The sequence below is a fragment of the Emydura macquarii genome, unplaced genomic scaffold, assembly GCF_026122565.2.
Source record: "Emydura macquarii macquarii isolate MOO-44397 ecotype Brisbane River unplaced genomic scaffold, CSIRO-AGI_Emac_v2 contig_3220, whole genome shotgun sequence".
NCBI classification, from domain to species: domain Eukaryota; kingdom Metazoa; phylum Chordata; order Testudines; family Chelidae; genus Emydura; species Emydura macquarii.
In genome coordinates, this window is record NW_027133357.1 from 102305 (window position 1) to 368390 (window position 266086).

General features: G+C 44.0%; 4 protein-coding genes across 7 annotated transcripts; all 4 read right to left on the bottom strand.

The window, feature by feature from the left end:
- Positions 1-23211: 23211 nt before the first annotated feature.
- KDM5B (lysine demethylase 5B) lies at positions 23212-154633 on the bottom strand. 2 transcript variants are annotated; one of them, XM_067531815.1, is made up of 28 exons: positions 154207-154633; positions 127182-127259; positions 122852-122974; positions 122039-122209; positions 120359-120415; positions 107199-107333; positions 98703-98799; positions 88538-88644; positions 86954-87112; positions 86170-86289; positions 85363-85521; positions 79172-79353; positions 69731-69893; positions 67597-67716; positions 64551-64745; positions 63918-64099; positions 62386-62510; positions 57595-57745; positions 53635-53749; positions 52891-53246; positions 51025-51163; positions 44714-44893; positions 43843-44001; positions 37662-38147; positions 31347-31458; positions 27095-27249; positions 26154-26480; positions 23212-24058 (listed from the first exon to the last, which is right to left on the bottom strand). In XM_067531815.1, the coding sequence occupies exons 1-28, from the start codon at positions 154342-154344 to the stop codon at positions 23927-23929; spliced, it is 4623 nt and encodes a 1540-aa protein (XP_067387916.1). In that variant the 5' UTR covers positions 154345-154633; the 3' UTR covers positions 23212-23926. The 2 variants fall into 2 exon arrangements, with proteins under 2 accessions (XP_067387916.1, XP_067387917.1); XM_067531816.1 differs by lacking the exon at positions 86954-87112.
- Positions 154634-189973: 35340 nt separating this feature from the next.
- Positions 189974-203868, bottom strand: LOC137142468 (tubulin alpha-1C chain-like). Its single transcript, XM_067531867.1, has 5 exons — positions 203722-203868; positions 197569-197791; positions 192964-193112; positions 190649-191329; positions 189974-190381 (listed from the first exon to the last, which is right to left on the bottom strand). Exons 1-5 carry the CDS (start codon positions 203851-203853, stop codon positions 190088-190090), a joined length of 1479 nt encoding a protein of 492 aa, XP_067387968.1. The 5' UTR covers positions 203854-203868; the 3' UTR covers positions 189974-190087.
- Positions 203869-222388: 18520 nt separating this feature from the next.
- RABIF (RAB interacting factor) lies at positions 222389-224409 on the bottom strand. Its single transcript, XM_067531463.1, has 2 exons — positions 224223-224409; positions 222389-223416 (listed from the first exon to the last, which is right to left on the bottom strand). Exons 1-2 carry the CDS (start codon positions 224382-224384, stop codon positions 223171-223173), a joined length of 408 nt encoding a protein of 135 aa, XP_067387564.1. The 5' UTR covers positions 224385-224409; the 3' UTR covers positions 222389-223170.
- On the bottom strand, positions 223287-261607 carry KLHL12 (kelch like family member 12). 3 transcript variants are annotated; one of them, XR_010916865.1, is made up of 12 exons: positions 260907-261607; positions 255091-255244; positions 254300-254517; positions 251551-251700; positions 250827-250941; positions 242270-242376; positions 236602-236797; positions 235664-235822; positions 234799-234897; positions 230571-230757; positions 228971-229981; positions 223287-223416 (listed from the first exon to the last, which is right to left on the bottom strand). XR_010916865.1 is itself a non-coding variant. In XM_067531460.1 (11 exons), the coding sequence occupies exons 1-11, from the start codon at positions 261087-261089 to the stop codon at positions 229855-229857; spliced, it is 1695 nt and encodes a 564-aa protein (XP_067387561.1). In that variant the 5' UTR covers positions 261090-261607; the 3' UTR covers positions 226431-229854. The 3 variants fall into 3 exon arrangements, 2 of the variants coding, with proteins under 2 accessions (XP_067387561.1, XP_067387563.1); XM_067531460.1 differs by lacking the exon at positions 223287-223416 and having other exon boundaries at positions 226431-229981; XM_067531462.1 differs by lacking the exons at positions 223287-223416; positions 260907-261607 and adding an exon at positions 259804-259823 and having other exon boundaries at positions 226431-229981.
- Between the last annotated feature and the right edge of the window lie 4479 nt (positions 261608-266086).

A 266086-nucleotide genomic window follows, 5' to 3' on the forward strand; every position in this document is an offset into this window, starting at 1 on the left:
CTCCATGTCCTGTCTTCCAACAGTGGCCAATGCCAGGTACTTCAGAGGGAATGAACAGAACAGGGCAATTATCAAGTGATCCATCCCCTGTCATCCACTTCCAGCTTCTGACAGTCAGAGGCTAGGGACACTCAGAGCATAGGGTTGCATCCCTGACTATCCTGGGTAATAGCCATTGATGGACCTATCCTCCATGATCTTATCTAATTCTTCTTTGAACCCTGTTATACTGCTGGCCTTCACAACATCCCCTGGCAATGAGTTCCACAGGTTGACTGCATTATATGAAAAAGTACTTCCTTTTGCTGGTTTTAAACTTGCTGCCTATTCATTTCATTGGATAACCTCTGGTTCTTGTGTTACATGAAGGAGCAAATAACACTTTCACTTTCTCCACACTATTTATGATTTTATGGACCACTATCATATCAACCCATGGTCGCCTCTTCTCCAAGCCAAAAAAACTTTTTAATCTGTCATCATACAGAAGCTGTTCGATATCCTTAATCATTTTTGTTGCCTTTCTCCATACTTTTCCCAATGCTAATAGATCTTTTCTGAGATGGGACAATCAGAACTACACAGTATTCAAGGTGTGGGCGTACCATGCATTTACATAGTGGCATTATGATATTTTCTGTCTTATCTATCCCTTTCCTAATGGTTCCTAACATTCTGTTAGCTTTTTTCACTGCCACTGCACATTCAGTGGATGTTTTCAGAGAACTATCTACAATGACTCCAAGATCTTTCTTGCATGATAACAGCTAATTTAGATCCCATCACTTTGTATGTATAGTTGGGATTATGTTTTTCAATGTGCATTACTTTACACTTATCAACATTAAATTTAATCTGCCATTTTGTCACCCAATCACTCTATTTAGTGAGATCACTTTGCAGTCAATTTTGGATTTAACTGTCTTGAGTAATTTCGTATCACAAGCATATTTTGCCACCTTAATATTCACCCCTTTTTCAGATCCTTCATGAATATGTTGAATAGCACAGGTCCCAGTACAGATCCTTGGGGGACCCCACTATTTAACTCTTTCAATTTTGAAAACTGACCTTTAGTCTTACCCTTTGTACTTATCTTTTAACCAGTTATTGCTCCATGAGAGGACCTTCCCTCTTACCTCATGACTACTTAGTTTGCATAAGAGTCGTTGGTGAGGAAATCTTGTCAAAGGCTTTCTGAAAGTGTATATTGACTGCATCACCATTGTCCACATGCTTGTTGACTCCTTCAAAGAATTCTAATAGATTGTTATGTGCAAGTAGAATAAAGTCCAAACCAGTAATGCATATAGCTGGTGCTTTTCAAAGGGTTGGTTTCATAAACCTGGAAGCTGTTATGAGCCAAATCAGTTTGGTGACAGAATTTAATTTTAAACCTATGAATTATGAGTGGGAATTGTTTAAGATAATTTTACTAGCTGCCCCAAAGTCACAATCATGAAAGAAGAGCACACTGGTGAAAAGCCAACCTGGCTTGAAGAAGAAATGAAAAACTATAAAAAAAATTAAAATAAAAAACAAATTAACAAGTGGGAAATTGAGAGTATAGAACTATACAGCTGTGTCCCCTCAATTCTCCAACCCCAGGTGCCTTTTACATTGCTTCACTGTGAGAGCAACAACTCTTGGCCTATTTACACACGGCCTCTACCATGTAAATTACTCCCTATTGAGTTATAGGAGTGCTTTTAGCCAGCCACCAATGAATTGTTTTACAGAGCGACACCAGCAAATTCTCAGTCTCAGACTTGTCCTCAGAAATGTGAATTGTGTACAGCTCAGCTCTTTCCTTCTGGACAATATAAGCTCAGAAAGTCCATCATTTTATTAATAGATAATGATACGCACAAATCCCTAACCCTTCACTATCTTCAAATGAAGTCTCTCAAACACTTCAATCCAACACAGTGGCTTAGATAAAACAATAAAATAAGTTTATTAACTACAAAAAGATAGATTTTAAGTGATTACAAGTAATGAGGCATAAAAGACAGAATTGGTTACAAAGAAATAAAAGGTAAAATGCAAACTAATACCTAAGTTAACAAGCTAAGTGAGTTTAACACAAAAAGGTTTCTCTCACCACATGCTTACAGCAATCTGGCTGGATTTCTTTCTTCCCCTAATTCAATGATGCTTCTTTTGTCTTTCAAGAGTTGTTGATGTTCTAAATGGAGATGAGAGGAGAGAGATGATTGGTGTCCTCTGTTCTCTCTTCTGATAGAATTTCCCTTCTTTCAGCTGGGGTTAAGGTGACAGCAAGTCTGTTTGCCAAGATGTAAATTTTCACTCACACCCTTCTTCCTGCCAAAGAATGGCTACTTACCCAGGTGATAGTCCATTTGATTATGCTTACACTGGGCTCAAGTGCTGGCTAGCCTTTTGTCTCTGGGGAACTGGTCTGAAACTGTTTCCCTAGACTTGAAACTTGTCTTCTATAGTAGAATTTCATAACTTTACATACATTGTTGCCACACATTTTAACAGGATAATAATGTTCAGCAGATTGAGTTTTCAAATGATACCTCACAAGGCATGCTTTGTAGCAAATTTATCATAGTCTTGTAGAAAGGGTGAATGTAGGGATACAGACTGTCACAAGAACATAATATAAGAACGTACAGGGTCAGACCAATGGTCTAGATAGCCCAGTATCCTGGCTTCTGACAATGGCCTATAATAAAGGAAACAAAGCGACACACGAGAAAAAAAATCTATGGCCAGCAAATTTAAGGGCAATAAGTAGTTTAAGTATATTAGGAACAAAAAATAATCTTAATAATGGTATTAGTCCATTTCTAGATGGCAATAGTAGAATTATCAGTAATAATGCAGAAAAGGCAGAAGTGTTCAATAAAAATGTTTTGTATTTGCAAAAAAAGATGGTGTAGTATTATCATAGGATAACACCCTTTCAATTCCACAAGCATCTCAAGAGAATGTTAAACAGCAGCTACTAAAGTTAGACATTTTAAAATCAGTAGGTCCTGATAACTTGCATCCAAGAGTTTTAAAAGAGGTGGCCAAGTAGCTCTCTGAACCATTAATGTTGATTTTCAATAACTCTTGGAACACTGGGAACATTCTAGAAGAATAGAAGAAAGGTAATATTGTGTCAGTATTTAAAAGGCCTAAATTGGACAGACTGGGTATTTGCAGGCTTATCAGCCTGACATTGATCCCAGCCAAGAAAATGGAGTGGCTGCTATGGGACATGATTGATAAAGAAATAAATGAGGGTACTATAAATAATGCCAATCAACAAGCATTTATGGAAAACAGATCTTGCCAAACTTGGTTTGTTTTAATGAGCATGATTTGGTTGATAAAGGTAATAGTGTTGAGGTCATATACTTAGACTTCTGTAAGGCATTTGAATTGGTACCACACATTTTGAGTAAGAAACCAGTACAATACAAAATCAACATGGCACACATTAAAAACTGGCTAACTGATAGATCTCAATATGTATTTGTGAATGAGGAATCATCATCTCAATCAGGTGTGTTTCTAGTGGGGGCCTGCAAGGATGTATGTACTTGGCCCCATGCTTTTAACAATTTTTTCAGTGACAGAAAGAAAACATAAAATCAGCACTGATAGTTTGCAGATGACACAAAGTTTGAGGGAATGGTAATAATGTAGAGGACAGATCACTGACACAGAGTGATCTGGACTGCTTAGTAAGCTGGGTACAACAAACTATGTTTTTAATACAACCAAATGAAAGGCCATACATCTAGAAACAAAGGTCTAAATCAAGGGTAGCAAAACTTACTGACTCTTTGAGCTGCATACAAGAATCTTCAGAAGTTTGAGAGCTGGGGAACACTTCCGGGCCTTAGGGCTTCAGCCCTGTAGCGGGGCTCAAGGCTTCTACTCTGCAGGGCATCTGCCAGGGCTCGGGGCTACTGACCCAAGGGGAGGGGGGGATCTGCTGAAGTCTTGAGCCCCAGCAGGCACCTCCCATGGGGCAGAAACCCCGAAGCCCTGGCAGGCACAGTCCATGGGGCAGAAGCCCTGACCCCTGACAGGTGCCTCCTGTGGAGCAGAAGCCCCTACCCCCACCACTCCTAGTCTGGTAGGTGGAGAATGGAGGGTGTAGAGGGCTCTACGAGCTGCACTTTGACTGTAAAAGAGCCACATGTGGCTCCTGAGCCACAATTTGGCCACCGCTGGTCTAGATCCTCAAAGGTACTTAGGCATTGTTCCACTCAGCATTGCAATGCCTAACCATTAGGTGGCCTGCCACCTAGTGGAATCCTCAGCCCTCAATTGGGGACCCAGGCTCCCCGTACAATGCAGAGGAGAGAGGCATTTCAGGAAGGGATCCTCAGAAGCCTCCAGGCTGAGCAGGGAGCTGCCTAAGCTAGCCAGGAGAGACATGCCAAGAAGAGCGGTTTAGGCAGCTAAACAGCTGACCTCGTGCACCTGCTTGACAGGCTAGAGATAGCAGGGTGACCAGATGGGAAATGTGAAATATTAGGACACTTTTTTGGGGTGGGGAGGGTGGTTTGCTTGCATATATAAGACAAAGCCCCTAATATGGGATGTCTGGTTACCCTAAGACAGTGATTTTCAACCAAGGGGACATGTAGCCGTGGGGGTACGCAGAGCTCTTCCAGTGAGTACATCAACTCATTTAGCTATGTACCTAGTTTTACAGCAGGCTACATAAAAAGCACTAGCGAAGTCAGTACAGGCTAAAATTTCATACGGACAATGACTTTTTTATACTGCTCTATATACTGTACATTGAAATGTAAGTACAACCTTTATATTCCAATCAAATTATTTTATAATTGTATGGTAAAAATGAGAAGGTGAGCAATTTTTCAGTAACGTTCTTGTATTTTTATGTCTGATTTTGTAAACAAGTAGTTTTTAAGTGAGGTGAACTTGGGGTACACAAGACAAATCAGAGTCTTGAAAGGGGTACAGTGGTCTGGAAAGGTTGAGAGCTGATGCCCTAAGAGATAGGTGCCTCCCTCTGTTCGATATCCTCAGCTGTGAACTCTCTCCTGAAATAGGCACCTAAGCCAGGTCAGCCACATAGGTAGCCCATGCTCTAGTGGCCAAAACAATCTGTCTGTCTCTTGCTCTCTGACACTCACGGTGTCTCTCTGCATGACTGGCTGTCTATTCTGAGGATGCTGTTAATGGCTTGTCTCTTGAACTCCTGCTGTGGGGTCTCACAGGTACCAGGTGTTAGAGGTGCTGGGAGCATGCAAACAGGGTCAACTCCAAAGTGAGATTGGCATTCCCCTGTCTAGATTGAGAATCCTGTTTCAGAGCTTTGGCTTGACCTAGGACTCCCAGCTGCTTGTCAGCTGTGGGGTGGTGTCAGGGCTTAGGTGGCTTTGTGCATTCCAACCAGCAGAAACTTAGACAGCAGCTGGGTGGCAGTTTTGAAAATGTCTAATGGTGGACCTAGGTACCTACAGAGGGAGGGGGTGCCGAGGTATCTTTAAGGATCTGAGCCCAAGAACATAGGCCATACTTACATGCTGGGGGACTCTCTCCTGGGAAGCAGTGACTTTGAAAAGGACTTGGGGGTGTTATATTATTTTAGAAGGAATAAATGGGCTAAAGGTGTTAACATAATTCAGCCAGTGTCTAACATTAAACAAGGTCCGGGGTTTGGTACACAGAGACCTCAGCTTGCTTGGTACCATGGCAAACACACTATTAAAAATCCTTTTACCCTTATATCAAAGATACAGAACAGAAGGGAAAACAGTTGAAGCATTTGAAATGTAAAGTGTTAAGTAAGGCTTTTATTTTAACAACATTTTTGTACCCTTTCCCTTTAGCTGGAGAAAGTTTTGAAAAGAAAAAAACCCTTTATCTGACAGTCTCTTAGGCGGTGGTAAAGTTGGTAATAACGGCCCTCTTGGGAAAAAGAGAAGTTAGCTGGTATGAGCTGGAGCTGTTGCTGCTGTTAAAGTCTGATTCTGTTTCATTTCAGGTGGTGTGTGGGATTCAGCTGGAGTTGGTAGGGATGGTGATGTCATCTGGAGCTTTGGTAAAAACTCTTTCAAAAAGAGCAAACAACCATGTACTTCTGGATCTTGTAATTTTTGGGACAGTTCTGGTGAAATTGTATTCAAAACCTCAATAAGATCCTCCCAGAGCTCAAAACACCTCTGTACACAGTCATTAAAACTAAGCCAGCAGACCGGGTTGTAATTCAGCAGCACCTTATGTTTCTTGCTGCCCATTTCACACAGAGTTGCGAATCTCCCTTTATGGACACTGCTGGTATTGACAGCATTGGTGCCCTTTTTCACTATGGATTCAAACTCATTCATACTTTTCATTGCAGCCTTGCTGGCAAGTACTTCTTGATGGGCAAAACAGTGAAACAAAAATAGTTTCTGAGTGCATCTTTCTTGGAAGCAGTTCAGCACCCCTCCTCGTGCACTTTGCATAGCTGCTGCATCTTCAGCTGTCAAGCTGCACAGCTTGTCAAAGCTAATGTGGCACTCCCGCAGTCTCGCCTGAACACATTCAGAAATGTGTTTGCCAGTTGGCCTATCACTGAGGCTCACCATACATAAAACAGCTTCAGAAAAATAATAATGAAGATCACAGTCAAAAAATCGAACACATACGATTAGCTTGGGATTCTTTGTGATGTCAAGGCTCTCATCCAAGCATAGGCTATAGAAAGGACTCACTGCAACTTTTCAGCTATTTCATTTTGTAGAAAATTCGCCAGCTCCCTTGTGCTCCTGTGTAATGTGTTGCTGCTCAGTGGTAGGTCTCTGAAAAGCGTATTTTCTGGTTGTACGGCCAGAACAATTGTCTTCACGAGTTCTCCATCAGTGAATGGTTTCTTTGCTTTCCCCAAAAGTAGTGCAGCTTTAAAAGTAGCCACCCTCATCTGATCTGCCTTATTCACAAATATTCTGAGCCGTCACTGTTGTCTTTGGAGATCGGGTTTTGCATCATTTAATAGCTTGCCCCCTCTGAAACATGTTGTGGTCATTCTTTTCAGCTTCCCCTGCATGTGTGCCATGGTGACGTTGCATTGCGTGCATTTTAATTTGATGAATTTCTGCCTTACAAACAGTGCACACTGCAACTTGCTTGGAAAGGGAATCAGATGGCTTCAGAAACACAAGAAACTGCATTTCCCACTGGTCCTGAAATGTTCGTTTTTCTGCCTTCCATGTTCGGCTTTTCTTAGCAGCAGGTGGCTTCTCTGGGGCCATATCTGTTTTACACTCAGTCATCTTCTGGCACTGATTTCTGGAAAAACTTTCTGATATCCATTTGTCTTTGAAATATTTCACCTTTTTGCCATGCACAATATCACCCTGTCCAAATACCATGCAGTGACTGCGCGGACGTTGCTGCTTACAGAGCTAACGTGATGCGAGATATCAACTTAGTGATTATCCAATTAATTCACTTTGTGCCTGGAAAGAAAACCAGGCCTGTGTAGTGCAGCTCTGCTGCCTGCGCTAGGGCAGGGAATTCGTGCGAATTAGGATTTATGGCATTTCCAAAGCAGCTTGAATACTTAACATGTCAGCAATTGTTGCAGTGCATAGCTAGGTTTTCGACACGCTGGAGAAAGAATTTTAAAGTACCCCCTAATCCTAAACAGGGGAGATGTAGGGCAAGAGGACAGGCACCAGGCTCTCTGTTGCTGCCAGAGGGAAGGAGATCAGCCAGGAGGCTGCCTCACTTGCCCCACTTACCTTTCAGGTGAGAGAGGTGAGTGGGGTGCAGGAAGAACTGCAGCTCCTGCCAGATGGCTGGAGGGAGATACTTGTTCTTCCCTGCAGAGCAGCCAATCTGGCTACATGTGCAGCAACTGCCCTGAGCCACCTGGCAGGAGGCAGGGAGGGAGCTGCTTTGGGGGGGGGGGAAGAACTGCAGCTTAGGGAAGGGGTCTGCTGGGGGGCACTTGCACGGTTGCAGGGAGGGGGTTGAGTAAGTGAATGCAGGGACCCTGGAGGCAATCAAGCTGCTGGCAGGGAGGGAGGAAAGGGAGGTGGGTGCTGGAAAGGCAGGGAGGGAAGTAGGTGGAAGTCTGCACCCCAGCCACTGATGAAGCCGAGGGGAGGAGGTGGACATCAGGAAGACAGGGAGGGGAGTGGGAGTTGGGACCTCAGCCACTGGTGCAGCCGGGGGGAGAAAGAGGGAATGCCCAGACCCCAGAGGCAGGTGGGCAGCCAGTGGCTGGCAGGGAGGGGTGCGGACCCCAAAGCAGACACGTGGGGGGGGGGGGAGGGAGGGTGTCACTTGTCTTGGCACTGCAGTCCGGCAGCGGAAGGTTCTTCTTCACCCTGTGGGGGCTGCTCCTAACAAGTCCCAGCTTGTGGATCCTTGTCACTCCCTCTCCAGCTATTTGTGGCTGCACAGAAACCTCCTGGTGGCTGCATGTGAGAACCATGGGCCTAGGTGTCAGGGAACGGGAGCGTGTTGCTGGAGACCAGTGCCATGAGAGTACCGATCTTCTTCGGGAGGATGAGTGGGGCCAGGGTGCTATAGACCAGCTCTGGGATTCCGGGGAACGACGCCTGTCAAGTGACCACCGGGGCAGCTACATGTAAGAATGTTGTAGAAAAAAATGTCAAAAATATAACAATATACACTGTGTCTGGTTACGTTGCAAAATGTGAAAGCTAACCAAATAATTTCAACGGGCTTCCACCTTTGTCTCCCAAACACAACCGAGTACCATGGAAGTTTAATACCCTCACAGTGTTTGCATAGATCTGCATTTAAAATTCATGTTGATTAAATTTTTATACTATTTTCTTTTATGTTATCTTAAAGGGAAGTAGTGATTTTGTTAGTTTGTGCTTTCAAACAGTTAAAAGTTGAACTGGTATCATAAACAACATTCCTCAGCGATTACCACCACCTGGGTTCCCAGCATGACCAATTGTGTGGGTCCCTATGGCATGGGGTACCAGTGGCTTTGGGGGGAAGGGCAGAGGTGGTTGTTCCCATGGCTGAGGTCTTCATGGGAGTGCGTAGGAGTGGTACCGGAGCAGTGGTTCCTCCAGCGACTCTGAATCCCCTGAGGAGGGAAAGGGAGGTACCATCCAAGTTGGAGAAATGTACATCATGTGTGAGGAAGGCAATGTAGTCCACATGGGGGGAGGGGGGTTACAAGTTCTCTGGAGAGGGGAGGTGGTCCCGCTGGAGGTGAGGATTCTGGATCCAGCAAGGCAAAGATATTTTGTGGTGTATGCATGGATCCAGATCGCCCAGGCATAAGAGGGATTCTGTCTTTCCTGGTCATCAGTGTTAGTGCTGTGGAGAGCTAGTAAACGCTGGTAGCACTGCTGTTCTTGGAGCTCTGGTGTTAGTTGCACGAGCAGAGGATGCAGCTTGCTGATTCAGCAGACCTCAATATTACTCATAAAGAAAGACCACAGGCTCACAGTTCAATGGTGACATCTCTTGGCCAGGTTATTGTCGCTGAAGCATGGTACTAGCACCCTGACTCAATGGTTACAGGTACACTAACACACAAATGCCTGTGACAAATTAAAGGCTCAGTCAGACACCAGGATCGTGTCCCTAAGATGCCCCCCATATGACTTCTCCTTTTATACATTGGTACAAACAAGTTACATATTACATTCCAGATGTTGTTAGTTACCACCCTTATCCTTGTACCTGCTAGTTACAACAAAACATCCTCATCCATTATCCTGTCATCCCACCCTTATCTTATGAGAGAGTGACATGTTCTTGTACCATCCCTTAGCAATGGGTTTACATAGTTACTTGAGAGATCTGTGTGTTTTTGTATTGTCCTCTCCAGTCAGGAATGTTCTTACTTGGTTAGCTGATACCTGGCATGCTGCTATTTTTCCAAAGCCAGAGCTACTCTGGTTCACAGCCATTGGCTCATATTGTTACTTATGCTTAGGGCTCCAACAAAGCCTACAGTCAGAACCAGTGCAGAGATCTTTGTCCCCAGAGGGTCCCGGGTTTTGTGAGGCACCGGGGATGGCGGTACTGCGGTATGGCTCCTCCTGCTTTGTGGTTTTCCTCTTGTGCCTGTGGGACTTAATACTGTGATGAAGTGGAGGTATTCTTGGGGTTTTCTCTGAGTGCTGTGTGTATGCCTCAGTTTCCCCCATGTGTCACTCCTGTATTTCGGTGATGGGACCCGCATGTGTGATCATTGTAGAGATCACTAGAGGGTGGATGGGCCTTCCCCAGCCACACGTATGCAGATAATAACCAGGACCCCTCTGCCTTTGGTCAACCAGCTGTGACAGGTTGTAACAGGTCGAGGCAGGTAGAAACAAGGAGGGGTGGCCACCTTGCCCAGAAAAGAAATAAAGAACTGGGTAGGGGAAAGGAAGTGTATCTGGGGAGGTAGCTGGCTGGAAGGACCAGTCCCCAAGAGCAGAGCCCAAGAATGCCGGCTCTGAGCTCCTTGGTTAGTCACTGCTGTAACTTCCAATTAATCTGCTAACGAAGTCTTTCTACTCTGTGATCCTGAGAACTAATAAACCCTTTTGACTCCCATGCTGGCTGTTTATCGCTTCTGACTGCAAGGCAGGGTGCGTGGCCCCTTTGGGGTGTATAGGAGTTCCCCAGGGTCCCCTCCAAGGGGACTCACTGTGCGGAGCTCAAGCAGAGCAGGGGTGCTGAATTCAGGAGGCGGCTGCACTGGTGTGAAGGGGATCTGAGGGCAGACCCCGAGCGTTAGAGTCCTGACTGGCTTCGCCCCGAGTGGTTCCAGAGCCTATTCCTATGGGACTCCGTCACAAGTACATACTAAGTCCTCTTGGGCCTGGAGGATGCAATGTCCGATCTGTTTGAGGTGGACTTTGAGGATGACTTGGTCCCATGCTTATGGGGTGCTTCCTAACTTACCCCCTCTATGGGGTCTGTGGGGATAACCTCTCCAGTACCAGAGTTGGACTTAGCAGAAGGAGGCGCACTCCTTGCTGATTCAGGCCAATGTACAGGGGGGGTGGGAGTGTTCCCCCGGCCTGGGTCCAATTGTGGCCTCATGGCCATCTTCATAAGAAACTTACAGAAGTGAAGTGCCCGACCTTTCCGGGTATGGCTGGGAAAAGATTGGCAAATACTGCACCGAGTCACGATGTGAGCTTTACTCAGGCAGTAGAGGCATTGCTGACTGAGAAGAATCACGAGCAGGAGGCACAAAGTTTGAAGCCTAGAGTTCTGGGCATAGTCCGGTACCCAAACAGGGTACAAGTTTGTGTGGGTGTGGGGGGATCCTCCGAGTTCTACTCTAGTCTAAAACTACTAAAAAGTTTTAAAACTTATAAAACTATTTACAACTTTAGATATTCTAACTTGGGAGGAGCCGGTGGTCCTGGTACATATAGGTGCCAATGACATAAGGAAGGATAGGAGAGAGTCCTGGAGGCCAAATTTAGGCTGCTATGTAAAAGATTGAAGTCTAGGACATCCATGGTAGCATTCCCTGAATTCCAGTTCCACGGGCAGGACCATTTAGACAAGCAGAACTGCGGGTTTCAATACATGGATGAAACAATGGCGTAAGGAGGAGGGGTTTTGGTTGATTAGGAATGGGGAAACCTTTTGGGAAAGGGGGAGTTTATACAGGAAGGATGGGCTCCACCTAAACCAAAATGGAATCAGATTTCTGGCATGTAACCTTTTGGGAAAGGGGGAGTTTATACAGGAAGGATGGGCTCCACCTAAACCAACATGGAATCAGATTTCTGGCATGTAAAATTAAGAAGATTCTAGAGCAGTTTTTCAACTAAGGGCTGGGGGAAAGCTGAAAGGTGCAGAGGAGCATGTGGTTTAGACAGAGACCACCCTCAGCGGCGGATCTATTAACTTGTACTTTTCAGCTTGGAAAAGAGACTATCATGGGGGAATATGATATAAAAGGTCTATAAAGGTCTATAAAATCATGACTGGTGTGGAGAAAAATAAATAAGGAAGTGTTATTTACTCATAACACAAAAACTAGGAGTCTAGTTAAAATTAATAAAATAAAATAAAATTAATAAGCAGCAGGTTTAAAATGAACAAAAGGAAGTATATCATACAACGCACAGTCAACCGCTGGAACTCCTTGCAAGAAGATGTGAAGGCCAAGATTATAACGAGGTTCAAAAACAAATAGGTGAGTTCATAAAGGATAGGTCCATCAATGGCTATTAGCCAGGATGGGGCAGGGATTGCTGTTTGCCAGAGGCTGGGAATGGCCAATGGGATGGATTACTTGATGATGACCTATTCTAGTCATTCCCGCTGAAGCACCTGGCATTGGTCATTGTCAGAAGACAGGATACTGAGCTAGATGGACCATTGGTCTGATCCAGCCTGGCCATTCTTATTTGTCAGAGGTGTGGACACTTAAGATTCTGATCCAGACCATGTGGCGATGAGAAGGAACAGGAGATGCGGTCGGTCCACCCTTCCCTTTATCACCTCAGACAAAAGCATGAGGTGAGTCAGGGTACCCGCATGGACCAACAGACACTACTTTCAAATGATCCAACTCCAGACGCATGCGTATCCGACTGCAATACACTAGGGACCATCATCAAAGAAGATATGTTGTGGAGGGACTGCCTTTTATGAGATAGGTCCTTGGCTCCAGCAAGGCCTACAGTAATAGAATCAAATCTTGAAAAGAAGAGCCCACTGTGGCTATCGTTGGGTTAGGGCTTTAGCAGCATACAGGTTGTGACAATCTGTACTTCCATGTTCACTGCTTTTATAGGATTATGATAAATCTTGTACAAAATAACATTGGAAAACTCATAATTTGCCAATCATTACTGTCCTGGTAAAATACATATGGCAACATTGTATGTAAAGTTATAACATTCTACTTTATGACATTACTGAGACATGTCCCAAGGTTAGAAAAGCAGCCACAAACCAGTTCCTTGGAGACAAAAGGCAAACTGATGCCTCAGCCAGGTATCAACAAAATCAAATGGACCATCACCTGCTTAAGTGGCCATTCTTTTGCAGTAAAAAGGGTGTGAGTGAGAAATTTACATCTTGGCAATGGAAAAGCTCAGGATTCCTGTCCCTACTGACTTTGTCTCCTGAATCCCAGCTGGAGATGATTCTCAAAGAAGAGGAAAAAGTATAATGGAGAACAGATACCCCAAGTTCTCTCTCTCTCTTCATCGCTACTCAAGGCATCGACAACACTTGAAGGACAAAGAAAGCATCACTGGACTGGGGAGGGATCCTGGATGAAAGATTTGGCCAGGCAGACTACTAGAATATGTAGCCAGAGAGACCCTTTTGCTTTAAGTTCACTTAGCTTGTAAAGTATTAGTTTGCATTTTATCATTTATTTCTTTGTAATCAATTCTGACTTTTATTCCTCATTACTTGTAATCACTTAAAATCTATTGTTTTGTAGTTAATAAACTTGTTTTTTTTGTTTTATCTAAACCAGTGTACTTGGACTGAAGTGGCTGGGAAACTCCATTTGAGATAACAGGATTTGTGCATATCATTGTCTATTAATAAAATGACAGACTTTCTATGAGCTTGTGTTGTCCAGGAGAGAGCTGGGCAGTATAAGATGCACATTTCTGGGAGAAAGTCTGGGATTAGGAATTTGCTGGTATTGTGCTGCAGTGTAATTCAAGAGTGGCTGGCCATAGCATTCATACAGTATAGCTGGGAATAATTTACATGCTGGAGGCTGGGTTTGGGTAGACTAGGAGTGGTTGCTCTCACTGCGAAGCAGTGTAAAAGGCACCCCAAGGTTGGAGAACTGAGGGGACACTGCTGTTCATCAGTTCAGATTGTACCCTGAGTAATGTCACACAGGTATTCTAGGTCTTTGTGATCAGCATGTAACTCCCTTGGGGTTTAGAGAACACAGCCCCTCTAAAAACTCATCCTGAGGCCAAGGAAATGCTGGTTGTTCCAGGGGGAGGGGAGTAGAAAGAGAGAGAGCAACAGGGGCATGTGTGTGTCTCTAGCTCCAGACAAGAGGGCCCAGAGTGAGCAAGCCCTTCCATAGCAAAACAAGTGAGAACCATCCCAAAGCCCAGGAGGGATAGAGTGACTGACCGGGGATGTCCCAGGATAGGAGCCAGGAGAAGCACTATGGCAGGAAGACATCACCTGAGAAAAACAAACTGAAGCTGGACCCAGTATCACTGGTGCCCAGAACTGTATGGGGCCATGAGCACTGGGGCTTGTGACTCTGTATTGGGAACAAGGAGGGAGACTGTAGCTAGTTAAGTGGGGAAGTTGTTGTTCTGTGTGGGTTTGCAGAGTGGCAGAAGAGGACACCAGAGGGATGTGTTGGGGAAAGTTTACTGGCGCCAAAGATGACCACGAGCACCCAAGATTCACTGCTGGACTGGAACTCTGCCCAGGATTCCTGAACTCTGAGTCTAGAAGCATTGCTAAGCATCTATCCTTCTATGTTGTGGTACTATTGGGCCTGTGGGTCCTTGTGTTGGTTGTAACCCTGTTTTACTGCTCCCACTATCCTCTCTCACCACTGTTTTTCTCTATTTATTCCTCTGTAAATAAATATTTTCCTTTTCTATATTCATTGTCCGGTGCTGGTGTGTGCGTGTGTGTTTACACTGGGAGTGGGGTGGGTTTGAATAGGTGATCCTGGGGTGAAAAAGTTTCCTTGCTGGGTTCCTGCATGCACCTTTTCTTGGCCAGAGTCGCCCACAGAGTGAACTCCATCTTGGCCACAGTTGCAAGTAAATAGCTGAACTGGGTGTCTGGCTTCTTCTAGATAATGCTGTCAGGTCTCAAAAGCTCATAATTGCACTCCATGGGAGAGAGCTGGTGGGAATAGAACACACAAGGGTGAACTTCTTGGCTGAGGCCCTGTTTCTGGGTGTGAAGGACTCGCAGCACTCACTGTCGGACTGATGCCTCCTGCCGGAAGTCTAGGAATTAGCTCAAGCAGCTGCCCCATCTGCGGCCTGTGCTCTGTCACTCTTCCCTAGGGTTCTCCAGTAGTCCTTCTTGCTGCCGTCAGGACTCACAGCATCTTCTTCTGGACTCGGCCCTCCGGCCAAGCCACAACTCGTGTGCCCTCCCCCCCTTCCGGGGATTCAACAGTTCCAGCTCTGCTATTTACTTCAGTGGCCGCCACAGTCCACCACCATTCCACTGGTGGTCTGGGGGAGGCGGGGAGGGACCTGGGCCCACCCACTTTTCTAAGCCCCCGCGTGCAGCGACTTTGCACCTCCTCTTCCCCCAGCTACTTAACAGTCTTCCCTGGGCCACTTCCCTGCAGCCCCACTACCTCTTCTGCCCTTGTATTAGGGCCTCCGGCTCATGCAGAGCCCAGCAGGGTGCTGCCTTCCTATAGCCTACAGAGCAGCCAGCCTTCCCTCCCTGAGCTCCTGGGAGTGACTGTTCCTGCTCAGCTTGGCAGCTCCCTGTTATACTGGGCTCCTGGGCCCTGATTGGCTATCCTGCAGCCCCTTCTCATTGGCTGCCACTCCAAGGGCCCTCTTGACTCCTTCCTAGCTAGTGTGGGGCAGACACCCCACCACACTGGGACAGGACCACTCCAGTGGCTGCACTGGTTTCCAGGATGAAGAGCTGGCTAGGATCAGTGTATGAAGATGGGCGTAGTGGTAAATGCCATCTTCAGATGTTCAAATGCTTCTTGGACTTCTGGCGTCCAAGCAAACTTGGGGGTTTCTGCAGCAGAGAGGTTATAGGGGCCAGGATTTGGAAGCTGTCCCAAATAAAATGTCTAGAGAAATCTGCAAACCCAGTGAAGTGCTGAATTTCTTGAACGCCCACAATCATGAACCACTTCCACCTTCCGGGAATCCCTGCAGACTCCCTTGGTGATAGAATGTAGCCTAAGAATACCACAATGGTCTTATCAAAGACACATTTCTCCAGTTCAGCATAGAACCCATGTTGGCAGGGTTGCTCTAGAACATTGTGCACATGCTGGTCATGCTTAGGCTGGTCTTCTGATTAAATTAGGAAGTCACCTAAGTAGGCAACTACATTCTCGTTCAGCATATCTCTCAAGGATTAGATGCCAAAAGGTTGTAGGTGTGTTAGTAAGTCCAAAAGTTATCATTAGATATTCAAAGTGGCCATCTCAACTTCGAAAAACAGTTTTCAACTCATCTCGACTGGATTCTGACTAGGTTGTACACCTCTCTAAAGTCTAACTTGGTGACTACTTGAGTTGTTCTTACCTGATCCAGGAGCTCTGGGTATCAATTCTGTACTGTGACTTTTTTGGGAACAGTAGTCCACACACAGTCTTAGGGAGCAGTCTGTCTTTTTCACAAAGAGGACAGGGACTCTGGCCTGAGAGGTAGAACATCAGATAAAACATTTTGCTAGGTTCTTGTGGATGTAGTTCTTAAAGACAGTTAATTCAGGCTCTGACATGGACTAGATTCACCCATATGGAATCTTGGCTCTAGGTTGTAAGTCAATCAGGCAGTCGTATTCCCAGTGGGGGTGCAATGTGTCTGCATTTTGGTTTTTTAGTACCTCTGAAGATTCTTGGTACTTCACAGGAAGAGTAATGGGTGATCCTAGCAGCAGAAAAGCCCATTCTGTTGCCTGAGCATCTGTCCCAGTTTCTGGAGCCCAGGCAAAGTATCCAACTTGAGGTTCCAGGGACTCAAGTTTGGAAGTCAGGAGACAGTTGTACAGGGAGAACTCAGACTTAAATGTGATGGTGTGCTGTTGCCAGGAGATATGTAGATCATGTTTCTCCAACCAGGGGATTCTGAATATCAAAGGAAACATGGGGACCAAGTCAGGCTAAAGTGGAAGATTTGCTCCTCAACAATCAACTCCAAAACTATAGTTTCTTATTGATGGGACCAGAGGCAAGCCGTGACTCAGCGACAATTTAGTTCAGTGTAGACTTAGGCTGTTTGGCCAAGTCAAGTACTTGAGCCATAGTAGCATCTATGAAGTTATTGCCTGCTCCAGAATCAATCAGGGTCTTCTACGGGGAAAGTACCTGCCCACAATATTGAAGCCACAGTTACCACTGGAGCTGTAAGTATGGGGACAGCATTGAAATGTTGGGCTGGGTGCCTGGCATGGGTTGCTAGAGGGGGCTTTGTGAGGTTTTTCTGGTATTTCCCAAGCTCGACCCCCTCATTGAGGCTGGGTCTCAATGGAACCACACTGTTTGGGGACTTGGTGGGTGAAAGAAAATAATTGTCTGCTTGACCACAGTTACTCCATTTTAGTTCTTTTCAGTGTTCTGCTATTTTGTAGAGATTGCCAGCCCCCTCCTTTTTTGTTTTTACAGTGCTTGTCTTGTACCAGGGTCAGAGAAAGCGTTCCTAGAAGAAGCAAGGAGATAGCCTCAACTGGTTCTAACTAGTTATATAGCCTTGAGAGAGACACCAAGCAGCCCTGAGAGATAAGCTGAAATCTTCTGTTAGCATGTTTTCTGTTATGAATACCTTTAGAAGAAGTAGGCCAATAGTAATAGGGATAATTTGAATGTACCTATAAGCATTAAGAATTTATGCATATATAATTTCTTTGTCTATGTTTGTATAAATATGCAAAAGAGCATGCCTTCGGGGTCTCACACTGACCACTTGCTGGGAAGTGTCTGACCTCTGCAGAAATAAAACTTGGAGACTGCCCAACTACCTGCTTGGATCTCTTTTCTATCTGGTGCAGGGCAAACGAACCTCATTTGGAATCTTTTTCCAACATGGGACAGACAGATACCATGTGGCTGGTGCAACCACAGTTAAAGCACAAGTTTTCCTGCTGCCAGCATTCTCATTCGGTAGGGTCCAGGCAGTCCCGTGTTGAGTTCACGTGCATGGGCAAGGGTGAGGTGCCCTTTGCAGGAGTTGAGGGTGGTGCATGGAAGTGGGTTGGAATCTCTCTTCTCTCAAGCTGCCACTCACTAATTTGGTATAGATTAGGATACAGAGCTCAATAAATGCATCTAGACCTGCAGGAGGACTCCATGCGGGCAAGCTCATCTTCTATTTCCTTACTGAGACCAAGATGGAATTGGTGCAGTAAGCCTGGCTTATTCCAAGCCACATCTGCCACCAGACTTTGGAAATGGGTTGTATATGTTGCAACTGACCCTGTGGCCTGATTGAGTCTCCATAAGGCAGCCTCCGCAGTGTGAGCCTGGTGAAGGTCATTGAAAATTGACACAAACATCCTCAGGAAGGCTTGCCAGGATACCCAGTACAAAGGGAACACCCAATACAAAGCCTTACCTGTTGAAAGGCTGTTGACCAGTCCCACCTTTTCTTGGTCTGTGCTTTAGGCATTGGGTCAAAGCAGGAAATAGAGTCCACACTGGTTCACAAGTCTTAAAGCTTGCTATGGGGACCTTATAGTGCTCTGGTTAAGGTAATGTGTGTTCATGTTCAGAAGGCAACGTGAGATGAGGGTCCAGGGGAGGCACTCCTAAGCGCAGTTCTGTGATCTATTCCCAAAGAACTCATTGTTTAGCCACCTATAGATAGGCAATCTGCTCCTGGGGGCTTAGTGTCCCCTGGGACATGTTTGATGCTGTACCTGTGGGTTCCATACTCTTTTGGGGGTAGGACAAGCCCAGAAGGAGATAAAAGAGGTCTGAGCAAACTGTAATGTCCAGTGGCTGAGGTGGGCTGGGGCAATTTGGAGTAATAGGCAAGTAGTTCATGGGTAGTCAGTATCAGAGGCAGTCCGGGGCAATGGTTGAAGTCCTCACAGGGGGTCAAGTAGCCGGGAGATCCAACCCAAGAGGTTGGGTTGGCAGAACAGTGAGGCAGGATCAGGCGAGGCAGTAAGGCAAGGTGGCCTAGGTAGCAACCAGCAGGCAAGGCCCTGTTGCTCAGACAGCTTCCTCTTCCTGTTGGGGCCTTTATACAGTGCAAGTATCCAATGGGAATGCTGCCTGTCCAGCCAATCAGTGATGATGGTTCAGTATTACTGCAATGGCAGTAGGATGCCATTTAGGGACCCAGCAGGCCTGAGTTTGATCCTGGGACCCCGACAGTAGGTTTATATTTTGTGCCACTGAAAACTCAGGCCACGTCTACACTTACAAGCTTACAGTAAGACTGTAAGACTGCTTGTGTAGCTGCGTCATGCCGATGGGAGAGAGCTCTCCTATCAACATAATAAAACCACCTCAATGAGTGGTGGTAGCTATGTCAGCAGGACAGTGTCTCCCACCGACATAGCACTATACAAACAAGTGCTTATGCTGGCAAAACTTATGTCACTCGGGGGTGTTTTTTCACATCCCTGAGCGACAAAAGTTTTCTGACATAAGTGCTAGTGCAAATTTCCTTGATAATACAGCAGATGGCAAAGGTACCCTTCTTGCTACTGTTACGGTCTGCTATCAAGAGCGTATGAAGGGGGACCAGTCCTAGCCTCAACTGCTGTCTGAACCAGCAAAGAATTGTTATTCAAAGGAGCTTTTTGACTTCAAGACTCACTTACTTTCCTACTAAAGTACAAAATTCTGAATCCAAGAAGTCCAGTTTTCAGTGAAGCAGCAGTTAAAGTAGCGCTTCCTACATTCATTACCCTTGACCTCAGTTGGTTACTGTGCAAAGTGGGATGCACTCCAGAAGTGAAAAATGACTGAGTCTCTCTTCAGCTGAAGAGATAGAACATGTACCCTTAAATGTTCTTGACAGCTAGGCCATACCATACCACACTGCACCATTTCAGGAGAAAGGTACATTTCCACATGGTCGGCTTTTAAATTGGCACTACATAAGATGCCAGAGTGAATGACACGTGTATGCATCCTGCCAGGTATACTTGCTAGTCTCAATGATCACTCAATTCAGTTAACATTCCTTATGCTGCTGGAATGCATGAAAAAATACATTTGCAGAACTGAATCAAAATGTGTCGTGACACTAGACCTGGGCCTTTACAGGTCCTGTTCTCTACCTAATAATGTCTCATGATGATCTTCGTGGATGGTGGATTCTATGTCCTGACAAACTGCACACCCTTTGCAGCTATACATGTAATTGGCTTTTTTTGTTAATGGCACGGTATTGCTGAGCGCTGGAGAATTTTGTACAGTGAGCAGTACTGTGAACTAGATTCTTGTGAACCAAAGAAGAAGTTGCAACATGCTACAGAAGCATACACCCAAACACTTCTTGTCCTTCAAAAATGCTATCTAGATGTCTTCTTTGAAAAGGATATGGATGTGTCTGAAGTCATTTCCCAAAGGGTACAGGACTTACTAGACCTGTTCCACACATCCAGTATACATTCCGCTCTCAAAGACTTATTGTGCATGATGGAGAACTCTCAGAAAAGATGAAGCAATTTGATGAGGTTGAATTGGCAACAAAATCCACTTTTGGGTTAGTGCGGTGTTACATGAAGATGGTTGAATCTTTGCTGCTTTTATTAGATCTCTCAGGACTACTATTTGGAATTTGTACCTTGCAGCACTGGAAGACTTTGTGAAATGCTTTTTTGCTTTAGATTAAACCAACCATTCTGTGATGATTGTCTGGTACCTTCCTGAAATAAGAGGTGTAGAAAAGTCTGACCCTGACATGAAGGGGAAATTTTGAAAAGAAAATTGGGTTACTAAAATGTTGCCAGTTCCCTTTTGTGCACTTGGTTCAGCCAAAGCCCTGAAAACAGAGCAACATGAAAGTCATGAAAATAGAGCAATGAAAGTCATTGGGGAAGTGATGAGGGGCTTAACACAGCATCCAAATGCTCTTTCCCAATAACCCCAGAACTCCATCAAATTTTGAATGAAACATTAAATATGACTAGGATGACTTTCCCAGAAGTAACCAAGCATATCTAGATATTAGGTACTGTTAAATGCCAAGAAGAGCCAATTTTAAAGATACAGAATCAACTTACTCAAACTGGCAACCCATTCTGGTATGATTGACCAGAGCTCACTAATATCATGATGGAGGTAGTCTTCAGTGATGATGTAAGAACAGTCATAGAAGCAGTCATAAGAACTGTGTAGGAGCTTTCACAACTTCCCTAGTCAGTCTGTTCCATTGTTCTGCTGGTCTTACAGTTAGGAATTTTTTCCTGAAATTTAAATCTAAATCTGCTATGCTGTAGTTTGAACCCATTGCCTCTTGTTCTGCCCTCAGTGGCAAGATAGAACAACTTCTCTCCATCTTTTTTATAGCAGCCTTTCAAGTATTAGAAGACTGCTATCATGTCCCCCCTTAATCTTCTCTTTTCCAAACGCAACATACCCAGTTCCTTCAGCCTTTGCTCATATGGCATGCATTCCATTCTTTGGATCATCTTTGTCGCTCACCTCTGGATCTTCTCCAGGGACAACCATCTCAAAGAACCTCAGTTACTGCACAAGGTAAGTAAACTTATCCTCTTCTTCGAGGAGTGTCCCTGTGGGTGCTCCACTTTAGGTGACTGTTGAGCAGTGCCCCTCAATGGAAGGAAGGGGTTTGGAGCTATGTTATGTACAGTTGATAAGATTGTCAGTCCAAATAGGGCATCTGAGGCTGATTGGTGTTCTATTGCGTAATGTTTTGAAAAAGTATCCGTTGATGCCCAAGTAGCTGCAAATGTCTACAACAGATATATTACTAAGGAAGGCAACCAATGTTGAGTGCTCTTGTAGAATGAGTTCAAATCCCAGTTGGGACCTGTTGGTGCATTTTCTGGGTACAGAGGTGAATACACCCTGATATCCACTTGGACAGTCTGTTTGGAGATAGAGCAATCAAAAGGACAGACTGTTATAGAAATGAATAGTCTCGGTGATTTTCTAAAGCTTCTTGTCCTATGTAGGTAGAAGGTCAGTGCTCTTTTGATGTCAAGAGTGTGGAATGCTGCCTCCCTTTTGTCTGCATGTGGTTTTGGAAAGAATGCAGGTAAGTAAATAGGTTCATTTAGGTGAAAAGAGGAAATGACTTTAGGTAAGAATTTTGGATGTGGTCTCAACGTGACCTTGTCTTTAAGGAAGACCGTATATGGAGGATCAGTCACTAATGCACCTAGCTCATCTACTCACCTAGCCAATGTGATGGCAATAAGAAAGGCAACCTTCATAGAGAGATGTAATAGGGAGCAAGTGGTTCGAAAGGCAGTTCCATAAGTCTGTGTAGAACCAGGTTGAGGTCTCAGGTAGGGACTGGGATTCTGGTCTCTGGGTAAGTATTTTTAATGCCCTTGAGGAATTGTTTAGTTGTTGGATGGGCGAATATGGTAATGCCGTCTACTTTGTCGTGAAATGCTGTGATGGCCCCCAGATGTACTTTAATGGAGCTTATGGAAAGACCGCTTTTCTTCAATTCCAGTATGTAATCTAGTAGTTATTGCTCAGATAAATAAACCCCTTAGTGTTCTTCCACCCTCTAGTTGTGGGGGAGGGTAGTACAGCCCCGCTAAGATGGACACTCCCTGCTGGGTCCCAGTCCTGTCTCTGGTTCTCAGAGGCCCTTGTCTCTTTGCTGGGGCTCTTGCCCCTCCAGTGAATGGCTGGGCTGGGGGTGGGGTGGAGGACCCGGTCCCACCCTTGACTCCGGGCCCCAACCCAGGAACCCTACAAGTAGTAGCCTCGTTCTGTGGCTTCAAGAAAGCTGCTGGCTTCCCTGGGTTACTTCACCATGCCCCTTGATTTCATGTCTGGACCCTGCTCAGACAGGGGCCCTTCCTGGGCTCCTTCCCAAGGGAGGCTCTTGACCTCTGACAGCCCCACTGGAAGTGGTAGTGCTGAACCAAATTGTCCAGTTCTATCTTCCCCTTCTGGCAGGATCTTTTCCCTGAGGCCTCCAGGCCTAGGAAAGGTCCTTTGCCCTCTTCGGGCAGGGTTTTTCCATCCGCCAGCAAGGTTCTCTTCTGCCAGCATTCTGCTCCTTCTCCTAAACCCTCCTGGTTTCTGACAGAGTCTTGTCTGCTCACACACACTCTGGTAACTCCCCTCACTCTCACAACTCCAGCCACCCCCTTTCCCAGGAGGGGAGGCTTTTAAAAAGTCCTGGGTGGGGCCTTGATTAACCTGGAGTAACCCCTGCTCAGCTACCAGGGAAAAAGGGACTTGCTGAGCCTGGGACTGATATACTGGCCTTCTAGCACTCTCTGGTAGCCATCTAGTTTGACCCTGTCACAAAAAAAAAAAAAAAATTATATATATATATATATAAATGGACTTTTCTTGAGCAAGTTGATTCCACCAATGTAAAGACTGATCAGGAGGGAAAGGGAAGTTGCATGTCAAGCTTTCTAAAAACATCACCATTTAATTTTATAACATAACCAGGGATTTATTCCACAATAGAAACTGCAACATTTGATACAAGCTACCCAAAAAAAGGAGAAAGCCAAAATACAGCGGTGGCAATTACTTTACAGAGCTTTTTCTGTCTTCTACATCGCTAGTCCATCAGTGACACTAGGACCTAAACATTTGCTTTCTGTACATCAACCAATGCTAAAAGCACCAACACGCTGTTCCGAATTGTAATTCCAGTCACTGCAACCAGACATAGAAGTTATTGCTCAGATAAATAAACCTAGTCTACAAAAAACAAAGTGAAAAAAACTAAAGTTTCCAAAGAGTTAACAGAGTAAACAGGGATATCCTCAAAAGAGGATTTATTGGAATTCATGGTGCAGTTTTTTTGCACCTAAACCAAGTTGAATTATGTATGCTGGTATATCCCAGAGAGAGGTAATTTAATGCTGCACAATAAAAGGTGCATATTTCAAATGCCTTCCAAATTGGCAGAAAACCCTACTAAATAGTCAGCATTTCAAACCTCAACAACCACAAACAGCTCAAGGGAAAAAATACAAAAGTGTCAAAAATTTTTTGAGTTCTGAAAAATGATCCCATGAGGATAGAAGTAGCACCATTTGCAGCCTGGCTCTTACACCAGCCCTGTGACTTTATGGAGAAACTCTGATAACCTTCCTTAAAGGAGTCCTGAATGATTTCTGGCAAGTTTTACTTTCAATATTGAGAGTCCTTCCCAGTACAGCTGATGCAGATGTAGTCTTCCTTCTCTGCCATCTCCGGAGAAACACCCACACACACCTGATGGAACCACTGGTTGCAGCTGCCATCACACTGGACCCAATCCACCTAATTGCAAAGAGAAGATTAGTGTTCAGAGAAAGGTAGCACATAAAGTGCAAAGCTTTTGTGGTAAATGATTTTCAAGCTCTTAATCTATCTACTTAAACCAGCCAACATCCTACCCTGAAGGACTGGCTTAGTGACTGCAGGGGCACAGTCAGAAGCAATGGGGTCAATTCCACAAGAGTAACTAAAGCAGTTTGGTGAAGAGCAATGTCCTCCCTCTTTGCCACCCACCCACCCACAGTTTAAAACCCTGGGGAGAGGATTTGAATTTGGGTTTTTTGAAGTTTTTCTTCCGTCACTGTGCAACCCTCACAAACAGCAGGGGAGCTAACGCAGGCACCAAGGGGGCATGAGTATACAACTCAACCCTGCTGTGCATGTACAACCTTGGGAGTGGGCACATCACTTGCTTGCTGTCATATGGTGCTTTATAGTGCCTCTCCCTGCTCTCTCTCTGTGCTCAGTAAACATGAGAGCACCTAGTCTCTAATACCCTAAGATTTTCTCTTGGGCTTGTGATGCTCTCCCCAGGCTTCTGGGCAGTCAGTCAGGGTAGAATGCTCTTTGCTGCTCCCTCCTGTTACTTCCCAGCCTACAATACATTCAGGGATGGCACCCCATGCCCATGTCTCTTCCCAGCTCTCTGCAGAGCTCCCTCCTTCCAGTCATTCCCAGTCTAGTGAGGGAGGCTTGTGTGAAGCCTCCACCCTTCTGCTTTGCCTCTCACTGTGTGTTTGTCTACACCAGGGTGAGGGGGAGTCTCCCATTGCTCCTGTCTGCCTGATCCATGAAGCCTTCCTATACCTGTATCTCAGGGGCACTGAAGGAGACACAGCCTGCCTGCACCCCTGCCATCTCTTCACTTCCTTTCTCTGGCTCCATGTAGATACTCTCCTGACTTATCTTCCTACTTGCCTGCCAGGTTCTCACTCCTGAGACATGGTTTCTCCCACCCAACAACAGAGAGATTCTGGGACTTGTAGCCTAGTAACAATTAGATGCTAACAAAGCATGTTGGGATATAAAAAGACCTGCTTTCCTCAGTCCGGGGGAGATAAGGGATATGGTAGGACTTGCTGAGTTTTTCCCTCCCAAGGAGGAGATGAAGGATGGGCAGGTGTGCTGATCTTTGCAAGGGGAAAGTGCTACAGGAAGAGGTCTACCAAAGAAGCCTTAAAGGTCCATTTGGGACCCCCACACGAAGAGGGGAGAATCCCTGAGAAAATGAAGGTGTTCCAAGGCTCTGAGGGGGCAATACCCAAGGAATTTGGTGTGGCCTGCCTTTTTGAACTCTGTTTACCCTGGAAAGGGGATTTTTGGCTCATCTTGAACCATCCTGCCAGTAGGGAAAGTGAAGCATGGGCCCAGCCTGACAATGGGCAGGTCAGCTGCACTCTTAATGTGACTAATATCGCTTTAGTTTAATTTGGTGACAAGCCAAACTATGTTAAACTGGCATCAGCCCTTCTTAAACTGATTTAGAAGTGTCCACACAAGGGGCTTGCATCAATTTAGATACTGCTAAACTGGTGCAAACTGTGTGTGCAGACACAACCTAAGATTTTTAAAAACAGCTTCTCAATAGCCTTGAAGGAGAAACCATAATAGCTTTTCTGGCAAAGAGACTCCGTAGGATTGTAAGAAATCCAGAATTGTAAGGATCTCTCTCCAAGCTTAATAGGAGAAAGGAAAAAAAGGAGAGTTAGATTCCTGGTGGGAGAATGTGCCAGCTCAATGAGGGAAGAACTGACCAGCCGGAAGGGAGAGAGATGCAGCAAGCAGTAGCCAGCTGCCAAATGGCCCATTTTGAGTTACCGGCCAGCTACTGGAGACATTGGGAGAGGTTCCTATGAAAGCGAAATTCTACTCTAAGGAGTCCCAACAGTTGCCAGGCATGCAAAGAAAAGTGCCAGTAGGGAAGAGACTGAAGGCAAGGCATCTTGCTGGATGAGCTACTCAGGTTTTCCAGGAGCAGAGTGTCTGAAATAGCTCTCTCTGTGTGGATAATGTTTGTCTAAGGAAAGAATTAGGGAGCAGTTGTAATTTCACCTGCTCCCTGCATTCAGTGCCCCACAGCAGCTTCCCATTCACTGACCTCATCTCCTTCAGGCTGCAGGCAGTTCACAGCAGGGCAGATTGCATCTTCATCCTCTGAGTCCTCCTGCTCAGAGAACGACATATCCAAGGGAGGCAAGTGGCTTTCGTTGGAACGCTGCACCTCGAAGAGCCGCTCTCGCTCTCTCTCCAGTTTGCTATGGCTGAGATCCTTGGAGGGATTCAGTTTCAGTTTCTTCTTTTTGGGCGTTCTGAGTTGTTTTACTCTTGCTCTCCTCTCACCACAGAAGCTCTCTCTTTCAAAGCGCCTCTTTAATCTTCTTTCCACATAACCAACTCCATCTCTCTTCCCCCGGCAGCACTCGTTCTAGTGGGAAGGATATTAAAGCAAAACCCTAAGGAATTTATTAAGGCTTTATACTCTAATCCATTATTCAGTGCTCTGTTTCCCCTCCAGCATATCACCCATCCCTTCCTACACTGAAAGGAGGGGTGCCCTCTATGGCATACTAAACACAATCATTCTGGAGCTATTCTTAAGAGCTGAATATTGGGTCAAAGCAAGTATTGGAATGAGAGAGTTTATGTAAGTATGTGATTCTCTCTTTTCTTTCTCTCCTTCAAAGCAGCTTTCCAGTCCAGTCTCTAAGGAAAAGTCTCTTCTTCCCCACTGGACTCATCAGTATCTGTTTACTATTTGAATCAGAATGACCATAGATAAGTCATACAAATGACCAACAAATGCAGTTTCAGAATGCAGAAATGGATCACAAATAATATTCACAGACAGAGAATCCTGCAATGAATTGCACAAAGTTCCCAACCCCTTCTGAAGACACACACACACGTGAAATTTATTGATCACACACACACACACACACACACACACACACACACGTGAAATTTATTGATTCCAGCCAGGACCTCTCAGCTTGGGAAGAACCCCAAACAGAGGGATCGGTGGTGTTGTCAGATACCTGCCTTTTCACTTGTTGATCCTATTGGTGACCTCTGTTCTGTCTGCAAAACAGGGCTCTGCTTTGTGAATAAGATGTCATAGAGCTCTTGTATTTCAGGCAGTGAAACCTGTAGCAGCTGGGCTTCCATCAGCAGCTCATCCAGCTCTGTGCTAATGACTACAACAACAAAACAAAAATTGTAATTTTCTAATGTCAATGCTTGTGATAAAAACAGAGATTTAGAAAAAAAATGTCCCCAATAGTACATACATCAATACAAAGGAAAATTTGGGTAAGATTTTTTTATGCTTAACTGTCTTTGTGCAAATCATCTCTAATAAATCCGGTCAGATACTTCACTATACATTTCTCATTACAACAACATGACTAAAGGAAAGATGAAGGCCTGTGCAGTAACTTGTGGATAGTTATTTGGTGGCAGATCCTTTTACTGGGAATGGCCCCTGTCAAACTCTCTGGGTCACTATCATAAAAACAATTTATTCAGTGTCTGGGTTATGATTTCTATAGTTATGTTTCTTATTGGCTGATAGATTCCAGTCCCTCAACCTGTCTTGGCTGCTTCTCACCAATTTTAAGAAACATGAGGGAGGAAGTTAAATAATGGTCCCTTGAATTAAGGGAGAAAAATTTTCAGAACCACAAAAGGAAAAGGTGAATCACATAAAAAAACATGGAGAGGATCCACAGTAAAGCCAAGGATGAGAGGGGCAAGTTACTAATATAATATTTTTGTAAACAGTGAAAACTGAATATAAGGCTAGATCTTGGCATCTCAGGCAGCAGATGTCTGGAGTGAAAGGCAGGAAGCAACAAGAGTGGCTTGTGAGAGAGGTGGGAAGATGCCATTTGTACTAGACCCTATTCTGGTTTGGTCAACATTAGATCACCTGTGCTAGGAAATAGAACAGAAAGTTAAGGGAGGTGTCATCTGATTAGTAAAAATCTACAGAATCTCAATGTCAATGGTGTCAACCTCTGCAGCATGGTAGGAGGGACTGACTGCCCTTCCAGCTCCAGGTCCCCGGTTTGGTGGAAATTTTGATAATATGTCGTCGGATATGGGTTGAGTTGGACCTTTCTCCCACGGATCACTGATACCAAACATGACAAATTGATAACAATTATGTAGATATATATTTGAGATAATGTTTAAAACCCAACTTTTAAAAATTATACTTTAGAACAGAAATGCATTGCTTACATTAAAAAAAAATTGTGCATTGATCTTTGGTAAACGTAAGGAAGTCAGCCTTGTCATGTAGGACTGAAAATATTTACTCATCAAAGTCATCATCAGTGTCATCTCCATCTAGGGCACCACTGCAAAACACATGGTTACACTGATCCGTGTCCACGCTGCTCTTGTGCATCTCCATACAGAGCAGGCTGCTGACCTACCATGTGCAGTGTGGTTATCATCTGGTCTTTGACATGAGCATTTGATTAGCTGAAGATTGATTCAGAAGCGCATCGTATTTCACACATAACTATAGTGATCAGTCCATCTTCCAAGACTCATCCATGCTCATTTGGGAAGGGTAGTTTTGGATGCACTTGATCATCCCAGAGCCAGTCCATTGCCTGACAATTAGCCCTCTTGATAGCAGGTGTAACTGGCAATTTTTCTCAGTTTGTCTGCTTCTTGGAAAGCATCCACCAGCATAGCTCTACAAACGTTGTAATGTTGGTCTTCACATGGTAAGCCTGGCACATGAATGCCTCCAGTGCACTTATGACCTCACAAGTGACTGTTTCAGCCATTCCAAGCACCTTCAGAGCAGGTAGAGTCTTTGGAGGCTAAATCAAATGCCTTCCAGTAAGATAAGTGGTCTTTCCAGCCAACCTTCCGGTAGTGTTACATCCTGAAAGAGCATGGAAACCTGGCTGTGCGGTGACTTAACAATCCAAGCAATAGAAACACATCTCTGAAGGATATACAGCAATTCCGCTCCCCAGCAGCAAGCACAAACAAACTAATCTTGCAGAAGTCTTGGGTAGTGTCTCACAGAGAGCTTTGGAACATGTGTGTCTCGTGCAAAAATCTGGAGTTTAGTAGCATCTCTCTCTGTGGTATTGACGGCATGCAAGATAATTTTAATGTCAGCTGCCTCATGGGAACTATGAAAGAACTCCAATGAACAGTGCGAGGGAGCAACTTTGTTACACCATGTGAAGATGAAATTCTCTGAGCAATTCATTGCATGCTGGAGTGTTTTTCCTGTAAAGTATATGGTTAACTCTTCCTTCATGAGAGCATGAGACAGTAGCTTCTTCATTTTGACATTGGAGATGTTCATGGAGTCAATGATTTTGTATTGGACAAGTGCAATACCATGAAGTCTCTTCTTTTTGGTAATATTTTAATTGATTCCTTTGCATTCATGAGATGGACTTTGTCACAGGTTCAGTATTTCTCTGCAGCCTCATAATGAAGTTTCAGTCAAGTCTTGGTAGGTGTTAACTGTTTCTGATTTGTTGAGAGCTTGTACCTCAGCCATACCATCTATGATTGTTATGCTGAGAGGCCTCTGCTGGCATAAGGTACCAGTCACATTATCAGTAAGTGCTGGTTTAGAAAGATCATACACGACATGCATTTGTTTGTGTTTTCTTCCAGTTTTGATAGCATCACATTATTTTAAGCTTTTAAGAATATGCGTTGTGTTTCATTTCTGCAGACAGGATTGCTAAAACTATGTTCACATCCCCTGGTTCATCTTCAACAAACACTTTAAGAGCCTTTCTGCTAAGCATTTGTTCCTCTTCAATCCCATTCAAAGCATATACGTGGTAATTTATCAGTTCCAGCCAAGTCCCACAGTTTGCAGTAGAAAAATAAGTATTTGTTTCTATTTTTTTTTTGTAACATAACACATTACAGACATTCTTGGTGTAGCACTCAATGTGATATGCAGTGTCATATGCAGGGACAACTTTTGGGTCAATACACCCACTTAACTTTATTTTCCATGCAACATTCTCACTAAAAGTGACTGCTTCAAACCGTTTCTCACCCATCTCATATGTTGAAACTGCTTAAGAGATGCCTTCCAGCTTCCTCCAGAAACAGAGGCTCTTCTTGAAACACATGCCATGGGTCATAGTATAAGATGAGCCTTACTCATAGCGGGCATTTTCCTGGCATATTCAACTTGTTCCTGATGCTCGATGTATTTCCTTTCCAACCTTGCCAAATTCAGTTTATGGGTTCATGTGTTATAGCATGTAAGATGTCACCAAGCATTCTCCAAAGATTTAGCTACTAGCCCATACCCTTCACCTCCCCATTGTCTAAAACTGATCAAAACCAAAGTAAAAACAGGATTTTGTAATAAATTATTTTGGGATTGTAATTAATTACGTAATGTACATTTTGTAACTATGTGCAAACATTTGCTGATGGATCCAGTAATTTCTGGCTGGATGCTAACATCTTAACCAGTGCTTCCTTACAACTCTTTTGGAATAATAAATAAAGTTGATAATCAATACCACTGAACTACTTCCTTTTTGCCAATGATGGCAAATCAATTTCAAACACTCCTTCTATTTAAAGTAATCTAAAACTTTGAAAAAAATCATGTTCTGAGCATTAATTGACAACACATATTGTCAATCGAGGGCCACAATTTAACTTTCTGAGGGCTTCATGTTTGACAAGCCTGTGTTTAAGTATAATTTAAAAAAATAGATTTGAAACATTTTTGAATATATATCTACATAATATATATCTACAGTATTGTTCTATGTTTGTCAGGTTTGGTACCATTGTATTCAGGGGAGAAAGGACTCTCTCATTCAACCCATTTCCAAAAACATTGTATTATCAAAATTTCCACCAATCAAAGGACCTGGAGTTTGGAGCCGGGGAGGGCAGCAAGATCCCCCGCATCATGCCGCAGAAGGTGACACCACTGAAATTACGATTCTGTAGATTTTTACCAAAAAAGACACATCCTTTACCTTTTTCTACTGTTAACTTGCCCATAGAATTACACATGCTCCCAGACGATGAGGCCTGCCTTAGAAAGATGAAGCCCATTGATCTGATTTCCTGGCTTGTGGTAAGATGGGGTTCAGCCCTTGCCAATCTAGACTGTAATAGCAGCCCAAACTGACTTTCTGAACCTTATGAATACCTCTGCTTTCCATCACTCAAAAGCAAGGACTGAAGAACAAGGCAGGGCCCCCATTTTTATGCTTCAGATCACCCAGTCATACACTGAAAAATGTAAGTGAAGCCTACAAACCATGAAGGGGAATGCAATTCTGTCCTGAAGAAAAGGGAGAATGTAAATACATGGTTCTGTTATCCCAGTCGTGAGGCAAAGAAAAAGACATCACACCAATTGTCTGAGATACCTAATGGAAGAGAAACATTTATTAAACACACTTTTTCCTGTAACACATTTTGAGTTTAATATGTCAGACAAGTCAACAAAAGAAATATTTGTTTCTATTTGAACAAGTGTTTTAACCTTTTAGTATTGCAACTCACTAATTCTATCAAATATCTTGCATCCTCCTTCAACTTAAACCTGGAAATTTATTAAAAGCAATGTTATGGCTGAAGTTTTCATATGAAAAGCTGTGAATTATGGTTTCCACAGAGACCATACAAATTGGTGCCACTGCACTGATCTAGCTTCTTCTACTGCTTTATATAATCTCTAAAGGAAAAGAACTGGCATGTACAACAGATCCAAGTTATAGTCACTGTGGGAATAACAAATGGCTTTCTTGACTTTGGTATCTGTAAAATCGTCAGTCCCAATGCTACATTAATGTAACTTTTACAGCTAATTTCCTTTGCTTCTTAAAAATAAGAAGGGAACTTGCACACTGAGATTCTGTATATTTATCTGATCAGTCATAGGATTAATTGCAGGGACAGTTTGAAGTGTATATAGCTAATTTAACATGTACCAAGTGCAAAGATTATGAAAGTAACTCTTAGCTACTAAACATAGGCCCTCTTCTCCACTGAACTTTGTGCAACCCTCTTGCTGATCTCAGTGGGATTTCTGCTCTGAACAGAGGATAGTATGTAGACCACACACTTCAGTTAAATCTAGAATTCAACCTTCTCCTCCAAACAAGTTTGACAGCCCAATCTAGACAAATATTCTTTAACAGGAGAACATAGTGTGGTCCTGTGACTAGGGCACTGGCTTGGGACTCAGTAGATGTAGGTTCTATTAATCTCTTGATGTCTTCAAATCTAGGTGAGATGCCTTTCTGGAAGATATGCTTTAGTGAAACACAAACCATTGGGCTCAACACAGGGGTAAACAGGTAGAATTTAATGGCATTTGAGTCTATGAACAGAGCAAGTGCCAGATTTTCAAATGTGTTTAGGTGCCTAAAGATGCAGCTAGGCACTGAATGGGATTTTCAAACATGCCCAAGCATGTTTAGTGCCTAACTCCCATAGGTTTCCATTGAGATAGGCACCTAACCTGCTTGGGTACTTTTGAAAACCCCATTCATGCTTAGCTGAATCTTTAGGCACCTAAACACCTTTGAAAATCTGGCATTAAATCAATGACAATTTCTTAAGCAATTTTTTCAAACTAAGGTAAAAACTTCCACATTCTTCACTAAAGGCTTTAGCCAAAATGTTCAAACTTGGGTGGTTAAGATTATGTATTTAAAACAGGTAAATATCTGGTTAACTTCAGTGGGAGCTGTGGTTGCTCAGCAACCATAACAATTAGGCCAATTTTATTTAGGCACCTAAATAGGAATTTAAGTGATTAATTTTAGGCACTCCATTCGAAAATTTTAATCTATATACTTGCCAAAAGTGGCAAAAGTATCTGAGTTACCAGAGTACCAAAATATTTCTTAAAGCATGAACAGCATATTTTTCATGTGTAGGCAGGTCAAAAGTGACCAAATAGATAAGTCTGATATCTAACAAGGTTAGGCTAAAGGAGTAAGACGCTTCAGCCAACAGAGAGATTTGGGATTTACTTCAAGTTATAGGCACCCCAAAGGTAACCCCACAAAGGAGTTGTGTTTTGTGGGGGAGGAAAGAAGGAGTCTATTTTTTATGCACAAAGACCTGAAACTTTTCTTTTAAAGCCTTAGAAAAAAATTTAAAAATAAAGTCTGGTTTTGCTGAGGGAACTCTTACCTCTTAACATTCACAGTAAACATGCTCTGTGTAACACCCAAATACAACAGCAATCCTGTTCTTCTGAAAACTGAGCCCCCCTCCTTCAGGAAAATGAAATCCATCACACACCTCGTCAACCCTACCATGTGTTGTCAAAGGCTGTACCCATCTTAATGTATACACCTACACACCCTCAGCTAGTCCCGTCCCCCCATGAATACTCGCACAGAAATGGTGCTTTATCAGGATAGGTAGGGATACTGAATTTTCAACAGAGACTTAATCCAAAAAAATAGTCACTGATGTCAAATACATGTTGTTTAAAAATTCCAAAACCAAACAAACCAGTTTTATACTAACCAAGAAAGCCTTCCCTTCTCATTCCCCTTCAACTTTCATTCCATTGACATGTGACATCATTACAGTAATTCTCCAGTCTGAAAGGACCTAATTTCTTAATATAAAAAATCCACCTCCTTTTTTGAGGGAAAAAATACACCCTCACATGCCCTCCAAACAACAAAAACTCCCCAACCCTGCCCCCTCATCACTGACTTTTAGGCCTCTTTTGCACATCATAAAGCAGATTAAAAAAAGTAAAAAAAGGACACACCCAATTGTTTCCTTCTGCAGATCACTTCAACTTCAACGCTTCAAACAGAACAGCATTCTCCCTCATAAAAAACGGTCACTAACCTTTCATAACTGTTGTTCTTCGAGGTGTGTTGCTCATGTCCATTCCATGTTAAGTGTGTACACACCGTGTTCATTGCTGCCGGAGATATTTCCCTCAGTGGTATCCGTTGAGTGGTGCTAGCGCCCTCTGAACTTTTGCTCTTTTATCAGCAGGCCCAGCACTTGGAAGGTGGCCCAGACTGTACTGATGCTGTACTGGGCCTGCAAGTAACTGGGCCTGCAACCAACCTTTGATCAGTCAGTTGTTGAGGTATGGGTAGACTTGCATACCTCAACACCTGAGGAAGGCAGCTACTAACACCATACACTTTGTGAAAACCCAGGCAGCTGCCAATAGGTCAAAGAAGAGAGCAGTGAATTGGTAGTGGCATTAGCCCACTACAGACCGGAGAAATCACTTGTGGCCATGGAAGGTAGAGATGTGGAAATAAGTCTCCTTTAGATCGAGGGCGGTGTACCAATCTCTTGGATCAAGGAGGGAATGATGGAAACCAGGGAGACCCTGCAGAGCACCTCAGTTTCTTGAGATATCTGTTGAGGCATCGCAGGTCCCTTTGAGGCAGGCAAAGGCCCCCTTTGGGATTAGGAAATACCAGGAGTAAAATCCCCTCCCTCTCAAATCTTGGGGAACTTCCTACATGGTCCCCACACGTAGGAGGGACTGTACCTCCTAGATGAGGAGTTGCTCATGAGAAGGGTCTCTGAAGAAGGATGGGGGTGTGGAAGACGAGTGGATAAAAACTGAACTGTTACTGTTCTCAGGACCCAACAGTCCAATGCTATATATGACCATGCTTGACTGAAAGGCGACAGATGGTCCAAAAACAAAAGAGGGAAGTGGATCTGGAGCTGTGACTGATATAATGTCCTTGGGTGCACCTTCAAACGGCCTGCTTGGCCCTGCAACGGTATCTCTGAGAGCCCTACTGGGAAGCTGAGGTGGACTGGGGGGGAGGGGGGCGGCGGCCTAATTTGTAACCCTTCCCCTTTGTTTTGTAGGGCTCCTGTCTGGGAGGCCCAGCAAACCTGGGAGGCTGCTGGGGCCTAAAGTTCTTCCTGGAAGCTGGTAGCATGTAAAGGTCTAAGAAATGAAGGGTGGCCCTTGAGTCCTTGAGGCTGTGAAGTTTTGAGGCCTTCTGATCCGAGCAAAGAAACAAGCCTTCAAAGGGAAGGTTGGACATACTGCTGGACCTCATGCAGGAGGCCGAGGTATTGGAGCCACGAACACCACCTCATGGTGACAGCAGAGGCCATTGTCCTGGCTGCCAAGTTGGCCGCATCCAGGGCAGCCTGGAGGGAGGTCTTGGCCACATTCATGCCCTCCTCCAGGATGTCTGCAAACTCCTGCTTTGACTCCTGCAGTAGAGTCTCCTTAAATTTGGACAAAGAGTCCCAAAGGTTAAAATCACTTCTCCACAGCAGAATCTGCTGGTTGGAGATACATAACTGAAGGCTGTGCATGGAATAAATCTTTCTTCCAAAAAGGTCTAGTCTTTTGGTGTCTTTATTCTTGGGGGTTGTGCTCGACTGTCCCTGCCTGTCCTGTTCATTTGCTACCAACACTATCAGGGATCATGGAAGGGGGGAGAGTAAAGGTATTTGAACCCACATTGCTGAAGGGAGTCCTTGCGGAGTTGGTGAGACTGGAAGAGACAGCAGGTCCTTCGCCCCTTGGAAAGCCTCCAGGGTCAAAGGAACCAGCAGATGTCTGGTACCATGGCTGCTTCCGGGAGTTGGTGGAGGGTCCTGCACCGGACTTAACGCTTTAGGTGGAATTGATGGTGCTATTACCAGTTCAGGGGAGGACAAGTGGCCTGGCATGGGTCTCCCTGAGCTGGTCTCTCCTTGCTTCTCCTCTCTCTTCTGCATTGGTGAGCGCCCTCTCTCGGTGTGCTATTTTTTATGCTTCTTCCTCGGCACCAGAGATGGTGAACGGTGCCGGGAAGAGCACGATGCTGGGGGAACACTTTGCACATATGCTGAAGTGCTCAGCACCAATTCAGAGTGACTCGGCTCTGAGACTGGTCTGAGGGTGGCCTCCATGTAGATAACCTTCAGCCAAATGTCTCTGTCTTTCTTAGTGTGAGGTGTGAAGTCCTAGCAGATCTGGCACTTGTCCTTTACATGTTTCCCCCAGACACTTTAAGCAGCTGGAGTGCGAGACACTCACAGACATAGGTTTACCTTAAGAGGCACATGGCTTGAAGCCCAGGGACCAGGTCATGCTCGGCCCCTGGGGTGAAGAGTCCCTCGACGACAGGGACCAACTACTTATGCTATTCTTTACACTACATTAAATCTAAGAAGTATATACACTAACTACAGCAAAGTATGATAACTAGGAACAGAGAAGAGTCCAAACCACTTGGAAAGAAGCCTTGCTGTAGGGTGACCAGATGTCCCGATTTTATAAGGGCAGTCCCGATATTTGGGAATTTTTCTTATATTAGGCGCCTATTATCCCCTACCCCCTATCCTGATTTTTCACACTTGCTATCTGGTTACCCTACCTTGCTGCAGTAAGAAGGATCATTTCAGCAACTGTCACAGGCAGTAAGAAAGAACTGAGAGGGTGTGGGGCCTGCGGCGTGCCTTATACCAGCACATAAGTGAGCAAGTCCAGAGGGCACTAGAGCTGGCCCTATGGATACCACAGAGGGAAAAATTTCTGGCAACAGTGCCGTGGCATGCACACACCTACCATGGAATGGACATGAGCAAGCACTCAAAGAACTGAAGTGTCATAACAGTAATTTCTCTTGACATCCCCCTCCTCTTGTGTATGTAGGATGAAACTAAATCAGACTAAAGATCAGACTATGTGATCATAATGATCCTTTCTGGCCTTAAAATCTACCAGTCCACTACCATCACAGTACCCTGAACCATTTTAAAATTAAAGAATCTTAACAAATATAAGAGAGTAGGTGACAAACATACTCTTTCATGATATCCTGCAAGATATCATGTATACTATCTCTAGCTCAAGAAGCAGGATCTTAAGGCTCTGTGGGAAAGGAGAAGGAAATATGTTCCACACCCAGAGGACTTACTATAGGCTGATTCATGGAGTGGCCTGACCATCAATCAGAGACCCCCTCAAAGGCTTTGCTACAAAGGAGAAGAGGAGTAAAGGATAGTAATATGCCATAGTGGAGGAGGCAGGTATCATCCTAAAAATCCCTCCTCCAGAGTAAAGTTGGACACACTGAACAGGAGGTAAGATTTGCTACTTTGTTACCAGTTCCTGGCATATGAGGTTATATTGAAAAAATCTTTATATTCCTTATTTGTGACTGCCTCAGGAACTGAATCCTGCTCCTACCCAGAAACAATTGCTGAGCAGGACAATCTTTCAATCCCCTGCACAGACGTGCCACACAGGAATGCAGAATACCAGGGGTAGGCCCATTAGGAGGTTCCAATGAGAAGGATTCAGCATTCTGAGTTCCAGCATGGCAGAAAGGCAGTATTCCAAGTTGCTGGGCAATATGATGGATAATACACACATACTCCCCAACTGACAAGGTCAACTCCTAGTTCCTAGAAGTTGTAGAGGGATCAAGACTTGAGAATTAGCCAGCAATACACTAATAATCTGCCATGGTAATACTTGTTTGAATACACTAGGTGAATATATAATTAACCTGTCTCAAGTAAAATCTACAAAATGCAAAGGAATTTGGCAAACTGCTCTTGCTGAACATACATCACCCCTAGCCACTCCTAGAAGTAAGTTCAATCTTACCTTGTTTGTCTCTGGCAGCTGGTGTGCTGTGGCTTGCCATCTACTGTACAATAATCCTGAGCCAATTTTATCTTGTATAAGTTTTAGATTCCCTGAGTACAACATTTGCTGTGCTCTGTGCTGCCAGTTTACAGTTCTCTCTATCAGATACCGTAAAGCATCTCCCTCAGGAAGCCTCACACGGATACGCTGCAGGGAAGCCAGTAAAGGGAGAATTTTTTCTAAGGGTGGCTTTTCCGATCTATGGCAGTGAGGACAGAGCCAAACACGAGGTCCCTGCAAAATATTGGGCACTGAAACACAGCTGGTATGAAAGACCCCTCTGCAGAGTTCACATTGTATCATTGGTGCTTCTGGCTCTTTCTGGCAAAGGCAGACTTTCATCTCTCCATCATCTTCATTAGGTAGCACCTTCCCTTCATTTGCTGCTCTCAGAGAACGCAGTGCCTCCATCTCCTTTAAACGGGCTTCCCCAAGTGTGGCCATCTGCAAGGGAGTTAAAACAAATGCATTTAATTCCAGGATCAGCAAAAACAGAATCCCCTCTCAATGTAGGTTACGCATTGGAGTTCTTTGAATGAACTCTGAACATTCACACTCTTGAACTGTGCCAATGATGCAGATTAGACCTACCAGTAACAGAGCCAGCTGGAATGCTCTCATGATCCCTGGCCCTCCCTTCACAGCTGCTTACATTTGGAAGGCGAGGCTGCAAGAGTGGGCCTGATGTTCTGTCTGCCTCAATTCCTTCTACCACTTTCCTTGGGTCCAAAGTTATAGCTAGGACTCAGGGGAACAGGGAAGGTAGATGGGGAACATGAATGGACAGAGTCCATCTCGGAGAACTCATTACAGATGAGTAAACCTTCACTTCTTCAGCCAGTGGCCACCACACACTCCTACTCTTGGTGTTTGGTAAGCTGCTCTCCTCCTTCTGAACACTAAGATGAAAAGGCCTACTTAAACAGAGATTTTAATACTTCTGTACCAAACTGAGCATCTGATTTAGATGTCAGATCTAAGGCACAATGTGCTGTGAAGGTATGAACTGAGCTTCAAAAGGTAATAGTAAGCAGATCTTGCTAATATGTAAGCAGATCTAAGAGAGGCCATGGGAGCAGCCTTCACTCTAGTTGGATGTGCTCTATGCCCTTCAGGAAGAGGAGCATAGGTGTGTTTATAACACTCTTCAATATAGTCTAATTCATTTAGAAAGGCATTGGGATGTGAGTGCCTGAATTTTACTCTCTTCTTCATAAAAGACAAACGGTCTAGGTGATTTCCTGTATTCCTCAGACCTATTCAAATAGCAAGGTAATGCTCTTGTAACATCCAAGGTATATAGATTAGCTTCCCCTAAGTGGAAGTGAAGTCTAAGGAAAAATACTAGAAAAGATAGGACTGGAATTTTGTTACCACCCTGGAGAAATGTAGGGTGTATGATGAAGGACCTCTTTGTCTTTGTGAAAGACTATGAGAGGGAGGCAGGGTCAGCCTTGAGACCCTGCAGCGGAAATGATAGCTACAATAAAGGGAAGTTTGATGAGCTAAGTACTAGACTGAGGTCCTTGTGATGGTGTGGGTTCTCTAACTAGAGGTAGATTTTCTTTAAAACCCTCCAAAAACCTTTTTATTATAAAATACAGTTTTGCCTGACTAAGCTGTGATGAGATGAGACGACTGTGAGATGTGCTTTTACTGATGATGTGGAGTCTCAAGGATTTAAAATGAAGTATGGATGGAATCTGTGTTTATTTTATTGCTGGATGCTCACAAATAGAACCTTTTCTCTACTTATGATCATAACCTAGGTGAGCCAAGTGCTTCCTGAAGTTTAAAAGACTCTCCTGTATCTTTTCCAAACAGATCAGTCAAAGTCCTACAACCCATCTGTCAAGCGGCAAGAGTCTAAGTCTGGAGGTAAATCTGATCACTCTTCTAGGTCAACAAGTCTGGAATTGTGGGGAGATTCTTGTGAGAGCTGCAGTAGAGCCAAGAACCATTGTTATTTCACCCCAGTCTGGGGCAATCAGAACAGAATTCAGAAATGTAGGACTAGAAAATACCTCAATAGTTCATCTAGTCCAGTCCCCTACACAGAGGCAGGATTAAGTATTATCAGACCATACCTAACATGTGTTTGTCTAACCTGTTCATAAAAACCTCTAGTGAGAAGATTCCACAACCTCCCTAGGTAATATGTTTCAGTGCTTAACCACTATTACAGTTAGGAAGTTTTTCTCAATGTCTAATCTAAGCCCATGACTTCTTGTCCTGTCCTCAGCAGACAAGAACAATTTATCATCTTCCTCTTTATAACAACCTTTTTCATACTTAAAGACTTATTCCCTCCTCCCCCACCCTCCCAGTCTGCTCTTCGCCAGCCTAAACAAACCCAATTTTTTCATCTTTCCTTGTAGGCCGAGGTTTTTAACCTTTAACCATTTTTGTTGCTCTCCTTTGTTCTGCTTCCAATTTGCCCACATCTTTCCTAAAGTGTGGTGCCCAGAACTGGACACAATACTCCAGTTGAGACTTTAACAGTGCTGAGAAGAATGGAAGAACTACTTTTTGTGTCTTGCCTTCAGCACTCCTGCTAATACATCCCAGAATGATATTCACTTTTTTTTTTTTTTTGGCAACAGTATTACACGGTTGACTTGTATTTAGTTTCTGATCCACTTTAACCCCCAAATCCTTTTCTGCAGTACTCCTTCCTAGACAATCATTTCCCATTTTGTATTTGGGCAATTGATTATTCCATCTTAAGTGCAGTACTTTGCATTTGTTCTTATTGAATTTCATTCTGTTTATATAAGATCAATTCTCCAGTTTGTAAAGATCATTTTGAATTCTAATCCTCTCCTCCAAAGTATTTGCAACCCCTCCTAGGTTGGAATCATACAAAACTTTGTAAGTGTACTCTCTATGCCATTACCCAAATAATTTATGAAAATATTGAATAGAGCTGGACGCAAGACTGATCCTTGCGGGACCCCACTTGAGATGCCCTTCCAGCTTGACTGTGAACCACTGATGATTACTCTCAGAGTAAGATTCTGAGTAAGTCGGATGACAGGAAGCAGTATGGGAGACTGAATAGACAGTGCAAAAAAGTCGGAGAACCAGCGCTGTCTTGGCCACACAAGAGCAATGATAATAAGCTTGGTCCGTCCATGTTGAGTTTGAGGATGACCTGAGGGATGACTTGAATCGGTGGAAAGATTCAGCAGCTCATTCAATCAACAGGGCTATAGATGATGTAACCATGGAACAAAGGAGAGGTCGGGACCAAAAGGCAGAGGAGGTCTGGTACCCTGCCAACATCGTAACAGTTGGTATTGGCATCTACCTTGCTGGTACCGAACTCAACGGATGCCTGGAGGCTGAAACTGGAGTCAGTGGTACAGGGTTTCATCTCCCTATTCAGTACCAGGGAAGGGTTAAATGTACCTACGCCATCCTGCATGCTGGAACCAACTCTGTACTGGTCTGTATTTTTCTTGGGGGAGGCAGAAGAGTCACTCTGAGACCTGGTGCAGTCTCAGTTGGTCTTATGCAACCTGTTCCTTGGCACAGTCAACAGTCCTCTGTTTCATGTTCCAGAGCAGGTGTCTCTCTGAAGAAGCACTTTCGGAACCTAAGGGCGATCTCCAACCCAATTAGGGACGATCTGCCATGATGGCTCCCAGCTTGCTGATTCTCCTGGCTAAGTAATAGCCACTAAAAATGTGACTTTCATGGACAAGTGGGGCATGGAACATGTCGCCCAGGGTTCAAAGGGAGGTTTGCTGAATGCCAACAGAATGAGATTGAGGTCCCTTTGAGGTGTAGGTTTGATCACTGGTGGGAAGGTCCTGTTTAGGCCCTTCATAAATCATACTGAGGTTGGGTGGGTAAAGACAGAACATCCTTCTATCGGAGGGAGGAAGGCACTAATTGCTGCAAGGTGGACCCACAATGAGCTAAGAGAACCTTGAGTTTTTTAGGGACAAGAGATAACCTAAAATGACTGGAATATCTTCAGTTACTAGAGAAGACTGATTGTGCTGTACCAAGGCATAGAAATGCCTCTATTTAGCCAGGTAGCAGATCCTACTTAAATCTTTCCTACTTTGGGTAAGTATCACCTGAACAGAGGCCAAGCAGGCATGTTCTATTTCTGACACCCATCCAAATACCAAGATGTAAGGTGGAGTGAGCACAGATTAGGGTGTCACATTCTGACCCCCTCCTGAGTTAGGAGGCCTGGAAAGGGATGGATCTTGATTGAAAGCAGACTGATATTGTCAGGAGCTCCAGGAACCAAAACCGCCTTGGCCAATTGGGTGCTACAAGAATGATGCTGGCCCTGTTGCGACATATCTTTCTTATGACCTGTGGAAGCAGGGGAATGGGAGAAAAAGCGTATCTAAGATCATTTGTCCACGACAACACGATAGCGTCACCCAGGGAGCCATGGCCAATGGCTCCTCTGGAGCAATACAACAGACATTTTCTGTTCATTTGGGACGCAAAGAGGTATACCCCATTATGCAATTATTTCCTTCAGGATCAAGTTGTGGCTCTCCCACTCGTGGTCCACTGAGACGTGCCTGCTTAGGTTGTCTGCTAAGGAGTTCTGAATGCCTGGCGGGTAAGCAGCCAAGATCATGATGCGGCTTCTGATGCACCAGTTTCAGAGCCTGACTGCTTCCAGGCAGAAGGGAAGAGATCTTGTTCCACCTTGTTTATGTAAATGATGGCAGTGATATTGCCTGACATCACTTGGATATGGAGTGAGCGTATGAGTGGGAGCAAGGCAGACTGCCATCAGTTCTAGCATGTTGATGTGGAGTCTGGCCTCTCATGGGGTGCCTTGAGCAGTGCGGTTGTTCAGGTAAGCACCGCTCCCCAGAAAGGAGATGTCCATTACGATGGTGGGAGGAGAAGAGGAAAAAAAGAAGAGTAAAAATGTATGGGTGGTTGGTTTTTTTAAGGTTTCTTAGGAGCTGCTGTCTTCCCGTTCTGGGTGGGGGGCAGGGAACAGCCCTGTGCTTCAATGTAATTCCTCTGTAATCCAGTCACCCAAGGATAGGCAAATCCTGATTAAGTGAAGAGCCCAGTAGGGAGCATGGCAGTCTGAAAGGACAACTGTCTGATTTTCTGAAAGACCTAGTAATTTGGGCTTTGTTCAGTAAATCAAGTGGCATTTTGTACATAAAACAGGGATTTTTCACTTCCTGCTCCATCATCCAATGATTCATGAGAAACGGAGACCTAATGTGCTTCTTGCCTGGGCATAGATTACCCAAAGCACTCCTTGAATTTGGACATGGAGTCCCAGCTGTGAAGGTTGGAGAGAAACCTTTTCTACCTCTGAGACTTAGAACCAGTTTCTCTGGCTGAGTTGATGTGCCCCTACCTCTCAGCTCACAAACCAATTCCTCTTCTAAACCTGAAACACAGAAGAAGCAACCACGAATTTGGAGAGCATCTCTGCTAATATGAACAGGACTGGGAATCTTTTCTGAAGGAAACTTGCTGCTCCTGGCTGAGCTTTTCCACAGTGGATGGAGGCATCATAAAACCCTGACGTGCTGGTCTGACTCTGAGGTTCATGCTCTGGCAAAGGGAAAGGCACCTGGCTAGTAGTAGGCAGAACAGAAACTGCCCTCAGAAGCTTCTGAAAGGCAGCCTCACAAGCCTAGTATCTCTTGGACTTTGCTAGGAGTACGCAGAGCAGCTCTGCATGGGTGTGTGTTGGCTCAGGAGTGAGGGGAAGAGTGGGAAGACAGAGCCCAGTAGAGAGATGTTGCACCAGAGCGTTGGCGCCTCAGTACCCTGGTGATTCCCAGGCTGAAAATTGGAGCTACACATTGAAACGAGATAGCTATTGAACAAATAAAAGAATAAAATCTAATATATATAAAAACAAACTGGTGAGAAAAAGCCAAACTGACTACTTCTTCCATCACCGAAGGCAGAACTTTTGGCAGCCTGAAGAGAGGGGCAAGAATTAGCAACACCACAAGACTTTTCAGAATTCTACACCCTTCTTGTGGAAAACTGGGAGAGAAGCTGGGCAGCAGACAGGAGTGAGTGATAGTGCCAGAGAGAAACAAGAGATGCAAGTGTGTTATACAATTAAAATGGGAAAAAAGCCCTAAGAGGAGCCTGTATTTCAAAGCTTAATACATACCGCAGAGGCAGTCTCCTTACTCTCACACAGAGCTCTTTCCAGATCACTCAGACTCTCCAGCCTGGTCCCTCTCTTCTTTCCATTTGGCACTTGCTCCTTTAATTTCTTCTGTTTTCTTTTAAGCCCCAGTGTTCCAATATCACATCTGGGAGACAACACCTAAGAAACAGCCAAAGCACAATTGTCTGGAGCACTTCTCAATGCATTTATCATGGCATAACACATGGCCATGCACTTATAAGACCATTTCGAACAGAGGTACCTAAAACTTTGACTAACCAAAGGTTATGTGGGGGGGAAAAACAGGAGCCAGAGGACTGAATCCCATTTACTGAAATAGAAGAGACTGCAGCCAATTTCATCTTTAATATGGAGCGGAGGCACATGGAGACTCTGCTACAGCATTCCCTCTTGACCTAAGCAGTCAGCTCCTGGCCACACTGTAAGACTGCCCCTCCCTCCCCGATACCCCCCAACTTATAAACTAGGGTCAAGATGAAAAATGTTCAGCCCAGGTTAGGAATATTTCCAGTTGCTGCAGCAGCTTAGATTCATACCCAAGCTAATGAACAGTGTCACAAGCACCTCTCTGCTCACAGTGCACCTAAGAATTTGATTTGGGAAGTTTGTCTGCACAGTTAGTCTTTGTTTACAATTTCGTTAACTAGTTAATGAAAATACAAAACACGCCTTCTCTAGGCTGAAGAGAAGCATGCATTACATTTAGAATATACACAACACCTTTAAAAACTTTTAATAAAATATTAATGCCAATTTCAACTTTTTATGGAATTAATACCCACAGTACTGAGGTGACTCTATTTAGACACAAACTCTGAGCACACGTGTTGGTATAGTTTAGAGTTCTTACCTCTAGAAGTGAGTAAGGGGAGTTCTCTGTCAGAAATGTATTGGCTGCACACTCCTTCCAAGCCTGAACATCTGCCACTAAAGACTCTAGCCTTGGCAAGTGGTCCAGATGTACTGGGATAGATCGACCTCTTGCCACAAGTTCCACAAGTGTGTCTAGCACGGGCACACGTCCTCCAGTCTAACAGATTACAAATTAAGAGATGCTTGATTTGTACAAGATAAAATCAGAACAAAGACATTTAAATCAACTGGAGCAAAGTAACATTCCAAAGCAGAGATCCCCTTACAAGCAGCCTCTGTTCATTTAATTAGGGGTCTACAGATCAAGTGGCTCAGTCAATTGGAAGCATGGCAGAATCACATAAGGAGAGGTGATTTCTGAAACAGGCAGAATTCAAACTATTTAGGACTCCACAAGTTACAATCACTTTAAATTTCATCCATAAGTCAACTGACAAAAGATTGCATAGCACTGATACTATGTACTCCACAATATATATATTTTTGTAAGTGAATTCAAATCAAATAAATTTTAAATAATAGAGAAAGAGCTGAAGGGCCTTCTCTTCATACCCTTCTCTGTATGGAACATTAGATCTCCAAACTCAAACTTTAGAAAACCAGGAAATGCACAATCTCTTTATAGGTAAGATCGCAGCTAAGTTTCTGTTAAAAGGCAAATGTGCATCCTCTTTAAAATCCCTAAGAAAAATAGACTGGACTGAAAATTATTATGTCAGGTCAGAGTAGAGGAGAATATCTGAAGTCACCCGAGACAAAGCATCTGAAACACTGAGCTATTTTGAAAAGCTGCTAAAGCCCTCTACCACTTTTTTTGCCCATACACATCATTGCACTTCCCATCTCCCGAGATCTAGTATATGGTACCAAGAATCTGGTCCATAATTAAACATTAAAAGTGGAATGAAACAGCACTCTTATTTTGCTAACAGAATCCCACACAATTAATTCAAAGATACAAGGAGGAAGAGGACAGAGCACATATTCTGGTCAGAGTCTGTGCAGTGTGCCAGTAGTACATTAATTCCACTCTAATCCCAAAAACAAGGTCTAATAAATTTTTATATTTCACGTTAGATGTTTTCAGTACCATGCACTAATCTCAATAAGGGGTGTCTAATGATACAGTTTTCTTGTGCTTCCTATCTGTTTTACTGTGTGTGCAAAATAAGTGTTAGAAGAATTCTGTAACTTGGAAAACAGTTCAGTTTTTGGGTTGCTGCATATTGGCATACTACTTGATCAACTGATTTTGAATTTTCCCCACACCCAATTTACAGGCTGATGTGACTTTAAATCTAAAATTATAAGGACAATGCAAATTTGGCTTTTAGCAGAAATTTTGGCACAAATTTACTAAATCTAGTTATCTGTTAAGTACTTATCTGGCCCCTGTTACTGTACAATCTGAGCCTCTCACAATCTTGAATGTAGTTATCCTCACAACACCTTTTGAAGCAGGGAAAAGTTTTCTGTATTTTACAGAAAATGAGCAGAGGCCCCCAGAGAAACTAAGGCTGAGATTTTTAAAGGGACCTAAGAAAGTTAAGTGCTCAACTCCCATGGGAAGTCAACAGGAGTTGGGCATCTAGATCTCTAAGCTCCCTTTTCAAAAAAATTACAATGACTTGCCCAAGGTCGTAGGAAGGTCTCTGGCAGATTAGGAATCTGAACCCTGGTTTAAGCCCCAGCTACTGGCTTAATCTCTGAACCATCCTTCCCCTTAAAGAGAATTTATCCCTTGTATGCACTTTAAAAAGGATGTTGAAAAACAGAGAGTTTCTAAGTATGTACCTGGGGAAGAAGGTTTCTGACATTAATAGGCCTTTTAAGTTTAGAAGATGATAGTACAGCAAGAGCCAACACTTGAAAATTGAAATTAGAAAAATTCAAACTGGAAATAAGATGCACGTTCTTAACACTGAGGATAATTAACCACTGAACAGTTTCCCACGTGAACTGGTTAATTCACTGTTGCTTTAAGTCTTTCAATTGAGACTGGTTGTTGAAATATGTTTTATTTGAACCACAATTAGAAGGTTCAATGATATTCATGTGTACAACAGAGAAAAATAATTCCCTCTATTGCAGGAATTAACAGGCCTATGGCCTGTGTTTTGCTGAAGGTGAGACTAGATGATTACCATGGTCTCCTCTGGCCTTAAACATCTATGAATCTACAATAGGTAACTACTACATTCTGCACTTGCTGCAATTTCTGAATAGTCTTAAGTAATAAACATCCAGATCATACGATATTAATCTGTTAACCACTGAACAAGTTGTTCAGCCACACCATTTCAGCTAAGAGAGACAGAATGTAGACATAAGTGCCCTTTATTTCCTCACCATCCCTCCTAATACCTGGAACATTTTGAAACTCTGTTTGTCAACAGTACAGGGTTTCTTGCCCTTCTCACATGGTACTATGGAAGGGTCAGAGGTACCCATACAATCCTAGAGGCAAAGGAGTCGCCTTGCGAGCTGGAACAGCCCTGATTGGTCTTATGAGACCTCTTCCTTGGTGCTGCCAATGGGGAACAGCTCCATCTCTTTGGCGAGGCACCTGTCCCAGAACAAGAGGCGACAGCACTCTCGGAGTCCAAGGGTGATCTTCAGCCTGAGGATGGCCTCAGTAGTGGATCAGGTGGCATGGCCTGTTCAAGCAGGTGCAGCTTGAGCGAAGGTCCCTTGCCACCTGAATCGACATCTTGAACGATTTACAACTCAAACAGTGCTCCTTAAAGTGAGCCTCACCAAGACAAAGCAAGCGCCACATGTGGGGTCACTGTTGTGTATCACCTCTCCACACAAAGGACAGTTTTAAATCCTGATGAGGGCATTAACTATCTATTACTAACTAACATTAACTATATACAATAAACTAGGCTAAGGTGAAATGAGGTTGGAGACAATCACACAGGCCTCTAACTCCAGCTACAGGTGGTGAGAAGGAAATGAGGGGAGTTGGGGCAGTACCATCTCATATAGTCAATGGAGAGGGCCACAGCCATGAAGTGTGAGTGCTGCCCTTGTACATAGACTGTGAGGCAAAAGTCTCTTGCTCAGGTGTGCAAGTGGAATACCTGTCTACATCTACTCAAAGAACCACCAATGGAACATGGGCTTTAAGTGTGATGTTGTGGCTAAGAGGGCCAATGTGACCCTAATGCAATGTGTAAGCACGGGAATATTGAACAAAAATAGATGGCCTTACTTCCACTGTACACAGCATTAGCAAGTCCATTACTGGAACTGTGTGCCCAGTTCTGGTATACACACTTCAAAAAGGATGCTGAATAAAGTGGGAAGGGTTCAGAAAAGAGCTACAACAACGTGAGCTATCAAAGATTCATAGATTCCAAGGCCAAAAAGGACCATTGTAATCATCTAGTCTGACCACGAGTAGAATACAGGCCCGTGAACTTCCCCAAAATAATTCCTAGAGAAGATCTTTTAGAAAAATATCCAAATGTGATTTAAAAATTGTCAGTGATGTAGAATCCACCACAACCTTTGGTATGTTGTTCCAGTAGTTAATTGCTCTCACTGTTAAAAATTACGCTTCATTTCCAGTCCTAATTTGTCAAGCTTTAATTTCCAGCCATTGGATCGTGTTGTATCTTTCTCTACTAGATTAAAGTGTCCATTATTAAATATTTGTTCCTCATTTGGATAATTATAGACTATAATCAAGACACCCCTTTACCTTCCCATTGTTAAGCTAGATAGACTCAAGAACCTCAATCTATCACTATATGGCGTGTTTTCTAATCCTTTAATTTTCGTGGCTCTACTCTGAATCCTCTTCAATTTTATTAACATCCTCCTTGAATTGTGAGTAACAGAACTGGACATTGTATTCCAGCCGCAGCTGCACCAGTGCCAAACTAAAGTAACAACTATTTCTATTTGAGATTCCCCTGTTTGTGTATCCAATGATTTCATTAGTCCTTTTGGACACAGCACCACATTAGGAGCTCATGTTCAGCTGATTGTCATGATGACTCCAATTCTTTTTTTTTTTTTTTTTAAGTGTCCATTTCCCAAGATGGGTGCCCTATCCTGTAAGTATGGCCTACTTTCCTTATTTCTAAACATATACATTTACAGTGAGACATATTAAAACATATATTGTTTGCCTGAGCCCAGGTTACTAAGCAGTCTGGATTGTCCTCAATCATTTTTTGTCCTTTTGATTATTTACCACTCCTCCAATTTTTGTGATATCTGCAAACTTTTATCAGTGATGATATTGTTTTCTTGCACATCACTGATAAAAAATATTAAAAAGCATAAGGCCAAGAACCAGGACACCACTAGAAACACACTCATTCAATGACCATTTCTTGTTTACAATTATATTTTGAGACTTATCAGTTAGTCATTTAATATTTCATGTCAATTTTGTATCTTTCTAGTTTTTTTAATCAAAATGTCATACACTATCAAGTCAAATGCCTTAAAGAAGTCTAAGTATATTACATCAGTGCTATTACCTTATCAATCAAACTTGTAATCTCATCAGAAACAGACTGTTAGGAGGTAACTTGATCATGGCCTAAAAGTACCTGAAAAGGTGGAAGATTTCTGATAACAGAGGACTCCTTAATTTAGCAAAAGATCCAATGGCTGGAATCAAAGCTAGACATAGTCAGACTAGAAATAAGCAGATTTTTAACAGTGAGGCTACTTAACCACTGGAGCAACTTATTTAGGATTGTGGTGGGTTCCCCATCACTTTAAGCCTTTAGATCAAGAGTAGATGTTTTTCTAAATGACTTGCTTTAGCTCACCCAGAATTATTAGGCTTGATGCAGTAACCACTTGATGAAGATCTGAAGCCTCTTTTATGCAGGAGGTCAGACTCTATGGTCATAATGGTCCCTCACAGACTTAAAATCTATGAATTGTTCCAAATTCAGGCAGATGTCACTGCATCAGATAACGCCAAAAATGTGAAGAGAGCATTTCTTTGAAACCCAAATAGATTTTTGTTAAATGAAAGTTGATATTCTGGAGCACTAGTGGGAGGTCTGAAAGTGATAGCAGTAAGGTGTACTGCCACATTTTGGCCCAACCCCAGCCCTGCATCTAACACAAATGCTTCTCTTGTGTGAAGCAATTTTTGCTGCCTATTATGAAAAAGCACCACATACTAGGATATTGGCTAAGGAGGAAAGCCCAAAATTCTGGTCTGCCAGTACACTGCATACTTTCAACCCACTGGGGAAGCTCATTATCACTGTACTCAACAATCAATCAATTTAAACACAGACTATACAGAAATGACAGCTATCAAGTATGGACAAAAAAAATCAAAGTAAAACAACACTTCTCATAGGACAGAAGCTTCAGCCCATTCTTGTCATGACTCCAACAGTGAGTGCAAATTAAAATACATAAGAAGAAAGTCATTCACACATCATTTCTACGCTAGAGACATTTATGAAAAATGCCCACTAGTTGCTCTTCATGGATCCAGTCACAGAAGCCTTTTCTAGGCAAATGGGAATGTTAAGAGTGTTAGACGTGGTTGAAGGACTGTAAAATGGTTTTTCTTACCTCACTTTTTATCTAACATGAACAGCTGCTCATGTTATCTATTAACATCACAATAATTCCAAAAAATTAGTTCACATTAGAATTCTGACCATATCACTTGTCATATAATGCATATTATATAAGTACAAGTAGGATATTAGCTTAAGAATGACTGGTCAAAAGCAAAAAACTACAGAGATATAGTATAAATATGGTATATTAAATAGTCATCAGACAATCTCTGAAAATAGTAGATAGTCCCTGTTGTTAAAATAATGACCGGAGTAAACTAAAAACTTAGCAATGTGGCTTTTCCCAGAAAGGCTTTTTTGTGGCTAGATAATGATACAGAAATATAGCACTGTTAAAACACAGTGTAATCATTGTTAACTGGTGGCTGTGAGAGACTTACATTAAGGAAAGGTACGTGTAACGGTAAATGTTTTGCACCATTTATCTACCAATAGCTCATTTTATAGATTCATTGCAGTAAGTTAATTCTGAATTCAAGTACTATACATAAGGTCCACTACTGTCAGACAGAAGTAAAAAATAAAAGCATTCATCAGTGCATCATTTTACCAGTTCTGTTTTAAAGCAATACATTTACAAATCCAGCATACTTAATTTGAAAGAAGACTGAAGCATATACTTCTAGCATATGCAAAAATCAGTGACATGACACACTGACATTAATCTATGAATATTCCCAAATGAATAACAAACAGGAAATATTTTACCTACCTGCAGGGCTTCCACTTCCTGTAGCCAATCTTTGGCCTTCTGTACAGCATCTTTCAGAGCAATGCCATTTGGGAGATAGGCAGGAATCTCCTCTATCTCCTTGACTGCTGATGCAAGGCTGCTTACTGACTGTCGCGGTCTATGTAAATGATACATATAGCCTACTCAAAATGTGATACAAAGTAGTTCTTTTTAGCTTTGTTATTCAAAGGCTGGTGAGAAATCTCAAACCACAAAACAAATATTGAACTGAATTAGGGATGAACCCTACACACACAATTCTAAGAATGAGGCTACATTCTTACCACTAATAAATTACGCATATTAAAACTAAGGAACTGTTCCAATGTCTTAGTAATATTATGAGGGTTTTAATAACAATAATGTATGGCACAATGCCTAATTATTGGCTATCAAGTAAGTCACTACTGCTGTGACATTTGGGAGTACAAAATTCGGAGTTATAAATAATTCAATTAAAAAATTATTATTGTAATGGTTAACTTCAAGCTAAAACTAGGCACAACTTGAGAAAAGGAATGCCTTCCCTCAAAAAATCCCACCCCTCCACAAATATTTACATACTACCATAACCAAAAAAGGGGTATTGGACTTTTTTTTTTTTTTTTTTTAAAGTGAGAGGAAAACGTTTTTTCATGCCAGAGAAAGGTGAGCAATATGGATCTCAGTCTAGCGAAAGTAGATGGAGACCAACAGCCAGTGACTCAACAGCCAACTTGGGTCACTGTAGCTAGGAACAAAGAGGTGAAAGACTATTAGGGACTAATAGGGGCTTCAGAAAAAAAATATTATTTATTTATCATGATGCTTTTACATACTGTATATTCTATAATTCATAACTCCGCTTTATTGCTTGCAGGCACAATTTCAACTATAGCTCTAATTTTTTGTGGGATCAAGCCAAACTTATTCTGTAGTTTGTGCTTTACCATAATATTTGTTTTAAATAAATAATATGGCCAATACAAGAGTGGTAAGAAATGCTTGAGTGTTTAAATAATTATGAAGGCAAGGATCTGGGAGCCAAATGCTGGCCGCATAGAATCTGCACCGAGCATATATCTTCCAATTACGTCCTAATGAACGTAAAAAAAGTTATTTCTTCCTTTATGTTAATTATGATATATTGAGGTGAAATGCCCAACAGCATCCTTTTGTCACAGTGAAAAGGTATTCCATCTCAATTCCTTTTTGCTGTACATAGTGACTTGGATAAATCCTCTCTCAGGCCTTGTCTACATGAGAAAGTTTTACTATTTATACTAATATAATTACTATTATACAGGTATAAACCATCCCTCTTGAATACTCTTATTTCAGTATAAAAGTGAGTTCTTTTAGTTTAGCTTACATCCGTTCTTAAGTGACATAAGCTAAATCAAAAAAGCCCCCTTTATTCTAGTATAACAATGTCTACATGGGGCATTGATACCAGTAGAACTACACTGGTTTACATTCACATCTTAGCTTATACTGGTATGGCTTTATTGTGTAAACAAGCCCTAAGGTTTGAAACACTGATAGAGGAGTAAACAATGAAATTGATCTGAACCTTCAACTGTTTTCTGGTCCTTCCCATCTTCCCCCTCCCTTCATTTGTCTATGTAAGCAAAATGTAAGCAGCATGGAATTGTGTACATATCATCTAGTATTACAAAGTTCCATGCAATATCTGATACAAACTAAGTATTGATACATTAGCATATTCATACACACATAAAAGTGGAGAGAAAAACAAAGGCAAGAAGGTCAGGACCACATCTGAACTGATGGTTAATGTGGGTTATCAAGTGCAAGATGAAACACTAATTGCATCTATTCTCAAAATCTAAAATTAGCTTCTACCTGGCCTTTATCATATTTCTGGCCTTGTCATCCCAGTGTTCAGACATAGTAAGAAGTTCTTGCAGTTTAGCCATTGCTTTCTCAACTGCTGAATGAGGAGCCAGTCCAACGCCCAAATCTATGAGTCGTCTCATATCATCCAGAGTAAGGGAGCTTTGATCCAAGCAAGCTTGCTGTACATCTTCCAGCCAGCGTGCCTGCTCCAGACGGATCCGCAGTTCTGCTAGCTGTGGAAGATCAACATCAAACTCAAAGCTGACATTCAATAGCTCCTGTAGTTCTGCAGCACTGGGCATTTCTTCAGAGAGAAGTTTTTGGCTATGCTGTTGGAAAGCTTCTACACGATTAAGAAGATCCTGTAACACATAACAGCAACTATTAAAACAGAAGGAGAAAATCATTGTCAAAGCTTAAAGCTCCTATACACAGCAGCACTGCAATCTTGGCTGGTTCTGTTAGTTAAAGCACTACTAGTAGAATTTACTGGCAAATACCACACTAAGATGCAAGGAATGCACAAGACAAATTTACCTTCAAATGTTCATTCTCTTCTTAATGCCTTGAGATTTAGAATACTTTCATAAATAGTATATCAGCAACACTAAATAGAATACGGATCCTCCCACTTGTGAATTCCTGTTCTACACTAGCTGTTCAAGTGTATGCAGTCTTAAAATTTTATTGCTGTTTATTATTTTAAAAGTTTTAGTTCCTCTCTCTCCCCTCTAGAGCTCTCAAAGTTACCTTCAGTAATGGAGTTTGACTGAGGACACAGGGTAGAGCATACAACTGTCTTACAAACAACCGAAGCTCATTCACAGTCAGCTGATTTTGGGATTTTCCTCCACCAGAACGATATCTGCAATCACACACAGACATTTCCCGATTGTCAGATGTCACTAAAACATACTCCAACATTTAAAGTTTTCAAAAAGTCTACTTATGAATTTTCAGAAGCGTTAGCTGAGAGACTATACAGGAAAAGTGCAATCTTCAAAAGCACTTAAGTGACTTGGGACTGCTTGCATGCGAAACTGACTGGCATAGCTATTGTGGAATAACTAATCCAGTAATAACTCTTCATGTGGACATACTAATCCAGAATACATCTGATTTTATTTAGATATTTTCTCTGCTTTGGAAGCACATGAATTATTCAGAAATAAAGTGACTTTTATTCTGCAATACAGTGTTCACACAGGGAGCCACTGCATAGTAGCCATAGAGGAACATTTTATTCCACAATGGCTACTCTGGTCAATTTCCCTATCTAGACAAGACCAAAGTAGCACTAATCCCATTGATTTTCAACGGAATCTATACTCCTAAATCACTTAGCCACTTTTGAAAACCCCACCTGAAGGGCTCTTTTGCTGCAAACTCCACATTTTAATTTGCATTTTAAAACATCACATTCAATCAGTTGTATGTGGGTGTGTTAGATTGGCTAGCATTTTTACATTCAAGCAGATATTAACCAAGTCTGAGTGTCCTGAACAGAGTATGAAAGAAAGCTTTTATATTGCCAGTTTGACTTTACTGCAGAACAGGCCAGCTAATAATGCTTATCGTGTTCCAGACACATTAGCATACCCCACTGAGATTTCCTATTCATCTGTTGTTGAAATAAATATTCATTTGTTTAAATTGCTTATTTTAAACGTAGACTAATTCTTAAAAAATTGCATACAGAACAGAGTAAGTTTAAAAATTCACAACATGTTGAATGATTGACTTTATTTAAAATCTAATTACCTAGGCCCCATGTGTTCTAAGGGAAGCTGAACCTATACTCTGCAGCTCTGACATAGCAGACTGGAAGTTCTGCAGCAACTTCAGATAAATTCAGAAAGAACAGCTACTTACCAATAACTGCTCTTCTTCAAGAATCAACTGGCACCTTGAGATCACAGAACTCTCTTCAAAACAGTGCCTGTGTGGGTTGCAGATGTGCCCCCATGTTGCACCAAAAGTGCTATATGGGAGTACAGCTCCCAACAGGCTCAGTTCCCTCCCCTGAATCTCAAGTATATAGAGAACTCTGAAGTGAAGAGGAAGCAATGCAGGAACTCTCAAAGTACAACCCAGTTACGGTTAAGTATCCTTTCTTTTTTTTCTTCAGGGGCTTCTTGTTCATTCCCACTTGTGGAAGATCAATAAACAGCACTGTCCAGGTTGAATGAGGGGGTTCTTAATTGAATGAAGTCTCAGAGCCAGGTGCTGACTCCAAAGAGCAGTGGTTGGCAGAAATGTGAACACAACTTTAGGTAGGAGCTACAGATCTCCACAGCAGGTACCCGTCCAAGACTTGCCATGGAAGCAGTAGTCACACTGGTAGATAGTGCTCTGAGCCAAGCAGGATTCTGGCTAGGGTGCAGCACAGCTCAATACATTCTCTAATGCAGTGTTTCTCAACCTTTTAAGTAGCAAGTACCCCCTAACTTCTGAAAATTTTAATAAGTACCCAACACTCAATTTTCCACAGGATTTTATATTTACAGACTAATGTGAGTCACATGTTGGAAGGAGGGCTGCGTATATAAGGCCGTGATATGACAGATGTCAGATCTAGTGTGGGTAGGGTTACCATCTTTACACCAAGGTTGCACAACTCAAGTATGTACCTGGGCTAGAAGTGATGTTGGCCAAAGCTAGGAGGCTTTGAGCGGCATGCCAATGCTGGGGAATACAAAGCGCCGCGCCAATTTTTTTGCCATATATATTTGAAAGGAGGAAGGGGTGAGAGAGACAGGGAAGGAGGACAAGCAAGAGAGACAGGAAAAGAGGGTAACTGGTGAAATCTGGGGCTGTCGTAGTTGTCAATTTCACTGCTCAGCTAGAACAGTTAAATTGACAAGTTTTCTGGGCACTGGGCTTTGAGCCGGGGAGGGGAGCTGCCATCTGGGCAAGTTGCAGGCGGCTACTGCTTGGCTGCCAGCCTGGGAGGTAGGCGACTGCCACCCAAACCGAGCAGGGGCAGAGGAGGCTTCCACACTGGCTGGGACCCAGGGATGTGGGCAGACAGATGCTGTCCATCTTCAAGCCAAGGTGTGGGAGGCTGTCCCTCGGCTCAGAGCCAGGGCGTGGGTGGCTGCCACCCAGCTGCGAGCCCAGCTCGTAAGATGCAGGAGGCTGCCACCAGGCTCCCACCTGGGAGCTGTGACCGGGTGGAAATCGGGGGGCTGCCGCCCACTTCCCAGCTCGGAGCTGGGACCAGGTGGGAATCGGGTGGCTGCAGCCCGGCTTCCCAGGACTGTAGTGGCTGCCAACCGCCTCCCAGTTGGGAGCTGCCGCCTGCCTTCCCCAGAAGCTGGAGGCTGCCGCCTGCATCCCAGCTGGGAGCTGTGACTGGGTGGGAAGCAGGGGACTGCCGCCCGCCTTCCTCAGAAGAATGCTGAGCACCGCATTTCTATTATAGCATGTATTATTGATGCCAGAAAATTTTCCCCTTCTCTTTTCTTCTGGAAGGAGGGAAAGCTGGGCTACTAGCAGGTGCCAAGTCCCTAGTGCTGAGGCTGCAGGTGTGGCCTGCAAGGAGGAAAAGGAAAATTCAGAGGATGTAACTGCAGCCACAATTGGAGTTAAATGTTTTTGGACCAGGAGGTAATGTGGAGTCAGAGACTTATTGGAGTCTTAACCAGTGGCCTGGGTGCAGATGGAATTTGGACCTCTTAATACTCTGGGAGGGGATGAAGACTGAAAGTATGTTGTACAAGAATCTTGTACTGAGGTTGTGGCTGATGGCTTAGCCCACTGAGGCTAGTTCAAGAATCACTTCCAACCACAGTACTTCAGAGTGGCAAGTTTTCTGGAGAGATGAGGATTTCTTTCACTATTGAAGATCTGGTTAAGAATCTATCATCCAGGAAGCTACATGTAGGAGTTGTAGATCTGGGTGGAGAATTCAACTGCATGCCAGAGACAGGGGATGGTGAAGCATAATTTTCATGAGAGCTCCCGCAGAGATCAGCATACCAGTGTTGTCTTAGAAACCCTGATGTAACCAGTACTCGTTTGCCTCTCTGGATCTTTTAATTCACTTAAGAGCTAAGAATTATTGAAGGAAACGTTTAGAGACAGACTCTGCTCCAATCTAGGAGAAATGTACTCACTGTCCTGGAACAAAAAAAGGTAATATTTGCAGTTTTTCCTGCATGAGAGTCCTGAAATTGTGGAAGTGATAGTGAATAACTGATGTTTTCATGAACCTCTTATATTGGTCCAGTCATTTTCTGCCCAAGAAGTCTGCATGGACATTCTGAACTCCCACTAGGTGTAGGCATGGGGAGAGAATACAATGATGTATGTACCACTGACACGGTTTCACAGCCGGCACAATAGAGGAGAGTTACTTCACCTTGTACGTTTAGATAAGGTCTGTTGGTGCTGTTATCTGTCAATATCTGAAACAACGTTCATCTCAGGAAGTTAAGAAGCATTTTAGTGTCCAACGGATCACCCAGCAGAGAAAGGCAAGCTTTATTTTGCAGTCATAACATCTTACTTAATGCTGCCTCAAAGCAGAACAAGTGGCCTTTAGAAACTGAAAAGTTCAGCACGCTTGACATGTGCCAGGAGGTACAAGACCCCAAAAGTAGGACATCTTTTCAAGAGACCAAAGGGGTTGCTGTAATTTGAAAAGCCATAAAACAAGTGCTTTGTCCAAATTTTCCCCTCAATAGTTTGAAATAATGCAACACATACCTGGTTTGCCTTTTGCCATTAAGAAGTTGCTGAGCAACAGAGGCACATTTATCTGCATCCTGAGTAACTAATCGGAGGTGTCGCAGTAGATCATTATCCGGAAACTTTCTCATTTCTGATTCTTCTATCAAAGCCTTAAAACTGACGAGACCTTTTAAAAGAGAATATTTTCTTTAATTAAAAATAGTCCTTTTTATGATTGATTATAAGAATACTGCAGTGCAATAATCGAATGCAACAATGTCTAATGAACAAATCCTGAAGCTGGTACGGAAATTTTAAAAATCTGCACTCTCAGACATACAAACATGGTTACTAACCTTCCGTCTGTTGTTCTTCAGGATGGGTTGCTCATGTACATTCCATACTAGGGGCGTGCATGCCACATGGACTGTTGTTGGAGATTTTTCCCTTATTGTGATCTGTAGGACTGACTCTAACACTCTCTAGAGCTGTGTGTATATGTGCTGGTATAAGGGTCACCACTGGCCCTGCACCTTCTCAGTTCCTTTTTGTCAGTAACTCCAACAGAGAGGTACAAGGGGAGGGGTCATGGAATGGACATGAGCAACACATCTTGAAGAACAACTGTTATGGAAGGTTAGTAATCCTTTTTTCTTCTGCATGTGCTAGCTCATGTCCATTCCATGCTAGGTGACTCACAAACAATACCCCTGGAGGTGGGCTCAGAGTTCATGGACCTGCTGACTGTAACACTGCTTTCCTGAAACTGGCATCATCTCGGACCTGTTGGGTGACAGCACAGTGGGATGAAAAGGTATGAACCAGGTCACAGCTCTGCAGGTGTCCTGGATTGGTACCTATGCGAGGAACGCTGCTGATGAACCCTGGCTCTTGTGGAATGGGTGGTCATGATGGCTGGAGGCAGGACCTTTGCCTGCTCATAGAAAGGCCAAATACAGGCAGTTATCCAGGATGAGATTCTTTGAGATGACACCGGTAGCCCTCTCATCCTCTCTCCTATGGCTACAAAGAGCTGCATGGACTTGCAGAAAGGCTTAGTCCTCTCAATATAAAAGATGGACTACCGAACGTCCAACATATGAAGCCGCTGTCTTTCAGTGGTCTTGTGAGGTTTTGGGAAGAAGACTAGTAGAAAGATGTCCTAGTTGTTATGGAACTGCACCACCACCTTTGGTAGGAAGGCAACTGGACCTTGTCCTTGAAGAACATCTTATAAGGGGGTTCCGAATAAGGGCTTTGAGCTCAGAGACCCTTCTGGCCTAAGCAATCGCCACCAGAAAGGCGATCTTCCAAGAGAGAAGAAGCAGGAAGCACGATGCTCACAGCTCAAAGGGAGGGCCTGGGAATCTCGCAAGGACCAGGTTTAAGTCCCATGTGGGAATAGGTTTGAGAAACTGACGGTAAAGCCTTTCCAGCCCCTTGAGAAACCTAACCATCATCTCGTGGGAGAATACTGATCTGCCATTCACTAGAGGAAAGAAGGCTGAAATGGCTACCAAGAGCACCAGACACACCAAATAGAGCAGAAACTCCAAGATGGACTGCAGAAAAGATTAGAATGGAGAGAGATTCTGTTCAGTGGCCCAACAAGTAACGTGTTTTCACTTAGGCAGGTAGGTAGCCCGGATGGAAGGCTTTCTACTATCTAGCAAGACCTGCTGAAGCAGATCCAAACAGGCCTGCAATTCACAGTTCAGCCATGCAGCAACCATACAGTCACATGCAGGGAAGTGAAATTTGGGAGAAGCAACCTGCCACTGTCTCGTGAGATCAGGTCTGAGAGGAGTGAAAGCATGAGTGGCGCTGCCAACGAGATGTCCAAGAGCATGCTGAACCAATGCAGGCATGTTCATGCCAGTGTTATCAGGATAACCTTTGCCTTTTCCTGATTGATTTTTAGGAGAACCTTGTGAACCAAGGGGATCAAAGGGAAAGTGTACAGTACACGATCTGCCCACGAGAGCAGAAAGGCATCAGAGAGGGAGCCCCCGCTGTGCCCGTGCAGTGAACAGAACTGATGGCATTTCCTGTTCCACCTGGTGGAAAATAGGTCCAGCTGGGTAGGCCCCACCTCTGAAAGATGAAACTAATGATCTCTAGGTGTAGAGAACACTTGTGGTGAGGGGGAAAGGCTCTGCTGAGATGATCCACCAGTATGTTTCAAGCTCCCATGAGATGTACCGCCTCAAGGTGAACGGCTTGCTTCACGAAGAAGTCTTACTGCCACAGAGCCTCCTGGCACAAGGCCAAAGATTGAGCACCTCTGCTTGTTGATGTAAAACATGGATGCGGTGTTGTCTGTCAGGACTTGCACCACTTTGCCTGAGAGCTGGGGAAGGAACTTGGTAAGGTAAGTGTACCGCCCTGAGCCAGGAACAGCGCGTCATGGTGACCATGGAAACCATTGTCCGGGTTGCCAAGTCTGGCAGAGTCCAGAGCTGCCTGGAGACAGGTCCAAGTCATGTCCTTACCCTCTTCCAAGAGGGCCACAAACACCTGTTTCAACTCTTGGGGCAGAGTGTCTCTGAACTTATTCAGGGAGTCCCATAGATTAAAATCGTATCTCCCCAGCAAAGCTTGCTGATTGGCGATACCCAGTTGGAGGCTCTCGGTAGAACAAACATTTCTTCCCAAAATGTCCAGTTTCATAGCATCTTTTTGTTTCGGGGTAGCACTCAACTGGCCCTGCCTGTCCCTTTCATTTTTTGCAGACACCATAAGGACCCTGGAGAGGGAGGCGGGTGACTGTACATGTAATTGAACCCACTTGCTGGCATATAATACTGTTTCTCTACCCTTTTTGAGGTGGGGGCCAGAGAAGAAGGAGTTTGCATAGGGCCTTAGCATGTCCCATCATTGCCTCATTGATGGATATGGTCACCTTGGATAGAGTTGCTGCAGTCAAGAAATCAATGAGGCTGTGAGATGTCTCTCTGAGCTCTTCTATCTCCAAGCTCAGGTTTGAAGCAGGTACTGATGGACCCTGAAATCATCCTGGGGAAGTAAGCTTCTGGGACCTGCAACAGCCTCACCTGGGAACGATGAGGAGGAGGCTTGCATCAGAGGAGGGGCTCCTTCCTATTGCTCAACTATGTCCACTGGAGGCATCTCCTGGACTTTGGTACTGGGGTCAGAACTGGAGTCAGGGTCCAGCGCTAAACAGGAAGGAGTAGTAGCCCACCTCTCAGAGACCACTGACAAGGAGAGGTGTGAGGAAGACCCCAGTACCAGGAGAAACCCCCAGGGGTCCCAGTAGAGCCATTACGTCGGTCAGTGACCTGCTGGCCAAGCGCCTGCCAGAAGACGGATGCCAAAACTCAGTGGGGTGTAGGCTGGGTACTGATGATGGTGGGCTTTCAGCAGTACATAGGATTCCCCTTCAGACTCTAAAGAGGATTCGTCTCTCAGCAATCACCGTGGAGCAGTACCCACTTCCACCTCCACAGGGTGCCAAGGCTCCAGGGACCAATGGTGTGCAGGGGATCAGAATCCTGGAATCAGGTGGGGCTTGCCCCTGGATGGTGCCTAGAGGCACAGTGCCGGGAAGGTGCCCAATGCACCCTGTTCCTTTCTGCTCCCAGGGGTGGCAGGTGACATGTTGGGGTGGAGGGGACCGGAAGAGAGAGAAGGCCCATAGCCACATGAAAGGCCTCTGGAATCCATGACACCAACAGTCTGCTGGTACCACGGCGGCTTCCTGGTTTTGGTGGAAGGTCCCAGACCAGATTCAATGCCCTCAGCGGAGTCAATGATGGTTCAGGGGTAGCAGAGTGGCCCGGCATCTGTCTCACTTCTCCCCGCTTGTCTCTCTTCTGAAATGGTGAGCACCCTCTGTTGGTGTGCTGCTTTTTGTGCTTCTCCCTCAGCACAGGGGATGGAGAACAGTGCCGGGAAGAGCTTGGTGCCAGAGAAGTGCTTCGCACCGACGCTGAAGTACCTGGTGCAAAATCAGAGTGACTTGGCTCTGAGACAGGTCTGAGGGCAGCTTCCATGTGGCTAGCCTTTAGCCTGATGTCCTGGTCCTTTTAAGTTCAGGGTCTGAAATCCCAACAGATTTGACATGTATCCTTTACATGAGTTTCCCCCAAGCACTTTAAGCAACTGGAGTGCTGGTCACTCATGGGCATAGGTTTGCTACAGGAGGCACAGGGCTTGAAACCTGTGGACAGAGACATGCCTGGCTTCTGGGGCAAAAAGTTCCATGACAATTGGAACTATATACATTAACTATACACTAACCCCTCTGGAACTATTAACTATATAAACTAACAATACTTGCGAAATTATATACACTTAACTATTAATGCTATGAATGAAGAAAAGAGTCCGAAATCACTGGAAGAAGCCTTGCCAGAGTAAGAAAGGATCATTCCAGAAACTGTCAGAGGCAGTAAAAAAAAACTGAAAGGGTTCAAGGCCAGCGGCGCCCCTTATACCGGCACAAAGGCGTGCAGCTCCAGAAGGCACTAGAGCCAATGGATACCACTATGGGAAAAATCTCCAGTAACGGTGTATGCAGAACACACGCACCGAGAATGGAATGGACACAAGCAAGCACTCAAAAAAACTTCCCCTACCTGCCAAACCCATAACTCAGACAAGCTTCTGTTTGGGGACTCTCAGTTTTAGTTGTGAGATGGAGTCATAGAAAAGGTATATACATATACAAATTTACTTATATGATATATCAATAAGCTTCCAAGACAAAATTGTTGAGTTTCAGAAGTTAAGAGATGAACAAGAAACATTTTGGAAATTGGCACTTGTTAGCATCTGTAGCAGATAGAAGATAAGGAAAATACATACTTCTTTTATTGTTAATTTTTGCCTCCAAAGCTTCAGTTACTTTAGAAGCCCATTCATTGTAGGATTCTGCACGCAACTTCAGTGCATTCATCATTGGATAGAGATCATCTAGTTTATATCGATATCTGGAAGGGGCACAGAATTCAAAACCTTTAGTAAGGCATTAATGACCATCAAAATGAGATTATCTAGAGTCCACATGAACCATCACTGCTTTAGCTACAAAAGTTGCAGTTACTATTATTCATTATATTTTTCGGTGCCCACAAGTATATTAGGCACCTCATACTACAAATACTAGACAAAGTTCTTGCTCTGAATAGCTTGCAATTCAGTTGAACATATGACAATGAAGAGAGAACAAAACAGTAGGGAGGGACAATGGGTGAAGGAGGACAGCTCAGGAAAGCAATCTGATTACTCAGTTACTCAGCAAAGGCTAGAACTACTACAGCATGGAGAAACAAGACTTCTTTTGGTGTAGATAAAAGGAGTAAGCACACTAATTTCTTGTAGGTGTTACATTCAATATAGTTGAAGCCATGTCTGTCCCAGGATATTAGAGAGAGACGAGGTGGGTGAGGTAATATCTTTTATTGGACCAACTTCTGATGATGAACGAGAGAAGCTATTAAGCCACACAGAGCTCTTCTTCAGGTCTGGAAAAAGTACTCGGAGCATCACAGCTAAATGCAAGGTGGAACAGATTGTTTAGCATAAGTAATTAGCACAGATGTGGGTGAAGCCAGAGATTTACTATGCTCTCCAATGAACTCACACAGGAAAATGATAAAAAAACAAAGAAACCGTATCACCTATAGGTAAACGCTTTTCACAAAATAATCACTCTATATCTGACCTATAAGTCCTCATCCTCAAAGGAAACCTACATAACACTTTCAAAAGACAAGCCTGGGATTAAACTCATAACTCTGGCAGACACTAAAAATCCTGGGACTGAACAGAGACACTGGATTTATGGTTTATTGCAACAATCTGTAACCCATTAACCCCCCTTTTTTGTGCTATGACTGCAGAGGTGTTAACAGGCTGTTCTATCTTGAATATACCTTACAAATATATGTTAATTACTTACGCTAAACACTGTGGTCCATCTAGCATTTAGCTGTGATGCTCAGAGCACCTTTCCCAGAGCAGAAGAAGAACTCTGTGCGAAAGCTTCTTCCTCTCACCAACAGAAGCTGGTCCAATAAAAGATATTACCTCATCCACTTTGTCTCTTTTGTAGGTGTTATGACAGAAATGTATCTTGTGGGACGTGAAAAAGAAAAGGTAATGGCACTGTACACCATCTCAGAAAGGGTGTTCCATCCTTGGAGCACTGTGGAAATAAGCTTGAATATGGCTGTGAGACAAAGATAAATGGAGCAACAAACTGGCATCACTAGCAAAGCAGATGGGTGATATGCCCCACTCCCTCCATTAGATTACTCAAAAAACTAAATTTAACAAAAGCATGTTCTAGTCCCCATAGACCCCCAATGCATAATACTGTTCGAAGCAAAACATACCCCAGTTTATATTTATAGGTGGGACAGGAGCAGAGATCTTCTACGTGATACAGGCATACCAGTAACCCAGGTTTACATGAACAATAGACAGCAGACATGAAGCAAGTGGTTTTACACTTTATGCACTGGCGCTCATCATCTGGCAACATTTCAAAAGCCATCCTCTCGGAATCAGTCACTCCCTACAACAGAACACACTAAAGTGACTTCATAGTATAATAAACAGAGCAAATAATTCAGACTAGAAGATCAGAAGTTAAAGTTGCTCAAAGACATGATTTATCACGGAAGTTTAGGATTAAGATATTGAACATATGAAAATAACCACATTTTGGCTAATGAAGACTCAACTACTTCAATTAAGTTACTGAAGAAACCATAAAACCTAATATTTTTAAAAGGCATTTAAAAAAATACTGAAGGCCAGATTTTAATACCCTGCTCATGCTAAGTAGTTCTTTCCTCAAATACTCCCATTGAAATCAAAGGGGCTAATTATGAAGGTACATGAGTGTTGGTGGCACAAGCTGGCCCTAAACTTGCAACATTAACGTAGGACAACTCCATGGGTGAACTTCAAATCACGATTTTAAAGTTATTCTACTCAGTATAATTTAATTTCCTAAAGCTTACCAGTTTACACACAGTTTCTCGTAAAGCCTTTTCATCTTCAATCATAATAGCCATGTCTTTCTCAACAGTAGAAGCTACCACAACATCAAGGACATCTGCTTTGGAAGCCATTTTACATATCATCTCATCATGAGAAAAAACACAGTAGCGGTTTAACAGACGATAATGTTCCACACACTGGCGACCCAATGGCAGCTGTATGGAAAAAAAAGTAACACGATTTTTTTTTTTTTTTTTTAAATCTTGCTTATGAAACCTTTAGAGGCATAATAATGTGAAGGCACACGCTGTATGCGCTATTAACTAATTGCTATCTATCCGAACAAGTGAAAGCCAATAGCAGTGCATTCTAGGAATAATATATATTAATTTTAATGAAAAGGACACCACATCTTAAAAAGTAAACAAGACCATGAGTGAGTTCCTATAATTCAGGATACTGATTGCTGTGTTTGGACATGGAAACCTGTTGTACTCAGGGCCAGATTAAGAAAATCAGAGGCCATAGGCACACAACAATGCCCAGAGCACTGCGTTTTGGAGTTAACATCTATTAACAGGGACGGGGCAGTTCACCTATTCTACTGTTCTTTCAGATTGTCTTCTGACTCAGGCTGACCTCACTGTTATACTCATGTCACATTTTCTAGTTTACCTTTGCAACCATTAGGGCTATAGGTTTTTTTACGCTTGCATTCTGATGTAATCACGACTCCAGGAGCTGGGGCTCTGGATATAGGCCTAAAGCATTTATGCATTATTCCAACCTCCCTTGTACTATTTATAAACAGCATTTTAAGTTGGAGCAGCAGCATTTCCAAATGACCCACGTGTAAGTGGATGAATATTGTTCCATAGGATGACAACATTTGTGTTGGGAAAATCCAAACTGAGAATCATCAGAAACAACTGTAGTTGAAAAGGACAGTTATAAGACCAAGCAATATTTTAATCACTGAAAATGTTAATTATTTGCCTGAGTCTAAGAAATCTGCTTGGAGACACAGCTGGCTGCATTTGGCCTATCTTGGAGAAAACATGCTCTGTGTATTTTGATTAAAAAATATAAAAGGGACAGAAAATAGCTTTAACAGCCATAATCTTTGGTTTGTACAGTAGTCTATTAGCTGCTATTGCTCTGAAGAGAGATCATCCATTTTATTATTTAGGATTAGACCACTAAGACTTCCAGTAAATTAGCACTGATGTACACTTCAGGTAATGACCTCTTGGAACAGTTCTGTCTGATTCTCTGATTGAGAAGCTGCTCTCTCATCACTGAGGTGCACTTGCATAAATCTTACATTACCTCTGTATCTAACAGCTGACGTGCATGGAAGAAGTGCAGTTTTCCTGGTTACTTTTTCCAAGTGAAATCAATATGAAAACCTCATCCTAGGGCACAGTATTTCCTAGGAGATGGAATAAGTGGATGTCTACAGATGGTGGATTAGAGCTAGACTACTTGGTCACGACAGAAACTTGGAAATTCCAATGTGAACCATGTTTCACAGCCTATTCTGATTTTGTTCTTTTCTAAATAATAAATACGTTTCAGATTTTGTCATGGTTATTTTTTAGTAAAAGTGAGGGATAGGTCATGGGTAATAACCAAAAATTCACAGAAGCACCTGACCTGTCCCTCACTTTTAATAAAAATAATTGTCACAAAATGGGGCTGACTGAGCGATGACAGCCCGTGGTGGCTGACAGCTCTGGCCCCACCACCTCAGGGTTGAAGCAGAAAATGTCATGCAGGTCTGGAAGTCATAGAATCCATGAATTCTGTGACCTCCGTGGCATAAACATATCCTTAATAATAAAGGACAGTTCCAATCCTTACCTACCAACACAAAGTATTATCATAAGAGGGTTAAATACTTTTAAAGATTTAAGGAGTTTAAAAGTGCTGCTTAAAATAGAAGTTTAACATTCAAAACCAGTGAAGTGGTGAATGAGCCCAAAAGAGTTCCATTCCACACTGATGTAACCTGAAGATAATCACATTGAATAAATATTATTAATTATTTGTACAGGTCCTATGAGCCCCAGACATGGAGCAGGACCTTATTGTGGTAGGTGCTGTACAAACACAGAACGAAAAGACAGTCCCTGCTTCAAGCAGCTTACAATCTAATTAAATACTATTTACTGTCAAAAAATGGGTAAGACAAACTTGGAGCTCTTGGGACATAATTTTCATCAGACTGCAGTAAATAACTGTTCCAAAATATAATGTATATGCCGTAAGTATCTTTTTAAAGGTGTCTGAAGAAAGATGGAAGAGTCCCTATGCCCAATTCTGAATAATAATTTTCCTGTAACTAGGTCAGGAATGGGCATGGAGGTGCAAAAAAGGTAGCTTTAAGCAGCCTGTATTTTCATGGTGTGCAGGACTCTGTCCAGTCCCCAGTATAAATTAAAGCAGCCCTGAAGCTGCTCTGACTCTTGCTCTGCTTCTCCAGAGCTCTTATGGGCACTGGGAAGCAGAGCATACCCATAGTTCAGTGAACTCTGGCCATACCCCCAGGACCAAAATGTTCTGTTTGCTGAGGGCTGGGAGCAGAAGCTGCATAGAGTCTTCTCCAATTCTGCATAGTTTGGGCAGGCCCCCTGCCTAACAGGTATTCTCAGGGGGCTGCTTCCATCGCTCAAGGGCCTTACTGTAACTAAGAATCACAACCTATATATATAATTGATGCTTGATTCTTTTAGGGGCATTGGGTGAGAAGGAAGTATTCAATCCAGTCCACTAAACTCATTTTACAGCTAGTTTAGTATTCTGAAATCACTAAACTATGTAAAGATAAAACTGAAGTGTTTTCAGTTTCTTAGCTACTTAGAAGTATTGCTCAAAGTGAAAAATAGCAAAACACCATTATATATGCTGTGTTTTCCTTGGTCATTGTGCACTAGGAAAATTCTTCTTTATGCCTTCCATTTAGCTTATTCAAGTGAGATTGTGCATGCACAATAAAATTACTACCACATTATTTAGTAAGCATATGCTTTTACTGAAAATTCACGTTATGTCTTTAAAACATACCCAATCAACTGTGCAGAAGTTCACAGCTTCAGCAAAATTGAAACCCTGGTTAAAGCCACTGTGATAGGCTCTTGGAAATGTAATCACAAATTCTCCAGCACACTGGTTGGTTCGGTAAACCTAATAAAAACAAGAGACAAACCAAGGTGATTTCTGACAATGGGTGAGAGCTACATAGAGGTAGCGGCTGAGATTTTTAAAGCCCCCAAGAGGAAGGGGATGCCCAATGCCCATTCATTTAGCTTAAAGCCCTTAAAAAAATCTCAGCCAAAGAGTTACAGTATTCAGAAAGCACAGGTATTAAACCTGCGCGTCAAGAGACTGCAGGTAAATTCCTAATGCCAACAATTAGGTTGGAAAATGCTGACAAAACAAATGGCAGCATGACTCCCAGCACAGCGTGTTACTCATCCTTACTGGTAGACAGAGTTGCTGCTCAGCCACTATATGTACCGCAAAGGTAGCAGGTATTTTTCTAAAATATAAGAGCTCATATTTTTTTCAAACAAGAAACAGCAAATTTGGCTTTTAATAAAACCAAATATTCTAGTGCTTGGTGGCAGACAGGTTTTTTTGTTTTGTTTTGAATATACATTTTTCTAGGGCTATATCAAATTTCCTCTCAGTTCTGAGCAAGGGGCAGTGTGAAGATGTGCTGCTACAGAAAGATCAATGAAGAGGAAGTGTGACTGAATTTGCACAGCAGGGAGGCGAGTATGTTACACTGACTCATTACAACAAATTCCTCCTTCCCCTTGTGTTCAGCCAGCACTGGTGAGTGGCCTGTGGGGTACTACAGTCATGGATCTGCCTAATTCCCAACCCCATCCAACCAATTAGATTAGTATTGGGAGTGCAAGTCCCTGCTGCTCTCCCAAGCCTGGCCACAAGATGTAAGTGTGTTTGACGTGGCCACACAGGAGAATAAAGTGAGGACTTCCTTCCCCAACCCGCCCCTCCCCTCCACCAATGCAGCCCTAAGTATGGCTAAAGCACAGTCTAGACTTTACAGAGTAAATATGCAGCTGTCAATTAATGTGACCTCACCGATCATCTTCAATCAGGACACGGTAAACCTGTATATTTCACACATCTTTGTGACTGACTGACTGCAGCTATCGTTGCAATTCTGAGATGCATGTATTTGTTAAAGAAGTATTTAAAATGAGAGCCTTATGCCACATTTCACAAGTGATATATGAAAATCACTAGCGTCTTCATAAAGAGTAAATAAGTTTAAGATTAGTGAACTGCTGTAGTATATACTGAGGAGCAAACAAAGGGAAGGAGATGTTTAAAACTGCGCAGATCGGGAAGGGGAGGAGCTTTGAAGTTACCTGTAATTTCTCCTTTTCTGCAGACCTAGCACTCTTGGGTTTTTGTAAACAGCATTAGAGCAAGCAGGAATTCTCACAACTTAAAATTTCTGAGTCTCTGAAATCACACTTTAGGTACATTAAACTGCCTCACTCCCTCTATGTTTTCACTGGGTTCTAAAGTCAGCTCCTTTCAAAAGCCAATTAAGTACATCCTTTCAAAGTCTTAGAGGAAGAAGGATGAGTGATGATTTTTTTTTGTAATAGGTAAATATTGACCCAGAATGACAGTAAATATGAGAGGGGACAGGTGTAGATGAGGCACTGCAAAACTATTCAGCACTGCTGGGAAGATCTACAAAGAAGTCATGGTTCCCCTCCCTCTACTGGGAAGATGTATGCCAAACAGTGTCAGAAGGGAAATAAGCTTGGAACACATAGGGGGCAGCCAAGAGTTCTAGTGTCCAAAAGATGCCTGACATGCCCCCAACAAGTGCCTCAAAACCTCAAACTCTTCATGTGGAAGATGGACTTAGGAATGGAAATCCACTGAGACAGGTCTCTTTGGAGAAGAGCATGTGAAATAACAATCTTAAGTGACTCTAAAAAGCAATGACTGCATTGCCCATCCTTTCAAACCAATACATATCCGTTCAAACAGATTTAATAAGTATATTGTTTATATACTGTGCAACATAGGCATAAGCTACTATAAAGTTGTGTTAACACAACTGGTTTAAATGGTCAACCTTGCAGAAAAAGCCAACATAAAAGAAGAGGGGAAAAATGACAATGAGCATAAAGCTACAATGACATACAGGCACTCCGTGGGCCATCAGTGTATTTGGGTTCATAATGGTGACAAGCTGATGCAAAAGATCAGGCTGGGACACAAATAACTCAGGAGCCAGCTTCTTCATTACATCTTCCAGCTGCTCAGCTGCATACCCTGGGGCTCCATACCACGTTTTAGGCTCCCCCCTGCAAGAAAGTTTAAAAAAAAAAAAAAGAGTTAAATATAAAGAAAGTTGTAAGTTCACATTTACAGACTCTTGCTTCACAACAACACATTGTATGGAAAGGACTCTGATTAAGCAATATTCAGGAGTGAACTGAGGGCTTGTCTACGTGGTGAGGTACTGTGCTGTATGGGGGTGTGATTTCCACAGCTCACTAATGCACTGTGCATTAATTGGTCCATATAGACCCTGCTGCTGCACTTTAAGGAAGCACTGTTTGAAACAGTTCTGTTACAGCACACTAGGGAGCCTTTAGTTCACATGGACCAGTTAATGTACAGCACATTAGTGCACTTTAGAAATCACACCCCATAGAGTGCATTACCCCACCATGTAGACAAGCCCTAAGAACCTATGCACCATCCTAACTCTTAACATTTAATAACACAGGTTTTCCTTCAGACTTAACTCTTAACTGGTTAGATAGCTGAGTGTGTAATTTAAGGTATTCTGAAAAGTGACTTACAAAAGTATATTGTGGAATTCCACTTTTATTGCCACTTTACTCAAGAGCAAATCTGCTCAGTTTAGTGTTATTTCACGGAAAATGCGACAAACTCCATCTGGGGTCTGACAACCAAAGCAAGTTCTTTCTGGCTGAGGCATTATTCCCATAGAAGCAATATATAACAAATGGAAGAGGGGGAAATAAATAGCAAAGGATATAAAATTAGAAGTTATGAAGTACAGAAAATTGATAAGAAAAGCTAAAAACCATCAGGGAAAAATCCAGTGCTGGAAGAAATTTATTTAAAAACATATTCAGAACAAAAGAAATCCTAGCAAGCATCTAGGACCAACACTAGATAGTTATGATAAAATTTTTAATAATGATGCAGAAAAGGTAGATGTGTTCAAAAAGTATTCGTGTTCAGTATTTGGAAAGAAGGAGGATGATGTGCTTGTATCATAAGGATGATGAAGTATTTTCTAGTCCATTAATAACAAAGAAGGATGTTAGATGGCATCTACTAGAAATGAACATTTTTAAAGTCAACAGGCCCAAATAACTTGCACCCAAGAGTCTTAAAAGAGTTGGCTGATGAGATCTCTGGCCCACCGATGTCAATTTTTAATAAATCTTGGAATATCAGGAAATTCCAGAAAACTGGATGAGCTCTCAAGCCAATATTCAAACTGTGCAAGCAGGATGACCTGGATAACTAAAGGCCCATTAGATGACATCTGTCCTTGGGGAAAAACATAATTAATGTCAGTCAACATGGTTTTATGGAAAACAGGTATTGTTAATGAAAGAATTCAAGTTTGCTTAAGATTGCAAGTTTGGTCAACAAAGATAAAAGTATCTGCATAGATGTCAAACTTTGGTAAGATTTAGTTCCACATGACATGCTGATTAAAAATTACCATTATACAATATCAATAACTGACAGATCTCAAAAAGTAGTTGCATCAGATGCGGTGTTTCTAGAGAGGTTAAGATCATAATAATGGCCATACTGGGTCAAACCAATGATCCATCTAGCCCAGCATCCTGTCTTCCGACAGTGGCCAATGCCAGGTGTTTCAGAAGGAATTAATAGAAGAGGTAATCATCCCATCGGCCATTCCCAGCCTCTGGCAAACAGCAATCCCCACCTATCCTAGTTCTTCTTTTAACCCTGTTATAGTCTTGGCCTTCACAACATTCTCTGGCAACAAATTCCATAGGTTGACTGGGCGCTGTGTGAAGAAATACTTCTTTTTGTTTGTTTTAAACCTACTATCTATTAATTTCATTTGGCAACCCCTAGTTTTTGTGTTGTGAGGAGTAAATAACTTTCTACTTTCTTATCTACTATTTACTTATCTACTTTCTCCACACCAGATATGATTGTATAGCCTATGGAATCAAAGAATTAATCATAAAATTGATTAATAGAATGCCTGGTCTGAAACTGGTCATAGAAGGCCTGGCCTGAAGTTGTAGCCTGAAACTGAAATAGAAGCCCCAGGCTAAACCATTAATAGAATGCCTCAACTGAAATTAGGATAAAGATGTTAAAATCCCACAAGAGATCTCTGAACCACACCCCAGATGCAAGTTCTCTATTATAAGCCTTAAGCCTTTTGAAGTCTATGAACAGACTTCACCTGTTTTGATAAGTACCGGTACCTGGCCCCCCCCCCCCCCCCCTTTGTTTTACTGGCCCCATAGAAACTCACTCCATACAAATTAGCATCTGAACAGGTATTGTGTAACCACCCATCTTCGGGAGTTAACCAGGGTCCCTGAAAACTACATTGTATGCTCAAGTGACTCATTGGGCGTTCCTGTGAGGGCGTCTGGTGTGCCCCACTGTGCATTGTGATTGTCTTTCCTGTTAAGTATAAACTGTTAATCAAATTCCACTATACGATCAACATGTAAATGAACCTAAGCAACCCCTATATAAGTCTTTTGTATCTGGTAGCCAGGTGAAGTACATTTGCCCAGCATCCAGACATGCTGCTTGACTTCCCTATAGCCACCTGGGTTTTCCCTATAGCTATAGTATTCCCCATAGCTATGGTTATGTGATTGTGTGTGTCACAATTAAAGCTGCACCCGATCCAACTCTAAAATGTAGCAGTGTGATTCTTTCCACGACAAACCCTATATCATATCCCCCCTCAGTCTTCTCTTTTCCAAGATAAAAAGTCCCAGTCTCATTTAACCTCTCCTCATATGAAGCTTTTCCATACCCCTAATCATTTTAGTTGCCCTTTTTTATACATCTTCCAATTCCAGTACATCTTTTATGAGATGGGGTGACCAAATCTGCATGTAGAATTCAAGATATGGGCATACCATGGATTTATAAAGAGGTAATATGATATTTTCTGTCTCATTATCTATCCTTTTCCTAATGATTCCCTACATTGCTTGCTTATTTGACTGCTGCTGCACAGAGTGGATGTTTTCAGAGAACTATCCACAATGACTCCAAGATCCCTTTTTTGAATGGTAACAGCTAATTTAGACCCCAACATTGTATATGTATAGTTGGAATTATCTTTTCCAATATGCATTAGACTTTTTATTTATCAACACTGAATTTTATCTGCCTTTTTGTGCCCAGTCATCCAGTTTTGTGAGATCCCTTTATAACTCTTCACTGTCTGCTTTGGACTTAACTATCTTGAGTAGTTTTGTATCATCTGCAAATCTTGCCATCTCATTGTTTACCCCTTTTTCCAAATCATTTATGAATATGTTGAACAGTACTAGTCCAAGGACTGACCCCTGGGGGACACCACTATTTACCTCTCTCCATTCTGAAAACTGACCATTCATTCCTACCTTTTGTTTCCTATCTTTTAACTAGTTACTGATCTAGACCTTCCCTCTTCTCCCAAAACCGCTTACTTCGCTTAAGAGCCTTTGGCGAGGGACCTTGTCAAAGGCTTTCTGAAAATCTACGAATACTATATCCACTGGGATCACTTTTGTCTACATGCTTGTTGACCCCCTAAAAGAATTCTAGCAGATGGATGAGACATGATTTTCCTTTACAAAAACCATGTTGACTCTTCCCCCAAAAATTGTGTTAATCTATGTGTCTGATAACTCTGTCCTTTACTATAGATTCAACCAATTCGCCTGGTACTGAAGTTATGCTTACTGGCCTGTAATTGCCAGGATCGCCTCTAGAGCCTTTTTTAATAAATTAGCATCACATTAGCTATCCTCAGGTCATTTAGTACAGAAGCTGATTTAAATGATAGGTTACATACCACAGTTAGTAGTTCTGCAATTTCGCATTTGCGTTCCTTCAGAACATTTGGGTGGATACCATCTGGTCCTGGTGACTAGTTACTGTTTAGTTTATCAATTTGTTCCAAAACCTCCTCTAATGACACCTCAATCTGGGATAGTTCCTCAGATTTGTCAGCTAAAAAGTCTGGCTCAAGTTTGGGAATCTCTCATACATCCTCAGCCGTGAAGACTGATGCAAAGAATTCATTTAGTTTCTCCTCAATAGTCTGATCTTCCTTGAGTGCTCATACAGTATCTTGATCATCCGTGGCCCCACTGGTTGTTTAGCATGCTTCCTGCTTCTGATGTACTTAAACATTTTTTTGCTGTTATTTTTTGAGTCTTTGGCTAGTTGTTCTTCAAATTCTTTTAATTCTCCTTTCTATTTTCCTCAATAGGATTTAACTTCCACTTTTTAAAGGATGCCTTTTTGCCTCTAACTGCTTCTTTTACTTAGTTGTTTAGCCATGGTGGCAGTTTTCTGGTCCTCTTACTATATTTTTTTAATTTGGGGTATACATTTAAAATGAGCCTCTATTATGGCATCATTTAAAAGTTTCCATGCAGCTTGCAGGGATTTCACTTTTGGCACTGTACCTTTTAATTTCTGTTTAATTAACTTCCTCATTTTTGTGTAATTCCCCCTTTTTTAAATTAAATGCTACCATGGTGGGCTTCTTTGGTGTCCCCTCTGTCCCTCTCCCCCACCGCCACAGGAATGTCACATTTGATTATGTTATGGTCACTATTACCAAACGGTTCAGCTATATTCACCTCTTGGACCAGATACTGTGCTTCACTTGGGACCAAATCAAGAATGGCCTCTCCTTTTGTGGGTTCCAGGACTAGCTGCTCCAAGAAGCAGTCAATTAAGCTGTCAAGAAACTTTATTTCTGCATCCTATCCTGAGGTGACATGTACCCAGTCAATATGGGGATAGGGAAATCCCCCCTTATTATTGAGTTTTTATTTTTATAGTCTCTCTAATCTCCTTGAGCATTTCACAGTCAATATCACCATCCTGGCCAGGTGGTCAGTAGTATATACCTACTGCTATATTCTTATTACTCAAGCATGGAATTACTATACATAGAGATTCTATGGCGCAGTTTGGTTCATTTAAGATTTTTATTTAATTTGAACTCTATGCTTTCTTTCACATACAGTGCCACTCCCCCACCAGTATGACCTGTTATGTCCTTCTGATATATTTTGTACCATAGTATTACTTTGTCCCATTGATTATCCTCATTCCACCAAGTTTTTGTGATGCCTATTATATCATTATCCTCATTTAATAGAAGGCACTCAAGTTCACCCATCTTAGTATTTAGACTTCTAGCATTTGTATCTAAGCACTTTAAAAAATTGTCACTTTTTAGCTGTCTGCCATTATGAGATGTAACTGAATAGGACTCTTTTTCATTTGATTGTTTCTCATCAGATCTTTATCCTCTTCCATCCTCTCCTCCTTACTAGGATATAGAGAATCTCCCCATTAATACATCCTCCACTAACAGACATCTTTGTCTAAACCACGCGCTCCCCCCACCTGTCAGCTTTCCACCAGCTTTTAGTTTAAAAACTGCTCTAACTGCTCTACAACTTTTTAAATTTTACATGCCAGCAATCCAGTTCCATTCTGGTTTAGGTGGAGCCCATCCTTCCTATATAGGCTCCCCCTTTCCCAAAAGATTCCCCAGCTCCTAATAAATCTAAACCCCTCCTCCCTGCATCATCATCTCATCCACTCATTGAGAACCCGCATTTCTGCCCGTCTAACCAGCAGTGTGTGTGGAACTGGACGCATGGATTTCAATCTCTTACCGAGCAGCCTAAATTTGGCCTCCAGGATCTCTCTCCTATCCTTCTCTATGTCATTGGTACCTACATGTACCACGAGCACCGGCTCCTCCCCAGCACTACACTTAAGTCTGTCTAGCTGTCTAAAGAGATTCACAACCTTCACACCTAGTAGGCAAGTCACCATGCGGCTCTCTCAGTCATCACAAACCCAGCTATTTATGTTTCTAATGATCGAGTCCCCCATTACTATTACCTGTCTTTTCCTAATAACTGGAGTTCTTTTCCCCGGAAAGGTAACTTCAGTGCAAGAGGATAACATGACATCATCTGGAAGGAGGGTCCCAATTATGGGATTGTTTCCCTCCGCTCCAGTTTGATGTTCTCCTTCCCTGATACTTTCATCCTCCTCAACAGTACAGAAGCTGTCATGCCGGGGGTGGGACCATTCTACTGTGTCCCAGAAAGTCTCATCTATGTACCTCTCTGTCTCTCTTAGCTCCTCCAGTTCAGCCACTCTGGTCTCCAAAGCCCATACGCAGTCTAAGGGCCAGGAACTTCTGCGCCAAATGCACACATAACACCACCCACCCATGGGGGAGGTAATCATACATGAAGTATTCAGTGCAATAAACTGAATAGCCCTCTCTCTGTTGCTGGACTTCTGCCTGTATTTTCTTTTTACTCCTGCAACTTGTTCTTTTGTTGTTGTTTGGTTTGGTGTTTTTTAATCGGGGGTGGAGTGGGAGGGTTATTGTCTTTAGTTTACAGAATGTTAATGAAGTGTATCTATCATATGATTCTATGTTAATGAAGTGTATCTACCCCCTCACTCTTCCTCTAAACTCCCTTGCAAAACTCCCATTAGCTACCTCTGGTCGCTTAGGAGTGGGCTTTTTAAACCCTGGTTCTCCCTGAGCAGCCCCGTCTCCTGATTAAGGGTTGATGGGGGCTAAAGGGCTTGGGGATCAAAGCCTCGTTAAGAAGCTCAGTCAGCCTTGCCTAGCAGGCCGCTAGGATCAGCACACAGTCCTCCAAACAGACGACACGATATACTTCTGCAAGGATTGGTTCTAAGCCTGAGGCTAGTCAACATTTTCCACAATAATCTGGAGGTAAATATAAAACCATTGCCAATAAAATCTACAGATAACACAGACTGGTGGAATGGTAAATGAGGAGGTGGTCAGCGCAGTAATACATAGCTACCCAGATAATGTGATAAGCGAGGTCCATTCAAACAAAATATGTTTTTATACAGCCCAATGCAATATTATATGGCTGATACAAAATTACTCAAGATAGTTCTTTCCAAAGCAGACTGTGAAAAATTACAAAAAGGATTTCACCAAACCGCGTGATTGGGAAACAAAATGGCAGATAAAATTCAATGTTGAAAAATGCAGAATAACGCACACTGGAAAACATAATCCCATCTATACATACAAAATGACTGGGTCTAAATTAGTTGTTACCACTCACACACGAAAGAGACCTTGGAGTCATCATAGATACTTCTCTGAAAACATCTGCTCACAGTGCAGCAGCACTCAAAAAGGCTAGCAGAATTTTAGGATCCATTAGGAAAGGAACAGATAACAAGAGCCCTGCAAATCTGCACATATCTGCTTTATATCCACTGATATCTGAATCTGCAGCTGCATTGTTTACCATCTTTGCAGATTGCAAATCAGATGCGGATCCAAATTTTTGTATCCGGACCCGGCTCTAACAATGAGATAAGGTGCAGGTCCAGATGCATAAAAACGGTGAAGTGTGGATCATGCATCGGATACAAGTTAATTGTCACAGATGCAGCTCTGATGTGGACCCAAATTTTTGTAAACATGCAGGGCTCTAATAATAAGAAAATATCATAACGCCACTATATAAATCCATGGTACTCCCACATCCTGAATACTGCAAGCAGTTCTGGTCACCTCGTATCTTTTTTGAGATATTAGAATTGGAAAAAGTACAGAGAAGGACAACAAAAATGATTAGGGGGTACAGAACAACTTTCATAGGAGTAGATTTAAAAGACTCGGATTGTTCAATTTGGAAAAGAGATTACTGAGGAGGAATATGATAGAAGTCTATACAATTATGAATGGTGGGGAGAAAGTGAATAAAGTAGCACATTACACATGAACCAGAGTCATCTGATGAAATTAATAGGCAGTAAACAAAATAAACCAAAGGGATCGCACAGTCAACCTGTGGAACTCGTTGCTAGGGGATGTTGAGAAGGCCAAAACTATGAGGTTCAAAAAGGAATTACATAAGTTCATGGAGCACAGGTCCATCAATGGCTATTCGCCAAGATCGCCAGGGATGCAGTTCCATGCTTGGGGTGTCCCTAAACCTCTGACTGCCAGAAGCTGGGATTGGACGACAGGAGATGGATCACTCGATAAAGTGACCTATTCTGTTCACAGCCTCTGAAGCATCTGGCACCGGACGCTGTTGGAAAAGGATAGTGGGCTGGATGGACCATTGGTCTGACCCCGCACAGCCATTCTTATGTTCTTCTTCTCTTTAGGATACTGGGCTAGATGGACCATTGGTCTGACCCTGCATGGCCATTATTATCTTCTTAGGAACAAGGAAAACAAGCCATGCCTACAGTCTAGGAGACACAGAGAGCAAATGTGTTGTTTAACAAGGTGCCATTTCTATAGTCTCTTTGACTATACCACATTTTAAGAGATATAAATTTGCTGATGTGAAAACCCATGAAAGTTCATGACCACTATGAGGGTAGACTTGGGATGGGATGGAGGTGTCACACATTGGGGGGTGCAGGCAGTGCGACACATTGTTCAGAACATGAGTCAGACCTACTGATCTGACCAATGTGTCGCACTGCCTGCACCCCCCAGTGTGTGACACCTCCATCCCATGCTGATCCGAGCAGAACCTGAAGATGGAAACTGGAGTCATGACTGGAAGACAAGCAAATGGTTGGAGCCAGGTGTCAGAGCAGAACTGGAAGCATGGTCAGGAGACAAGATAGTACTCAGAGCAGAACCAGAGTTGTGGTCAGGAGATGAGCAAGTTGGTCAGACCAGGGAGTTTGTAAGAAAGTAAAGTCTGGGGTTGGAGTGGGAACAGGTGAAGGTTGGAGAAAGGATCAGTACATTAAGATGGTCTGGAGCAGCAGTGGGCATGGAATGCATAGAGCAGCCTCTGTACTGCTGTTGCTACAAGGCTTAAGACATTCATCTATTTCATGGCTAAGAAGGATAGCTCCGTTCAATATTGTGATTAAAAAGCTGACTTGATCATAATCTACAAGTACTTATGTGGACAGAAGATTTCTGATAGCACATGACTTAATATCAGACAAAGGAATAAAAAGATCCAATAGCTGTAAATTACAGCTAGACCAATCTAAACTGGAGTTAGGTACAAGTTTTAACACTGAGGATAAGCAACCTTTGAAACAGCTTAGCAAGGGATGTGATGGATGTTCCATCACTTGAAGTTTTTACATCAATATAGCTGAACCACAAGTTATTACGTTTGATGCAGGAATCATTAGGTGAAATTCTATGGCATGTGTAATGTGGGATGTAAGATTAGATGACCATAAAAGTTCCTTTGGCCTTAAAATCTATATACCTATTACTTGAACTTAGTCCCTGCACATCAGCAGGGGCTTTGGGTTATTTCCCTCTCCCCCCCCTGAAACTCACCAGTGCAGATAGTTAATGGAATAGCTCCAGTGGTCCTCAATATGCCAGCAAAATGAAGAAAAGCACATTCCTACATAGAGCCAGGGTAATTTCATTCCACATATATCTGCAGTGATATGAGCAAGCACAGACTGCTCCATCACAGGCATGTTATTCAAATTCCAGCCACTGTCAAGATATTCCTAAAATTGGAACAGAAAAAAGTCAACAGTCTAAGCCACAACAAGTAAATAAAAAAAAGGAAGTGACTTACCTATTCAATAACTGAAGTTCTTCAAGATGTGTTATCTATATGTGCTCCGTGTCTAGTGCATATGCACTGGAGATCAGAAGGCTTTAGCCAGCAGCATCCATTGATCACACCTGCTCCCTGCATAGCCTCAAGCCCTCCCCTCCTTGAGGATATAAAAGAGGGTGGAGTAACCAATTGACCCTCAATTCCCACCCAACTACCCAATCCAAATATTAGGTGTGTAGTGGAACACATATAGACACCACATCTAAAGGACTCCAGTTACTGAATAGGTAAGTAACTTCCATTTTTTCTTTGAGTGCTCATCTATGTGTGTTCCATATCTGGTATCTCCCAAGCAGTATACCATAAAAGGCGGAAGGAGGGGAGGAATACTGTGAGTCTTATTAAAGAGGAATTTTAATACATCGTCAAATTGAGCATCTGTACATGATGCTTCCACAACTGACTAATGTTTTGTGAAGGTACATACATTACCCCACATGGCAGCCCTACAAATATTAATTATAGGAACACCTCTAAATGATGCTGCATGTGCCTTGGTTGAATGTGCTCTAATGTTCCCAGAGAGCTGCAAATTGGTCATATCATAACTTTATACAACGTAACACTCATCTAGAAATTCTCTGGGTTGAAACTGCCCTAGACTTCTCGATCTTTCAGCAATAAACAGCCTTGAGAATGATTTAAATGATTCTATCCCATTAAAATAAAAGGACAAGGCCCATAGAACATTTAATGTGGGCAGTGCAGCTTTATGTAATGTAATGGCCATGAAAAAGGCTGTCTTCATGGACAAATGTAACAAGGAACAAGAACCCAATAGTTTGAAAGTCCTGTAAACATAATAGTGAGATCCCACAAAGGAGTAGGCTGTTGCACAGGGAGAGAAGGGGGGAATTTTAACAAGTCCTTTCAGAAAAAAATTCACCAAAGGATCAGAAAAAACTCTATAACCGAAAACTGGAAAACCATGAGCCAAAACAGCAGCCAAATTGACATGCAGAGAACTAAGTCAAAGACCTAAAGTTTTCAAAGATAAATGGTAATCAAGGTTATTAGGAATGGTCATTTCCACTGGAGAAAGATTGCACTGTGTTCATACACTCAGACATCAAGGCCAGAAGGGACCATCACAATCACGTAGCCTGACCTGCACATTGCGGCCACAGAACCTCAATCACCCACTCCTGTAAAAGGCCCATAACCTCTGACTTATCTACTGAAATCCTCAAATCTTGATTTAAAGACTTCAAATTACAGAGAATCCACCATTCACTCTAGTCCAAAGTAGCAACTGACCCATGCCCTACATTGTAGAGGAAAGCAAAAAAAACCCCAAGGTCCCCACCATTCTGAGCTGGGGAAAATTCCTTCCCGGTCACAAATATGGATATCAGTTAGACCCTGAGCATATAAGCAAGACCCACCACACACTTGGGAAAGAATTCTCTGTAGTAACTCAGAGCCCTCTCCATCTAGTGCCTCATTTCAGGCAATTGGAGACATTTACTAATAGCAGTCATGAATGGACCATCTGCCATTGTAGGCAACCTCATCATACCATTACCTTCTATAAATTTATCAAGCTCAGTGCTGAAGTGAGTTAGGGGTTTTTGCCCACACGTCTCATCTTGGAAGGCTATTCCAGAACGTCACTCCTCTGATGCTTAGAAACCTTCATTCAACTTATTGATGACCAGTTTATATCCATTTGTCCTTCCACCAACACTGGCCCTTAACTTAAATAATTCCTCTCCTTCCCTGATGTTTATCCCTTGGATGTATTTATAGAGAACAATCATAAAACAAAGGATGAGGGGAGTTGTTAGGCTAAACAAGCCAAGCTCTTAAGTCTGTTCTCGTAAAATAGGTTCTCCATTCCTCTGATCATCCTAGTAGCCCTGCTCTGCACCTGTTCTAGTTCAAGTTTATCTTTCTTAAACATGGGAGACCAGAACTGCAAATAGTATTTCAGAGGAAGTCTCACCAGTAGCTTATATAATGGTAATGACACTTCCCTACCTCAACTGGAAATACCTCACCTGATGCATCCTAAGATTGCATTAGCCATTTTCACAGCCACATCACATTGGCAGCTCATAGTCATCCTGACTGACCAATACACCTAGGTCTTTCACCTCTTCTGTCTCTTCCAACTCATATGTCCTCAGCTTATTGCAAAAATTCTTGTTGCTAGTCCCCACAAGTTATCCTCTATCTTCCTGGGGCTCTGAACTCTGGCTTTTTCCATTGTCTCTTCCTCTTTTCTTGTAGAACTAGTGTTGTATTGAAACTAGCTTCTGACTTTTATCAACACCTTCTGAACATCAACAGAATAAGTTTTTTTGAAATTTGTCAGCTAGTTTTCATGCTGTGAGATGTAGGGATGCCAGGGCTGGGTGAAAAGTGGTCCTATTGTTCTGGCTGAATAAGACCACACCAAGCAGAAGTACTGGAGGAAGTACAGAGAGGTTCCTGAGCTCTGGAACCAGTACTGTCTGAGTCAAGTCAGAGTATCAGAAAAACCAGAGCTCTGTCTTGTTTGATTTTCCTCAACATTTGGGAAATTAAGGGAATTTGGAGGTAAGCATAAAACAGACCCCAAGTCCATGAATCAGAAACATATCCACCCACGCTCTATCCCCATTTTGAACAGAAAGCCACACATTTCGTGCGTGCTTGATGATAAATAGATCTGTGTAGGGTATGCCCCACTGATCAAGTACAGACATGAAGACCAGGTCCCTTTAGAGTCCATTTATGATCTTAGATAGTCTGCCAGAGAATTGTGAAGGCCCAGATATCATTATGTTGTACTGAAGTCACCAGTTCCATAAAATGATTTCTTCCTTGCATAAGACAGTGAACCTGGCTCCATGCTGCTTGTTCACATGAAACATTGCTGCAATAGTCTGTCGTAATTTGAATATTTTGACTAGCAGTGACAGAGAGAAAGGTTTCTGGCTCGTGGGCTCTGCTGACATGCTCAAGGTTCAACTGATCGCTGTATTTGGGATCAGGAAGAAATTTCCCCTCAGGTCAGATTGGCAGAGACCAAAGGGGAGTGGGGGTTTCACCTTTCTCTGCAGTGTGGGGCATGAGTCTCTTGCTGGTTTAAACTAGAGAAAATGGTGGATTCTCTGTAACTTGAAATCTTTAAATCATGAATTGAGAACCTCAGTAACTCAGCCAGAGGTTAAGGATCTAATATTTAAGAGGGGATGGGTGAGGTTCTGTGGTCTGCATTGTGCAGGTCGTCACACCAGATGATCAAATGGTCCCTTCTGGTCTTATAGTCTATGAGGTCTAAAACACTGATATGAAGCTGGGTTTTTTGATGAGATCATTTGACCTTCTCTGAGATGGGGCTCCCATTCCAACATTGATGCATGCATGAAAATAAACTTTTCAGGAAATGATGGCGAGAAAGGAACACCCTTACAAACTTGCTGCTGATCCTTCCACCAATTGAGGGAATCCAAGACTTGCTAAGGGATCCACATCATCATGTCCATACTGTGAACACTGGGCTGTAAGGGGTTGTTAATCATCTCTGAAGACAACGTAGATGCAGTCTCACAAATGGAGTTACCGGATTGCATGAGGCCATATGGTCGAAGTGGGAAAAGTGATCTCTGACTGCAGTCAGAGAGTGGATCTGTAACTGAGTGATCAGTTCTGACATGTTATTGAACCAGGCTTGAGGCAGAAATGCCTTCACTGTTGTGGGACCTATTAGGGCCTCAACAAATTCTATTCTTTGAGTTGGAGTTGTGTGACACTTGTCCTTGTTTATTCTGAGCCCCAGGCTGGGGAACAAGCATGTGATCACTGTCCAATACTTATTGGGGAGGGAGAGGGAGGAAGAATCCCACACCAACCAATTATTGAGATATGAGTAAACTAAACTGTTACTATAGAAATATGCATTTTGTAGATCAGGAACTGTGAACCAATCAAAAGGCTCTAGGAGGGAAGGTGGAAGAGAGTGTTACCATCCAAAACCTGAACTGATGTACAAAGAATTTTATATTTCTCAGGTCTAATATTGGACACCAGCCTCCTGATTTTGTGGGAAGCAGAAATTATTGGCAACAGAACCCCTCCTCCATTCCCAAGGGGAACCTCCTCTATAATCCCTAAAGCCAGAAGCAATTGAACCTCTTGCTGAAGTAGACTGTTGTGAGAAGGGTCTCTGAAGAGGGGCAGGGAATGAGAGTGTGGGGTAGGGACCTCCTTAAACTGGACAGAATAGACTTTTTGAATTATTCATCATTTGGTGGTGATACCCTTCCAGGCTTCCTGTGAATAATGCAAACGAGTCCCAAAGAGGTAGGGAAAGAGTAATGATCCTCTAAGATTGGTTGGCAGCTCTCGATGTAAGCATCAAATCAACTTCTTGGACAATGAGAATGTTTTAATATTAGCTCTAGTGGAGGCAGAATAAAGTGTTCTTCTAGAAGGGCATTCATCAAGAAGGGTCTGCTAAGGATGATAAAATGGAGCAGTGAATGGCTTTCACAGCTGTCTCTGGTGACAGGACTTCTTCCTCTTATACTGGAGCTGAAGGAGGCAGAGCCAAGGACAGTACTGCTGCTATTGAATTCGCACAATGCCAGAGAATCAGACACCATTGCCCCTAAGATATTCAGGGTTCTGTTTATGAGACCCAAAGGGATCCAGCGTCAATTCAGAAGCAGATCTCTTTCAAGAGCAAAATACTTGGGGCTTCTCCCCACCCCCACCCTTTTTTTTGGGGGGGGTGTTTTATTAGGGGACTGATCTGTATGCTCCTTTTGAAAAGAGTATTATTACCAACTGCCTATCTGCCTGAGCAGAAGTTAAGGCCACAGCAGGGGTAATTTGTGCTGACAACTGTCCCTGACTGGGAGGATCCTGCCTCCCTACAGGGTCTGAAGCAGGCCTCATTGATTTCTGTAACAGAAAAAGTTTTAGCCTATTTTCTTTAGATCTAGCCTGGTAATGGAATGGAAGTCCCTACATTTCCCCTAACATTTCCTTTACCCACGCAGTGAAAACAATTAGAAAAAGTTTCATTAAGGGTCATAGCAGAACCACATGACTGACAAAAAATTTAAAACCCTCAGGAATTTTGAACTGACATGAGTAAGTTCCCCTACTGGAAAAACAAAACAAAAACAAAAAACACTATTAAACTAAAAACCTATCAAATAAACTATGACATTTGATATGATACTATAACTACCACAAGCTAAACTACTTAAAGATAAACGAATATGTGAATGGACAAGATGGGGCACTGCTAATGGGCTCCATCTCACTGCTAAGAGCAATCGAAGGAAATGAAGGTTGGTTGATCGCTTCGCTCCCTTTTATATATTCAAGAAGAGAAGAAGCTTGAGACTATGCAGGAAGTGGGCACAACCAATGGACACTGCTTGCTAAAGCATTCCAATCTCTAACACATGGAGCATGTGTGTGTTAGACATGGACCACATATAGACAAGACATCAAAGAAGAAGGCAAAACTTCTCAGGGGGCTACTTCTGATAGTAAAAATTAGTCTTTTTAGATTGAAAAAACATACAAATAGGTCAATAGAATAACAAGAATTTGAACATCCAATGCTCGTGCTTCTCTTAAAGAGAATCTCTGTGCTACTAATTGCTACATTAAAATTAGGCTACTCTTTCAAGAAATACAATTTGGAAGCTGTCAACTTCTAAGATGCACACGTGTCATTTTGAAAGTCTGGCTATATATAATTTTAGTTCTTTAGGACTGAAATATTATTTCCTTTTGCCAAAACAGTGCCAGTCATGCATACAGCAGGAATACTCTGTAATACAGAATTACAATAGGTTTCTTTAAATTGAAAAAATTATTCAACACAAGACTTGTATTTTGTAAAACCCTGAAATACCCTGAGCTCAGAGGGCAAATCAAGGCTTACCTCTTCTTCAGGCCTAAGTTTAATTTTCCTATCTCTAACTGGAAAGCCACTGCCAAACTCCTTCGAAGCAATATCAGCCCCATATTCCACTGTGACATCCTCTTCAATGGTGCTAACCAGTCGCCAAAACTCTTTTTCAACCAGTTCTGTGGGAACCATCTGGATATGAAACATGAAAAAGGGAAAATATAAGCTCACACAGAGGGTTGCAGTTCTCAAGGTGCTTATCAATGTACAGGAACCAAAGGTAACAAACACGTGAGATATACAGCAGAAGCAAACTCAAAGAGAAAGTTCACAGAGCTTCAAATATTTCCGCATCATGTCACAGAGACTTTAGCAAGAGACAGACACATCTGATAACCATTGGTTACATCAGGTGTGCACGCTTTCTCTCCCCCCTCCTCCCACACACCTCATCCCCTTGGTTAATAGCTCCTTTCTCAACCTCACAGTAAAAGTTACTTCTTAGTGCAATTATGTAAAACTAAAGCAACACAGCAAAACGTTAGTATTGCTACATCAAATGCTACCTTTTGAATTCAGTAATGAGTGACATTTGGGGCAGAAATTTAAGGAGGAAAATATTTTTGGATTGGGAAGAAAACCTGAAATGTATTTCACAGAAACCAAAATACTAACAAACAGAAACCTTTAAAAATTAATGTAATATTTAAATAAGAGCTTTCCATTTTGGATTTGTTCACATCCAAAACTCAGGATTCTTCCCCACCCCAAGTTTAATATTTTAATAAGCACAAGAACTGAAATCTGAATTACAGCATCATAGTAAGCATATGAACGCACATGTACTGGCATGTTAAAATAGTCTGACTTGAATGCATCGGCCATTTCTCCAAATGTGCGAAGTGTGTAGTCTCTTGCTGCTTGTTCAAAACCAAATGCTTCCTGTGGTTTATTACACTCCTGCAATTAAAATATGATTATTACTGCGAAGGAGTTAAAATAAGACATTTTGCACTTCAGTGCTTTATAAATATAGACCTCAAAGAACTTTACAAAGGTAGATCAGTATTATCCGCATTTTATCAACAAGGAAAAACTGGGGCATTTCACTGAAATGACTTGCCCAAGGTCACACAAGCAACCAGCTGAAGAGTCAAATAGAATCCAGAGTGCTCGACTATCAGCTCTGAGCTCTTTCCACCAGATCACAACATTTGTTTGTTTGTAAATCAGCATGAATCACTGAGAGATCAGTATAGCTAGGTTACAGCAAATTCTGCTTCCTCTGCTATAGCAAAGCAGAAAACACCACAAACCTAGTCTACGCTGAAAACTGCAATGACAGAGTGGTAAAATTCATTCTGTAAAAAGCTATCTAAAATCCAAAGCATCCTTTCTAAGTGGTTTTAACAATACTAAAGTAGATCAAATTTGGAGCCTAGCATATGCTGCAATGGCTAACAATCTGAAACGCACCCAGTCCTTGTTTCAGTTTTATTTTTTACCACCTATTTTACACGACTATTTTCATAATAATAAATTGCAGTTCTGAACTTCTGCTCATTAGAAGCCAGAAGAGAACAGAAACACATTTCAGCCTGATTTTTATGATTTCTCAGATTACCTGAGCCAGACACTGGGGACACCTCCAGTCCCCTTTGGGAACATCATGAAGGGGTGGAATTAAACAAAAAGTATGGTAACTGTCATCACAGCCATCACACAACAGGAGACGGTCTTCATCATTACCACTACCACATAAGAGACATACGTACAAATCCACCTGTAACAAGAAATTACCAAAGTGGGAATTTAAGTGCTTTAAGCAGTTGATGGTAAGAGATTGTTTCGGTCACTAAATCATTTGTCGCATTTGCCAGTGTTTATTTTTTATTTTATTTCTGAAACAGAACACAGACAGTGAACATCCACTGTGTTCTCCTTTCTGGTAGAATTTAAATAAAATACCTTTGAAATTAAGAAAGTATCACCAAAAGTGTTGAAGCCTGTCCAATCTGTTTTGCTAAATAGACTCAGTTTTATTTTTAGTATTGGAGGGATCTCCTACTCTTTATTTTCAGACTGGTCTGCGCACAGACACTTCAACATCCTGAGGCCAACTGCCTGGAGCAGCCACCAGAAAACAGGGGAATCCTGGTTATCGGAGCATCTCCCTTCTTCCTCAGAATTAGAGGACAGGATCTCAGCTTTTCACCAGGAAGGCATCAACTTCCCAAGCTGAACCACTTGCTTTTGGATGGGTCAGGCCTTCAGTGCAGTGCCATGAGAGCTCCACCCACACCAGCTAGGAGATTCATGGGAAAGGGAGCAGGTACTCTGAAGATTTGCAGGAGAACCTGAAGGAGAGTAGGGAGGAGGGTTTTTTTGGAGGTAGAGAGGAAGGAAAGCAATGGAGTCTGGTGAATAGCAGCAGCAGCTTAGCTAGTGGTAGGAGAAAATGCTACTGTTTGAGGTCCTGCTTAAACAGGGGGAGACAGCAGTACTGCTGCAAGACAATGGAGGATGAACGAGGACTCCCAATGCCTTTTATTTTGTGCCCCTAGGGTGTGGTGCATCCTGTCTCCCAGTACCTGGGCATTCCTCCCCCTACTGCCTAGTAAAAGGGTATGGGTGTGAGAAAGACCCAGGCAGAGAGAAGGACAGAAAGGGCCTGTATATTATCCTCTCCACAAGTAAGAGTCTCCTTTTCCTTTGCTTTTTAGAAGAAGCATCTGCTATATTGAACCAAGTAGAGCACTGAGTTAGAGTTCAAACAGTGGAATCAGTAGTAGGTCTACTGGAAAGCTGGGTGCCAAAACTCATATTACATCTTCCTTCTAACTGGTAGACCTACCAAGGGAAAGATCAGCAGATCAACCCATATCTAGAGTGAGGAAACCCTGAGAACCGCGTTTCTTTTGACTGTTCTGTCATAGCTGCTATTTTAAGGCAGAACTGCAACGAAGGATAGAAATGATCTCAGTTGAAACAGGGAAATGAAATTACTTGATTATTTCCTGCTTATAACATAAAACCTGAGGGTACCTATAATTCAGCAGCCACAGACATTCTATTTGTATTCCTATGGTTGGGATGAGAATAATTCAGGAAACTCCCATTCCCAATACCTACACTACACCACGTGCCCATTTCTAACCTAGGAATGCCTATAATCGGAATTAAGAGCCAGAAGGGAGGGAGTACTCACAGCGTTAGTGCTTTTTTTAGCACGCCCTTTGGATTTCTCTCTCTCAGAGTCTCCATGTTCTCTTTTCTCAGCAGGTTCTTGTTTCACTGTGACAGGCATTTCCTTCTCTGATACAGCAAAAGAAAATTAGACTATTACAAACTGGGTTTAAGAACAAAAATTTCACAGCATAAGCAGCATTTGAAGCATGTGTCATCGTATCATTATATACACCTCGAGGGGCTCTTTTTATAACAGCAAATCTGTTGTTATTGAGATATGGCTACTGCAATGGCTCTGCTACCGCCAACAACACTACAGGCAAATATTTAACCTTCTATGAACAGCTTTGTCCTGACATATGGCAACTCATCGTTAGGTCTCTGTGCAAAAACTGTCAATGATGCCAGATTTTGTGGTGGTTATGTAATATGGACACAAAGGACACCAAACATATTTTTATGTAGCTTTAGGCAGCACTTGACCAACTACCTTCAAAGGCTGGTATTATCAGGATAAACACGCATGGGATCATAAGCAGATGGAGGCCGTTCCAAATACATAAAATATTTCTTTAGAATGGATATTTTAAATAGTTTCACTGACCCAAAAATCACTTTTTTTTTTTTTTTTTTTAAAAAGACATGTGAATGAAATTTCAGGTTCACAGATGTGATTGGATTATTCTTTAACAGGACATTTCACTGGGGCACAAAAATAAACAACACTACAATTTCCAATAATTGTATAATTTATACTTTATTTTCTTGCAATGTCAACTTCCCTGAGAAGATATCACAAAAAACCAACCAGGTAGCAAAGGGAGTCTATGGGAAAGGAAACTCTTCACATTGCTTTCTAGCACCCCACCCCAACCCCATATAACTGCTCAAGCAGCACAATGACAGGCTCTCCTCAGACTAAGGGAAAGCTGCCACAATGTAGGTTCTTCACTATGGTAGCAGAAGTCTGCTGTGAAATCTGGTTTCTTCTCTAAACTTGACAGCATATGAGAGTGGAGAGAAACACAGCTGATGAGATATTAAGTTACATTAAGAAATATAAATATAGATCCACATACTGTTACCACAAACTACAACTCAATCACCAGAAACGGTGATATTAAAACTGTACCACTTTATGACTCTTACTGTTCAGAAACATTGTTCATACCTAAGTTTATTTTTAAAAGTCTACAAAGTCAAACAAGTTACAGTCCACAGGCAGATTCCTGAGGAGAAGCGGTTTGTGAGGAGCAGCAAGAAATGAGACAAGTCATTTAGGGAACAGTTTTGTTACTTTTTAAATAAACCAAACGGTTTTCAGATTTGTTCTACTTAACTCAGTCAACCATTTTTATTCTTTATCAGGATTTAAACCTGGAATTGTTTATTATAGTGGCCTGGGAGCACCACTATAGTTAAAACTGTGTCATGACATGTTTTAAAGTCAACCTTTCCAAGTCTTCTAAAGTTGGCATGCTTAGTTGGATTTCTTTGAAATTTCAGGTGCATTAGGAGGCTAAGAGTAGAATTAGTGACCCAGATTTGGAGTCACTTACATCTCTGGAATCCCTGGTTCAAGTCCCAAAAAACATAGCCATTTTAAAAAATGTTTCTAGGTGGGGTTTGTTTGGGGTTTTTTGCTCAGAACTGAAGATCAATTTATTGATGTGATGTGAGCCAAAATGGTCTCAATCTGTTGAGTTTTACCCAAAATTAGAAAAGGCCAAGGCACAAAACAAGATTAAACTAGCTAGAGACATTAAGTGTAACAAGAAAACATTCTACAAATACATTAGAAGCAAGAGGAAGGAGGACAGGGTAGGCCCATTATTCATAGGGGGGACGGGGACGATAACTGAAAACATTGACATGGCAGAAGTGCTAAATGCCTTTTTTGCTTCATTTTCACCAAAAAATGTTTCGTAGCAATTAGACATCTAACAATGAATGCCAATGAAAATGAGGTAGGATCAGAAGCTAAAATAAGAAAAGAACAATTTAAAAATTACTTAGAAAAGTTAGATGTCTTCAAGTCACAGGGCTTGATGAAATATATCCTAGAATACTCAAAGAGCTGACTGAGGAGATATCTGAGCCATTAGCGATTATCTTCAAAAAGTCATGGAAGACGGGAGAGATTCTAGAGGACTGAAAAAGGGCAAATATAGTGTCAATCTATAAAAAGGGGAATAAGAACAACCCGGGGAATTACAGACCAGTTATCTTAACTTCAGTACCCAGAAAAATAGAGCAAATAATCAAACAATCAATTTGCAAACACCTAGAAGATAAGGTGACAAGTAACAGTCAGCATGGATTTGTCAAGAACAAATAATGTCAGACCAACCTAATAGCTTTCAATGACAGGGTAATAAGCCTTGTAGATGGGGGGGAAGTGGTAGATGTGCTATATCTTATGTAAGGTTTTTGATACTGTCTCGCATGATCTTCTTATAAACAAACCAGGGAACTACAACCTAGATAGAGCTAAGGTGGGTGCATAACTCATTGGAAAACAAGTCCTAGAGAATAGTTATCAGTGGTTCACAGTCAACCTAAAAGGGCATATTGAGGGGGTCCCACAGGAATCAGTTCTGAGTCTGGTTTTGTTCAATATATTCATCAGTGATTTAGATAATGACACAGTATGCTTTTAAGGTTTGTGGACAATACCAAACTGGGAGGGATTGCAAGTACTTTGGAGGATAGGATTAAAATTCCAAATGATCTGGACAAACTGGAGAAATGGTCTGAAGTAAATAGGATGAAATTCAATAAGGACAAATGCAAAGTACTCCACTTAGGAGGAAAAATACAAAATGGGAAATGACTACCTAGGAAGAAGTATTGTGGAAAAGGATCTGGGGGTCATGGTGGATCACAAGCTCAACAGAAGTCAACAGTGTCACACTGTTGCAAAAAAAAAAAAAAATCAAACATAATTCTGGGATGTATTAGCAGGAGTGTTGTAAGCAAGACATGAGAAGTAATTCTTCCACTCTACCCCACACTGATAAGGCCTCAACTGGAGTACTGTGTCCATTTCTATGCACCACATTTCAGGAAAGATGTGGACAAATTGGAGAAAATCCAGTGATGAGTAATAAAAATGATTAAAGGTCTAGAAAACAGGAATTATGAGGGAAGGTTGAAAAACTGGCTTTGTTTAGTCTGGAGAAGAAAAGATTGGGGGGGGAACGACATGACAACAGTTTTCAAGTATATAACAATTATGAGGAGGGAGAAAAGTTGTTCTCCTTAACCTCTAAGGATAGGACAAGAGGAAATTAATTTAAATTGCAGCAAGGGTGGTTTAGGTTACACATTAAGAAAAATTTCCTGTCAGGATAGTTAAGCACTGGAATAAATTTCCTAGGGAGGTGGTGGAATCTCTGTCATTGGAGATTTTTAAGAGCAGTTGGACAAACACCTGCCAGGGATGGTCTAGATAATGCTTGGTCCTGCCTTGATTGCACGGGACTGGATTAGACGACCTCTCGAGGTCCCTTCCAGTCCTACAATTCTATGATTCTAGTTTTGAACTGAGAGGCAGGAGGTGCTACAATCTGTCAGTCACATGCGACAAGTTTGTTTTGGGTGGAATGTAACTGAAGTATGCGGTGGGGAGGTTAGACATATGAATATTTTCTGAGGGGGGAGAGGTATTAGGGAGAGAGGGGTTTGGGGCTGCAATGAAGGGAGGGGAGTTAAGGGGTGGGGATAAATGTAGATGGATGGTGGGGAGTCAAGAGAAGTTCGAGGATCAGGTGAGGGAGGCATGGCACCCCACACTCTGCCAGTGCACTGCAAACTTGATGCAGTCCACAGCTCTGCCAGTAAACTCAGCCATCCTGCAGCCTCAGCTCTGCCAGTGCACAGTTACCATCCTGCACCCCAATCTGCCTGCACCCCACAGCTTTGCCACTGCACCTCAATCCTCCACCAAACATCCTACGCTGCCTAGCTCTGCCAGTTCACCCCAGTCTTCTTGCATTTCATCCACTCTCCAGCCCCAACCCTATCAGTGCACCCCAACCACGCCCTTCAGCTCTGAGCCCCAGGGAAGTGACTCCTGAGATTGTCTGCTACACAATTCTGCACACCTGGTAAGCATGCTGCCAGTTGTGATGTGGATCCTGATGCACCATTTCCATAAACTGACTACCTCTATACATAGAAGAAATTTATTCATCTTGTTTCTTTATAAAATAGTTGCCTCAATGCCGGACATCTGGATGTGACAGGACCACATACATGGGAGGAATGCACTGCAGGCCAGGCAGACTGTCCTTAACTCTGATGTGCATCATGGCCTCCCAAATCCATGTGCCTTGCACAATGTGACTGTCCATGCAGGCTCCCCATCCTATGAGGGATACATTCATGATTATGCTTGCGTAGGATGCAGGTGGCAGGAAAAGACCCCCTGCACATATCTGTTCCATGTTCATTCACACCACACGGGAGAAGCAGTCACCTTAATGGGAACTGCTATCTTGGTATTCATGCTGTTTCTGCCTGGTGAGTAAACAGACCAAAGCCAAACCTGTAGGCAATGGAAATGAAACCTAGAGAATGGTGTTACGTAGGTACACAAGGCCATGTGGCCTAGCTGGGAGAAGCAAACCTTGCCTGTGGTTCTAGATTTTATTCATAGATTCCAAGGCCAGAAGGGAACATTGTGATCATCTAATCTGATCTCTAATATAATATAGGGCATAAACTTCTCCAAACTAAGTCCTAGAGTGCGTCTTATAGAAAAATGTCCAATCTTGATTTTAAAATAGTCAGGGACAGAGAATCCACTACAATCTGAGGGAAACTTGTTTTATCTGGTTGTTCATGGTCTCAGATCTGTTCATAAGGAGCCAGACCTTTGCAGAGGTCAAATCTAGGGTTGCTCCTATAAAGTCCATGATTTTGGGGGGAGTTACTATAGATTTTCTCTGCTTACAAAGATCCTAAGGATGCCAGAAGCCAGAGCAAGGATAGGATTTCTGACTGAACATCTTAGTTAGATCTGCCCGTTGGTAGCCATTCGACCAGATATGGAAAGATGGTATATCCGTTTCATCGTATCTCAGCCACCAAGTGAGCCTTTGTCAAGGTCCAGGGTTCTGTTGCCAACCCAAACTCGTCTTGTTCACATGAAAGTAAGCCTCTTTCATATTGAGAATTGTGAACCAGGTGCCTTTCTCCAGGAAAGAGATTATTACTGCCAGTGTAACCATGAGAAATTTTGATTCACATATAATGATATTCAACTATCATAGGTTAAGAATGTGTCTCCAACCTCTTTTTTCCTTTGGTACTATGAAATATGGGGAGTAGAACTCTTTCCCTTGATGTTTTTGCGGCATCTGTTCTATAGCTTGTTGCTGAAGGAGAGAGTCCATCTCCTGATGGAGGACTTCCTTATGAGAACGGTCCCTAAAAGAGAGTCCAGGAATAGGGTTTGTGGTACAGAGGAGAGAAACTTAATGGCTTATGCGAAGTGGATGATCTCTAGTACCCAGTTGTCTTCCAGCTGTGGATGAAATAGGCGAGACAGCCACCAAAGATTTGGGGGGCAATAGAAAAAGGCATTAGTAATGGTAATTGGTTCTCAAGTGTCCAGGTTGGTGGATGGGGCTGGACAGCTGTAGACAAAGAGGAAGAAGCTGTATATCTAAGGTCATCATATGCTTTAACATTTGTGCAGTGGTTTGTAAGGACACAAGTTGTGGAATGGCTGAGGGAGAGGTCTTGGCTTGTACACCTGTTTAAGGTGTTTTCTCTTCAAGGCCAGAGAATAAATGTCCAGAGAGCAGAGGGTTGTTCTGGAATCTTTTAGCAAATGTAAAGGATCATCAGACTTTACGTTGAATAGATTGGACCCTCAAAGGGCAAGTCCTCAATGTAATCTTGACTTCCCTAGGGAACCCTGACTCATAACTATTGCCACAGCTATACCTCTACATGCGGTATCAGCCACATCCACTGCAGCTTGAAGAGATGACTTAGCTAACAGTTTGCGTAGTTTTTCTTCTCTTGAGGTAGTTCGTCTTTGAACTCCAAGAATTTGGAGTAGTCTGTGAAATCATGTTTTGCTAACCGAGTCTGTAAGTTAGTAATTCTAAACTGAAGGCTGGTGATGAAAATACATGCCTCCTGAGAAGATCAAGGCATTTAGCACCCTTGTCTGTAGGGGTTGTTTTGGGGAATTGTAGCCTGGACTTCTCAATGGCTGCTTGCACAACTAGGGAGTTGATGGCTGGGTAAGTAAACAGAAACTCTGCCCCTTCAGCTGCGATGAAATATCGACTCTCAGCCCTTTTCAGAGTAGGGATGTAGGAAGCAGGACTATACCAAACTGCCCTGGGTTTAGTTCCATGATGGCCTTGCTTATTGGGAGGGCCACTCAGCTGGGACCAGGAACTGCAAGATGTTCAGGAACCTGTGCATCATGGATTTCCTCAAGTGGAACCTGGAGATCAGTCACCACATTCTGCAAGAGCTCTTGATATTGTCTGGGATCATCAGGCAGGGATAGTGAGGACAGGGTGACAGCCTCAGCTGACAATCACACGACTGTATCGGTCGATCCAGCTCAATTTTCTTCCTCTGCATACTAACTGAGCCAGCTGGTGTCAGCTAGGAGCAGAAGGCTAGTGAGATTCAGATCTGGCATGCCTAACATAAGGATCCCATTGACCCCAAAAGGACCAGCAGGAGAGGTAACCCATTGGACGAGGGGGACCCCAAGACACTGTGTACCATCGGTTCCCTGGGTCATCATGTTGGGGTGGAGGATGGGTCCAAGACCTCCTAGAGCCTCCTGGACTAGCCTCTTTATGTGGAGGCAATGGCTTATCTGGATCATCAGACCAAGTCTATTAGAAAGTAGGTTCTGGTTCCACGAGCAGTGCTGTGGTAGAGATGGGTGAATGCCCTCGTTTGTGGTCAAGATAGGGGAGCTTCTTCCCTCAGCATGAAGATGTCTCTCAGGAGGACTAGACCCAAAAGGAGAGGAGATTGAAGATATGGTAGGGCAAAAATATCCTCTGGAGAGGTATAGGTTTCAGTCCATCCTGGAGTGTGAGGTGGTCGGGACTGAAGGATCTATCATGTTCATGGTCATGGTGGGTCCTTCTGGAGAAAAGTTAATACCATAAAAAAAAAAAAAAAGTCCAACCTGGAGCTCCCAGTCAGTAACAGCAGATGGTGATCCTTTGGCTTATGAGTAGCAGCCATAGTCAGTACCAACAGATACATCCTTCTTTGTACCTTATTCTCATAATCAAGAGGTTTAGATTGACCTCAGTCTTAGTACCAGTATGCAATGACTCACCCAACCGCCCTACTTTCATGAGAGTGTCCCTTACTCCCACGAGACACCTGAGGCAGTGATTCCTTGGGTTTAACAGCTCTGGCCTCTGCTCCTGAGCTCATAGTCGGAGGGGTGCTGCTTGTAGACTGAGGCCAATGTATGGGGGCATCTCCTTGGCCTGGATCCGACTCGGGTCTCATGGTCTTCCCCATGAGGTACTTTCTCAATTGAAGCTCTCGTCCCCCATGAGGGAAGGAATGGCAGATGCTGCACTTAATGAAGATATGAAACAACCAAAGGCAGCATTGGTTTTCATTGCTGACTGAGAAGGCGCAGGGGCAAGAGATTTTGTATTTAAGCCCCAGGTCTCTGGTTGTAATCTTACTCTGGGGGGACAGGATCCCTGAGGCAGAGGGAAACTGAAGTATGATAATTAGAATATAAAACACTAAGAGTACTAAAATTATAAACATTTCTATTCACAGGTTTTAAAGACAATGCAAAAATTGGTTCAGACACACAGGAGCAGTAAGAAGGAAGTAGAGAAGCATTAGTCTACAGCGCCCCTTATGCCCTTGATATGGAGCACAAATGGAGCCATTGCACTAGTGCAGACATATGGACACTACATGAAGCACATGCAGACAAGAACTCTAAGAAAAATATAGTTTTTGAAATCTGAAATTTTCCAAGGATGAATTTTTTCTATTTAAAGCTGATCAATCAAAATTGGAAATTTAAAATGAACACCTAAAGTCCCATCCCTTTCCCCATCCATCTTCCCCTTCTTCCTCATAAAAAACTGAAACACTGCTGAAGAACAGAAGAACGGCGATATTGTGTCAGACCAATGGTCCATCTAGCCCAGTTTTCTGTCTTTAGAAAGTGGCCAATGCCAGATTCTTCAAAGGGAATGAACAGAAGAGGGCAATTATCAAGTGATCCATTTTATCATCCATCCCCAGCATCAGGCGGCCAGAGACTTAGGGACACTCAGAGCATGGAGTTGCATCCCTGACCATCTTAGCTAATAGACATTGATGGACCTATATACTCCATGAACTTATCTAATTACTTTTTGAACCAAGTAATACTTTTGGTCTTCACCACATCCCCTGGCAACGAGTTCCACAGGTTGATTTTGCGCTGTGTGAGGACTTACTTCCTTCTATTTTAAACCTGCTACCTATTAATTTCATTGGGAGACCCTGGTTCTTGTGTTATGTAAAGGGGTAAATAACATTTCCTTATTCCCTTTCTCCACACCAGATGACTAAGGATGGATATGATAGAAGTCTTATAAAATCATGACTGTTTTCCAAGTTGAATAGTCACAGTCTTTTTTACTCTCTCCTCAAATGACAGCTGTTCCATACCCTTAATCATTTTTGTTGACCAGAACTGCATGCAGTATTCAAGGCATGGAAATACCATGGATTTATATAGTGCTATATATGATACTTTTTGTCTTATTTTCTAGCCCTTTCCTAATGGTTCCTAAGCAGCCCACCGTACAATTTCTATATGCAGATGTGGCTCTCAGGCCAAAAAGTTTGCCCACTCCTGGTTTAAACATTCTAAAAATAGAACACTTAAAAGATTTAACTTGGGGGGTGGGGGGTGGGGGGGAGGCTGTGCTGGGCTCAGCACCTCAGTGCCAAGCGAGAGCTGCCTAGCCGCAGCTCCCCTGCCACAGAGTCATAGCTGGGCAGCTCTCACTCGTGGGGAGCTGAGCCAAGTCCAGCTGCGGCTCCCCCCCCCCACTCCTGCACTTGCGGTGGGAACTGTGCTGGGCTCTGCACCTCCCCATGAGCCACAGCAGCAGGGCTGCTCCAGCTTGTGGGGAGCCAAGTCCAGCTGCGGCTATTCCCCAGCCCCCTACTGGGCTCCATGCCTCTCACAAGCCAGAGCTGCCCAGGAGTTCAAGCCCAACTGCAGCTCCCCCCCAGCGCTGGGCTCCGCACCTGCCCCCAAGCCCAGCTGCGGCTACCTCCACTCCACCCCACACTAGGCTCCGCGCCATCTGTGAGCCAGAGCTGCCTAGCTGTTCTGGACTGAGCCCAGCCCCGCCCTCCCCACCCCCCCCCGGCTCCACGCCTCCCCGCAACTCAGAGCTGCCCAGCAGCTTCCCCCGCCCCCAGTTTAAATGGTTAGACTTTTACATCCCTAATTTAGACCCCATAATTTTGTATGTATAAATTGGGATTACGTTTTCCAATATGCATTACTGTGCATTTAAGAATTTCATCTGCCATTTTGTTGCCCAGTTTTGTGAGAGCTCTTTGTAACTCAGTCTTCTTTGGACTTAACTATCTGGAATAATTCTGTATCATCTGAAATCTTTGCCACTTCACTATTTACCCCTTTTTCCAGATCATTTATGCACATGTTGAACAGCACTAGTCCCAGTACAGATCCCTGGCGGAGGTTGGGAGGGGAGAGGGGAAGGAACACAACTGCTATTTACCGCTCTCCATTCTAAAAACTGATAATTTATTCAGATCCTTTCTTTCCAGTCTTTTAACCAGTTACTGATTCACGAAAGGACCTTCCCTCTTATCCCATGACCATTTAGTTTGCTTAGAGTCTTTAGGGAGGGACCTTGTCAAAGGCTTTCTGAAAGTTCAAGTAGAGGTTACATTTTCTCATTTAAAAGCTTTCAAATTTTTAAAAACTCAAGACAATTTCAAAAAGTCTGACAATTATAATACATTCAATTTTTAAAAAAATGCTAAATTGGAAAAAAAATTCTGAAAATATTTTGACCAGCTCCATTTGCTAAACTGGATTCTGATTCTGAGCATAAAATCAGCTTGTGTAAAGCAGCAGCATCATATTCATATTTTGTTTCATCCCCCATTGACCCACTTACCATTTTCACCATTTGCAGGTGTACATCCCATTCTGCGCCTCAAGTTATGAGTTTTGGTTTCTGGGGTTTCATCTGATTCCATTTTAATATTAGTAGCCTTAAAAAATAAATTGTCATATTCAGTCATTGAACATCTTACTCAAACCTCAACACTTAGATTCTGAATGTTATATTTGTAAGCCACATACTGTTCATTACAAACTAAATTGTTCAGAGGTAAAGAAGAGTTACTTACCTGTAGCTAAATAAAACATCAGTACAGACCCATACACTCACTATACACCTGCATACTCGAAACAAGTTCAGAACCTTCTGAAAAACTGACCATTGAAGACCACATCACCTCTGCCTCAAGTTACATAATGCTCCACTGAAAGACCACTTGAGGGGCCTTCATCCTCAGTTCCTTCCACCTCCTTAAAGGCTGTTGAGGTTCTGAATAAGTGGGGATGGAGGGTGTGGAGCATGCATCTAAACCAATAACCTATTTGAAATACTCATGCTACAGGCAAGTAACTCTTCTTAGTCCTTCCAGCATTAACACAAAGATCCCCATTCTTGGGAGGATCAATAAGGCTAACTTCTAAAAGACTTCAGGACTGTTCTCCCGAAACAGACCTCAGATGTCATGCTACATCAGGAAAACAATGCTGCATGAAAGGGTGGACTGAGCTCCAAGTAGAAGCTATGCACATCTCCACAATGATCCCTGGAAGCAGCCTTGGACCTGGTAAGAAAACAACCAAATACCTTGAAGGACTAGTATGACTACCAAGTCCAAATCCAGCCAGTCTGGGAAGCATTCAATGACTTTGTCCTATTAAGATAAAAGTTTAGAATGGAGATGCAGTATTACCTTATCCTTACAATGGAGAAGGTGAGCTGGTAACTTAAGATGATAAGATGGATGTCAATGTCTACTTTGCTTCAGTTGTCACACAAAATCAACATGTGACTGGACGATCACAGACAACAGAGGGGAAGAGATGCAGATTGGGATAAGTAAAGAACGCGTCAGAGATCGTCCAACTCATTTGCAGGAATTCATGTTAACAAGGCCTGATGCTATTCAGTGCTGAAAGAATTACCTGAAGAAATCTCGGAGACACGGATGACAATATTTCCAAACTCATGGACAACAGGAGACATCCCGGACAACTGCAAAAGGGCTAACATAGTGCCCACCTTTAAAAAGGGGGGAAAGGAGGAGGTGGGGAACTATAGCCCAGTCACCCTGACCTCAATACTGGGAAGCAATTAGAACACTGTATAAAATATTCAGTTTGCCAATACCTGGAGAATGCAGCAGTGATCACTAGCAGCCTGCATAGATTTACCAAGATCAAATTATGCCATGTCAACTTGGATTTCCTTCTTTGACAAGATAACTGGTTTGGTGGATGGGGGAAATATGATGGACATAATATACTTAGACTTTAGCAAGGCTTTCAACACAGTCCCACATGACATTCTGATAAGTAAGCTGGAAAAATGCAGGCTTGGTAAAACTACCATTAAGTGGATACATAATTAGGTAAACAACTGCAAACAAAAAGTAACTATTAATGAATTACATCAGATTGAAAGGAGGTCTTCTGTGGGGTTCCACAGTGATCTCTCTGGATCCAGTGTTATATAACATCCTTATTAATGACCTGGATGTAGGAAGACGGAGCATACTGATCAACTTTGCAGATCACACAAAGCTGGACGGGCTGCAAACACTTGAAGGATACAGCTAAAATTCAGAGAAATCTTGATAAATTGGAGAACTGGGCTATAGACAACAAAATGAAATTCAACAAAGACAATTGTAAGATGCTACACTTAGGGAAGAAAAACCAAATGCACTAATAAAGAATGGGGGATAAATGGCTTGGCAGCGATCTGGGAGCTGTGTTGGATCACAACCTCAACATGAGTCATCAATGCGATGTTGTTGAAAAAAAAGGCAGTTTTGGGTTGCTTTAACAGATGTACAGCATGCAAGACACAGGAGTCAATAGTACTACTCTACTCAGCACTAGTTACGCCTCAGCTGCAGTACTCTTTCCAATTTTGGTCACCAATGTATAGAAAGGCTGTAGAGAAACTGGAAAGGATCCAGAGGCAAGTGACAAAGATAATCAAAGGGATGGAATGCAAGACGTATGAGCAAAGGCTGCAGGAACTGGGTATGTTTAGTTTGGAAAAGAGGAAATTAAGGGGGACATGATAATGGTCTTCAAATATTTGAAAGGCTGTCATAAAGAAGATGGAGAAAAATTGTTCTCTCTTGTCACAGAGGGCAAGACAAAAGGCAATGGGTTATAACTACAGCATAGCAGATTTAGATTAAATCTCAGGAAAAAAACTTCTTATCTGTAAGAAAAGCAGGACAATGAAACAAATTGTCAAGGGAAGTTGTGGAATTTCCTTGACTGGAGATTTTCAAAAAGAGGTTGGATAGCCATCGGTCTTGGATGGTTTAGACACAACAAATCTTGCATCTTGTCAGGGGGGGGTTAGACAAGAAGATCCTTCTGATCTCTTCTAATCCTATGGGTCTATGATTCTATGACTTAACCATCCAACATCAATACCAGTGCCCAGAATATTGCTTTGTTGTCAGGTGATAAAGATGAGAGATCCTTTGGTGGATCTGGATGCTGGATAAGATGCTGTTTGTTGCTCCACTCCCAGAACAAATGCTTCCTGGTACTATGACTTGGTGGTCTGGCCAGAGATGCTGATGGAGAGAGTGACCTCCTCTTTGAGTGTGGTAGATATCCTGAGCTAGTGAATCCCTGTATCTCCAGTAGGGCCACAGCAGCATACCGTAGGAATACAGCTGCCTTGTTTGGCATTGGCCAGTCTAGTGCCACTCCTGAGAAGACCGTAGCAGCTGAACCCTGTAGGGAAAGTGGACAGGTCTTTCCATGATTAGAGCCCTGCAAATCCATGGACATCTGCTTTATACCCATGGATATCCATATCCATGGATGTGGATCCGGATATCTGCTGATCATTTTTTTGCAGATGGTGGATCAGATGCAGATCTCAAAGGCGAGAAAGCTGCTGTCTGCAGCTCAGACTTTGAGGCTGCTTCCCCACCAGTGAGACGGGGGTGGGGACTGGCTGCCGATCAGCTGTTCCACAGGGCTCCCCTGTGGGTTGCCAGCCAATCAGCTGTTCGGCTGGGCTCCCCTGATCAGAGGCTGCCAGGGGAACCCGGTGGAACAGCTGATCAGCAGCTGGCAGGGAAGCCCCATGGAACAGCTGATTGATTGGCGGCCGCAGGGAGCCCCCCCAAGAGCTGTTCCACGGGCTCCCCTGCCAGCCACCCATCAACTGTTCCACAGGGCTCCCCTGCTGGCCACCCATCAGCTGTTGGGCAGCTGCATATAGAGGCTGGCCCCCAAAAAACTGATCAGGGTGGGAGGTTGCAGTGGTAATGGCCTCCAAACAACTGATTGGGGGCCCCAGAGCTGTGAGTGTGTGCGGATGTGGATCACAACATTGTGGGTGGTAGTCGGAGGAAAGCTGATTGGGGCGGATGCGAATCGGACAGGGATCCACATTTGCGTATTCGCGCAGGTCTCTATCCATGGTGTCAACCACTGACTTCAGAGAAGAGGATTCCCTTCTCAATGACAGGAAGAACGTTATAACCCAGTAATTGTGAGGAGGAACAGACCTCCTCTAGGGGCAGCACCAGTGTATACTGCACTCTTGGTACCGGAGTCTGTACAGTAACAGTCTTTGGCACCAATGATTGTCTCGATTGTCCTAGAAGCGCATTATCCGCAATAGATATCAACACCTACGGGTGGTGCCACCAAAACCAAGGGAATCTGTGTCCCTGTTGTAGGTTGCTCCTTATCACTAGGCCTTGATGCCATGTGCTGCTTGGCAGTTTCATTGCTGGAAGTTTTAGATGGTCTGTCCTTGTGGAAGGACACTGAGTTCTAACTGGAGTCTCTGCTTCCATGGTTGCAGCTACCCCTCTTGGTGCTGGAGGTGTTGGTGCCAGCTTTGATGCATATGATGTTGGGGCTGGCTTTGGTGCTAGAGATGTCTGTGCCTGGTATTTTCTCAGGTCAGGCTGCAGCCCAAGCACTGGGACCTTCCCACCTTGCAGGGTCCTAGAAACTGGGTTCCAGACCAAGCCTAAACATTTGCACCACAATTAAAGAGCTCCTTAGCCCAATCCCCATGAGTGTGAGTCAGCTGGCACCTGGTATCTCAAAGATGTGAAGTTGTGCACCCAGAACATGAGGAACACACAAGGAATGGCCACCCATGGAAATTCTGGATTAAGTGATTTGTCTACCATCACTCTGGGTGTCTGTGGCAGACAACGTAATAACTCAGGGATTACTTTTGGAAGGGGGAAGGTTGGGGGGAGAGGGGTGTTTCACTTGCCCTAACCATAAAACCATCACTCTATCTGCAGTCCCCTGCCTTATTCGCTACCCAACTTCTAGCAGGCCCATTGACAGGGAAGCAAGGGGGACAATTACCCAGTGGCCTGGCGATTTAAAAGGGCCCAGGCAGATGCAAAGATAGATATGTATTCTCCTCTCCCCACTTATACCCCTTCCCCCGATGCCCCCACCACTTGTGCTCTCTGCCCCACCCCCGAGTCAAGATTATTTATTATGCACTATGCAGATTCCCAGACAGTTGACAAGGTGGTATCTGCTACTCAGCTTCCCAGGTTCATCAGTAATCTCCCTGGGAGTCCAAGGGAACCAGGAAGCTGAGTAGCAGATACTGCGTCAGCCGCCCGGGAACCTGCATGGAACATAATAAATAAGTAAAAAACTTCCAACAGAAGCCCACTCAGACTTCAGCCATACCTTTCTAGGGGGGCCATTGACTATTCTGTCCTGGGGCCTGGAATTGCGGTCAGTTGGCCTGACTTCTAGCAAGAAATCTCATTCACTACATAACCCCCGTCAATCTCCTGATACAGCCCATTCCGTGCAATGAATGTAGCAAGAATTTTGTGGTAAAAAAACCCAGCATGTGATCATATTATCAATGCATATGCAGATGGGGGCAGGATCAAAGCTCAACAGGCAACTTTAATTCTGGCCTTCACTAACTTTTCAGTGCTTCATTTTGAAAGTTAAATATCTTTTTTATGTAGTTTTTTTGTTAAAAAGGTAGGAAGTTACATATGAAGAGGAAAAGAAAACAAATTCTCTTTTATGCAAATGCAATGAACCCGCCTTCCTTTATGCATTATCAGTAAGTTTTGAAGCCTGGACCTTCAGCATAGATACTTGAGCTAAATGAAGTAACTGAGAGCAGGAGAAAACTGTGAACCAGACACTAGTGGGGAGCTACTTAACATAATTAAACAGTGTATCGCCTGCACAGGAGTTGCCACATTTTATAGACAATATAGCCAAGCTCAGCAATTTTGTAGATTCCTTCTGAAAAGAGAAGAATGGCAAGTGGCTGAGATCTGTGTATGCCATGTTAAAAATCTGGATTTATTCCCATTGTTTAATCTTTCAGGAGGATACAGTCCCTTTCTCAATAAGGGTTGTGAAGAAAACAGAATTAACACTGCCAATTAACTGAAGGCAGCTAGAATTCATGGTCTCCTGGTTCCCAATGCAACTCATCTGAGCCAAAGAGAGTATGATGGAGGAGGGGGAAGAAACTATAGCAAAAGCATCCATTCTGTCTGCATTCCATTTAGGAGGAGGTGTTCTGTGGAGCATGCTGATGCTAATGGGCTGTTGACTATTTTGATCACCAAGCCAGAAAGAAGCTGCAGTGAGCATCGACAAAGGGGAAACGGCAATTTTGTACACTTTATGACTTGGCCCAATCTGAATGGATTTTCACGGGGTCAACAAAAGCATCTCCCTGACCCTAGGGCTTTCTCCCTGCCAAATTTCAAAGTCCTGCTACAAACCATGAAAGAATTAGAGCTCTTCCAAACAGAAGATTGTAAGAATTTTTCTAATAGAAAGTGTTAGGCAAACAATACATGGACTTTTTTCTCTACTTGAATAATGAGAATCAGGCTACTGTTGTAGGAAGGCATAGATGAAAAATAAGTAGGTTTAGGACAGCTAATAATTACATTTAGTCCTGAATAATTACAGATAAGAATGACATTTAGCTCTGAAGTTAGTATTTCATATTTCACCTGGCAGCTAGCTCAATAGTCTTGAGCCAGCTGCTGTGAAATCTCTTGCCAAGATTTTCAGATATGACTGGGTGATTTTGGGTGCCTTCATTTTTTGGATACCCAACTTGAGACATCTTAACATTTTCAGAAACTAGTGTTCATCGCTTTCAGAAAATCAAGTCCCTTAGAATTATCTCAAACTGAAAATCCTATATTGAATCACCTATCGGTCTTTTTTTTAAAATCTTGGTCTCTGAGTGCAAGAGCCACCTCCAACTGGTCAATAGTTTCATTGTTCCAGTAGAGCAAAGCTCTCAGGAGAGCTCATAGTCACACTTGCGGGGTGGGAATGGACAGAAGAGATTGCCTCTCAGGTAGCAAAGGACCAATTCCAATTCCATGCAGGGTTCTGATAATCACAATGGAGATGAAGAAGACTGTGTTCAGTGGGAAGCCAATGTGGCAAGCAGTGTATCAGACACTTCCCTTCTTTCCAAAAGCTACTGCAGCTCATTCATCTTCCTTCCCTTAGGCTTCACAGTGTAGACATAGCCTAAGACGGCATAGCCTCCTAGTGTAGATGTAGCCTACACTGATAGGAAAAGTTTTTCTGTCAGTGTAGGAACACTACCTCTCTGAACTATGTTAGCTACTTTGACAGAAGCACTCTTCCATTGATATTGCTGTGTCTACATGTTATGGGGGTATGGTTTTTTCACACCCGTCACAACATGGCTATACTGCTATAACGTGTAAGTGTAGATCAAGCTTTCGACATAAAATGGCACATCTGCTAAATTTCTCTTATCACCTCTTACCCTCTGACCTTTCTTCTTTAAAACAAGCATCACCAAGGACATTACTAAAACATACACTCCCCCATGGCCTCCTATTTCCCCCCTCTCTCATTCATCTAATTCAAAGAAAATCCAGATGACTGGCTGAACTGGAATATTCTGGTTCCCCTCTAAACTTCTGCCAATACCTTTTTTCACATACATGTTCCAGATCCACTCTAATCTCACCAGTAGCCTTTGCATGGGTATCCTGCTACTCAAGCAAGCTATAACTGTAGGACTGATGGCCCAGAGTCCTCTACACTTGTAATGGTGGCAATCCCAGTACATAGTATACAAGCTAAGTATTAGCAATTATAGTCTCCCAACAAACCAAACCCCTTACAAAGAACAGATTGGTAGATTCCAAGGCTAGAAGGAACCACTGTGATCATCTAGTCTGACCTCCTGTATAAATACAAACCATAGAACTTCCCCAAAATAATTATTTTGAAATAGAACATATCTTTAAAAAAATAATCCAATCTTGATTTAAAAATTGCCAGTGATGGATAATCTACCATGTCCCTTGGTGAATTGTTCCAATGGTTAATTACCCTTACCGCCAAACATTTATGACTTGCTTCTAGTCTGAATTTGTCTAGCTTCAATTTGCAGCCACTGAATCTTTATATACCTTTGTCTGCTAGATTGAAGAACCCATATAAAACATTTGTTCCCCATTTTGGTATGTATAGACTGATCTAGTCATCCCTTAACATTCTCTTTGTTAAGCTAAAGAGAATGTTTCTAATTTATTCAGTGTGGTTTAAGGGCACAGTTACTCAGACAAATTAGTGTATTATATTGTTACAAGGTGAATTATCATTAAAGGGCACATGGCCAGATTAAAAAGTACTTAAAAACTCCAGAAGTGTCATTACCTATGTCACATGCCCCTCTCCTTGGATTTTGTGGGTGAGAATTTTGGGATGTGTGCACCCAATTCCTTTAAGTGAGTTGAAAATCCCAGCCTTTTTATTATTTATATTTACATCAGTGTCTAGAAGACCTACTGAAAATTAGGGCCTTTGCCATCTTAATTAGGCCTCCTTGTGAATATGTATTTTCAAATAGTCTTTAATTATATAAACACATCTTACTTGTTCCACAGAACCGCTGCTTCATTAAATGCATAGGAGGACGGATCCCAAGGAGAGTTGCACCAGTTTAATGCTGGTTTAACCTTTACTGAAACTGGTTTAGCTTGCAATGATCAATTATCAAATTAAGATAAATCAAGTTAAGCAAGAATCAAGCCAGTTTTACCAACTGTTTAATCTAATTCAGATTAAGGCACTGTAATTCTGTAATAATAGTGTTGATACATGGATTTATTCAGGAATAACTCCCGATGCAAACAAGCCCTTAATAATCTGTTAAATGTATTACTGTGAATAAAAAGCTAAATTAGCTCCCCAAAGTTAATGGTTTGTGCCATCCTGGCTGGAAAACTACTATTAGATTATGATTTTCAAACTAAAATAATACCTAGTGTTTTATCCATGTAAAAGAGGATTCTCTCACCTCTGCTTTCATGCGTTTTGCTCGACGAGCAGGGGGACAAGTTTCAGACGGCTGAACAGACTGTCTCTGGGGAATATCGTGGGGTTTGTATTCCTTGTCCTTTGCATCACTGGTGAGGTCAGGCTTCTGCAAACACTAAAATACAGGCACAATTGTGATTACTTAATTTTCTCTACACCACTTAACAGAACAGAACTAGTGTGAAAAGACAGAGCATTATATTTACTGTGCTGTAGAAACAAAATAAGGAACAGTTGTTAGCTCTGTAACCATTGAAATAGTATCTGCTTGAACATGCAAATCACAATGACTTGTTATTTTATGCAGTACAATGGCGGAAATAAAATGTAAGATTATGAAGGGGTTTTTTTTTAAATAAAAGGAAAATCCGATTAATCTGTTAATGTTTTTTAATGCATCTGATCTGAAATTCTCCAGTGGAACATATTTCCATCAGCAAATGCTGCACATTCACCAAAATCTAAAACACGCCACAGAGACTATTCAATTTCCATGAAAGTCCAACGGAAAATCGTCAGATTTCCTGCCATCTTGGCAGGCTGAGTAGGAGCAGAGAGCCTGGAGCCAGTTCACTCAGTCAGCTGCCATTCAGTGGGGCTCCCACTCCTCCACAGCTCACCAAATGCAACAGAAGCCGGCAAGCTCTGAGAGCACTGGCTCCCAAGATCACAACTCTTTGGAAGCCCAGGCTCCCATGATAGCCAACTGTCCTTATAGACTTTAAGGCCAGAAGGGACCATCATGATCATTTAGTCTGACCTCCTGCACATCACAGGCCATAAAACCTCACCTGCCCAATCCCATAATAGGCCCATAACTTCCGGCTGAGTTACTGAAGTCTTCAAATCTTCATTTAAAAAGAAGAAAGTTACAGAGAATTCACCTTTCACTGTAGTTCAAACCAGCAAGTGATCTGGTGCCCCACATTGCAAAGGAAAGTGAAAAACCACTAGGGCCTCTGCCAATCTGATCTGGATGAAAATTCCTTATCGACCCCAAATATGGCTGTCAGTTAGACTCTCAGCACATGGGCAAGACTCACCAGACACCTAGGAAAGAATTCTCTATAGTAACTCAGAGCCCTCTTCATCTAGTGCCCCATCTCCAGCCACTGCAGATATTTGCTAATAGCAATCATGGATAGGTCATATGCCATTGTAGGCAACCTCATCATACCATTCCCTCCATAAACAAATGGAGCTCTATCTTGAATCAAGTTAGGATTTTTTTGCCCACACTTCTCCCCTTTGAAGGCTGTTCCAGAACTTCATTCCTCTGATGGTTAAAAACCTTCATCTAAATGTCAAGGCTAAACTTATTGATGGCCAGTTTCCCTCCTGACAACACTGGCTCTTAACTTAAATAACTCCTCTTTCTCCCTCCCTGGTGTTTATCCCCAGATGTATTTATAGAGAACAATCATTAACTCCCCTCATCTCTTTGTTTTGTTAGGCTAAACAAGCCAAGCTCCTACCTCTCTTCTCGTAAGGTAGTTTCTCCATTCCTCCGATTATCCTAGTAGCCCTGCTCTCCACCCATTCCCATTTGAATTCATCTTTCTTAAACATCGAAACCAGAACTGCACACAGTATTCTAGATGAGGTCTCACTAGTGCCTTGTATAATGGTAATGACACTGCCCTATCTCTACTGAAAATATCTCACCTGATGCATCCTAGGATTACATTAGCCATTTTCACAGCCACATCACATTTTCACAGCCACATTTTAGGATTGCATTAGCCATTTTCACAGCCACATCACACATAGTCATCCTGTGATTGACCAATACACCCAGGTCTTTCTCCTCCTCTGTTGTTTCCAACTCTTTTGTCCCCAGCTTATAGCAAAATTCTTGTTGTTAGTCCCCAAGTGCATGACCTTGCACTCAGCACTATTTAATTTCATTTCATTTCAGTTACTCCATTTTTCTAGGTCATCCAAATCTTCTTGTGTGATATCCGGTCTTGTTCTGTATTGGCAATATCTCCCAACTTTGTGTTGTCCAGAAATTTTATTACCACAAATTTTATTCCCACTTTTTGTGCCAAGGTCCTTAATGAAAATGTTAAATAAGATTGATCCCAAGACTGATCCTTGAGGAACTCCACTTGTAATTTCCCTCTATGTTGACAGTTCACCTTTTAGCATGATCTGTTATAGTCTCCCCTTTAACTGATTCCTTACCCATCTTTCGATTCTCTTCTTATTCCTCATCTCCAATTTTACCTATAAATATCTCATGTGGAACTGTATCAAATGCTTTACTGAAATCCAAATAGATTAGATCTACTGCATTTCCTTTGCTTAGAAAATTGGTTGTCTTCTCAAAGAAAGATCAGGCTGGTCTATCTTTTATAAAACCATGTTCTATTTTATCCCAATTACTGTTTACCCTCTATGTCCTTAACTGCTCTCTCTTTCAAAATTTGTTATAAGATCTCATATACAACTGAGGTCAAACTAACAGGCCTGTAGTTTTCTAGATAATTTTTTCCCCTTTCTTAAACAGAGGTATCATATTTGCAATTTTCCAGTCATAGGGTATGCCACCCAAGTTTACAGATTCTTTAAAAATTCTTGCTGTTGAGCTTGCAATTTCATGTGCCAGTTTCTTTAAAATTCATGGATGGAGAATATCCAGGTCCTCCAATTGAGTCCCATTAAAGCTGTTTGAGTTTAGCTTTCACCTCAGATATGGTGATTTCTACTGTCCTAGAGTCAGGGAGCCCAGTGCTTTTATTTTTGCAAAGAATTCTGAAATCTTGGGTTTCACTCCAAACTTAAATGATGCCAAATTTCAAAGTACAGTAGAACCTCAAAGCTACAAACAACAGATTTATTAACTGACTGGTCAATCACATGCCTCATTTGGAACGGGAAGTATGCAATCAAGCCATAGCAGAAACAAAAAAAAGCAAATACAGTATAGTACTGTGTTAAACTACTAAAAAAATAAAGGGGAAGTTTAAAAAAGTAAGGAAACTGTTTCTGTGCTTGTTTCATTTAAATTACGATGGTTAAAAGCAGCATTTTTCTTCAGCATAGTAAAGTTCCAAAGCTGTATTAAGTCAATGGTCACTTGTAACGTTTGAATCAACCAACATAACGTTTTGTTCAGAGAGTTATGAACATTTCAGAGTTACAAACAATCTCCATTTCCAAGGTGTTCATAACTCTGAGGTTGTACTGTATTGAAATTTTCACCAAACGGAATTACCTTTCTCTGCACAACTCTAAAGTTTATTAGCTCTTTATGGTATTTCAATACTTTGTAATGGGATAATGTACTTGATATAAACACTTCACCAGATTTTGTAGCAAAGAGAAATTGGTTGCAGTGTCTTAAGGTTGCTTTATTTCAATATTGGCTTCCAGAGAAAAGTGAAAGCAATTTACAAACTTTTGTGTATTCCGATTAAGGTGTGGACAAAATTTCATTTTGGAGAATATTTCAAAACAAACTTCATTTTGAAACATTCTATTGTAAATGCAAGCTGTTTGTAGAATTAGAGCTAAGAGAAACATCACAAAATTAACTGGCAGAGGTCTAACAGGGGAAGGATGCAAGCATGAGCTCCTTTGACACTCAGTTCTTCTATGCTGTTGAACATACACTGTGGTTACTATTGATTACTGAAAACTTTGAATACATTTGGCAGGTAAACTCATGAGTGCTGACAGATTCAAAGTTTGTCAGCTACACAAAACACAATACCAAATAGGAGACAAAATGCTTAGAAGTAAGAAGTGAGCACAATAACCCTAAAGAAAAAAGTATTTTATATTATCAGCTAATGCTTCATGAGAATTAGTTAGCAGAAGCATGTTTTCCCAATTTTGGCATATAGTTGCCATTAAAAACTTCTCTCAGGGAAAAGGGAAACAGGACTGGAACTACTGTTTCTAAAAAAAAACATTATAATACCAAAAGCACTAGTGTCTGCTCCACAAAGAACTGGGCACATTGGCCACTGTTCAACTGGTTAACATTAGATATTCTGTGTGGGGGAGGGATGGGGGGAGAAATCAGACACAGATTGTTCGGAAACAAGCTATATTCAAAATAAAATATTCAGAAGTTTGAGAACATTCAGTATAAGGAGAAGGGGTGCTTTGTTTATAAAATACAAATCCATAATGGATAATTGTACATTTAACACCAGACACCTAAAAACTGCTCAAAGTATGTCTGGCTGTAACTGGTCACAGAACACCACAGCATATCAACTGCATGAAATTGACAGTTGCTTAGGGATGCCTGCAGGAGTCCTACATTCTCATCAGAAGTTGCTATTAGTCTGAACCATCAAAGTTGGGTGCCTGTGTTTTAAAAGCAGGCTTTTAAAAAAGTTGAACTCGCGTTAGTTTTAAAATAATTTTAGGGACAACAACAAGGAAACTAACTGTAACTCTGGTTTTCCCATGGTACTATTGACTCAATGGGACACCTTTAGACAAGCTTCCCTACTAAGCATAAACCATAGCTGAGACCTCAGAACATTCCAGCCAGTTCCTTTCAAGAGCAGTAAGCAACAGATTTCAGAAGGCAAAGCAAAAGAACTCCTTCCTTCTTTATTCTCTGATGATTTTGAAGGGGTGGATACATGATTTTGAACAGCTGTGGTGGTTGGCAATACTCCAAATGTATCACCTGAGCAGTTTAAGTAGTGTTGTTCACATGACTGATGAGCAGATGATTTGTGACAGACTGGGAGAAAAGTGCTGATTCTTTGGTCAATTTTTAGTTTGCATCTTCTAGGAGCATGTGTTTAAGTGTACGTGAAAGGTGCTCAGTTTTGGATGGCCTTTCTTTCATGGGGAGTTTGTACAAGTCTGATCTTAATAAATACATAAAACATGTAAGGAGAGTGGGCAAGTGAGAACTGTGTATCAGGATGGGCAATGTCTTCCAAGAAGCTGAATTGCAAGGTAAGTAAAAGATCTCTAAAGATAACAGTTAGGCTGGAATCATCACTCCTTAAGAATAAGTAAGCTTGAGAGATGTCTCAAAATAAGGAGTATAACAATGAATATTGCCAGACAGTACAACAGGAGCAAAATTGGGTTTTTCTTTCCTTAGGAACATGTACAGTAAGACAGAGAAAACAGATCTCTTCCCAAGAGGAGAAAGGCAAGTAACAGAGCCTTATAAAGGTACAGCCATCTGCCTTAGAAGAGTCTGACTGAAACCACTCTCCTGAGACAGGATGGAAGCTGCCTTGCTCTGTCAGAAGAAAACCTTAAATGGGAAATCCACTGCCTAAAGGCACCGTTAACAGATATACGGTTGGCCAGCAGTGCCTCACACCCATCCAGAAAGTGACATGCAAAAATACTTAGATCGCTGACCACCAGGAAATACAGAGGTAACATCCCCCAGCACACCCCCACATGAACATTGCTCCCTTTGAGCCGTACTCTAAAGAATCCCTGCAAGAGATCACAGGACTGTACTCTTCCTGAACATCTGGAGAACAGTGTGAAAAATGCACAGAAGTATCACGGAGGAATTCCTAGGCCTTGTCTTCACAAGGGGTTAAATCAGGTTTAGCAAACACAAGACAGCTAAGCACCACTTCACCTACTTCAGAAAAACCACCAATGACTTGCCAATACAGTCACGCATTCTCACTTGCCCTAGGACTTCCCTCTGGGACATCATCTTCAGTTTGTTCTGAGTCTTGTGGTACACCGTGACATGCCACCAGACTTCTAGAACTCTCCAGGGCAAAGTGCAGCACAGACGACACAGAGAGGGTGCATGACCAGTGCAGATGTGGGATTGTAGTGGGCACTGCATATGCAACATGGAGGAATTAAGAGTGTTTCACCCCTTTCCAACACTATCTTCTTGGCATAATTAGTTGTCCAAAGGGACAGAGTAAAGGATACTTGAGAGTGTGGTGTGAGAGAAATTACTTTTAACTCTGCATTTCCTGTATTCAGCAGTATTGGTATATTTCACATTCTGGAAGGGCAAAAGGCATTGCCTGTCAGCCTTTACTTTGTGTTACTCAAGTTTTGGGGAAGTGAATTAGAGTAAATATGCTGCTCTAACTGCACAAGCAAACGAAAGACAATGAAACCTGGAAAGCAAAACAACATGACATGCTCCAACAAGGACAAGTCCCACAGGAAAGAAGGTCTCAGAAGGGACCTCTTAAAGACTGAGTCTTAATCTAGACTAATAAAATGTTGATCTTCAAGAGGCTAGGAGATATGGAGACAAAGATGTAGCTTTCAGGTAAAGTTTTCAAAAATGCTGAAGTTACTTAGGAGCCTAAGTCTCATTTTCAAAAGTAACAGACACTTATGAGCCTAAGTCACTCCTAAACAGAACAATGACTTGATCAACTGTGAATACACATCTCCCATTGGAGACTGCTATGGCTGCAAATTCTTCAAAGAGTTTTCCATCAACAAAATAGCCCACCATCAAAATAAGTCAGTGAACACTCATCAAGGATATGCAACAGTCTGCAGTTGATCGCAGCTGCTTCACAGGTCATTAGAAAACCCCCATTTAAGGAGACTAGCCGCAAAGTTGGCCTGTCCTGTTTGAAACCAGTTCAGAGATGACCACAGGTGCCTTGGCAGATCAAAACCAGGTGGACAGATGGTTGGGTCAGTGATGAGAGAGTGATTAATAGCTGTCATCGCTGACCCCATGTTGTACCAAGCAGATTCCACCGTCATGTCCTGTGGTGGCCTAAATGACCAGAAAAGGTGAGCTGGCAGGTGGTTGAAAAGGTCTACGTACAAAGGCAGGTCGTTGTTCTCACGGATCGTGGCCAGCAGCATGACAGAGGCCTTCTCCCAATGAATATGGGGTGGCTATGTTACTAAGTATTGGCAGCCATGGCAACAGAGTTGCACATAAAGTCCCAGTAACAATATGCACAGTTTTGTTAAGCTCTTCATCAACCAGCCTCATGTGAGATGAGAAACAGCAAACAGGAGTGCAGTACTCTGCTGTTGAGTAGCAGAAGGAAAGGGCTGATGTTCCAAGCACCCGGGCGCTCACACCGCAGGTTGAGCCAGCCAATTTTCTGAGCTGGTTGTTCCAAATGCAACCAGCAGACCAAAAACAGAGATGAATCTTGATCATGTGCTGTCTGACTAAGCAATGAGCTAGCTTTGGACACTGTTGTGAAGGATAGACAAAGAGTCTTTCTGCTCTCCAAAGAGAAGCACAGTATAGGTTAGAACCATTGGGCAGCATCTTACTCACCGACCGCTCTCAGAAAGGAACTGGTTAAAACATTCAGTGGCCTCTGATGTACAAGAGGCTGGAGTAGTTCAGTAGAACAGAGTCCTTGGGCAAATCTACAGGTATCTCAGAGGACCAAAAATCTTAAAAACAAGGGGAATTTCATGAAAAATCCATGATTGTTTCTTTAGTGAATACCAAGTTATAACTACATCTGAGGTCATATGTGCTGATGATCAGAAAACATTACAGTTCTGACACAAACCCCAGGAAATTTGAAGTTAAGGATGACAGTGTCCTTAACTTATGCAGGGGCTAGGTCCATACTACAAAGTTTGTCAAAAGAAGCTACTGTTTATTATCACAGGTTTGCATGCATCCAAGCCCAAATCTGAATCCTGTCAGCATAACCCAGGCATTCTGCTGCCAAATAAAACCATCTCCCTGAATGACTCAAGTTCTTACCCAACATTCATCCACCAGTGGGAATGCCAGCGTGGATGCTGCATGACCTGTATCAGTGAGACCAGTCCTACATCTTACAATGGCCATGTCCCTGTGACAACGCCCTTGTCACAATACTAACTTCTGCAGCAAAGGGGGTCACAGTGACTAGAAATTCACATCCCTAACCTTTGGAATTCCCAACCTATTTTGGAAATTCCACTTTTGCTGCTGTCCCACCTTTGCAAGAGCACCTAGTACACTGATCAGCTTAGATCAGCACAAAGACAGACCTGCAGATAAATCTCGTGCTTCTGCTTGGGCCAGGAAAAATCCTGGATCTCCTCAGCCTGTGTGAAGAAGGGACTGTGCAAGTCTAGATGCAGGGCAACTGCAGGAACAGGGATGTCTATTAAAACAAGATACAGGGGATGTAAGACTTGTGCTATGTCAGGGATGAGAAAAAAAAAGACAGAAAGATGAAAGATCTGTAGCTGTTGTACCAAAAGTAAGGAAGGGCAACAGAAAATCTGAAGCCACCCACAAACTTGCTGCTTCTATGATGAGCTTCATGCCATACTTTGTGGGAACCCTGAATGTGACTTTGGAAACTTCATGAGACCTAGAGGAGGGAACCTCAGCAGTGCCAGGAAAGACTTGCTCATAGAAAAGGGGATGCAAACCCCACAGAGAACCAGAAGCTCTTCGAAACACAGTGAAACCTGACCCAGGAAGGGAGAAGGTAACACAGGTAGGTGTACTGCTGCATGATTCTTTAAGTGCATTTTTTTTCATTGTGCCCAAAACCTCCTCCACCGCTACTCCTCCCCCTCTTTCAAAATGGCACTCATTCATGCTGTCAGAGAACAAAGGAATTGACCTTGAAAGTACCCAGTTTTTAAAATAAATTTGTACCAGCAATAAAATAAGAGGCTAAGATTAGCCATCATATTTTGGCATCAAGACAGAATATCAGCATCATAAAACACAAACATATAAAAAAAACCCAAATTCATTACCATCTCATCTTAAAAATAAAGTACATAGGAAATTAAAAATATTCCTTATAAGCAATCCAGTGACTGTCCAATCAGAATACCTGATTTTTAAGAGTAAGCATGTACTGTAGACAGCAAAAGGCAGTGCTCTGATTTACAAGTTCATCTTTCCCCAGACCAAACCAAATCCCTCTCATGCTCTGCTTGAATAAAGGTAGAGGCAGAGTTATTGGCTCAGGGGTTTTTTCTTTTGGCTTCTGGTGCTATGCAATGGGAACAACCCTTCACCTTTGAGGAGTATTTAGCTGATCGGTACACAAGTATCCCTTCCAACCTCTGGATCAATCTTCATACATTTTCTATGAGACACTCTCTGATCCTTTTCCTGCCATTTCTTGGATGGCAGGTCTTCTTTCTTCACTCCCTCAACAGGAGACCTTGCTATGCCACTCTGAGATGATCCCCACTTGCACCATCACTGTGAGCAGCCTGACAGGGTACAGCCCAGGGCAACCTTGAGTTACCTTCTTTAGGACTGTCACCCCCAAAAGCAATATTAGCTATAATCACCTCTGCCTGTAACAATTTTAGCAACACTTACTGCACTGTCCCTACACATACCCTGGGACACCCAGTACCCCTCACCTTCATGACTATGGGCTTACAAGTACCTCATGCTACTCACCGTGTCTGGAGCTGCAGAGCAGTCTCAAAGGAAGCTGAACCAAAGCTAGTCTGACCACTGTGTATTTTTATAAAGATCTTTGTGGGAAAATTCTTTGGGAGTTTTTGAGACTTATCTTTTCCTTTCCTCTCCCACTGCAAATCTAACGATATCTCTCCTTTTTTGTTCATCAGTTTCCTTGGCTGCGGTGTCCTTGAAAGGCACCCCATTAACATTTGCAGGAAAACTGATCAGAAGAAGTGGACAAGTGAGGGTATGTATTTGAAGCTTGTCCAGTCCTGAAGAGGGTGGTGCTGACCGAGAGATTACAAATTGGAGGGACCACATGGAGACCAGGAAGAAAGATCAGGATTGGAAGGACCACCTGCTCAAGAAAAAGCAGAGGGCCCAAGAGGTACATCAACAAGTGCACCAGGAACATCATGATTGTGTTCAAGCAACAAATAGATTTTGCAGAATTCAATGTCCACAAGACCACACACCCTGTCATCACACACACACACAAGGCACTAGCAGAGCCTGCAGCCTTTTCCCTACCATTCGTTGCCAATGGAAAACAAGGAGAACTATGACTATGTGAATAATGCAAGATCAGACAACAAACACCAAGTGCTTTGCTTATTTAACACTACTAATATAGGTGTAAAATTTAATAAGGTTGTTTAAATGTCAACCCTCAAAGTTTATTGTTGCTAATAAGTTTGTTCATTGTTCATTTGCACCCAAAATTGTGGTCTTTTGAAAATCACAGTATTTATTGGGTGTCAAACAAATGTAACAGACCACATCACCCGTTCTCACCAAATTCATAACACATTTATAAATCATTTAAAATCCATAAGGCAAACACATAATGTACACAAAAGTAGCACACCACAATAATATGGCACATTGTTAAAGTAATCTTTTAAGACTTCCCTCAGCCATATAGCTCCTTGATGGCTCTGGTTACTGCCTTTGGGTCTGCCTGTTCAAAATCAGCACAGTCTTTCTGCTTCCCCCTTCCACCCTGACAGTAAAGTTTCTCCTTCCCTTTGCTTCACAAATATTATGTAATACTCAGTGTGGTACATCCACAAGAATAGTTGCCTCACTGAGATCCAACCTTGCCTGAGACATCACCAGCATCCTTTCAATCTATCAAAAGCACATTCAATTGTCATCCTGCACCTGCTCGGATATTAGGTAACTCTCTCCTAGCTACTGTCCAGGCATCCAGTGTATGGTTTCATGACCCAGGGAACCAAAGGATAGGCTGGGTCCCCCAGAATCAAAATTGGCATTACAACCCCACCCACATGAATGCATCAATCTGGGAAGTATGTCCATGCTTGTATCTTTTGGAAAAAAGTCTAATATACCTGACAATGCAAATGTCAAACACCCTCTCTGTCCATCCAACAGTAATGTCAATGAATCATCCCCAGTGATCCACCACTATTTGCATAACCATGGGAAAGTACCCCTTTCTGTTCTTGTACTCAGTGGCATGGTGGGACAGCCCAGAACTAGGATATGCATCTCCTCTATCATCCCACACACACAGACACACTTTGGGGGAGGCCATTGCCTCAAATCATTCTACTATTTCTTGCACAGTGCCCAGAGTCACCATATTGTGCGGTACAAAAGCCTTCATAACCTTGCACACCAGGAGGACAACTAACCCTACGGTGGATTTTACAACTCCAAACTGATTCCCCACGGTCCAGTATGGGACTGTAAGCTTCAAGAGCATGATTGCTAGCTGCTTTTCCATTATCAAAGCAGCTCTCATTCTGGTGTGTCTGCACTAGAGGGCTGGGACGTAGCCTTCCACATTTGAAAGTTCTGCAGCCACTGCTGATTGCCACAGATTTGTATCACAGTGTGATGTGATTCTACCGCTCAGTGCTTGCTTCTTGGTCCCAAAAACACTGATCCACTGTGTGGAGCTGGTCAATAAATGCCTGAAGCATCCTGAAGTTTTTATGCACTGTCTACATCCTCCTCAGTGTGTCCTGTCTCATCTTCATCGAAGTATCACTGGTCACTGTTTTAATGGTAGTCACTGAAGTTCTGCAAATACAGAATAATCGCATGCCCTGTCTCTAAATGAGACATGAGAGCTCCACTTAGCTGTGCTGGATCCATGTTTCTAACAACAAGACAGCAGAAAGAACAAAAGGTGCAAGGAATGGTGGGAATTTTTAAAAAGGCATGAAAAAGAATCATCTGGAAGAAACATTATGCGATGGAGGAAAGGGAATTGTGGGAAGTTGACCCCAAGCTCTCATAATTCCCTGAGTGAAGAGCTGGTGTTCCACAATGTACTGCAAAAATGTTTTGCATAGCACTGTGCTGGACAGTGGCGCGGGGACATTGGGATGCCTACCCACAATGCATTGTGGCTTCTGCCAATATAACCTCTTATTGTGAAGACATGTGGCACCAGCAAAAAGAGCCAAGAGTACACAAGTAACATCTGCAGTTGTAAGCCTGCAGAAGTTCTGGCGACAAAACATTCTACTGTAGAGATGGCCTGAGCTGAGTTTTTAATATAAACAAGAGCAAGATCTGGTATTTATAATCCTTCTAATGCTGCTTAAATCAAAAAATAGTCTTATGAAAAAATGTACAGATATACTTAAGAGTCTTTAGAAGAAGATGCAAGGACTTTTCATTCCATAGCTACAGTTTGAAGAATCATAAGCATGCTTCACATCTGCTATCCCTTACATGTAAGGCAACTGATATTTATCCCTCTCCTTATACACAATTATTCTTGGCAATACAACTGAGACATATTTAGCCCAGTGTTAAACAGGTAATGATGAACAAACTACTTCTTTGTGGAGCTTCTTTAAGCACTTAGGAATTTGCAGACTATAAAGTCAGCTTTGCCCGTTTTGATCATCCACACACATCTTCCTTTCTGTCTCCATTTTTAGATTTCTGGATTTAGTGAACCATGGATGCTAATGTTTCAGTGAAAAACTACTTGTTGTTAAGCACCAAATTTCCTGTTTCACTACTATATTATGTATGCATATGGTACAATGTGAGAAGTTCTTCAAATAGGACATTTTCCAAAAGGAGAGTTTAAAAATATATTTAAGGCATAAAACTCATAATAAATTCAGGTTGTACATGTGACTGAATGCATTCTAAGCTATACCATACTAGTGAGTGGAAAATACTCCTCTCTCTATTTTTGGCTTTCATAATCAATGCAACACAGTAGGTGCCATCTATTACAAAATACTTTCACAGACTGCATATACCAGGTTTTTTACAGATGATATTGGCTGCTGTATACAGAGCTTTTTTTAAAGCCTTATTGAAATATCAAAGAAAGGGAAAACATGTTTGAATTGACAGCTATAAAATCCAGTAGCTGTACCTTCTCTGAGAATAAAATCATAGAGGCCCAGATTCTCAGGAAAGCACTGAATAGATAATAAAAAGGACAGCTGTACAAGCAGCATTAGGGAAAGCACTGCTTATTGAGCACGTGACAGAATGCAAAAAAAGATTACCTTTAGTCAGGTATATCAAATATCAATGCAAAGAAGAAATAACTCATTGTAAAATAAACTCATTAGTTAATAGAAGGCAAGTCAGCAAAAAAATAAAATCCCAGCAGGGTGAAAAAATGAACCCAAAGAAACATTTTTATGGATTCTCTCAGTTTGTCATCCAATTCAGAGAAAACATATATTAATATCACACACAGAAAGATGGAAGGAGAATTTGTAACAGTTTAAAAACAGCAATAGATTTTTAAATTTTTCTGGGTTAATAAATGAAGTTAAACATACCTTTTCCAGAACTGCATGATCCACTAAACACATCAGTTTGGAACAAATGTCAGGTGCCTAATGCAAGAGAGAGCTTGGAAAGTTATATTTAAAAGGAAGTGTGACCTCATTAAAGGAGATCACAAGCAGCTATTTGAGAATCTTTCCCTTCTAAAACAGTCCATTACTAAGAAATCATGAATTTAACATCAGTTCTGTAAAAAAACAGTTGTTCTACAGGCCTAGATTTTCATAGAGTTCATGGTCATTTAGCCAGCCCTCTATTTTAGGGCACTAAAATACATGTTCCCACCTCAAAAAGTAAGAGAACAGGATCAGATGTGATGGAGCAAAATGTCTTCACAAAAGAGAAACCACAATTGCTTTAGTCTTCAGAGTGAACAAAAATGGAAAGTGCTAGTTAAACATCTTACTGGTATGCTATTGCTTTCCACCATGCAATCAGAATTATTTCAAATGTAAGGCAAAATGTTTTTGGTAAAACAGTTTTCCTAGACTTATCTTAAGTTTTTTCATCCCACAGAATTATGCTAATGTAGATTAAAAAAAATGTTTAGAACCCAGTGGTCAGAATTACAATCTTTTTTTTTTTTTTTTTTTTTTTTAAGCACCTACACATTTTTTTTTAAAACTATTCTTCAATGTGATAACCGCTAGTTAAGTGAAGAGCCTTATATTTCAGCCTTTTTGGATTTGCTCTTGATAAATCTCAATTCTCATTTTGGCAGCTATAACCCAAAGGAACTAATATTGCTCTTTACTATAGACTCAGACAATGCTCACAACAAGTGTTTTGATTATGAAACCCACCTACTTTGAAAAGCATGTCAGGGTCGGAGTGGTGAACACTGTTTAAAATGAATTTCTGCAAGTGCTACCTATGTTGGTCTCCTAAATAAACCAACACTGACCTGAAAGAAGTCTTGTACTTGTATTAGTTTCCACCTTCATTCAACCCATGGTCCTAATTATTAATGGCCAAAAACTAATCATGAAGATGAAGATTTAAAGTTAGAAAAACTCAGCAATAATATTGGCAGTCTACATTATAATTTCCATGGATGATCAAAACAGCATTCTCATGTCATTCTCTCTCTCTTCATAGTGGTGTCTTTTCACCATATTATATATTAAAAAAATGCAGTGAGTTGACAAATGGCTATAAAGTTACCAAGACTCAATACATTCTATCCATTATCTTTGGATCTCAATTATTTCTAGAGATATTGTTCATTTATTCTCTGTCAGATGGATGAATAAATGGTTTGTGAATATTTTAAAAGTCTGCAACACAGAGAACAGTCACAAACAGGTAATTCCAGAAAGTCTAAATACCCGCTGTAAAATCAGGCTTCTAGATACCGTAAAGAGGAGGAAATACAAACTAGCAATGTACAAACAGGTTCAGTATCTTCAGGTAAGAGGTTACCTTGAAGAGTCCTTCTTTTCACAAAATTCAAGCACTTTACTTTCCATTTGATAAAGTTCTGTCTATGGATTACTAACATACTCATCTCATAATCTTAGTATCTAAATGACAAGATGAAGTCTATGAAACAAATGTAAATGCAATCTTTAAAGATGTCAGAATTGCTTCCCAAAAAAGGAAACAACCCACTGAGTTTGGTAAATTTAACCAGGTTTTAGCTGAAAACCTTTCTTTAGAAAAAAAGAACTCACCAATAGACTAGCTCCAGACTGGAATAAGTTGTAGGGATAAAGAATACGTTCATAATGAGCACGGATGTGTGAACCCACTGCCTTGCCTGGAGCAAATCCCATTCTGGTGGCTATTTTCGTCCATTTTCTCTCCTTGCAGACTAAGTCAAATCCACCTTCTTCTGCAACTAGCTATAAAAGGAAAATACAATGGTCATACATACAAAAATAAAGTGACTAGTGTATAGATATCTACTGCCAGTATAAAAAAATTAAACGGGAAAAGTGTTTCCTATCATCAGCTGCTACAATATGCAATGGATATTTTAAATATAGCTTCCACATTTAGAGAAAGCTGTAGCTTAAATGTTTTACTTAACTAATCAGAAAACTTAAAGACCTTCAAAAAAGTTCATAGATTCACAGACTCCAAGGCCAGAAAGGACCATTGTGAGCATCTGAACTCTTGTATAACACAGGCCACAGAACTTTCCCCAAAATAAATACTTTACAATATGCACCCAAAGGGAAGATTAGAGGCAGGTTTATAGTTCAATCTAGTTGGAGGATTCTTTCAAGGAGGCATTTCTAAGACTCTATTACCAAATCAGCTTTCCAACACTACTTTCTATCTACTGCAATATAAACTGCTCTTGTCTAGAATCCATTTCATAGACTATGTCTCAAAGAACTTAATCATACATTAAAAACCCCTTCAAACACAAAATCTCTATTGAACTAGTTTACCAAAGATTACTTGACTTCTGCCTACAAACAGAAGTAATATGACATCTTTTGTGGTAAAAGATAAACTATTTTTAAAAACAGTCTTACCCTATTAAGTTGAAATAAATCCAAGATCTTCCTCTCTACATGTGGAATTTTCAGTGTACATCCTTGGAGCTCCCAAAACTTGGCAATCTGGTCCAGAAAATTCAGTTTCACACGGGTCTGAGCCTAACAGAAAGATAGTCTGCTTTCAATATGAAGTTCAATTTAGCTCCCATTTTCCAATTATTTCAATATTAGAACATTTTCAAGTTCAGATCTTTGGTTATGTTCCAAAATCCCTCTTTAAATGTATTTGCATTTGTATAATAAAGCTAGACATGAATGGTTTCCTTTCCTTTTTATTTATTTGGGAAAGATGCTGGATTGACTGCACTGAAATTGAAGCTCTTCAGCTATCTAGAAGCATAGCCCCCTCAATATACCTAAACTCCATCGTGGATGGATCGCATTTGGATGGAAAAGGAAACTTCTGTCTCCACTGGATCTTTGACATCCATGCTAATGCCACCAATTGTGATTTGAATTTGTATCCACCATTTCAAGGCAATGACCGGAATCAATTATTTTAAAAAGAGACTCACTATTAAATATTAAAGAGCCATTATCACCTCTGTATTCTCTGTGTTAGACCTGATCCATTCATACCATGCTGTCCACTGGCTCTAGGTTAGAAAATCTATTCCCCCCCACCGTCCACAGGACTAGATCACTGAGGCAGGAAGCAGAGAAGAGGATTTACAGCAGTGGTTCCCAACCCATGGCCCGCAGGGCCTTTCAAAGTGGCCCATCATTCCCCTCCCACTTGCCTAAGGACCCAGGCGGAGCGCACTGCTGCGGGGTTACAAGACCAGTGCAGGATCCTTGCTTCAGCCAAGGAGACAGGAGATCAGTGCTCCCCTCTCCCTGGCTGTAGCGGGCACAAGGCAAAGTGTTCCACCTGGGTTCCTAGGGGCTGAGGTCCCTGCAGGAGCCAGAGGAAGGGGAGATCAGCACTCCTCTCCCCCGGCTTCAGCAGAGAGCAAAGCGCTCTGCCTGAGTCCATAGGCGCTGGGGTCCCTTCTGGAGTCAGAGGAAGGGGAGCACAGGTCTCCCATCCCCCTGGCTGCAGAAGGAAACTGCTGCCTAGGGACCCAGGTGGAGCACAAAGGGCTACAGAATGCATACGGTTTCCCTGCTGCAGCCAGGGGAACGGGAGATCAGCGAGGAGGCAGCCTCCAGTCCTCGCTGAACTACTTCCATTTGGCTGCAGTGGGGTAGGGGGAGGGTTTGCTAGCAGAACAGCCAGGACCCACCATACTTGAGCTGAGGAGGGGCAGAACCCTAAAAATCAATGCCTTACGGTTTGGCCTGCACTTAGCAGGTCACCCACCGTAACTTAGCTGCCAGGCCATGTGCTTCAATGTGTTGTGACAGTCACTCATCTACACTAGTACTTTGTCTGTGAGTGTGACATACTGTGAGTACTTTGTAGGTATAACTTTGTAATTGTTTTTAACAGTTTAATTTTTTTTATTTAGTTTGCACTAAATGTTTACTTTAAATATGTAGTGATTTGTAGTCCTTAATGGTGTATACATCAATACATTTCTTATGAGTTGATAGACTGGTGACCCTTCAGGGTTGTAAAAATGATATTTGTGGCCCACGAGTCAAAAAAGTTTGGAACCACTGATTTACAGAGTGGCAAACCTTCCCTACTCACAGATGTGCACAGACAGTGGTAAGAGCAACTTTACCTCCTTTGCTGAAGTAAGGAGCAGCACCAGTAAATTCTGTAACCATGTCTCTGGGCATGAGAGGGCTGGAATGATGTGGCATGCCGCCACTGGACCCTTCCTCTCCACTGGACCCTCAAAGAGCTGCAGATTCATTTCTGATGCAGATTTGTGGGTTTATCCAAATACAGATTAATGAGCTTTACTGCATAGATGAATTTCCTTGTGTGAGGGGATTTGTCTTTTAATTCATCTTCACAAATAGTCTGTAAAAGTTACTGAATCTACACTGCATCTTGATGTGAATGCTTCAGCCCACTGACAGCAATTCTGGGCCCCACGACAGAAGAATCAATGCTCTCCTAGAAAGGGATGGCTAAAGTCCGAGTGGGCTTCCGCCAGAAGTTTTTACTTATTTATTATGTGCCATGCAGGTTCCTGGGTGGCTGAGGAGGTGGCATCTGCTACTCAGCTTCCCAGGTCCATTGGACTCCCCAGGTAGATCACTGATAAACCCAGAAGGCTGAATAGCAGATACCACCTCCTCAGCTGCCCAGGAACCTGCATGGAGCTTATAATAAATAAGCTCAGCTCAGGGGAGGGGCAGAGAGCACAAGCGGCGGGGGAGTCGGGAAGGGTAGTATGTGGACGAGAGGATGATACATATCTATCCTCCCATCCACCTGGGCCCTTTTAAATCGCCAGGCCCCTGGGCAACTGGTCCTCTCACCCTGCTGTCAGCAGGCCTGGAATGCTTCAGTGAACATTTGAAAGAGTCAAAGAAACAGAACCCCTAGCTACCAAAAGTGTTTTCTCCTCTACCACATAATGCTTTTGCCAGTACATGTTTTATTGCCAAACTAGCAAACAGTAACTTAAAAAAAAAAAAATCACTCTAAATCAGACAAGTAAGTTCCAGATCAATAATGGTCCAAACTCTAATATGATATTCAATGTACCAAAATACAGTTTTTAATTTTTTTTATTATTACAATGTGTCTACAAGGAACTAAGCTGTGATTCATCCTATATTAGCTGGAATCAAAGCTGTACCTTTGATCTTAAAAAACACTTGCTGATCTTTTTAAACCCTTCACCGTTTGTAATTCTCTCTTTGAAACTTAAAGTTGTTATCCACACCAATTTGGTCCACTTCTATTTGACAAAAAAAAAATTATTCCACCCTCAAAGAGAACTTTAACATTATATTTCTGCAGACTTCTGTGTTTAGTCACTAACATCAACGAGACCCAGTGCAGAGTTAGTTAATTAATGTTTCTTCTGCTAGTATGAAACAGATCTTGCACTCTGGCCTTTTCTGACTAGTAATGCCACTTTAAAGTTGTAATGAATCTGTCAATCCCACAGAACCCTACATATGAAATTGCACCTCTGGTTGACTATGCCTGCTGAGAAGAATCAGCTTTCTCAGGCAGCTTTTAACCATTTAAAATCCATGCCAGTTTTAAAATGCCTTTCAGAACAGGGAATAGGCACAATCAATGCAGAAATAAATATTTTTAAATTAAAAAGAAGCTCTCAAAATTTCAAACTGAGCCATTGGCTTCAATGCGGTGGATCCAGTGAGATAGCAAAATCCTGCATTGTTTGGCCCACAGGTGTGTCATACTTAATGACAGGCTATTACAAACAATTCTTGAAGAGACAAAGTGACTAAGAACATGTTTCTGGCTCATCACTGTCTCCTGCATCTAATCCCTTCACTGGTTCCCTTTTGTCCACCACAAACAAACGTATTGTCCTAATCTTCAAAGATCTCCATAGTTAAGCCTTCCCTTTTCTGAACTATTATCTTCCAACAAGGTCGACTTCGGCCTCCTTTCCTCTGCCAACTATGCCATCCTCAGCCACCTGCTCCTCCACTTCTCCCACATGCTTTCTCCCATGCAGTCCCTTACTCCAAATGGAAAATTCTAAAACCACCAGCTTATCGTCCCTCAAGTCCTCCCACAACACTCACCTGCCATAATGCATAAAGAATACCGCCATCTCAGAACAGCAAGGGAGGTGATAAGTTATTAATGCTGCTGACCAGCTAAAAATTGCCCACACAACTAGTCCATGCTAAAATCCTCTCTCACCCCTACCCACTTGTCTCATCTTTATGAACATGAGCTCTTCAGAGCAGGGACTGTCATTTACTATATGTTTGTACAGTGCTTTAGCACAATGGGCTCCTGACCTGGTTAAGGCCTCTAGGCACTCCTGCAATACAAATGTTAAGTACCAGTAATAATTTTGAAGACAGAGAATCCACAGTACATTTCTCACCATGTTTTAATAATTTTATAATCATTTAAGTTTTGTTCCAAAACAAATAACTTTGGCACTTATTTTCACTAAATACTGTCTCCTTCTATAGAGATTCTGAAAATATTAGTTCTATTAGGCCTGATTTTCAGAGGTACCATGTACCAAAAGTATCAACTGACATCAGTGGGAGCTACAGCAGGTCAACACCATGGAGTATCCCTCCCAATATTATTTTTAAAATATTCATTGTTTTATAAAATGCAGTTTGGAGCAAAAGTAACCTTTTTTCATTGCATACACTAAAGAACACTAAAGAACTACTTTAAACTCATTTACTCCTTCAAGTGGACTCTAACGTTAATTGCATCAGGTTCTGACACTACCTCCAATTCATTCAGCCTCTGGATCCGTGGAGTAAAATGAAGTTTATCGACATCACATGCAAATGGTGGCTGCCAGTCCTGAGGAAAGAGAAAAGTTTCAGTAAACAGAATAGGAAAATTCAATACATTCTTTCTGTTTACAAGCTACATAGCCTAAAGTTAAAACAAAGCCAAACCCAAAGACAGCTTCATCCTTCTCCATTTTCAAATCTGAAGAAATCTAGTCATTTTCCTTTCACAACACACGAACACCTCAACACACACATTAAGTCACTGAAGGTAAGAAAAAGCAAAGTACTTTACAATGCTGTCCTCTAGAAATTCGAAGAAGTTTTTTATGCAGATTTGAATATTTTTGCTTTCGTAAGACATTCTGTTCATTGTGTCTTTTTAATATAGACAGTTTTGAAATATAATGATATAGGTCTTCCACTGATACTCTGAAACTAAAGACTCACATTCACAGAGATTAGCCTTTAAACTCACACAAATCAGTCCATCCTCCCTATATGTCTCTATTTGGTCGTAGAAGGTGAGAAGGGTAATACATGTCCCGGAATCATGATGCCCACTGTTACTGCAATGTTCCATTTCAAAATAGGAATGATGTGTCAGGTGGAGATCTTGTCTGTCAAGCTGAGATGGTAGGTGTCCTTGGCAGAGCCTACTGTGCCATTTCCTCCATACAGGAAAAGGCTCATACAAAGCTTAAAGCAGGTGGAGAGAACAGAGTCACTACCTCCAGACACAATCTGTTATAAATAAGTGTCATATGCAACATTTGTTTTGCCTGTTAGGAATTTTTGCTGTCAACATATTAATTAAAACAGTTTCACTGGCCACAAAACCAGCTGCAATGCACAGTATTGATTGTATTCCTGAGAAGACAATTAGCTGGAATCAGAGACTTTAAATGCATATGGGACACACAAATAAACCAGGTAAATAGTTTCTTTGCTTCTCATGCCTCACAGACTCAGACTTTAAGGTTAGAAGGGACCATCATGATCATCTAGCCCAATGGTTCTCAACCTATTTACCATTGTGGGCTGCATATGCAGCTCTCTGTGTTATGTGGGCTGCATCCACACAATATATATATATATATATATATATATATATATATATATATATATATATAGTACCTATATGGCCCTGAGGATGTTACATGTGCCACAGTTGTGTGCTGATAAAGATGTCAAGTTACAGAAAATCTGCCATTTACATCAGTTTAAATCTGCAAGTGACCCATGCCTCATGCTGCAGAAGGCAAAAAAAAACACCGGGGTCTCTACCTGATCTCCTAGCAACAGTAGCTACCCTGTCGACCAAAAATAACTACTTCTGGAGTAACTTGTTTAAAAATATTCAGAAAGAGCTGACACACACACACACACACACACACACACACACACACACACACACACACACACACACACTCTTCCTTCAATAGAGATAATTTAAAGAGAGTGGTAAAGATAGTATTCTCCATCACCTGAAATCAAGTGAGATCTTGTTTGGAAACTGCAGGAATTCTAAAGAACTGCCAACATAAATTCCAATATTTTAAAAGGGTGAAGGAGTTGACCCATGGAACTATAGCATTGGTAGCTGGGATAAAATAATGGAACAGTTAATTCAGGTTTATTAAAGAATTAGGGGCTAAATATATAATTAATGCCAATCAGCATGGTTTCATGTCAGTATTGTCAAACAAATCTGGGTTGGTTTGTTTTAAAGATTAAAGGTCTGACAGGTACAGCCAACTGTGTTGTTACAATACACTGGGATTTCTCAAAGGCATTTCACCTAGTACCACATGACATTGTGATTTAAAAAACTGCAATATATGGAATTATAGGGCACACATTAAAAACCTCACTCACTGACAGATCTCAGAATTTAGTTGTCAGCGGGAAGACATCAATGAGTGGGGGCTATTTTTAGAGGAATTCCCCAAGGATCGGTTCTTAGTCCAACAATCTAAATGATGATATAAAATCTTTGTTGGTAAAATTTTCATGTGACAATGATAGGCAAGGTAGCAAATAATGAGAACACATTATTACTACTGAGAGATCTGAATCACCTGGTTAAATGGTCACAATCCAACAAAATGCATTTTATTATCTTGCATTTGGCTGTATTACCTCGGGTAACCAAGAATATAAGCCATACTTACAGGACCAGAGACTATTTTGGAAACCAGTGATTCAGAGAAGGACTTACGGGTCATTGTAGATAATCACCTCAACATGACTTCAGTGCAATGGCGTGGCAAAATGAACTAATGCACTCCTTGGATTTATAAAAACGGGAATATCAAGTAGAAGTAGGGAAGTGATCTTGCCTCTCCGTCTGCAGCATTGGTAAGCCCACCACCAGAATACAGTGTCCAGTTCCAGTGTTCACACTTCAAGAAGGATGCGGAAATACTACAAATGTCAAAGGAGGGTCATAAGGATGATCCAGGAGCTAGAAAACTAGCTTTATAATATGAGGTTTAAGAAGCTCAACTTACTCAGCTTCTCAAAGACAAGGTTGAAAGACAATTCGATCACTTTGTACAGGTACTTATACACACGGACACAGGTATTTAATATTTGGGGGAAGTTAAAGATAGACAAATTCAACCCTGAAATAAGGTGCAATTTCCTAGCATTGAGGGTGATTAAACACTGGAACAGCTTACCATGTGAGGTGGTGGACTCACCATCACTTGGAGTCTTAAAGACAAGAAAGCATATATTTTAGATCAATATTTAAATTCAGCTTCTGAAAGAAGTTCTATGATCTGTGTGTGCAGGGGATGGGCTGAATGGATTGTGGTGATGGTCCCTTCTGGCCTTGGAATCTGTGAATCCCCCTGCTTAAGCCACAATCAAAGAAAGAGACCACACCAGTTAAAATACTAACCTGGTTTAGAGGGGAAATGAAAGCAGCTCATAACAAAGGGTAAGTTGATAGTGATGAATATAAATCAGAAACTAGGAATTGCAGAAAACAGATAAGGGAAACAAAGGGACAAAATGAGAAATCTATAGCCAGCAGAGTTATGGACAATAAGAAGGAGTTTAAGTATATAAGGAACAAACGGAATTCTAACAATGGTATTGATCCATTACTAAATGGAAATGATAGAATTATCAATAGTAATGCAAAAAATACAGAAACATTCAATAAATATTTCTGTTCTGTACTTGGGGAAAAAAAGCTGATGTCATATGATGATGATGATGACACGCCTTCCATTTCACTAGCATTTTGGGAGGATGTTAAACAGCAGCTATTGAAGTCAAACAAGATAACTTGCAAAGAGCTGGCTGAGGAACACACTAGAATGTTAATGTTGATTTTCAATAAGTCTTGGAACACTGGGGAGCATAAGAACCGCCACACTGGGTCAGACCAATGGTCCATCTAGCCCAGTATCCTGGTCTTCCGACAGTGACCAATGCCAGATGCCTCATAGGGAATGAATAAAACAGGTAATCATCAAGTGATCCATCCCACTGGCCATTCCCAGCCTCTGGCCAACCACCACCACCACCTTATCTAGTTCTTCTTTGAATGCTATTATAGTTTTGGCCTTCACAACATCCTCTGGCAAGGAGTTCCATAGGTTGACTATGTATTGTGTAAAGAAATACTTCCTTTCGTTCGTTTTAAACCTGCTACCTATTCATTTCACTTGGTGACCCCTAGTACTTGTGGTATGAGGAGTAAACAACACTTCCTTATTTACTTTCTCCACAGCAGAAATGATTTTATAGACCTCTTATCATATCCCCCATTAGTCATCTCTTTTCCAAGCTGAGAAGTCCCAGTCTTATTAATCTCTCCTGATATGGAAGGTTTTCCATACCCCTAATCATTTTAGTTGCCTTTTTCTGTACCTCTTCCAATTGCAATACATCTTTTTTGAGATGGGGTGACGAGATCTGCATGCAGTATGCAAGATGTGGGAGTACCATGGATTTATAAAGAGGCAATATGATATTTTCTGTCTTATTGTATCCCTTTTCTAATGATTCCCAACGTTGTTAGCTTTTTTGACTGCCACAGCACATTGAATGGATGTTTTCAGAGAACTATCCAGAAGGCTGAGAAGTTCCAGAAGACTGGAAGAAAGCTAATGTTGCACCAATATATAAAAAGAATAAATGAGATGATCTGGGTAATTATAGGCCTGCCAATCTGACATCTATACCAGACAAGGTAATGAGGTGGCTGATACAGGACTCAATTAATAAAGAATTAAAGGAGGATAAGCTATCCACAATGCAAGAAGGATGCTGATAAAATGGAGAGGGCATAGAGACTAGCCATGAGACAGACTAAAGGATTAGAAAACATGCCTTACAGCGATAGACTCAAGGAGCTCAATCTATTTAGCTTAATAAAGAGAAGGTTAAGGGGTGACTTGATCACAGTCTGTAAATACCCACATGCAGGGATGCCATTTAGGTAAGTCCCCTCCCCAAGTTTTGTACAGGAGCTCTGCTCACAGCATTCATCCTAGCCCCAAGTGGAGCTCTTAACTGCAGCACAATCTGACTGTGGAATGTGAGTTCTGTGGAAGAGAAGTGCTGCTTCCACAGGGAGTTAGTATTTTGTTTATAAACACAGGCACAGTAATTAAAATAAGAAAGGGCTAGTAATTAAATTAAGGATCTGGAAGTCCTTAGATGAGCCTGTAAACAGAATTTTTTTTGGGGGGGGGGGGGGGGGGGTTTGAAGATAAAACAAAGGGGTTTCAGAAGAAATATAGCCAAGGTTACATTCAAAAAAGAGGGAGATGTGAGGGAGTGATAGATGAAAAGACGTGGCCAAAATCAATAGAAAGGATAGCAGTGGTATAGAGAAATTCCCACTCTACCTGTGGTGCTTACGTGGCCGCATCATCATAGTATCTGAGTGCCTCACAATGTCTAACCTATTTCTCCTCACAGCCCCTCTGTGAGGTACAGCAGTGCTGTTATTTCCATTGTACAGATGAGGCACTGAGGCACAGAGAGATTAAAAACCAGATTTTCAAAGGTATTTAGGCACTTAGTGAGATTTTCAAAAGCACTTAGAAAGGTAGGTGCTTTGTAAACCACTAGATGCCTAGCTGCATCTTTGGGTGCCTAAAAACCTTTGAAATTCTGTCCCTAAGGCACTAGCCTGAGGTCATACAGGAAGACAATGGGGAAAGTAGAATCTGGGTCTCTCAGGGCTATTCCCTATCCATTGGACCAACCTATCTCTCTGCTGCATGCTGTAAAAAAAAAAAAAGAGGACTCTGATACATGGCAGCAAAACCAAGGCGATCAGTTCTTTGAGACTCCAGCAAATGGTCCCAGGCGATTGGGAAGGATGTCATAGTTGACAGCATGAATAGCAGCACAGAGGTCAGGAAGGATGATAGAGAGAATGAGAGTCAGATGAGAGGAGGTCACTTAACCCCCAATGGGTGATATGTTCTTTCCAATGTTGGGCTGTAGAACAACGGCTGCAGTGAAATTTTACATTTTAACCAAAAACCATTTTGTTTTGTCATTTTTTGTTCTGAGCTTGAGAAAAGGAAGGAATGAAAAAGCACTGTATTAGTATCAGATGTGTTTATGCATCACATTCTTAGTGTTTCAGCTGTATTCAAGCCACTTACAGAACAAAGAACAGAAATTACATCCACAGTCCATAAAGTCAACAATTATTGTCATGATTTGTATTATTCACTGGACACCATCTGTGTGCTTAGCACTGTTCAGAATATGCCAGAAAGTTTATCCTTAGTTTAAAGTTGTACCCCTCCCACCCCCCCAAAAAAATCTGAAATGGTGCCCCTGCCCACATGGGGAACACAGACTTGAAATAGGTTCTTAAATCTAGCAGACAAAGGTATAACAAGGTCCAATGGTTGGAAGTTGAAGCTAGACAAATTCAGACAGGAAATAAGGCACAAATTTTTAATGTTGAGGGTAATTAACCATTGGAACTATTTACAAAGGGTCGTGGTGGCTTCTCCATGACTGGCTATTTTTAAACCAAGAATATTCTAGGTATTATTTTGGGGCAATTCTATGGCCTGTGTGATACAGGTAGTCAAACTAAATTATCACAGTAGCCCCATCTGGTCTTGGAATCTATGAATCATCCCCATCCTTCATGGGCAATGGGGAAAGCAGGAATGCCTGCACTGCACTCAACATACTCAGAACACTTATAGCTCTGCATTAAGATAATTACTATAATCAAATCTCATGCTTCAGGGCTTCAGTCAGTCACCTATAGAGGTTAGAAATGAGCATTTTCTTCCAATACACAATTGGCTAGACATATTCTGGGCTCTTTTTAACCACTTTCCTCTGAAGCATCAGAGATTGGCCACAGCTCTGAGATGATTCAGAGAATTCTTTCTTACATGTCTGGCTGATGAGTCTTGCTCACAAGCTCATGGTCAAACTAATTTGGGGTTACGAAGGAATTTTCCCTAGGTCAGACCTTGGGAGTAGGTTTCACTTTCCTATGCAGCTTGCAGCATGGATTGCTAGCTGAGATCATCTGGGCATATTTCATCTAGTCAATACCCTGCCATTGCAGGGACCTTAGGCATTGGAGACATCTCAGTCTCTACTGTTCTCTGCCTGTGACACACAACAGTTTAGTCTCCTTAGGACTGAAATGCTTTATTCTAACCCAGGTTTTGGGGTTCAATATAGCAGTATCTGGGTGAAACAGAATGACTTGTGACATACAAGACTCAGACTAGATGATCAAATGTTCTCTTCTGGCCTGAAACTATGAAGGATGTTGATAAATTTGGAGAAGATTCAGAGAAGAACCATGAGAATGATTAAAGGATTGGAAAACATGCTTTATGATGAAAAACCTCAAGAACCTCAATCTATTTAGTTTAACAAAAAGGTTAAGGGATGACATGATCACAGTCTATAAGTGCCTATATGGGGACAAATATTTGATTCAATCTAGCAAACATCTAATGGTGAGAAGCTGGAAAAATTCAACAAGAATCAAGGCTCTGAATGCCCCTCCATAGAAGTTCAGTTCTATACCTGATTCTTCATACACGAAGTGGGACTAATCCCGTAATCCAAGATTTTCTACAGGTGACCACTAAATGGGTGTCACTCTTTTTTGGATATCCAATTTAAGACATCTGAGGCCTGATTTTAAGATATGCTGAACAGTCTCAGACAGAAGTGAAGTCAAAGGAATCTGGATGCTCAGCAACTCTGGAGAAATGAATACAGGGCTAGGAGTGAGGAAGGCCTCAGTTCTAATCCGACTATGACAAATTAATTCTACAGCTTTCAGCAATTCACTTGGTCTTTTGGTTTTAGTTTCCCCAATTTGTGAATTGGGGATAATAGTACTTATATATCTGTCCTCTAGAATGTTGTGAAAATGCAGTGAATGCTGAAGCTCTTGAAACAATTCTAATTATTTTGTATACCTTTTTAAGACAATTTTAATTTACTATATGTCCTGACAAACAAGCTGTATGTGATTTGAAACAGAACTTCCTAAAAATTAAAATACAAAAATCTTTACTGAAAGTAGAATTAAAGGTTATTTATTTTGATACAGAAATCTCATGCTAGTGTGAAACATAATAGAACCACAAGAGGGAGCCTCTCTCCAACACAGCTGCTCATGTGTATTAAATCCTGCTGTTGAAAACAGCAGCTATATATAACTGGTCAGGCCCAATAATTTCCATTAAGAATGTACTTACTTGGAAGATTCACAAACCTGAGCATTTCTATTCAAGATGCACTTGTGAGCTCCTCAACCCCATTATTCTGGATTTTCCCATTATTTACTGGGGGAAAAATAATTTGTTTAAATACCCTGCACTAATGGGATGTTAAGATTACGACTTAATGCTCTAAACCAGTGTTTCTCAATTGGTGTTCTGCGGGAACACTATTAGGGTTCCGCGAGAAAGTGACATCATGCTGCCAAGAGCAGCTGTTCTCCTCCGTGCCGCCGAAAAAGGGAAGATGTCCCGAATTTTTCGGCGGAGGGTATCGAGTATGAGTGTAATTTAATTGAGAAACGCTGGTATATAATTTGCTTATTTCGACATTTTTTTTGGCCCCATATGTAAAAATACTGTTAAGAGTTTGGGCGGTTCCGCAATTATTTATCGAGTTCAAAAGGGTTCCGTGGCCAAATTTAATTGAGAAACACTGCTCTAAACGAATGACAAGAATTAAGATTTTTAGAGTAATATTTATTTTTCCACATTGTGCAATTCTTTTATCTGCTATTCCTATTTTGCTTTCTAATGTCTAAATCATAAACATTTAGAAGTATATAATTAACACAGGCTTCATAATTGGGCTAAATTACTATTAATTCCTAAATTTTCATTTCCTGATTTTGGGGAATTTAAAATTAAGATTAAAAAAATTAACATTTGTTTGAGATTTTGTATTTCAATTTAAAATTCTATTGAAAAATGACCTGCAATTGTGTTTTAGGAAGAGAATAAGTTTCAGTTACAAAATGTACTCTCACCAACTAGAACCAATCCTGTGAGATGCTGAGCATCTTCATCTCCCAAAGCTTCCAATCTACCAGCATATATCTCAAGATTTTTAATATAACACTTACCATCAGTGTATCTAACTGAGGGTACCCAGCACCTCTCAAGATCAGGCCTTAAGTACAAAGGAAAGTAATTAAATATCACCTTTGTCAGAAAAAAAATACAAGTACAGGAACCATCGTTAATGGAGATTTTCAAGGCCAGAGCAATCTACTAGAGACAATCCTTGCATGATACAGAGGAACAGACTAGATGATCCTCTGGAAATCCACATTCAACTCAAAGGACTGGGGGCTATGGGCCAGATTTACAAAGGTATCGAGGCACCTAGAGAGAGACGCACCTACTTAAATTTACAGAAGTATCTAAGCAAGTTAGGTGCCTAAATTCCATTGACTTTCAATGTAAATTAGGTGCTTTTGTAATCTCACTGAGTGCCTACCTGCATCTTCAGATGTCTGTATACCTTTGTTTGTCTGACCATGTCAACATTACATCCACAATAGAATAAACTAAGTTGGAGTACAAATATACATAATATCAGCATGATTAAATCCAAAATTCAAGTGATGTTCTTGTGAACTGAAAAAAGAAAGATTATTTACTAGTGCTTCTGTACAGTCACAATAATATTTCAAGTAATTATCCTGACTGGTTGAATTTAATATTATTTATTTTGGTGTATCACAAAGATTCATAGTTTTAAGGCCAGCAGGCACAATTTATTTCTTATAATTTCACATAGTATATACTCCAGCTTGTTCAATGGCATATGATTTAACTAAAACGTTAAATTAAGACTAGATATTGGTCTTAACGTTAAGACTCCAAGAGAACAAGAATCCACCATTCCTCTTGGTAAACTATTCTGATGGTTAGTTACCCTCACAGTTAACATCTTCAACCGCTGGATCTTGTTTGCCTGCAACATAAAAAATCCTCTAGGACATTATCTTCTTGTATAAATATTTTAAGTCATGATCAAATCACTTCTCAGTAAGATAAATAAATTAATCTTTTTTATACAAAGTCTTTGTGAGACGTTTTCCAGACAAGTCATTCTTTTACCTTTTATCTGTACCCTCTCCAATTTTTCAACTGTACATAGTATTTCAGTAGTGGCCTCCCCAAAGCAACCAAGAGAGGAGATTCCTCCCTCCTTCTGATTGCTATTCCCTCATATATATATCCAACGATCATGTTAAGTCTCCCCTTCCCCCCACCAACACTGCACTGGGAGCTCATATTCATTCAGTAATCTTCAATGATCCCTTGCTTCCCAGAATGCCCATCCTGTAAATGTGACCTATATTCTTTGTTCCTAGATGTAGGATCTTGCATTTGCCCGGATTAAAGCATGTGTCGTTCAAATGAGCCCAGTTTACCATACAATCCAGATCACTCTGTAGAAATGACTTGTTTTTATTTACCATTCTGACAATCTGTGTTCATCTGCAAACTACCAGCAATGCTTTTATATTTTCTTCCAGACCACTGACAAAGATATTACATAGCAATGAGCAGAGAATTGATCTGCATGGGATCCCTATAGAAATGCCCACAATAGTTGATAATTCCCCCCATTAATACAATTACCTGCATTTGAAATTAAACTGCATGATGAAAATGGTAATTTCTGATGGAGGCAACAGTCTTATTGATGAAGGGCCTTGGATCAATCAACTCCTTATCAAAGCTCTCATGAAGATAGGATCTAGTGAAATGTTCTTCATGTGAATTTAATCAGGCTGCCTGGTTCCATTGCATTGCCAAGTCAGGCAATATTCTACAGATGAGCAAGCAATTCCCCATCTGATAACCCTGCAGCCTAAAGGATAAATTGGGAGCCAAGTTATGAGTTCCAGTGTCACCTTTACCAATTGTTTTTTGTTTTTTCTGTGTAGTCTGTAGCTCTATTACTGACCAAGGCCTAAAACCTAACCATCAAGTGTTTGGTCCTCCATTTTACAAGTTAATGGAGAGGCTGCAAAAGGTCATTCTCAGGCTGAATTGAGAGTAGATCTCAAGTTTCTAATATGGTAGAAACAAGCCACACTAACTTTTAGTTTGAATGTGCTAAAATATATGTGTTTTAGTTATCTATTTATCCATTACACCATTTTCCTTTTCAGAGCTAGGGACTGAACCTGGGATTCCTGATCTCTAATATATTCTAAAACTATTATTTAAACAGTTTGTAACCCACTGTCAAGGTGTGTCAAGTCCCCTCTAGCGGCTGGTTGACACAGAACGACAATAACTCCTGTAGCTCTATGTTAGAGGTTTGCATTGGTCTGAAGGTCCAGGATTCAAACACTGCTGATCGCCCCTGTGGTTGTATTGGTTGTTTGTTTTTCCAGGATTCTGTTTTGTTTTCAGGTAATAAGAAAACATCATTTAAGACTGGTTTTATTAGTTATACCATCTCAATTATACAACAAACCATAGGTAATTCCACATTTTGGTCATTTATTGAGACGCACACTGTCAATGAAGTCAGAGTTCACAACATTCAAATGCTCACACACTAAGGCCTAAAGTGACAAAATAAGTGCCAACTGTAGACCTAGGTGAAATTTTTTGAAAGAAATGTTTATTCTCTCCCCATCACCCCCACTCCCCAAAAATGCAGTTTCAGTCAACCTGAAACCATTCATAAATTTGACACAAATGTGCCATACACAAGGAGGATGATGAACCCACCTTACAACTTAGTGGTTATGGCATTCCCCTGGGATGTGAGACACCCACGTTCAATTCCCCCTTCTGCCTGAGCTGGAGCAGAGATATGAAATCAGGTCTTCTACATTCCACGGCCTCCAGTTATAACCAAAAATCTACCTCTTCTTTTTGGTAGACTCTTGTTAAAGGGGTCCCTGAAGAGGGATGGGGCAAGTAACTTGAAATTGGATTGGACAATCTTGACAATCTCTAGGACCCACCAGTCTGACATTATTTCTGACCAAGCTGTCCAGAAATGGGTGGGGCAGTCTTTAGGTGATCTATGAGACTCTCCAACTATATGTCAAATCTGACATCTTCCGGGGCCGCAGATGAGGGAGCGGTTAAAATGGAAGTGGGAGGCCAACTGGAAATGCTGCCTTTTGCTCGGGAGCTCCAAGGGTGCTGCAGGTAAAACTGCTTCTGTTGTTTCAGTGTGACCCTATTGGTCTTTAGGGTATGCAAGCCCTTGTAGGTGGCACTGTTAGAGAGTTCTTTGCCCTTGAAAGGAAGGCATTCTATGACAGTCTGGACTTTGGGAGGGATGCCAGATGTTTGCAACCAGGAGGACTGTCCTGCGGTGGCCATTGATCTGGCTACTGTATGGGATACATCCAGTGCTACTTGGAAAACTATCCCAGCTGCCGTAAGTCCCTTCCTTTCCTACAATTGATCTCTCAGAAGCTTGACCACAACATTTTCAAAGCCTATCCCATAAGAAATCACATTTAGCAAGTAGCACCTGGTAGTTGACCACTTGCATTTGTCAGCTCATGCACAAGCTCCAACTTTTGGGGGGTCCTTCTCCCAGGGAGTGGACTTGGCCTGGCCTTGCTGTTTGGACTTCAAGAATACCTGGAAAAGGGTGGTAGTGTAAGTATTCAAATCCGTTATCGGGGACATAATCCCTGTTCTCTGTCCCATTGGATGTGGCACAACAAAGGCTGGGACGTGCCAGTTTACCTTTGCTGGTTCAAGGCCCTTAATAATTGGCATGGCAAGTCATCCCAGTGTGGTGGGCTGCAGAATATCCAGCAGTTTGTACTAATTCTGATGTATAATTGCCAAGAAAAGGTCATGTATCTCTGTCATGCGACCAAGTAGGTCCCAAAACACTTCTGCCTCATCTGCCAAGGCAAAGGAGGGCTGATTGATTCCTTCATCCAGCCAAGATGTGATGGCTGCAGGCTGAAGAGTTTCAGGAGAGAGTTTGCATCTCCACTGCATTCCTCCTCCCCTTCAGCCAAGAGAGCTTGGACTAGAATCAATGGGAGATGAATCAGTGGCAAAAAGAATCTGGTATGGGAGGCCATAGACTGCCTAGAATATAGATACACTGTCCACTGTGCCCGGAACAGCCATAGGTAGGCAGAGGATTGTGGAGGGGATAGATAGATACCAAGATGGGTGTTCCTTGTATGATCCCAAGGGTTTCTCGGATATGCTAGTGCATTCCTGTCAATACTATTTGTCAGACACCCATTATGCCACCCAAGAAGGGAAAGCAGGGTGTTCTGGGGGAGATGCCCTGGTGTGAGCTTCTGACAGGGAGGAGAAAAAGTAATCCTCTTCCAGAGCTGGAGATGAACTTGCCACTATATTTTGTCTCCACACATGTACCAGTTGTAGGTTAGTGACCACCTCTCACAATTTGTCAAAGAGGGGTGAGCTCAGTTCTGCACCAGTATCAAGGTCACTCAGTGCAGCATACTATGATGTGTGTATTGTTCAAATTTGGATGTTTTTTCTAAAAAATATGCTCTAAGAATTATTTTGGGGAAGTTCTGTGGCCTATTATATAAGAGGTCAGACTAGATGATCACAATGATCCACATGAATGGTACGGATGAGGGGGGATGGTGAACGCCACCAGAATTTCCATCTGTGTCTACCTCAGCCCTAATGGTATCAGTGTGGGTATAGTGCAAAGTGTCAACACAGGTGGAGCGGAGGTATGCTGTAAAGGGGCAATTTGTGCCAAGAATGTTGTTCATAGATTCCAAGGCCAAAAGGGACCCTTGTGATCTTCTTCTCTGACCTCCTGTGTAACACAGGGTATATGGAACTTTCCCAAAATAATTCCTATTGCACTACAGCAGGGGTGGGGAACCTTTTTTCTGCCAAGGGCCTGATGGTGGCCCTGGCGGCGGGGGAGAATTTGGCGGCGGCGGCGGGGTTTCACGGCGGCGGCGGGGTTCCGTGGGGGGCATGGGGCAGTGCCCGCCGACGAAGTCCCCCCACTGCCGAGAAGGGGCAAACAGTGGCAGGGTTTCAGCGGCGGGCACTGCCCCCCCCCCACGGAACCCCGCCGCCGCCAAGAAATTGCCGCCAGGGCCAGACCAAATGATTTCGCGGGCCGTATGACGTTCCCCACCCATGCACTAGAGCATACTTTTTAAAAAACACATATCCAATCTTGATTTAAAAATTGCCATTGATGGAGAATCCACCACAATCCTTTGCAAATTGTTCCAAGGGCTAATTACTTTCACCATTAAAAATTTAAACCATAATTCCAGTCTGAATATGTCTAACTTCAACTTCCAGCCACTGGACTGTGTTATATCTTTCTCTGCTAAACTGAAGAGCCCATTATCAAGTATGTGTTCCCAATATAGGTACTTACAGACTGTCATCAAGTCACCCTTTAACCTTTTCTTTGTTAAGCTAAATAGATTGAGCTTCTTGTGTCTATCACTATAGCCCATAAGGCATGTTTTCCAATTCTTTAATCATTATTTTGGCTCTTTTTTGAACCCTCTCCAAATTTATCCACATCCTTCCTCAATTGTGAAAATCAGAACTGGACACTGTATTCCCACAGCAGTTGCACCAGTGCCAAATATGGAGGTAAAACCTCTCTACTCCTACTCAGGATTTCCCTGTTTCTGTACCCAAGGATCACCTTTTGGCTACAGCATCATCCGAGGAGCTCATGATCAGCTGATTATCCACCATGACCACCAAATCTTTTTTAGTCACTGTTTCTCAAGATCAAGTCCTCCATACTGTAAGTATGGCCTATGTTCTTTATTCCTAGATGGATTTTTTATATTTAGATGTATCAAAACACATTGTTGGCTTACGCACATTTACCAAGCAATCCAAGTCACTCTTTATCAGTGATCTGTCCCTCTTCATTATTTATCACTCCCCCAATTTGTGTGTCATCTATAAACTTTATCAGTGATTATTTACATTTTCTTCCAGGTCACTGATAAAAATGTTAAATAGCATAAGAACAAGAACTGATCCCTGCAGGACCCCACTAGAAACACACCCATTTGTTTACACTCATTTACAGTTACCAATCAGTTAGCCAGTTTTTAATCCATTTAATGTCTGTGCCAGGTTAATTTTATATCTTTCTGGATTTTTTGTTTTGTTTTTTTAAAACAGTATGTTATGCAATACCAAGTAAAATGCCCTGCAAAAGTCTAAGTATATTACATCGACACTATTACCTCTAACAAATTTCTGCAGGCATAAGCCTTCATGGGCTGCAATCCACAAAAGCTTATGCCTGCAGAAATGTGTTAGTCTTTAAAGTGCTACCGGACTCTCATTGTTTTTGCTGTATATAGACTAATATGGCTACCCCTCTGGAACTATTACCTCTATCAACCAAATTTATAATCTCAACAAGAAAAGGTATTAAGTAAGTTTGACAGGATCTATTTTCCAAAAAAAAACCAAACAAACAAAAAAAAAAGCCATGTTGATTGTCATTAATTTTATTACCCTTGTTTAATTCTTTATTAATCAAATCCGGTATCAGCAGCGGTATTATCTTGTCTGGGATTGACGTTAAAGTGACAGGCCTATAATTACCCAGTTCAGCTGAATCCTGAACAATAGGCTTTGTTGAACTGGAAAGATCTGGGGACCATGGTACTGCATATACTAAGCATAATGTCAGCTGAGCCAGGTCTTTGGCACCAGATTCAGTTGACGAGGACAGGTCCAGAAAAATCTGGGCCACTTATGCGGCGTACAGAGCCACTCCCCATGAGATTCATCTGTGTCAATGCTGGATCCTCAGTGTCAGCCTTGATTGACCCCCCACGGATACAGGGACCTTGAGGCTTCATATGCCAGCAGTCTTGGGTAACAGTGCCCTGGACGCTACTTAAACTGAGTATAGAACAACTGCACTGAGCAAATTTCTTGGATCCAGAAGTTGAACCTTCCCATTGCCAGACTTATTTGACTTGACTTGAGAAGCATTGCCATCCTGGTTAAGCACCTTTATAAAAGAAAATTAGTTTGTCAGTCAGCTTTTCTAACTAAAACACAAAAATAGCCTTGAAAGGACAGTAGAAAAGTTGACAAATATCAAAGAAGCTGTGTGTTATCCGAGCTTGCTACACCGTTGGCAGTTCACAGTAAGGAGAAGAGAGACTGCAGCCACTCCCCATTTTATATCCTCAGAATCCTCTGCAAGGGGCAGGGGATAAAGGCCCCAATGGATACCACTCAGCAGAGGATTCCAGAGGTTGTGGCGTAGGCACCTTAAGGAGGAATTCAGACATGCATCTTTGTAACTGTAAAATGTACTGGTGGAAACTCATTCTGCAGGCATGTGGCCCGGGCGAAGAATTTTCCCAAGTTCTTATGTATGCTGCCATTAATATTTGTAAAAGACAGATAGTCTCACAGGAGAACACAACTGTCCACCTCTGCTTGTCAATCACTTCTCTCTCCTTGTCTCTGCAGTACAAGTAGCTGCTACCCAACTCATCCTTAACATTCACAGTTCAATTACTATGTAATTCTCAAATCCCAGCATCTTGTTCCTCCCCACCCACACTTTCGCCCTCATGGGCTACTATTCCCTTTTAGCATGTTTAGCTAAGCATAGACAGTGGCTGGCAGATCCACTGGTTTTAAAGCCAGAAGGGGACCATCCGATAATTAGAACCATCTAGTCTCCTCTCCTGTATGACACAGACTAGAAAATTTCACCCAGTAATTCCTGCATCAAATCAAGTAGCTTGGGCTGCAACAAGAGCATATACTTTAAGAAGCTAATCAATCTCAGCATAAAGATCTCAAGCGATGAATGCACCACATCCTTTGATAGTTTGTTCCAATGGTCAACCACCCTTACTGAAATAAATATGTGCCTTATTTCTCATTTGAATTTGTCTGGCTTCAATTTCCAGACATTGGTTGTTATGTCTTTCTCCACTAGACTAAAGGGTCCTTTAGTATAAAACTATAATTGGGTTAAAAAACAATTAGCTAAATTCATGGAAGATAGGTCCATTAATGGCTAATAGCCAAGATGGTCAGGGATGCAACCCCATGCTCTGGTGTCCCTAAGCCTCTTCCTGCCAGCTGCTGAGACTGGACAACAGGGAGATGGATCACTCGATAACTGCCCTGTTCTGTTCATTCCCTTTGAAATATCTGGCAATGGCCACTGTCAGAAGACAGGACGTTGGACTAGATAGACCATTGCTCTGAGCCAGTATGGCCACTCATGTATTTTTTCCCCATGAAGATGATTATAATGTATACATAAGTCATCTCTCAGTTTTCTTTTTGATTAGCTAAACAGATTTACAGTTAGTGGCTTAAGGAACTCAAATATATTTTCCAAAATCAGAATCATTTGGGGGTCTCTTTTCTGTACTCCACATTTGCAGTAATCTTTTTAAAATGTGAACACTAGAACTGCACGTTGTATTCCAGTATTGGACTCACCAATGCTGCATACAGAGGTAAAGTCCCCCACTCCTCTGTCTATACCTTCTAAGTATGGCATTTGCCCCATCAACCACTGCATCCCTCTAACAAGTCACATTTAATTGGTTGTTATCATAACCCTAATTCTTTTTCAGTCACTGTTTTCCAGGATAGAGTCTTTTGTGATTACTTGGCCTAGAAATTTACCCTATTTGTAAGCTCAAGTGTAAATATGTGAAAGTTCAAAGGTGTCACAATAACATAACTTTTTGCCCGCTTGGGAATTAATCATGGAAAGTAGGTCAAGTTATTTTCAATAAAGAATGTTATGAACAAGTGCAAAAAAATCAGACAGACACTATATTAATCCAAACAAAAAAGGCCAACTGATATAATTCAAGACTGTGTTAAGATTGGACTTAATAAATGAGATGTGGGTCCAGAAATTAATAGACAAACTGGTTAGGCAGATATTAGGCCTAATTGGTGGACAAAATAATGAGGGAATAAACCATGACACTCACTTTTTCCCTTTTCTGGAGTTCTTAAAAAGAGACATAGAAAAACCTTGGCAGCTCTTATCTCATCTCATTCTTCTAAACCACAAGACAGAGGAAGCAGACCAGACTGAAGGATTTTCTGCCCAAGAGGAACTCTTGTTTAAGGAACTTCATCTTTCACCTGTGGGTCTGGAAAGTCATCCTATCATCATGACATCCAGTCCTCAGCCCATCAGCAAGGATCTCTAATTGCCAGCATCCTGTTTTGCCTCCCTTCCCTTTTGTGTTACTTTCTGCCCCACTATTTTTTTTCCTCCTATCCTCTCTCTCACTCTCTTGGCTTTTCAGCAAATCCTGAAATTAACAGCACTGCATCAGCACAGCAAGATGAGATGTCCAGAAACCTGCCCAGTCTAAAGAGAAAGGACCCAAGCAGATGATATCCCTGACCAGAATGCAAACCAGGATCCAAACAACAGTTGTCATGGTCAACCTGCCAGTCAAAGATCATCCATTCGTAACTGAACAACCATCCAGTATTCCAAAAACCATCAACAAAAGCCATATTTGCCCCCATCTTTTCTATCCTGTCTCTCATCTACTTGTGTCTGTCTGTGAAAAAATAGAAGTGAATACCCTTCATACATCAGGACAGAGTAAAATTAACCCTTTCCTTTTAATCAAAGAAAGGTTATTGGTGAAAATAAAAGACTGATATTTTGCCTCCAAAAAGAGACAGGCTTTAATAGGTTTTGAATAAGTTTTTGTATAATTCCTCAGTTTCAATATTTATGCTTGTTTTGATTTCTTGTTCTCTCTTTTGTTTGATCAATAATCTTTCAACTTTAGAATAAATGCTTTTGGGTGTTTGCCAAGAAACTCTGTAAGCCATGCCCTCTGTAGAAAAAAACATGAACCTTCATATCACTGTTTTAATGTTGGACAGTGAAAGAATTTAACACATTTAACTCTTTTGGCCCATAAGACCAATACAAGTTCCTCATCCTGCAAGTGTGATCTACATTTTTTGTTCCTAGATGTATAGCCTTGCAGTTAGCCATACTAAAATGCATATTGTTTCATCATGCCCAATTTATCAAGTAATCCAGATCACTATGTAACAGTGACCTGTCCCTACCATTATTTACCACTGTACTGTTTCCTGCAAACTTTAATCAGCAATTAAATTTTCTTCCAGATCTTTGATAAAAATATTAGATAGCAGTGCCCTGAGAACCAGAGACCCCCATTCAAAAAAAAAAAAAAATCTATTCATGAGTCCTTATTAACAATTACTTTAACTTCTTAGCAAGTTCCTAATCCAATGTGATATATTGATTTTAATTAAAATACTGTATCATACTAAGTCAAATGATTTATAGAAGTCAAAAAGATTATGTTTACACAATTACCTTTACCAAACTTCTAATTGCTTCAAAAAACACTATCATGTTCATTTGAAAGGGTCCATTTTCCATTTAATTCTGTTGAATGGCATTAGTTACCAGCTTTTAGGTCCTTACTGATTGAGAGTCCCTTGTCAGCCATTCCATTATTTTGTCCAAGAGCATCCCAAGCTAACTGGTCTATTACCCAACTCATCAAGAAAAAGAGGAAGAAACAGAGAAAGATTATTCTTCGCGGAGGTGTACTGGTAGACAAACAAGTATTCACACTTAAGGAGTATAAAATAAGAATAATTATCACCAAAAGGCAGGACAAGAATCTTACATTAATGAAAAGGAAAGACTGATTCCAGTAGAAGGACAAGGAAATATATATAAGGATTGAGATGGAGCACAAAGACTGACAATTGCAGCTGGAATGGTTTAACAAATAAAGGCCCAACAAAAATTGACGTCTGAAAACTAGACCCTGAACCACCTGTCCAAAACCATGGCATCAATCAGGGCCTGGACTGCACTCTACTCTTCAGCCCCCTCACAACCTTTCGGGGGAAAGGGAGAAGGATTGGAAAACCTTGAGAAAGCAAAAAGAGTACTCAAACAAAATGCACTTGTAAGAGAATATATTGTCCTTAGATCCATACATTCCAAGGTCAGAAGGAATCATTGTGCTCATCTAATGAGTCTGACCTCCTACATAACACTGGCCACGGAACTCCCAAAAATAATTCCTAAAGATCTTTTAGACAAACATCCATTCTTGATTTAAAAATTGCCACTGATGGAGAACCCATCACAGCCCTTGGTAAATTATTCCAATGGTTAATTACTCTCACTGTTAAAAACTTACACCATAATTCTAGTCTGGATTTGCCTAGCTTCAATTTCCAGCCATTGCACCATGTCATACCTTTGTCCGCTAAACTGAAGAGCCCATTATTAAATATTTGTTCCCCGTGTACTATAGAACAGTGGTTTTCAACCTGGGGTCCTCGGAACCTTGTGGGTCTGCAGGCTATGTCTAAGATTTCCAAAGGGGTTCATACCTCCATTCAAAATTTTTAGGGGTCCACAAAAGAACTGAAAAAAAGTTGAAAACCATTGTAACAGACTAATCGAGTCACCTCTTAACCTTTCCTTTGTTAAATTTGAGTCTAACATTATAAGGGATGTTTTCCAAGCCTTTTAATCATTCTTGGGGCTCTTCTTTGAACCCTCTTCAATTTATCCACTTCCTTCTTCAATTGTGGGCACCAGAATCGGACATCGTTTTCTAGCAGTGATCGCAACAGTGCCAAATATGGAGGTAAAATAACCTCTCTATTCCTACTCGGGATTCCACTATTTAAACAGCCCAGGATCACATTAGCTCTTTTGACCACACCATCACACTGGGAGCTCATGCTCAGTTGATTATTCACCACGACCCCCAAATCTTTTTGAGAGTCACTACTTCTCAGGATAGAGTTCCCCATCCTGTAAGTATGGCCTACATTCTTTGCTCCCAGATGTATTCATTTACATTTACATGTATTAAAACACATATTGTTTGCTTGTGCCCAGTTTACCAAGCAATCCAGGTTGCTCTGAGTCAGTGACCTGTCCTCTTTATCATTTACCACTCCCCCAATGTTTGTGTCATCTGTAAATTTTATCAATGATGATTTTACATTTTCTTCCAGGTCACTGATAAAAGTATTAAATAGCATAGGGTCAAGAATCAATCCCTGCAGAACCTCACTAGAAACACACCCCCTTGATGATTTCCCAATTATATTTACATTTTGAGAACACACAAGTTAGCCAGTTTTTACTTCATTTTGTGTGAGCCAGGTTAATTTTATATTGTTCTAGTTTTCTTTAAATCAAAGCGTCATGTGTTACCAGGCCAAATGCCTTACAAAAGTTTGTAAGTATATTTATGACACCACTATTAGCTTTATCAACCAAACTTGTAATTTCATCACAGAAAGATATCAAATTAGTTTGATATGATCCATTTTCCATAAACCCATTTTGATTGCCATTAATTGCATTACTTTCCTTTAATTCTTTATAATTGAGTCCCATATCAGCTGGTCCATCATTCTGCCCAGGGCTGATGTCAAGCAGACAGGCCTATAAATATCTGGATAATACTATTTACTCTTTTTAAACATTGGCCAACATTGCTGTCTTCTGCTCTACTAGAACTTCCCTAGTGCTCCAAGATTTATTAAAAATCAACATTAATGGTCTAATGAGCTCCTCATCCAATTCTTTTTAAAGTCTTGGATACAAGTTATCTGGACTTGCTGAATTTAAAATGTCTAACTTTAGCAGCTTTTCTTTAACATTCTCCAGGGATACTCCCCTGTTCTTGTACACATTACTTTTTAATATTAGAGCTAAGCTGCAAAATGGTTAGTGTACAATGTTACTTTTTGGTCTTCCCTTCACACCTCATATAATTTTGCATCATTTCCTTGTTCTTCTACTGGAATCAGGCCTTCCTTTTCATTAATTTAAGATTCTTATCCTGCCATTCAATGGCCCTTATTTTATAGTCCTTCAACCCCAAGTCTGAATCCTTGCTTATGTACTAATACACTTCCATGAATAACCTCTCTCTGCTTTTCCTCTTCTTAGGCTTCACATTTTATAAAGCATTGCACCACTGCAGATAGTCAATCTGTTCTGTAATGATACAGTTCTTTAATAGCAACATGCCATAAAGTGCCCTTATTTCCAAATCCACCATAATATCATCCACATAACCTCACTACCTGAACACCAAATTTTACAATAATTTACTCCTTAAATTTATTCACCATGTAAATAAAGAGCATAATAAAGCATAATTTAAATGTGTAACAAAGAAATCTCACCACATCATAGCATATAACTATATTAATTCATATTAAATCCACTGTTTAGTATCCAATATTCCACCCTTAGTTTGAGAATATATCACAGAATCGTAGGACTGGAAGAGACCTCGATAGGTCTTCTGGTCCAGTCCCCTACACGCAAGTCAGGACTAGGCTCTCTCTAACAGATATTCATCTAACCTGCTCTTAAAAATCTCCAGAGATTCCACAACCTCCCTGGCAATTTATTCCAGTTCTTAACACCCAGGCAGTTAAGAAGTTTTTCCTAATGTCCAACCTAAACCACCCTTGCTGCAATTTAAGCCAATTGCGTCTTGTCCTATCCTCAGAGGTTAAAGAGAACAATTTTCCCCTCCTCCTTGTAACAGCCTTTTATGTACTTAAAAACTGTTATGTCCCCCTTCAGTCTCTTCTTCTCCAAACTAAACAAACCCAGTTTTTTCAATTTTCCCTCATAGGTCATGTTTTCTAAACCTTTAATCATTTTTGCTGCTCTTCTCTGGACTTTCTCCACATCTTTCCTGAAATGTGGTGTCCTGAACTGGACACAAAGCATTTCTAATTTATGCAGTACACTGATACAAGCGGTGCTGCATGGGCATAGGTTGATGCCAGTATGGATTCCTCAGCATACCACTACTCACAGAAAACTTCACCTTTGCTTTTCCATGTTATATAAAATGCAGCAGACAAACATGATAACTGCTAAATTAGTCACTGAATAGTCAATGTGGGTCAACAATGGCAAATTTAGGCATTGCATGGCCACCCTGAATCACAGACTAAACAAAACACAACTAATTAACAGGCTTATATGATGAGGTTGCCTGTGAGAGCAGGGTCCTAGACTTCATGACCCAGGAGGTCCAGTCCAGTCCTAGGTTTAGAGTCAATGTTGATGGAAGTGGAGGGAAGAAAGAGAGTTCCCTCTGATCACTCTTGAAAACCCAAGTTTTAGGGAATTTTAGCATTGATATAGGGTGGTATATCCCTTCCTGTTGGTGGAGCTGACTGGTTGAGGAGGCAGTGTAAAATATGCTCCTGAGGTAAAATGCCTCTCAACTGCTTAATACCTAAATGATCTCTGCCATACTGGCCGTCTTGATAAAATCCCCTGCAAAGCACTATGTATTGCTCTGCAAACTTTCACCATAATAGTACATGTCAGGGATTTATCAACACCAAATTAATGCCCAGCTGACCAGTAACTACCACTAGGGGAGAACTTCCACAGCAATTACCATTCCTTTCCATAGCATGTGGAGCTCTAGTCCTTGTGGTCTGGTGCTGCAATGTGAGAGCTAGTCTACAGAGAGAGAAAGAAAAGTGTCCATTCTGACCCACCAATGCCGGTCATTCCAGATCATGAGTTCAACTAGTTTCCACCAGTCCATGGCTGCAGCTCAGACCCAAAAGCATTCCTCCATCCACCAATAATTATTCACAAGTAAAACACACCCAGGTGGTAGTGGATGCAAGAACAGTGATTGCGTTATGGACTCCATGCTCATCCTAGACACTGGCAGACAGTGATGTCTGCTTGCTTCAGAGTGAGCCTGGGAGGTAGAACCTGTAAAGAATGCAGGTGGGCTCAGAGAGGCTCAACTTCTGCTGTACTGTACACACATTCTTGAGATTTATTTCACTTCAAGGAAAGGCTTGCATGTTATTCTTTGCTGGTTCTTATGATGTAACAAATATCCTGGTTTTAAGGGAAAAACCTCTCTAACATCCTACTACTTCTAGGACAGCAGGATCATTCTGACACTGCAGTAGACTGGGAAAAGACTGCTTTTCAAATGCTACAGCACTTTCTCAGGAAGAACTAGAGATAAGCATTCATCCAGACTCTCTGACTGCCTCAAGTATCTAGGGTAAACAGCTATGGGGCCAGATTTTCATGAAAGCTCAGCTTCCATTTAGGCATGAACTTATCTACAGTAATTCTTTTTTAACCCAATTATACTTTTGGCCTGCACAACATCCCCTGGTAATGAGTTCCACAGGTTGACTGTGCGTTGTGTGAAGAAGTACTTCCTTCTGGTTGGTTTAAACCTGCTGTCTATTAATTTCATCAGGTGATCCCTAATTCTTTATTATTTACCTCTTCTTTATTTGCTTCCTCCAAACAATTTTTTTTCATGATTTTATAGGCCTCTATCATGCCCCCCTTTAGTTGTCTCTTCTCCAAGCTGACTAGCCCTGGTCTTTTTAATCCCTCCTCATATGGAAGCTGTTCCATACCCCTAACCAATTTTGTTGCCCTGGTCTGTACCTTTTCCATTTCAAATATATCTTTTTTGAGGTGGGGCAACCAAAACCGCAGGCAGCATTCAAGGTGTGGGCATACCATGGATTTATATAGTGGCATTATATTTAATGTCTTATTATCTATCCCCTTCCTAATGGTTCCTAACATTGTTCACTTTTTTGACTGCTGCTCCACATTGAGTAGATGTTTTCGGAGAACTATCCACAATGACTCCAAGATCTCTTTCTTGAATGGTAACAGTTAATTTAGACCCCATCATTTTTTATATATAGTTGGGATGGTATTTTCCAACATGCACTACTTTGTATTTATCAACATTGAATTTCCTTTGCCATTTTGGTACTCAGTTTTGTTAAATGCCTTTTTAACTCTTCACAGTCTTCTTTGGCCTTAGTAATTGTGTATCATCTGCAAATTTTGCCACCTCATTGTTCACCCCTTTTTCCAGATCATTTATGAACATATTGAACACTTGCTGCAGTACAGGTTCCCTGTGGAATACCTTCTCTCATTCTGAAAACTGACCATTTACTCCTACCCTTTGTTTCTTGTTTTTTAACTGGTTACTGATTCATGAGAGGACCTTACCTCTTATCCTATGACTGCTTAGTTTGCCTAAGAGCCTTTGGTGAGGGACCCTGTCAAAGGCTTTTGGAAAATCCACGTACATTGTATACACTGGATCAGCTTTGTCCACGTTTGTTGACCTGTTCAAAGAATTCTAATAGATTGGGAAATCATATCTCACCATTAAAAAGCCAGTGAAATATTTGGTCGTTCATATGACCAATATCAGATTTTGCTTTTTTGGTGGTTGTTTTTTTGGGGGGTGGGAGGGGTTAGATAATTGAAAACATATCTTTCCTTGATAAAGGGACAAAGGTGCATTTGTTATTTTGGCCTGTAGAGGTCCCATCCATTTCTAACTTCCCCATTAAGGAGCATAGATTGTAAGAAACCATTTACTATTAATTTTGTTCTGGACTAGCAGATAAACAGCATATAAATTAGGATTGAAACGTGCATCTTTGAAAGGGGTATATAAAAAGTCAGTTCTGCTCACAGTTGTTGAAAATCATAGTTGACCATATCCAATCCAGAGAATTATTCTACACAAAAAGAGGAGAGGTTCAAAATTGGGTGTACAATGAAACCTGTCTTACAACCTCAATCATGAAGTCAGCACTTAACTTCATAACACAACACACATTTTTGCCCTTTTTTACTAATTAAATTAACAAGTGTGTGTGTGTGCGCGCATGCATGCAATTGCATGTTGTGGATTCTCTTGCAGCAGACAGTATTATCTGTAGATTTTATTGTACGATGCAGGTTATTTTACTCAATCTGATTATACACATTTCTAGTCTCAGACTGTAAAACAAGGCAAGTTATTTCATTTTATTTCAATGCAATGTTTTTAACTAAAAATTCCAAGTATAGGATCAAAAAGTTGGACTGAAACATATTACGCTGGACATTTAGTTTCTGTGCACTCAGAGTATCACTTCTGAAATTAAGACCACAAAAATGTCTCTTTATCCTCACCTCTTATTGGAGATTTAAGTCTTTTGATCACTTAAATAAACAGGGTAGCACTTTTCTTGTTGTCAGCTTAGCTATTTCAAACTACCTGTACCAACTTATCTTTTAGGATAAGAACACTTTTTGTAAAATAAAGACCATATACACCCACTTTTATCAAGCTAATCTTTGTTCAACACGACCCTCCTCACCAAAGTAGTTCTAGTTTATTGTTTTACATAAAAACAAGGATTCTGATTAGAACACTTCAAGCTTTTAATACTAACTATAGACAATCAAATGAGAACTGTATAACAACATTTCCTTTTGTTAATTCAATAGTTAAGTGTCCGTTTACATATATAAAGTGATAAAGACTTACTACTTTTCCCACTATGTATTGCATTCTAAAATGGTGGCCATGTCTGCCTATGATTCAGAAAGAAAGGATACCACTCAAAATCCGATGCTGAATAGTTAGTTACATGTTCTTCAAGTTAAGACACTGGGTAACTCTATCAAAAACTAAACCAAGCCTCTAGTCTGGCCACAGAAATGCCACCATGGACACCGAAAAAGGCAAACAGAGGAATCTACAGCCCTAGCACACTACAATGCCAACATGGAGGGCAACACCCAACAAGCTGCCTCCTGTAGGTCTTTCCATAGTGGCTGCTCTAGTTCCATTAATCGCAGCAGTTCGAGCACCAAGAATGGGACCCAGGCGAAACTTTGGTCGCTAATCGCGTGAAGCGACTGTAGAACTATCCGCTTTCCAACCCTCCGCCTGCCTCCCAACGAGGGAAACTGCCTGGGAGCCCTTCACCTGGGACTAGCGCAGCTCGCCCTGGGCAGGTATGAAAACAAAGGCTCTTCAGTCACTTTTACTGGCGAACTCCGAGCGGGCGGGCAGGAAGGGGACCTGCTCCGGGCGGCAGCGCAGTTCGCCCCGGCCCCTCTCCCCGAGCAGCCCGGCTCCACGCCGCTCGGCCAGCGGCAGGCAAGGCGGCGCTGCAGGAAGCTCGCTTCAACTTCGGGTGCACTTCAGGGCTGCGCTCCGGACGCCTGTCTTCCGGGGGCCAAGCACCCCCAGGGCCCCTGCGGCGAGCCTCGAGCGCCGGCGGCTGCGGGAAGGGCCCTGGTGCCACCGGAGGAAACTTCTCCGCCTCCCCCGCGGAGGCAGCAGGCGGCCGGGCACGGTGAGCGCAGGCTGCTCGGCGAGGGGACCCCGGGACCCCGCACGCTCCGGCCGAGGCTGCGCTGCCAGCCGGAGCCCTGGGCTGAGGCAGGCGGGCCGGGCTCCGTGCCCCGAGAGGGGATCCCGGCTCGCGCTCCTCGGCCCTCCCCGGCCGCCTTGACCCCGCTCCCCGCCGGACCCCAGGGGTCCCTGCGGGGCGACTGGCCCCCCGCGGCCCGCGCACAAAGGGCTGCTCCGCGGCGCCATGCGGGCGGCGCTGGGCCCCGGCCGGCCAGGCACTCACCGGCGGCGGCCGCACCTTGCAGATGCCGGTCTGCTCGGCGATGGGTCGGATCTTGTGGATGAAGGCGAAGGGGTCGGCGAACTCCTCCCAGCTGGGCTCGAACACGGGGCACTCGGGCGGCGGCAGGAACTCGGCCATGGCCGGGCGGGCTGGGGCGCCAGCAGCTCCTCCTCAGCCAGCAGCCGTCTCCAAACAATCCTCCAACAGACGCTGGTCGCCGAGCGCCGCCAGAACGGGCCGTGCACCTCCGCCGAGACGGGAGAGAAAAGAGTCCGGCCGGGCTGAGCGCCGTGGGGCGCCCCCCCACCGCTCCGCCCCGGGGAGAGAGTGTGCTTCAGGGACTCCCACATCCCCCAGTGTGGTGTCCCCCCTTTGTGCCTAGGGCTCCCTTCCTCCTTGGGGTGTTCCCCTTTGTGCCTGGGGCTCCCCTCCCCCCATGGGGTGTCCCCCTTTGTGCCTGGAGCTCCCATCTGCAGGCCATGGGGTGCCTTCTGCTCACACGTTGCCCCCTCATCAAGACCCCTCTCTTGCAGAGAGGACTCACACATAGGGGTAGGGGATCCTCTCTTCTGTAGAGGGGGCTATCCTGGCCACACTGGAGTACAGGTTACTAGAGTTATAAAAATTAGAGGCTCCTTCATTTCCAGTGTTTGATGGGTATTAAATAATTCCCTAAAAGAGGCCATGGTCCCCATAGCTTGGGGCCCACAGCTCATGGCCACACTGACCCATTTCTTATCCAGCTCTGGGGTTCTTTCCAGAACACAGAGTAAAGGCCACATTTCTCTGAGGCTACTCCCAGCCCTCATGCAGGGCTTCATTTCTTTCTGGGGACTCCCAGTCTCTTCTACTTGGAGCTCAGTTTGCCCAAGATACCTGATTCACCCCTCCTCCCCCCCAATATTAGAGAGCTAAGGTAGGTGAGGAAATACCTTTTATTGGACCAACTTCTGTTGGTGAGAAAGACAAGCTTTGCTCTAATGCAGCTGCACCAGTGTAGCACATCTGGTGAAGATCTATGCTGAAGGGAGAGAGCTCAGTTCCAGTTCTGTGAGAGGCAGTAGCTATGTCAGCTATACCGCTGTCCACACCGGCACTTAGGTCTGTGTAACTTACTTTACTCAGGAAGGTGGCATATTCACACCCTTGAGCAACACAAGTTATACTAAAGTAAGTGGTAGTATAGACCTGGCCTAAAGTGTAAATTTAAACTGATTTAGTTAAACCAGTACAAACATCAATGTGGCCACTCTTACTGGAGTGGCTTTCTTTAGTTTAGTTTATACTGATTAAGAACCTCTAGCTAAACCAAAATAAACTATTCTTAATCTGAAATAAGTGTCCATGCAGGGGTTTGCATCAATTTAATGAAATTGGTTTAAAAAATTATTTAAACTAAACTGGTGCAATTTGCCTTTGTAGACAAGGCCTCAATTCTAGAGAGAAATGAGACACTAGTGTTTGCTAAAGGAACAAGGTCATGAGGCTATCACACTTTATTGGCATTGCTCTCCATGCAGGTTTTATAAGGCTAGGTCCATGCTAAAAAGTTAAGTCAACGCAGCTACGTTGCTCAGGGATGTGAAAGATACTGAGTGATGTGCTCATCCCTGGTGTAGGATGTGACAGAAGAATTCTTCCATCGACCTAGTTAGCATTCTTGGGGAGGTGGATTGACTCTAGCGAAGTACGCTTCCTGTTGCAATACTGAGTGCAGCATTTTAAATGTAGACATAGCCTGCATCTTTGGTGTCCACACAAGTGACATGACTGCTCCCTGTTATTTATTTGGGCTAAGGAGCTGACAGAGCCTATGAGAACATACACACAATTCCATTCTTCCTGACTTTAATCCAGATGTTGGAGGGCAGTCTTGGAAACGTAAATAATCCAACAGCTCCCGACCTCTGCTTTTTCTTTTCCACCTTTAATTCTCACTCCACCTATTTGCATTTCCACTGCACTGTTTTGTAATGAAGTGACTGAAATAGCTAATCTTCTACTCTAGTCCACATCTTTAAAAGTTGCCCTGTACGCCACTCCTGCAAAAAAAAAAAAAACACTGCCCAGATTTAAGGAATCAACAGATTAGGCTGAGATTTCAGAAACATTGTGCAGAATTGTTATTTCCTGAGTACTGACAGTGTACATGACCCTGTGCAAGATAGGAAGAATAGTAAGAGGCCAATATAGCTCCATCAGGAGCACTTCAATGACCTGAAAATCAAAGAGGAATCCTACATAAAGTAGAAACATGGACAAATTGCTAAGGAGGAATACAAAAGAATAGCATGGACATGTAGGAACAAAATCAGAAAGGCTAAGGCACAAAATGAGTTACACCTAGCAAAGGATATAAAAGGCAATAAGAAGAGGTTCTTTAAATACATTAGAGAACAAAAGAAAGATGAAGGAAAGTGTAGGTCCTCTATTTAGGAAGGGACCTGATGACTGAAGACATCAAGAAAACTGAGGTGTTTAGTGCTATTTTGCTTCAGCCTTAAAAAAAGTTAATAATGGTGACCAGATACTCAGCACAAGTAATATTAACAAGGGGGAAGGAATGCGAGCCAAAACAGGGAAAGAACAGGTTAAAATATTTAGACAAGTTAGATCTATTCAAGTCAGTAAGGCCTGATGAAATTCATCCTAGGATGCTTAAGGAACTAGCTGAAGCTATCTTGGAACCATTAGCTATTATCTTTGAGAATTCCTGGAGGATGGGTGAGGTCGCAGAACACTGGAGAAGGGCAAACCTAGTACCTGTCTTTTAAAAGGGTAACAAAGAGGACCCAGGAAATTATAGACCAGTCCCCCTAACTTTGATACCTAGAAAGTACTGGAGCAAATTATTAAGCAATCAATCTGCAAGCACCATGGATTTGTCAAGAACATATTACGCCAAACCAATGTAATTTCCTTCTTTGGCAAGGTTACTGGGTGGGGTGGGGGGAGCAGTAGACATGATATATCTTGATTTTAGTAAAGCTTTTGACACAGTCCCAAATGACATTCTCATAAGCAAACTATTGTAATTTCATCTAGACCACATTTCCCTAAGGCGGGTGCATAACTGGTTGAAAGACCATACTCAAAGAGTACAGTAGAACCTCAGAGTTACGAACATCTCAGGAATAGAGGTTGTTCATAACTCTAAAAAGTTCATAACTCTGAACAAAATGTTGTGGTTGTTCTTTCAAAAGGTTATAACTGAACATTAACTTAAAACAGCTTTGAAACACTACTATACAGAAGAAAAATGCTGCTTTCCCTTTATTTTTGTAGTAGTTTATATTTAACATGATACTTTCCTTTTTTTTTCTCTCTCTCTCTGCGTCTGCCTGATTGTGTGTTTCTGGTTCCAAATGAGGTGTGTGGTTGACTGGTCAGTTTGTAACTCTAGTGTTCATAACTCTGAGGTTCTACTATAGTTATCAACAATTCACTGTTAAACTGGAGAGGAGTATCTAGTGGGGTACCGCAGGGGTCAGTCCTGGATCTGATACCAGTCAATATTTTCATTAATGGCCAGAGCTGCGCTGCTCCCAGTCCCAAGCAGCGCCATGCTGCAGCCACTCCTCTCTCCCACATGACGTTATGCAGGCCCAGCACTGGGAGAGGGGTTGGCTGGGAGGGGGGAGCAGCCACACCATGTGGGAAAGGGGCGAGGGGGGAAAGGGGGAAAGATGTGGCACACCACGTCCAAAAGGTTGCCGACCCCTAGATTAGATATTAGGAAAAACTTCTAACTATAAGGGTAGTTCATCTCTGAAATAGGCTTCCAAGGGTGGTTGTGAAATTAATCCCCATCATTGGAGGTTTAAAAAACAGCTTGTACAAACAACTGTCAGGAATGGCCTAGGTTTACTTGTTCTTTCCACAATGCAGTGGGCTAGACTTGATGACTCATCAAAGTCCCCTCCAGCCTTACATTTCTAGGACTGTATGAAATTTGGTCCCTGGTCCCGAAGAATTAGCCCTCTAAAACACAGGCATAAGACACAGTACAAAGCAGAATTCTATCCTGGAATCACAAACGACACTAGACTTATTCAAATGTAGTGTTAAGCCCACATGTCTGCTTTGGGTAAGCTGTTTATTTTCAGTGTCCATTTGTCATTACTGGCCGTTGTGCAGGGTGAGGCTTGCTCTTGTGTCTCATCCCGTGTCCTCCCCCACCCCTGGATTATATACAGTTTTCTTCATCATGTTTTTATGGAATGTTCTCTCAGTTCTGATCATTTTAGGGGGTGGTTTGGTTTTTTTGCACTCCCTGTAGTCTGGATACTTGAGCAGAAAATGCCTCTCTGCTTCACTCTCCTCCCTCAAGCTGGTTGCAGAGCCATTCCTCTTTTGGCTTCCATTGTGCTTTGTATCCCCTTTTTGGTCCCTGATTCTGTTTTTGTATTCCATGTGTTCACTTAGTTTTAAATGACTATGATTGTAGTAGACTGCTACTGAAGGGCTTTGTGGACGAATCTCTAGGACTGAGAGGCACCATCACCTTGATATGTAAGGACTGTATTCAATTAAGGTGCATGAATCTATCATAAAATGTATAGCATTTCTCTCTATTTGAGTGAACAAGGGAGGTTGACTTTGTTCGTGGCTTTTCTTTGTTTGCGGGGTTGGGGGAGTGTTTACGTTGGAGACGGTTGTAATTACAGATTCCCTCCAGTTTTCCCTGCGGATTAGCTCCATCCAGGCAACTGCAGCCACATGGGTCTCCAAGAAGCCACCTTCTCTCTCTTTATGATGTATGTTTACATCTGCGGAGGGATCCGCCACAGCTGACAGCCACTCCACCATCGGCACTTCTTTTTTTAAAGAGCCGTTCTGTTCTCTGCGATAGGCTAGGGCCTGAGGCAGCGTCACCGGGGGAGCCCCAGTCAGTCCGTCAGTTACCAGTTTCATTGTCTCTAGTGCAACTGTGCAGGGCTCAGCCTGCCAGCGCGGCCCCGCAGGGACTCCAGGGAAGGAACTGCAGCTTTGAGCAAAGTTGAGCCATGCATTTCCAGCAGCTTGCTGCATGGCAGAGGGGACGGTGTACCAGCATTACTGCTGCCCATGCAGGCATCTGTCCTGCATATAGTGGGAAACCCTGGGACAATAGGGACGGGGGCCTGAGCAGGGGAGGGCCTGAGTTGCTGCTCAGCTGAGAACCAAGAGGCTGTGAGGCTTTCTAGAGAGGGGAGAAGCCATTGTGCTCTCCTGAGAGGCTGTAGGGTTGGGAACATTCAGCTAGAAGGTGCCACAGAGAGAGACAGAGCTAGAACAGCACCTACACAGGGATAAGAGCAACATTTCCTTCTGGGCTGGCCCCCCTCCCCTGCATGCAGCCTTCCCCCAAGACTACAGGGGCACCCCCCAGTGCAGAACTTCTATCCGCCCCTTCTGCCTCCCCCAGCAGAAAATGGGATCCCCACCGAATGGGAACACCTCAAGCTGTGCACAAACATTTGACTTTTGATTCAGCCATATGATGGAGCTTGGGTGGGACAGGGCTGCTGGGCCTCCAGCTGATTTTCCCCAGCCCTGGTGTTCACAGCTTGCTGTAGAGCCAAGCCAGGAGAGGCCTCTCTGCCTGTGGGAGGGAGTCGAGACCTAAAATCAGACAGACCCAGTCCCTAGACTTGCCCGAATACGGTAAAGCAAGGTACAGGCGAGGTCCCCCACATGGAGGATGCCTCATATCATACAGGAAGGGCTGGCGTCCCACGCCTGCCTCCCACTGGCGCAGAATACGTCAGAGCAGAAAACATTTCCAAAACAACTGACCGAGCCCCTTCCGCGCCCGCACAGCCCGTGGGGCCCACACAACCTGCACCGCCTCAGCCCCCCAGAACCACACACGCCCGTCGCCTGTCATGCAGGGTGGGCTTCCCGCTGCTTGGCCAGAGATCTTGGCCCATCACCGCTGTCCCAAAGGGCCCCAGTGAGATCCCCGGGACAGGCCCGCTCACTCGGGACAGACGGGAGGGGGGGGTCAGGCTCCCCCTCCCCGGTCACTCGGGGGCGGATGCAGGACGCGCGATTCTCCCTCTAGGACCGCGGGGCGCAGCAGGCGCTGCACGTAGCACACGTGTGCGACCTCGGTGGGAGGAGGGGCAGCCGCCCCGCCGGCGCCGCTCGGAGTGACCCGGACCCGGACCCGGACCCGTTCTCCATCTATGAGCTCGTGGGGGGCCGGAAGTCGCAACAGCCGCCGTGGTTCCCTCTGGCCACCCCCAACCCCCTCCTTGCCTGCTGCCTGGGCTTCCCCCCACCGCCTGCCCCCCATCCCCCTCTGCCTGGCCTCCTCCCCTCTGGGTCTGCCTGCCCCCCATCCTCCGCCTTTCCTGCTGCTGCCTGGCCTGCCCCCATTCCCTCTGCCTGCCTCCCAGCCACCTCCTTGGCTGCTGCCTCGCCTCCTTCCCCCAATCCCTCTCCTCCCCCCCCCCCCACCGTCCCTCTCCTTTTCTGCTTCTCCTCTCCCACCGCCTGCCCCCTTCTCCTTGGGGCTGAGTGCGGCGGTGTCCCAGTAGCTCTAAAGCTGCACATCAGCCCTGCTGACATTGCTGGGGAGCTGGTTAGGGGCTTGGGCTACTTTTAACGCTGTCACTTCAGTGGCTGCTGGAGCTGATTCTTGGCTGAAGAGATTGGTCCCAGTGTTTCGCTGCTCGACAGCGTCAGGTTTTGCTCCCTGTCGTCTCCTGGGGGCCACTTCACTCCAGTGGAACGAACTGGCCCCAGACAAGTTCGATGAGAACTGTTCCTCTGAGCTGCGTTGGAGAAGGGATGTGAGTCGCTGGGTAAATGCCCGCACTCTCATCACCTTCACAGAGTGTTCAGACTTCACAAACTGTCCATGGGGGATTCACTTCAGCCACCTTTGGGGAGGAGCCTCGCAGCAGCAGCAGCTGTTTAAAGTCTTGTCTACCCACAGTTCTTGTATTGCTTTAATTCTATTGGTTTGAAACCCTTATAGTTAAAGCAGTGCAACCAGCTGGTGTGAAGTAAAGGTGCTTATATATCAAGCCATATTTGGGTGTGGAAGCATTATGTTAAGCCCTGGAGGGGCAGGGCTCATTTGATGGCTTAAACACACACTTTTGGAAAGCCGTAGAGACAGTTGCTGTGACACAGGGCACAGGAAAGAAAGCAAAATGGAAATAACAGATCCTAGAGAACCTCCAGGAAAAGAGAAAGTTGTATTTCCAGATTCATAGATTTACAGAATCTGAGACCAGAAAGGGCCATTAGATCATCTAGTCCGAGCTATATAACACAGGCCATTACATTTCACCCAGTTACCCCTATATTGAGCTCAATAACTTGTGTGTGGCTAAGCAATATCTTCCAGAAAGGCTTTGATTTGAAGACATCAAGAGATGGAGAACCCAACACTTCCCTTGTTTCTGTACCTTATTTCTAATATGAGTTTGGTTGTCTTCAGCTTCCAGCCATTGGTTCTTCTTTTGCCTTTCTCTGCTAAATTAAAGAGCCCTTTAGTACCTGGTATTTTCTCCTTGTGATGGTACTGTAACCAAATCATGTCTCAATCTTCTTTTTGAGAAGCTAAACACTGAGTTTGTAGGTTTCTCACTCTGTAAGGCTCTCAAACCTTTTTGTTCTCTTTTCTACACCCTTTCTAATTTTTCAAGCTCACAATTCCTGATATCCAGTCCCTTGGCTCACCATAGCCCATTTAGTCCTGGTTTTTCTGCTGACATTGCTAACAAAGGGGATAAATCTGATGACGATTGGGTGCATGGGTGCCTTCCCCCTAGGAGATGGTAATAATATCTTTGTTGCTAATATCTTGGCTGACCTACCGAGGCCACACAACAGCATCTGATGAGAGCCTGAGACAATAGGAGAGCTCTACTCCTCCTTAACCACCACCCCACTTCCATGCCAACCAGTGCCTCTAAAGTTCAGCATGCTCGGTTTTGTTTATTTGGGAAAATGTACTTCACCTTCCCTTACCAAAGTCCAGAATTTCAGCCCAAAATGTCCCTCCTGGATAGATATGCGGTGTAGTTGAAGTCGTCTTTCCTGGGTAGAGCTGATTGAAAAGGGGTGGCTTCATCAATATATTTTTATTTCTGATTTTTTTTTTTAGTGGACATTTTTAGGGAAAAAGACCAACTATTCTCAGTAATTTTGAAATTTTTCGTTTTGAATGTTTGAATTCTAAGTTTTTACTTTATTTGCACTTGAAAAAAGGGAAGAAGGGTAAATACAAAGAAAATGGGGGGAAATACCTTTTACTTTTCTACTTGAAAAATGTGACAATTTTTTTTTTTTAAGTTCAAACGTCTAACTTTCCTCCCATTTTTTCAGTGGAGTACAGGGGGACATTTTACTCTTCCCAATGGAAAAGTGTAGAAAAAGATTTTTTAAAATTAAAATGTTAACAAAAATAACATTTGCCCCCCTCCATTTGTGTCCCCTTTTTACTGTTTTCTACCTTTTCCAATTGAAAATCCTGAAAGCTGAAAATATTTTATTTATTGTTTTCGATAACAGATTTAAAAAATGACCAGAATGACCAGATTTAAAATTGCAACTTTCTTATAATGCTTTTTTATGCAGCGCTACAGATAAAATGGAGGGAAGATCTACACAAAATTTTTATCACTGGGCTGCTCTTGGGGAAATCTAGTGTCTGGCACCAGGATCAAGTTCTAACACTGAAACATTAAAAATTGATCAGTTTCTATTTGGCTCTATGGAGCGAGCTGCATGGCTGCTCTGAGCTGTGATTTGCAGCAACTGCACAGATGCAGTCATGCATGGACTGCAGCCTTTGAACCATAATGGCAAGCCTAGTGGGTCACATAGGAAGGTGGGTGGAGAGTTTTGCAGCAGATGGGTGAACCACTCAATCCACAAGATGTTTGATGACCTTTATCTGATGCACCATGGGTTCAGCAGCTATTCTCTGGCTGGCCAGGATGTTGGCTACCTGCTAGTGGGCCTTCATCACTTTGTCAATCGTCTTCCTAAAATTCAAATATTCTTCCAAGTCCCACATCACAGCTCCCTCCAAAACCCATCACCTCACTGCTTTGCCTCCCACTGTCATGTGCTGGGCAGCAAAATGGATTTTCCCAGAAGTCTAGTTTTGAGAACTAGTTAATGGGTGGTATTGTCAGAAAATTGGGATTTCCAAACAAAATGGAAATAATTTTGGACCATGTGCTGGGAACCCATTTTCCACAGGCATTGTGCCCAAACCCCAGTTTCTGCCCTGTACAGGGTTACAGGGTTCCTCTGCCTGCTATCAACATTGCCCTCCTCTCCCTGCTTTCTTGTCACCATGCTAGTAGTGAGTATGCCCAGAAGGGGAGGACTATAACCAGGCCTGTACATTTCACATGCTGCCAAGGCCAATCATTTATGTATTCCTTATAGCCTTCATGTTACCTTCATGCTGGTAGACTGGGTGTGAGCAGCCCAGGTTGGGAGCTACAACAACTGAACATTGTGAGGTACCCACGGTGATGGGGCCGACATCTCACTGGTCTGGACTGCACCCTGAAATGTGACACCCAGACATATATGGTCATGTCTGTGAGGGCCAAAACAGCTTTCAACTAGCAGCGTCATTCCTTTCTGTTTTATGCCCACACTGAAAGCAGTTTAACAGTTAAATTTTTAACAGCAAGAGTAATTAATCATTGGAACAATATACCAAGGTTCATGGTAAATTCTCCATCACTGACACTTTTTAAAATAAAAATATCATGCGGTATCAAGTCCAACACTTTACAGAAGTTTAAGTATATTGCATCAACACTATTACCTTTATCAACCAAAGTTGTAATCGCATAAAAAAACCCAACAAGTTAGTGCTGGTGCTGAGTCAGGGCAGGTGAGTCTAGTAGTTGGAGCAGGAGGTCACTGGTCAGAGTCGAAGATGTCATGCACTACAGTGTCGCGGAGTTCCCACTTGTGGTCAAACACAAACTGCCTGCTGAGCGAGTCTGCAATCATGTTCTGTTTCCCTGGGAGATAGGCTACATATAAGATGACCTAGTGGGCAATGCACCAATTCCAAAGGGTGACTGCTTCTGAACATAGAGCAGTCGACTTTGTGTCCCCCGTTTGTTGATGTAGCAAACAGTCATGGTGTTGTACGACATGATGGGAACAGATGAGTGGGAGAAAAGCTTGGCATGCCTTCCTTATGGCTCAGAGTACCAGAATGTTGATGTGCATAGTGATGAAGAACCGTTATGCTGCCCTGGCAATGAGTGATGAGGAATTACCCCCAGAAGTGAAGGAGGAGAAACTATGTACCTCCAAGGCTGAGAGGATCACAGCCACCTTTCCCAGGAGGAAACATAGGGTAGTGGTGGTTGGTGACTCTTCTGAGGGGGACAGAGGCACCCATCTGTCAGCCTGACATGGCATCCCAGTATGCTGCCTGCCAGGGGCCCACATCCGAGACATTATGGAGGGTTTGTCGAGTATCATCCGGCCCTCTGACTACTACCCCATGCTACTCATCCATGTGGGCACTAATGATACTGCGAGGTATGACCCTGAGCAGATCAGAAGTGACTACAGGGCTCTGGGTCTAAAGGAGAAGCAGTGGGGGGCACAGGTGGAGTTCTCTTCGATCCTTCCAGTCAAGGGTAGGGGCCCAGGCAGAGACAGATACATCCTGGAGGTGAATGCCTGGCTACAAGAATGATGTCACTAGGAGGGCTTCAGCTTCCTTGACTGTGGGATGCTGTTCCAGGAAGAAGGACAGCTAAGCAGAGATGGGGTCCACCTATCAAGGAAGGGGAAGAGCACATTTGGATACAGATCGGCAAACCTAGTGAGGAGGGCTTTAAACTAGGTTCGATGGAAGCAGGTGACAAAAGCCCATGGGTAAGTCAAAAACATGGAGACCTGGGAGAAGGGTCAGAATCTGGGAGACGATGGGCCATGATAGCAGGGATAAGGGAGAGAGAAGAGAGAACATACACGAGAAATCAAATCAGAATCTCATATGTCTGTAGATTAATTCAAGAAGTACTGGGAATAAGCAGGAAGAACTTGAAATGCTAGTTAATAAATAAAATTATGACATAGTCGGCACCACAGAGACTGGGTGGGATAATATGTATGATTGGAATATTGGTATAGAAGGGTACGGCTTGGTCAGGAAGGACAAGCAGGGAAAAAAGGGAGGAGGTATTGCCTTATGTATTAAAAATGTATACACTTGGACTGAGATTAAGATGGAAATAGGAGACAGACTTGATTAAAGTCTCTGGGTAAGGATAAAAGGGGTAAAAAACAAGAGTGATGTCATGGCAGGGATCTACTATAGACCACCGAACCAGGAAGAAGAGGTGGATGAGGCTTCTTTTAAACAACTAACAAAATCATCCAAAGCACAGGACTTGGTGGTAATGGGAGACTTCAGCTACCCAGACACCTGTTGGGAAAATAATACAGCAGGGCACAGATTATGCAACAAGTTACTGGAATGCACTGGAGACCATATTTTAGTTTAGAAGGCAACTGGGGAGAAGCTATTTTAGATTTGATTTTGACAAATAGGGAGGAACTGGTTGAGAATTTGAAAGTGGAAAGTAGCTTGGGTGAAAATGATCATGAAATGATAGCACCCATAATTCTAAGGAATAGTAGGAGAGAAAAGAGCATAATAAAGATAATGGATTTCAAGAAAGCAGACATTAGCAAACTCAGGGAATTGGTAGGTAAGATCTCATGGGAAGTAAGTCAAAGGGGAAAAACAGTTTGAGAGAGTTGGCAGTTTTTCAAAGAGACATTATTAAGGGTACAAGAGTAAACTATCCCACTGCGTAGGAAATATGGCAAGAGTGTTATCCACACACACTAGGGGACACATTTACACCAATCCGCAGGGCTCAAGACATAACCTGGTTAAGGCACCCCCACCCTTTCCCAGTCCGTAGGACTCTGGGGGAAAGGCACCTACCCTTACTCAATTCACTGTAGGGCTCAGAGCCACCCATACCCAATTTGTAGGGCCCAGGGTGTAACCTGGTTAATTTAAGAACCCATCCTTTTCCACTTCTTAGGGTTCTGGGTGTAATCTTCTGTGGGCTTGCAGGATCTTTTATCAATGAAGGAGCCTTACACATTAATATCCTTATTCTTTATTTAGTAACAATTACCAAAACAGAATACACACGCTAAGCATACAATGCTCACCACTCCCAATAAGGCAGACAAACTTCTGGTGGCCAATCAGGATTAGATCATCTGGGGACTCCAGCTTCTGTAAATACAGTTGGCATGGTGTTGACGTCTGGTAGCTCTGATCTTGGGCTGTGTCCTGGAGTTTGGTTCCAAAGAACTTCCTTTTGGACCTCAGTTTATATAGTTAAAACTTGGGTCCTGCTTAGCTATATCTTAACCAATCATTTTAAACTAAAGTACTACAAAACACCAATCATAGCCCATTACAAAACAGTTCTTTAACCAATCATACCCGACCCCGTAATTGATTTAAATATTGCACACTTAGTTATGCATCAGACAGAAACAATCAAAGAAGCAGAGAGAAATCATTCCAATAGAAAAGTGGGTACCATAAAGACAAAACAATAAGAAGTGTAGATTTCACAACCACAACTGTTGATAACATTCTGTCTGGCAAGGAATCACTTATCAAACAAAGTTTTCTTTAAACCTCTTGAGATCTGTTTTTTTATCTGGTGGTGGTAGGCAATATTAGGACAGTAGCCTCTGCTGCTTTGCGAAAGAACAAGGCCTCAGACCTTACAAGAGACCATCCTGGCTTAACCAGGAGCTCTTCAATGATCTGAAACTCAAAAAAAAAAGTCCTACAAAGAGTGGAAACTAGGTCAAATACGAAGGGATGAATATAAAAAACAGCACAAACATGTAGGGACAAAATTAGAAAGCCCAAGGCACAAAATGAGAGTAAACTAGGTAGAGACATAAACGGTAACAAAAAATCATTCTACAAATACAAGAGGAAGACCGAGGATACAGTAGGCGCATTACTCAAAGGGGGGAAAAACAATAACAGAAAATGTGGAAATGGCAGAAGTGCTAAATGCCTTTTTTGTTTCAGTTTTCACCAAAAAGGTTAGCATCAATTGGATGTCTAACAAAGTGAACTCCAGTGAAAATAAGGTAGGATCTGAGGCTAATATAGGGAAAGAACAAGTTAAAAATTACATGGACAATTTAAATGTCTTCCAGTTGGCAGGGCCTGATGAAATCCACCCTAGAATACTCAAGGAGCTGACTGAGGAGATATCTGAGCCATCAATGATTATTGTCGAAAACTCATGGAAGATGGGAGAGATTCCAGAGGACTGGAAGAGGGAAAATATAGTGCCAATCTATAAAAAGGGAAATAAGGACAACCCAGAGAACTACAGACCAGTCATCTTAACTTCAGTACCCGGACAGATAATGGAACTGATAAAAACAAGGTTACTTACCAGTAACTGATGTTCTTCGGGATGTGTTGCTCATGTCCATTCCACTATAGATGTGTGCATGCCTCAGTGCACACCTACCGGAACTTTTTTCCCCTTAGCAGATCCCGGGAAGTGACTAACAAGCTTGCTCATGTCCATTCCACTATAGGTAACTTACAAGCAGTACCTTGGAAGTGGGCCGGAGTTAGTGGTGAGCTGCCTGCAGCCCAGCTCTGCTGAAGCCCACTCCTTCCTGTGCCTTGGACAGAAGCATGGTGGGATGTGAAGATGCCCTGCCCTAGCACTTCCCCTAGGAAGGCTATAGATGGAGCTTGAGCTCTGTTGGGTAAGCTGTGGGGTCCGGAAGTGGTACCTTCACCTGCTTCAGTGGCTGATGGAAGGCTGATATTGCTGCTAGATGGGCCTTCAGAGAGGCCACAATCAGTCCCTGGAGCTTTAGCTGTGGCAAGTATTTCCCAGATCGACCCTCTTCCTGCCGACAAGCGGTTCCCACAGAAGTCCTTGCCCATGGGGCCGAGTTGTTGTCCAAGGGCACGTGGTGGCCCTTTCCTTGCACTTGAGGCACTGACTGCATCCCTGAGAGGTTGGCGGACCGTGGTCCCATCCCCCCCGGGAGACCTCCTAGGCCCCCATACGGCCATTGGGGTGACCATTGCCTCTGAGGTCATCCCCCTGGGGCTCTGGCACCTTTCGTTAATGGTTACTCCCCCAGATACTGCATCCCCAAAGGGACACTGAGGCACTGTTGACAGACCATTGCTGGGGCTGCCCAAAAGCCTCTTACTGTGTGGTACCGTCACTCCAGAGAGCGACGACGACCTCGACTACCAGGTTCATCATGGGTGCCATGGCCGGAGCAGCTGTACGGACAACGTTCCGGCGAGCTGGGCTAACCTGAGCATCATCCCTGCATTGAGGACTTTTTGCGCTCTGAATGTGTCTTGGCGCTGAGTCAAGCTCTGGCGACCAACTCTGCCCGACCTCGGTGCCGGGCAAACTTGGTGCCAAGTCTGTCTCCGGCCACCGAGTTTGGCGCAGCCTCGGTACGGGGGCAAAACCTCAGTGCCAAGTCTGTCTCCGGCTACCAGGTTCTGCACTGCCTGGTGAATTCCTTGGTGCCGAGTCCATCTCTGGCATCCGGGTTCTGCACTGCCCGGTGAATTCCTCGGTACCGAGACGGTGTCCGGTGACCAGGATCAGTGCCACGTCTTTGCAGGCAAACTCTTCGTTGCTGGAGCAGTGGGATGGACCTGACCCGGTGCCAGGCGGGCGATTTCGCTCTCCACCTCAATGCAGGTCAGTCCAGCGACCACGACCTGGGATGACTTCTAGGGCAGCGTTCCTGCTCCACCCTAGGAAACCGGTCTGCAGGAAGTCTTCCTCCCCATACCAGGGATCTCCTGAACCATTCAGGGCATCCCAACATGGGCTTCCCCGTAACGCCAGCCCCTTCTCTCTCACGGAGGCATGGGCGGCGGTGGCATATGCAAGGCCAACAAGGCTCTTGCCGCCCTTCGGTCACCAGAATTGCTGAGGGGCTCACCGACTCCCCGAGTCAGGGGAGGCTTCCTGGCTGGAGACGCTGGCTCCGGCAGTGGGTCTCCATGATCTGACCTTGGTGCGGATCGGTGCTCCACCCTGCCTGCTCCGACGGTGCGGGGGAGTATCCACACTCTGTCTTTGTGGTGTCAAGTCGGGTTGGTGCCGACAGTGCCCTCTGCACCGATGACACGCTGGATACCGCAGCGAAGTGGATTGGCTCGGAGCCGGCTCAGAGGTTCCATGAGTCAGGCTTCCAGGCGGATTTTCCGGAGGTCTGAAAGCCTCTCTCTTCTCACGAAGGACTTCCCCCCCACGCTTCAGGCAGTGGGGGTCAGTTAGCAGGAAAGCCTTCCCACTGAAAGCGCGTGGCTTGAAGACATGACACCAGAGCATACCTGCTCCCGGTAAAGTCTGAGCTAGACTATCTCCAATCTCTAACTACCACTACAACAGTTATTAATTCTAACTAACACAAAAAATCTTTGTTTAAAGTTTAAAACACGGGGAATTAGGCGCTTCCAATGCAAGCACAGGCAATTCCAGTAATCATGACGGGCGGAAAGAAGGAACTGAGGGGACGTAGGGCCGGCAGTGCCTCATATACCACAGCATGTGCATGGGACTCCAGGGGGCGCCAGAGCTGGCCCTATGGGATCTGCTAAGGGGAAAAAAGGTTCCAGTAGCTGTGCATGGAGGCGTGCACACACCTATAGTGGAATGGACATGAGCAAGCACTCAAAGAAGAACAATCAATTTGCAAACACCTAGACGATAATAAGGTGATAAGTAACAGTCAGCATGGATTTGTCAAGAACAAATGATGTCAAACCAACCTAATAGCTTTATTTGACAGAATAACAAGCCTTGTGGATTGGGGGAAAGCTCTAGATGTGGTATATCTTGACTTTAGTAAGGCTTTTGATATGGTCTTGCATGATCTTCTCATAAACAAACTAGGGAAATACAACCTAGCTGGAGCTACTATAAGGTGGGTGCATAACTGATTGGAAAGCCATTCCCAGAGAGTAGTTGCATACTGGAAGGGCATAATGAGTGGGATCCTACAGGAATTGGTCATGGATCCAGTTCTGTTCAATATTTTCATAAATGAATTAGATAATGGCATAGAGAGTAGACTTATAAAGTTTGGGGATAATATCAAGTTGGGTGGGGTTGCAAGTGCTTTAGAGGATAGGATTGAAATTCAAAATGATCTTGACAAACTGGAGAAATGCTCTGAAGTAAATAGGGTGTGATTCAATAGGGTGCAATTCAATAAGAACAGGAATGGTACTAGTGTTAAAAGTATTCTCTCCTTATCTGGTACCGGTGGCGGAGCAGTGGACTTCCCTGAAGCAGATAGGTCCCATCATTTATGGGGCACCGATGCCCACGGTATCTGCGGTTCAGTACCCAGTACTATCAGATTTGTCTGCTTGTGAGACTTCTTCTTATATTAGTGCGCTTTTGAGCGCGCTCCCTTTCCATGACTGGAACTCGTGGAAGGAACATCCCCTTTCTCGGTTTGGAGGAAGACTTAACACCATGCTTATGGGCATGCTTTCTTACCTCCCGACTAGACCCCATTGTGGGGTCCATAGTGGTGGTGCCGCTGGTGCCAGATCCAGACTCAGTAGCCAGAGGTGTGTTTCTGGCTGTTTCAGGCCAATGTACAGGGGGGTTCCCCGGCCTACGTCTGAATGAGCCCTCATGGTGACTTCCATGGGGTGTTTCCAGAGATGGAGAGCCTGGTCCTCTTGAGTATGGCTGGGGAAGGACTGGCAGATACTGCACCTGCGTGCAATGTGGACTTCTCCCACGCAGTAGAGGCAGCGTTGATGTTCGTCGCTGACCAAGAAGGAACACGGGCAGGAGGCGCAGATTTTAAAGCCTGGTGTCTTCAGCATAGTCCAGTAACTGCCCATGGGCACAGGGGGGTGGGCAGAAAGGGGGTGTTACAGAGAAGCAAACCCCTAAACTATCAATCCTACTACTAACGTTACTAAAAACTACTAAAACTATTATAAAACAGTTAAAATACTATAAATCTAACTATGTACAACTATATTCTTTTAAAGGTGTGTCACAGAGGACACTAATAGTTCCAACCTGGACCCTGTGGTGGTGAGAAGGAATTGGAGACATGGTCAGTACGCCCTGCCCTTTATCGCCTCAGACCAAACCATGAGACGAGCCAGGGCACATGCATGGACCAATGGACATAACTTTCAAATTCTCCAGCTCTGGACGCAAGGTGCGCATGAGTAAACCCTCAGTGTAATACAATAGGGATCATCATTTGAAGAAGAAAGAGGCAGAAACCAGGAGACAGGCAAGAAGGCAGGATCCAGTATAGCAACCTGTAAAGCCCCATTGAGCATGACTTTTTGTGACCCTTTTTGTGTTTAAATAGGAAGCCCTGACCAATCAGAATTCACGGTGTTCTTCTAAGATCCACAGCACAAGAGCAGGGCTGTGGGGGCACAGCCACAGGGGTCGCTGTGTCATGGGGTGCCAAGGGCACCAGACTGCTTTAATCCAGCACTTTTACTTTGTGTTTGGAAGGTCCCTGTAACCCTTGATCTTAACTAAGGCTGCGAGTCTGTCACGGAGGTCGTGGAAGTCATGGATTCCATGACTTCCCGCCACCTCCGTAGCTGCAGTGGCCAGTGCAGCTGACCTCAGGGCTGCCTAAACAGCTGGCCCTGGGGACAGCCGCTTGGGTAGCCCTGGGGCCAGCTGCACCAGCTGCTTCAGCAGGTCCCGGGGGCAGCCTGAGTAGTGGCCCCGGAGGCCGTCAGAGAGCAGTCCCCAGGGTCCTCGAAGCAGCAGGCTGCTAGGGGCAATCCGCCCCCACTGCTGGAGCACGGGGCCGATGTTGGCCCCTGGGGCTTCCCAGAGCAGCTAAACTTTAATCAGGGGTATTTATAATAAAAGTCATGAACAGGTCACGGACCGTGAATTTTTTTTTATTGCCCCTGATCTGTCTATGACTTTTACTAAAAATGCCCATGACTAAATTTTAGCCTTAATCTTAACCCCTGGCAGAATAAGGGCTGGAGACTGCTTTCAGTAACATGTGTAAATCTGGAGTCACTCTAGGTAAGTCAGTGGTGTTACTCCGGATTCATGCTGGTGTAACTCAAGGCAGGACCAGGTCTGATGTGTCCAGCGTCACATACAGGAAGCTCCTCGCTCTGCTCTCATTGCATTAATGGGACCCCAAAGGAATGATCATGAATGGAAGCTGCTGGTGATACCCAGGTAGGTGTTGTCTCCATTGCACAGCTCAGCTCTGTAACAGAACAGAGTGTCAGTGTAACTCACGTCAGGCATTTATTTAGCTCCACTGAGCTCTGTTTCATTTGCCCAGTGACAACTAAAGGAAGCATTGGCAAGACCAGGTTTAGATGAGCCCTTTGGAGAGGCACACCTCCCCCCGCCCAGACCTGTGGCAGATCCTATTGGTCTTTGCACTGAAAAACTAAATAAATTGATTCCAGCTGCTCAGCCGTCAGCAGGACTTCAGATAAAAATGCTAACCATGTTATGTCAGTCTTGGCTCCAGAGCCATCCAGAACTGAGCTGGAACAGCCCCTGCTCACGAGAGTTAAGGTCTGATGCAGGCCAGTAAATCTGGTGATTTACAGATGACTGTAGGGTAGGATGTTTAGTAGGGCTCAGCACTCACAACTGGATCCTGTCAGCCCGATTCTCAGCTGGCAGGAGTGAAACTCCATTGAAGTCAGCACACCCATTGACACCCGGCCCAGTAAGTAGCACTCCTTGGGGCTTAGAGCAGCACATATTGCAGGGGCGGGGAGGGAGACATGATGAGGCTCTGAGACTCTTTAGGCAAGTAGCTTCCTGAGAACAAACAGGTGGAGAAAGTAGAAACCTGTGTCAGATCAAACCAAACCAGTTTTCCTGGTCAAATCAGCAGCCTGTACAGGCCTACACAGCATTTGTTGTTTCATCATCTGGGCTAGAAATAAGTTTCTGCCAGCTCACAACCTACGCAAGGGTGCTGACAGCTGGAGTCATTCCCCTTCTGACCAGAAAAACGTGGTTACTTACCAGTAACTGCTGTTCTTCGAGATGTGTTGCTCATGTCCATTCCACTATAGATGTGTGCATGCCTCTGTGCAGGGTTACCGGGAACTTTTTCCCCTTAGCAGATCCCGTGGGGCCGGCTACAGCGCCCCCTGGAGTCCCGCACACATGCTGCAGTATATGAGGCACTGCTGGCCCTACGCCCCCTCAGTCCCTTCTTTCTGCCAACTCTGGCGGTGGGGACGGGGGGTAGGTTGTGGAATGGACATGAGCAAAACATCTCGAAGAACATCTATTACTGATAAGTAACCTTGTTTTCTTCTTCGAGGGCTTGCTCATGTCCATTCCACTATAGGTGACTAACAAGCAATACCTTTGGAGGTGGGTTGGAGTTACCAGTGAGCTGCCCTCAGCACCACTCTGCTGAATCCCACGTCCTCTCTCATCTGCTGGACGATGGCGTAGTGGTACGTGAAGGTATGCACCAATGACCAGGTGGCAGCTTTGCAGATGTCCTGCAGGGGCACTCTCTCCGAGAAGGCCGTAGACGAGGCTTGAGCTCTGGTTGAGTGCGCTGTGATGGGTCCAGGAAGTGGCACCCTCGCCTACTCGTAGCATGATGCATGATGTAATCCATGCGGAGATGCGCTGGGTGGAGACAGGTGAGCCTTTCATCCAGTCGGCCACTGCGACGAAGAGCTGTGTCAATTTCCGGAATGGCTTTGTACGCGCGATGTAGAAGGCCAGGGCTTGTCTCACGTCCAGTGAATGCCATCTCCTCTCCTCCTCCAAACCGTGAGGTTTGGGAAAAAACACAGGGAGAAAAATATCTTGATTACAATGAAATTGGAAAACCACTTTGGGCAGGAAGGCTGGATGCGGCCTCAGCTGCACCTTATCCTTATAGAATACTGTATAAGGGGCCTCCGAGGTCAAGGCCCTAATCTCGGAGACCCTCCGAGCTGAGGTAATGGCCACCAGGAAGGCTACCTTACATGAAAGCATGAGCAGAGAGCATGAAGCCATGGGTCGAAGGGGGGCCCCCGTGAGTCTCGAGAGGACCAGGTTGAGATTCCAGGGAGTCACCGGGTACTGGACCTGCACATAAAGCCTCTCCACTCCCTTGAGGAACCTGACCGACATGGGATGGGAGAACAGCAATCTCCCCTCTAGCGGCTGATGGAGGGCCAAAATGGCCACCAGGTGAACCTTCAGCAAGGCCAGCGCCAGACCCTGGAGCTTTAGCTGGAGCAGGTACTCCAGGATCGCCTGTATAGGCGAGAAGCTGGGCGGAATACCCTGGGACTTCGCCCAAGAGGTAAACCGTCCCCACTTAGCCTGATACATGATCTGTGTAGAAGGCTTCCTGCTGCCAAGCAGGACTTGTTGGACCTGCACCAAGCATGCTCTCTCTCCCTCCATCAGCCACAGAGCCCCCAGGCCGTGAGGTGCAGAGAGTCCAGGTCTGGTTGCAACAGGCGACCATGGTCCTGGGATAAAAGGTCATGCTGCCTCGGGAGCTCCAGGGGTGGGGTGATTGAAAGGTCCAGCAGCATGCTGAACCAGCGCTGTCTCGGCCAGGCTGGAGCGATGAGTATACGTATGCTCTGTCCCTCTTTATTTTCAGAAGGACCTTGAGCAGGAGAGGAATGGGTGGGAACGAATACATGAGGGTCCACGTACAGTCGATGAGGAATGCATTGGAAATCGACACGGTCTCGTGAGCAGAACCTCAGACACTTCGTGTTCCAGGCTGACGCGAACAGGTCCAGTTGGGGAACTCCCCCACTTCCGGAAGATCATGGCTGCCACCTCTGGGTGTAGCAACCAGTCATGGAGGGGTAGAAACGACCTGCTGAGGTGATCCGCCTCATCGTTGCTCACTCCTGGGAGGTGAGAGGCCATCAGATGGAAATCATGCCTCACGGTAAGGTCCCACAGATGGATAGCTTCCTCGCAGAGGGCTGAGGAGCACGCCCCATCCTGCCTGTTTATGTAAAACATGGCTGCAATGTTGTCTGTCAGCACCTGCACCACTCTGCCTGTCAGGAATCAGAGGAACACCTTGCACGCTAGGCGAAAGGCCCTCAGCTCCTTCACGTTGATGTGCAGGTGCCTCTCTTCCCCCGACCAGAGCCCCTGAGTGCCTAGGTTGGTGCTGATGTGGGCTCCCCATCCTATGTCTGAAGCATCGGAAATTAGGGTGACTGACGGGACCAGTTCCCTGAATGGAACGCCCTTCATCACTGCCATGAGAGTTTGCCACCACTTTAGGGATGCGAAGACGGGCAGGGGAACTGTGACCACCCGGTGCAATGGGTGTCTGCTTGGAACATATACCGAGGCCAACCATGCCTGAAGCGGTCTGAGCTTCAGATGAACTAGTTTCACTATGTACGTGCAGGCCACCATGTGGCTTAACAGCTGTAGGCAGTGCTTGGCTGTTGTTGTGGGGCATCGGTGCAGCATGGAGATGATAGAGACCATCGCCTCAAAACATGGCTGAGGCAGGAAGTCTCTGGCCTGGGAAGCGTCCAGGGTAGCCCCAATGAATTCTATGCGTTGCCCTGCGGTCAATGTAGACTTCAGTTCGTTTGCAACCTGTGGCACAGAGAGCAAGTGAGGGTCACGCAGTCCTGCACCTGGGACCTAGACCTGCCTCTGATCAGCCAATCATCCAAGTAAGGAAAAATGTGCACACCTTTTCATCTCAGGTGGGCAGCCACTACCGCCATGCACTTCATAAACACCCTGGGAGCCTAAGATAGGCCAAAAGGCAGGGCTGTAAACTGGTAGTGGGAGTCAGCCACCAAGAAGTGAAGAAAGCACCTGTGGCTGGGGAGGATAGACACATGAAAGTATGCGTCCTCAAGATCGAGGGTGGCATACCAGTTTCCTGGATCCAGGGAAGGGATTATGGAAGCCAGGGAGACCATGCGAAACCTGAGCCATTTGACATATTTGTTTAGACAACGCAGGTCTAGTATGGGTCTCAGACCCCCCTTTGCCTTTGGGATGAGGAAGTACCCCGAATAGAATCCATTCCCCCTTCTGCCTTGAGGGACCATTTCCACCGCTCCCAGACTGAGGAGGGTGTCCACCTCCTGTAAGAGGAGTTGCTTGTGAGAAGGGTCCCTGAAGAGGGATGGAGGGGGAGGATTGTTGGGAGGAGTAGATGTAAACTGCAGGGCATAGCCCCCCGAGACTATCCCAAGGACCCAGTGGTCCGAAGTGATTTTTGCCCATTAAGGGTAGAAGGGCCTTAACCTGTTTAGGAAGGGGCGGGACGGATCCAGGAGAGCTGTCAAGGCGCCACCCTCAGGCGCACCATCAAAATTGTCTCCTTTGATTGCCCGACCTCCGGGGGGCCCTTGCTGGGGAGCTGAGGACAAGCTAGGGTGCTGATTTCTCCTTCTAAACCCCCTATTTCTATCCCTATGCCTATAGGGTTGGAAAGGTCTGGGCTGAGGCCATGGTTGCTGCTGCGCCTGGGGCCCGTGACTGATGCCTGGAAACCTGGGGCATGTAACTTCTCATCGGTTTGGTCTGAGAATAGGGCCGACCCATCAAAGGGGAGGTCCTGGATAGACTGTTGCGCCGCCTGGACAGGCCCGAGGATTGCAGCCATGAGCACCTTTGCATACAGATGGAGGAGGCTATGGCCCTGCCCGCCAAATCAGCAGCGTCACAGGACGTCTGGAGCGCTGCTCTAGCTACCACGGTTACCTCCTCCACGATAGTATTAAAGTCTGCAGCCTGGTCCTGGGGCAGGGCCTCAGCAAACCGCCTGAGGGAGTTCCACAGGTTGAAATTATATCTGCCCAGGAGGGCCTGATGGTTAGCAATCCTAAACTGAAGGCTTGCTGTGAAATAAATCTTTCTCCCAAACAAGTCCAGCTTCTTATTGTCCTTGTTCTTAGGAGTTGACCATGGCTGACCTTGCTTGTCTCACTGGTTAGCTGCATCTACCACCAGGGTTCCTGGGGTGGGGTGTGTGAAGAAATACTCAAACCCCTCGGCCGGGACGTAATATTTCTTCTCAGCCACCTTTGATGTAGGAGCGACTGAGGAAGGAGTCTGCCAGCGCATTAAATAGGCTATGTGCGGCCTCTTTTAGCTCCTCCACCTCCAGTCCCAGGTTGGAGGCCACCCTTTTGAGCAGCTCCTGGTGCGCCCTGAAATCCTCCAGTGGCGCAGAGTGATCCCGGGAGACTGCTTTGTCAGGCGAGAGGAAGAGGTCTGCAGGTGTGCCCCCTCCTGACGAAGGGTTGCATCCGCTGAGGTTCCCTCCAGTGGGTCTGACTCCTTGTCTGAGGAGTGGTGCCGATAGGCCTTCTCCTGTGCTGGGGACATGGACTGTACCCCCGATGATTTAATGGATTGGGGCCCTGGACCTAACTGGATACCTCATGGGGTCCAATAAGGCCATTGTTGTGGCCATTGTCCCTGGGCCCAACCTGGGGTCAACTGCGCCACAGGCTCTGACGCTTTGTGGGAGCATCGACTCGCCCAATGACTGTCCTCCCTGGGAGACCCCGAAGCACCATTGGAGTCAGACCTGGACTGGCGGTGCCATGTTTGTTCTTGGTCCCGGGCGCCGTTCTGTGCCAGGGACCGCCCTCTCGACACCTCCGACCTGGAGGACGAGGACTGACTCCATCACTGCAAGTGGTGCCGATGAGCGGGGGCGCACTCCGAAGAGCATCTCGGTACCGATGATTTCCCCTGCATCTTGCCCTGCGGCTCTGCAGACACCGAGGTCGGCGCCATCCCAAACTCCTCGGTACTGAGCCAGACTCCAGCGATCGGGTTCCGCGCTGCAAACTCTGTGGTGCTGGGTTTTCCTCCGACGACCGGGTTCCACGCCGCTTTGGTTCGGGCGAACTCATCGTTGCCGGGTCCTCCGGCGGTGACCAGGTTCTGCGCCATCTGGGTACGGACGAACTCCTCGGTGCCAGGGATCTGGAATGGGAGCTGTCCGAGAGCCGCCTGGCAGACCTTGACCGGTGCCGCCTCCTGGCATGCGCTGCCTCCAGTGCCGGGGAGCGATGTTGGCACTGAGAGGGAGACTCCACATCCCATGCCGGGGCAGGTTGGCTCGACGCCACCGACCTCGAGCATCTACTAGGGGAGCAGCTCCACTCTACCCTCGGAGACCATCCTGCGGGAGATCTTCCTTCCTGTACCGGGGATCTCCACCACCATATAGGGGGACCCAATGTGGGTTTGCCCCGTGACCCTTCTCCCTCGGTGAAGGGGGTAGTGGAGGTGGCGCGGGCAAGGCCAACAAGGCTGTTGCTGCCAGAAAAGCCTCCGGTGTCGATGGCGTTGGCAGGTCACTCTCCCACTTCCAGGAGTCGGGGGAGGCTCACTGACCAGAGATGCAGGCACCGGAGAAGTCTTGACGGGCCGGGTCCGGTGCATCTCCGCACTCGACCCGTACTGACGGCGCAGGGGAGTGTCCGCGCTCCGTGAGCTGCTTCTTTCTCCTTGGTGCCAGTGATGTTGCGGGATGGCGAGTGGAGGGCGGCGCTGACAGCGCACTCTGTACCGAAGTCACACTCGGTACCGAGGTGGAGTGGGTTGGCTCGGATGCTGGGTGGAACGCTGCCTCCATCAACAGGGCTTTCAACCGGATTTCTCGGTCCTTCTGAGTCCTTGGTTTGAAAGCCCTGCAGATCTTGCACTTGTCCTTTCTGTGGGCTTCCCCCAGGCACTTAAGGCAGCAGTCGTGGGGGTTGCTGAGCAAGAAGGCCTTCCCACAGGAGGCACATGGCTTGAAGCCCAGCGACAATCGTGGAGGGCTTCTACATCCCCTCCTTGGGGACAGCAGGGGAACCCACCTCCATCCTCTACTCTGGGCCTCAGCCCTGGGCCCCTTACTGCATAGCTAGGTCAGCTCCTTTACCCACATTGCAGTTGTCCTTGGGCCACTTCTCACCTCACCTCTTTACTTCCTCTCTGGGTCTCCCAGTCTCTGCCCTGTTTGATCAGGGTCTCTCCCAGGCCTCCCTGCCTGGAGAGCTTCCCTGCAGCTTCCTCTCCTGCTCTGAGATTTTCCCCTGACAGACTCAGGGCCTTGCAGGAGCCTTCTTGCTTCCTGTCTGGCTCTTCCTCCAGTTCTGGCTCTTTTTATGCAGGAATCACCTGATTCCTCTCAAGGGGGGGGGTCATCCTATAATTAGGGTTGGCTTAGCCCCAAGCTCTCCAGCCCACAGGGCAAGCCATCCTGTTACAGTACTCCAAGCGGGGAGAGACAATGATGCCTCCTCAGATGAGTTTGCTTCCACCATCATCCACTGCATTGGGGCTGTGAAGAGCAAAGGGAGAAAGTTGTTGCAGAACAAAGACATTACAATCCCCGAAGCACCCAGCTCAGAGATTCACATCTCAAAGTGACATTGGCTCTACCTGCAATGCAGCTTTATGGCTCACTGCAGAATTGAACAAGGCCAAACCTCAAACTGCTGGGAAGTAATTCCAGGCTAAAATTCTACAGCGGTACCTTAGTGTCTCCTTGGGATGATGCACACTGACATGTCCATACTGACGCGTCCACAGACTAGATGTGCAAATAACTGAAATGCCACAACGGCCTCTGCTCTTAGCAGAAGTGGCTTTTGCAAGTGGCGGATGGTGTAATGCTATGCAATGCAATAGAAAGTACCAGCCATAGGCCAGGGACAATATCAATAGGGAGATGTTTTTAAAAGTCTTGGAAAAGTCCATGGAACCCCCTATTCAGGTAGTTGAAGGCTACTATCAGAAATACCCCTCACTCTTCTCTTCTGCAGACTAAACAAGCCTAGTTCCCTCAGCCTCTCCTCATAAGTCATACGCCCCAGCCCCCTAATAATTTTTGTTGCCTTCTGCTAGACTCTCTCCAGTTTGTCCACATCCTTCCTGTAGCGGGGGGGCACAAAACTGGACACAATATTCCAAATGTGGCCTCAAGTACTGAATAGAGGGGAATAATCACTGTCCTCGATCTGCTGGCAATGCTCCTACTAATGCAGCCCAATACGCCATTAGCCTTCTTGGCAATGAGGGCACGCTATTGACATATATCTACTTTCTTGTCCACTGTAACCCCCAGGTCCTTTTCTGCAGAACTGCTGCCTAGCCAGTCAGTCCGCAGTCTGTAGCGGTGCATGGGATTCTTCCATCCTAAATGCAGGACTTTGCACTTGTCCTTGTTAAACCTCATCAGATTTCTTTTGGCCCAATCCTCTAATTTATCTAGATCACTCTGTATCCTCTCCCTACCCTCCAGCATATCTACCACTCCGCCCAGCTTAGTGTCATCTGCAAACTTGCTGAGGATGCAATCCACTCCCTCCTCCAGACCATTAATTAAGATGTTGAACAAAACTGGCCCCAGGACCGACCCCGGGGGCACTCTGCTTGTTACAGGCTGCCAACGAGTCATTAATCTCTACCCTTTGAGCCCAATGATTTAACCAGCTTTCTATCCACCTTATAGTCCATTCATCCAACCCATACTTCTTTAACTTGCTGGCAAGAATACCATGGGAGACTGTATCAAAAGCTTTGCTAAAGTCAAGGTATATCATGTCCACCATTTCCCCACATCCACAGAGCCAGTCATCTCATCATAGAAGGCAATCAGGTGGGTCAGACATGATTTGCCCTTGCTGAATCCATGCTGACTGTTCTTGATCACCTTCCTCTTTTCCAAGTGCTTCAAAATGGATTCCTTGAGGACCTGATCCATGATTATTCCAGGGACTGAGGTAAGGCTGACTGGTCTGTAGTTCCCTGGATCCTCCTCCTTCCCTTTTTTGAAGATGGGCACTAAATTTGCCTTTTTCCAATCATCCGGGACTTTCCCCAACCACCACGAGTTTTCAAAGGTAATGGCCAATGGCTTTGGAATCACATCAGCAAACTCCCTCAATACCCTTGGATGCATTGCATCTGCCCCCATGGACTTGTGCATGTCCAGCTTTTCTAAATAGTCCTGAACCTGTTCTTTCACCACTGAGGGCTGCTCACCTCCTCCCCATTCTCTGCTGCCCAGTGCAGTAGTCTGGGAGCTGACCTGGGAACATCTTTTACCATAGTCCCAGGCAACATTTTTTAAACTAACTTTATTTCAAAAAAGCCCTTTCTTTGATTCTTGTGAAATGTTTATGGAAAATGTAAATTCCCAGTTATGACAACACTAACCCTTCTAGTTAAAGTTGCAAAACAGTTTGCATTATAAATCCCTGTTAAAATGGTCCTAAGTCTTCAAAATAGGCACCGTTGGGGCTGAAGTTTTCTAGAATTTGTGTCTGTCCAACATGAAGATTTCTGGAAAATTGAACAAAAATAGCTAAGCACTCTTGAGCAAACAGACCAAAATATACATTCATCCTATTGTACAAAAAGCAAGTGTACAGTGTAGAGAACAAGCTGACATTTGGCTCTGAGAGAACCCCCTTACAGGAGCAGTGCATGATCTTGTTCCAAAGGAATCTGGATTTGATTTGAATCAAACTATGGTTATTTCAATTGCATACCAAGCAAGCAGAGAATGCTCGGGTTAGTGATATGCACCTCTTAGGAATGATATTGTGTATTCATGATCAGTAGGCATAGCTGTCAAGTGCCCTAGCAAGCATCCCAGAATGGTTCTGTCCTGCACACCTTAGAGCGTCTGATAGAGTGAAGATGAGCCATATAGGCTGAAGGCCAGGGCTGACAGGACTAGTCTGCAGGACCCCAGGGCAGGCTGGGTTAAAGTGCTATAGGCAGGCTTGCAGCAGCGCATTGGGGAACTAAGGAGCCATTAGAGTTTAAACCAATTCTCACAGAAAACGTCACAAACCAGGCCAGCAGGTTGCCTGCCTAATCTCCAGCTCCACTCCAGCTGTTCTAACGGGGGAGGGGCTGGAGGCACAGCCAGGAAGCCTCTAAAATTTGAGAAAAAAATATAGTGTATTATCTGAAAACCAGTAAGTTGTTGTGCAGCTCAAGACTGAGCCAGAGGCAATATCTACAAGGCGGGGTGCAATTGCACATGCAACCTTAGCTCTGCCATTTCCTAACCTCTGGGAGCGGACGTCTGCAGCCATAAATTTCTTAATATTGTGGCAAACAGCCGGCTTCACCCGAGTGAGTCTCACGTTTTTGCCTCTTGTAGTGGGCCAGGGAGTCGCCCGTTACCCCATCTTCCCAGGGAGGGGGGTAGGGACCCAGGCCCACCCGCTCCTCTGGGTCCCAGCCCAGGGGCCCTATGAGTAGCAGCTATGTGCTGCTGACACTGTGTTCACAGCTGCAGCCTTTTCCCCTGGGCTAATTTCCCCCCTCTGTCCTTCTGGCTTCTTGAGCCAGATACCTTCCTCTGTACTCCTGACTGCTCCTCCACACACTCTGCACTCCGGTCTGCTCCTCCACACCACACCACACCACACCACACCACACCACACCACACCACACCACACTGCACTACCCTCCTCCAGCTTGTGCCCTATCTGTCTGGAGCAGATGGTTTTTATGAAGCACCTGACTGGTCCTTAATTGGCCTCAGCTGCTCCTAATTGCCCCCAATGACTCTGGCTAGTCTATAGAAAATAAAGCCCAGATCATTCTGGGACTTACATACCTCCCCTCTACCACTCTCCTACTGCGAGCAGGTCCTCCCCGCCCCCCCCCCTCAGTCCCAGCCCTCCTGGCACTCTCCATCGGGCCCCGGCCCTGCGAGCCCCCCAGCCTCCCCCCCCCACGCCCCGAGCCGGCTGCATGACTTGCAGCTGGTTCTCTTCCAAACCACACCGAGGGCCCATCTTTACACGCTCGTGCGCCACACCCTTCACTTCTTTGCCCTCGTGTCCCACCCTGACACAAAGTGGCGGGACCTGTTACCACCTGTGGAGGGCAAGGACCCCCCGGAGGGCCAGTCTGTACTCCACCCTGACCCCACGGCCCACCGGGGACATCACCTGGTGGCTCCTTCATGGAGCTGTAAGCACGGGTGTGTATTTGGCACACTTCGACACCTGCCCCTATTGCAGCATGAGGGAGACCCTGGTGCACATTTATCTTGAGTGCGCCAGGCTGCAGCCCTTGTTCTGGCTCCTCCAGAACCTCCTGCTGAGGTTCTGGCTGCACTTCTCCCCGCACCTGTTCATTTATGCGCACCCCATCCGTGGCCCCACGAAGTCGCGGGACCTCCTGGTCAACCTCCTCCTGGCCCTGGCCAAAGTCACCATCTATAATACCAGGGAGAGGAGGTTGGCTGGGGAGGCGCCTGCGACTGTGGGGCCTATTTCCATTCCTTTGTTCGTTCATGTCTCCGGGCAGAGTTCTCCTGGGTGGCGTCCACCAGCTCCGTCGACACCTTCCGGGAGCAGTGGGCGCTGTCCGGGGCTCTCTGCTCGGTGTCCCCTTCTGGCTCCCTTCGTTTAAACCTGTGACCCTCACATCCCTTCCTGTTTTTTCATTAGTTGTCCCAAGCACTCAGTTGCATTCCAGGCTCAGTGGCTCCCCCCCTTAGGCTGGGGGAGTGGCCTTTAGTAGTGGGCAATGCCCGCCCACTTCCTTGTTTGCAAATAGACTGCTCTCCTACTGCCCCATGCCCTTGCTATATCACAATGTTTCACATTTATTTTAATTGAAAATGTCCAACTGACTTAGAGGCACCTGTCATAGAGCTACAGTCCCCTAAAGATATAGGGATGCTTTACAGCAGGGGCCCTATTAAAAATGGATGTGGTTAAATCCCTTTTGTCTCACATCCCTAGTGCTCAAAGCACTGCCTGAATTTGACCTTTTCAAAGAAAGATTTGTATTACAGCTAGGGCGAGGGGGACTGGGTGACAGTGTGTATTGATGTGTTTGCTGTAAACAATTACCTGGACTGTCCATAATGCTGAGTGGCATTATTGCAGCAGTGGCCTTTTGGATTTTCTTAAAACACTCAGTCACTGCTAGTACGTTATTAGAGATAATAAGGCACATATCTTACATGAAATTCATGTTACTCAGAGTAAAGTAGGTTGAAAACAGCAGATTCTATTGCACAGCATTTCGCTGCAGTGGCACCAGTAGGATCTTTGAACATTATTGTAAATGTCCCATTTTATCTGTAAGAGTTTTAAAGTTCATGGCAACAGCTCCCTTCCTCCTTCATAAAATGAGTCATGAAAAATCTTTCTGTATCAGTTTCACAACCGATAGCGGCTATCTCATTTCATAACGAGATCTGTGTCATTAATGCAGGTAAAGATAGATTGAGTTTACTCTGTACAACACCTACACTTGAGTCAAGGTAAACAGGCACATGACATTTTCCAAACCTAAGAAGTTTACTTATCAAATAAAACACGTGACTGTAAAGTAAAATATAAAAGTGCATAGGAAATATTTTCCTTTAAAAGAATGAGAGAAACTAATAGCTAATCTTAGCTAATCTCTGAACCGCCAGGAATTTCAGGTGCTTAACAGCCTTTTGTCTTGACTTCAGCAGCATGTGGTTGGCTCAGACTGCATTTCACAAGCAACAAAGATGAACAGTCACCGTCATTCTGTTTAATTCAAAGCTGGGTTGATTTTAATAAACCAACCACTCAATTGCATGATCAACGGTTTTAAAACAACCCCCAGTTTACAGCAGCTGGAGAGATTTTCAGACAAGATTAATTTTAACAGGATTTTCATGTCCTAATAATTCAGTTTGTCTGTCCGTCATTATCTTGGCTCCACGGCTGAGAATAAAGACCAGTGTTGTATCTTCGTATATGTCCATGCTAGGGTTTTTCACCTGGAGTGAGCTGACTGCCAGTTAACTCATGTTTGGGAAGGCCAGCATGGACATTCTTTGTTTTTGTTCCTGGCTAGGAACCTTTGTGGTTTATCCTCAGTCTCAGCCCTGTGGCTAGTGCTCTGTGCTACTAGGTAACATAGTTAGGCTCACTCCTTGGGGATGACCTCTGAATTCTCTAGCCAGCTAGGGCTGGGAATGTTTCTTTCTTTCTTTCTTTTAAATTGTGATGACAAGCTCTACAGCTATAATAAAGGGCAGATCCACCAGTGCGTGGAAACAGTATGTCATGCATCTGCCCATGACAGTGCTTCAGTGCGTTTGAAATTCCATCCCTTGCCAATTTAGGGCCAGGTTTCCAAGGTCTCAGCATCCAAGAGCTCTTTTGCAGGACACAGTGTTCAGCAATCAGACAGACAGAACGCCAGGGTAAAATGACAGACCTATGACAATCCACTTTCCATAGTATATCTCTACTCAGGCTAATCAGTTCGTGCAACAGGAGTCTACTCACGAATAAAATGGGCACTTTATCAGCAGGAAACAGAAAGTGGCTACAGCTGAACTACCATGTCAGTACTGACAGCACAGAGTGGGAGATCCAGGTGTAAGGGCTGGGTTAACAAGAGGCTGTACTGGAAATCAGTTTGGCAGCCAATTCATTTACAACACACAAAAATATTAATGCGGGGTTATGGTGCCAGTGCTCTACGTGCCTCTCCAAAAGCAGAGAGCTTTTTCCCAAAACTCAAAGCAGGAAATACAAAATCCTTCTGCAAACTCCTTACTAGAACGCTACCATTACAATAAAAACCCCGCCAAAAATGTAATCTGTGCTGCAAGTATCAAGTTAATTCTGCATGTCCTAATCTTAACGCTGCCCCATTTGGTCTCCATCAGTCTGTCTAGCTAGTGAAAAAAAGGTGCTTTTTAAGAAAAAGTTAGCTAATGTAATTTGAAAAATCCCTTCACATTTACATCCTATGAATATCAAAGGTGTATTTTTAAAAAGTGAGCAAATATTTTAATGAACACATTTTAAAATCCTTGATAGAAGGTGAGCTGTGAAAATGGGTTTGATTTGGCCAAATATAGCCATGACATACATGAGATGTGATTGTGGCCAGAGGGGATAATGTAGATATTAACAGCCTTTAATTTAGCATGTGTCTCTGTAGATTAGTAACTTGAATTTCTGCAAAAAAGACTGCATCTGGTAATGCCTGAAATGAGGGGAGAAAGGTTTCCTACGTGTGACAAAAAGGAAGTCTGTCTATTTCACTGTGGCTACTGGGGACCAACGCAGCTTCCATCTGTCCTTTTAAACACTTCAAAAAAAGATTCAAATCAGATGATCAACCTGATGGCAGTTTGGCTGCACACAACATACAAAATGGGCTGACTCAGTAAAGCCCTTCTCGTAAGCTTCTAGAATACAACACTGCAACCTCACCTCCAGGAGCACAGGAAGGGGCAAGTCCATCTTTGCTAGTCTAGGCAGGTTCCTCTCTAGCACTTAACCCAGAGCAAAGCTCAGTCCCTGCAGATGAAACAGTCTTGTTAAAACTCAAATCAACAGAAATAGTTTCTCATGCCAGATAAAACTGCAGTTTCTATTTGCTAGTTCAGTAGAACTGCCCAACTCACACCTATGCATTCAATTCAGATTTTGAGGCAACAGGAACAATGCCAATAATTCTAACTTCAAGTGAAGCATGAAATCAAAATACCATAATGTTCCTCTGTTTAATTTGGGCACATTTCCTGTACAGAAGGAACTTTACAGAAACCTAATTTATTTGCATACTATAGCAGAGAGCCTTTATTGAAGCAGGCACGCCATGCAGTCCCACAGCCAGGCACTACAACCTCAGGGTTTACCCTACAGTGGAGGCTTCCTTCAATCCCAGGGGACTGAGCTTTACACAGATCTCTTGTCCAAGGAAGTGATTGTTTGTTGTTCAGGCCCAGGCACCAGCTGCCCAGTCAGAAAAGAATGCTAGTGAAATTAGTTGCTGTGATTTTGTCTCAAAGATCCAATGAGAAGAGTGGTGGGGTGCCCTGCCCAGGTTAACTGACCATCTGGTCAGACACCCCCACCTAGCAAGGGAACTACAGAAGTACTGGACTGGGGACCTATTCCCAAGTGGAAGTGATAACAGAAAAGGATTTGAGCTAGGCCAGAGCTAGATTCACCCTTGCTGTGGGGCAAATCACTCTTTCTGGAACCAATACACACAGTGGGGGGTGGAAATCAACATTCAGGACAAATTCAGAGTGTTTCCCCTGCCAGCCTCCTTTGAAGCGCTGAGAACAGCTTTGAAGTGCATTCTGAGCAGCACAGGAACCCAGCTGAGAGGGGCTGTCCAGCATGGGGGAAGATACCGTGTTTCAATGCATCCGTAGCTGTCCTGGCCTCACTGCCTTTCTGAATTGCCTTTACTCAACAGGGAGGCAGTACTGGCCAGATATGGGTCCCCAGCAAAGCAGATGGACTGGCTCCTTGTGCCACTGCAGCCCCTTCCTGGGCCTCTCCTGCCCAGTGGTATTTTAGAAATGGCAGCACAATCTGGGTGCCTGAGTTCACCAAGGACCCTGGGTATGTGCTACTACAGCTAGCCCATGCCCACTATTCTTTACCTTCTTAAGATAGCATAGATATGCCTCCCTATGCTGCAATCACATCTTCACCTGCAGCATAGACAAACCCTAGGTTACACCAGCAGAAGGCAGCATTGTGCCTAGATCCAGGAATAGGGCTCCTATGCCCCTGCCCTGTGACAATCTGAGGAATCTGTCTATGTACAGCATATGAATGTTTCGGTAGTGAGGGCTCTGTGGGTGCATTGACACTGCAATTAAACACCCACAGGCATGGGCCAGCTGATTTGGGCTAAGGGACTGTTTAATTGCATTGCAGACATTTAGGCTCAGGTGGCAGTCCAAGCTCTGGGATGCTCTTAGCTCACAGGGTGCTAGAGGCCGGAACTCTACACCCAAGTTGACCAGCCCCTTAGCCCGAGTCCTGCCAGCCACAGGTTTTTAACCACACTGTGGACATTGCATGTGGCAGACTGCAGCTGCCACTCTGACCATGGGGCTTGTTGTTCTACTTCCAAATTGGACTGAAATTTCAAGGCAGGGAGTGAGATAGGCCTAATGGAGGGCTGTCAAACCCTGCTGGAGCTGTATTTTATGGAAACCCCCTTAAACAAAGAATTGGATACCAGTCAAGCCCAGCCTGTTTTTGAAATGTAAACAGCTGGGGGGACAGAATGGTAACTAAGCAGCAGATCACCTGACAAAGGGAACTGGAGCCATTTTAGAGGGTTGAGACCAGGAGCCGAAAGCTGAGTACACAAGTGAGAGGAGACTCCACCTGATGGAGAAGCCATGAGCAAGAAGAAAGGGGGATGGGAAGATCTTGGTTTAATTAAAATAAAGCCCAAAGAATGCTCAAGAGTAGCAAAGACACTGAGTAGGGAGATGTAGACAGGTGCTTTGTCTAGATGTCAACAGCTCTTAGGCCAGAGGTTCTCAAACTGGGGGATAGGCCCCCAGTGAGGACATAGAATATATTGGGGACAGGCTGAGCTGTTTTAGGAAAAACCTTCCTGTGCATGTTTTATCCACAGCAGAACTAGCACAGCTGATTCCTCCCAACCAAGCAGGTCCTCAGATGCTGCTCTAGATTTGATTCTAAATGGCGCTGTGCATTTTGACAGCTTTCTTTTAAACTTATACAAAGTCATTGTCTTCTGTAGGTTAAGCTGCTTGCTACCATACGGTGTGCAGGTTTTAGGCATTGACCACAATCAGTTTTGCTTTTGCTCTTATCAGGATCATTGGCCGTTTGACTCACTGCATTACTGTTTTTAATTGCCATATGTACTGGTGTGACGGGGGCATAAACTACTGCCAATACAAAGAGGGATATCAAGTAAATTCGAGAACCACTGTTAGGCTACCTCAAATAGTGATTGGGTGTGGATTCTCTACAAAGTGCGTATGTGCTTGAACTAGCACGTCGCTGAAAGGGTGAACTAAGACAGAGGGCTCACACCATTGGAGCTCTGAGAAAGGATGTGCGTATGCAGGTGTATAGGTGTGTGGCAGCAGTGGTACTGGGGACTTAAGGCAGTGGTTCCCAAACCATGGCCTACAGGGTCTTTCAGAGTGGGCTGCCACTCCCCTCCCACTGGCTGCAGCAGGGACACTGCCTAGGCATCCAACTGGAGCACACAGGGCTACAGGACGTGTGGTTTACCTGCTGCAGCGAGGTGGACAGATCAACAAGGAGCCAGCCTCCTCCCTGAACTCCTTCAGTCTAGCTGGGGTGGGGGAGAGGTGTTGGTGGAGACTGGGGGCCCTTCAGCGGTGTAAAAATGATAGTTGCCCACATTTTTGGCTCAAGGGCCAACTACTGCCTTAAGGGATCATAAGATCCCACTGTCAGAGGGACAGCAGAGTTTGTATCAGGGAAGCAGAACATGCATGTCCAAGGTGTGAAACAAACACCGCTGCCGGGTGAGTTTCCTCAGAGGGAGCTCCACCAAGGCCGACATCAGGAAATGCACATGCTAATAAATCTGCTAATCTAAATTAGTTTCTGATGTTCCTCATTCTTCTCTGTTGGGCAATATAATGTGATGTGTGGCTGTACTACACGGTTTCATCATTCAGAGGCTATTGTGTAAGCTACAGAGCACTAATCGACAGGAACTTTCACAGTGAAGTTTGATCTTGTACAGTTCCATTCACGGATTCTCTAAAAAGGCAGATATGGACTATTTGCCCCCTGAACTGGCACCACTTCTAATAAAGGAACTGAAGTTGCTCTAGTAAACTCTATAAGGCAGTTGACTTCATGATTAAATATTATATGTAGGATTTTTGGCTATTCTTTTGTGTATGGTGGAATGTGTCAGTGTTTGCAAAGTTAAAGGATAGCAAATGGTCCTGATTAAAAAGGTTTATTCCAAGCAGTTTGGTATGGAATGTTAAATGAATAGATTTACATGGAGAAGAAAAGTGGTAAAATGGGGAAGACTTAGCATTTCACTTCTGAAATTTAATATTCCTCGCCTTCATCCTCTCCCTCCACTGAGTCCGTGCCCACTTCTTCATAATCCTTCTCAAGTGCAGCCAAGTCTTCCCGAGCCTCTGAGAATTCTCCTTCCTCCATCCCTTCTCCCACATACCAGTGAACAAAGGCACGTTTGGCATACATCAAGTCAAATTTATGGTCTAGACGGGCCCATGCTTCAGCAATGGCTGTGGTGTTGCTGAGCATGCAGACTGCACGCTGAACTTTGGCTAGGTCACCACCAGGAACAACAGTTGGTGGCTGATAATTTATACCAACCTGGGAAAAAAAGAAAAAAGAGAACACTTAGTTTTCTTGTACTGTGTGGCAATGGCTGTTACCATTTAATTACCAACCACAGTAGTAAATGCAAGACATTAATTTTACTTCTTAACTGTCTAAACAGCTTTGCAAAACACAAATGCAAGCTACCACCCTTAAGTTATTTTAGAAACACCACAGCTTTAGGAGTACATTTCAGTAAGCCATATAACAAGGGATTGAAAAACCACTGTATAATTTATTTAGCAGCTGTAAGAGACTTGCCTTAAAACCAGTGGGACACCAGTCAACAAATTGGATTGTGCGCTTGGTTTTGATGGCAGCAATAGCAGCATTGACATCCTTGGGGACAACATCACCACGGTACAACATACAACAGGCCATATATTTGCCATGGCGAGGATCACACTTCACCATCTGATTGGATGGCTCAAAGCAAGCATTGGTGATCTCAGACACGGAGAGTTGCTCATGGTAGGCTTTTTCTGCTGAAATAATCGGGGAGTAGGTTACCAATGGGAAGTGAATTCGGGGGTAAGGCACCAGGTTGGTCTGAAATTCTGTCAAATCCACGTTTAAGGCACCATCAAATCTGAGGGAGGCAGTAATGGAAGACACTATCTGACCAATCAGCCGATTGAGGTTGGTATAGGTAGGGCGTTCAATGTCCAGGTTCCTACGGCAAATGTCATAGATAGCCTCATTATCAACCATAAAGGCACAGTCGGAATGCTCCAGAGTGGTGTGGGTAGTCAAAATGGAGTTGTATGGCTCAACAACAGCTGTGGAGACCTGGGGTGCAGGGTAGATTGCAAATTCTAACTTTGATTTTTTTCCATAGTCGACTGAGAGGCGCTCCATCAGCAGTGAAGTAAAGCCTGAGCCAGTGCCTCCCCCAAAACTGTGGAAAATCAGGAAGCCCTGCAAACCAGTGCACTGGTCAGCCTGAAAGAAAAATATGTACGTTACAGTGGGCAGGTCTGAACATTTAGAAACGAGCAAACAAAACCTTCTTCCCAAGGAGTTCACACATCTGCTCAGTTCTTATGAATTCACAAGATGTGAAAACTCTTCTCAAGCTCCAGGAAAAAGGTTATTTATCCCTCAGGGATATTAGTCAGGCCAATCCACCTCCTCCCCAGAAGCCAAAACTAGACAAAGTGCTTTATAGCATTCTTGGGTATCCCTTTATTGAGTCCCTAGTACAGGAAATCTCCCTCTTTAGTGGCACTGTACTTCCCAAGATCCATTTTATACCCTTTTACCTCAGTGAAATACAGCTGGATTTGTCAGCTTCTTTCACCCTGCACAGCAGCAGTGTCAAGAATCAGCCAAAAGCAATCAGCTTTTATATTTAATATGTATAAACAAATTTTTTTGATGTTTGGACAGACAGAACTGCCTACTAATAGCCTAGATTCCAGTGTGATAAGTGGTGTATTAAAACCCTACATACTCCTAGAAATGTTATATAAGGTTATTGAATTCAGGGAAGTGAATTGCAACATACTAGAATACTAAAGGAAGCGCTAGTTCAGATCTCTCTTAGCTGTTAAAGATTAACACTGCACTTTCTCTTCAAGGGTGTAGGATCATGCTGGCCAGCAATGATTCCCAGGACTAATTAACAAGTGTTGAGGGTTGCAAGAGAAAAGGGAACAAGACAGAATTTGAGTTAGTCTCCTGCGTGCACTAACAGACGTGTTTAGAGAGACTTTCCTGGCACTTCATCTGTAATTTGAATAAATGTTGAGAGCAAGGACTCGGGGGTTCAAAGAGCAGCTGGGAATACTTAGACTTTCAATACATGCCATATTACCAAACCAGAGGGAAATTCTATGCACTGGCAAGAGCATTCTTTATCCATAATATAGACTATGCAAAGCACATACTAGTGCCCCTGAAAGGAGCTGGAAAATAAATACACAAGCAGTTTTGTAACTTGGACTTCATCTCAGCTAGTTCACCACATGGTGTGTGGACTGAAGGAACCCCAGACCTCACAGCATGGCTATAGTTTCTCTCCTGCCTTATTTCTTTGTTCATAAAACCAAAGAGGAAGTTAGAAGGAAGCCTATTTGAACATAAAGATCGGACTTCAGTCCACAAAAGCAAGCACTCAGGAGTGGAGGCTAAAACCCTGCTTCACACCCCCATGCAGTGGCTGCAGCTAAGGACTGGTCCCATCCCATCAATAACAATGCAAACCAGTGTGCTATGTGGACAGGCTTCAGCCCTGGCCTTTGTGGGTTTTTTGTTTCAAGTTTGTCTAACACTTTGTTTTGATGTAAACATGCTTTTTTGTGCTGATTCAATTGCAGACCAAGAGGAGAGTCACAAGGTGTCTTAGATTTTCCTCTGATTGGAGTAATCCATTTTCACATGACTGAAGAGGAATGGCAGGATTTGACAGCAGCTGGGGAACTCCATAGCTTCTCTATCTGAACAATAGACTACAGAGCTGAATTCTGAGGTCCACACATCTCAGAGCATTTAACTAAGATAGTTTCCAAACATCACAAACCATGATGTAGAAAGCTCAAAATGGTAGTCTTCAGGGCAGAAAAACTGGAACTTACCAGCTTCCTGATACGCTCCAGAACTAAGTCAATTATCTCTTTTCCAACAGTGTAATGGCCTCGGGCATAATTATTAGCAGCATCCTCCTTGCCAGAGATCAGCTGTTCAGGGTGGAAAAGCTGCTTGTATATCCCATTCCGCACTTCGTCTGGAAACAGAATATTGTGCATGATCATTTACATTGTTAGTTTTGGTTTAGACAAAAATTTAAGCTTACATGCCTAAAATAAGGCACCCAAATCCACCCATGATACCTCAGTAAAAGTGGCTTGACTTTAGAGATGGCATCTCTAGAAGATAAACATCCACTGAACCTAATAGGCGTCTGGGTAACATCCAGGAAAATCAAGTTGCTTATTCAGATCTCAGGAATTTGCATGCATATTATGCATGCAAGTTTGAACTTTTTGGCCTTAATACCACTCTGGCACAGGTAAACAAACTATATAAACCACTTGTATTTCATAAATACTTTGATCTAAGCAACAATTTTCTAGATTTTATAAATTCATAGATTTCTAAAGCCAGAAGGTATAACAATGATCTCCTGACCTCCTAACACAGGTCAGAGACTTTCATGTGTGATTCCTGCAGTGGAGAAAGTTTTCCTACTACATAAGCATACAAACATCTAATTCAACCACAAGTTACTGGGCTATTTTCTGAAAAATCTTCTGATTTCTATTTGAGGAATAAAAAACCATGATTTGAAGGTAGTTAGCCACCTAAAGATGCAGAAAGCACCTCAAGTACCATCTAAACACAGTGAAACCAAAAGGGAATGAAGCATGCCTTGGTGCTTTTCAAAAAAATCACTCCAGGTGCTATAATACCTTTAAAAAACTGGCCTTAAGTGATAATTTACCACTTCCTGTGATAATTCCTTCAAATGGTTGTTTACCAAATGGTTATAAATCTGCATCTTATTCTGATATTTTTTTCTAGATTAACCTCAGCCATTGAATCTTGTGCCTTTGTCTGCTAGCTTGAAGAATATCTTCTCTATGCAGGCTACTTATCACTCAGGAGCAAATCTCCTCAACTTCGTCCCTTCCTCCCCATGTTTTCATAGCTCCAAGCCCTTTCCAATTTTTCCACATCATTTTTAAAATACAGACCGTAGAACTGGACACAATATTTCAGTAGTGATCTCACCAATGCTATATCTCAGTGTATCCTCTACTTCTGCTCAATATTCCCCCTCCAGGATGCAGTCCTCAGCCTTTTTTTTTTTTTTTAAACTAGATATAAGACCTTGCCTTTGCCAGTATGAAAAAGCACATTTTAGTGTTGGTAAAATGGGTGCAATCCAGATGGTTGGGTTAGTCATCATTCACCACCCCACCAGTCTGTACACCACCTGGAAGACTAGTTAGAAAAGGGTACACTTACCTGTTCAGTAACTGACGATTGAGATATGCAACATGTGAACGTATTCCACATTTGGCAAGCGCATATTCTCTGGCATGTGTGCACTGGACGTTCTAGTTAGAAGTATCTTTGGGTAAGTGCATGCACCCTTCTTTTCCTCGTGAGCTTAACAAGGGTATGAAGGGCAGAATCACCCCAGCACCAGTCCCTTCACCATAGGAGACCATGACATGAGGACTCCAAAGTAATAGGGATGGCAGGTGGGTCGTGAAAGGTGTACAGACCACACCTCTTATAGAACATCCATTGATGTACAGAAACTCTTAGAGTGCTAGTCCATATCTATATATTATTCCACAGTTGGTGACTCCTAAGCAGTAGCCCTCGTTGGAAGCTGGCACTAGGTGTCTATAAACATGGATTGTAACAGAATCTTCCATCATCCCCTGTTAGAGCCTGGGGTTGGGACTGTAGGTGGGGTCAGAGATCACACACTATCCAGAACCTGCCAAGTGGCAGTTACTCCATGCAGAGACAGTATGGTCCCGATGAACTGTGTGCGCCATGTAAGTGTTAATGTGGATTTCTTCTCAGGCCCATATGTATCAGAAGACAAGGTAGTCCAATTCTCCAGGAAGGATTGTGCTCAGTCTGTGGCTGCAGGGGGAACCTTACCAGATGGCAGAAAGAGTGGCTTGGTCCAGGAACCTGAATGGCACTGGGGTGAACGCAACTCCAACAGCCACAAGCTTGCTTGGCCCTGGTGATGTGATCCAAAACAGTGGAGCAACAGTGGATTGGTGTGGTGACAATTACATAGACACCCACGTCAAAGGCAACAGGAAGGTGGGTATGAGGGAAGAGCTTCCACCTATTGTTCCGACTGCCTCAGTATTGAGGAGGCCAAGTCAGGAAAGGCCTCTATCACAGCCAGCTCCACTCAGTGGTACTATCTGTAGTGCTCAGGGAACTTTTCCTAGGTTGAGGCACACAGCCTGTTAGTCTTATGCAGCCTCCAAGCCAGAAAAGGGGAGGGTGCTCTTTGCCTCCTCTTCCCTGAAGACTTGTGCTCCAGTTCCTATTTGTCTTGATGCTTCCCTGGATGAGGAAGCCACAGACTTGAGTGAACCCTCAGCTAGTTACAACATAGCAATGCCGAGGCAGATTTCTAGGACTTCTGGTACCCTGAGGGACCAAACGCCTGGAACCCCAGGTCAGAGTCTGTCCTCTCCACCTGTTCCATGTGGAAAGCCTCCAGGCATACCTCTCCTGAGCGCTGCATCCACTTCAAGAAGGACATGCTGATGTCACAGCGATCTAGGATCTGCCCTGGCAAGAGGCACAACTGATGCCTTGTGTGTGTCTGTCACTGACAGGGATAATTGCCTTGCAGGATGGGCAGTTAAAGTCTGAGGACTTGCTATGGTCAGCCATGCCAGCCGATATCATCAGCAACCATGGGGGAAAAATCCTCTCCCCCCACAACGTCCCATAGATCTAATCAAACTGCCACTGTTAAGTAACTGCAATGCTGAAGTAGAGATTAGATACTGACTGGAGCTGCATCAACATGTACCATGGGCAGCAGACAAGAAAATTTGGCATGGCAGTGTAATTCCACCCTTTATACCCTTGCAGAGCACATGAGGAAAGGAAGGGCACTTGAACTGTCCCAAAAGACACCGATGACTAGAAAAATCTCCAATGCAACCACAGAGAATGTGCAATCACCAACTATGGAATATTTATACATCCTAATACTCAAAGAAGTAGGATGGCCTTAGTATACTGTTTAGTCCTATATTTCAGGAGATCCTTTATGTGCCTACTTGAGACCATCCTGCCAACCTCACTAGCCAAGGACAGAAAAACTTCCTTTGGAAGCCAAGAAATCCACACATGTAAAACTCTCCCACTGTCATACCACAAAGTGCAGGGTAGGTTCAGCACAGCACTTGCTATCCCATTTGGCTTTAGCAATTCTAGAATGTATGGTAAGGAAGCACCAGAGATTAATTAAAGCCAGGTGGAAAGTAATATTAGATTTTATAATTAACTAGATGAAGTTGCCTGCTGTTTTTGCATATATTTATTCTAACCCAAAAGACAGCCTTAAAAAGAATCTGCCTCATGATAGAGCAGCATTAGAGATTTGAAGAGACAGTTACCTTATTTATTGCTGCAGTTCAGCATGACAATTTACCCAGCATGATTTGTAATCTAGCAAGCGGATATTTAAGGGAAACTTTTTCTGGAAATAGGAAAATAAAGCAGTGGCACCAAAGGAAACGGACTTGCTAAGAGACATCAGTGAACTTCTAGAATGCACTGATTTAAATCAGTCTTTGCAAGACCTTTTTGTATTAGCACTGCAAGGCATGCAAAAGAAACATGGACTGAAGAAAGAAATTGAAAGACAGAGACCGCAAAAGAGGTAGTGGGTCTGGGGGCAGGAACAACACGCCTAAGAAATTTATAAAGAGGCTGGCAGTCAAGAGCGACCAGTAGTTGAAAACTGCTAGCTGAGCGAAAAGAAAGATGCTGTTGGGGGTAGGAAAACTGACTGAGAAAGAACTGCAAAAATGAGACCGTGCAAGTATCACAAATAATCATCTCAGTCCTGTTAGTTTCCACAAGTGTGGTTTCTGCTAGAGGAAAATAAAATGCAGAGCCACAGAGTAAACAGAATATTCTTAATGCACAACAAGGTGCTTTGAGAATTCTCAGGGTGCATAATATCCAGTGAATCTGAAAAGATTGCTAGTGCCTGTAGATACTTTACCTATGAAACAATAGGTCAGCCAAGTGTTCACATATAATCTGATGAGTGTCTAATGTTGGGAATACTCAGAAAACACACTTCTAACCCCACAGCACTGGTCTAAATGGCAATGGAAAGCAGAGGGCAGTGTCTCCTGTAAGTTCTTCCAACTTTAAAGAGCATGTTTGTTTGTTTGTTTGTTTGTGTGTTTTTTTTTTTTAACTTGAGGAGCCTGTTTTAGAGGCTAAACAAAAAAGCAGAAAATTGTATGTTCTCTTGGCAGAAGAGTAATGGTTACATACTTTGGCTAAGCTATGTGGGGAGAAAATGTAAAGCATTTAGAATATTTACAAGGCATCAGAACAGAAACAAGGGAAATAGGACCCTCAGACCAACACTGCAGCCTGTCAGTTATGCCAATCCTCATGGCACAGCTCTTTCAAATACATAAAACACTGCGGATTGCATTTACCTATCACTGCAGGTTCCAGATCCACAAACACAGCACGGGGGACGTGCTTTCCTGCACCAGTCTCGCTGAAGAAGGTGTTAAATGAATCATCACCACCACCAATTGTTTTGTCACTTGGCATGGTGCCATTGGGCTGAATGCCATGCTCCAGGCAGTAGAGTTCCCAGCATGCATTACCAATCTGCACACCAGCTTGGCCAACGTGGACTGAGATGCACTCACGCTGCACAGAAACAAAAATAAGAAAATTAAGGTTTCTTGGCAGTAGCAGTGGCTCTTGTCTAGCAAGATAGACAGCACAGACTGCTTGGAACTAACATACTGCAGAATTATTAAAATTGCGCCTGTAACGTTGGCTTCATTTATTAGGGTTAATGAAAATTGGAACAGGTTCAACACAAAACCTCCCCTCCATGTAGAAAAACCCTTTGGAGATTGTCAAGTAACATTTTATAGGCTCATTCTTCTCTTCATTGTTCATGTCCTTCAGGTCTCTGAGGTCAAGTTTCAACTCCTCCCACACTTCTCCAGCATTGTCCTCTACCGATTTGAGACATTGGTTTTTCCATTTTGAAGGTAATTTAAGTTTAAAATCACTTAAATAGCCACCACCAACCTGTGTGTCATTGGTAAGATGGCATTTTGGGGTTTCTGGACACCATTAACCATGCCACCTCAGCTCCAGTAGTTTAGTTATCAGCTGCAGCTCAGTCAGCAGAGAGAGCACAATCGTTAAAGGAAACCAAGGCCAGTCTTCCCTATCCTATTAGTCTTAAAGGTGCACAAAACTGATCCTAACACCCACCCCTTCACCATTTCCTTTCGGGAACTCTGAACAAGTTTAAGTTGCGCATCTGATAAGGAAAGTATTTGTTTGTAAAATGATTCTCCCCAGTGCTGAATTAATGAAAACATGGAATTTTGGGCTCCCACACAAAGCTATAGCTGCATGCACTGCTTTGTGTGCATATCCTAGTGCAAGTAGGATATATTTTTTTTCTCAAAGCTAGTCAGCCCTGAAAGATTTCCTAACACTGTCTGAACAAAGTTCTGCTGCAGCCCCACCAGCCAATTTAACTGCTCAGTTCCCAGCTTAGTTAGATGGTCAGAAACCAGTATCAGAATGTCAACGCCAGTATTAAGCTCACAGAATACTGACTGCCCCCAAATTACCAAAAAAATGACTTGGGTGTTTTTTAATACTTCAGCACGGTACCTAAACTGTCCATGTTCAAAAGACCTGCCTCTACACACCAATCCTCACCACACCCCTGAAAGGTAGGAAGGGATTTACATTCAGTAGATGGGTGAGCTGAGGCAGTGGTTTGGTGAGTTGATCTCAGCTCCACAAGCCAACAATGAGGCTGTGATTGAAATGTCAGAGTCCCAACTCTGTTCTAATTTTTCTAGTCTACTGAAGAACCATGGTTTTTGGCCTTTGGCCGGATGGCAAACGTTCAAAAATAGGTGCCTGGTTATGCTGCCAAGTCCATACTTGGGCACCAAAATAAGTAACCTCAAAAATCTGCTGGGTCCTCAGCATTTTAGAAAGTCAAAATCAGTCCACTTACTGAGCTGTTTAAATATGATCTTGGCAGTGTCCCACTAGGTATCCATGACAAGCCTGTTTTAATAGTCACACCCACAGCTTCATTAATGTAGAGTTAAGGCTGTAGGTGGCTCAGTGCTGCCCTGTGCTCCCCCAGAAATTCCCAAAACAAGCACAGGCTGGAAAGCCAAGATGTTAGTTCCCACAAGCTTGATTCTGCTGCCTTTCATCTCTCTTTAAAGCATCCACTTAGGTGGATGCCAATATCTTAACTCCTCCCTCAGTCTCTGCCAACCAGCAGCCAGGACTCCCCAGTTTAGTGGTGTTGCACAGAACCATTGGGTTCACTGGACTAGGCACAGAGACAATAGCAAGTTTGGTTAAGGAGAGGTAAGGTGTTATATTACAAGTTCCTACTGCCATGCCCATGGGGGTTACTATCTTTTATCCACAGATGAAAACACTTTACTAAGGAGGCCAGTATCATTATTCCCATTTTACAGATTGGCAAACAGGCATAACGAAGTGAAGTGACTTTCCCAAGGTCACCCAGACCAGTAGCAGAGTTCAGAACAGAACCAAAGGTCTGAGTCCCAATCCAATGCCCTATCCACAAGACCACACCGCCTCCTCTTGTGGGTGACGTGGGAAGTATCACCTTAGGAGGTCCTTCTAAAGTCAGAACATTACCAAGCAATTCCATGCTTAATATCGGTATTTCTTATAAAAAGAAACAAATTACAGTAAAGGTAGCAGTTAAGTCTTTTTTCTCCCTTGGACACACAGTTAAGCATGCAATAAACCCTTGGTTTTTGAGAAAGTGGGGTAATTAAGGGGGACATGACTGAAGAGATCAGGGTGGAAGAAGGGAGGCTATCACTCTTCAGCAAGCAGCTGGAGGACTGAAGTGCACCAAACCAGCTGGTTTTCAGCTCCCCTTCCCTCATCTGAGCAATGTGTGCATGCCTCAGAAGGTTCCCTATGGCAGGGGGAGGCTTCCCATTTCCCCTGCAACTCATAAGGTTCACAGATGGTTTCAAAACAGAACAGCACTGGCCCCCAAATCAGCCCTTTGTCTCCCCCATGTGCCTTCCCAAAGCCTGAGGTGAATGAAAGTGGGACAACCCAGAGCACTGATGATCCTCAACGCCAAACAGCAGACATTAACTCCTGAACTCTGAGCAAGGGAAAGCACTAAAGAGCCAGAACACCCTGCTAAGGAGAACACTAGGACACAAAGTGTAAGCAAACTGGGTGAGGCCACACATGGAGGCAAGAATAGAACCCGGGTTTCCTGAGTCCTGGACCAGTGCATTAACCACAGGACCATCCTGCCTCCAATACTTTCTGCCCATTGAAAAGGGTTCTCTGCTCAAACCCCAGACAAAGGGAAACTCAAAAAATTGCACTTAAGTGATTTGCCCAACATCATTAAAACCCAAGTCTCCTGGCTCCTAGCCCATTCTTCTCCACAGCACCATCTTTTATTACTTCTGCAGTCCCTGCGTCACACAGCCGTTGCACTGACACTCCATGGCCTTGTCTACACTACAAGAAGTGAGACTTGAATACAGTGGCTGTATTTTGACCTAATTTATGTCCACATTATGCCCCCTGTGTCAGTGGGGGTGCATCCTCACCAGGAGCACTTCCACCCACTTAACTGTCAGGGCATTGCCGAGTACTGTCTGTGGGAGACCTTGTCCCCACACCATCAGTGGCAGGGGCCTCACAGCCAAAAGGCAATATAAGTAACAATGTCAGCCTAACTAGATAGGCCTAAGTGCTACACCCCTCACGGAGGTGGAGTTATTGGGTCAGTGTAGAGGGGCTTACATTTGCAGAAGCAATGTTATAGCGTAGACACTTACAGAACTAAGTTGACATAGGTCAACATAAGCTGCCTTAACTCTTTAGCGTAGCCCAGGGGTCATCAATTTTTTGTGAAGATCCAAATTTCTTGGTCAAGGTATAGTCAAGGTCCAGACTCCAGAGAAAATAGAAAAAACCCCAACAGTAATGATAAGTAAATAAAAAGATTTCATGGTCCGTTCAAAAAGTCTGGTGGTCCAGATTTGGACACCAGTTCAGCTATTAGCTACCCCTGCTGTAGACCAAGCCCAGGTCTCGCAAAGACTTAAGTTTGAATCCCAGCTCTGCCTGTTCTGACCTTGTGCAACCTCTTATTTTAGCTGCAAACAAGACCAGCAAAGTGCACAGAAATCTTAATAGGCATCAGCAGACCAAGAGACCTGAACTCATGAGTCTGGGTTCAAGACCAGCATCTCCGCTAACAGGACATAGGATACTTTGTGGGTACTCATTCAACCTTCCACTAGGAGCCTGCCCTCAGCTGGGATCCCCTCAAGCATGCACCATGTGCAGTACTGCCAACTTCAAACACTCAAAAATCATACAAGTCAGCTTCCAAAACTCTATTTTTAAAATTAACATTTTTGGTTATGTTTATTTGCCTTCTGGTTTGAGGCTTGATGAGTCACATTCTCAAGCTTTTCTCTACAACCATAAAGGCTAGTTTTTTTTCAAATGAAAGCGAAGAGCCTCACATAATCAGGCACTGGAGCTTTAAGGTAACCACCAAATATTGCAAGACACCAGAAAGAGCAAGTACAGCAAAGAGCTATCTGCCAGTCCAGCTCTCTGCAAGGCACTGTTTGGTCAAAAGCTGCTCACGCCACAGAACCAAATAAACCAGCTAATAATTTTTCATTTGTGTATTTGTAGAGCAGGACCCTGGATTTTCAGGTTTTCAACAGCTCCCATTTGTGAAACTTATAGCTAAGATTCTCAAAAGTGCTCAGTACCCCCAACATTCAGCTCTCCTGAAAATCTGGCCACTTATTCAGATATCCAAATGGGATTGGAGCACTGCTGAATATCTGACCTTGATTGAGGATGCTGCATCCTTCTGAAAGCTCCAATCTAGATCAGTGCAGGGCAGTCCAGGAATAGGAGATTTGTATGGAACCTTCACAATTTGCTCTGAGTCTATGCAGTGTCATAGGAACTACTTTTTAATAAACAGATTTTTTGGGGTCCCTGTAACTCAAACTTCTTGGCCAAATGTGCCTCACCTTCATTTTTGAGAGAGCACAGCAATTTTCCAAGCTCTGTGTCTAGGCACGGGCATTTTATAGCACAGAATTTTAATAAATTGGAAAAGCTTTTTTCTTCCTAGACTTACCTATCATACTGATGCCTGAACATACTAGCTGTACTCAGGATGCTCTGGCAAAATACATAACTGTGACCAAGTGGGAAAAAGCAGATTCCTGTAGCTGGGACACTGCTGTCCATTGATTTCACTGCTTGTTAGCATGCAATTCATTTAAAGGAACAAACTTCAGCAGATGCCTGAAGTGAAAATGAATCACACTTTTCAAGAGAAGTAGCTTCAATGACCTCATATTTACAGCAAAAGAAACATGGGCTCGCCAGTTTAGACTCATTTGTATAAAAAAATTGCACTACCTACAGTAAGAATTCAGGTATAAGTTTTTTTTTGTTTTTTTTTTAAGGCTAACTCAGTCCTATTCATTTTATAGCTAGTCTGAAGACAGACTTCTAACAGCATAAACATGCCTCCTAGCAGAAAAATAATCTGGATCTTACAGGTTCCCTTAAGACACATGAGCCCCAATTTACACACACAATTTTAAAAATCTAGCACACCACTTGCCACCTGACACTTTGCAAGCCCTGTAAAGTACTGCATCCTAAGCAAAACACTTCTCAAAAGCTGTATTATGAGCATATGCTGGCGCAGAAATCAAGGCCAGAGCTCCCTGAAGAAGAGTTCTAGGGAAGTGCTGGAGCCCATCCACCATGAAAAGATTTACACACAAAGCTCAAGACGTAGCCGCACAAGTCACGCCAAGTTGCAGCGGCAGGCAGCCCGCACGTGCAGCTACAATGTCAAGTGCGCCTCACTCATCCAGCCCCCCTCGGACTGGTGCTGATCGAGTCCTTTAAAAGGAAGCGAGCACTGCCCCGTCTTGTCTGCGGGGAGCCGCTGCAGGCGGGTCGGGAAGGTGCGGAGGAGGAGGGGAGCAGCCATGTTCTTTAGACGGCAGCCACCATTTTGAACCGAGACTTCTTGGAAAGTTGGCGAGTTCGCACAGGATGCAGGGCTCCGCACGTCGCAGGCGGGCAGGGAGCCGTGCTCACAGGAGGAGACACCAACTCTCCCGCCTGCAGCACGGCACCTCTGCGCTGGGAGAGGAGGCTCGCTGCCCGCACCGCGCACCCCGCACCCGCAGCAAGCCCCTCGGAACAGGGAGACGCAGGCGCCCTTTGCCCTTCCCCCCCCCGCCCCCCCCAGGCCGGCGCGCGAGCTCCCACAGACCCACGGCGCACACTGGGCCGGCGCTGCACCCGCGGCGCGAGGAGAGAAGCCCGGCTCCAGCCCGCCGCACGCACAGCAGGGGCGGCCCGGGGACTAGGGCCTGCGGCGTGTACAGGGGCTCTAGCGCCGCACGGGCCTCCGCGAACAACAGCGCCTGGGCTCGGCACGCTGTGCACAGGGGACCCCGGACCCCAACGGCCCCGCCAAGCCCGCGCCCCAGCCCCCTTCCTGCCCTGACCATGTCTCCGGCTGTCGGGCGGCAGCAGACGCGCGACGGGTCTGGGCAGCACCGCAAAAAAAGTGGTGGCGGGGCGGGCGGATCCCTCTTATATAGGACGCTCCCGGCCTCGCTCGTCCCCTCGCTCCCCATTGGCCAGCGCCTTCGCCGCGACGCTCCTCCCCACCACCCTATTGGGTGACGAGTGCGGGGGCTGCCCCTCCCTCGCCTGCCATTGGACAGCGAGTATGAATTCGGGCCTGGGAGCCCAGCCATTGGCTCGTTCGTACCAGCTCAGGACGAGCCTGAGTTCAGCTCCCGCGCCCGCCAGCCGAGGGGACTGTGGACAGGATGCGCGCTGGGGGGGCCTGGCGGGTGTGTCACTTGCATCCTCCCCACCCCCCGCTGGCCTCCGCCCCATGGGACGGTGGTGTCCAGGGACCCGGCGCTGAGCATCCCGCTGCCCTGCGGGACAGACAGACATACAGACAGCCCTCAGGACCTGGTCTCCCTCTTCCTCACGCTGCTGCTCCCCCCCCGCCGCCAGCTTTGCGGTCGCTGTCCAGGGATATCTCCCTGGGGGCTCAGTGCACGGCTAGCGTCCGCGTGTCCCAGGCCGGCTGTGTTGTATCTCAGAGGTAGCAGCCCTCGCTGAGACACGGGCTGTCTGTCCCCGCTGCTGACACACCCCAATTCCCAGCCAAGGAGCTGAGGGTTTCTGTGCTAGCAGGGCCAGGCCCAGCGGTTTTTACAAAGGGGTGGGAAACTGCATCATAGGCGTTCCCGGCCCACCACTTCGCCTGGATGGAGCAGCTGGACCCTGCCGTCCTTAGGTCAGAAAAGATCTGAGTTCACATGCAAGGAGTTGAAACAAGTGAATTACTTCATTTTTGCTTGCTTGATGGAAGTGAAGAGCCCAGTTTGCCTCAGGGCCGGGGAGGAGACTCAGGCCTGGTCTACACTGGTGTCTTAATTTGAATTAAAATCCCTTAATTCAAATTAATTACTCCTGCGTCTACAGTTGCGCATTGTTAATTCAAATTAAGGAGCCTCTAAAATGGAATGAATAAAACCACCTCTGCAAGTGGATTAGCGCCTGAAGCACATCAGTTAATTTGCATTACTGTGAGTGTGGACGAAATGGGACTTAATTGGAATTAATTGGCCTCTAGACTGTATCCCATGATGCCCCATTTCAGTACCCTCCCCCAAAGCAGCCTTGGGAAGATTTAAATCTCCATTTCCTGTGGTGAATGGGTTTAAAATCCAAGCTGCAATCACCCCCCCCACACACACACAAAACAAGCCCTTTGCAGTTTGTAAGGGTTTAAAAATTTCACACCCCCCTCCCTGCGTGGTGAATGCTTTTTAACTGCCCAGCAAGCCATTTGCAGTTTGTCCCTTTAAGATTTGTCCCTTTGAAAGTTTAGCCTTTTAAAGTTTGATCCTTTGAAAGATTTCACCACTCATCCCCCTGTCTGCCTGGTGAATTCCTTTTCAATGCCAGCAGTGAGAGGAAATTCTTTGCTACATTGTTTCAGTGGCCAATGATGGAAACTGATCCTTTCTTAAGAGTTTATTCACAGTGCTACATGTAGATACAAATGTTTCCATTTCACTGATGATATAATGTATCACTGTTAATATACTAACTGACTCCAGTTGTTATTTATCTTACATTCTACAGACACCTGTAGAATCAAAATCAAAGGCAAGCAATATACAGGGGGTGGTTGGGGGAGCATAAAAGGCAAACAGCATACAGGTGGGGGGGTTTGTTTGGTGAAGGGAAAAATCAAAGGCAAGCAATATACGGGGGGGGGGGGGGGAGAGCATAAAAGGCAAACAGCATACAGTTCTAAAGTAATCCAGGATAAGTTGTGATGTATTTGTCACGGTCAAAATGAGAGTATAGTTCTCTCCATGTACCTGCAGCAATGCTGTATTTCCTTTCTGTTGAGTTCAGCTGATGGGAGAAGAAGGCACATAGATATGTTTGGTTGTTGGGTGGAGTTTGTTACGCCAGTACCACCCCCAAGTCGAAATCAGAGGCACTGGTTTCCACTGTAAATGAATGGACAAAAATGGGAGAAGAAAGGAAAGCCTTTTTTAGCTGATCGAATATGTGTTGACTCTTCATGAACCAGACAAGGCCTTTTCCAGGAGGGCTATTTGGGGGGCTACCAGATGGGAGAACCCTTGGATATAGCAATGGGAAAAGTTAGTAAAGCCCAAGAATCACTGTATTCCTTGGACATCCCTCAGAGTGGCCATATTGTGATAGCGGAGACCTTACATGGGTCTAGGGTTAGTCTCTCTGGGGAGGCTATGTAACACAGAAACTTGACTGGGTTGCAGTCAAATTCACATTTTTCTAATTTGGCATATAAATTGTTCTGACATAATTGTTCTAAAACATGGCATACATGCTGGCATACCAGGGCTGGTTCCTAGAGAAGATCAGGATGTCGACTAAGAAAATGACAACAAAATGGTCCAACATATCCCTGAAAACTTTATTTACCAAATAAACAGAATGTTGGAACCTAGCAAGGGCATTACATAGAGCCCAAACAGCATCACAGTATATTCAAAATGGCCATAACGGGTGTGGAACGCAGTATTCCACTCATCTCCCACCCTCATCCAAACAAGACTGCAGGCCCTGTGCAGGTCTAGTTTAGTGAAAATCTTCAAAGCAAAACCTTTACAAAGTTTGTTGATAAGAGGCAAGGGATAATAGTTTCTTATTTAGAGCTCATTGGTCAAAGCACAGGTGTAGGGAATGGGTGATGGGGCTGGATCACTTGATGATTACCTGTTCTGTTCATTCCCTCTGAAGCACCTGGCAATGGTCACTGTCGGAAGACAGGATACTGGCTAGATGGACCATTGGTCGGATCCAGTATGGCCCTTCTTATGTTCTTATGAACTGTCTTTCTTGGTGATGAAGAAAATTGGAGGTCCATCTGCCCAGGCTCTCTTGTAGCCTCTCTAAGAGCCTGAAGTTCTGGTTCTGGAAGGGAATAAATAATCCAAATGGTATTTCTGATCTGAAGTAGATATGTATAGGGGAGCTGTAGGGCCAATGAGGCAGCAAGATATTGGCCTTCCCCTTGTCAAAGACATTGGACAGATCCTGGTATTTTGCATGTACAGCTGTAATAGCTGGTGGGATCTGGATGAGACCAGCAAGGTCCCTTCTGACCTCTTTTGGCCTGCCTTGACAGGGAAAGGCTTCCGTGGGAAGGGAAAAGGGCCTCTTTTCCAGGGCCGAGTTTGAAGCAGCACAACTGACTACAATGCGGGGAGGTGAATTTGATCATGATAATGCTCCAGTAAATGTGTGGCTCATGGGTGATTAGTCAGGCGATGCAGAGAACAACCGTGAAGTGGGGCAATGGACTAGGCCAACTGTAAGGTCTCCTCATGGTCCTGGATGATGGCAACATCTAAAGAAGCTGTTTTTCATGTAACCAGGCCAGAAGATAGGAAAGAGCTGTCAACTGCCTTGATAAGATCTGGAACAGGCTTGGCCCATGTTGGGATCTGATGTTGCTGTGTGAATTCTAGATCCATAAAGTTACCAGATGCTCCAGAATCTACTAGGACTTCAAGGCAGACATCCACGATGGCCAGATGTCTTAAGTGGAGTGGGATCCAAAGGGAGTAGAGTGAAGTTCTGCCACCGACTGTGTGCCTGTGAAGTGGTGCCAGGGTTGTGAGCTAGAATGAGGAGAATTACACTGTTCTCACCCCAGACCTTCATTCGAGGTTGGAATATGGTGTTTCCTGGCTGGGAGATGGGTGAACTCTTCAGTGGGCAACCTGAGGCATAGTGTCTGTCTCCGCCACAGTACAGACATAGGCCTGCCAGGTGTCATCAGTTCTTTCCAACCCCAGAAAGTCAGGGTCAGATGGTGCTAAGTTGCACTGGCTCTGGTTATTGCATGAGGTCAGCATGGGGCAGGGGTTGGGCAAGTGTGACCTGGACTGAATGGGGTCAGGAGCTGCCTTCTTTTCTTGATGACATTCTTATAGTCAGCTATTGGTTTCAATGCTAAGGTCGATAAAGACATCCAAACTGACTGGGATTTCTGTCTGGGTCAGTCCGTCCTTTACTTCATCACTCAGACCGAGCCGGAAATGGCAGTGCTACATGACCTTATTCCATTCCATGTCAGCTGTGGGGCAACAGAATTCTGTGGCATAGCTAGTATCAGCTGGCAGCTCTGTCTCAGGGCCCAAAGTGCAGACTCCTCCATGCACGTCCGGTTTGGGTTGTTGAAGATGGTTTTCATGGCCTGGATAAAGTTCTGGAACTTCCTCAAGAGGGAACTAGATTGTTCAGCAAGGGAGAGGCCCAAGCCAGCGCCTCCCTGATCAGGACACTTTTGACTAGCCCCACCTTGGCTGTATCGGTGGGGTAGGTCTGTGGTCTCATCCTGAACAAGAGGCAGCATTGGTTCAGGAACCCATGAAAAGTCCTGTGATCCCCATCAAACCTGTCTGGGTGGGGAATCTTCAGTTCTGTTACCACCTGGTGGGAGGAGGGAGAGGCTGGGGCCTAAGGGTTGCACACTGCACCTGCAGAGTGCTAGACTGCACTTGCAGGCTCTGTAGGGAACCAGCAAGTCATCTAGGGAAGGGCAACTCTGGGTGGGATCCGTCCCTGCAGGTGACTGTGACTCCTGCCCCTCTCTGGGTCTTCTCCTCTTCAGTTTTGGGCTGCTCAAACTGTTAAGGACAGGGCTGTGGGCAGCTGTTCCTAATGGTCAGGAATCAGACTGGGAAGCTGGCTTAATGGTTGGAGCAGGGGTGGGTGACCAGGCCCCGTGGCCAGAGCCCAAATAAGGCAAAGTTGCTTAGTCCAGGGAGCAAACCAGAGTTGAGGGTCAGAAATGAGGAGCCAAGGGTCAGAGCTGGGGTCAGAAGCCAAATAACAAGTCCAGGGGGCAAGCTGGAGATGACAGTCAGGAAGCAGGAACCAAGGGTCAGAACCAGAGCATCAACCAGAGTAGGGGCAGGAGCCAAACACAGGGGTAAGAAAGGAGCTGAGACAGGAAATGGGATGCTATTGAGCAGCCAGTACCCCAGGCCTGGTTTAAGAATGTGCCTGCTGGTGTCTTTAGCCAGTCAGGAGGCCAGGTTAATTAGCTGAATCAGCTTAGAGCAGTGAGATGGGTCTGGGTTCAGCTGTGGGTCCCTAACACATGGCTTCCCAGGATAGGATCCCCAGTCCTGTAAGCATGACCTACTTTCTTTGTTTCAAACTTTACATTTGGCCTTATTAAAACACACATTCTTTCCTTGCACCCAAATTACCAAGTGATCCAAAAATAACAATTTTAAAAAGTAAGTTTCTAGGCTTCCTGGTTACAAAGAAAAGCCTGAAAGCTTTTACCTAAAGGCTCAGAAACCAGAAGGTAAATAAAAGCAACCACATTTAGAATTTTGTAAAAATCTCATGTTTTTAAGATAATCACATAATTGTGTGGGGCCTGACTCAAGATTTTTGAACCCTGGGGGTTGGCAATACTGCGTAGGCCCCTTTTCCTCCTTCGCCAGTTCAACAGGTCAGCTCCTGCATTGTCAGTAGGGCAGAATCACAATGTAGAATTCCACTCATCTTCAAGGATGTGATATGGCAGAAGCTAATCACAGGAGACCTAGCAAGAGCTGGAACATGGAGAAAGAAAAACACAGAGAGAAACATTCACCGGCTCATTGGTTCTCATTGAATTGTTTTGTGAGTGCATCAGTTGCTCTATCCTGGCTTTAATTATTAACCAGCAAAACAGGCCAAACAGGGCAGACTGGGGAATTATAGCACACCCTGGCTCGGTTTAGGTAAGGCTGGGGACTTTAAACACCCACACAGTGCACAGATTGCCCTGAAATGGCTGGTCTGGTTTGTCTTAACTGCACTTAGCAAATGGATTTGTTATGTGCAGATCTGCTCGAAAAAGTGAAATCACGACTTATCCCTACTCAATAGGACTGCTCCAGCTCCCTGGGATATCGGCCAGATCTGCTGACTTTAATGAGGAAAATTGGGTTTTGCTGCTATTTTCCCCTAATAACTCTGCAGAACTAATATAGGTATGGGCCAGGCATCTGGGGTCTATTATCAGCTACAGAGTTAACTGAGATCCAATTGCAGGGCCCCGTTTTGCCTCACTGACACCTGTATGGTGCCATTAAGACACTGGGGTTGCACAGATGTCACCTGGGGCAGATTTTGGCTTGAAGAGTCTTTGACCTGGATGCACAACAAGAGTGAGCCTTACCATCACAGTGCCCAACTTCTTGGCACCAAGAAAATCACTGTGATTCACAAAGCCTGAGTTAGGTGCCTAACCACCCGTACAATGAAGGGGGAGAGATAGGCACCTTAGACACTGATTCACAGAAGCCGGCAGGCTAGGTAGGGAGCCGTCTAAGCCAGCTACTGGGGAATACTGACAGTAGAGGTGTGCTCCATCTGCCCCTGCTAGTGATCCACAACTGGAAACCCTCTTTGGAGTGAGGTAACTATGTTGTGTTTTGCAAGAAGTCAAGGGAAGGAGGACTTCCCTCATAACTTTTAGCCCAGTGGTTAGGATCCCTTTGTTCGCATCCATCTCTCTGCCTGATGGAGGAGAATGGATTTGAATTTGGCTCTGTCACTTTGCAAGCAAGTGCTGTAACCACTGAGCTATGGGATATTTTAATGTGAGGTTCTCTCAGTCTCTCCTGTTGAAGTCATTCCACTGTGGCTAAATAACAAAAGATTCATTGGAGCAGGAGATTCTGGAGCCTGGGTTTTCGGGGTGAGTGCTATAGATGCAGTCTCATGCTTGTGTGCTCTCTCTTTCTGGCCCAAATGACTCTGTGACAGAGAGAGAGAGTTGACATGAAAAACACCTTTATTACATAAAATCTCATTAAAAACTATTTAAAAAGTTATAAAATTACAATATATACACAAAAAGATATGAATAAAATAAAGCAAAACATGTCTTAAGCAAACATTAAATATGGATCCCTAAAGCCTCATCCTCACCAACTTCACTCAAAATACTGTTAACACACCAAGTCAGCTGAAAAGTGCTCAGATTACAAGTCAATTTACAAAAAATGTAATCGACCCGCAGCTAGGCTACAATCAGTGCGCAGAACAACCCTAGCACATCACATCGCTCTACCCTGGCCATTCTGTTGTGGTGGTATTTCAGAATGGTCAGTTTTGCCTGAACCAGCACAAAGTTAGCTGGGCAGGAAACCGGCTGGTTTTGTCTGAGAAATTCAAAGAGTTGTGCCCTTTTATGACTAGTCCAGCATCCATCAATATTTAGAGAGACAAAGTTGAGCAGCACCATAGAGACTAGAAGGAGAGAGCCAAGCAGCAGAGAGAAACAATGGAAAGTGGAAGTACTTTGAACAAAACAAGCCATGGGGAGGCCTATATTTCTTGAACAATTTCCTGCACAGTTCCTCACCTTGCTCAATAACTATTTGAGACAGAAAAGTTTCCTATGATCAATTGAAGTATCTCTCAAGACAAAGGCAGCTGAGTGAACAAAGCGCTGTAAATCAAGGAACTAGGCCTCGGCTTCAACTCCTCGCTTCCCTTCAGTGCTGGCCAAAAATCGCTAATCTCCTTAACTCTGTACCCATCCTGCCTAGACATCTGGCTGTCTGGGACATCAGGAACCAATGAGGAGTCACAGAGATCATCGTTGTCCTCTTCATTTCCCTCAGACTCCACCAGCTCAGAAGAACATTGAGCTGCCACTGTAACATTCTCATTATTCACAAATAAGAGAGATTCAGGGGGAGCAGCTGGCATATCTATTTTCCCAAGAGTGGTAAGCAGTGCAGCTCCAGGCTGGGATCCAGCATCATCACTGCAGCATGCAGGATTGGGGGTTTGAGGATTTACCATGTCAGGGGAAGAGAGCACCCCACTTGGAGCTCCAGGCATAGACTTACCACCCACATAATACTGTCCTCTTTCTCAAGGCACAGTTCCATCCTCAGCCATTGCCAGCTGCTCAGGGGCCTCCAAAGTTTTAGCCCTTTTAGAAATAGTCATAGAATCATAGAACCATAGGGTTAGAAGGGACCTCAAGGGTCATCTAGTCTAACTCCCTGCTAAGATGCAGGATTTGTTGCGTCTAAACCATCCAGGACAGATGCTATCCATCCTCTGGTGAAGGAGCTTCCACAGCCTCCCGAGGCAGTCTGTTGCATTGTCTTACTGTTCTTACAGCTAGGAAGTTTTTCCTGAGATATAATCTAAATGTGCTATTCTGTAGTTTGAACCCATTGCCTCTTATACTGCCCTCTGTAGCAAAAGAGGACAACTTTCCTCCATCCTTTTTATGGCAGCCTTTCAAGTATCTGAAGACTGCTATCATATTCCCCCTTAATCTCCTCTTTTCCAAACCAAACATATCCAGTTCCTTCAGTCTTTGCTCGTATGACTTGCATTCCATCGCTTTGATCATCTTTGTCACTCGCCTCTGGATCCTTTCCCGTTTCTCTGCAGCCTTTGTATACATTGATGACTAAAACTGGACACAGTACTCCAGCTGAGACCTAATCAGTGTGGAGTAGAGTGGTACTATCACCTCCCATGACTTGCATGCTATGCCTTTGTTAATGCAATCTAAAATTGCATTTGGTTTTTTTGGAACAGCTGACTCATGCTGAGGCTGTGATCCACCACAACTCCCAGATCCTTCTTAGTAGTGCTGTTGCCAAGCCAGTTTCCCCCTATTCTGAATTTGTGCATTTGTTTTTTCTTCCCTAAGTGTGGCACCTGACATTTGTCTTTGTTGAATTTCATTTTGTTGTCTATGGCCGAGTTCTCCAATTTATCAAGCTCCTTCTGAATTTTAGCTCTATCCTCCAAAGTATTGGCAACCCCCACAGCTTTGTGTCATCTGCAAACTTGATCAGTGTGCTCTCTATACCTACATCCAGGTCATTAATAAAAATGTTAAATAACATCGACCCCAGAACAGATCCCTTGTGGAACACCACTTGAGACCTCCTTCCAGTCTGACATCATTCCAACAATAGTTACTCTTTGTTTGCAGTTATTTAATCAATTATGTATCCACTTAATGATTGGTTATGGGAACTTTGCTAGTCATCTGGTCTCATTATTTTTTTTGTGAGAAGACTGAAGCAAAGTACACATTGAGCAGCTCTGCCTTCCTATCATCTTCTGTTACCAGGTCATCTTCTTCATTGAGCAGCAGACCCGCACCATCCTTGATCTTTCTTTTTTGTCTGACATATTTGAAGAACCCCTTCTTGTCGCTAACATTTCTTGCCAGCTGTAACTCATTCTTTGCCTTGGTTTCCTGATTTTGTCCCTACATGCTCGTGTTATTCCCATGTATACTTTCTTGATGACCTGCCCCTCCTTCTATTTATTTTATGTATCCCTTTTGGCTTTTAGATAGCTAAAAAGCTCCTTGTGCAGCCACAATGGCCTCCTGTAGCTCTTCTTATCTTTCCACTGCATCGGAATAGCTTGATGCTGAGCCACTATTTTTACATCTTTTAAGAACTGCTAGCCCCCTTTATCTCCTTTTCTTCCTAATTGGTCTTTCCATGGGACCTTGCTTACCATTTCTCTGAGTCGGTTGAATCCGCCTTTCTGAAGTCCAATGTCCTTGTTTTGCTGTTCTCATGTCCTCCCTTTCCATAGGTTCTTGAATCCTATCAGATAATGTTCACTTCCTCCCAAGTCCCCGACCACCTTCGTGTTTGCAACTAATTCATCCCTGTTGGTGAAAACCAGATCCAAAATGGACAATCCCCTAGTTGTTTCAACTTGCTGAATCAGAAATTTGTCCCCTACACATGCTAAGAATTTACAGGATATATTATGTTTTGCAGCAATAGTCTTCCAACAGATATCAGAGAAGTTTAAATCCCCCATTAATGCTAGCTCATATGCATTGAGTAATCTTGTTACCTGCTTGTAGAATAACTTATCCACTTCCTCTTCCTGATTTGATGGTCTATAATAGACCCCTCCACCATAACATCGTTATTGTTCTTTTCCCTTGTTATCCTCAGCCAGACACTCTCAGTAAGTCTGTCACCCCTTGGACCTTGGAGCAAGTGTATACATTCTTGACACATAGCACAACACCTCCTCCTTTTTTCCCATACCTATCCTTTTGGAACAAGCTATACTCAATGCTGGTACTCCAGTCATGGGAGTTGTCCGAACAAGTCTCTGTGACGCTATTTAAGTCATAATTTTCTACATATTCCAGGACTTCTAGTTCATCCTGCTTGTTTACTGCTAAACCCATCTGAAGTGGATCCCACCCCCAAGTCTCCCAAGGGAAAGGGAGGAACCAACACCACTCCTAAAACAAAGATACAGCAAGTAACATAACATAAGCAGACTAACAGAGACCCAGATAGTGCACACACCAAACACAGGATCACTCTCAGAAGCACCCACAATCTTGAGTGAGAGACTCTATAGCCTGGTGGTTCAAGCACTCAGGATGGGGAGACCCAAGGATCCACTTCCTCTGATCCAATGATGCTTTCATTACTTATCCACAATGGAACAGCTTCAGCAGGAGAGATTGAAGGAGCCTTACACTGGAATAGCCCATAGGTCAATACCACTCACTTGTGAGGTGGTAGAGAACTGTTCAAATCCCTTCACAGATGGAGGGGGGACTTGAGCCACGGCTCTTCCACATTGCTGGTGAGTACTCTCACCCGTGCTGCATTTGAGTAGGGGCCTAAGGAGTTCTAATTCCTTCCCCCAAAAGTTCCTGTTCATTACTTTGCAAACACTGCCCTCTGTGGGCAAAGAGAACAGCCTGCAGCTGGAGCTGATGTCATGGCTGCAGAAGACACTCCTGGATCTACTGGGCTAATGGGCAAATCAAGGAGCTGGTCCAGGGGCTTATGGACAGGACCTGAAAAAATTTCCTCAATATCCACTAGCTCGGAGATGTAGGCCAGTCTATACCCAAAACTTGGGTTGACCTAGCTACATCTCTTCATGCCCTGTGTGACATAGTTAGATTGACCTAACCCCAACTGTAGAGGCAGCTAGGTCTTCCATCGACCCAGCTGCTGCCTCTCAAAGGGATGGAGTTACTACAGTGACTACCTCACTGTAGTAAGTATCTGCACTACAGTCCTACAGCAGCATAGCTGCAACACTGCAGCTGTGCCACCGTAGCACTTGTAGTGTAGACATATTCTAAGGGACATATTTTAAGGGTATTTAGGTATCTAAAGAGGCAGATAGATGCCTAAGTGCATCATTTAGGTGCCATGGACATTTTCCAAGCTGCAGCTCAGACGTTACTTAATTCTCTAAGTGCCTCAATTTCCACCAATTGGCATTTGCAAAGCAGCCGAAGGGTATGTCTATGCTGCAATTAGACACTCACAGTTGGCCCATGTCAGCTGATTCGGGCTCATGGGACTCGGGTTCGAGGCACTGTTTAATTGCAATGTGTATGTTCAGACTTGGGCTGCAGCCTGAGCTCTGGGACCTGCCCACCTCGCACCTCCCAGCTGCAGGTAACCAGTTGCCTTTTGGACATACCTGAAGTACGGCTGCCACCTGCCAGAAAATGAATGGCTCAGAGCCCTAGCTCAGACTGAAGCCTTAGAGACCCCAAAGTTGGATTTTAAAACCAACCAGACCTACCCTGTATGTGTCTTCAGAGCACACCTAACACCTGTCACACCCACAGCAGGAGGACCAGAGGCAGGCCATTGATAGGCGGAAGGGCAGCACAATGCACACACAAATGACAGCCAAGGGCACAGAGACACGTAGGGTGAGCATCAGGAAGGTGACTAGTCCAATTATGAGACAGAGAGATGGATTCAGCTGCTACAGCATGGGCTGTCTAAGTGGCTGATCTGGCTTAGGTACCTAAGTCCAGGAGAGGGTTCGTGCCTGAGGATCCCAAGTAGAGAGTGTGACGTGGTCTGGATTAGGGGGACCATTTATAATATTATGTAACATCAATATTTCAAAATTACAATAATTTGTACAGGGTAGGCCATGTCAGGTAACATTAGAAAGTTTATAATTTGCTAAGTATGATGACATTATTATTTATGTGTGTGTCATATTTATATTAGAAGTTATGGATATGTTTGATGTATCTGTATTTCAACTTGTGCTGTGTTTCTGGGTGACAACCCAGACAGGATGGCAGCAGCACTAACCTGCTTAATGGCCCATTAAGGGAAGTCACAGGTACAATGAACCCAAGGCTCCAGAGGCAGAGTTGGCAATTGCAGGCAGGTAAGACAAATTTAAATACCAGGGAAAATGGTTGAAACTATAGTAAAGAACAGAACTATCAAGTACATAGATGAACATATGTAGGTAAGAGTCAAGAAGGGAAATCATGCCTCACCAATCTCTTAGAATTGCTTAAGGGTGCCAACGAACATATAGACAATGGTGATCCAGTTGATATAGTGTACTTGGACTTTCAGAAAGCATTTGGCAAGGTCCCTTACCAAAGGCTCTTAAGCAAAGTAGGCAGACATGGGATAAGAAGGAAGGACTTCTCATGGATCAGTAACTAGTTAAAGGGTAGGAATTAATGGTCAGTTTTCACAGTGGAGAGAGGTAAATAGCAGGATCCCCTAAAGATCTGTACTGGGACCAGTGCTGTTCAACACATTCATAAATGATCTGGAAGAAGGAGTAACCAGTGAGGTGGTAAAGTTTGCAGATGATACAAAATTACTCAAAATAGATAAGTCCAAAGCAGACTGCGAAGATTTACAAAGGGGACTCATAAAACTGGGTGACTGGGAAACAAAATGGCAGATGAAATTTAGTGTTGATAAGTGCAAAGTAATGCACATTGGAAAGCATAATCCCAACTATACAAACATAATGATGGGGTCTAAATTAGCTGTTATCACTCAGGAAAAAGATCTTGGAGTCATTATGGAAAACATCCTGAAAACATCCACTCAATGTACAGCGGAAGTCAAAAAAGCTAACCATTAGGAAAGGGATAGATAAAAAGCCAGAACACATCATAATGCCACTATATAAATCCATTGTACATCCACACCTTGACTACTGTGTGCAGTTCTGGTCATCTTATCTAAAAAACCCCCGATATATTAGAATTGCAAAAGGTTCAGAGAAGGGCAACAAAAATGATTAGGGGTATGGAACAGCTTCCATATGAGGAGAAATTAAAAAGGCAGGCACTGTTCATCTTAGAAAAGAGACGACTAAGGAGAGATATGATAGATGCCCATGTCCTCTTGGTAAAATGCACAAGTATGTGTCTCACAAGCATATAAATATGTGCTTCTCCTCACTCACACTAGCAACAACTAAACGCTTAAAATGAAAGTACATAATCACATTGTTCAAAGGGGATGGAGGGAGTGTAAGTATTCTTCTGGGCTTGGTTTTATATCTTATTGCGTCATGATAGTCATTAAAGAAAGGGGCTGCTCTGCAGAGAGGAGAGGTAAAGATTAAGGGTAATTTAGGTATGACCCAAAAGTTAAATGAATACTTTGTCTCAGTCTTCAATAAAAATGATGCCGTACATTACAGAGGCAAAGGCAAGATGGCCGATGGGAATGAGTGTATAGCAATAGAAATGGCCACATCTGCGATGGCAGCAACGCTCAAAGAGTTTAATGTGGGCAGACCAGATAATCTCCATCCCAAAACAACTGGCACATGAACGTGCAAATCCAGAATCAGGAATTTGTAATCCCTGGATGACAGGAGATGGGTCACTCGACACTTGCCCTGTTCTGTTCATTGCCTCCGCAACCTCAGGCACCAGCTGCTGTCAGACCATTGGTCTGACACAATATGGCTGTTGCTATGCAATAAATTATCCAATTGGGGGTTTGTACTGTGTGACTGAAGGATAGCAAACATAGTGCCTATATTGAAGAATGGGGGAGAAGTAATACAGAGAATGACAGACCCATTAGTGTGACCCCAACAGCATACAAGACTTTAAAACAACTTTGAAGGAAAGACTGAAAGGCACAGTGGAAATAGGATTAAAATGCAACATATGTTTACCAAAAGTAGATGGTGCCAGACGAACCTGATACCTTTCTTTGATTTCTTAGACAAGGGAAATGCAGAGGATCCAGTCTATTTAGACTTCAGTAAAACGTTTGACATTTACCAAATGGGAAATTATTGGTTATACTGGGGAAGATGGGGGTTAGTACAAACAGTGTAAGGTGGGTAAAGGAAGGGCCTAAAGGGGAGACAACACTAGGCTGTGCTGAAAGTAGAACTATCAGGCTGTAGGCAGGTTTCTAGGTAAGGCCCTCAAGGGTCAGTCTTGGAACTGATTCTATTTAATATTTTCATTGGTGACTTTGGCACAAGCAGCACATGCTAATGAAATTTGCTGATGACACCAAGTTGGGAGGCATCATCAATACAGAGAATTGGACTATTATACAGGAAGAATTGGATGACCTAAAGGACTAGAGTAATAGAACTGGGATGAAATTTAGTAGTGTAAAGTGTCAGACCATGCACCTGCTATAAACTGAGGGCTTATATCAGTTGGAAGGGCCAGAGAAGGAGAAAGACATGGGTGTATTAGGCAATCACAGGATGATTATGAGAGACTATCATAACATGGTGAGGTATTTCCAGTGGAACTATTAATGACATTGTACAAAGCACTGGTAAGACCTCAGCTGAAATACTCTGTACAATTCTGGTCACCCACGTTCAAGAACACTGAAAGCTGAGCTGCTCTATGATTCTCTGTGAATTGTGGGAGAACTTGTCTGTCCTTCTGGGCACACAGGAGGAACTGTGGGAAGGCACTGGAGGACTATCAGCACTAGAATAACTTAGACTGTGTCCTCACTGCCAAGCATGTGGGTTACCAGCCTTCATGAAAGCAGCACTGAGCTCAAGCCTAAACCGCCAGCCATGCAAGCTATCTCAGACTGAAAGCATTACAAAGCTAAGGTGTGTACATGTGTATGTGTGTGTGTGTGTATATATATATATATATATATATATAAAACAACAAAATGGTCTTATGCCAGTCAATGGCCACAGAGTCAGCTGTGTTCAGATTGGGCAAACCTATGGAGAACCCAACCATCCAGCATATGTTCAGCATCTTCCACATCACCACAGCTGCACAGTGGCTATCTTGGATGCCCTAGGCATGATTAGTCTTGACACAGCAAACCGCACCACCTGTCAAGCTGGCTCTAGAGCTGGTGTGGAAGCCCAAAGCCAGATAGCCATTCATCCGGCCTGATGATGTGATGCTGTTGGGAGGCAATGTTTGGAGAACAGAGCACTTTGTGATTGATAGGCTCTTAACCTTCAACTGTAGCAGCTTGAGGGAAGGCCCAACATTCATAGCATGTCCTTGTCCCGACAAGAATGGGGATCCAATTGATTTGGTTCACTGGTTGCAGCTTTGGTTTCCCTTGAAGGGTAATCACAGGGTACACGATGCGAATGTAGCTGCATTGTAACCCAACTAAACTAAATTCAGATGACTGGTTTTTGTGCATGGGCAGGAGAGGAGTTAGGAGCAGCAACTGGGTAAGAGCCCACGTTAACTCTGCAGTGAAGAAATATCCTCAGCCTCTTTTTTACACTGAGGGCTCAAGCTCAGTTGGTTATGTGCCATGATCCCTAAGTTCTTTTCTGTGCCACTGTACTTCAGGATACAGTCCTTCCTTCCTGTAAATAAATGTTCTTTGTTCCTAGATGTAGGACCTTGCATTTGGCTGTTTTAAAAAGCATGTTGCTCAAATGAGCCAGGATCATTTGAGCAAATAATTCAGATCACTCTGCAAAACTAACCTTGCCTCATTATTTATCACGCCACCCATTTGTTTCACTTGCAAACTTTGCCAGCAATGATTTTGTATTTTTCTTCCAGATCATTGATACAGCTATTGAGAACAGATCCCTGCAGGCCTTCTGTAGAATTACCCTTTCCTTTTCCCATTGGTTCATGATTCCTCATTTACAAATACTGATTGAGATCTATCATTTAGCCATTTTTAATCCATTTAACACGTGCTGCATTGTTTTTGTATAGTACTAATTTTTAAACCAAAATGTCGTACAGTACTCAAAACATCTTACAGATGTCTAAGTATCTTAGGTCAACAGTTACCTGTGTCAGTCAAATGTGGTGAAATCTCAAAAAATTATTTCAAGTTTGTGAAATTAAAATGGTTTGACCAATTAGTCCCTGCTACTTTCTATCACTGCTTTTTGCCTAAACACCACTCAGGGCAGGGCAAACCCCAACCAGAACTGTCCTTGCCTTGCAGCCATTGCTTCTCCCCTGCAGAACCTGCTTCTGTACGGAGCAATTAGGGCTAGTGCAATGAGGAGAGCAGCAGAAAATATAGTCCAGGAAACCACCACCTCATCCTGCTGGAAGCAGCTCTATTTGTTTGCTGTAGCCAAAGAAGAGGCTTGGCTGTTGCACAGGAAATTAATGGCACTGGGGTCTAAGGAAAAACAATACTAAGTAGTATTGAGGAGAATTTCTGGTGCTACACACTAGGTACGGGATCCTATCCTCAGCCCTGGTACACAACCTTATGGAAAAATTTTTTCAAAAGTACCTAAGTGACTTATTAGACTAAGTCCCAGTAGCTTTCACTGGGAGTTAAGCATTAGATTTTAAAGGTATTTAGGTGCTTTGTGGGATTTTCAAAAGCTACAAGGCACAAAAACTGGAGTTTATTTCAGTGGGAATTAGATGCCTAAATGCTTTTGAAAAAATCATGAGGCACCTAAATACCTTTAAAATCTGGCCGTTGGTGCCTAAGACATTTTTAAAGTAGCACTTACGTGCTTTTGAAAACTTTACCCACTGTTTCATTATGGATCAACGACCAGCAGCAACTCACTTCAAGCATCTGGCTGCATCATTTCAATGGTGTGAATGATCAGAACAAACAGGAAGAAAACTGTGTGTGTTGTGGAAGTGGAGCCTCTCTCACCTCCAGAGTCCTTCTTAATTTGTCCCTGTACATTTCTTTTCCTGTTGCAAGTATGCAGAATGCAGTGCCTGAGACAGCTTCCCCTAAACACTATCATAAAAGCACAAACAATCCACAATGCCTGTTGGAAAAGGAAATGATAAAGAAAATTTCAGAGCTAAAACAATGGGGACCCTTCTAAAACTGAAGGCCACTCCCATTCTCCACTTCCAGGAACCCGTCTGAAAGGAAATTGCTATAAATGACTGGCTAGCATTTGCTATTGGACAGTTTGTTTGGAAAGATTGTCTGCAAGCAGTTCTAATGGGCAGATTAACTACAGCTATACAATGACAAATGGCTTTCAGATGCTTATCACTTTATTACAAGTCTGAGTATCTGATAAAGATTTCATCTGGTATTGAGAGATGGGAAGTTGTATTTATGAATAATTCACCTTTATCTAATGCCGTTTGACCTGTTACAGAAACACCCTAGCTTAGATAAAAGGTAGCACTTTCAAAAGCACCTAATGACTTTTGAAAACGGGACATAAGGACTTTTGAAAATTTTACCTGAAGTCTTAAGAGGCTACCATCAGATGAAATCATTTGTAAAGAATACTCTTCCCATCTTTATCACTGAGCTCCACCACTGTGCAGAGCTGTCCAGCACACAAAACTGCCCCTGCCTGGAGGTTTTCACTGTAAAATTTAGCTTTTTGCATTTGCCACAGATGGGACAATAAAAGGAGAGTGAAGAGTTATATTTGTGTATGGTACATTCTAGTTCACTGCATTTTCAAGTTCTCACACACTAGCACAGGGCTGCAATGTTTGGGTTGGGTTATTTAATAATTCTTGGAAACATTTCCATAGGGATAGGGCTTGTGTGAGCTTACTTTTACAAAATTGACCAAAGGTCCCTGAAATAATTCAGAGGATAAACTGTGAGGCAAAATTACACATGGGGTTTAACCTGAATGACACAGCAACCTGGAAATGCTACAGTTGCATCTCCTTAACTCTGCCAAGTCACTGAGTCGCTAGCACTTATAGAATGATTTGATTTTCCTTTGATTTAGAAAGTTCATGAAGTTTACTACCAAAATATAAGCTGAAGTCCATGTAGCAGTGTTCTCTCACTGAAATCTTATCCTACCATCCCAAAACCCAGGACAAAGCAGCTGGTATGTTAGCAGCCCCTTGCTTACCATTTCTTTATAATTCAGATATGTCACGCTGTTGTGGAATAAAATTGCAGGTTTAAAAAAAAAGTTCAGTGCTTTCACATGCATCAAGATAATGAAGTTTTAAAAAGCCAGTGATTCTTCATGATGCATTTTTAGCTAAAACAAATGCCTTTCAAGTCCCTCCTCCCAAGAGCTAACTTTTGTAATTTATCTGGTCTATATAGAGGACCATATTTGCTGACATTCAGTTCCCAATTTTTTTCTGTACTGTATGTTAGGAATTTGACTTTTCTATTAAGGCAGCACATTCTAATTTTAAGCAAGTTTCACAATCAGGTTTCTGGAATGACCTTAATGAACTTCTCAGCTGAGTCTTAATCAAATGTACTTGTAGTGTGATGAGTCAGTCTACAGCAAGAGTACAGACTTGCAAAAATGTATACATACTTTACTCTCCTCTCTCAAGAGTTTCTATAGACAAAAGACAACACAAACATCACATGGAGAAACATGGAATAAATTTAATTGCCTATGAATATTGATTATAGCAGTTCAAGTACAGTTACTTCATTTTACTATGAATTTTCTCTTACAAAGGAAACTCCCTTACACTTCCTGCAAAATGAAACCTCCACAGCAACGCCAGCTCAGGTCATCAACAATTCAAACTATTAATGCAAGTGGAAAAGTAATCTTTGAAAAGGTGGGATAAAGCTGCCCTGGTTGTAAACTTTTACTTGTGGCATGAAGGGCAAACCCTGTAGTCCAAAACATAGTGAGAAACCACTAACACTGGATAAAATGCCTGAGAAAGTGGGCAAAGTTTTACATACCTAGCTATACTCTCAGAGGTGCAGTTCCTAGTTAGCTTTCTCCAAAGGGGAATACATCACAATATTCCAGTCAAAATTTAAATTAAAAAACAAACCACGAGTTTGTGTGGAAAGACATCTGGTAACAAGAAGAGTTATGCTCACATTTTACACCTCATGAGATTGCCCATGACTTATAACTAAAAATCAGAAATGGGAAGACTGTGGACTCGCTACCTCCACATTAGAATGGGAGGAAGGATCAAAGGAAGCTGTAGTGCACTGACTGTAATAATAATTGTTCAGTGCTTTAAATAAGTTGTTTGAGACTCTATGACATGGTTCAAGTCCACGCGCAGGTGCCACTGGCTTCATGCTGGTACATGCTAGAAGCCATGGAATGGTTGCACTGAGGAAGTCTGGCCACCAGCTGGGACGGCCTTGCAGAGAATCCCAGCTCCACTCAGGATGCTACTCGTGAGAAACACGGTCCAAGGCTATGTAGAAGCTCTTCTTATCATCTAGGCAGTGCCAGCCAATTGGCCCAATCTCACAGTCTGCGCAAATGAGGAACTTTACGTTCCCAACGTCTTTGGTGAACCCAATATTCTCAAAGGAAAACATGTCATCTACGAGCCAGTGATCCTGGAGCACGTCTCCATCTGGAGAACTGCTGGCAAGCAGGGCCGTCTTCTTCTTCATGGAGGGAAGGAAAAGCTGTCAAGGAACAAAACATGCATTAGCCATTTATACACACAAACCATTTACAAACACCAGCCATCACCTCTATAGCGCCAATGCCCTCAGAGCAGCGGAGCAGACACAGGAGAGAGAGCCCTGCCTCAAAAGGAGGCACAGACCAAGAGACATGCCACAGATACACAGATTGTTACTCTTTATTGATTGTATTACCACAGCACCTAGGAACCTTGGTCACAGACCAGGCCCCCATGGTGCTGGGTGCTAAACAAAAAGATAGGCCTTGCCCCAAAGAGCTTCCAATGTAAATATCAAACAAAAGACACCGCATGGTTGGGGGCAGCACAAGGAAACAATGAGACATACTGGTCCCTATGATCAGCAGCGGTCTCGGGACACCAACAGCCCAACAGCGGTCAAGCTTTGAGAAGGTATCTGAAGAAGGATCATGAAGTACCTTGCAGAGGATTACATGGAGCAAGCAGAGAGGAGGGTGTTTGAAAATGTAACCAATGGCTGGGAGAGGATGGAGCCGAGGGCTGATCAGCAGCAGGAATCGACTGTTGATAAGAGATGATGGGTCAGATGGGGGGGGACACGTCAAGGCAGCTGGGCCCCGCTGATGGGGCGGGGGGAGGGGCGAGCTGGCAGGGCAGGGGCCGGTTGGTTGGGGGGGGGGTAATGGACAGGCCGCGGGGAGGGAGGAAGAAGGGGAGCAGCGCTGCGGGCCGGGCCGGACCGGGCCAGGCCAAGCCGGGAGAAAGCGGCCGGCCCTACGCTGCCAGTGGCGGGAGGGAGCCGCGCGGACGCGGGCGGGGCCCTACCTCTCTGCGTGCGAAGGTGGCGGCGCCGGGCAGCAGCACGCGCGAGCCGCAGCGCTGACACAGCACGGCCTTGCGGTTGCGGCCCCGCGCGCAGACCAGCTCCTCCGCGCCCGGACTCCGAGGCGCCGCTGCCGGCTCCATCCCTGCGCAGGGCGCCGCCATGGCCGCGCAGGCGCATTAGCCTCTCTATCTGCCTCCGCCCTGCGCCGGGCCAGGCCGCGCGCGCCCGCAGCAGCAGAGGGCGGGGCCACAGCGCAAGGGCGGGGCCACTCAGGAAGGAAGGTTGGTGACAGGTCCAAGCGGCAGGAGCCTGGCGGGAGGATGCGGGGATTCGGTGGCGGTGTGGCGGCACAATGCGCAGCGCTATGGGGGTGAGGTGCTAGGCGGCACCTACGGGGCTATCTGATAGGGGGTGAGGGGAGGTCATGGGGGGTCACAGAGATGGGGTATGGGGAGGTCATGAGAGTGGTTACAAGGCTCACCCTGGGGTGAGGTCACACGGGGAGGGGTCACGGGGATGGGATGGGGTGAAGCCACAGGGATAGGAAGTGGAGTTATGTAACATGGGGAATGGTCGCACATGGGAGGGGTTACAGGGGTAGGGTGAGATCACACAGGGAGGGGTCATAGGGATCGGAGTGGGGTGAGGTCACCCAGGGGAGGGGTCTCAATTATGGGGGTGAGTGGAAGTTACAGAGGGGTCACAGGGATAAGTGATGGGGTGAGATTACACAGGGAGGGGTCACACAGGCAGCATGCGATGAGGTCACAGCAAATGTGGAGCTATTAGGATGGGATGGGATTGCCCCAGGGGCAGAGCTCTGTGTCAAGGTCAAGGTCCATAGTCTCCATATCTTTTGCTATATTAACCCAGGCTATGTCTGTACTACAAAATTAACTCCACAGAAGTTACATTGACATACAGCCACTGCTGTAATTAAACCGCTGTTGCATGTCCACACTATGCTTCTTGCGTCAGCAGAGTCATCCACTGTAGCAGCTCTTGCATCAACACAGAGAGTGCACCGTGGGTAGCTCTTCCATGGTGCAACTTGCTGCAGGGTGTTTTGGGAGGGGTTTGTAATGACTCATGGGGGCAGGTTCCACCTTACATGATACAGGTTTCTCAAACCCATCATTCCATGGGCATCCTATGTTAGCAGCAGCCACCATGCAGTGGAGAATAATAAAGATAAATTCAGTTTCCCTAAATAGATTTTTATTCCACACCCATGCGAACATACCTATGTGATGCTGATGTAAACGTCATACATGCAGGAGAAAGTATCTTTAAAGAGGAGGGAGCAGGGACTTCACAAGCACATACATCAATGAGGCTCTCACAGCTGGGTCCATGTGCGGCAGTCTTGTGTGTAATCTCCCACCGGGTGGAGTGCTTTGGGTACTACTGTGGCCCAGGAAGATACATGGAAAATGGGGGAGGAGGGAGTGTAGGGACATCTAGCAATGTTGTTTCTTTTCTAATTAAGCTTTGTACAACTGGAGAAGGTCTCAGCCAGAATTAAAACACAAAAACCTTCCGCAGAGAAGTAAATCTCTTTTCTTCACTGAATAATCTACAGTAGCTGTACAAAAGTTTCACTAATTTCCCACCCTTCATCAGTAATTTAACCTTGCACGATTTACACCTATATGAAAAGGGAATGCCAGTGGTATCCATTTTTACTTGTCCAGGGAAAGTTTTAATAGTTTATTTTCATTCTTCCTTAAAACCATGTTCTCTTTTCCTACAGCCCGAGGCTAAGCACCCTGACCCCCATCCTGACTGCTCCCCCCAACCATATACCACCAGCCTGACCCCAGCCCTCTCCTTGTAGAAGTAGCATGTCTGTGGCTCTGCACCACAGTGACTATTTGCCTCCCTTGCCTTCTACCATGCCTGCCGCAGCTTTGATTTTTTACATGGCACTGCTACATGTCCTTATCACAGCCCTTCTCCTTCATGCCTTGAGCAAGTTCCTGCAGCTGGAGCAGAGCTGTGCCTGCACAGCTTCCTCCCCCCACAGACCCAGGAGATCCACCGCCACCCATGTACTCCAGGCAGGAGCCAGCGTTTGCTGTGTGGCCCCAGCCTGGCGTGCTCAGCTGGGTAGATGCTATCACCAAAAAGAACTCTCTGTAAGCTCAAAAACTACTTCTCTCTCTCACCAACAGAAGTTAGTCCAACAAAAGATAGCACCTCACCCACCTTGTCCAGCTAGTTTTTAATCCATTTAATATGTGCTGCTTTGATTTTGTACAGTGCTATTTTTAAATCAGAATTCTATACAGCAGTCAGTCCAAAACAGGAGTCTAAATATATCACACTTATTTTTATTAACCAATTTTCATCAAAAAACATGATCAAAAAACCTATTTTCCACAAAACCATGCTGAATGGCATGAATTATGCTGCCATTCTTTAACTGTTTACTGACTGCATCCAACTTCAGCCTTCCCATTATTTTACCAGGGACCGATGTTTGGCCAGCCACATTAGAGTTACCTGGGTTGTCCCAATTACCCTTTTTAAATATTGGTACTACATTGGGTTTTTTGTTTGTTTTTTAAGCATTCTTCCGGAACTTTTGGAACAGTCCAAGATTTTTAAAATTCCACATCAATGGTCCAGAGAACTCCTCAGCCAATTCTCTTAAAACTCATCGGTGCAAATTATCCAGTTCTGCTGATTGAAGCATGTTTAACATCCTCCCTAGTTGGTGTTGGAATAGAGTACTTCATCATCACTGTAAGATGTGAATACATCATCTAGTTTTCTTTCCAAACACAGAAGAAATATTTATTGAGCACTTCTGCCTTTTCTCAATCAATATAGACAATTTTACCATCTCCATGTACTACTCAACCTAGACTACTGTTAGAATTTCTTTTGTTCGTGATATATTTAGAAATGCCCCCTCCAGAAAATACCACCTTTCAATACAGGTCTTCTTAGAAAGGTTCCCATGGCACTGTGGACTGGGCCAAGCCTTGTTATAATCCAGTTTAGGCCCTGTTATTTCATTCGTTGGAATTAAATGGTGTCAGCAGAACCAAACATCACTGTCACTGTTGAGTGGCTGGATGATCGGGAAATTGGCAGTGGAAGCCTGGGCCTGATGTTAGAAAGCAACACAAAAGGCCTCTGCATGGGAGCTGACCCAAGAAAGGTAGAGGAGCTGCTCCCTGCTTCGAGTGTAGACCCCAGTCCACAAAGGAGTGGTGAACTCTCCAGGGTCTCTCTCCTCATGCCAGCATCTCCTAGGAGGTTTGAGTTAGGCCATTTCCTATTTACTGCCCTGGGGTCCTGCATGCAGTGTGGAAATAGTGCTTCCTAGTGAGTACTGGATATGGTGCCTCTTTGGATCTTATCCCTACACATGGGAGCTCACACCTCATCAGCAAGGGGGTTCCTCATACACTTCTAGCTTAGGAAGAGGGCTAGAGAGTGGTCTAGCCAATGCCCTTGCCCTCCCCCTCATGGAGATGGGGTCAGCACTGCAGGAAAGTTGGATGTTTAAAATCCAAAACGCATGAGGAGAGGGTGTTTGTAAGGGGGTTCGGTCACAAGCTAAGGGATAGCAAGCGGGCTCTCAACCCAGGGCTAGTACCACAGAAAGATTTGGTGAGGAAACTGGAAGAGGGTGGCAAGGAACTAAATACAAGCTGCTAGTTTCAGACCCTACAACACACAAGCTACAATAACACATTTAGCAATCTCTGTCTAGCATAATCCTGGATGGTCCCGTGACCCACATAAATGTCCAATCCTTTCCTGAATCCTCCTCTATTGGCCTCAAACCCATTTGGTGGCAGCAAGTTCATCTAGAGGTAGCCAGACCTCCTAGCCTCAAAAGATGTTTGTAACACTGACCACAATGGACAGGACACATGTTTTAAGAACCATCCCCCCATGCCTGTAAACTGCAGGTCAAAAAGTCACAGCTAAAGATAACTTCAGCATGGATGACTAACTGGTCTAACCAGGGTATTTTAAGGCAACGAGGTAGGTGTATCCCTACCATAGTCCTTAAATGCATGACTAGAGGACACAGAACAAAAGCCAAACTCCAAGAGATATTTTACTTTTGATCCTTTACTTTTGATTGTTTCACTAAAAAAACCATGGGAAATGAAACACAAAACATGTATGATAGGAACAGAGGAATTCAGAGTGTTGGCTGGAAGTGCATCATTAACTCATGCTACCGTGTTCCTGATCCCACCCCATCCCCGAAGCAAGGAATCAACAGCATGCAGAGCAGCACCACCCAGAACCCAGACACGGGGGGAGGCTTGGCAGGAGTGACTGAGGCTTGAGAGCAGAGAGCACCAGAAGGCACGACAGGCTGAAGATGCGGGTAGTCTAGTAAGCCAACGGATGAACCTGCTGGCTGTGGAGCTTGGCTTGTATGGTTTGCGCACAGGATTACGGGTATGAGAAGAGGAGGAGTTAGGAGCCATGGAACTAAATAGCTGAGAGTAAAGGCATGAAAGAGAATTCTAAGTGGCACTTCAGAGAGGCCCCTTAAGCAGAACAGAATCAGATTTTAAAAAAAATCAGAGGTTGCACCTTATAGAAAAAGGAGTTTGAAGTGCTGGTTCTAGTGGACTTGTGCTCTCAAGGCAGAGAATGGTTCTTATTCAGTAGCATGTGTACATTCTAACAGACTGAGCCCCACCCTCCCATGTCTCAGTCACCAAGGGATCCCCAAGTTCCACTGAGCTGCAAGATGACAAACACTCACATGATTGAGGTGAGCAGCAGAGTCATATTTCTGCTTCCAGAAAAAGCAACTATTCCCAAGACGAGTCCATCAAGTTTCTTGAAGAAAATGTGAATGTTAAATACAATATTTTCCTCATCTCCTGCAGCCCGTTTCCAGTAGGCAGAGATGAATACGGCAGTCTTGCCAACCATCAGTCAGTCCCTGCTTTTCCCTCCTCCACTATAACCCGGAGTGCCAGACCCTTCTCTTCCTCCCCCACATTTGGGTCTCAGTAGTTGAAAGCATTAATGTGCGAATTCCATCTTTCGTATACAGATCCATGTATAATCTGCAGATATATCTACAGTGCAGAGCACACTGGCAATATGCTCACTCATCTGCACTGATGCACACTTGGTACATGGAACACTTTGTTTTAAACATTTAGTTTATATGAAAATCTGAAGCTGGCTCATCAAGAAGAGTTTGGATTTCACCCTCAAACATCCAGACAGCACGGAGCTGCCAGCGGCTCTGAAAGGACTGCAGGTTCAGAGGTGACTGTCGGATCAGCTGTAGGTACATATCTTCCTAAGCATTCATCAGGCTGGCTGACTGGCCAAAGACAGAGCTCAAGGCATATCCGCTGTGTTGATAAAGTTAGCCGTTGGGATGGCAGGTTGGCAGAGGATGCAATTTCTCCTGATCCACCCAAGTATCTTTTTCTAGCTTCACACAGAGCTCTTGATTTCGAGTAGCTGCTGAGGTGATGTGTTTGTGCATGCAATGTATTTCAAAGCAGCACAGGTGCCTGTAGCCCCTGCATCCATAGCTATCGAGAATCGTCCCTGCAAATCACGCAAGACTCTCCTCCTCCAGCCTGTTCTTCTCAAGGAGTTTCTCTCACACGGGCATCCCCAAAGTCACTTCTCCCGAAGAACACACACACCAGCATCACAACGCTGTGTCCCCAGTGAGGTCACCACTTCCCAGCTGTCAATGATGGGATCATAGCACTCAATGCTGCTCAGCAGCGAGTTGCCATCGTATCTGCAAGGGACAGAGGGCTACAAGTGAGCAATGGTTCCTGAGAGGGGGAGAGAGGAGTATGGAGCCCTTGGTGGGAACTTGAGGAGTTACCCTGGGAGCTCGAAGGCCCAAAATGCTGCTAAACCTCTATACGCAGGGAAGGAAGGCTGAAATAAGGTCAGCACAGTGGTTCCAGAGTGCCTCTCCCACCATCTCCTTGGCCTGCTGAGCAGTGTTCCAGCACATGGAGCTGCTTGTTTAATTCACAATAGTGACACCACAGCCTGTCATTCCTTCAGGGCGCCAAAAGGGCAATGCAGGAAGAGCCCGTTTTGAAGCTGTCCTGTGGGATCTGCAGCCGCTATACTGAACTCACTTGTACATGGGCTATTAGTTTCCTGGTGACAACAAGCCACTCCCCCTGTCCCAGCCTGGGTTGGACACTACCTGTTAATACATTTTAGACATGGCTGTCCTTGTCTGCACTAAGGGCTAAATCTTGTTTAGTAGCATGTTAGGAGACCCCTTTTCTACCCGCAAGCAAGTTTCCAGTGTAGATAAACCCTCAAAAACCTTCCCTCTACAGAGCAGCTAGGCCTGCCCTTCTTACCCAGCTATTGCATACAGCCTTCCCCTCAGCACGGTGGCACCCACGTAGCAACGAGGCGTTGTCATACTCGTCACCGTAGTCCAGGAATCAGTGCGAACGTTATACGCTTCCACAGAGGAGAGATGTGCTGTCCCATCAAACCCACCAACAACGTAAATGTGATCGTTCAGCAACGCTACTCCTGCTCCTGGAGGCAGAGGGAAGGGGTGTTACACTGAGCAGCAGCCATCAGCACACAATTATCACTGCAGCTAGGCAGGATGGAGCACTGTCCCCATAACTGCAGCCCTATGGCAGGGATGCAACTGCACTTACAGGGACGGAAAGGACCTTTCTTATTTGCTTCAACCTTCTGCAAAAAAGCCCGTTAGGCTTGAGGTGTTTCCTGATTGTTCTTACCCCAGAATACTTAATTTTTGGTGAAAGTTTGGTATAATTTGTGGTTTTAATTCATCCATCCAACTGTGAAAAACAATTGGATGTTCCCGCTTTTAGTGGACAGTTTGGGAAATATGCACAGGGAAGGGACACAGCACTGGGCTCAGGCTGCAGACAGAGCTGAAGCAATAGCTCTAAACATGCTCCCCCAGCTCAAGGATGCAGAAAGGTCTAAACCCAGTGGAACTGCCATGGTTCTACTGAGTGTGTGTGGGGGGCCACGCTGGGGCACTCAGTACAGAGGAGTAGTCTGTAGGCCGAGCAAGTGAGCGGATCCATTACTATGCACACACAGGCCTAACCCCAGCACAGGCGATGCATGGGTCTCCGGCTGCTGCTCAGCTCATTGGCTGTAGCAGGGAGAACACAGTTGCTCAGTACCAAGCCAGGGGTGGAATTCCTTTCCCTCTTTCCCTCTTAGACCTTCTACACACAGCCTGGCAATATCTTGCTCTATAGGATGTGAAAGCTGCTGTCATTCACCTCAGTGATGTGGTAGCACTGAAGCACAGTGGAATTAAAATGTCCGTGTGAGCAGGTGCTGTTCCCACTTTGCTCCAAAAAGGCTATACTTACCGTAAAAAGTCAAAGTTACACTTTCCCTGGGAAGTGGCTTTACTGGTAACTCAACCAACAGAAAATAAACCTCACCCTAAACTTTCTTTCCGAAACTGACTGTTCCTAGGGCCACATCACCTTTCGGATCTGGTGCAGCTGTCACACACCTACCACACTGAGCCAGCAGAACGTGCTCAGTAGCTTTATGCAGGGTTCTAAAGCCTGCTAACAATTTAGGTTAACAGAAGAGCCCTGGATAAATTCATAGATTCTAAGGCTAGACGGGACCACTATGATCATCTAGTCTGACCTTCTGTATAGCACAGGTCAGAGAACTTCTCCCAAAAGAATCCCTAGAGCAGATCTTTCAGAAAAACATCCCATCTTGATTTAAAAATTGTCCATCACGACCATTTGTCAGTGGTTCCAATGGTTAATTGCCTGTTAAAAATGTATATCTTATTTCCAGTCTGAACCTGTCTCTCTAGGCAGGGTTTTAAATACTGCCACCTTGTTACAGGCAACACTATTAATTATTTCACTGCTGCTCATCTTCACAGAAACATCCAGCTACCCTGGGACTCTAATCTATTCTACACTATATTGTTGTTTTATACTGCGCTCATCACCATAGTATCTGAGTGCCTTCCAGTAGTGCGTTAAGCCATGTGACTATTCATCTGTCACATGTTTGTTCTCTCATTTTCTCCCCAGTGGGAGAAGCATGTGCAATGGGGTCTCTTGTTTTGGTAGCATGTTTTTTTTAAATATAAAGTATACCTGTTGCTGTGTGTTTATATTAGAGAAAGCAAGGTGAAAGAAATGTATGGAAAGTGGTGAGGTTTATGATAGTCCTTATTTCTTGGGGGAGTTTATTCCATAGTCTCAGGCTATCTCAGACAAAACCTGTCTCCAGCATAGATGAGCTTTGCTTTTATTGTTGAAAGTTCCACTGTACCAGAGAACTGTGGGAGAGTGACCAGTATTCCCTCCAAGCTAACCCATGTTGGAGCAAAATTATACTTGATATATTTAGGGATAATTCTGGGGTGGTCTCAAGACAGAAAGTTGCTTAATAAATAGTGATCTCTTGTACAAGATCTTACTGTATTGTATTATTGGGTAACTAAAATATAATTAACAATAGACTTCAATGAGTTACATTTAATCTTGCTAAGTGCAGTTCAAGGGAAGATATTATTATCAAGCACAACTGTAAAAACCTTAACACATTAAAACCTGTAGAAGTAAGCTAAAGTTATATAAAGAATTCCGATACCAACTATAACACCCAGTCTGCAAACAAAAATGTGAGCAGCATCCAAACAACCTTTACCCTGTCCCAGGGTTTGTGTTCACATTTTATAATCAGATCCAAATTCCACTGAAATCAATGGCTGTCTTTACTTTCACTTTAATGACAGTTGAACTGGATCATTACATGCCATTTTAACATGATCTATTTGGATGATTGATCTTGTGTGTATATTGTTTGTTCTGTCTGAGCAATTTGGTTCATTCATTGAGACATGAATAGCTCCTGCGTAATGGACGCGTTTTATGATTTGGTATAAGAATTAAGTTTAATTTATGTTCATCCAGTAGCTTTGTCTCTAATGATCATTTTCTAAATATAGGAACATAGAATTATTTCCCTCAGTGGGGATAGATTGCTGTAGGGATGTGCTACTATGAAGGGTGCTATTAAGAAACCTAAGATAGGCAAATAATCTTGAATTGCTAGTTTGATTTTGTGGACTGTATATGGCTGAATGAAAAGAGAGGATTTTTTTAAAAAAATAAACTTTGCATGAATAAAAATAATGTGTTAAAATGTTTAGGTGTAATTTTGAGAGGAATCTATGCAGCGAATGGACGACTTTACTTAATTATTTGTTTTATTATAGGTAGAATTCTGATTGTTTTGAGGCTTCTCACTGAGGTATCTGTTTAATGGTCTGTATGCATGAACTGGGCAGTAAAGCTGGGGGCAAGACTGTTTATGGAACATTAGCGATTTCCTTGCTTTGTAGGGGTTATTTTGTTAATGAGGTGCCTACTGGTACATCTTCTCTTAATTTTTCAGTTCTCAAGCTTATGTGTAACAATGAAAGGTATTGGCTATTTTGTTTTCTAGATTTCATAGAAAATATTTTATAATGCTTTGTTTGGGCATGATGACAAACTGGAGGGAGTGCAAAGAAAAGCAGCAAAATGATTGGGGGATGGAGGGATCCATTTACTAGGAACAATTTGAAGAGCTAGAACTGTCTAATCTGACTAAGTAGGGTGAAGAGAATCCCATGCTAATCTACACATACACATATAGTGTAGGTACAAAAAAGAAAGATGAATGATTTCAGCCCCAAATGAATTATTTTCAGAAAATGAAAAGGGAAGTTGAATGGACCAGGAATTCACCCTGAACTCTATCGTGTGCTACATACAACTACTGCAGGTAAGCCCACATTAAACTCAGCAGCCCAGCTGTTCAACACAGGCCACTAGGAACACATCCCTATGATACATTGCTCCCTTCACTGGCTCCTCATTGAATACAGACTTCAAGGTCACTGTCCTGATTCTCTGCATAGAACTGGCCAAGCACCTGTCTCTCTGTGACCATGACACCCCCAAATGGCTACACTGAACTGAACAATGAAATTGGCAGCCAGTGGGGTGGGTTAGTGACTATGGCAGACAGAACCTCCATAGCAGATAGAGGAGAACCATGGAAACTCACTGAAAGATGAAAGCAGAATGACAGCTAACCTTATCCCATTCAGAGCTGAATGCAATCCCCATCTTTTCACTCAGGTTCTCCCACATTAGCACCTTTGTGGTCATTTTAAAAAAATTAAAAAGCAAACCAAACATAAAACCTTCAAACCCCGAAGGTTGCCTTTTGGTGACCAGAAAGGAAGGGAGAGCACTGCTGATCTTTTTAACTCGTATCAGATATTAGGGTGCTGAGTGCCCAGTACACACAGAGGATCACTGCTGGCCAGGGGATATCTTGGCCCATCATTTGGGAACAATACTCTCCCTTGGCACCAGGGCTGCACTGGAAAGCAAGAAAAGCCTCTTTGTGGAGCTAAGTCAATGCCTTTCCTGAAATGGTCACCCAGGGCAGCATAAAGACTGCTGCTAGGATCACTGTGCATCTATAACAGTGCTAAGCCCCACAGGTCAGCAGATGAATGATGGCTTCCAGGGATATTGGAGTTCTTACCTGAGCGCTTGGTGGCCATTGGGGTGACATTTGTCCAGTGTCCAGTGTGAGGGTCATACCTCTCTACAGAGTTCAAGATATTCAGCCCATCATAGCCACCTGGAAACAACATGGGAACAAACAGTAGGTTCAACCTTGATCACTGTTTCTGCGAAGAGAGCACTGAAATGCCTGCATCTGCTCCATCCCAGATGGCTCTGGCTTAGTGACTTCTTGGCAGCGTGAGCAACACTACTCCCAGGGATTGGCACACATGAACAAAAGAACAATGGGAACAGAAATCTAGCCTGCACCAGGCAGGGGTCGGAGGCCACAGACAGCTGGGGCTGGGGATGACCTGAGGAAGGCCACTGTAATTTTTTCAGGAGATTGTACTCAGGGTGGCCACATAACACTGCATCAACAGGGGAAGAACATTGTGGGACCAGCCCAGAGGGGCAGAGAGAACAAGGGAGCAAAGGAAGGTTGGGAAACCTAGGATGCAGCAGTAAGTGAAAACACAGCAGACTGTGTATCTAAGCTACGCCATGTATCTATCTCCTCCCATGTATCTAAGCTACGCCACAAAGCACCACCTAGTTTTGTCCAGTTTGCTTCTGTAAAGAGAGAGGTTTGTATCATGATTCTGTGATGGGGGAACTCCACTACACGCCATCAAAATGTCTCCTCAGCTGTAACTGTGTGAGATGTCTGTTTGCTGACTGAGCTGCCTAATATCTCAGGAGGGTGAAGTATGCAACAACTGGGATTCTCTTTTAGGCTGGATTTGGCACACCACAGGAGTCCCTTATAGATGCTTTCTATCCTGAAATCTGGGTGGGACATTAATAGTTGCAGAATGCTGATGGATCCTAAGGGTACCTACCGAGGCAGTAGATAACACCATTAGCTACAACCAGTCCTGCTCCTTCCCGAGCTGTCTGCATGTCTCCCAGCATACTCCATTGGTCGATATTTGGGTCATATCTCTCCATACTGGTGTGACGCCGGCTTCCATCAAAACCACCAGAAACGTAGATCATCTCTGCAACACAATACAGGAAATGGATTCGGAGGGACATGAAAACACACACACCCCCCTCCTTCTCCTGCCCTTTATATTATTTCATGTACACCATGGATCTGTGTTCCAGTGCATAAAAGAGGCCTAGGGTCCCTTAGACACAGCCATTCATTGATGGTATATCAGCACTTCCTTAGAATAACTATTTAAAAGGTGCAAAACATGATGCTTGAAACCTGCTGCAAAAATCCCAGCCCAAAGCCTTCCTTAGCCATGATCCCCATGTGGTTATATTGAAAAATATCTACTAGTTACATCCCAATTGTTCACTGCAAATTACATTTAACAGAATGTTTAAAAACACTTTAAACTGCAGCAAATGAATCAATATAGGCTTCTGAAGCTGCTCCCAGCCAGGAGAGGGGGAACAGGGCTGATCTGTCAGTACAGACTCTTGCAGCCACTTCCAGCTGGGACATGCAGTTGGTCTCTGGAAGCAGCATGTTTCTAACTAATAGGCCTGGGAGATGAATTCTGAACTTCAGGGTATAGAAGGGAAGATTTCCACTCCCTGGCACTAGAGACACATACTCTTAGGATGAAGAATAGGAAGAACTCCTCCTAGGGTTAATGAGCAAGTGGTTCTCTCTCTCAAACTCCAAATGCTGAGAGATACACTCTCCATGAAGTTACTCCTCTCCCTTTATCAGCCACCTGCCCTCCGAAGGTGCTGAAATACTGCATTTCATGCTGACAATGGACCAGTCTGACCTCTGTTACAAGTATTGATCAGTGTGTACCTCCTAGGGTAGTGGCCCCTGCCAGGCCTCGACGAACATTCATTGGAGCCACTGAGTACCAGATGCCATCCTCGTCCGACGTATAATCCAAGCACTCCACAGAGCTGAGACGGGAGCGGCCGTCGTATCCCCCAATCACATAAATCCGATCATGCAGGGACACCGTGGCAACATAGCGCCTCTTGCGGGTGATGCTCTAACACATTTGAAGAAGTGAGAGAGACAGGAAATGACACCAATACACTGAGATCTATCAGAGTCTCTCTAGATTATTCCATCCCTTTTTGCTATTACACTGAAAGGGACCCGTTAATATAGATGAAGTCTTCAATTCTATGTGGCAAACTTGGCATAAATTATATTTACGAACCTCAGACCTGGGTATATGGATCCCCTTTCCTATGGTCTCCCCGTCACTGCTCCCACTTCCCAGGCCAGTATCATTTGCACTATTTATTTTGCAATTAAATTCAGTTTACTTTCTGTTACCCCCAAAATCTTCAACATTCTGGAGATGTTTGCATTTCCTCTTGACTGCACTGTAGTAATTGTCAACAGGGAAAGCTGGAAGGTTTGGCAGGTGTGTAGGGAACGTTTGGGGAGGTTTGGCCCCCAGAGCAAAATGGGATTTGGGGAGTTCATGGCACCCAGGCTCTTCTGGAGCTATTGGTACTGGGAGGAGATGCAGTTCCTCCTTCCCTTCTCCCCCTCCCCGCACTTGGCAGTGTAGGTGGGGTTTTAAATTTGAGGAGTAGTGTTCCTCATTCTCCATCCTAGGAGCCACTAGCCCCTCCAGTGTTCCCTCTCCACTATCTCCCATCACATTCAGCAACAAATATACATACATATTAGCAGGGTGTCTCTGCTAAAAATCGGTGGTGGAATAGTTACTATTGACATTTAAATGATTATCAATAAGCTTCAGAGTTTTAAGGCCCCACTGAGATGAATGGGGCAAGCTACACTCACACAGAGCTATAGTTTCAGCATCTCTGCAGACTCAATCAATAAAACAATAGCAATAATGAGGCTTCATACAGTGCTTGCCATCAGTAGATCTCAAAGTGTTTTTAAAAGGAAGGTATCGCTGTCCCTATTTCACATAAACTGAGGCACAGAGAGGTGATCAAAACCCAGTGTCCCCTAGTAGCAGGGCTGGGGATAAAACTCAGGTCTCCTGAGTCCTGACACCTCCAAAACATCACTGACTTGCTCACATCCAGTTCATATTTTGATTTTTTTTTCCCTGAACCATATGAGATTTAATGGTGACCTGCAAAGGAAGAAGGGCTAGATCCTTTTTTTTTTTTTTTTTTTTTTTTTAATTATGATGGATAAAAGAAGAACTTGAATAGTTTTTTGTAAGTTTTTTCCCTTGCTTCTTTTCCTATATTAGAAATTCAGGTTCTTTTCTAGATTGAAGACTCTGAGGGCTGTCTAGACAGCAAAGAAAAACCCGTGCCAGCAGACTCAGGCTCACGAGGCTTGGGCTGTGGGGCTGTTTCATTGCTGTGTAGACGTCCGAGCTCTGGGACCTTTCTACCCTGCAGGATCCTAAGCCTCCAAGTCTACACAGCAATGAAACAGCCTCGCAGCCCAAGCCTGCAAGCCTGAGTCAGCTGCATGGGCCAGCCAAGGGAGTCTAGTCCCTGTGTAGACATACCCTACAATGACTGTAGACTTGATTTAGTGATATGATGACATCACAAGAAAGTGAGAGTTGCAGCAATTGAGAGAAGGAATTTTTAATCCCTTTAACTTTTTTTTTAAAACAGCTATTTAACTTCAACAACATGTTAATATTTTGACAAAAGGATGTATTTCCTCAACCTCATACCTGCAATTAAGGTGGGAAAGCAGATAGTGCACATGCTTTGAGACATTCAGCACAACCTGGGCAGATCAGAGTGGACACTCCTGATACTTCTGAGGTAAAAAAAAAAAAAAAAAGGCAGAAAAAAATGTAAAGCCAGAAACAAACAAAAAGCCTTCCATCCCTTTTTTATCCATCTTAAAAGGAGCAAAAAAGTCAGAAGCCCAATTTGATTTGCAGGTTTAATTTATTTATTTGGTGCAGAGCTATGTAGCAACTTTAAAATATCTGGCAGTGATGCAGCCATTTATACAGCCCTGTGATCACATTACACAGAGGGCTCTGATTTAGGTGTTGCAGTAGAGACAGCATACTTCCACCACTCCTTTCCTGCCCTGGAGTTTCCCTCTCCAATCCCTAATTTCTCACCCTTACCTCTTGTCTTCCTCCTTCTCCCCACACTCCACCTACATTCTCCTCTCCCATTTTCTGATCTTGGAGAACATCTGTAGTCCTCTAAGGCTCACAGAAAATAGTAGCAAGCCAGTATGGCACTTCCCTAGATAATGAAATGGTACCCTAATCCTTTCCTAATCTCTATGGCTCCAATCCACCAAATTAAGATTCCTTCCCTGTGATTTAAAAATGTCCCATTTCCAAGTGCATAAGGAGTTGCAGCAGTGCATAAAATTGAGAGTTTTGAAAATCTCCAACAACTGAGAACACAGAAGCCAAAACTAAGCAAGATTTGCTTGTGTGCGTATGTGTGTGTGGGGGTGTTAGACACATTAGAACACAGCCCATTTTGATTAAACAGCAAACAAACATTTGGAATCCAACACTTTCACAGATCTCAGAAAAAAATCTTTGCCTGCTCTATATTAAACATCACTATTTACAGACAAATCAGTTGCTCCAATCAGGAGTTAGAGAGAGATTGGAAATAGGTCTTATAATGGAACTCTAGACTCAACTTTAGCTCTGCATAGGCAAAAATACACATCCACAACACACGGTTCCAACAAAAGGAAGAGTGCTCTGAAGTATTTATATCATGAGTTCTTAGTGTACTTCAATAAAGTAAATTTTATTTACATTCTAATTCTCTCATAGGTTTCTTTATCTAGTTAACTCATAAGGAAGTTTCAGAAGTTGAGCATCACATACTAAATAAACCATGTTTCCATATCTTTGTAGCTCTAGGGTATAGTTGCAAACAACTAAAGAACATTTTACCAGATGCCCAAAAGCCACAATCGCTCAATCAAAGAAGGCCATATTATTTAAAAATAAAAACAAAAAGCACAGTGGGGAAGTGAAGGCAGCTATACAAAATTCAAAAATAATATATAATATATGGAAGGAAAGGGAAGTTAATAGTAATCAATATAAATCAGAAGTTAGGAAATGTGTGGAAAATTGATCAGGGAAACAATGAAACAAAAGGAGAAAACTGGCCAGCAGAGTTAAAGAGGAGAAGTTTTTTAAATATATTAGAAACAAAAAGAAACCTGACAATATCTGTCCATTACTAGATGGAAATGGTGGAATTATCAGTAATAATGCAGAAAAGGCATAAGTGTTCAGGAAATGTGTGTGTTCTATATTAGGGAAAAAACACAGATGATATAGTCATATCATATAACTCTTTCCATTCCACTAGTATCTCAGGTGGATGTTAAAAAGTAGATACTAAAGTTAGATATTTTAAAATCAGCAGGTCCAGATCACTTCCACTGAAGAGTTTTAAAATAGCTGGCTGAGAAGCTTGCTGGACTAGTAATGTTAATTTTCACACCGGGGAAATTCCCAAAGACTGGAAGGAAGCTAATGTTGTACCAATATTTGAAAAAGGTAAAGGGGAAGACCTGGGTAATTACTGACCTGTACGTCTGACATATCGGGCAAGACAATGGAGCACCTGATACACAACTCGATGTAATAATATACTTAGATTTCTGTAAGCGTTTAACTTGGTACCGCATGACATTTTGATTAAAAATCTAGAAAGATGTAACAGTAACATGGCACAAAATTATATGGATTAACAGATGGCTAACTGACAGGTCTCAAAAAGTAATTGGAAATGGGGAATTCATCATTAAGCAGCTGTTTCCAGTGGGGTCCTTCAGAGATTGGTTCTTGGCCCGATGCTATTTAACATTTTTATCAATGACCTGGGGGAAAAAAACCCAAAATCCTCACTGATAAATTTTGCAGATGACAAGAACTGGCGGAATAGTAAATAACGAAGAGACGAGTCACTGATCCAGAGTGATCTGGATTGCTTGGTAAGATGGGTGCAAGCAAACAATATGCATTTTAATACGGCTAAATGTAAACATATCCATCTAGGAACAAAGAATGTAGGCCATACTTACAGGACGGAGGACTCTATCCTGGGAAGCAGTAACTCTGAAAAAGATTTGGGGGAGGTGGTGGATAATCAGTTGAACATGAGCTCCCAGTGCGACACTGTGGCCAAAAAAGCTAATGCAATCCTTGGATGCATAAACAGAGGAATCTTGAGCAGGAGAGGTTATTTTACCTCTATATTTGGCATTAGTGTGATCGCTGCTGGAGTAGTGTGTGCAGTTCTGGTGTCCACAAGTCAAGAAAGATGTGGAGAAATTGAAGAAGGTTCAAAAAAGAGCAACGAGAATGATCAAAGGATTAGAAAATATGCCTTATAATGAGATACTCAAAGACCTCTATCTATTTATCTTAACAAAGAGAAGGTTAAGGGGTGACTTGATTACAGTCTATAAGTACCTACATGGGAAACACATATTTAATAATGGCCTCTTCAATCTATTACAGAAAGGTAAAACATAATCCAATGGCTAGAAGTTGAAGCTAAACAAATTTAGACTGAAAACAAAGAATACATTTTTAACAGTGAGAGTAATTAACCACTGGAACAATGTACTGAGTGTTGTGATGGATTCTCCATCACTGACGATTTTTAAATCAAGATTGGATGTTTTTCTAAAAGATCTGCTCTAGGAATTATTTTGGGGAAGATCCATAGCCTGTGTTATACAGGAGGTCAGACTAAATGATCACAGTGGTTCCTTCGGGCTTTGGAATCTATTCATCTATGAAGACAGACATTTTTCTCAATGTGTGTTTCCTAAGATAACATTTTAATTCATCTTTCCCAAAAACTTGATTATGTCTATGTTGTCAATATTATGACCAACGATCATCTGTTAGTGGCATCTTTCCTCCACAGATCTTACTGTGCTCTACAAACTTCACTCGTTCTTTCATTGTAAACTGTTTATATACTAACGTCATTTCACGACTGAAATACAGCCCCCTCTGGATAGAAAATGGCAGCTGTTTAACAGCAAACAGCAACACTACACAACATCTTAGGAGAGGAAATGAAGAATACTGTACCTAACTGCAGTGGTAATTTAAGGAGGTAGATTACAATGAACTAAGATGGAATCTGGATAAGAACATAGAAATTCATATAAACCCTTGCAAAAAGTTCCAAGGGAATTTTTAACAGCCATAAAAGCTTGAGATCTAAATTTAATATCTCACCTAAAAGACAGTCTCACCAGCAGCAAAGTGCCCTTGCCACTGAGTTGGACATGGTGCATCTCAATCAAGTGGCAGAAGGATGCTCAATCATTAATACTTCTTGCAACATCTAAACCTCAGCAATTCCTCTGAACTCAACATAAATCTCTAATTCTAAGCAGAAGAGAATGGACAGTTCATATGGGGAACACTAAGCAATTGGTGCCTCATCAGAATGTTCAGACCTCTCAGTATTTTGATCCAATATATTTGCAGGACCCACTGGTGGTGAAAAATGTGGTAAAGCAGATGATTCCTTACTGGCAAGAAACTCCAGTCCTGAGTCTTTGGATCATATTTCTCCACCACGTCTATAGGTGACTGCTGACTGCCAAAGCCTCCGATCACCAGCAGAACCTCGTTAGCCCCTGTAGAAAAAAAGACCAGTCAAGTTAATTCCTCTGCCACCAAAATATGACCTAGAAGGAATCCTTTATGAAACTTTTGGATCCATCCTGGTCAGTGGCAGGAACAGCACAGCTGCCTCTTTAAATGAATGCTGCTGTCCATGCTCATTGTCTCCCTCCCCCCTCCACAAGACAATATTCAACCTTCCCCACACCTCAAAGCAGCTAGTGAGAGAAGCAGCTAGCTTCTTCTCACAAAACATTATTCTCCTCTCTCATCATGTAAGCTACCCCTCAGATGCAGGCCAGAGATAGCACCCTCCCTCATCCACCATTTCACTGTGAACATCAATTGCCTACACCCTCCTCAAACAGCCAGAGACATCGCTGTCCCTACCTAGTTACCCACCTGAAGCACAGTGGGAGACTGTCCCAATGAAAAGAAGCAAGTCAGCTATAGAACACTATTAAAGGTAGAAGGGGTGATTTGGGGGAAGAACTATTTTCTGAAATTATTAAATGCCAAATAAAGTTGTTTCCAGGTGACCATAAAGTGAATTGTGTTGAATATTTCTCCTATAAAGAAAAGAAAAGAGTTCTGTGCCCTTTTTGCTTCTTTATCATGTGTAAGGAAGGCCTGAAAGGGTTTTTCCTGCTTGTTCTGTTTAGCTAAGAAATATCAAGAATATCACGTTTCCTCTCGTTTTTTCTGGATGTCTCCTTGGAGGCCCAGATTACTGGAATGGGAGTCTGCCAAGCCCTTACTTAAAGGGGAGCAGTGCTGCATCTTTAACAAAGAAACTTCTTTTCTCTCCAATGTTTGTCAGGAGTTTGAGTAAATAAAAATATAGAACAGTGCAACAGTTTCAAAATCTCTTCCCACACTCAGTTGCCCAGTTTCACCTCCTTGTTACTCAAAACATCATCTCCAACACCTTCCCCAGTTGTCCATGATGCTGCCAAATAAAACAAGGATAGCCAAGCCCTGAAAAGAAAAAATCCTAAATACCCTGCCTAATTCTTCCTTGTACATCACAGAGGAGCCAAAGAGGGGAAAAAAGCATGTATTTTATCCCAAAGCTCCCCAGAGCTCTCTCCCGTTCTGTCTGATTTCTGCCTGTTCTCTGAGGGTATGTCTACACAGCAATTAAAGCCCAGGTCTGAGCCCAGGTTCAAACCAAACCCCCTTTGCATCCACACTGCAAATGTGCTAACCTAGAGCTCAGACTCAGGGTCACAGGATTCTGCAGGGCTGAAGGGTCTGTATTAAGTTGGGACTTAGGGTTGGAGCCCTATTGCTTTCCTGTGTGCATACAGCACTGGCTTGACTCAGGTCCTGGAAGTCCTCTGGATGCATCACAGAGTTCCTGATGGCAGAGGAGTAGCACTGCAGGCAACAAGCACAGCAGCCAGAAGTGCCACTACTACCTGGCAATTCCCCTTCCTGCTCCTCCTCACTACTGCATGGAGATTGCCTGAAGCAGGGAGCAAAGCTGACAGGCAGGATACAGCTCCCAGCCGCCAGGATATTGGGAGGCCATCCCTCCCTGGGCCATGCTGAGCTGGGAGTTTTGCTGCTCCCCTCCGTGCTTGATCCCCACTCCACTCTCTGTCCCTTGTTCCCAGGCCCCTCCTGCAACTCAGCCTAAAGGTGGAGAGCCTAATTTTCAGATCAGATGGTAGTTCAGTATAAAACCTTCTCAAACTACAGTCATTCTACTAGGACAGCCACTAAAGGAGCTAATTTTGCAGTATATGTACTCATGGGCTTCTTATGGGCACCTGAGTCCCATCAATAGCACTGCCACAGTTAGGAAACAGGGTGGGATTGGAGGTAGGAGGGGGGCAGGCACACTAGGCACTTTGGGATACTGTGATGGGATGTAAAACCTCACACTGAGCAACAAGGGGTTAAGGAACTGCTCTGGGTTCAGCCAGCCGCACCTCACCACACCTATAGGAAGCACACCAACTGAAGGAGGAGTTAAAAGGCAGGGGAGCAGCTCATTTGATGGCAGACCAGGGAAGACAGCAGATCTGCTACCTGCAACTCCAGCAGAGAACAGGTGAGGGAAAGGCAGAATCTCTCCCCATGACAACTGCCCAAAGGTCCCTCCCTGAGGGAAGGGAAGACCTGCCACAGAGATAGCCAGAGAGGGAAGCATTTCCCCTCTCACCCTCATACAAATGCTGGACTTTGGTAATTCCCTTTATTTTGTTTGGACTACCCACAGGGAAAAGTCTCAGGACTGATCTGGCCCAGGGCCATACTGTGGGAGGAGGCAGTTGCCTCCCAAGAAAGAGAGCTACCATGCTGCATGCTGCCACCGAAAGGTGCCTGGTGGTGAATGGACACCCTTCACGCCATGTTTAACCCAGATGATGATTTTGGAACAACCGCAGGCTCGGGAGATAGGACGTGGGCCATGGAGAGCAGCCCCGGCTGTCAGATCACTGATAGGCCTTTAAAGGGCCATGGGTCGGAGCCCCGTGGAGTGGGAGGGCCCGGACTCCCTACCAACAACCCCCCTAAGTCACCCTGACCACTAGGTGACATTACCTTACCAACCTATCGCCAAGCGAGGACAATCACAGATACGTTTACTTTGACTCATATCTGTGCACTGCAGTGTGGATGCAGGAGCCCGAGGTTTGAGCACGGGTCAGAAAATTCTAGGGTTAAAATGCAATGTTAGATACTCAAGCCCAGGGTTCCCTGACACGGGTCAGCAGACCTGAGTCCCACTATCCCTAGGTTTACATTGCTGTGTACACATAACCTGGGATGGCCTTTTTAATTTTTCTCTGACCAAAGACATCAAGACTTGCGGCCTAGACATTTACAAGATACTCTTGGCCTTAAAGCCAATGCCTCTGTCCTAGTTTTAAACATAGATGGGCTAGGATTCCTGGGGCTTTTTATGAGCTAAAGAACTTTACCAATGTTTATAACTGCCCAGCTTTGTTACTGAAGAAAGAATGAACACCACTCAGTAACCAGAAGAGTTAATAGGACCGTGTCAGCTCATTACAAGCTAGGAGAGCTGCTGCCTCAAAGGAGAAGTTTACAGAACACAGGATGTTGACAAATTTGGAAAGGGTTAAGAAAAAAGCTACAAAGTCTGGAAAACCTACCTGACAGTGAGGAATAAGGCCTGGTCTATACTACAAAGTTAGGTTGACATGAGTTGCCTTGCATTGACCTATTTGTGGATATGTCTACACTCAAATCTGTCACTGGCCAACATAAGCACTCCATTACAGCAATGCAGTAAAACCACTGCCCTGAATGCTGTAGAGTCATAGTTGACTTACTGCTGCTGGTGTTGCTATCTGCTACAATGCCATCGCTTAATGGCTCAGGTATACACTCCGAATGAATGCAAAGTGGCTTGAGAGTTCTTAAAAGAATGTAGAGTTTCATCCATTTCCCCCCCAGAAAACAAAAAACATCCATCAAAAGGGAGGTCCTCTATATTCTGTTGGACATTGAGAGCTACTCGAGTTCTGTAACCAAGAAGTATTTCTTATTATTAAAGCTGAGGCCATAAGAAGTCTGGAGGAAGCATTTGCTACACTGAACGCTGACTGTAGTGACATCTTAGCCACTAGGAGACTTCTTTCATATGGAAATAGCGACATTTACAAGTTAACAGGAAAGCTTGAAATCCATTTTAGGGCTTCAGAAGATGCAGAGTGTACCTTTGCTTTACCTCCCAGAAATGAAAATATGGGGCATTTATTCACAATGGGTTCAATGGTTTGAAGTTCTCCGCATCCATGCTGCAGTGAATCCTTATTCTCCATTTGTTCATCAGGTGCGTGCATCTTCCATGTAACATCCTAATACAGTTGATGGTCATCCACTATCTTCAGTGGACCAAAAAACCAGGCAATTGGACCCTAAGATGTGCTTGTTGTTTATGTCAGAGTTTGCCCACTGCATCCACTTCTGAGTTGAAGTTGGATAACAGAAAAGCTGCTAGAGCCACCCAGAATGGTTGGCAGGACTTAAGACAAGCGCAAGGTGGGTGAACTTGATTGTCATGGAGTGGAGCTTTGGTTAGCGAGAGCTGTCTTGGACCTGTGTAATGTAGCCATCTCTTGTCAGATGGTTGAAGGAGGAAGGTTGTGAGGACTGAACACCAAGGCAGTGGAATGGATTTCAGGATGCCATAGCTGCATATCAACAAGGTCTGAGTGTAAGCCTCTTCCCCAAAGAGGTGTGCAGTACTCGGCCATGGGCCAGCATTGGAGCTTACAAGCATCACAACCCCACCTAGAACCTGCTAGCTTTTGGATTATATTGATACAACTCTTTATTTTATGGCTCGCCTGATTCAGATATTGTTGACAGGTAAGGCTACTTGAATGAGACTCTCCTAGGCAACTGGGGTTAGCATCACGGGAGACTGACTTGCCACACTTTATGTTCAGCATCTTCCTGGCTTCAGAACTGCTGAGATGGAAATCTGATGACACCCTTTTTGATGGATTGAGTTTGAGCTGCTAGCATCAAAAGTATTTTTCCATACTTTCCAGATCAGCATTAAGGATGTCTTCCATTTCCTTGAGTATTGTGGCCTATGTCATTAGTGCCAGGTCATTGGTATCAATGAACATGCAGCATGTCATTGTGGGCACATCATATATATGAAGTTAAAAAGAGATGGTGCTGATCCCTGTGGGAGGCTACTGTGAAACTCCACTTTTGGCTAACCTGATTTCCAAGAGAGACACGGAATGTTCTGTCCAAAAGCATTGGCCTAATGAGTCAAAATGTCTGGTTGCAATGAAGCAAGTTGGATAGTTTCAGCAGAGGGCTCTCATGCCAGATGGTGCCATTGGCTGATGACAAGTCCATAAAAGCTGCAGCCATTTTAAACTTCTGCTGGAAGCTGGCCTCAGTAGGTGTAGTCAGTGCAAGCACTTGTTCACAGTAGCTTCACCCTTCCCTGAAGCCTCGCCATGATCGTCCATTTCAGTAATTTGTATGTTGTGGAAAGGAGAGATTTGGGGCTGTAGCTTTTGGGATAATCAGGTGGTTTTCCAGGTTTTAATATGGCAATGACCTTTGAGTGTCTCCAAGTTGTTGGGAGATTGCTGGTGGTAATGACTTCTGTGATTAGTGCTGCCATCCAGTCGCACCCTTTCAGCCCAAGATATTTAAGGAAGCTCGGAAGCATGCCATCAGTGCCAGCTGCTCTTCCTGCTTTGGTAGCAGACAGGACAGCATTGCTCTCAGCTCTTGTGAAGAGTTGACAGAGACTTGCCAAAGGGGCATATCATGAGCAGGACTCCGAGAGACAGCATGTGCGCGTGTGAGAGAGTGATGGTGCCACTCCACCATGGCACTGCTTTATGGCTTGCGTGCATGAAATCTGTGGCCTCCACTGCCTCAGTCCATCATTGTTGTCTTGTCAAGACCAACAATTCCAGGAGATCAGTGCTTAAGTCCAGATCATCAGTAGTTTCATACTCCGGTAGGAGCATTTCACTCTCTGGGCTCCCGCATGATGTAAAAAAGCTCCTGTATCCAATGGGGATGTTCTTCTTTGCAGCTTTAATAATAAGCTTAGTGAAGCAGTATGGTATACTGGTAATGACAGGCTGATATGTACCAACACCAGCCTGAGCTGGCTGTGTGGGAAAGGGTCCAGAACAGTTCAAGTGGTGATCTGCTGGAGACCATGCCCACAATATATAGGTTGTGTGTGTATTCTTTCTTCCACTAGGCTGAGCAGAAGGTACTCTTTTGTTTTGCCTCAAAACAGTAGATACTGATCCTTTGCTGATGACCATTCAAGGAGCTGTTCACCTGCAGCATTGTTCATTGAATAGCCCCAGTGGCTGTGTGGTGGCTGTTACAATTGCCTAGTTACACGAGGTTGTTGTGATTTTGGAAGGGCTGGTAAGGGCCACTGCTGATTGCGCAGCTTATATACATTATATATTGTCAGTTCACCAACTCGGATACCGACTGCAAAACCATCATCTGCTGCTGGCAGTGCTTTGGCTAGGTCTTTCAGTTTTGCTCCGGTTAGGTGGCCATTCCATGTTTTGGATGGTTTTGATTGGAGAGAAGGACGTATCCTGGTATCTTGTAATAGTCTGGATCTGGCTGTTCAAACTGAGTAGAAAGCCACTCCATTTCCATGCTGGCAGCAGCTCTTCCCCCTTTATCTCACAAATACTATATGGGACCCAACAGGCAACTGTATCTTTCTCACTGAGATCCAAATCTCATAAGTAAACACCACCAGCGTCCCTTCGATCTACCAAAAGCACTTTCAACAGTCATTCTGCACTTGGTAGCTGAATCTCTCCTTGATGCTGTTCAGGTGGCCAGTGTATGGATTCATGAGCTTGGGAAGCAAGTATAGCAAGTATAGACTGGGTCAATACTGGCATTTCCACATTGCCAATGGCAACCTGCTGCTTGGGAAAGAATGTCCCTGCTTCCAGCTTTCTAAACAGTCGTGTTCTTGAAGATGCTAGTGTCATACACCTTCCCTGGGCAGCACACATTGATATCAGTGAAGCATCCCTAGTGATCCTCCATAACCATAGAAAAGTAGCCCTTTATGTTGATGTACTTTGTGGCAAGTGGGCTGGTGCCAAAGTAAGGATATGCTGTCTATTGCCCCACCTCAGTCTGGGAACCCCATTGCTGTAAATCCATCCATTGTATCTTGCAAATTGCTGAGACACAGCCCTGTGTAGCAGGAAATAATTAATGGCCCTACACACTTTCATGACAATGGCCCCCACTGTCAATTTTCCAACTCCAAAATGATTTCCCACTGACCGGTAGCAATGTGGCGTTGCAAGTTTGCAGAGTGCAACCATCACTCGCTTCTCCATGGTTAATATGGCTCTCATTCTGGTGTCAATGCACTGAAGGACTGGAGCAAACAGATTCATGAATGTGGACTTTCGCACCCAAAAGTTCTGCAGCCACTGCTTGTCATCCCTAACACTGCATTACCATGCAATTCCATCAGTCGGTGCTTGTTTCTCAAGCCCAGAAGCAGCACTCCACTATCTTCAGCTGCTCTATGAATGCCACCAACAACCAGAAATTCGTTGTCGCTGTGTCCCTCAGCAAACTGTCCTCAAAGAAATCTTCATGTCCCCAGTTGCTGCAATACTTTCTGTGGGTCTGCAAATACAGGAGAATCATGTGTCCTGTATTTGCAACATTCATGAGAACAGAGCAGATCTCTGCGAGCTCCATACTTCCGTCAGAGACGGCAGACACCAAAAAAGTGCTGCGTGAGTTTGTGACTTTCTTTAAAAAAGGAGCAAAAATTATGGATATGGATGGCATTATGGGATGAAGAAGGTTACATCCTGGGAACCTGTCTAACTCCCAGAAGTCCCTAGGTGAGTTATTTCTATCCCACAACGCATTGCGAAAATTTCCCAAAAGACACTTCACTGGACAGTAGCGTGTGGCACATTGGGATAACTTCCTGTAGTACACTGCACTTTGCATCAACACAAGCACTCCTGGTCAGTACACGCAGCACCAACGCAAGCAATCAAGCATGCATGTGCCCATGCAGATAAATAACCATTGGAACAATTTACCTAGGGATGTGGTGGATTGTCCAACACTTGAACTCTTTGAGTCAAGAGCTGAAAGTCTTTTACTAAAAGATCTGATGATCTTATAGAATCAAGATGGATGGTGAGTCTAAAAGATCTGCTCTAGCTCATCTCGAAGTTACTGGGCTGAATACAGGGATAACTGGGTGAAATTCTATGATCAGTATTATGCAGGAGGTCAGACTAGATTATAAGAGTTCCTGGGTGGGAGTTGTCGAGATAGATGAAAAGCATTTTTCCCCAGCAAAAGGACTGGCAAACTGCCTCTGCAGGCTGAGAGTAACTGACCTCTAACTGAGCAACCTTCTGAGCTCAACTCTGAAGTCCTGTTAGAAAGGCAGATCGCACCTCCAAGCAAGAAGGCAGCTTGCTGAAGCATGTGTCAAACAGAGGCAAAGGTCTTATTTTTGCTCTTTAACACTGAAGTGTCTCTTCACTTCCTACCCTCCCTGGTGTTTTTAATGATCCTGGTAGAGAGGTAGAAAGAAACTCTCCCACTACATTGCTCCAGAAGAAACACATGCTGCGATACACTTCTAGAAACATGGACAAATGTGAGGGGAAAGATGGTCTTGTCGTTCAAGCACAGGACTAGGAGTTAAGGAGATCTGGTCTCTATTCCCAGCTCTGCCACAAATTCACTGTTTGTTCTGAGTCAGGACACTTCCGTTCTCTGTGTCTCAGTTTCCCTCACTGTACAATGGGGATCTTACTTGCTTCCCAAAGGGTTGTGAGAGTTATCCCATAAGTATCTGTGAAGCACTCTGAGATCATCAGTCAGAAGGCACTAGACAAGCATCTAAACACAATACCTGGCAAAGTCACAGAACCTCCTGAGTGTCCTTTCCTTTGTTGCTCACCTAGACGTGCTCTGGTCCTGGGTCCCTGCATCTGACTCCGGAGCTCAGGCCTTAGGTGGAATTTCTTAGCTTCATCTACAAGGTCTCTGCATTGCAAACTGCACCGAATAAAAGGCTGGGGGAAAACATGCAAATGTTGTATGTTCGATTTGTTTTAAATTCCCTAGAAACAATCATATTAGAACCAGTTCCACTGGATTTAAATGACATTACAACTCTGACTTGCATGATGACCTGCTGTTAACGGAGAAGGGCTGCAAGTGCTACAGACGAAAAAGGCCAAAAACATCTTTGGAGCTCTCTGGACAGTGCCAGATACTGCAGGGTTCCCTAACTGTGGAAGAACTAATAAGACCAAGTAAATTACAAACTAAGAGAAACAAATTTAAGCAACATTTAAACCAGCTCAACTACATCTGTGCTGGGGATTGGCATCAGGGTAACAAAATTTGTTTTAGATCAATTTCATTATACTAGTGAAACCATTCTAATGTAGATTGCTACAGAAAGCTCTGCCCTACCTGGTGAAGGTAAAGCAAATAGGCAACTCCAGCTGGGTAAGGATAGCGCTATGGATTATAGGCCATTACTGAAGGGAAACAGTGGGAAAGGGTCCCCAATGTGTTCTATTGAGATATGTGGAGACTGAACTATGGGATGCAAAGGAACAATGATGCTGACTCTTAGCCCTTCTATATCACAAGGATCACGGTGTGGTTTATACCTCAGTGTCTATGACATCTGTGATGTAACGGGGGGTAAGAAGTGGCATGCGCACGTACTGCAGCAGCTCTGGCAAGGAGTCTTCCCGTTCCTTTTGCGAGTGTTTCACCCAATTTATAACTGCCTCAAAAACAGGTTCTTCAGAATCCACCTAAAAAGAAAAAGCACTGATCAGACTTTAGAGAGGGTTGTTCCAGTGAGTGGGTTTAGGATGATCAACAACTTTCCAGCTTGTTGACTCTGCTTCTCAGTTAGCAAAAAGGCTGAATTATTAAGCAACAGTTTATCATGTGAGTTTCGAAGAATGATATTCACAAGTGATCACCAAGAAGTTCCCTCTCCCATTTAAAGTGCCATCCTTTTTTTCCCTTTTATACACCACCTCCTCGGATAGCTTTCTGGAACAGTAGATCAAATCTAACTGGAGTTCAGTAAAACATCTGATAGTTCCACATGGGAAATTATTAGTTAAATTGGAGACGATGAGGATTAATTGACGAATCAAAGGGTGGGTAAAGGAACTGGTTAAAGGGGAGACTACAACAGGTCATGCTGAAAGGTGAACTACCAGGCCGGAGGGAGCTTATGAGTGGAGTTCCTCAGGATTGGTCCTGGAACCAATCTGATTTAGCATTTTCTTTAATGACCTTGGCACAAAAAGTGGGACAAAATTTGCAGATGACACAAAGTTGGAGGTATTGCCAATATGGAGGAGGACCGGAATATCATACAAGGAGATTTGGACAGCTTTGAAAACTGGAGTAATAGAAATGGGATGAAATTTAATAGTGCAGATTGCAAGGTCATGCATTTAGGGCTACAAAATGGGAATTTACCAGCTGGAAGCACCAGAGGAGGAGAAAGACCTGGGTGGACTGATCACAGGATGACTATGAGCCACCAATGTGATGCAGCTGTGAAGAAGGCTAATACAATCCAAGGATGCATCAGGTGAGATATTTCCAGTAGAGATAGGGAAGTGTCATTACCATTATACAAGGCATTGGTGAGACCTCATCTGGAATATTGTGTGTAATGGTGATCTCTTGTGCTTAAGAAAGATGAACAAATTGGAACAGATGCAGAGAAAGGCTATTAGGATGTTCAGAGGAAAAGAAAATCTACCTTATGAGAGGTGATGTAAGGAGCTTGGCTTGTTTAGCCTAACAAAACCAAGATAGAGGGGAGATATAATTGCTATCACAGGGATAAACAACAGGGAGGGAGAAGAGAGGGCCATTGATAGTTCAGGAACAAAGGGATACGCACAGGTCATCAACAAGTTTAGGCTTGAAATTAGACAAAGGTTTCTAACTATCAGAGTGAAGTTCTGGAACAGCCTTCCAAGAGTAGTGAGGACAAAAACCTAATCTGTTTCAAGACTGAGTCTGATATGTTTATAGAGAGGATGGTATGATGAGGTTGCCTACAATGGCATATGGACCATCTGCCACTATTATTAGCAAATATCTCCAATGGCTGGAAATGGGACATTGGGTGCGGAGGGCTTTGAGTTACTACAGAGAATTATTTCCTGGGAATCTGGTTGGTGGGTCTCACTCACATGCTCAGGGTCTACCTGATCACCATATCTGGGGTCACGAAGGAAGATCAGATTGACAGTGACCCTGGGGTTTTTTCACCTTCCTCTGCAGTGTGGAGCACAGGTCACTTGCTGATTTGAACTAGAGTAGGCAGTGGATGCTCTGTAACTTGAAGTTTTTAAATCAAGGTTTGAGGACTTTAGTAACTCAGTCAAAGGTTATGGCCCTATTACAGATGTGGATGGGTGAGGTTCTGTGGCCTATGATGTGCAGGAGGTCAGACTAGATGATCACAGTGGTCCCTTCTGGCCTTAAAGTCTATGAACAAAGGGAGACAATGGGGAAGAACTCACACTTCAAATTCAGAAAGAACATTGTTCAAAACTGGGCTGGCCAGGCACACCTCACAAAATGCAGCTGGATTAAGAACTTTCAATGAATTTAAATCACCATTTTATTAGTGATGCCTACAAAATAGCAACACACATGATAGGGTGTTTTAATTTGCTCTAAAGTTAATGTAAACCAGCTCCATAAGGCCAAGTTGGGGTCTAACTTCATCCCCAACATAGGTTTCATTCTCACAAATGTCAGAGAAGCTGTAACAGAGCGAGATATTCCCTGGCTGTACAGAACCCGCTGGAGATGAAAGCTGAATCCACAATCACTATCCAATACACAATCAACACTGGCCTAAGCATAACCTGGTGCCTAATAAATATATCCCATTTTAACTATTTCTGTTTTCATTACAGCTCTTAACTCAGTTGGTCACCAAGTGCCAGGGAAAGCCCAGGCCACAGTTCATGATTTCTGTTCTACACCACACAGAAATATCCCTCTGTGACTGTTGGGTCTCAGCCTTCCTCCTTGACTGTTACTAATATGGTTCACATTTGTAGTACTGGTCTTTTCATAACAGTTAATAACCAACACAGTAACCAATGTTTCATTCTCCATGTTTCAATGACAGCTACACCGCTGTCAAGGGAAGGTTACACTTGGTCAACTTCAAAATATGCAGCTGATTCAGGAAGGAGATGTCAGTAGAACATTCACAGCCTGCCTGAGACAGCCACTCCAAGAGAATTATAAGCTAACCAATGTGGGGTGGACAGGAATGGCATTAGTCATACCCTGTGATTTGCTTAATTTAAACAGTATTTTGCTCTCATTGTTTTGCATAACAGCTCTTGCTACCTTTACCTGAATTTCATCACATTTGATGAGCTTTTCCACCTCCTCCTGATTTAAGAGAATGAACTCTTCATGCTGAACCACCTCTGGGAAGTGTTTCTGGCTGAAGACCTCTGCTGCCTGCATAAGATCAACGCAGTTGTGTGTCTCAGCAAAATCTCGGATGCCCAAACAGTTTGATGGATCCAGCTGGCTTTCCAAGAACTCGCAACAAGCCTGCTTCACACCTATGGGAAATGATACGAGTGAGTGAGCTCATGCACTTCTGCAATCCAATCACTGCTTTGGAAAGTACTTTAGAAAACCAAGCTCTAGTTTGTACTGAAATGTCAACTCAAAGCCTTGCTTAGAGATATGCACACACAAAGGGGCATACAGGCAAACGTTTCTGCAGGGGGCCAAGAAAAAATAAAGCAACAGACAGTACGTTTAGGCATTGACTATTTATACATATTAAATATAACTTGGCAGATATAGGAGAGACTCAAAAGGGAGCCTCACACTGCTTGAGAATCTGTAGGAGACCTGATTGCAGGATATGCCCCCAGGAGAATTATTTGTTTTATCACCACATCTCCACAAGGGTCAAACTTTCTAGCAGTGAGAACAGACTGCATGTGCCAGCACAACATTTGACAAATTGCTGTTATGTAGTTTTAAGACACAAAGTCTAGGATTTGGAAACAGCGCAGCAGACTATTCTGCCTTCTGTAATCTTTCCTTTACTTACAGGTCAGACATTCCACAGCTCTAAACAGCATCAACTGTGCAATCTGCATGGTTAATTGGTTTGCAGTTACCTTTAAGCTGAAGCAGACATGCTGCTGGGAGCAGTTCCTGGACATTTTCTACTGTCACATGAACAGTTTCTGTATACACGAAGTCCAGCAGGATTTCCATAGTAGAGGCTGTCAGCCCTTGAATATCCACATATGGTTTATCTTTCTCTGAAAGCTACAAATTAAAAAGCAAGGGAGATAATGGTTTATTTTCCAGAGGCCAGACCAAAAGCCCAGGGATGGCTCTTAAAAGTTGTTCCTTCAGAAAAAGCACAAGTGTTTCTTTTGCGTAGGAAGGATACCTCAAGGAAACTGTATTTTGAAACAAGCAAGATGAGATTTGACACAATGAAAGCTTGACAGGTGGCAACACATCCGTTACATTTAATCTAAGATGAAGGGCAGGCTAACTAACATCACCGGGTATGCAGGCGTGAGGGGGAGGAGAGTTGGAGGGCTCTTCACTTTGGACCGGCTGCCTGACACTATGGGTTGTGTGAAGCAGCCAGCTCACCCCTGTCTTTAGAACTACACTACACAAAAAATTCCATTGAGCCAGAGTTAAGATTAAGGGGACAGATCAGTAATTTAAGGATAAAAAAATCCTTATGAGAGCTCTTTAGTTCTATTAAGAAAAACCAAGAAATTCAGAGCCAAGGTTAAACTTATGTGAAACAAACGTTTGAAAGTAAAAAAAATGCACAGTTAAGGTACTCAGCTAACCTTAACCCTGCCCACTTAGCAATGCCAGCTTCCCATCTTCCTTTTTTTATTTTGTAAAATGTGTTATTTTGGATCAAATAATTTTTCTAAGGGCTTTAAGAGATTCATAAACTGTGGACATATTAAATTCCAAGAAGCCACAGCACTTGTATGTCTGCAGATAGAATACTGAAATTGTGCTTCACACAGCATCAGTTTATAACTGGTTTCATGTCTCCATTGTAAACCTGCTGACTGTGTCTAATGACTCTAGCATACAAAACCACAAAGCCTGCTCCCGCAAGCTGTTGCGGATCTCCTGTCAACATGTATAGGCCCTTAATGAGGAATGACTGTCTTCAGGATGTGACTTGTGAGGTAGATTTTTATGTCCTAAGGCCCGAATCTGACTAAAGGCAGCAGTGTCAGCACTAAACGTGTATGATTCAGAGAAAAGCACTTGAGCTTCTCGTCAAAGATGAGATTAAACTGTTATGGATGAATAAGGTACAGATTCAGTGAGGAAGGATTTTGGGTTGGCCATGGAACTGCCAGAGGAGAATAAACCAGAAGTGAAGGAAATCAGTGCAGTCATGAGACTTCCTACAGTGGTGCAGGCAGCATAGGAACAGGAATGGAGGAAACAGACTGATCCAGTGCCATGGGTTACTGGGATGTACTTTACAGTAGAGGTGCAGGTCACAGGAGTCAAAGGTGATGGAGAAAGCAGAATGAGGGTGCAAAAGTAAGTGGATAGGAAGAGTGTAACAAGTCAACCGCCTGAGGGTTGCAGAGAAGTGGGATGTTGAAGATGAGTGGACCATACACAGTGAGACTGAGTGGCAGTCAGAGAGGGTTTCATAAAATTTAAGGCCAGATGGAATTATTGCAACCATTTAGTCTGACCTCCTGCATAGGGCAGGCCACAAAATTTCACCCAGTGATTCCTGCATCAATCCCATAACTTTTGGTTGATCTACAGCATCTCTTTTAGAAACAGACATCCATTCCTGATTTAAAGACTTCAAGTGACAGAGAATCCAGCATGTCCCTATGTAAGATGTTCCAATTATTAGTTACACCTACCGTTAAAAATGTTTTCAGATGAGTCCCCATTAGCTACTTTTTAAGATCTGTCAACTGAATAAAAAACTGACCAACTAACATTACTGTGCATTTTGTTCATTAATGCTTTTATATTCTGCCTCATCAACTGTCTACACTGCATAACTGCTAATTTACTACTAACAAAATCACTGCTATCAACTTCCCCTTTTTTGCATGTTACAATTGGTTTTAAATTGCTTTCACTTCCCTTCTTTACCAGGACAGATTTTCTAACTGAAGAAGTCTTTGAATAGAGCAATCAAGAAGGAACCGTTTTTGGTGAAAACAAAATCAGGTGAAGGGCCATTTTAGTAAGCGAGTGAGCTTACATCATGGTTTAAGATCATAAGACAGGAAGACAAGACGACAGGAAGCATGTCAGTTGGAGGGGGTGTCAATGTGGAGACTGAGGTCACCAAGGATGAGGATGGAAAACCGAGAAGAGTAGAAGGAGAGCCAAAGATAGCAGTAGGAGATGGCTATGTGGAGAGAGTACAATCAGATGGAAAGGTGCTCAAAACAAAATGGAGCAACTCCCCCTCTGCCACTCCCCCTCCTGAGGAAAGTGCAGAAAAGGTGCTGCACTTGGGCCAGTGCCTCACCGCTCCATCGCCAATGGCGAATCACAGCACACACACCCTCTCCTCCAGACAGTGATTATTCCCCACTGAACTGAGAGTCTACCACACAAAAGGCCTATTTTTTGTGTTGGCAGGGCTGAGGAACAGACTAAGGATTGCAGGATGTCCCTGAAGAGCCCTGCCCAAGGCTCATGAAAAGGAGGAAGGAGTGATTCTCCACATCTTCTGACCGCTCTACCCCCAAGCTCCATGCTGTCCTCATACTTTTCCAACTTCTGCAGACATCCTGAAATAAACAGGAAGTAAACATCTTAGGAGGTCTGCTGACGATGGTATAAGTACAGGAAGCAAAGCAAGGAGATATTCCCCCTTCAGATCCTAGGTATGCCAGGCAAATGACCCAAGGGGCATAGACTTCCCTAGTCTGCTCCCCACAGTCATTGTCTCGACCTTCACAAGGTGCACACAGGTGTCCTGAAGAGCAAAGAACCTACCCCCCAAGTGGCATACCAAGGAGGAGGCCAGGAGGCATGCCCTGGGGCACAGGCCTGGGGGAGGGGAGGCATTGGATGAGCCCTCCATGGAGGAGCTGGCCCCGCTGTTGCAGGCAGCCAGAAGCATCTGTCCTTGCAGGGAGACAATCTGTTTGCTTCTGCCTACTCTCTCCATACCAACTGGTATAAGAACCTGAACAGACTCAAAAGTAATTTATTTTCAAAATGTGGAGCAGTGAAATAGACAAGAATGACAGCCTCACCACCAATGTAAGGGGACACAGTGTCTACATCGACACTGCGTCGCCCTAGCTATGCCAACAGAAGCCCTATACCTCTTGTCAAGGTGGTTTTATTTTGTCAAAAAAACAGGGCAGTTTTGCCAGCGGGAGGGTGAGGGGTGTGTGATTGCAGTGGGCACACCAGCACTGTTTTGTCAACTAAAGCTTCCTTTTGTTGACAAAACTCACTAGTATAGACGAGGCCAAAATGATCACTCCACGTCTGACCTCTTAGTCCTCGTCCTCAGAGAAAACCTGCACAGCATCTTCAAAAGATGAGTCTGGGAGCTTAAATTCCTAACTTTGCTAGATACTAAAAATCATGGACTCAAAGACATTAGATTTATAGCTCATTACAACCATCTGTAGCCCACTAACCCTTTGCCCAATGACTGTGAGGTGTTAACAGTTCGCCTTGAATGAACATCTCTTGAAACGTGTTAACTGCTTTTCTTAACATGTTCCATCTTATATTTAGCTGTGATGCTCTGAGTATCTTTTCCAGACCCAAAGAAGAGCTCTGTATAAGCTTGAAAGCTTTTCTCCTTTCACCAACAGAAGTTGGTTCAATAAAAGATACTACCTCACCCACCTTTATCTCTAATATCCAAATAGAGCCACCAGGCCATGCTTCTGTCTCTGATCAGGGTTAAACTGCACTGACAGGGAGTTAGGGGCTGGTGTAGGGGGAAGTTTGCATTGCTTGCTGCCCATGTTGTGACTATTGATAGAGCCCTGCAAATCCACGGACCATTTTTGTGGAGTGTGGATTGTACCCACACAGGGCTCTAAATACAGGATCTCAAAGGCAGGGAAGCAGTTGTCTACAGCTCATAGCCTAGGAGGCTGTTTCCCCGCCTTCAAGATCCTATCTTTCCTCTCCCTCCGCCCCCATACAGAGAAAGGGGAGGTGACAGATCAAGATAGCACAGGAGCATTGGGGATTTTGCTGCCTGTCAGGAAGCCATACTGACTTACTTTGCAGAAGCAGCTGCCTCCCTCTCCAACTGACCTGATACAGCAATGGGAGAAGTTTCTAAATTGCTTGGCTGCTTAAACCACAGCCATAGGAGTGTGGGGGATTTTGTTGCCTGTCTTGATCTATCACCTCCCCTTTCTCTATATACAGGGGGAGAGGGTACATAGGATCTCGAAGCGCCTTTGAGATCTTATATACTGTACATGCATGCATGCACACAGACGCTACTTTGGAGAGACACTGTGAGATAGCATGCTGCTGCAGCTATCAGGTGTGATGCAGATGAGGATACAGATAAAAGACTGAGTGCAGATCACGGGTTGGATACAAGACGATTCTTCCGGATGCGGATCAGATGCAGATCCACATTTTTGTAGATGCGCAGGGCTCTAACTAATGGTGGATAGAGAGCTTCAATCTCCGGCGAATCTTTACCTTTTGCCGGCAATAAATTCATTCCAATTTCTTTAATCACTATTCATCTACACAGACATTGCATAAAAGCCAGCCAAGATTGCTGAAGGACAATAATGCAAAATTCAAAGTTGTGAAGACGAGGAAACATAAGGTAAAGCCATACATCTACTTACATCAGTTTCTCTTTCATACACCTCTGTAGAAACTAATACACTACATCCATTTTCCCCTAGGGCTGAAAAAGAGAGAGATGAGGTGTGTGCCCAATAGTTCAGAACTCTGGTAAACAGTTTTGCTCCTTGGCTAAGACCTGGGGAGAAATGGTATCTCCAGAAAGGGCTACTGGCCTTGCAGGGAGACAATCTGTTTGCTTCTGCCTACTCTCTCCATACCAACTGGGAGGCTACTGGGAAAAGAAAATCTTCTCTACTCTGTGTAAGAAGAGACAGCAGAAATGTCTCTCTTACAAACCCAGTTCCATGATCCTTTCCTGCCTTCTTCATGTTTTTTCTATTTGCTACAGCATTAAGTTTGAACCAAAGCCACAGACAGCATCTGCTATTTAACAATCTGACCAAACAGTGAACCATACGTAACTCAGCTAAACATCATCTCCTTTCAGCACTTTGCGAAGAAAGAATATGCAATTAGTGTAAATCATTATCAAATATTATGAAGAGCCTGGTCCAGTGGATAGGTCAGAGCTATGTTCTATCCTGGTCCTGCCACTAACCTGCTGTATGACCTCAAGCAAGTCACCTCTTCTCTGTATCCCTCTCCCCCCAACCATTTCTCAGTCTTGTCTAGGGCTATGATAGACTCTAAGCTCTTTGGGGCAAGAATTGTCTCTGGCTGTACTCAGGACAATGAGGTCACTAAACCCCTTGGGGCCTCAGTTGAACAGCCTGTTAGATGGCACCAGGAGATGTGGGGGACACTCTCTGCAAAAGCTTTGAGCCATCAGGAGTTTGACAAAAAAAAAAAGTAGCAATTCCATAGCCAAGGTGAAACCCCCCCTTGGGTTGAGGGGGTCCAAGAGACGACTAAAGGCATGTCTATGCAGAGCGCATAGCTCTCCCTTCAGCAGAATAAAACAACCTCCCAGAAGGCAGAGGCCAGCCCAGAGCTGTGCACACCAGGGCTTATGTCGCTGGGGAGCGGTATTCACACCCCACAGCGACTCACGTTAGGCGACATGGGCTGCAGTGCAGACAGCTGATACCTGGGAGCAGCAGGTGGCTCCCGGGCCCCCTGCGCCCCGCTCTGCCTGGCCTACCTCGCTGGTGAACATCGCGCAGAAGTAATCGCTGCAGGCCGCCAGCACGATGCGGTGGGCCGGGAAGTCTTTCTGCTCCACGCGCAGGGTCACGTCGCAGAGCGTGTTGCTCTTCCGCAGCGCGTTCATGGCGTTGAGGATGGACTTGGCGTGAGAGTTGGTCATGATGTCCTTGGGGGCCATGGCGGCCCCAGGCGGCGCGGCAGCCAGGAGCGGCCCAGCTCCCCAGGGGCTCTCCCGGCACGGCGGAGCGGGGGCACCGCAACCGCAAGGCCGGGCCGGGCGGCTGGTCTGAGGAGAGGCAGGGGCCGACAGCGCCGTGCCCGGAGGGGGGGGAGGCGAAGCCCGCCAAACAGCAACGGCTGCGTGGAGGCCGGGCACGGCAGGGGGAGGGGGAGCCTCCCCCGCGATCACCGCAACGCCCTCCGCAGCGCCAACCGCCACATCTCGGCGCCGCGGGGCGCGCGACGACACACACCAGGCGCACGCTGGTGACGTCACCCCGGTCCGCACAGACCGAGCAGCTGGGGCTGCCCAGCCTTCGTTACCCAGCAACGGATCCCTCCCTCGTTTCCCAGCAACAGAGCGTTGTACCCAAGGCCTCCAGGCTGTGCGGGCCCCGCCCGGAGTCGGCGAGCCGGCCCGCCGCTGCCCCGCGCGGGGGGCCGGCTCAGGAGCACGCGCCTTGCAAGAACTGTGGAGCTTGGCTAGGAATGACCGCGCCCTGCACCCTGGCGATAGTCCACGGGAGCGCGTTTGCAGCAGGAACCAGTTTTGCTGCCAGCGGCGCGGTCAGACTCACGCGGCGCGGACCCGGTTGTGCTGTAAAATGCAGGGTACCGCACGGGATGCGAACCTCCCTTACGCTGTAAGCTGCAGCGTTACTCCACCTTGGGCAAACCTGTTACACTGTAACGTGTGGTATTACTTCGCACGCGGCACACATCGTTAGCTATATACTGCGGTGCTGCCGCCTCCCACGTGTCCCTCAGGGTCTGCCCTGTTGTGTTTAAGCTGCAGTATTATAACGTGTGGTGTCACCCCCCAGGTGGTGCAAACACGTTGTAAGCTGCAGTGTTGCCTCTGCACAGTGCAAATCCTGTTATGCCGGAAACTGCAGTGCAGTGTTACCCCCACCCACAGGTGGCACAAACCCCATTACATTATAAGTTGCAGAGTTATCCTGCATGGTGCAAAACCTGTTAACTATAAACTATAGTGTTACCCCACCCAGTGCAAGTCCCTTTACACTGTAAGATGCAGTGTTACCCTGTTCAATGTACACATTAAGATACAGTGTTACCCCACATGGTGCAAACCCTATTACACCGTAAGTAGAGCATTACCCTGCATGGTTCAAAGTTCTGTAAGTGTGCAGAGAGGCCTGACATATTAAGGGTCCCCAAACTGTGGGGCGTGCCCCCCTAGGGAGAAACATTCAGGGTGATGCAGTGGGCCCAGGCCAGGGCAAGAAGTGAGCACCACCCAGCCCCACTCTGCTCCCAGCCCCGCTCCCAGCTTTGGCTCCAGCCACAGTTCTACTTGCAGCCCTGCAACTAGCCCCAGCCTCGGCCCCAACCGCGACTTCACTCCTAGCCCTGGCCTCACCCCTCCAACTCCCAAACCTAGCAGCCCCATCTCCAGCCTTGGTTCTGCTTCCAGCCCCACTCCTGGCCCCAACCCCGCCCCCAGCCCCAACCATGGCCTCATCCCTGGCACCAGCTCCCGGCGTGTGGACAGGGGTGAAGGGATGTGAGGTAAAAAGTTTGGGGACCACTGCATTAAGGGTTGCACAAACCACAGAACAGTTCGGGAAAATGTCACATTGCCCCTCTTGCTGGCTCATTTCCATGGGGGATGGGATCCTGGTCTGGGAGTTAGGGGCCTGAACAGGAGCCTTGCCTCTGACTTCTTTCTTGGCATTTCCATGGTACTTCTCACAATAGCATCACCGTCACTGACTGACTTACCAATATTTTGCACTTTCCAAACCCAAACCTTATTTAAGGAGCCCTCACAGCACCCCTAGGAAGCAGGAAACTATTATTCCCCATTTTACAAAGAAATAACTGAAGTCTAGAGAGCTAAAGTGGCTGTTCTACAGACCCAGGAAGAAAATGTAGGCTCCAGTCTTATCCATCAAATCTGAGTGTCGCTGCCCACACTGCTTCAGCTTTCTGGGCCACACCCCAGCCTTAGTTGCAGCTCCTCTTCTCTTCTCCTGGCTTGAGACAGTTCTAGGCAAAATTCTACAAAGCTGAAGAGTAATTCACACCTCATTAAGACTTGTATAGAACAACCCAGCTCAGCATTCCAAGAACAAAGGACTGGCCCAGACATCAGCAAACAAATCCACAAAGGAACACAATGATTCAGGGCATGGAGGGAACCACTCAAAGACACTGTTTGTCATCTGACCCTGAAAGGAGGGGCAAGGTTAAAAGGAAAGTGTTACGCTTAGTTTAGAATGAATTTGATTTTTGTGGATGAGCTGTGCATGAGCTGACTCAGGAGTGGGAGTTCACACAGCAGAGTAAGACGGGCTCCAGGAGTAAGGGATTAGGGTGACCCAACAATGCACTGATCTAGATTGCAGAGGGGAATGTCACAGCAGGAACAGTGCTGGATCTGCATAAACAACCCAACACTGCTCCCTTTCACAGCGCCTGTATTGTTTAATGCAAAATATGTAATATAAGATGTTTTTGGAATGCTCATGGCATACTGAACATTATTGTTATAGTAATATGTTTGTTGCAATGTCATATCTATGGATATGAGGATTCGCTATGTAATGTTCCCAAACATGTTTCATACCTTGAAGCAAATTCAGGCAAAACCTCCAAGAGCAGAGAGGCAGTTCGTGCCTCACTAAGGCATGCATAAAACAAACCAGCTCTTCCAGGAACAGTGGACTAGTCCAGCAGTTCTCAAATTAGGGACTGGGACCCCTCAAGGAGTCACAAGGTCATTATTGCAGGGTCAAAAGCTGTCACCCCCCATGCATGCTGGAGCTGTGTCTGTCACATGGCTGACAGCCAGAGCCCTTCAGGGCTGGGTGACCAGAGAATAGCAACTGCTGGCCAGGTGCTCTGAAGGCAATGCCTCTGAAGGTCTTTGCTGGATCCTCCTTCTCGGAGGAGTCACAGTCCATATCCCCCTCTATGGGAGTCTGCAGTCCTTTCTAGCTACTTCCCTTTGTGACCACCACAATCCTGACACCACTTCTATGGTGATCAGGGAAGGGACCCAGGCCCACCCATTACTCCAGGTCCTGGCCCAGGGACCCTATGTGTGCAGCAGCCTTCCGCTGCATCCCCCCACAACTCCTCCGTGGATTCCCTAGACCACTTCCCTGCAGCCCCATTTTGGTTCTGCTGAATCCCAGCAACCAACCACTGCTCTCTGTGTCTGTGTGTGTGTGTGTGTGTGTGTGTGTGTGTGTGTGTGTGTGTGTGTGTGTGTGTGTGTGTGTGTGTGTGTGTGTGTGTGTCGGTCGGTCGGTCGGTCGGTCGGTCGGTCGGTCGGTCGGTCGGTCGGTCGGTCGGTCCGTCCGTCCGTCCGTCCGTCCGTCCGTCCGTCCGTCCGTCCGTCCGTCCGTCCGTCCGTCCTCCTCAAGCTCCTGGAAGGCACTCTCCTTGCTCTAGTCTGTAGCTCCCTTTTATACCAGCTTCTTCAGCCCTGACTGGCTGCCATGCCACTCCTTCCTATTGGCTACCTTTCACACAGCTTCTCCAAGGGCACTGTTAACACTTTCCAGGCCAGTGAGGGGCAGGTGACCCATCACATGGTAGCACTTGCCACCCAGTCTGCACTCACTTTGCATAAATGGAAATGACTCTGCTAAGTGCAGGTCTGTGGAGAATCAGGCCCATCACATTGTGTTGGGGTAAATATCCAAATGTATTGACAAAGGCTGGTGGGGAGGGGAGACAGATGCCTCTGTCAGACACAGCAGTAACAGGGACACACACTGTCACTAGGAAAAGAGCAGGGCACCCAGCTTTCTGTTGCACAAACATTTTATGCAAATTATTTAATCTGCTAATTTGCATTTTTCAGATAATTTGCATGACCATCTACTGGAGTAAAAAAACAAATGGAGTCTGAATTTAATGCTTGTGAAAGTCACCTTCCCACACACACTGCTCTACCAACAGGCCTCATTCCTGGGGAACTTCCTCTAGGGGTGATAGAGGTCATTCGAACTCCCACACACTGCTCTACCAACAGGCCTCATTCCTGGGGAACTTCCTCTAGGGGTGATAGAGGTCATTCAAACTCCTCACCAAGCCTTGGCCTTCCAGTGGAGTCTGCCAGTAGTGCAATGGCTAGTGGTGGGTTTGTGATATGGAAGCTGGATCTGAGACTCACCAAACTCATCTCATATCAGCACCACCAAGGATCCATGACATGGGAGCAGTGTCTCTCCTTCTGGGGACATAGGATGGTTATGGACTCTGGCTAGGCCAGGAGCCATTTGACTGAGAAGAGTCAATTTCTGCCCTGCCTGAGGGAAACCCCCCACTGATTGGCTGCCTTCTCCACTTCCCAATGGGGACTGGTTCAGGCAGGGGAAAGAGCCCCTCCTCCTCTGCTTCAGAAACTGACACCTTACTTATAGGAGGAGAGGACAGGGAAGTGGGTCTCAGCTTGGCTCTGCTCCCGTCCACTCCTGTGAGCTATGGGTCAGTCTGCTCCCTGTCCCCTTCCCCTTCTGTGACTGTGAGCAATGGGTCAGTATACTCCCTCCTCCTGTGAGCAATGGGTCATCACCAGACTCAGTCTGCTCCTTAGCTGCAAGGCCAGGCACTGTCTGGTGAGTCGTCCCAGGAGCTGCAGGAGGGCAGATGTGAAGTCTGGAGAGTGTAAGAGTGTAGTGTAATTGTTGTGGGGCGGAATGAATGAATTAGATCGTGGGGGAAGCTGAGGCTCTGCTCCATCAAGGAGAATCCCCACGTTCCGGACCTTGGGGAGAATTGGCAACACTATAAAACTGGCACACATGTACACCTTGGGGGGGGGTTCACACATACCTTGTCTCTCACTCGCTCACACTGGGGGGGGGGGGGCACCTGCACACACGCTGTCTCACACCCATCCGTGGGGGACACTCACACTCAAATTCGCAGACATGCACACACATACCCCGTGTCTCATGGCCACCTATTGGGGCACAC

What these genes read in the sequence shown, in the direction of transcription:
- KDM5B (XM_067531815.1), bottom strand. Translation starts at nt 154,344, where the DNA reads ATGGCCGAGTTCCTGCCGCCGCCCGAGTGCCCCGTGTTCGAGCCCAGC. An exon ending in ACCTATAAATATAAACTGGG is followed by an intron (nt 62,511 to 63,917) that starts GTATGTTTTGCT and finishes TGCCCCTTCCAG; the next exon opens with ATATCGATATAAACTAGATG. An exon ending in TGCAGCCTGAAGGAGATGAG is followed by an intron (nt 24,059 to 26,153) that starts GTCAGTGAATGG and finishes CTTTGCAATTAG; the next exon opens with GTGGATTGGGTCCAGTGTGA.
- LOC137142468 (XM_067531867.1), bottom strand. Translation starts at nt 203,853, where the DNA reads ATGGGGAGCGAGGGGACGAGCGAGGCCGGGAGCGTCCTATATAAGAGG. An exon ending in TGGAGCGTATCAGGAAGCTG is followed by an intron (nt 191,330 to 192,963) that starts GTAAGTTCCAGT and finishes TTTTTCTTTCAG; the next exon opens with GCTGACCAGTGCACTGGTTT. An exon ending in GGTGTCCCACTGGTTTTAAG is followed by an intron (nt 190,382 to 190,648) that starts GCAAGTCTCTTA and finishes TTTTTTTCCCAG; the next exon opens with GTTGGTATAAATTATCAGCC.
- RABIF (XM_067531463.1), bottom strand. Translation starts at nt 224,384, where the DNA reads ATGGCGGCGCCCTGCGCAGGGATGGAGCCGGCAGCGGCGCCTCGGAGT. An exon ending in CCACCTTCGCACGCAGAGAG is followed by an intron (nt 223,417 to 224,222) that starts GTAGGGCCCCGC and finishes GTTCCTTGACAG; the next exon opens with CTTTTCCTTCCCTCCATGAA.
- KLHL12 (XM_067531460.1), bottom strand. Translation starts at nt 261,089, where the DNA reads ATGGCCCCCAAGGACATCATGACCAACTCTCACGCCAAGTCCATCCTC. An exon ending in TGGTGTTATCTACTGCCTCG is followed by an intron (nt 234,898 to 235,663) that starts GTAGGTACCCTT and finishes TGTTGTTTCCAG; the next exon opens with GTGGCTATGATGGGCTGAAT. An exon ending in AATGGCCACCAAGCGCTCAG is followed by an intron (nt 230,758 to 234,798) that starts GTAAGAACTCCA and finishes CTCTGCCTCCAG; the next exon opens with GAGCAGGAGTAGCGTTGCTG.